General features: G+C 40.7%; 5 protein-coding genes across 5 annotated transcripts; 4 read left to right on the top strand and 1 right to left on the bottom strand.

Moving 5' to 3' along the window:
* The first annotated feature begins 2,080 nt into the window (after positions 1-2,080).
* alox5ap.L (arachidonate 5-lipoxygenase activating protein L homeolog) lies at positions 2,081-15,267 on the top strand. Its single transcript, XM_018245738.2, has 5 exons — positions 2,081-2,226; positions 7,346-7,445; positions 11,042-11,112; positions 11,514-11,595; positions 14,860-15,267. Exons 1-5 carry the CDS (start codon positions 2,157-2,159, stop codon positions 15,020-15,022), a joined length of 486 nt encoding a protein of 161 aa, XP_018101227.1. The 5' UTR covers positions 2,081-2,156; the 3' UTR covers positions 15,023-15,267.
* A 39,680-nt stretch (positions 15,268-54,947) lies between these two features.
* On the top strand, positions 54,948-66,069 carry medag.L (mesenteric estrogen-dependent adipogenesis L homeolog). The gene is made up of 5 exons (XM_018245737.2): positions 54,948-55,413; positions 58,624-58,736; positions 60,376-60,488; positions 62,424-62,712; positions 65,487-66,069. The coding sequence occupies exons 1-5, from the start codon at positions 55,127-55,129 to the stop codon at positions 65,564-65,566; spliced, it is 882 nt and encodes a 293-aa protein (XP_018101226.1). The 5' UTR covers positions 54,948-55,126; the 3' UTR covers positions 65,567-66,069.
* Positions 66,070-71,988: 5,919 nt separating this feature from the next.
* On the top strand, positions 71,989-91,498 carry tex26.L (testis expressed 26 L homeolog). The gene is given in 8 exon segments (NM_001095256.1): positions 71,989-72,118; positions 72,995-73,193; positions 77,941-78,019; positions 81,101-81,263; positions 83,098-83,254; positions 88,477-88,653; positions 90,506-90,667; positions 91,201-91,498. Coding segments are annotated over 8 exon segments (1,068 nt in total). The 5' UTR covers positions 71,989-72,103; the 3' UTR covers positions 91,317-91,498.
* A 7,645-nt stretch (positions 91,499-99,143) lies between these two features.
* LOC108708695 (WD repeat-containing protein 64) lies at positions 99,144-176,990 on the top strand. Its single transcript, XM_018247693.2, has 30 exons — positions 99,144-99,409; positions 108,176-108,449; positions 109,011-109,064; positions 111,353-111,430; positions 120,220-120,285; positions 120,646-120,876; positions 124,036-124,118; positions 124,436-124,528; positions 137,268-137,313; positions 137,842-137,888; positions 138,048-138,168; positions 140,059-140,128; positions 141,686-141,929; positions 142,204-142,309; positions 146,447-146,598; positions 148,257-148,359; positions 150,420-150,526; positions 151,122-151,201; positions 153,085-153,139; positions 155,108-155,153; positions 156,681-156,740; positions 158,407-158,566; positions 161,533-161,625; positions 161,702-161,760; positions 164,432-164,573; positions 164,941-164,980; positions 170,594-170,682; positions 173,098-173,285; positions 175,321-175,406; positions 176,808-176,990. Exons 1-30 carry the CDS (start codon positions 99,342-99,344, stop codon positions 176,986-176,988), a joined length of 3,222 nt encoding a protein of 1,073 aa, XP_018103182.1. The 5' UTR covers positions 99,144-99,341; the 3' UTR covers positions 176,989-176,990.
* A 1,750-nt stretch (positions 176,991-178,740) lies between these two features.
* On the bottom strand, positions 178,741-224,077 carry hsph1.L (heat shock protein family H (Hsp110) member 1 L homeolog; the record flags this gene model as incomplete). The annotated part of the gene is given in 18 exon segments (NM_001092168.1): positions 178,741-179,637; positions 181,020-181,181; positions 181,835-181,954; positions 183,195-183,302; positions 184,322-184,447; positions 186,099-186,236; positions 187,597-187,719; positions 188,669-188,871; positions 188,988-189,121; positions 190,451-190,557; positions 197,543-197,771; positions 198,545-198,789; positions 199,012-199,145; positions 207,827-207,926; positions 208,605-208,727; positions 210,276-210,416; positions 212,861-212,918; positions 223,842-224,077. Coding segments are annotated over 18 exon segments (2,565 nt in total). The 3' UTR covers positions 178,741-179,430.
* Positions 224,078-230,653: the final 6,576 nt, after the last annotated feature.

Below are 230,653 nucleotides of genomic sequence, written 5' to 3'. Positions count from 1 at the left end.
CTGTCAGGGCTCTCGGGTGTCTGGAACCCATTCAGTGGAAAAGCGGCGAATGACTTTGCGCTTGTTTTAGTTTTGTACCATCGGTTACTTACAGACCTTATTTAGTCAGAGCCTCCACAAAAAACGTCATCTCACGGGGGCCCTGCACGGCCGCAAAGCTAAAGGAACTGTGTCAGTCTCTCTGATTTACCGCCGTTCCGTTACAGTTATTCACATGAGGGTGGACCCCGGTGCACGACGGGAGCCCAGTTTCTGCTTAACCCTATACTCGTACAACCTAGACCCCTGACTGACTAGAAAAGTGCCACTATCAATGAATGGCACATGGGAAAGGCGTTACTTTCTGGGCTGTTGTGCAACTTTGATGGATCACACTTTGGGAACTAGATATTTCTGTAGACTTTTATTCAAACTGTTTATCAGTCAGCGCCACATAAAGCTGCAGAGGTGTAATTATTCTACAACAGGCCTGTAGTACTTCTGCCACTATGGAGCCTCATATTATACCTACTGGGCCCCCAATAGTCACAGGTTCTGCTGTCTCTATAGCAGTCTAGCGACCTATTAACACAGTGCACTCAATTGAACGCGGGTGCGCCAGAATTGGACACTGACCCCCTCCCTGGTCCTTGCAAAAAACTTGCCTCTACACCATTCCCCGGGCCAAAAAAAGTTTGGAGACCGCTGCTCTATAGCATATCCCAACATTTGGGAAGAATAATCTGCAAGTTTTTCAATAGACCTGTTTTAGTAATGTACAGGTCGAGAATTTCTCGACCCTAACCCACCCGCTCCCTACCCGCACCCGACCCGGGCCCGCTGCTCCCCTTTATTTAGAGACCCGCGCCCGCCCGCCCCACAGTGATGTCACACAAGGGGCGGGGCAGGCGGAAGTCTATAAATTCCGGAAGCCGGAAGTACCGCGCATTTTATCCAGGGGTCGGCCCGAACCCGCCCGTCCCACATGCCTCGGGGTCGGCCCGCACATCACTAACCTGTTTATCTTACATTTTTACAATTGTATCTTTGTTTATCTTAAATTGTTACAAAAGTATCCAAGTACAGCTGCTCACTGTTCTGGGCTCTCAGTGCAGGAGATCAAAGATAACGTCGGGACACTTCAGTAAGAAACCCAGGACTGTGGGTTGAGCTGTCAAAATCAGGACTGTCCCACAGCAAACGGAAACGGGACAGTTGGGCAGTGTGCTATCGCCATGCCCCTATTTCCATACTTCTAGTTAATCCATGATGCAAATACATGGTGCAATAGTCCCAGAGAATTTACAGTTGCCAATTGTTTATTAGTTGATGCTGTTGTTTGCAGCTCCCCAGTTTTGCATCAGCAGGTGAAATGTTCAAACCTGTCTTATCGACATATGCAGTGTCGGACTGGCCCAGCGGGATACCAGGAAAACTGCCGGTGGGCCCAGGTGTTAGTGGCCCTCAAGATGCTAAATATTTGGTCTATTTCATGACCATTCCCTATTTCTATGAAACAAAGAGCCTAAATAGATGGAATAATAGGTTATAGTATATAAAGAAAAGAAACTAGGAGAATAAAGGATGAATGAGGAGGAGAAGAATAATAGTACTGAGAGTGGGCCCCTCGTCTAAGGTTTTTTGGTGGGCCCCTGGTGTCTCAGTCTGGACATATGGACCAATACTAAATGGATCGGGTACAGAGGGTGGTTGTTAATGGTACATAAGAGTAAAGTTCTTAGTGCGGTCCCTCTGGGCTCAGTATTGGGTCCACTTTTATTTAACTTGTTCATTAATGACTTAGGGGAGGCTTTGTAAGTAATATACCCTGAATGTGACCATACATAGCAAGTCAGCAATTTACTTACCCAAGTATGGGTCGTACTGGTGGAAAGGTTGCCACCTAGAATACCAGCTGGGATGCCACAACGCTGTGTTCATTATTTTATTACTAATTTGTGCAACTTGAGTTTGGCCAGTACGGCATCAAAGATATAATAATCTCTTGGAAATGTTTAATACACGATTTCTGCCCAAATTGCCACAGCCTATAATATTTGTGTTGAAGGAGGTGTGGCAGCTTCCTCTTTTTGCACATTAAGCAAGAGCCTCTACATCGTCACAGTGTGCACTTGTGAGTCCTCCTCGAGACAGCAGCTCCTGTTACTCCCATAGAGATGGACACTGAGATTGTGGAGAATATTGTTCTGCTGGCCGTTGTCACTTTGATAAGTGTCATCCAGAATGGTAAGCGAATATAATTCACTAAAGGGAGTGGGAAGGATAAAAAAAAAAATGCTATAGTCATTTGGTTCCCATTGAAACCAGTGCCATAACTAAAGGCATACAAGCCTCGGGCATAATTTGCATTGAACCCGCTTAATTCACATGCTACCAGCTGCGAACCCTGCAAGTACTACAGGGCTCATTGGGCTTCAGTGGATTCTGGTGGTGGCAATGCTAGTCTCCCATCAGCCCCTGCTCATTTGGTAGTTACTCTACTGTTTGCAAGAGAGAATATATGGCATACCCAGAGCTCATTTCAGGGTATGGTAGAGCATTTATAGATCCAGGGCCCTAAGCACTGGAGGGTCCCAAAAAGTAAAAATGGGAAAGGTGTAATGAATATGTTATGCAAAGAATGGCACACTGAGAATCCTACCAAGTAATAAAGACCTTCCTGGTTATGCTGGGAAAGATTCAGTTTGGAGTCCCGGCCTCCACCTCCTCCTCCATTCTAATTCTGAGCCTGAAAAGATCAGAGGAAAGAAGCAGAAATGCTTGGAAGCTTTTAGAATGAGATGCTTGTAACTTTTGTATATACTTTTTTTTTCTCTCACTGCCCGAAAGTGTGATTTTTTTTATTAGAAAATAACTGTCGATTTCTGGCAGGGTGTCTGGAAGCAGGTAATGAATATTCATCATCAAAGGTTCCATTGGAGCTGGTGCAGCCTTTGTTGAGAGATAAAAAGATGAGCACAGCAGGGCTCAGAACAAACATTCTGCAACAGAAATCAGGAGCTCTGCTTCAAAGAAACCTCTACCTGTACGGCTGTTTCTGTTTTCCTTTCATGCAGCAGAACTAAGGACCTAATGCACAAGACTTACCTCTTCTTTAAAAAAGAAGTTGATTGTTATTGTATTTAGTCTGCCATCAGCTGTGTGGTCTGTAGACAACTTAATGCTGATGTTATCCAGGTATATTAGTAGCTGCTACTTGTAGTTGCCCAAGTTCACTCATGTGCCATGCCATTAGAGTTCCATTTCTGTTTTGGCTGTCATCTTTTTTTTTTTGAGGGACATCTAGCAGACTTGTAAGTTCCTATTGGTTAAAGGGGTTGTTCACCTTTCAGTATGATGTAGAACGTGATATTCTGAGACAATTTGCAATTGGTTTTCATTTTTTATTATTTAAGATTTTTGAGTTATTTAGCTTTTTATTCAACAGCTCTTCAATTTGCATCTTAAGAAATCTGGTAGCTAGGGCCCACACTACCCTAGCAACCATGCATTGATTTGAATATGAGACTGGGATATGAATAAGAGTGGGCCTGAATAGAAAGATTATAAATAAAAAGTAGCAATAGCAGCCTTACAGAGCATTTGTTTTTTTAGAAGGGCTAAGTGACTCATTTGAAAGCTGCAAAGAGTCAGAAGAAAAAGACAAATAACTATAAAGCTATAAAAAATAAACAATTAAAACCAAATGAAAAGTTGCTTATAATTGGCCATTCTATAAAATACTAAAAGTTACCTTAAAGGTGAATGACCCCTTTAAGCAATAATGTATGGCCCACATGTGACTAACCAATAAAATCCAAATGGAGCTCATGCCATGGAACAATAGAAGCAGAAGTTATATATGGTGGTGCCACCATGGAGGGTCAGGGTCTGGTGTAATGCAGTACCTTGCTTTTGTGGGACACCGTCTTTGCCTGCTGCTCAAGCAAATAATATTGACCCAGGTTCATGCTTTTAGATGACCAAGAAAGGTTGGATCCAATTCCAATCCCTAATTTGAATTTGCCATGTTTAGTTGTCTGAAGGTCTAAAGTCATATGATGTTTAGGGTTAAGATTATGTTCTGTCAGGTACTCAAGATTTGGCTGGATCACAGTGCTGCAAAAAATGCTGGGGTTCGGCTGAATTTGGGAGTCAGTGGATCCCTAATGTTGAGTGCCAGTTCGGACGTCCTTGGTTACTTCTCCCAGTGCTAACCAAAGTCTGTCCAGGTTACCGAATTAGCAGTAACTAATTTGTTTCATCCACCAATATCATGCACCATGTTTGGCTTATCTATAGATTCAGACCTAAGAATTGATCATTAAGGGGGGCCCTGATGAGTGCATTAACTGATTTGGTCCTCTGCTAATTGATATTGGAATAAAGGTGGCCATACACTGCATGTTCTTCCACTATAGCTTACCAATCCACTTACTTGGTCAGCTGAAGGATAGCGTGCAAGTATACCTGTGGGTGGCCACCTTCTAATGTTCCTCTAGCTTAGGCCAACAGCTTGAACAATTGGAACTACAGGAAGTGAAGTGTCAGTTCTTCTGCTAGTGCACCATTCATCCACTGACATTGTTTGAGATCATCAGAGTATCAATAGGATCGTTTGGACAGTCTTTGTTTCTGTAACCAATTCATATCTTTTAATGGTGGATGGATATGTTATAGGTGCTGCCTTGGCTAAACAAAACATGCATTTTTTACCAGTAACATTTACCGACTGAGAAATAAAAGTAAAATATCAAAATTACACGTCTGTTTATCATTGAATCCAAAGCATATAAGGGTGCTGTGGCTGTGAGTGTAACACCAGGACTTCCTTCTCTTTTTGTGGTTGGGACTGTGACTGTCAATAGTTGATCCTTATCTCCTTCAAAAGAAACACTTTTGCAGAGAACGTCCAAAAATGTTATTTCAGTCTAGAAAACAACTCTCCACCACAACTTCCCCATCACTGCTATTACTCCATACCCATGTTTTTAGGCACAGCAAAGTGATTCCATTTAGAGAAAGCAGAAATTGACAGAAGTATTCAGGATGTGGGGATGGCCCTTCTTGGGGGGTTCACAAAACTGTGGATACGGGGGTCCCAGCCTGAAGACAAGTTGGAGTCAGATTTGTGGGTGAATGCTTATTTTCTCTCCTAGGTATTCATGAAGTCAAATCTGTTGTTAAGGGGATATTTGGGGATATTGTTTTTCTGATTATTTTTGGAAATGTGGCAGCTTGATATAATATTTTTACATACATAGGTTATCTTGTATGGGGGTCGGAATAAATATTGGGTCACAATCTGGTGCATGATAAAGCCTAAAAGAACTAATACAGGGCAGAGCCAAAATCTATAAGTGTAGCAGTCAAATGCCAGTGCCATTACAATAGTCACGCAGAGAGGAAACTGGCCAACTGGCGATTTAGAGTGTATAGGGATTCTTCCTCTGACCAGAAAGTTAGTTTTGAGGCATTGTTCATAATCTCCTGGTGCCCCAGCATATCAGTAATGGCAGCATTGTTTGCTGTACAGAGCTTTGAGTTCCACAGTAAAAAAGTAATAAGCTGTGTATAAATGATTCCCTTTCCTAACCCTGTTAGCAATATGGCATCACCATTCCCAGGAGATCCAGAATATAATGTGTATCATACAGAACCCCAAATGCTCTAACTTACATTGGACCAAATATGATTCATCCAGCAACACTTCCACGTCCTACTAGTGCAACATTGTGGGGCACATTTACTAAGGGTCGAAGTGAATTCGAAGTGAATTTTCAAATTCAAAAACAAAGTAATTTTTGGGTACTTCGACCATCGAATAGGCCAAAATTCATTTTGAATTGAAAAAACTTCGAATATTCGACCATTCGAAAATGAAAGTACTGTCTCTTTAAAAAACTTCAAATTTGACACTTTGCCACCTTAAACCTGACGAATTGCTATGTTAGCCTATGGGGACCTCCTGGAACCTATAGACAATATTTGGCTGTTTTTAGAAGTCTAAGTTTTTTTTTGAAAATCGTTTGATCAATCGATTAAATTTCGAACGAAAACAGCTAAATTCAAACAAAAAAAACTTAGACTATCAAATTTTTTCAATTCTATGGTCGAATTTCAAAGTTTTAGCACTTCGAAATTCGACCCTTAGAAAATGTGCCCCTGTATGTCTAATTACCTATGGAGAATGAGGTAATAGGGGCGTAAAGGAAATTAAAGGGATTCTGTCATGATTTTTATGATGTCGTTTTTATTTCTACATTATACTGTTTACACTGCAAATAATTCCCTCTATCATATAAAATTTCATTCCCGTACCAGCAAATGTATTTTTTTAGTTGTAATATTGGTGTGTATGAGCTATCTCAGGTCATTTTGCCTGGTCATGTGCTTTTAGAAAGAGCCAGCACTTTAGGATGGAACTGCTTTCTGGCAGGTTTCTCCTACTCAATGTAACTGAATGTGTCACAGTTCTTAGATCTACCAGACATCTGTTATCTTGTGTTAGGGAGCTGTTATCTGGTTACCTTCCCATTGTTCTGTTGTCAGGCTGTTGGGGTGGGGGGGCGATATCACTCCAACTTGCAGTACAGCAGTAAAGAGGGACTGAAGTTTATCAGAGCACAAGTCACATGACTGGGGGCAGCTGGGAAACTGACAATATGTCAAGCCCCATGTCAGATTTCAAAATTAAATATAAAAAAATCTGTTTGCTCTTTTGAGAAATGGATTTCAGTGCAGAATTCTGCTGGAGCAGCACTATTAATTTTGGAAAAAAAGACATTTTTTCCCCATGACAGTATCCCTTTAAGGCAGGGGTGCCCAAAAGGTAGATCGGGATCTACCAGTAGACCTTTAGCCGGTGATCAGTAGATCTCAAGACACTGTCAACAAGTATAGTTTTTCTAAATCACCTTCTTGTTTCATGCTTTTCATTCAGGTATTTATTATGTTAAGGTTAAAAAATAGATGTTTGTTAAATATAGCAGTAAACATTTTCCCATGAATCAGTATTTAAGTCATATTTCATGTGACAGAATGCTAACAATGCTTTTATGGATGTAGAACATAATGGGACAACATCACTAAAAGTAGACCTCGCATTAGTAAAGTGTGGGCACTCCTGCTTTAAGGTGATCTGTATGGCAGTTGTTGAGAATTGGTGCTGATTCTGATCCACTGTAGCAGCTTTGTCCCTGCACATTTATACCTGCTCATTAGATGGGGATCAAGTCTGAAGATACTGTATATGAATTAATAATAGGTGTACACATAAGTATGGGGTGGAATTGTGAATTTTCACTGTACATCAGCTATGAAAGTGTGAATCAAAATAAAAAGCTCTTTTCTATTTATATTATAGTTTCATTTGCATTCAAAGTTGAGAACGAATCCAAGAACCAGCAATCCAAGAGTTTCCAGAGAACCGGCTCCCTGGCATTTGAGAAAGTGTATACAGCAAAGTGAGTGTAAAGAATGACTGACAAACAGCTGTTACATAAAGCACAGGGCACACATGGCCTTTGGTCCAAGTTCTAATAACATATTAATACACTTAATCCACCACAACCTTGTGTAATAATGACAGCCTTGTTTGTTTCCTACTTGTACTATTAACAACATTGGTGGAAATGGATTAAAAGAGAGTGGAAGGCTGGTCTGTGACATGTGTAGCAAGCCTCCACAATTGGATTTAGCTATGCCCACTAGTGGCAGAACTACGAGGGGAGCAGGGGGTGCAAGCAGGCCAGGGCCCGCACCCCCTCAGGGCCCCCCGGTAGACCGCGCGCCGTTGACAAATGCGGCCGTTCGGAGGGGGACAGGGCCCGGCTGTGCGCCACGCTTCTGATGCCCACCAGTTATAGCAACCAGTTGTGTAACTACAGCACACCAGGCCCCCCTACAAAAAACTCTTCAGAGAGCCCAGCACACTGCACTTCACAAGCCACCTGCCATCTGCGCTGCCCCACTCATTCCCCACCCCACTCCCGCCCGCCCAGTGCCGGGGCGTGGTGACGGAATCCAGGATTCAGTTTGTGATTCGGACAAGATTGAGCCTTTTTTAGAACTGAATCAGAATCCAAAAAATCACATGACATTTCATCACACAAACAAGGAATATAAAAATATTTTAACCACGCTCAGTTGTTTTTCCCCCTCGTTTCCCTTATTTACATATGCAAATCCATGTTTGGTTCGGTATTAGGATGAACAGGATGATCCACATAGAATCTGAAAGTATTGTATAGTGTTGTAACCTACTTACTGTATACTGTAAGATCCTGTCAGTCATATGTATGATTAATTTATTGTAAACCAACTTGAATCTTTTTAATGAAATTTAAGTTACAAAAAAAAAAAGAATTGTGGTAGAGTTCATGCACCACCAAAATTTTTGGAAGGCCTTGCCTATTTCAGCACAGATCACCCCCACTTTTCAATCCACAGGGCACACGCCAGATACAGTTTTATCCATGCTTTCTTCCCACTGAGCATTATAAGACTCAGTAACCCCCAGTATAGCACAGCACTATGACCACCAATATATGACACAGTGAACCCCCACACTTAATCATGGAATGGCTCCAAAATTAACAGTAACCCCATCATTTGATCACACAGTCTTTCATGACACTGTTTGGTCCCAGATTTTATTACACGGTGTGACCCTAGCCTTTAGTCACACAGTATGACCTTAGCATTTCAAGGCACAATTGCCCCAGCATTATATGGCCCAGTCACCCTAGTATGAGGATAGAAGTTTTCCAAAATGTTAGACATTAAATTGCAAAGTTAATTCCCCTGGCCCTGGGGAACTTTATAATGGAGCACAAGCCTACTTCTTCACAAGGTATGCCTGGAAGAGAGCTAAGATAAAGGTGCGGTGCTTTTATAGACAGTTCCCTGGGCTGGTGCAGTTTTTTCTGAAATAACATAGCATTTTAATTCACTGGAGGTTCCTATGACTTGAGCAAATATCAGTGAATGAGGCTTTCCTTGTCATTTTAGAACTGCTGCAGAATCAGTGTCAGACCCCCTGTTGTTGTAGCTCATTATAGTCTCACTGGGTTATTGGACTAGGCAAATGTTGCTCATGCAGCTTAAACACAGAGCTAACAGGGAAACTACATAGGCCAGCATACATTTATGTGCCATTTATCTGCCATCTTGTTCTGTTTATTATAGGGATGCACCGAATCCAGGATTCGGTTCGGGATTCGGCCAGGAATCCGCCTTTTCAGCAGGATTCAGATTTGGCCGAGTCCTTCTGCACAGCCAAACCAAATCCATATGCAAATTAGGGGCGGGGAGGGAAATCACATGACGTTTTGTCACAAAACAAGGATGGAAAAAAATGTTTTCCCCTTCCCACCCCTAATTTACTTATGCAAATTCGGTTCGGTATTCGGTTGAATCTTTCACCAAAGATTTGAGGTTTTAGCCGAATCCAAAATCAGTGCATCCCATTTTTTGTTCAGAAAAACCAGTGTCCGAGGAGTAAACAATTAAATTGTCTTGTCTTTAAGGGCAAGGCCAGACGTGGCGTTTTTACGTTGCATTTTTAAAAAAGCTCTGTCGGGGCGTAAATAGGCCACTTAAACCACATGCGACCATCAACATGCATTTTTTTATGAGTTTTTCTGCACATAGGCTTCTTTTCCAAACATGAACTTCTCATTCTCATCCGCTGGCTGGAAATAGAAAAGCTATTTAAAAATATAAAAGCTATTGACATACAAAATGTAGCAGGTATGATCGTCAAAACGCAACGTAATTACGTCTCCGGCCTAATACGCCGTAAACACATATATGCGCCATTTATCTCGTGAGAATTTGGACACCATATTTAAAATATGCTGCGTATTTACATAAAGTGTGGTTTTAAACGTGCAGATCTCATGGAGTCTATTGATTTTGTAGTTACTTGACGTATTGGCGTTTCTGCTGAAAAACGCCAATACTGGCATCCCGTGACGGGTTTGCAAGTGCCCTTTGAGAAACGCCATAGTGTGTTTTCCATTAGTTTCAGTGGTAGGGCAGTTTATGTGTATTTACACCCGACGGAGCTTTTATAAAAACGCAATGTTAAAACGTCAGGTCTGGCTTTGCCCTAAGTCTTTGTATTTTGTTGTTTGCAGTAACAAACAAACAAACACAAGTGCTACACAAATCAGAGATGCACCAAATCCACTATTTGTGAAAGATTTGGCTGAATACCGAACAGAATCCGAATCCTAATTTGCATTTGCAAATTAGGGTCAGGAAAGGGAAAAGTGGAAACAATTTTTTGCTTACTTGTTTTATGACAAAAAGTCATGTGATTTCCCTTCCCACCCCTTTATTTACATATGCAAATTAGGATTCGGATTAGGTTCAGACAGTCACAAGGATTCGGCCAAATTTGAATCCCAAACTGAATCGTGGATTTGGTGCATCCCTAATACAAACAGCTTTTACAAATTCTGAAATCCAAGAAACAAGGGATCTTCTTTCTGAAAATACATTTTAAACGGAAACATCTTCCTCATATTGTCTATTTTGCATCTTTTGACATGGTTATTAAACTTTGGGGGATCTTCAACTTTAAATTAACTTTTATTATGATGTAGAGAGTGATATTCTGAGACAATTTGCAGTTGGTTTTCATTTTTTATTATTTGTGTTTTTTGGTATTTCACTTTTTATTCAGCGGCTCATCAATCCGGTTGCTAGGCTCTAAATTACCCAAGCAACCTTGCAATGATTTGAATAAGAGACTGGAATATGAATAGGAGAGGCCTGAATAAAAAGATGAGTAATAGAAAGTAGCAATAACAATACATTTGTAGCCTTACAGAGAATTTGTAAAAGCTGGAATGAGTCAGAAGAAGGCATTTAATTCATAAACTATAAAGTAAAAAAAATAAGGCCAACTGAAAGGTTGCTGAGAATTAGCCATTCCATATTATATTTAAAGTTAACTTAAAGGTTAATCACCCATTTAAATATATTTTACTATTTAATCCCAAAAACGTGTGTATGAAGGTTATTTTAAATATTATTTTTCTTCTTTTTTCAGCCAGAACTGTATTGATGCTTATCCAACCTTTCTAGCGGTGCTGTGGTGCGCAGGACTGCTCTGTAGTCAAGGTAAAATATTGCTTCTTTTACTATATATCATACGGGTGCAAACTTTGGTCTCATTAAGATAAAGGACTGTAGTTACGATAATGGTTAGATATTACTGTTCGTATGTAGGTTCACTTCAATCATAGTTTTTTTTTTTTTATACTTTTTCGGATCTTTGTTCTGTTTGACAATTAACATGCTGGGCCAACTCATGACTCATACTGTGGGCCGTGTATACTCACTGGGAGAAGACCACATCTATGTGCCAAAGCAGTCCTCCTCCAATGGGATAGCTGGCAGATTTATGGCCACATATCAGTCAGGTCCCATAAGCTGCTGACACAACCTGGAGAGTCTGTCCATTACACGTCAACTAATTTAGAGTTTTACCATGTCATTCACTTTTTTCCTTTTTTTCTCAGTACCTGCAGCCTTCGCTGGCCTCATCTATTTGTTCGTCAGACAGAAGTACTTTGTTGGATATCTGGGAGAAAAGACACAGAGGTATGAAAAATAACTACAGCTCACAGTTGCCACCAAAGGGGTGTGGGGAAGCAGTGGAGGGTAATGCACTAATACAATCTGGTATATGGAGTGGTAGATGTGCAGTACACAGAAGAGGGGAGTGAAGGGAAGGTAGATCCACCACTGATCCAGAACAGTGAGAAGATAATTCAAAGTGTTTCCCCATTCCCCTCTTCTTTCTCAGAAATTATGCAGACAAGAACCACGGTGTAGCAAGGGAACATACTGTTAGGAGTATTGCTGGTAATTAAACAGACAGGAGCTGATATGCTGTGTAACTAACACTTTTAATAAAGGAAAAACCTGGTACAGACCTCTGCAGATCAGTACAAATGAAGAGAGGCAGTAAAAACAAGTACATGAAAACAGGCAGAAGGCAGGCGAAGGTTATTTCTGAAATAACTTAGCATTTTAATTCACTGGAGGTTCCTATGACTTGGGCAAATATCAGTGAATGAGGCTTTCCTTGTCATTTTAGAACTGCTGCAGAATCAGTGTCAGACCCCCTGTTGTTGTAGCTCATTATAGTCTCACTGAGTTATTGGACTAGGTAAATGTTGCTCATGCAGCTTAAACACAGAGCTAACAGGGAAACTACATAGGCCAGCATACATTTATGTGCCATTTATCTGCCATCTTGTTCTATTTATTATAGGGATGCACCAAATCCAGGATTCGGTTTGGGATTTGGCCAGGAATCCGCTTTTTTCTGCAGGATTCAGATTTGGCCGAGTCCTTCTGCACAGCCAAACCAAATCCTTATGCAAATTAGGGGCGAGGAGGGAAATCACATGACTTTTTGTCACAAAACAAGGATGGAAAAAAATGTTTTCCCCTTCCCACCCCTAATTTACTTATGCTAATTCGGTTCGGTATTCGGCTGAATCTTTCACCAAGGATTTGAGGTTTCAGTCGAATCCAAAATAGTGGATTCAGTGCATCCCATTTTTTGTTCAGAAAAACCAGTGTCCGAGGAGTAAACAATTAAATTGTCTTGTGTTTAAGGGCAAGGCCAGACGTGGCGTTTTTACGTTGCGTTTTTAAAAAAAGCTCTGTCGAGGGGTAAATCCGCCACTTAAACCACACGCGACCATCAACATGCATTTTTTTATGCGTTTTTCTGCACATAGGTTTCTTTTCCAAACATGAACTTCTCATTGTTCTCGTTCCCCATAATTCCGCTGGCTGGAAATAGAAAAGCTATTTAAAAATATAAAAGCTATTGACATACAAAATGTAGCAGGTATGATCGTCAATACGCAACGTAATTACGTCTCCGGCCTAATACGACGTAAACATATATATGCGCCATTTATCTCGTGAGAATTTGGACACCATATTTAAAATATGCTGTGTATTTACATAAAGTGTGGTTTTAAACGTGCAGATCTCATGGAGTCTATTGATTTTGTAGTTTCTTGAAGTATTGGCGTTTCTGCTGAAAAACGACAATACTGGCGTCCCGTGACGGGTTTCGGTTTGCAAGTGCCCTGTGAGAATTGCCATAGTGTGTTTTCTATTAGTTTCAGTCGTAGTGCAGTTTATGTGTATTTACACCCGACGGAGCTTTTATAAAAACGCAACATTAAAACGTTAGGTCTGGCCTTGCCCTAAGTCTTTGTATTTTGAAGACAGGCGCAGGTTTGCCACCTGTCCGGTTTTGACCAGGTTATTTGAAGGGCTGCCGGGTCAAAACTGCCTGCCTGGTTTTCCAAATTAGGAAAACCTGGCAGAATTCCCTATGATTGACATAGCAATAGGTCAATCGCCGATCACTGCATCATAGCCCCACCCCCTCCGTGGTCCGCCCACTCTGCATCACAGCCCTGCCCCATGCCCCGTCTCCACCAGGCTAAAAGGAGGGAACTATAGACAGGCGGCAGATAATCGTAATCCAAAAAACAGGCTGAAGGTCAGGACAGGAAGAGAACTTATAGAGTCAGGAAACAGGCCGAGGTCAAAGTGGTGAATCAGAGAGAACAGGAACAGGGATAGGGCAGGAACAGGAACAGGAACAGGAAACAAGATCTTCAGGAAATCTTCAGCAGTGACAGAAATACCACAGGTCCCTCCTTCAAACCCACAGAGTTTCTGACTCATAATGAAACCAAAGAGTAATACATCAAGTAGGAAATATCAGTGTGTCAGTCAAAGTTTCAACTATCTAGGACAGGAAATACGTTTTCAGTAAAGCTCTCTCCCTAAGTGACCTTCAATCTAGACTTTAAAGGGGACTTTAAGTTAACTTTTAGAATGTTGTAGAATGGCCAATTCTAAACTTTTCAATTAGTCTTTAATATTTAATTTTTTGGCTTTGTCGTCTGACTCTTTGCAGTTTTGAATTGGGGTCGCTGACCCCATCTAAAAAACAAATGCTCTGTAAGGCTACAAATGTATTGTTATTGCTACTTTTTATTAATCATCTTTCTATTCAGGCCTCTCCTACTCATATTCCAGTCTTTTATTCAAATCAATGCATGGTTGCTAGGGATAGGATAATTGGGACCATAGCAACCAGATTGCTGAAATTGTATAATGAAGAGCTACTGAATTAGAGCTTAATAACTAAAAAAACACAAATAATAAGAAATGAAAACCCATTGAAAATCATCTCAGGATATATCTCTCTTTTTAGTGATGGCCTGTGCTCTTTGATGTCAAAATACCCATGCCCACAAATACTGTACCTGCATTTGGGATTCTGCACTCTAGCTTTCCCACTACAGCTGTTATTTTATTTAGCACACTATCAAGTTTTTTGAGAATCAATTTATTCATTTCGAGGATTTCCACAGTGGCTTAAACCATAAAGGCCATGTATTTATATCCACACTATCAATGGTTTGAGAAAAACTTGGGAGCTGTTTGACTTAATTCTAGCAAAATAAAGCGCAACTGACTAAAATGTATCTGTATCCCAAAAGCATCTTTCTAGCATGCAGAATAATAATCATATTCAACTGCTTCCACAAAAGAACTGCCGATACCATAACTTATTTACCACTCTATTGTGGACAGTGAGAGTTGAATGTTTTATTCTCCAAATATAATATAAATCCATTTACTGTAGATGTAGGACAAACAGCATTATAACACCCATCAGTCCAAGCTGTACGCTTTTCTGGTTATTATTTGTGGTTTACGTTTAGTTAAGGAGGGAATGTTATTTTTTGATTTGTTAATAGTAAGGTTCCTGTATATACTTTATGATTCTAACCTTTGTTTTTTTTTGTTTATTTTCAGTACCCCAGGATATATTTTTGGAAAGCGTATCATCTTTTTCCTGTTTGCTATGTCAGTGGCTGGCATCCTGAACTATTACCTTGTTTTAGTTTTTGGAAGCAGCATAGAAATGCACCTGAAAACATTGAGCAGCGTTATCTCACCATTACTTCTCATACCATAAACCTGAGGTCTTTAGGCTATATGGGCTCAGTTCCCCTTTTTGCGGTCCGCAATTGAGTACTCCCTATTGAGCCTATAAAAACAACAGCCATTATCCTACATTTTCAGGTATATCTAGGACTGTATATAAGCTGTAAACACCTAACTATCCTTTGGGCTGGGCCCCCTTGGGTTTTTATTGTTTTTATTTGTGGAAGCCAGTGCCATAATCATTAATAGGGATGCACCGAATCCAGGATTCAGGATTCGGCCTTTTTCAGTAGGATTGAATACGAATCCTAATTTGCATATGCAAATTGGGGGTTGGGAGGGAAATCACATGAGTTTTTGTCACAAAACAAGGATGTAAAAAATGTTTTCCCCTTCCCACCCCTAATTTACTTATGCAAATTCGGTTCGGTATTCGGCTGAATCTTTCACTAAGGATTCGGGGGTTCAGCCGAATCCAAAAAAATGGATTCGGTGCATCCCTAATCATTAGCTTCGTGCCTTTAAGAAAACCTTTACAACAAAGTTGCTTGATATGCAGGACCAGCATGCGCCAGAAAAAACTTTAGCATCCAGTTCCCAACTTTATGTCCTTAAGAAAGTATCAATACTTCTGGATATAGGAACAGATACTCCAATGCAGAAACTGTGCTGCTACGTTATTTAATAAACCAATAAATGAATAAATAACGTAGCAGCACAGTTTCTGCATTGGAGTATCTGCTCCTATATCCAGAAGTATTGAAAACCTTTACAACAATAAGGTGCCAATACAGACAAGTGACTGGTGTAACTATAGTCAAAGCCACTTTTAAATGAAACTGCATCTGACTGTTCTTATTTCTACTTTACAAACTGCATCCATTGGCATCTACTCAGTTTGTGTTTGTTTGTAATTCCTCAGCATGGCAAAGCATCCAGTCTGATTTGCATTGTCTAAATAAAACATCGGCAGTGTTGGTTTAGCTGGCTCTATCAGATCATCTGGACAACAGAACCTGAAGTCAATAGTATTTAGTGGCTTTAGTTTCTACAATATAGACATGAGCAGTTGAAATCAACTTCCCATCGTAGAACAGGTCTGGCATGGGATTCAAAATAGGCCCTGGCATTTCAAGGACATAGATGCCCAAATAGCCCCCCTAACCAGCCCAATAAATAGTGAGTATCTATGGAATCTTACAGCAGTCTCTCTGGCATTTGCCAAAATCCACAGATTGCCAATCTGGGCATTGCTCCACACCAGTTATACTGCGGTTTAGTAATTCTATTGGATTAATACAGAATGATATAATTTGTGTCACACAACTTCCTAAATTTGCTGTTGGTGGATATTAGCACTCACCTTGGAGTTCCATCATCTGATTGCAGGGCTGTCTCGACAAATCATCATGCCCAAGTCATACCTAATTATGGCCAAACATGACCCCAATCTGCCCAAACCATCTTCTTTACCATTGCAAATGGGCCCATGAAAGGGTTACTTGGTAACTCATTGATGGTGACCCTGACTGCACAGAAAGCATTTGATCAGAGGCCTTCCGTCTTCATAAGGGTTTCCTTTCTGACTTCTAATATCCTTATAATACACAAAAGCCATGAATATCCTGTAAATTATATCCTTATAAACGGTGAGTAGTGATGTCATCAGTTATAAACGGTGAGTAGTGATGTCATTTCTGTCACATGACTCACTAAAATTTGTGTATTATAATAAATAAAGTACCCCCAGTTGTAAAATATGAGGATATTAGAAGTTACCTCGGAGTTCCATGACCTGTATAAAAACACTCGGCCTTCGGCCTCGTGTTTTTATATGGTCATGAAACTCCTCGGTAACTTATAATATCCTTATATTTTACAAGAGGGGGTACTTTATTCACTATATAATTTACCTTTCGGGGTGAGTTATTAGTTATGCCCCATAACATTTGATAAATCAGATATTTGGACCACAATGTGGAAAAAATATGCACAAAAAGGATGCACAATATAGGACAAAATAAACATACACTTATTTTATCCAATTTATATATTTCCCCTTTGGCAGGGGAAATCATCCATTGAAAGCAGTAAAAGTTCTTATTATAGATACTGACGCATAGGAGGCAATTAAATAGCAGCAGGTTAGATAAGAAAGGCTAAACAATGCTAATAAAACATTGCTTCTTTGTATATTAGCCTGTTTTGTATGCGTGTGGTTTTTCATTTCTGTAGACACGTCACTTCAGTTTGCAGTTAAAACTGATGTCTGGTTGCTAAGTCACTGTTCTTGGCAACAGGGGGTAGACGGAATGAGTGGAAGGAAGGGTGAAGCATGCCGGGTATCCCACCTACCTACACTGCCAAGTGCTTCTTCTTGCTGAACACCTTCCATGCAATAATTATTATTTTCATAGTGGCAGTTGTCATGGTGACATTTGATAATAAAACCGCTAGCATGACTAGAGTACTAAAAAATTGCTGTTATGGTAACCACTAACATAGTGACAGTTGTCAGATACCAGCACTATGATGACAGTTGCCATCAGGGCCGCCATTAGAAATCACGGGGCCCCGTACAACAAAATTTTTGGGGCCCCTGGGCCCCGCCCACACTGACGACCAAGCTCCGCCCTATATCCAGCCCACTCCACATTGCAGTTAAAAGACCACACAGACATCAGCGCTAAAAAAGTAACCCCCCCCCACACACAAGTTGTAAAAAGCTATTGATGGTCAGGGCCCCCTTATAAAAAATTGGGGCCCCAAAAAAAAAAAAATTTTTTTTTAAAAACATTGGTGGCAGGGGCCCCCTTATAAGTTAAAAAAAACTTGGGGCCCCAACAAAAAAAAATGTAAAAAAAACTAAAAAATAAACAAACATTGGTGGCAGGGGCCCCCTTATAAGTTAAAAACAAATTGGGGCCCCAAAAAAAAATTTGAAAAAAAAATAAATTTTTTTTTTGAAAAAAAAAACCCATTGGCGGCAGGGGCCCCCTTATAAGTTAAAAACAAATTGGGGCCCCAAAAAAAAAATTTGGAAAAAAAAAAATTTTTTTGAAAAAAAAAAAAAAACTGGTGGCAGGGCCCCCCTTACAAGTTAAAAACAAATTGGGGCCCCAAAAAAAAATTTGAAAAAAAAAATTTTTTTTTTGAAAAAAAAAAAACCATTGGCGGCAGGGGCCCCCTTATAAGTCAAAAACAAATTGGGGCCCCAAAAAAAAATTTGAAAAAAAAAAAAAAAGTGGTGGCAGGGGCCCCCCTTACAAGTTAAAAAAATTTGGGGCCACCAAAAAGAAAATTAATTTTTTTTTTAAAAAAAAAAAACCAAAAAAAAACAATGGTGCCAAGGGGCCCCTTACGAGTTAAAAAAAAATTGGGGCCCCAAAAAAAAAGTTTTAAAAAAAAGATTGGTGGCAGGGGCCTATAGAATATTAAAATAATACATTGGTGGCCAGGGGTAGAGATGTCGCGAACTGTTCGCCGGCGAACTTGTTCGCGCGAACATCGGGTGTTCGCGCTCGCCGGAAGTTCGCGAACGTCGCGCGACGTTCGCCATTTTGGGTTCGCCATTGTTGGCGCTTTTTTTTGCCCTCTCACCCCAGACCAGCAGGTACATGGCAGCCAATCAGGAAGCTCTCCCCTGGACCACTCCCCTTCCCTATAAAAACCGAAGCCCTGCAGCGTTTTTTCACTCTGCCTGTGTGTGCTGAAGAGATAGTGTAGGGAGAGAGCTGCTGCCTGTTAGTGATTTCAGGGACAGTTGAAAGTTTGCTGGCTAGTAATCGTTTTGATACTGCTCTGTTATTGGAGGGACAGAAGTCTGCAGGGGTTTGAGGGACATTTAAGCTTAGGTAGCTTTGCTGGCTAGTAATCTACCTTCTACTGCAGTGCTCTGTATGTAGCTGCAGTGGGCAGCTGTCCTGCTTCTGATCTCATCTGCTGACTGCTGCAATAACAGTAGTCCTTGTAAGGACTCCTTTTATTTATTTTTTTGTTGTTTTACTACTACTACTACTACTACTATAAGAGCCCAGTGCTATTAGTCTAGCAGTGTTGGGGAGTGGGACTGGTGTGCTAATCTGCTGCTCCTAGTAGTTCAGCAGCACCAAATTTAATTTTTTTTTTTTAATATTCATTTTTTTTTTATTTTACTTTTTTTTATTTTACTACCGCTGTAGTAGTGTATAAGTTGACCTTTTAGGCATTATTTGCCCTGTAGGCATTATTTGCACACTGTTTTCTTCAACCCGCCATCTAGCTGTGTGACCTTGTTCACATTCTGTCTAAATATCCATAATATTACCGTCTCCAGAAAAAACACCGGAGTGACTTTTTTCAAGCAGCCATAATATATTTTACGTAATCCGTATCCACCGCTGTAGTAGTGTATACGTTGACCTTGTAGGCATTATTTGCACAGTGTTTTCTTCAACCCGCCATCTAGCTGTGTGAGCTTGTTCACATTTTGTCTAAATATTGATAATATTATCGTCTCTAGAAAAACCACTTGAGTTACTTTTTTTCAAGCAGCATTCATATATTTTACGTAATCCGTATCCACCGCTGTAGTAGTGTATACGTTGACCTTGTAGGCATTATTTGCACACTGTTTTCTTCAACCCGCCATCTAGCTGTGTGACCTTGTTCACATTCTGTCTAAATATCCATAATATTACCGTCTCCAGAAAAAACACCGGAGTGACTTTTTTCAAGCAGCCATAATATATTTTACGTAATCCGTATCCACCGCTGTAGTAGTGTATACGTTGACCTTGTAGGCATTATTTGCACACTGTTTTCTTCAACCCGCCATCTAGCTGTGTGACCTTGTTCACATTTTGTCTAAATATTGATAATATTATCGTCTCTAGAAAAACCACTTGAGTTACTTTTTTTCAAGCAGCATTCATATATTTTACGTAATCCGTATCCACCGCTGTAGTAGTGTATACGTTGACCTTGTAGGCATCATTTGCACACTGTTTTCTTCAACCCGCCATCTAGCTGTGTGTATTATCGTTTCCAGAAAAACCAACTGAGTTTTTGTTGTTGTTGTTGTTTTTTTAAAAATAATGCCAGGCAAAGGCAGGCCGCCACGCAGAGGCCGTGCTAGGGGCCGTGCTGCTATGCAATCCTGTGGCCCTAGCAAATTGCCCAGTTTTAAAAAGCCAATGACCCTGAACTCCCAAAATGCTGAAGAGGTAGTTGACTGGCTTACACAGCACACCCCATCCTCTACCGTTTCTAACTTTACCACAACATCCTCCTCATCCTCCACTGCTATGGCCACCCCACGTAACACTTCCTCCACCACCGGTGCCCCTTCTTCACTGGAGTCAGAGGAGTTATTTTCCCATGAGTTTCTTGAACTGAGTAATGCGCAACCATTATTGCCAGAAGAAGATGAAGGAGATGAGGACCTTACACCAGATTTAATTCTGGCAGAGAACACGATAGAGATGGACATAATGAGTGATGAGGAGGAGGTCCCCGCTGCTGCTTCCTTCTGTGATGTGTCAGAAGAAATTGATGCATCTGAGGAGAATGATGATGAGGAGATTGATGTTTTGTGGGTGCCTAGTAGAAGAGAGCAAGAGGAGGGTAGTTCAGATGGAGAGACGGAGAGTCAGAGAGGCAGTAGGAGAATAAGACTTAGAAGAAGCAGGGAGGACAGCCCGCAGGGATCAGTAGGGCAACAACATGTATCGGCACCTGTGTTCAGCCGGCCAACGCACCCGCCATTGCCGCCAATGCCGCCAACTTCTACTGTTACCGCCAGATCGCACACTTCCAAAAAGTCAGCAGTGTGGGATTTTTTTAATGTGTGTGCCTCTGACAAAAGCATTGTAATTTGCAATGAGTGCAGTCAGAAACTGAGCCTTGGTAAGCCCAACAGCCACATAGGTACAACTTCTATGCGAAGGCACATGAGCGGCAAGCACAAAGCACTTTGGGAGCAACACCTCAAAGGCAACAGGCAAACTAAAAGCCACACTCCTTCTGGTCCAGCATCTTACTGCTCTACCTCTGCTCTCCTTGACCCGTCTGAACCACCCTCCACTCCGCCTTCCACCTTGACCACCTGTTCCCATTCCCAGTCATCTGCCACCAGCCAAGTTTCTGTGAAGGCCATGTTTGAGCGTAAGAAGCCAATGTCTGACTGTCACCCCCTTGCCCGGCGTCTGACAGCTGGCTTGTCTGCACTCTTAGCCCGCCAGCTTTTACCATACCAGCTGGTGGACTCTGAGGCCTTCCGCAAATTTGTAGCAATTGGGACACCGCAGTGGAAGGTACCCAGCCGCAATTTTTTTTCTAAAAAGGGAATACCACACCTGTACCAACATGTGCAGAGCCAAGTTACCGCATCTCTGTCACTTAGTGTTGGGCCAAAGGTCCATATGACTACTGACGCATGGTCCTCCAAGCATGGTCAGGGCAGGTATGTCACCTACACTGCCCACTGGGTGAACTTGGTAATGGCTGGGAAGCAGGGAATGGGTAGCTCAACAACAACAGTGGAGTTGGTGTCACCGCCACGGATTGCACGCGGTTCTGCCACCACCTCTACTCCTCCATCGCTCTCTACCTCGTCTTCTTCTTCTTCTTACTCTGCTGCTGGGTCCTCCTTCTCCTCCTCCACACCTGTGCACCCCCAGCTCCCCCTAGGCTATTCGACGTGCCAGGTACGCCGTTGTCACGCTGTCTTGGGGATGACGTGCCTGGAAAGCAAAAACCATACCGGATCTGTACTCCTGTCATCTCTGCAGTCACAGGCCGATCGGTGGCTGACCCCACACCAACTGCAGATCGGAAAAGTGGTGTGTGACAATGGAAGCAATCTGTTGGCAGCGTTGAGACTAGGCAATTTAACACATGTGCCCTGCATGGCACATGTGTTAAATTTAATAGTCCAACGTTTTGTCTCCAAGTACCCAGGATTCCAGGACGTTCTCACCCAGTCCAGAAAGGTGTCGGCCCATTTCAGACGTTCCTACACAGCCATGGCACGCCTTGCTGACATTCAGCAGCGCTACAACATGCCAGTCAGGCGTTTGATTTCTGACAGCCAGACTCGCTGGAATTCAACGCTCCTTATGTTGGAACGTCTGCTGCAACAACAAAGGGCCGTCAACGAGTACCTTTTTGAACTGGGTGGTAGAACTGGATCTGCACAGCTGGGGATTTTTTTCCCCCGTTACTGGGTGCTTATGCGCGATGCCTGCAGGCTCATGCGACCTTTTGAAGAGGTGACAAATATGGTCAGTCGCACCGAAGGCACCATCAGCGACCTAATACCCTTCGCTTTCTTCCTGGAGCGTGCCGTGCGACGAGTGACAGATGAGGCTGTAGACCAGCGTGACGAGGAGCTGGAAGCGCACGATTTCTGGTCGGAATCACCAGAACGAACCCAGGCACCTGCTGCAACGCAGGGAGAGGTGCCAGAAGTGGAGTCAGAGGAGGAAGGTGGCTTTGTGGAGGAGGAGGAGGAGGACCAACAGGAGCAGGCTTCCCAGGGGGCTAGTGGTGACCTTTTGGGGACCCCTGGTCTTGTACGTGGCTGGGGGGAGGAGACCGTGGATGATGCAGTCCTTGATAATGAGGAAGCGGAGATGGATAGCTCTGCATCCAACCTTGTGAGAATGGGGTCTTTCATGCTGTCATGCCTGTTGAAGGACCCCCGTATCAAGAGGCTTAAGGAGAAGGACCTGTACTGGGTCGCAACGCTACTAGACCCTCGGTACAAGCATAAAGTGTCAGAAATGTTACCAACATACCACAAGTCCGAAAAGATGCGGCATTTACAAACCAGCCTGCAAAACATGTTGTACAATGCTTTTAAGGGTGATGTCACTTCAGGAACTCATCAACATTCCAGGGGCAGAGGTGCCAGTAATCCTGCCACGAGCACACCTGCAAGGACAAAGCCCTTTGGCCAGTCTGTAACGTCAGACATGCAAATGTTTTTCTGTCCAAGGCAGCGCCACAACCCTTCTGGATCCACCCTCAAAGAATGCCTCGACCGGCAGGTAGCGGACTACCTGGCATTAACTGCAGATATCGACACTCTGAGGAGCGATGAACCCCTGGACTACTGGGTGCGCAGGCTTGATCTGTGGCCAGAGCTGTCACAATTTGCCATGAACCTCTTGTCTTGCCCAGCCTCAAGTGTGCTCTCAGAAAGGACCTTCAGTGCAGCAGGAGGGATTGTAACTGAGAAGAGAACTCGCCTAGGTCACAAAAGTGTCGATTACCTGACCTTTATTAAAATGAATGAGGGGTGGATCTCGGAGGGTTACTGCACGCCGGAAGACTTGTTCTGACTTCTATGCAGCTGTCCTTCTCTTCAAGCCTCATGACTCCACACACAGCTGTCCTTTAGCGTCCTCCTCCTCCCTCCGCCACCGTTACAAACTAGGGTGCAAACCCTACTGGTTTAATTTTTTCTGGCCTCTGTGCTTCAGTGGCTGCAACCAAAAAAACTGGGCAAACAATGTCTACAAGGTCAACGTATGGCAAAAAATTACTATTTTCAGCATTTATATGGCATATTTTTTCTGGCAACTGTGCTTCAGTGGCTGCGTCCAAAAAAATGCATATTTTCTGCATTTATATGGCATAATTTTTCTGGCCTCTGTGCTTCAGTGGCTGCAACCAAAAAAATGCATATTTTCAGCATTTATATGGCATAATTTTTCTGGCCTCTGTGCTTCAGTGGCTGCAACCAAAAAAATTTATATTTTCAGCATTTATATGGCATAATTTTTCTGGCAACTGTGCTTCAGTGGCTGCGACCAAAAAAATGCATATTTTCAGCATTTATATGGCATAATTTTTCTGGCCTCTGTGCTTCAGTGGCTGCAACCAAAAAAATTTATATTTTCAGCATTTATATGGCATAATTTTTCTGGCAACTGTGCTTCAGTGGCTGCGACCAAAAAAATGCATATTTTCTGCATTTATATGGCATAATTTTTCTGGCCTCTGTGCTTCAGTGGCTGCAACCAAAAAAATTTATATTTTCAGCATTTATATGGCATAATTTTTCTGGCCTCTGTGCTTCAGTGGCTGCAACCAAAAAAATGCATATTTTCAGCATTTATATGGCATAATTTTTCTGGCAACTGTGCTTCAGTGGCTGCGACCAAAAAAATGACTATTTTCAGCATTTATATGGCATATTTTTCTGGCCTCTGTGCTTCAGTGGCTGCGGCCAAAAAAACTGGGCAAACAATGCCTACAAGGTCAACGACGTTGACCTTGTAGGCATTGTTTGCCCAGTTTTTTTGGCCGCAGCCACTGAAGCACAGAGGCCAGAAAAAATATGCCATATAAATGCTGAAAATAGTCATTTTTTGCCATACGTTGACTCAACGTATATGGCAAAAAATGACTATTTTCAGCATTTATATGGCATATTTTTTCTGGCAACTGTGCTTCAGTGGCTGCGACCAAAAAAACTGGGCAAACAATGCCTACAAGGTCAACGTATGGCAAAAAATGACTATTTTCAGCATTTATATGGCATATTTTTTCTGGCAACTGTGCTTCAGTGGCTGCAACCAAAAAAACTGGGCAAACAATGTCTACAAGGTCAACGTATGGCGAAAAATGACTATTTTCAGCATTTATATGGCATATTTTTTATGGCAACTGTGCTTCAGTGGCTGCGTCCAAAAAAACTGGGCAAACAATGCCTACAAGGTCAACGTATGGCAGTTGTTTAAAGAGAACAGTAGATTACTAGCCAGCAAAGCTACCTAAGCTAAAATGTCCCTCAAATCCCTGCAGACTTCTGTCCCTCCAATACAGAGCAGTATCAAGCAGATTACTAGCCAGCAAACTTACTATCATCTGTCCCTGAAATCACTAACAGCTCTCCCCCTACACTATCTCTTCCAAGCACACACAGGCAGATTTTTCAGATACATTTTTGCCCTTGATCCCCCTCTGGCATGCCACTGTCCAGGTCGTTGCACCCTTTAAACAACTTTAAAATCATTTTTCTGGCCAGAAATGTCTTTTCTAGATGTTAAAGTTCGCCTTCCCATTGAAGTCTATGGGGTTCGCGAACCGTTCGCGAACCGCTCGCGTTTTTGCGCAAGTTCGCGAATATGTTCGCAAACTTTTTTTCCGACGTTCGCTACATCCCTAGCCAGGGGATTAAAAAAAAGAAAAACACAAACTGGTGTTCAGTAGAATTGAACTCATGGCTTCAGTACTTCAACTTCGCCTCCTTTCGTGACTTCGGGTCTTTTCACCGCTTCAGGACTTCAATTTCGGCTGTTTTCGTGACTTCGGGTCTTTGCACTGCTTCAGGACTTCGGCTTCGGCTGTTTTCGTGACTTCGGGTCTTTTCGGCGCTTCGTGACTTCGGGACTTCGGCTTTTTCCGTGACTTCGGGTCTTTTCGGCGCATCGGCTTCGGCTTTTCGGCACTTCCGCATTCGGCACTCAAGAGGCAAGACGTACGGCTCGGGCGCTCGTAAGGGGGGCCCGGATCTTCCAAAAATGCAGCGCTGCCGGGCCCCCCTTCATGCCCGGGCCCGGTACGTTTGTCCCCCCTGTCCCCCCCTGATGGCGGCCCTGGTTGCCATAACAAACAAGGGAAAGTTGTGCTCACCACTAATTTTTAAAACCATTAGGCGGGGGTGCAATGAGGGTGTGACCACAAAATACAAGACAAATACAAGAGTCCTCTGCACTCAACCCATTATCAATATAGCTAATGTCTTAAATATATTGGTAATGGGTTGAGTGCAGGGGACCTCTTGTATTTGTCTTTATGATGACAGTTGCTATAGTGACAGCATCTGCTGTAACCAATGGCATGGAGTTGGCTGTCATGGAAACTGTTACTATGAAAACCTTGGGTAAATATTTTATGGAAATCATTTCCATGTAACTGCTGATGCTTTGACTCTCCCTATGGGGGTCACAACATGTTGCCATGAAATTAGTTAAAAAACAGTAAAATGTTCGATATGGACGCCATTACCATTGAGATCGTTGTGATGAAAATGGAAAACTACTGCCAAGGGACACCTGTCATTGATATGATTGCTATGGAGACTGTTACCATGGTAAACAGTCTCAAGTTAACGTTTAGTATGTTATAGAATGGTCAATTCTAAACAACTTTTCTATTGGGTTTGTATTATTTATTTTTTTATAGTTTTTGAATTAATTGCCTACTTCTTCTGACTCTCTCCAGCTTTCAAATTGGAGTCCCTGACCCCATTTAAACAACAAATGCTCTGAAAGGCTAAAAATATATTATTACTGCTACGTTTTATTATTCTTATTCTATTCAGGCCCTCTCCTATTTATATTCCAGTCTCTCATTTAAATCAATGCACGGTTGCTAGGATTTTTTGCATCGTAGCAACCAGATAGCCGAAATTGCAAACCGAAGAGCTGCTGAATAAAAAGCTAAATAACTCAAAACCCACAAATATTTAAAAATGAAAACCAGCTGCAAATTGTTTCAGAATATCACTCACTACATCATACTAAAAGTTAATTTAAAGATGAACAACCCCTTTAATATCACTGCATGTATAGGAGGCAAATTAATACCTTTGCCCTTTAAAAGCTGTGGCCCTCCATGCGTTTTGACCATCCTCTCCACTAATGTCACACAGTGCATTAACATAGAGCACTTGCCACTGACAGCAATAAGAAACTCCACTAGTTGTGGTTTTGTGAGGATGGACCTCAGCTACAGCCAGAATCCCAATTGCTTCTATTGATCTGTTGGGAGTTACTTTACCCAATTATCTTAAAGGAAAACTATACCCCTCAAACAGTGTAGGTCTCTATAAAAATGTAATGCATAAAATAGCTCCTATGAGAAAAACCCTGCTTCATGCAAATAAGCCATTTTCATAACAATATACTTTTTTATTAGTATGTGCCATCGGGTAATCCTAAATAGAAAAAAAATAGAAAATAAGGGCCGCCCCCTGGGATCATATGATTCACGGTGCACACAAACAAACCATACATGTAAGGTCACATGAGCCAATTAATGGACAGAATTCTGTCTTTTGCTTCCTCACTTCTTCCTGTTACAGTTAGAGTTGTGTTATTTCTGGTCAGGTGATCACTGAGGCAGCACGAAGACCATCACAAAATGGTGGCTTAAAGTGGACCTGTCACCCACACAAAGATCTGTATAATAAAAGTCCTTTTCAAATTAAACCTGAAATCCGATTTTTATTTTTTTATTAAAGCATTCATAGCTGTTGCAAGCTCATTTAAAAATCTGAGCTGTCAATCAAATATTGCCTGCCCCTCCTCTATGCCTTAGGCGGGCAAAACAATTACTTTCACTTTCCATTCAGCACTTCCTAGATGTCACTGCTCTCCCCACATTCCCCCCATTCTCTTCACCATTTAATTGTGTAGCCAGGGCACGGGGATGGATATCAGGTCCCCCATTCTGGTGCACAAACAAGATTCTGAGATGATACAAGACTTGTCTTAATAACAGTGTCCACAAAATGGCTCCTGCCTGCTTGTTATAATTATGAATTCCCAGACTGAGAGAAACAAGATTCAAACTATTTATATAGTGTAATTAAAGTTCATTTTGCTTGACTAATGTGATAAAATAGGATTTTGAATATTTTTTTTGGGGTGACGGGTAGTGATGGGCGAATTTATTCGCCAGGCGCGAATTTGCGCGATTCGCCGCCAGCGAATAAATTCACGAAACGCCCGCAAAAAATTCGCTTCAATAAGGGATCAGGAGGTGAGACTTTTGGCACTTCAAGCCCTGCCCCGGCCCAAACACAGGCAATTGCTTAGGTAGTGCCATGTAATCCATACTATATAATAATACTAAAAATATATTTAGCTTAATTGTACACATTGTTGACTTTACAAGAACAACATCCCACTAGTAATCAGGGGGCTTTAATAGCCAAGTGTTAATTTTGGTTAACAGGAAATTTGGATCTTCTGGTATAAAGAGTGCAATTGTGCTCTCTGCACTAGTGATTCGGACCCCCCCTCACTGCTGAAGAGTTCAGTGCAGAGGGGGGGGGGGGGCGGCAGCAGAAAATCACCCCTGTGCTTGCACTAAAAAAGAGATAAACAGTCTTGTCTCTGATCAGTGATCCCATTGTCCCTGTGCAGCAATACCAACATACAGCACAGCCAACACAGGCTGAATCCTTCCTGAGAAGGAGAGACATGGAATTTGCCTTGTAGCTGCCACTTCCTTCCTAGGTGGTTAAAATAAACCATGGCTTGTTAAAGGGACACTGTAATGGGAAAACGTGTTTTTTTTCCAAAATGCTTCAGCTAATAGTGCTGCTCCAGCAGACTTCTGCACTGAAATCTGTTTTTTCAAAAGGGCAAACTGATTTTTTTATATTTAATTTTGAAATCTGACATGGGGCTAAACATAGTGTCAGTTTCCCATGTGCCCCCAGTCACGTGTCTTGTGCTCTGATAAACTTCAGTCAGTCTTTACTGCTATACTGCAAGTTGGAGTAATATCACCCCCCTCCCTTCTCCCCCCCCCAGTAGACTAACAACAGAACAATCAGACGTTAACCAGATAGCCGCTCCCTAACCCAAGATAACAGCTGCCTGGTAGATATAAGAACAGCACTCAATAGTAAAATCCAGGTCCCACTGCGTCACACACCAGTTTGTGAGTTTTTGTATATACATATTTGTGCACTTCTAAAAGTTGTCCGAGTGTACAAATACATGTAGTTAAGTGTAAATAAGTGTACAAAAGGGAGCAAGTGTGCTAAAGACAAAAAAAATCTTTACTATGGATCTACTGCGCATGCGCCGAATGTCACGTGACATTCGGCGCATGCGCAGTAGATCCATACCTGTAAATGTTCCCACTGCGCATGCGCCAGAAGACTCCGGTCAAAGCAGGAAGAAGACGCGCGTGCGAGAAGATGGCGCCTGTGAACTCCGTGGACAGGACCTGCGCAGAGGGGTGAGTAACAAGTTAGGGGCATTTGCCCAGGGGGACAGGTAGGCCAGGGGGGAGGAGGGAAGGGGGCAACACAGGGGAGGGGTTTTGCGCCCAGGGGGTTTCCTTCTCCTTTAAAAATATCACAATAAAAGGGGTAGTAAACCCTGCTGCACTGCACTGCTCAACCAAACTTTAGTTTCAGTTGTTGCTGGACTACAAATCAAGAATAATGAAACATATGATAAAGGTTGAGGCATGCTGGGAGTAACAGTCCAGCAACATCAGGGTTGTATTCATAAAACAATATTGCACAATAAAACCTTTCCAAAACTTTCCCCCAAATCTCCACAGACAGCGACTGCTTTAAAATGCTTTAAAAAAGCCTTCAATGAGAATCCCAGCTGATCTGAATCAATCTGGCTCCATGTTCTTTGTTCCTGCAGTTGGAGTTGGAAGCTTAAGGGCTCTTACTGACGAGTGGTTGAAGCTGCGCTCCCCTGCGTTCCATTTTTCTGTGGTCAGCCGCAGTGGAGCGCATTTCTATGGGGCTGTACTCACACAGGCGCGTGTAGGCGCCGAACGCAGGTTGAGACGCAACATGCTGCATTTTTTCTGCGGCTGAATGCAGAAAAACGGAACGCAGGAGAGCAGCTTCAACCGCTCGTCAGTAAAAACCCTTAAGCACAGTTTCACAGCGCTGAACAAGTCTGTCCTTTATCCCCATGTTTTATTCCAGTGTCATATAATGGACAAATTATCTTTATATGTAAGATAACAGCAAGATGCCTGACATGGTGCTGGGATTCAACATTTTTATTTTTCAGTTCTTTTGCATTTATAAGAGCTGAGTCAGTCATACTGGCAGATACATTAGATAGCTTTAAGAAGGGGTTGGATGTCTTTTTAGCAAGCGAGGGAATGCAAGGCGTTGTTACTAAGTTTTTGATCAGAAGAATTCTCATTAGTGAATTTTCTTGCATCTATAATTACAGTTTTCGGCAACACAATACAATCACTTGGGGATGCCTTACATTTGGCACCCCAAGTGCTGCAAGCCTTTCCTTCTCCTTTAAGCAACAACATGAGAGAAACAGAGGCACTAACCACCAGCAGAAATGTATCATAGGGCAACGGAACAGGAAACGTGTATAGTAAGGACAAGCGCAATAAAGTTGCTAAAGGCAGGAAATCATGATGCAATTCATTGGCAACTGACAAAAAGACAATTGCAACATTATTTCCTGCAACTGTGGTGGTACAGCAACCATGGGCTTGTAGTTCACGCAGGATCTTCATGGCATGTGTACAAAGAAATGCTGCACCAGAAAATAAACAGAGGAGAGAATTCTAGAAAAATGTAGCAGTTGCTGACACTGGGTGTATTCTACGTTTTCATGGTTCAGTCTGGTGCAGTGGCTGTTGCCACAATACAAAATGAATGGGCTCTGTTAATGGTTTAGAAAAATTGGCAGCTTATTGGACCATGTATAAGGCCCCCTCATGGGCCTATCCTGTTGATATGTGGCCAAAAAGTAGTCAGACATTGGTCATGGAACATATCAGTGCATTGATGTGGCCATTGTCCGATGGGCTTCCCTGGGCCCTGCTCCTGGTGCATGATCTGATCGTTAGCCCCCGGGGCCAATGATCAGATCAGCCCAGTATGGCCCCTGGCATGTGGGTGGTTAAATTGGGTTTAGATTTGTTCATTTGGCACTTCACCAAGTAAGTGGATCTGGCAACATAGGGCGACTTTTCGTCAAGCGTGAGCGACTGCCATAAATGCAGAATTTAAAGAAACCAGGTACCCACACTCTGGGACCCATACTTAATAAGTTGTTTTGAAGAAAGAATATTTTATTTGGTTATTGAATCAATAAAGGGTTAATAGCAATTAATAAGCCAGCTGCTCTTGCTGACAGGTATGGGGCAGGTACGGCAGATCTCTATCCCACAAGGGCTACTTTGCACCTTCCCAGTAGGTTAAAGTCAATTCTAAATAAACACAATAACCAGGGAGTTTGAGGCTTCTTCTCTTGCTTTAATTTGGGGGGGGGTTGGTTTTATTTATTTTTTAACATTTTTAAAAAAGTTTTTTTTTAATGCTATTTTTCCAAATCAACTGATACCTTTGAGGTGGGGCTCATGGCCATTGAGGACTTTCTAAGATCCAGTGGCGTAACTACCAGGGGTGCAGTGGGTGCGATGGCACCCTATTGGGGCCCACCGGAGCCACGATAATGGATATCGTGGGTGTTTGGGCAGGGGGAGATTTTACAGCGCACGCGATTCATAAGGGGGAGGGCCCGACAGGGGGGCCCAGGTGCTCATCCTATACCAGGGCCTGCCGATGAGTAGTTATGCCACTGCTAAGATCCCCTCCAGTCCTCCACCTGTGATCCAATCTCAGAATCTTTCCACCAGAAGCACCGTGACCTGCCTGTCCGACAGCATCAGCCTCATGATAGACAACTTTATTGCTATATCTGGTAGAAGGGTTATATCTACAAACTCCCTTGACCGGTAAGTGTCCCCGACACCTGCACTCTTGCACCTTTTGTGCACATTTTTGGAATGTGGATCTTGTGGCTGTTCCTTACTGAGCTCACTAGGGGGCGGTGATGTTACGTATTAAAGGAACTTCTGGTAATGACTTGAGTTTATTACAGTTGTGATGCTCTAAAAGGAAGCCCCGCACTTATGCCTGTATCTGCTTCACTTTCAAGCAGTTAGCTGATATACAGCTTATAAACAAGTTGAAGCTTTAAAAATCAAGGTATTTATTTACCAACACCAGGCAAATTTGCATAGGGAGTGATTTATAGCAACCAATCCGTAATAAAAGGGGAAAATGCAATGTAAAAATGCAACATAGGCTCCATTATATATTTGATTATTTCAGAAACATCTTACTCTTTCCTATGCCCCTCTCATCAGTCTGTCTCTCTACCTGCACCTTAGTGTTGGAGCCAGATTCTGATTGACAGTTAGGTCCGATATATTGGGCAACGTCATAGAGCTAACTGTCTTTGCCTAACGGGGGATAGTGATAAAGTGTTGCGGAATATGTGTTATATGTTGATGATATTAATACTTATGAGAAGTAATTTGACTATTTCAGAAATAATAGCGTTTGTAACTAATAAACACATGACAAGGCAAATAACTGTACAAGAGAAGATTTCCCTAGTGTTAGTAAATAAGCCCCACTCTTTAGTTATGTTGTAACTAGTTAATCAGATGGGTAGTTAATGTGTGCCTTTTATTGGTACTCTGTATCTCCAGTTAAAACTGGTTTGGCATGAAAAAAAAAAACCACGAGTACAAAGGGAGTGTAGTAGCCAAGGCTATGTAAAGTGGAATAGAAGTACGAGCAACCTGGTCAAATCTGCTTCAAACATACAAAATAGAGGGATCTGAGCAGTGCACATTCCCAGGCCCCATGACTTATTTATTCTTTGTCCCCTGCCCCCACCCATGCCAAAAGTGAACTCTTCCAGTGTATATTCAGCATTGTTTGCCTTGCCATGCATCTATAGAATATTGGCTTATTTTGAAGTTGTTGATTTCTTGCATGGTGGGACATTATGGGGTTTATTTACTAAAATTCGAATTTATCTCACTTTTAAAATAAAAAAAGCTCAACCAAACTCCCATGTCCGATTTTGCCTTATTTATTAATAATATAACTCATATAAATCAGATCGGGAAAAAACCTGATAAAATCGAGCGAAAACCCCAATCGTATGAATTTTTCAGGCTATTGGTTGATTTTTTTTTCCCAAAAAGGCTTGGATTTTCGGGTTAAATCCACCGAAGACCACAATAACGTAAATTTGAGATTGGTGTCTCTCCCATTGATTAATGACAGGTCTGAGATGGCGGATTTTCAGATTCAGGCTTTTTGCAGCATAGGGGTATAATAAATATCCAAAAATGTATCTTATTCTTTTTCCACCAAAATTTTTAGTTTTTGCCTCAAAAAGCCCGACCAGATAAATTCGAGGTTTATTAAATAACCCCCTATATATATATTCTATGCAGCCAAATGATTTGAGCTGCCCCATATCCCATGCACTTTTCCTGGCATAGAGACAGTAAGTTCTTGTACTATGGGTAAGTACCAATGCCCTTTACACTCTGAACATGTTGTTCATGAGCAGCTGCTTAGCTCAGACAGGTGCAGTGTTTGTCCAGGTTTAGTAACTAATAGCTGATCATTAATTCCTTCTGCTGACTTGTTGCAATAGGTTACTAGACCCTGCACATTGTATTATTCCCCTTGTATCTCTAATAGCAGCTGCCAAAGCTACTGATGTATCCTAATGCTACTGCTGCTTCATATATGCAAGGCTGGATTTATATTAAGGCTGCCCTAGGCATCAGACCTGCACTCTGGAATTTGCTAGTGATGTTTATGAATTTGGCGATATATTTTCTTGACCCCAATGTCTTAACTGAGCAGCAGCATCAAAAATAGGTGATCCCCTCTTGCTGTTTCCCATTGACATATAAAATAAACGTACAGTTATTCCCCTTAACAGCTTCAAAGCTGCGATTTCACTGATGCCGATGTAAATGCTGAGATAGGGTAGGGGCACACAGGGCGATTCGGGGAGATTTAGTCGCCTGGCGACTAATCGCCTTGTCTTTGCGGCGTTCAATCTCCCCGAACTCTTGCGCCGGCTAAAATGATAAGTCGCCTGCGGCGTATCAATGCACCCGCAAGTTAAGTATCTTTAAATGTATCAAACATATGTAACAATTGAGGAATTACAGAGTGGGATACACTGTAGCTTTTGTATCCACCCTGTTATCCTCCAGTTAACTAGTTCAGGTGCTGAAGTAATAATAAAACTTCACTTTTTCTCTGGAGAGACATAAAGAGTGGAATTAACTCACACCCCATTGTTACCACCTTAAATGACTGCGGCTGAGAAATTATCAGTTCACTGTCTCTCCGCTGCTCCATCCTATGTGTTTTTAACTTTTATGTTGTTTTATGGACATGGTCCAGCATCACTGGGGTTAATCTTCAAGTGGTGGGTCTTGTATATTTGACAGCGTGTCCTTTTTAACAGAATTTAATAAAAGTTGAGTTTTATTATTCTGATTACTTCAGCACCTGAACTAGTTAACCGGAGGATAACAGGGTGGATACAAAAGCTACAATTTATCCCACTCTGTAATTCCTCAATTGTTACATATGTTTGATGAATTATAAGATGTTTTACGTTTTTTTTCTTAAGATTATTCATCTAAAAACCAAAACTTCTGAAGAAGAAGAGAAAGTGGAAGACTTCTTTAGAGCTTTTGTTCCCCAGACCAGCATTAATTCAGTTATGGAGCAATCTTCTTCATATACATTTTAGCCAAGTGTCAAGAGCTGCCGCAGTTTATTTTACTATGTCTGTAAATTTCAAGTCTTTGTTATGCATAAACATCACCAAGGATTCTTAACAGTTTGGGTTTTTTTTGTCCTACTAATACAGCGGATGAAGGTTTTGAGTCTAGGGTTTGAATGTGGTGAGAAAGTCGCAATTTAACACTGCTCATGCTGTTTTGGCCCGCCAGAATGGCAAAAAAAGTTACTGAAACAGGAAGCGTCTTGCGTCTCTTCCCTGCTCTGTTCTTTCTGACACTCGTATAGGCCAAACAGCAGCTGCACTCTGGTTACATGTTCATGCAGTGTAAGAAAGGCTGATATCAAATCTAAAGAAGAAGAAATTAATGTGAAAATCAAAAGGGCTTTCTGATCAGTTTTTACATTAAGGTATACGTGCCCTTTAATTGCAAAACCAATTCATCTCTGGTTCAGCTTTGCATGTAAAGGCCCCCATAAACGGGCCGATAAAAGCTGCCGACAGTCCGAGTCGGTAGCTTATTGGGCCGTGTGTGGGGCCATCTGATGGGCCTCCCTGATTGATATCTGGCCAAAAGTCGGCCAGATCTCAATCGGCAGGTTAAAAAATTGGTCGGATCACGGGCGCATCTGTGCATCTATGCTGTCCCACGATATGACCATCCATATCGGAGCCATTCTGATCCAATTGTTGGGCCCTAAGGCCCACGATTGGATCAGCCTGATATCGCCTACTTCAATGTGGGCATACATCGCCAAACGAGCGGATCTCTACGTCTTATTATGTTATTTCTGTACATTTGGGGCTGCATTGTCTTTGTCCTTGAGATGTCCCACAATGTCAATTATGAGACTACAGTGAATATCCATAATTCTTAAAACGTAATCTACTAACTAGGTGCATTTTCATCTTGACAGGAAGAGAATATCCACTTGACACTTTCATTTCCCCTTAACACTGTTGGTTTCATTTCCCCTTAACAACTTCAAAGCTGTGATTTCTCTGATGCTGATGTAACTGCTGAGTTAGAGTATCAAGGGTGGATATTTTTATGATTATTACAACAATAATGCCAGTGCCATTGTACTGACTCAACAGACAGCGACATCTGTATGTAGATCGATCAGGATTTACATTAGTTGTGATCTGCTTCAGCTATACAAATACCACTGTAATCCTATTCACGACCCCCAAACTACAGGAACCCAAGAGACTCTTAATTATAGCAGAGAATATGGAAGCAGAGCTGACCGGTCCGGCACTCGAACGGATCCACAGGACCAGAGATGTTCAGTTAAAAAATAATTTTATTAGTAGAAAAGTTAAAAATATAGCTGCATCTCCTTCACTCTTAATTATAGCTTTATATTAAAGTAGCTAACAGCGCTCCATTTAATTTTTCTAAGAAGGATGAGACAAACAATTAATATAAATTACAGGTTATTTTCCAGAATGCTCTGGATCAGGGGTTTTCTGAATAACACATCTTTCTGTAATTTAGATCACTATACTGTAAGTCTACTTAAAATTAATTTAAACATTAAATAAACCCAGTAGGCTTTTGCTTCTAATAAGTATTAATTATATTTTAGTTGGGACCAAGCACAAGCAACTGTTTTATTATTACAGAGAAAAAATAAATAATATCAATGTGAATTATTTAATTAAAATGGGGTCTATGGGAGACAACCTTCCGTAATTCAGATCTTTCTGTTATTATTATATTAATTATTCAAATGTGCATATCAAATAATGAAAACATACAGGTACAAAACATCGGATATTCAGGACTTCTATCCCAAATGTAGAGTACAGGTATGGGACCAGAATGCTCGTGACCTGGGATTTTCTGGATAAGAGATATTTCCATAATTTGGATCTCAATGCATTAGGTCTACTTCAAATTAATTTAAACAAACCCAGTTTTGTCTCCAATAAGGATTAATTATATCTCAGTTTGGATCAAGTACAAGCTACTGTTTTATTATTACAGAGAAAAAGGAAATAAATCTGAATTATTTGATTAAAATAGAATCTATAGGAGGTGGAATGTATGGGTAACTTTGCAGTTGTTAAATTATTGGGTCATATCACATGTCTGTTCTATTCACATAAAACTCCATGTACATGAACATCCGTACAGCAACGTTATCAGTCACGTTCTGGTGCAGTAAATGTTTTACAACCGTTGTAAACAATTTGCTCAATAAAACAGATAATGATCGGGTTGTATCCTACCACTATATGTAGTAACAGATAAAATTTCACATGTATACAATTACTATAGAAAAGATCATAAATACCCAGAGTAAAGTTCGTTGGAATAGGTGGGACACATTGACCTGTTGAAATAAAGGGGAGGCCATTCAGAGGATTATTATTGCAAGGCTGTTCCCTGGGGCTTTCATATAAAGCTTTGTGCTTATTGTAATTAGGTAAGGGGTCACTTTATGGATATGGGCGATGCAATTGGGGATGGAGTGCCAGACACAAGTAGCTAACAGCTCTCCATTTAATTTTTCTAAGAAGGATGAGACAAACAATTAAAAAAAAAATAATATAAATTACAGGTATTGGACTTATTTTCCAGAATGCTCTGGATCTGGGGTTTTCTGAATAACATATCTTTCTGCAATTTAGATCACTATACTATAAGTCTACTTAAGATTCATTTAAACATTTGGGGGCCGATTCACTAACTTCGAGTGAAGGATTCGAAGTAAAAAAAGTTTTTTTTGGGCTACTTCGACCACCGAACGGGCTACTTCGACCTTCGACTACGACTTCGAATCGAAGTACTGTCTCTTTAAAAAAAACGTTGACCCCCTAGTTCGCCATCTAAAAGCTACCGAAGTCAATGTTAGCCTATGAGGAAGGTCCCCATAGGCTTGGCTAACTTTTTTTGATCGAAGGATATTCCTTCGATAGTTGGATTTAAATCCTTCGAATCGTTCGATTCGAAGGATTTATTTGTTCGATCGAAGGAATAATCCTTCGATCGTACGATCGCACTATTTGCGCTAAATCCTTCAACTTCGATATTCGAAGTCGAAGGATTTCAATTCCCAGTCGAATATCGAGGGTAAATTAACCCTCGATATTCGACCCTTAGTGAATCAGCCCCTAAGTAAACCCAGTAGGCTTTTGCTTCTAATAAGTATTAATTATATTTTAGTTGGGACCAAGTACAGGCTACTGTTTTATTATTACAGGGAAAAAAGAAATAATATAAATGTGAATTATTTTACTAAAATGGGGTCTATGGGAGTCCAATGTGTTTTATAAAGTTTAGTATGCAAGGACCTTCTGTTTGCGTTTGCAGGGAAATGCGTTTCACTATTTAAGGGCAATATAATGATCATTTTTAAGAATTCCTTTTTACAGCTTAAGTAAATAATACACATTGTTCTCAGGGACAAATACAAATGGATCACTTACTTGAAAGATAAAATATCATAAGATATTATATAATGAAAGCCCCTTGCAGATATCTCCCTCCTGAACTACACCATACAGGACTCCCAATACTGCCCAGTTTGCAGGTTTGTGTTCATAAAGTAGTGCAGCAGGGTTGGTAGTCACCATCTCTGTCAACTTGCTTTTCCCATCTCCTAGGAGCATGTGTTTTGAAGCTGATTTGGTCCTGACTTGGTCCTAACTGAGTGGTGATTATAGATTGGAAAGCAGATGTCTAGCCGCCAGAAATGGAGGCTGCCAACCCTGTTTTGCTACTCTGCATTGTATTAAAACAAGGGTCCCCATCTTTTTTTACCCATGAGCCACATTCAAATGTAAAAAAGATTTAGGGAGCAACACAAGTTGAAAAAAGTCTCCGGAGTGGCAGATAAGGGCTGTGATTGGTTATTTGGTTGCCCCTATGTGGACTGGGCAGCCTACAGGAGGTTCTCTTTGGCCATTCACATAGTTTTTATGCAACCAAAACTTTCCTCTAAGCCTGGAATTCAAAAATAAGCACCTGCTTTGAGGTCACCTCAAAGGGGTTGCTCACGAGGCACTGGTTGGGGATGACTGTATTAAAAGAATCGGCAAAGTGGAGTTTGGTTTTTGGTTAAAAAACCATTTTTAAATGGTTTTAGGGACACTTTTCCCGGACTTCATCACTTCCACTATGGAGTCTTTTGTTATTCGGTTTGTTGGTGGTGTGTGTATGGGTTTTATTTATTTGGATTAAAAGTTACGTTTTAGTTTTCAATTATCTCTAACTACGTCTGAACTGGTTAGCTTTCAGTCAACAGGGCCTGTAAGGCTTCGTGCCTGGCCCAGCTAACTCTGCTTGTTTTTGGTCTAATATTATACGTTCTTCAATGAACACTAACCTGCAGACAAATTCTCCTTAGAACAAATTTATACTCGCAGCAGGGCATGATAGTCATCCAATTTCCCTCATTTTGTTAATTGCAGGAATTAATTTGGTATTGTGTCCTTGCACCATGTTTTTGCACCTTGGAGGCAGTTCATTAGAGCAGGGTGAACTGACTGATTGACACTAGGCATACGTTGCAAGAAGATTGTATAGACCTGTGCTTGTGTGTGTAAAGGAGTCCTGAAGTGTATACAGTTCTTCTCTCAAATAGCTTCTCAATGTTGGCACATGTCAGAAGTGAGGCTCAGTCTGTCCCAATGGCTTCTCAAATTGGCCACATATCTATTGGAAAGATCAGAACATTCTGTAAACAAACAGGCCCCTTTTCTACCCAGTTTTAGATTCCCCTGTGTGTAGGACTTGATGGGGTTTTCCTCCTCATCTACAAATATATAGTTCCATTTCCCTTTAGGTTTATTTCATGGATCCTCTGGTGCAGTGATCCCCAACCAGTAGCTCGTGAGCAACATGTTGCTCTTCAACCCCTTGGATGTTGCTCCCAGTGGTCTCAAAGCAGGGTCTTATTTTTGAATTCCAGGCTTGAAAGCAAGTTTTAATTGCATAAAAACTAAGTATAGTGCCAGTATAAAAACGAAATAAAGTGCCAGTCCACATTGGGGCTACCAAATAGCCAATCACAGCACTTATTTGGCACCCAATGGACTTTTTTCATGCTTGTGTTGCTCCCCAACTCCTTTTACATTTGAATGTGGCTCACGGGTAAAAAAAAGGTTGGGGACCCCTGCTCTAGTGAAACTCACAATAGACACGGGTCTCACTGTCCTCGATGGTTCTCAGCCAGTAACTCCTTTCTAGAAAAACACCACCTTCTCTCTGGATTATAAGGCGACGGTGGCTGTGAGTTTTCACTCTGTCTTGGGTTCAGCAAAAGGAAGTTTCCAATTCAGGAGCAGGTTAGTTATTCCATTTCTGTCAATTCCTGTCGAGAGATTATAGCGTTTTAGAAGCGAACCTCCACCCAAAAACTCTTCCAAAATGTATTTCTCAGCAACATTCTAATTCATGAGTTTAAAGATGTTTTAATTATTCTTCTCAAGGTTATTCATCTAAAAACCAAAACTTCTGAAGAAAAGAGAAAGTGGAAGATTTCTTTAGAGCTTCTGTTCCCCTAGACCAGCATTAAGTCAGAGACCGTTCTGGAGCAATTTTCTTCATATACATTTTAGCCAAGTGTCAAGAGCTGCCGCCATTTATTTTAGGATTTCCGTAAATTTCAAGTCTTTGTTTTGCATAAATACCAAGGATTCTAAACAGTTTGGGGTTTTTTTTGTATTACTAATACAGTGGATGGAGGTTTTGTGTCTAAGGCTTGAATGTGGGGAGAAGGTTGCTATTTAACACTGCTTATGCTGTTTGGCCCTGACAGAATTGCAAAGATCTTAAGTTACTGAAACAGGAAGCGTCTCCTGTCTCTTCCCTGCTCTGTTCTTTCTGACACTCGTATAGGCCAAACAGTAGCTGTACTCTGGTTACATGTTCATGCTAGGGATGCACCGAATCCAGGATTCGGTTTGGGATTTGGCCAGGATTCGGCCTTTTTCAGCAGGATTTGGATTTGGCCAAATCCTTGTGTGTGGCCGAACCGATCTGGCCAAATTTGCATATGTAAATTAGGGGCAGGTAGGGAAATCACAAAGATTTGTTTCCACTTTTTCCTTTACGGCCCCTAATTTGCATATGCAAATTAGGATTTGGTTCGGTATTCGACGAATGTTTCACGAAGGATTCGGGGATTTGGCCGAATCCCAAATAGTGGATTTGGTGCATCCTTAGTTCATGCAGAGTAAGATAGGCGGATATGAAATCTAAAGAAGAAGAAATGAATGTGAAATTCAAAAGTGCTTTCTGATCAGTTTTTACATTAAAGGGGTTGTTCACCTTTAAATTAACTTTAAGTATGATGTAGAGAGTGATATTCTAAGACAATTTGCAATTGGTTTTAATTGTTTTATTATTTCTGTTTTTATAGTTATTTAGCAGCTCTCCAGTTTGTAATTGGAGCAGTCCAAATTCCCCTAGCAACCATGCATTGATTTGAATAAGAGACTGGAATATGAATAGGAGAGGCCTGAATAGAAAGATGAGTAATAAAAATAAGAAAGTAATTTTATGCAGGAATAACATGGGATGGTGGGATTGGGAAAAAAGCTGGTGAATAGTAAGGTACACTTACCAATACTGACAGGGGGTCAAGGTGCTCAAGCCCCAGACCTTCAGTTTGGGGAGATAGTATCAGACTAGCCTATGACTAAGTGCCCTTAGGGCCACCCTCTGAGATGTTTCTTTTTGTGTAATAAAACTTTTAATTTGCATCTATTTTGGAGTGAAGTCCAGTCTTTGTGCCAGTTTACCACTGAATTCTACATAATAAAAATAACAATGACAATAAGGGGCACATTTACTAATGGTCCAATATCGAGGGTTAATTAACCCTCGATATTCGACCCTCAAAGTTAAATCCTTTGACTTTGAATATCGAAGTCGAAGGATTTAGCGCTATTTGTTCAATCGAAGGAATAATAGTATGATTCAAAGGATTTTAATCCATCAATCGAACGATTTTCCTTCGATCAGAAGGAGTTCCCCATAGGCTAACATTGATGCTCGGTAGGTTTTAGGTGGCGAAGTAGGTGGTCGAAGTTTTTTTTAAAGAGACAGTACTTCGACTATCGAATGGTCGAATAATCGAACGATTTTTAGTTCGAATAGTTCGATTCGAAGTCGTAGTCGAATGGTCGAAGTAGCCAATCCGATGGTTGAAGTAGCCAAAACAATACTTCAAAATTCGAAGTATTTTTTATTCTATTCCTTCACTCGAGCTAAGTAAATGTGCCCCTAAATGTGTAACCTTACAGAGCTTTTGTTTTTAGATTTGAAAGCTGGAAAGAGTCAGAAGAAAAGGGCAAATAATTCAACAACTTTAAAAAATAAACAATGAAGACCAATTGAAAATTAGCTTAGAACTGGCCATTCCATAACATACAATAAGTTAACTTAAAGGTATATGTGCCTTTATTTGCAAAGCCAATTCATCTCTGGTTCAGCTTTGCATATAAGGGTAGAGATGTCGCGAACTGTTCGCCGGCGAACTTGTTCGCGCGAACATCGGGTGTTCGCGCTCGCCGGAAGTTCGCGAACGTCGCGCGACGTTCGCCATTTTGGGTTCGCCATTGTTGGCGCTTTTTTTTGCCCTCTCACCCCAGACCAGCAGGTACATGGCAGCCAATCAGGAAGCTCTCCCCTGGACCACTCCCCTTCCCTATAAAAACCGAAGCCCTGCAGCGTTTTTTCACTCTGCCTGTGTGTGCTGAAGAGATAGTGTAGGGAGAGAGCTGCTGCCTGTTAGTGATTTCAGGGACAGTTGAAAGTTTGCTGGCTAGTAATCGTTTTGATACTGCTCTGTTATTGGAGGGACAGAAGTCTGCAGGGGTTTGAGGGACATTTAAGCTTAGGTAGCTTTGCTGGCTAGTAATCTACCTTCTACTGCAGTGCTCTGTATGTAGCTGCAGTGGGCAGCTGTCCTGCTTCTGATCTCATCTGCTGACTGCTGCAATAACAGTAGTCCTTGTAAGGACTGCTTTTATTTATTTTTTTGTTGTTTTACTACTACTACTACTACTACTATAAGAGCCCAGTGCTATTAGTCTAGCAGTGTTGGGGAGTGGGACTGGTGTGCTAATCTGCTGCTCCTAGTAGTTCAGCAGCACCAACTTTAATTTTTTTTTAATATTCATTTTTTTTTATTTTACTTTTTTTTATTTTACTACCGCTGTAGTAGTGTATAAGTTGACCTTTTAGGCATTATTTGCCCTGTAGGCATTATTTGCACACTGTTTTCTTCAACCCGCCATCTAGCTGTGTGACCTTGTTCACATTCTGTCTAAATATCCATAATATTACCGTCTCCAGAAAAAACACCGGAGTGACTTTTTTCAAGCAGCCATAATATATTTTACGTAATCCGTATCCACCGCTGTAGTAGTGTATACGTTGACCTTGTAGGCATTATTTGCACACTGTTTTCTTCAACCCGCCATCTAGCTGTGTGACCTTGTTCACATTCTGTCTAAATATCCATAATATTACCGTCTCCAGAAAAACACCGGAGTGACTTTTTTCAAGCAGCCATAATATATTTTACGTAATCCGTATCCACCGCTGTAGTAGTGTATACGTTGACCTTGTAGGCATTATTTGCACACTGTTTTCTTCAACCCGCCATCTAGCTGTGTGACATTGTTCACATTCTGTCTAAATATCCATAATATTACCGTCTCTAGAAAAACCACTTGAGTTACTTTTTTTCAAGCAGCATTCATATATTTTACGTAATCCGTATCCACCGCTGTAGTAGTGTATACGTTGACCTTGTAGGCATTGTTTGCCCAGTTTTTTTGGCCGCAGCCACTGAAGCACAGAGGCCAGAAAAAATATGCCATATAAATGCTGAAAATAGTAATTTTTTGCCATACGTTGACTCAACGTATATGGCAAAAAATGACTATTTTCAGCATTTATATGGCATATTTTTTCTGGCAACTGTGCTTCAGTGGCTGCGACCAAAAAAATGCATATTTTCTGCATTTATATGGCATAATTTTTCTGGCCTCTGTGCTTCAGTGGCTGCAACCAAAAAAATTTATATTTTCAGCATTTATATGGCATAATTTTTCTGTCAACTGTGCTTCAGTGGCTGCGACCAAAAAAATGCATATTTTCTGCATTTATATGGCATAATTTTTCTGGCCTCTGTGCTTCAGTGGCTGCAACCAAAAAAATTTATATTTTCAGCATTTATATGGCATAATTTTTCTGGCAACTGTGCTTCAGTGGCTGCGTCCAAAAAAACTGGGCAAACAATGTCTACAAGGTCAACGTATGGCGAAAAATTACTATTTTCAGCATTTATATGGCATATTTTTTCTGGCAACTGTGCTTCAGTGGCTGCGTCCAAAAAAACTGGGCAAACAATGCCTACAAGGTCAACGTATGGCAGTTGTTTAAAGAGAACAGTAGATTACTAGCCAGCAAAGCTACCTAAGCTAAAATGTCCCTCAAATCCCTGCAGACTTCTGTCCCTCCAATACAGAGCAGTATCAAGCAGATTACTAGCCAGCAAGCTTACTATCATCTGTCCCTGAAATCACTAACAGCTCTCCCCCTACACTATCTCTTCCAAGCACACACAGGCAGATTTTTCAGATACATTTTTGCCCTTGATCCCCCTCTGGCATGCCACTGTCCAGGTCGTTGCACCCTTTAAACAACTTTAAAATCATTTTTCTGGCCAGAAATGTCTTTTCTAGATGTTAAAGTTCGCCTTCCCATTGAAGTCTATGGGGTTCGCGAACCGTTCGCGAACCGCTCGCATTTTTGCGCAAGTTCGCGAATATGTTCGCGAACTTTTTTTCCGACGTTCGCTACATCCCTATATAAGGGGCTTGGATCCTTTTGGCCAAGCTTATTGTGTTATTTCTGTACATTTGGGGCTGCATTGTCTTCTTCCTTGAGATGTCCTACAATGTGAATTATGAGACTACAGTGAATATCCATAATTTCTAAAACGTAATCTACTAACTAGGTGCATTTTCATCTTGACAGAAAGAGAATATCCACTTGACACTTTCATTTCCCCTTAACACTGTTGGTTTCATTTCCCCTTAACAACTTCAAAGCTGTGATTTCTCTGATGCTGATGTAACTGCTGAGTTAGAGTATCAAGGGTGGATATTTTTATGATTATTACAACAATAATGCCAGTGCCATTGTACTCAACAGACAGCGACATCTGTATGTAGATCGATCAGGATTTACATTAGTTGTGATCTGCTTCAGCTATACAAATACCACTGTAATCCTATTCATGACCCCTACAGGAACCCAGGGGGCTCTTAATTATAGCTTTATATTACAGTAGCTAACAGCTCTCTAGTTAATTTATCTAAGGAGGCTGAGACACACAATTAAAAAAAATATATAAATATGATGTAAAATACAATTATGGGACCTATTATCCAGAATGCCCAGGATCTGGGGGTTTCTGGATAATGGGTCTTTCTCTAATTTGGATCACTATACCTATAGGGGCCGATTCACTAAGCTCGAGTGAAGGATTCGAATGAAAAATACTTCGAATTTCGAAGTATTTTTTGGGTACTTCGACCATCGAATGGGCTACTTCGACCTTCGACTACGACCTTCGACTTCGATTCGAACGAAAAATCGTTTGACTATTCGACCATTCGATAGTCGAAGTACTTTCCCTTTAAAAAAAACTTCGACCCCCTACTTCGGCAGATAAAACCTACCGAAGTCAATGTTAGCCTATGGGGAAGGTCCCCATAGGCTTGCTAAACATTTTTTGATCGAAGGATTTTCCTTCAATCGTTGGATTAAAATCCTTCGAATCGTTCGATTCGAAGGATTTAATCGTTCGATCGAACAAAAAATCCTTAGATCGATCGAACGAACGTTTAGCGCTAAATCCTTCGACTTCGATATTCGAAGTCGAAGGATTTCAATTCGAGGGTCGAATTTCGAAGTATTTTTAACTTCGAAATTCGACCCTTAGTGAATCTGCCCCATAGTCTTCTTAAAATAAATGTAAACATTAAATAAACCCAATAGGTTGGTTTTGCCTCCAAAAAAGGATTAATTATATTTAAGTTTGGATCAAGTACAAGCTACTGTTTTATTATTACAGAGAAAAAAGAAATAATAAAAATGTGAATTATTACAGTAAAATTGAGTCTGTGGGAGACAGCCGTCCTGTAATTCCGATTTTTCTTTCATTATTATGTTATATTATTTAAATGTGTATTTAAAATCATGATACCACACGGGTACAAAACATAGGATATTCAGGACTTCTATCCCAAATGCAGAGTACAGGTATGGGACCTGTTATCCAGAATGCTCTGGACCTTGGATTTTCCGGAGAAAAGTTCTTTCCGTAATTTGGATCTCAATGCTTTAAGTCTACTTCAAATTAATTTAAACAATAAATGAACCCAATAGGATTGTTTTTCCTGCAATGAGGATTAATTATATCTCAGTTTGGATCAAGTACAAGTTACTGTTTTATTATTACAGAGAGAAAGAAAATCAATCTGAATTATTTAGTAAAAATAGAATCTATAGGAGGTGGACTTATTGTAATTTGCAACTTTCCGGAATATCGGTTTCCCAGATAACGGATTCCATACCTGAATATGACACGCACATCGAACTGAGTGATTTAAGTGAGTTAGTGAGTCAAGTTCTAAACTCAATTTTAAAACCACATTGGTTAAGATATACCCGACCAGGATACGCTTGTATCCTAAATCTAGTTTAATATTTTATTCATGAGTCGCTTCCCCTGTAGGTGCCAAATTTCAGGTAGAGATTATGGACAAACTTTGTTAGCCATAACAACAATACTGTTCTCTACATGTTTTTCACATGCACAGTTTCGCTTTGTAGTATTTTGATTCTCTTTTGTACCAATCATAGACATGAGTGCCACTTCCTCCACTAGACTCATCTCTGTAAGACTTGTTTTTATCAACTCAGCCCAACTGATATCTGGCCCAGACCAGGTGTTTATTGAGAAAGCCATTAAAGCCATTGTTCAGCCCAATAATAAACTACCAACTCAGGGACATGTTCATAAAGTAGTGCAGCAGGGTTGGTGGCCACCAGCTCCGTCCACTTGACTTTCTTTTCCCATCTCCTAGGAGCATGTGTTTTGAAGCTGATTTGGTCCTGACTTGGTCCAAACTGACTGGTGATCATAGGATTTCAAGCTGCCAGAAATGGAGGCTGCCGACCCCCGTTTTGCTACTCTGCATTGTATTAAAACAAGGGTCCCCATCTTTTTTTACCCATGAACCACATTCAATGTAAAAAGATTTGGGGAGCAACACATGCTTGAAAAAAATCCTTGGGGTGCCAGGTAAGGGCAATGATTGGCTATTTGGGAGCCCCTGTGTGGACTGGCAGAATACAGGAGACTCTGTTTGGCAGTACACCTGGGTTTTATAGAACCAACTGAGACTGAGCTGGTAGTTTATTGGCCCGTGTATGGGGACCTCCCAATGGCCTGTCAAATTGGCCACATATCTATCGGAAAGATCAGAACATTCTGTTGGCAAGCTCAGCAGTATGTTGACATGGTCCTCTCTATTCAAGTCTGCATTGGCTCATATTAAGACCCAATAGTTGGCCAAATGGGCCAAATAATCAGATCAGTCCAGTTTGGGTGGCCAAATCGGTCAATGATTTGCTTGATCACTGTATGGACACCTTTAAGGGGGTGGTTCACCTTTAAGTATGTTATAGAATGGCGAATTCTAAGCAACTTTTCAATTGGTCTTAATTATTTTTTATAGTTTTTTAATTATTTGCCCTTTTCTTCTGACTCTTTCCAGGTTTTAAATGGGGTTCACTGGCACCATGTAAAAAACAACTGTTCTGTAGATCTACAAATGTATTGTTATTGCTACGTTTTATTACTCATCTTTCTATTCAGGCCTCTCCTATTCATATTCCAGTCTCTTATTAAAATCAATGCCTGGTTACTGGGGTAATTTGGACCCTAGCAACCAGAGTGCTGAAAATGCAAAGTGTAGAGCTGCTGAATAAAAAGCTAAATAACTCATAAACCACAAATAATAAAAAATTAAAACCAATTGCAAATTGTCTCAGAATATCACTTTCTACATCTCTCCAGGAAAGCCTAGCTGCCAACTGTACTAGAAATTTCCCGGGCTTTTAAAACTGAAATAAATTATCTTAAGACCAGATCTATGGTTATTGAGCTGACTGGATTTTACAAGCAGAGAATATTCTGCAATAATTAATAATTAATTAGAAAGAGAACAAAGATCGTGCCGGCATCGCGTGCAAGACCTTGTGAGGACTGTAAATGGTTAGAGGAGGACAAGGTGCTCCAGAATTAATGGTAAAGTAACTCACCAAACAGTGAAAGTAGTCCGGGTGCACCAGCCCCAGACCCCCAGCTTTAGGGAGCGTTACAGCAGAAGATAAGGAAGCAGGGCTGATAGGCACTCAAACGGACCCACAAGACCAAAGATATTCAGTTAAAAAATGTATTTATTAGTAGAAAAGTTAAAAATTTAGCTTCATCTCCATCCACCCTACGCGTTTCACACCCCTCAGGGTGCTTAGTCATACTAAGCGCCCTGAGGGGTGTGGAACGCGTAGGGTGGATGGAGATGAAGCTACATTTTTAATTTTTCTACTAATAAATTAATTTTTTAACTGAATATCTTTGGTCTTGTGGACAATTTTGAGTGCCGGTCAGCCCTGCTTCCTTATCTTCTTGTGAGGACTGTAAACACGTTATCAGTGGGCTCTTCGAAGTATTTTTGAAAATTAGTTTTCTGTCTTTTAACTGTTTAAAATATATTATCCAGCCATATATAGACTTAGAGGAGAACAAAAGTTGGTGGAGAGATGGTATGTTGCCCTTGGGTTTTGTGTGTGTTTGACATTTATCTGAGTGAGAACATTGCATCTGAGGAGCAGTCTAACTGCTAGACTGAAGTAGCATTCCATCATTAAAGGGCTAGTACACTTTTAAGATGACTATAGTATGTTAATGTCCTGTTCAATTTTTTGGTTGGTTTTAAGAAGCTGGTAGCACTGACTCACTGAGTTCTGCATGTTGTAATAAAACAACATGGCTCTGAGTTCATGGTTCTGTTTGGTTCACAACTATTGGTTAGATTTTCAGCATAGCGAAGCCCAGACAAAAATCTGTCCAATACCCACCTCCGATGTCATTGCCCTGCCATCACATGCACAAACAATCATGCCCCCCACCACCACCCCATACCTCACTTCTCTGCCCCCCCACCAAATACCATAGTTCCTTCCTCTTGCCAATACAGCACCAATTCAGTTCAGCATATGGGCGCTCTGCCGGATTAACTTCAGAGACGCTCAACTCTTCATCAAATGTTTGGCTTTATTGTGGCAAACAGTGTGAAAAGGTGGCAATGACAGTGCAACACAGCCTACGCGTTTCGTGCCCACACCAATGGCACTTCTTCAGAGCCGCTGCGGTACCAGACAATCCTGTTGGGCTTAATTAATGTTTAATTTGTTTTTTACTGGACTTGCAATATGGATTCAAATTACGGAAAGACCCCTTATCCAAAAAAACCCAGTTCCCTATTACTTTGGTTAACAGCTCCCATACCTGTAGTATTCAGCTCTCGTGGTCAGTGACTGTGATTTAAACTCAATAGAGGCAGAAGAGGAAGGCAAATAGCTATTAAAAGATTATACAAATTCTACACCATGCTTGCTAAGTTAATTTAAAGGTTAATTTAAAGTTTAAAAACCACTCCAAAAAAACTGTCTGATGCCAGGAAAATAATCAGGAAGTCTCAGTAAACAATTAGTTCAACGGGCACTTTGTATACTGAACTGTGTGCTGATGGCTGTCTGGAAAATCTGTATATCGGTATATTGAGTATTTTTTAATTTATTTCTATTACTATATAGAGACAAAATCCATTTCTTAAGAAAGTGTTTGTAGCAGCGAGTTAGCCGTGCCTATGGGATGAGAGCAGCACATCTCATCAGATGCTCCCCACCCTGTGCTTGGCTGCTTCCTGAGCTAAACTAATGACATCAGTTCTGCCCTGACTCACTGTCTCCCAAACACCTCACTCTCCGAAATATACTGCCCCCAGGACTCCAGCCATTTCACATTATTCTACTTCATGTCTTCATCATGTTTTAGATGCACCTTCTTTAAACAAATTACAAAGTAGTGGTTGAAAAAATAACAGATAGAATCCGAAGAAAAAAGCAAGTAATTAAAAAATACTATAGAAAAATATAATAAAGACCAGTTAGAAGTTGCTTACAATTGGCCATTCTATAACATACTAAATGTTAAAGGTAAACCACCCCATTAAGATAAGTATCTCTTTCTTGTCGTAAGCCAAGCACTAGGGTACCAATGTTCAGTATGAATATCAATGAGACAAATTAAGTGGCCGTTTGATGCTCTCGGACTATAGTTCTTTTTTGGGCAGAAGTGATTGCTGCTGATTGGTTGGTATAGGATATATGGCAGGACAAAGCTTGTCTGTATATGTTATTAAACATTTAAGCAAGTGATGCTGAAGCATCTAAATAGAAATGCGTCCAATAAAGCATAACAGAAAAGAGTATTTTACTTGAATTTTGTCCATGTTAGGGCTGGTAATGCAGATTTTTACAGAGAACATGCTCGTATGTGTCAGTGATGCTGTTAAAGGAGGGGTAACTTGTGAGCCTTCAAAATTTATACAGGTATGGGACCTGTTAATCAGAGTGTTTGGGACCTGAAGTTTTCTGCATAACAGACCTTTATACCATAAAGCTCCCCATAGACGCGACGATTTTTCTTGGCGCATGACCGATTTTAGAGAATTCCGACCAATCCTTCGAAATTATTGTGCGGTTAGTGGGATTCGAACGATCGTACATCTTACGATTTTTTGGCCTCTCAGGAAATTGATCGGCCAGGTCAAAAAATCTTTGTCGGTCCCAGTGCAATCTATCGATGTTTGCAGGGCCAAACAGGCAGCTCCCCTTTGTTTTCCTGGCAAATTGGACTTTTAGTTGATGGTCAATTCGTACGAAAATCGTGGTCTCACGATGAGGATCGGATCTTTTAAAAATCTCAACATCTATGGCCAGCTTTAGTCTATCTTCATACCTTTAGTCTACTAGAAAATCATGTAAACATTAAATAAACCCAATCTAAAATTCTATTAAACGTTTTAGGGTTGGGGCAGATGGGCAGATTCAGGGAGATTTAGTCGCCTGCCGACTAATCGCCTCTTCTGCGGGGCGACAATCTCCCTGAACTGCCTTCCACCTGCTTGAATCAAGAATCGCCTGCGCCTCACATGGAAACTTAGGGCGACTACGGAAATCGAAGCGCCGCAAGTGCATTAGCGCAGGCGATTCTTCATTCAAGCAGACGGAAGGCAATTTGGGGAGATTGTCACCCCGCCGAAGAGGCGATTAGGCGCCAGGCGACTAAATCTCCCCAAATCTGCCCGTCTGCCCCAACCTTTAATAGACAATATATGGTGATACAAATGACAGAAAAAAACTCTTATTTGGAAAACCCCAGGTGCCAAGCTTTCCGGATCCCGTACCTGTAACTCAAATCTCTTTGTTGTAGAATATTCTTTGGTATTCGCTTTTGCGAGTCACGCAAACCCCTAAATTCCCACCCCTGTCCACAGTAACCTGAAAGTAAGAGCCAAAATATCTACAAAAAGTGCAAGCAAAACATATAAGTGCATTCTACAAGAATAGACAGGACCGTGCTATCGCTGCTTTGTGATAGCATTTGAAATACATGGAAAACTAACACTTTGAACTGTTATCAGATACCAATAAACACAGCCGTTGTAGGGCTTGGCAGGTAGATAACACCTAACGTGTATTTACTATATTAGCCTGTCAGATAATAGATAAATATGTGATTAGTAACTATATCTAGGCGCCAGTTTATATATCTGTGCCTATGTATCAGGGTACAGTAGCCACCGGCAAGTCACAAAAGTAGTTCCTGGGCAGCAACATAGTAAAAACAACATTGGTTTTAATCTACATATACTGAATCACTCAGGTCACCAGCAACTAGCGATGCAGCAAATCCACTATTTGGGATTCGGCTGAATCCCTGAATCCTTTATGAAAGATTTGGCCGAATGCTGAACCGAATCCAAATCCTAATTTGCATATGCATATTAGAGACAGGAAAGGAAAAAGAATGTTTTACTTCCTGGTTTTGAGACGAAAAGTCACGTAATTTCCCTTCCGACACCTAATTTACATATGCAAATAAGGATTCAGATTTGGTTCGGCCACACGCAAGGATTAGGTTGAATCTGAATCCTACTGGAAAAGGCAGAATCCCAAACCGAATACTGGATTCGGTGCATCTCTACCAGCAACAACATCCTACCATAAGACATTACTGAACTATAAGGCTTTACTCCACCCAAATACAGTAATATCAACATGGCATTCATTAAAGCCAGTATTGCGTATACTGTAAAAAGACCAGGGCTAGTCACTGAGGGATGCCAAAATGTTAGACTCTAGCAGTAAATAGAATAATTAAGAATTTTCTTACCTAGAATGGTGCTCCTGTTAGGAAGTTTAATTTGAAGAGGTAGACTTACAGATATTATCGTATGAAACTAATTTTCATACTATACTCGGCGCATGTATGGCGGAAGACAAGCCGACCAATATCGGCAAAAGATTTGGATATTGTTTCTACTTGTATATCTGACAATTCAGCTCTAAATTTCTGTAGTGAATAAGACCCTGAAGCTGTGAGCAAAGTGCAATTTTGAGCCCAATCACCATATTTATTCTCACAATTCCCCATATTCCCCCAGAATTTCAGTGTCCAATTTGTCAAACTGGAAGCAACTGGTGGTAGCACCAAAGTGTGCTGTTATATCAGCATTCTGTACCCTCTGTGTTCTCTGTGTCTGTATTCTACATAGGTCTTGATGCTTCTTTGTTTGGCGGTCTGACTACTACCACTACTACTACTACTAGGGGTGACCCATATATTGGAAGAATAAAATCAAAGCAATATATGTCAGAGAGGAAAACCAAGTTTAAGACAATGCACATATAAACTTTTGTTGGCCTTTTTCAAATGATGGTGTTTTCACTGAGAATGGTCCCAGCTAGTGGCTGAAATCATGACACATTTTTGTAAATAAAACTTTTAAGATATACATAGTGCCTCGACTAGACGTTATAGCTAATTCAATTGAGGGCCCCATAACATTGACAAACTGACCTATTCTACTAAATATAATAAAATTGAATTGCTTATTATAAAGGTCTTTACTGGGCCTTCGACACTACTGGACCCCCAGGGGGGATATATATATATATATATAAATGTTCACAAAGTACCTGCACTCCTTCCTTCTTGATGTAAGTGGGTGCCTGGTCAGTCAGGGTATACAGATTCAAGATGGACCAGCACTCCAAGTTTTCAATCAAACAAGTGTTTATTTCAACATCACTCAAGTGTCCAACGTTTCGGCCCACATTAGGGCCTTTATCAAGGATAAAGGCCCTAATGTGGGCCGAAACGTTGGACACTTGAGTGATGTTGAAATAAACACTTGTTTGATTGAAAACTTGGAGTGCTGGTCCATCTTGAATCTATATATATATATATATATATAGAGATAGATATATAGATATATATATAGATCTGGCCAATCCTACACTCAAATTGCATCTGATTCATTAAGAACTTGGCTGCCCTTTTATTAGCCACCAGTGGGATCACCTGACTATAGCTGGGAAGGGTGGGAGCTACAACAAGGAGCTGGCCAGTGTATATATGTGTGTATATATATATATATATATATATATATATATATATATATATATATATATATATATATATATATATATATATATATATATATATAATCCTTCTGGAGGTACCCGCACTCTTACTTGTCAATCCACTCGTGGGTGCTTGGTCAATTATTGCATATAACCTTCAGAATGGACCCACACTCCAAACATTTTCAATTCTTTATTTTAACATCACTCGTGTATCCAATGTTTCAGCCCTCGTTGGGGCCTTTATCAAGTATAAAGTGCTAGTGAAAGTGCAGGGTTTTATACCCTCATTTACATCACAAAAAAAACGTCAACAGTGACATCATTTCATTAACATAATCCATTTAGGAATGATTTTAAGAGTGAAACATCTGGGGATTTGCCCTCTAAGAATCTCTGTGCAAATTCCAAAAAGGTGCTGTGAATTGTTCATATTAAAATGCTCTAAAACATTCCCAATCTATGTGAAACAATGTTGGTAAAATATGTAAAAAGTCCATCTTCGTGTGATCAAAAATATAAAACAATAAAGATACATCGCTTACTTAAATTTCCAGAAACGGCGGATACAATGTAACATTACCTAATAATAAAAGAAAAATAATTTCACATTGCTTGTAATTTTGGATTCAAATTCTAGCCAATAATACAATGTTTTAATTTGTAATTTACTGCTCATTTCTTTAAAAGGAGATACACTTTTCAGGTCAAGAAACAACTTAAAGCTAGCTGGCCATTAAATCCTTTTGATGGCACAAAATCTAGCTCATGGATCCAATAGGCTTCCCTTCTCAAGAGAATATTCTCGTAATCACCACCTGCTCAATTGGCATGCATCTAAATCTCGCCGGGCTGTGTTTGTCCTCAGCCCAATGTTTGGCCACTAATTGTTGGGAGATATCCTGCTTTTTATTTTTATCAGCCTTTTCCGGATCTAGAGCTGTCCTGATGCTAGACCTATGCATCGCAATTCTCTCTTTGAGTTGCCTTATGGTTTTACCGCAATACAAGAACCCGCAAGGGCACTTGATTATATATACGACCATAGAAGTAGTGCATGTCATTCTTTGTTTCACCTGATACTTCTTTCCTGTATGTGAATGTTGGAATCCCAATATTAAAGTGCCACACATGACCCCCCCCCCCCGTGCATCTATATACCCCCGGCCGCTGTGATATCTACCTGATATTTCATCACTGGATCAGTGGGACTTAATATCTCCGTCAAATTTCTTCCTCTTTTATAACTAAATTTCGGTCCATTCGGCAACATTTTTTAAATAAGTTCATCCGTAACGAGAATTGGCCAATGTTTTAACACACTTTGCTTAACCAATGCGGAATTAACACCGTATTGACTGACATAATAAATGTCCTTGGTGGTCACATCACCCCTATCCTTCACCTTTTCTTGCAACATTTCATCACGACTGAGGGAAAGGGCCCAATCCTTTGTATATATATATATATATATATATATACAAGATATATATATATCCTGGAAGTTTTATCCTTGGAAAGCAAGTTGCAGGCAAAACGTAGCCTCTACAGAAATACCAAAAGTAATATTAGAGTTCTGATGGGATCAGAGGAAAGTGTAGGATTGGCTAGATCAGCAAAGACTGATGCAATTGGCCAGCTTTAATATATTGCAATATATGGACAAACAATCCCTGTTTTGTTTAAGGGGAGGGCTTTGTTGGTAGCTGTACATATATATATGCTGGGCACCCACCCCTTCAGCAATTTCCATCTCTTCCCTAGTTACTTTCTCAGGCAGTAACTATCAGACATTAGGGCACGTTTGTTTTACACAGTGATAAATCCCAACATCCAGAGGGTGAGTCAGTCCGGCCATCTGCTGACACTCAGGGAACTCTGAGCCCAGACGGGAAGAGCCTGCAGTCCCACCCCACACTCCCAGGATTACTGTGCCTCTGTATCAGGCTTGCAGTAGTTTTCAATCCCTGGCTGACTGTACCACGTTGATCCAGGGGGAGATTTAGCCATGGCCACTAGCAAGCCTACAGATGGCAGCCTGGGGCGCTTGGACAGTGTGAAGAGCATCTCCTCTATAAGAACAACGCTGCTCAATGACCTTGTTTCTAAGACCACACCAAACTGTGAGGTGGGAGTGCTGTCCCTCAAGCTCCTGATGCAATTGCTGCCCGAGTATTTGCAACTGCAAGGCAACACTCTAATTTGCAATAACCAACATGGGGGCTTCAACCTCTTCAGCAACGGCACTTGCAGCATAGATGGAGAGCCATATAACATCAACAACTACATTCAGAGGTAAAAACTATATTGTAAGCTTTACAGGGCAGGCATATGCTTTCCACTTGCCACTTTAACATTATTAGCACTTATTCTTTATTGTAACTGTAGTTTGTTTTTATTATTGTATTGACCCCGTTTGTTTTATTGATTTGTTGTTCTACCGTACATCCCTGTGTGCATAAGCAGCGCTGTATAAATAGAAATATCCATACATACACACAAAATGACTTACTTATGGGAATTCTGTGTCAGATTAGGGTGTGAGGGAAAATTTACCAAATCAATGGCTATTACAGGAATGTGCAAGGCCTTTCCAGCTCCTGGCACATGCAGGATACCATATATTCCTCCTGGCAGTTTATTTCTATCAATCAGTGCATTATTATCCTCCATAAGATCTATGGGGCAGATTTACTAAAGGGTGAATTGTCGCCAGCGACCGCTTCGCACATATCGCACCTCTTCAACAGGCGCAAATTCGCTACCACTACGTTAATTTACTAATATGTGAAGTTGTGCCCTGGGCGCCGAACGTTGGTGACTTTTTGCTAGCGTTACTTCGGCAATGCAAGCATTTCGTAGCGAAGATGCGATTTCGTTCGTTTGTGCCTAGCGAAGATTCGCAAGTGATCTTGCGCTTAGGTCAATTTGCATACGGTGGGTAATTTAAAGATGTATGGATGTCTTTATTATAAATGTTGGCTCAAATGCTTGAAGTTGCCACTTTTCCTTATACAAGTCCAGGGAAAATTAATAAAGACACGAGAGTTAATATAATGAGCCCACTGTAAAATGAATGTTCCATATGTTATGAAATGTCTGGAGAAAACCAGTTACCCAAAAAAAGTTTGTCATCCAAAAAAGGTTTAAGTCAGGACTTTTGCAGGCAATTCCACTTCAAAAAAGGAAAAGTCGCCAGCATTTTTTTGATGCATTTTCGGATCACAGGATATGATGTAAGTGACAGAAGCTTGAGGAAGATCTAGCTACTTTATAGCACTTTGCCTGGTCTGAGGTGGCGAAGGCAACTCTGGCGAAAGAGGTAACGTTCAGTAAAATCTGCAGTTTACTGAATTTGCAGAGTAACATCCATTAGCCAGAGCGAAAAGTCGCCTGGCGATAGAGTGCGAATGACTGCTAGCGCTGATCTGTTGTGCTAGGGAATTGGCGCCTGCACCTTTTAGTAAATTGGCTACGCTGTCGAATTGTCACTAGCGTTAGCCACTTTGCACCATAGTAAATCTGCCCCTATGTATCTAATATTACAGGTGGTGGGGTGCTTAGTAGGAGGTGAGACACGTGGTGTAAGTTACAAAGAACTTTAGCCGGATAGGTCTCTTTAATGTGTTTTAATACACACTGGGTACCAGGCGCATAACTAGAAGTTCTGAAATCTCACAGTAAAACCATTTTAGGGCCCCCTTTAAATTGTTTCATAAACATACACTGAAACTGCTTATAAGTGCCACACTGAGTATCTGACCCATTCTACTGTATGTCAGATACACAATATTGAGGTGCCCCTATTGTTTGTTCCCCTCGTGTTGCCAATGTACTGGGAGCACAATACTTACGAAAGAGCAAATTTAGAGCCCACGACAGTCACCCAGAGGGAAATTCCTCCACTCTTAATTCAGTTCTATGGGATTTTTTTGAGAGAGTATTTATGAAAAGGTGAACTCTTAGGGGCCAATTCATTAACTTCGAGTGAAGGATTAGAAGTTAAAAAACTTCGAATTTCGAAGTGTTTTTTTGGCTTCTTCGACCATCGAATGGGCTACTTCGACTTCGAATCGAAGGATTCGAACTAAAAATCGTTCGACTATTCGACCCTTCGATAGTCGAAGTACTGTCTCTTTAAGAAAAAACTTCGACGCCCTAGTTCGCCACCTAAAAGCTACCGAACCCAATGTTAGCCTATGGGGAAGGTCCCCATAGGCTTGCCTAACTTTTTTTGGTCGAAGGATAATCCTTCGATCGTTGGATTAAAATCCTTAGAATCTACGATTATTCCTTCGATCGTTCGATCAAACTAATTCCCAGTCGAATATCGAGGGTTAATTAACCCTCGATATTCGACCCTTGATAAATTTGCCCCTTACTGTCACACACTGATAAACAGGATTCGAAAAATCCAATAGAAATGAATAGAGAGCTGAGGCATTTTACTCTGGCAGACTTTTTAATTATTGCCTTTTTCTCTGTATTGTATTAATAAAATAGTATTTGATCCCAACTAAGATATAATTAATGCAAAACCAGCTTATTGGGTTTATTTAATGTTTATGTGATTTTCTAGTAGACTTTAGGGGGCACATTTACTAAGTTTGAGTGAAGGATTAGTATAAAAATTTTATGGCTACTTCGACCATTAAATTGGCTACTTCGACCTTTGACTACGACATCGAATGGAACGATTCAAACTAAAAATCGTTCGACTATTCAACCATTCGATAGTCGAAAGTACTGTCTCTTTAAAAAAAAACTTTGAATACCTACTTCGCCACCTAAAACCTACCGAGCACCAATGTTAGCCTATGGGGAAGGTCCCCATAAGCTTTCCTTGCTTTTTTTGATCGAAGGAAAATCGTTCGATCGATGGATTAAAATCCTTCGAATCGTTCGTTAAACGATTTTTCCTTCGATCGAACGAAGTGCAGTAAATTCTTCGACTTCGATATTCGAAGTCGAAGGATTTTACCTCGAGGTTCGAATATCGAGGGTTAATTAACCCTCAATATTTGACCAATAGTAAATGTGCCCCTAGGTGGGAAGATGCAAATTATGGAAAGATCCCTTATCCGGAAAACCCCAGGTCCCGAGCATACTGGATAACAGCTCCCATACCTGTACATTATCTGTGCCAGTAGCCTGGGAGATAACATTTCTTGCACTATATGTTAGTTTGGGCTTAAAGAGTAAAGATAAACTGGCCAATCGTCAAGGTATCCAAGCAACTGATCTGTGGATGGAGCAGACGAATACTGGGCAATGTAGTCATACAGGAGATTAAACATGCACCCACTAAATCACCCCCTAAAGAGTAGAATGTGCAGATGGAATTTTCAGTCTGGACTGACCAACTGTGATCTGATAGGACAGTTGAATTATCTAATTATCTATAAACAACACCTCTACTCACTATCTATATTTAATTGTTGATTTTGTTCCATTTACTATAAAGCTTGTGTTGATAACTAATCACTTGTTTTGTCTCTGCACTAGGAAAGTGGAACTGAAAAGTCATTTTGATTACAAGGATTACAGAGAAAGTATCCTCAGCAAGCCAATGTTGTTCCTGATAAATGCTAAAAAGATGAACAACAATCCTGCCTCAGGTATGACCTGTAGTAACTTGTTCTTTCTGAATAAATATATATAATTTTATAGGACAGAGTGACACAAGTAACCTGCCATCCTTCAGATTGTTGGAATTTAACTGCAAAGCTTTGCAGGCTGCCCGTCCCTAAACTAATCATTCCTGACACAGTCTTCATATCAGGGGAAGCAATTTCAGTCATGATGATACAAAGTTGTTTCTTAATAACACTCTACACTATTCAAAGGGCAGATTCACTTTATAACAGTTCTTCCTTTACGGAGTGCCATACTTACAGATAAATATCATATAGTTCATTGCACGCTAATTTAATAAATTAGGTCATGATATTAGTGAATACTATACTATACTACTTGTGTCTCTTGCACCCTTTGGGGCAAATTCACTAAGCGCCGAAGCGCCGAACGCTAGCGTTAATTCGCTAGTGTTTGGCATTTTCGTTACTGCGCAAATTCACTAACGAACGCTGGCGTAGTTTCGCTAGTGTTACTTCGCACCCTTACACCAGGTGAATTTTCGCTAGCTACGTAACTACGCAAATTCACTAACTTGCGCAGTGTACTGAACGCTACCTTTTACGCTAGACTTCCTTCGCCACCTCAGACCTGGCGAAGCGCAATAGAGTAGATGGGGATTGTTTCAAAAAAAGTCAAAATTTTTTCTAAGTCCCAAAAAACGCTGGCGTGTTTTCTATATTATGGGTGATAGGCTGAAAAAGATCGAAAAATTTTTTGGGGCTCCCCTCCTTCCCCCCTACATTTCCTGACTCATGGCAACTTACCTAGACAGTGGGCACATGTGTAGGGCAAAATACAATTTTTATTTGATGATTTGAAGGTTTTTTAGGCATTTGTAGTGCTGATACGTATTCCTCCATTGAAATTTGAATTTGGCGCCGTATGCAAATTAGCCTTCACTAGCGTAACTTCGCTTTACTTAGCGAATCAACGCTAGCGCAACTTCGCAACCTTACGATACCCCTGAGCGCAACTTCGGATTTTAGTGAATTTGCGGAGCGCTGGCGAAACTACACCTGGCGAAGTGCGGCGAAGCGCGGCGAAGTTGCGCCTGACGCAACTTAGAATCTTAGTGAATTTGCCCCTTTAAGTTTTAAATCAGGGATCCCCTACCTTTTGAACCCGTGAGCAACATTTAGAAGTAAAAGGAGTTGGGGAGCATAACAAGTATGACAAATGTTCTTGGGGTGCCATATAAGTGCTGTGATTGGCCATTTGGTAGCCCCTATGTGGATTGTCAACATACAGTACATTGAGGCTTTGTTTGGCAGTGCACCTGGTTTTTATACAAAAATAAATTGTCTCCAACCCTGGAATTGAAAAATAAGCACTGGGAGCAACATAAAAGGGGTTGGAGAGCAACATGTTGCTCACAAGCTATTGGTTGGGGGTCACTGTTTTAGACTGTAAGCTCTAATGAGTAGGGCCCTTTTTATCTCCTGAACTGATCATGTATTTGCATGGCTACAGCCTTCTATTAGACAGTGCTGTGGAAAATGTTTGGTGTGATGAGAATATTTCCATATCACTGCAAGACCAAATAATGTATATTTTGTGATACACAGGACCTATAAGAAAAACGTATCAAAATTGTGTGATTATGCATCTTATTTCTTCTAGAAAAAACCTTTGCCCTTATTGTGAACACCCGGCACCCGGAAATAAAGGCACAATTTGAAGGTGGAATGAATAACGTGATATCATCAGTATTTGGAGAAAACTACCAACTGCAGGTGAGCCCAAGTGTTACTACAGTTCAGACTGATGAAAAGTGAATATGGGCCCACCAGCAGTATTAATTATATTATGGTTAGCCCCCTTAGCATGGCAGCTGTCTTTTCTATGTCACCAACTTCTCTTTTACAGAGCAGATCTAGAGAAGTGATGGGAAAAAAATAAATATTTGACAACTCTGAACATTTGCAAGCAGTAGCATCTTATATGATGTACAATGTATGTGTTTGTGTATAAGGTGTGTACCGTTCGAACGAAATGCGGCAAATCCTTCGACTTCGATATTCGAATTCAAAGGATTTTACTTCGACCAATAGTAAATGTGCCCCTAAATGTGATTAAAAAAATAATTCTTCATTACTAGCTTAAAAAAGTCAAAAGTTTAGAGATGTTGATTTTAATTAGGTTTTTAATGTACAGTATATAATGAATGTGTATAACTTTAAGAATGTCTCTAGAATGGATTGTGTTACTAGCTATTAAGTTGTACTTTTTGTATAATGTAACCATGCTCTGAGGAAGTGACTGTTAGAAGTCACGAAACGCGGCAGTCGATTTTAATATACAGTATTGCACGAGAGCGTGCTGACAGCTATTTTAAAACAGATGAAATAAAGAAATAAATGTTTTACAACTATATTTGAAAAGTGAGATTGATCCTGAGCTGTGGAGAATCTAAACTTGATCTCTGTAAAGTGCTGCCTAACCTGTTGGCATTCTTGTTGAATCAACATAATACAAAGATAATTAAAGGGGTGATTCACCTTTACGTTAACTTTTAGTATGTTATAGAATGGCTAATTCTAAGCAACTTTTCAAATGGTCTTCATTATTTATTTGTTATAGTTTTTTTTTATAATTATTTGTCATCTTCTTCTGACTCTTTCCACCTTTCAAATGGGGATCACTGTCCCCATCAAAAAAACAAATTCTCTTTAAAGATACAAAGGTATTCCTATTGCTACTTTTTATTACTCACTGTCTATTCAGGCCTCTCCTAGTCACGTTCCATGTCTCTTCTAGTCACATTCCAGTCTTTTATTCATTTCAATCCATGGTTGTTAGGGTAATTTGGACCCTAGCAACCAGATTGCTGAAATTGAAAATGGGAGAACTGCTGAATAAAAATTGAAATAACTCTGTACATCATACTAAGTAGCAGATTTACTAAAGGCCGAAGTGGCTAACACTAGCGACTTTTCGCCAGTGTTGCCACCCGCCGTGACATCGCCAGTTCACTAACAGGTGCAGGTGCCAATTCGCTAGTGCCGAAAATGCATTAAAGTTCCAAAAACGTTTTAAGCTGGATTCCTGCAAAGGTCCTAACTTACTTTTTTGGGTAACCGTTTTTTTCCACACATTTTATAACATATGGAACATTCATTTTACAGTGGGCTCATTATATTAACTCTTTTGTCTTTATTAAGGTTCCCTGGACATGAATTATAAATTTCCCTCCCTATGCAAATTGACCTAAGCACAAGATCACTAGTGAGGTTTTGCTAGGCACAAATGAATGCTAGCGCATCTTCGCTATGAAATTCTCGCACAGCCGAAGTAACGCTAGCGAAAAGTCACCAGCGTTCGACGCCCGGGAAGAAACTTTGCATCTTAGTGAATTACCGTATTTGCCTGGCGAAGTGGTGCGATGCTGACACTGGCAAAAATTCGCCCCATTAGTGAATTTGCCCTTAAAAGTTAAAAGGTGAACAACCCCTTTAATATCTGTAACCATGATTTTCCGTATGCTTGTTGCTCTTCTACAGCCATATCTCTACCTCAGCAATGTCCCTTTTGAGAGACCAAAACTTCATCATATATATTTAGATGGGACTTCCTGGAATCTAGAGCAACAATTAAGGGGTAAAGGGTTAAAAAAAGGTTCAAATGTAATTATAACATTTAACATGTCTACATGTTCTGTCTTTTTCTAGTTTGACTTAAAAAACATGGTCGCTCAATATCTGGAAAGCCAAAATTTCGTATTAACAGAAAAGGATGGCCTGAGCTTTTGCTTTACGTTCAAAATGGATGTGTTTCTGGATATTTTTTACTTGTTTGGACTGAGCAAAAAGACTTGCCAGGTGAATGGCAACATAACCAGCCTGCACTGCACGAAACCTGAAAAGCAAGAAACTGTGAAAATGCTCCTGGCAAAAATAACCACTCCCTTAATAAAACTGGGGGGCTCTACCGATCGCAAACCAAGTTTATATTCTCTAAGTAAGTTTGCTGGGTGAAGGGGCATCATTTAGTAGCAATATATATATATATATATATATATATATATATATATAATTTGCTTTATTTCATATAACCCTTTTTGATTCAACTTTCCTTAATCCTTTTATTTGTAAGGGCTCTTACAGACAAGCGTTTTTACCTGTGCTCCCCTGCGTTGCGCTTTCTTCCATTCAGCCGCAGGGGAACGCAGGAGTAGATGCACTGAATTATTGTCAATGGGGCTGTACACACACAGACGCATGTAAGTGTCAAACGCTGGTAAAATGCAACATGCTGCGTCCCAACCAGCGTTTGGCACTTACATGCGTCTGTGCATCTACTCCTGCGTTCCCCTGCGGCTGAACGGAAGAAAGCGCAATGCAGGGGAGCACAAGTAAAAACGCTCGTCTGTAAGAGCCCTAATACAAGGAAAACCTTTAAGAGGTGGTTCACATTTAAGTTAACTTTTAGTATGTTATAGAATGGTCAATTCTAAGAAACTTTTCAATTGCCCTTCACTTTTTTCTTTTTTTATAGTTTTGGAATGGTTTGCCTTCTTCCTCTGACTCTTTCCAGCTTTCAAATGGGGGTCACTGACCCCATCTAAAAACAAATGGTCATTAAGGCTACAAATTTATTGTTCTGGCTACTTTTTTTTTCAAATCAGTGCATGGTTACTAGAGTAATGTGGACCCTAGCAACCAGATTGCCGAAATTGCAAACTGGAGAGCTGCTGAATAAAAAGCCAAATAACCGAAAATCCAAAAATACTAAAAAAAAAAAAAGAAAGCCAATTGCAAATAGTCTCAGAATATCACTTTCTACATCATAAAAGTTAATTTAATGGTGAACAAGGGTTGCCTTGTGCATTACAGCACTGCAATCTGGTACAAGGGGTGAAGCTCAGCTATGAATTGAGCGTAAGGGTTGTAAATGAGCAATAAGGGGTGTTATTTTGCACCCACCCCTACTGTCTTTTAATTTGCTTTATTTCATGTAACTTTTTTTATTCAATTCTCCTTAATCCTTTTATTTGTAATGCAAACACAGACAATGGCAACTCTTAACTCTTACTGGAGTAATACTTGTTTAATTACAAAAGGAGATGGTGCATCCAACTTTTATAAGCACTACTGAAATAAATACCAGTTCAAAAATAGAGTGAAAATTGGGAGGACATACTCACAGTTCACCCCAGTCCAAGGGTGCATAACAACAAAACCAAAAGTGTCAATTCTTTCAAAAATAGATCAAGCGCAAGTAAAAAATACAAAAAGTTTATTAAGACATATTAGGACATGGCCTAATGCGTTTCGTGCCTGTTGGGGCACTTTCTCATAGGCTAAATGGCACACCCCTGTACAAGGCTAATATAGGGGTTGTAAACAATCAACAGCATCAGATGTATCAACCAAACACAATCAGTAAAGACAAATTGCCTACTGAAGGGCTAATTTACATACAGGCTACTTACTGACCAATTGCAGTACATTCACACAGGAGCTACAAAAACACAACACTCAAAAGAAGATAAAAAAAAACCTAAACCAAAGTTAACAAAATACAAATTAATCAATGAAGAATGAAAAATCAAGCAAGAAAAATAAGTGATAAAGTATTATAATTACAAAATACAATAGTATATATTATTATGATACTTTATCACTTATTTTTCTTGCACTGAATTATTGTCAGTGGGGCTGTACTCACACAGACGCATGTAAGCGCCAAACGCAGGTTGAGACGCAGCATGTTGCATTTTACCTGTGTTCGGCACTTACATGCGTCTGTGTGAGTACAGCCCCATTGACAATAATTCAGTGCATTTAATCCTGTGCTCCCTTGCGGCTGAACGGAAGAAAGCCCAACGCAGGGGAGCGCAGGTAGAACCGCTCGTGTGTAAGATCCCTAAGGGCTCTTACTGGTGAGCAGTTGAAGCTGCGCTACCCTGCGTTCCGTTTTTTTTTTTCTGTAATAGATGCATTACTTTTTTTCCAATGGGGCTGTACTCACACAGGCACGTGTAGGTGCCGAACGCAGGAAAAATGCAGCATGATGTGTCTCAACCTGCGTTCGGCGCCTACACGCGCCTGTGTGAGTACAGCCCCAATTGGAAAAAACGTAATGCGTCTATTCCTGCGCTCCCCTGCGGCTGAACGCAGAAAAACGGAACATAGGGGAGCGCAGTTTCAACCGCTCGTCAGTAAGAGCCCTAACTGTGGTATTTCTTGAGAACCCATAATTATTAGAAATGCTCTAAGGGCTCTTACAGACGAGCGTTTTTACCTGCACTCCCCTGCGTTCCGTTTTTCTGCGTTCAGCCGCAGGGGAGCGCAGGGATAGACGCATTACATTTTTTCCAATGGGGCTGTACTCACACAGGCGCGTGTAGGCGCCGAACGCAGGAAAAATGCAGCATGTTGCGTCTCAACCTGCGTTCGCGCCTACACGCGCCTGTGTGAGTACAGCCCCATTGGAAAAAATGTAATGCGTCTATCCCTGCACTCCCCTGCGGCTGAACGCAGAAAAACGGAACACAGGGGAGCGCAGGTAAAAACGCTCGTCTGTAAGAGCTCTAAATCTGCAATCCTCAGGCCAGTTCTCCTGCATATCTGGCCAATCACGGGAGCTGGGAAGAAGATGCATCACCTGTACCTGATATACACACTGGCTACATTTGTACAATTTAGGCAGTAGAGAACGATTGCTAGGTTTGCTTATATAGCTTTCTTTTTTTTTTGAGTTTTAAATGCTCAGTTTTTTTTTTATTTCAGATGTAAGTGATGAATATTCATTTGAAGCTTGTACAGACTACTTCCCTGAAACCTCTTCAGTATCACCTCTAACATCATAAAGTCAAGCAGAAATGGCAACATAATCCAAGCACTCTGGAGGAGAAGAGACTCTCTTCAGCTGTACAGTTTTAGTAGATATTTATACTATGTTAGAACTTAATCAGCCAGCTATATAAACACACAGCACTTCCAGGTGATCCACATGAAAGTCTATGGTGGAGGTTGTCCCGTGTTCCATTTTTTTGTGACCTGTAAATTTCATTCCAAGTTCCAAAAATCAGAATGCTCGGAATTACCCCCCGATCATTTGAAAGGTGATCACGTGGATTTGTGGGTTCACTTCTTGAGGCCATTGGTTTATTTTGCTTGTTGAACTGTTTGTATTGTTTGTATTTTCCATTAATCAGTTGTACAGCATTTTTTAAAATAATGCTGGCACTTTATAAACTATATGGCATACATGGCACATATATTTTCTACCCCCAATGCAGCATTCCCCCCCAGAATTAGGGCTCTTACTGACGAGCGGTTGTAGCTGCGTTCCGTTTTTCAGCGTTCAGCCGCAGGGGAGCGCAGGAATAGACAGATTTTGCTTTTTTCAATGGGGCTGTACTCACACAGGCGCGTGTAGGCGCCGAACGCAGGGAAAAATGCAGCATGTTGCGTCTCAACCTGCGTTCGGCGCCTACACGCGCCTGTGTGAGTACAGCCTCATTGAAAAAAGCTAAATGCGTCTATTCCTGCGCTCCCCTGCGGCTGAACACTGAAAAACGGAACGCAGGGGAGCGCATACAGAGTAATTGAGGATGCACTTAACAACTTTCATCACAACTTGTGAACAATGTGTTGAGACTAGGGTGCCACCTGGCCAGTAAAAATGATGATTGATCCCAATGTTATTAATAGGAAAAAAAGATAAATATATAGGAAGGTCGGTATTTTTTTTCAGAAAAGGTGGCAACCCTAGTTGAGACAGCTGCAAATCAGTGGTGCTTTCATGGGCACATAGAGGTTGGGCAGTTTCTGAGCGGGGATTAAGGATGCCAGATTTACATTTGTAAAATACCAGCCATTGCTTGATAGGGGCAGTCTCCAGGGCAGATTCAGTGGGATTGGAATTCCTAAAGGTAGGATTTTGTCAAGCATTAGGGGCAGAACAAAAGGGCATTACAAATTTACCAGCAAGTACATTGCTGGTAAATTTGAAAACTGGGCTGCTATTTTACAATTTAGGACAGTTAAAGGGGTTTTTCACCATTAAACTAACTTTTAGTATGATGTAAAGAGTGATATTCTGACAAATTGCCATTGGTTTTCATTTTTTATTATTTGTGGTTTTTGAGTTATTTGGCTTTTTATTCAGCAGCTCTCTAGTTTGCAATTTTATCAAAGTTATACATACATACATACATACATAAGTCTTGTTGCTGGGCTCAAATTACCTTAGCAACCATGCATTGATTTGAATAGGAGAATTGAATATGAATAGGAGAGGGTCTGAATAGAAAGATGACGAGTAATAAAAAGAAGCACAAACAAAACATTTGTAGCCTTAGGGCTCTTACTCACTGGCGCTCCCCTGCGTTCCGTTTTTTGGCGTTCAGCCGCAGGGGAGCGCAGGAATAGACGCATGTCATTATTTCAAATGGGGCTGTACTCACTCAGGCGCGTGTAGGCGCCGAACGCAGGTTGAGACGCAACATGCTGCATTTTTCCTGCGTTCGGCGCCTACACGCGCCTGAGTGAGTACAGCCCCATTTGAAATAACGACATGCGTCTATTCCTGCGCTCCCCTGCGGCTGAACGCCAAAAAACGGAATGCAGGGGAGCGCAGGTCAGAACGCCAGTGAGTAAGAGCCCTAACAGAGCATTTGTTGGGGTCAGTGACCCCCATTTGAAATCTGTAACGAGTCAAGAAAAAGGCAAACATTTTAACAACTATAATATATAAATAATTAAGACCAATTTGCAAGTTGATAGGGATTGGACTTTCTATAAATACTAAAAGTTACCTCAAACGTTAACTATACATTAAATACAATTTGGGTGGCAACCCTAGTGAGGATGGAGTTAGTAATAGCATTAGCATTGGATTTGTGAGTATGTATAGGTACAGAACATTTTTTTTTCTTTAATTTTCATTTTCATTTAAAACATGGTAGTACTTACCCAAAAGCAGAAATGTAACCAGTGTCTTATGGATCCCCAGGGCAAATTTGCTTCTGGGCCCCTGTGCACCACCACCATCCTTCCACCACTGCCCAAAGGGACTTCACGAATATATAAGTGCCAAATTGCCATTGCAGACAAATGTTATCCTTTTTAGAACAGGATTTCTTATTAGTAAGTGTGGGGCCAACGGATTATGTCTTCCTGTGTGAGACAGCAAACGTGAGTATGTATGCCTGTGTGTGTGGCACAAGCTTTATTATGACAAAAGTATGTGTGTGCATGTGTGTGTGTACATTTTCCAGATAACATTAATGTTCTCCACGGGAGCAAAATTATTCTGTTATGTTTAATATAGTATGGGATCATCTGACTGTGTACAGTTTTGTTACAAACATAATGTATATGGGTACAATTTTGGGAAGTTGTACAATAAATGTTTTTTTAATATCACAATGCAATAAATTGGAATGGGAATATTACAAAAATATTAAATCATTTAAAAAAAAAACACTTTTGTGCTATTTGAATTATTTTCTGATCTACTTTCTTTATGTAATAAAACTCTGGATCTACTGGGAGTTATAATTCCGTCACTTGGGGCAACTGGGAAACTGACAATGTGTCTTGCCCCATGTCAGATTTTAAAATTAAATATAAAAAAAATATCTGTTTGCTCTTACTTTTTTGTAGATATTTATCTAAAAAAAAAAAATAATTTTACACCCACCCACTGCTGTTCAATGCATATACCAGTCATTAATATTTAATCACTGGATAACACATGAGTCCCTTGGCTCATTTGGTGACAATGTAATGAAAGCTGCCTGCATAAAATATCCTATTTAGTTCACAGGGGGCTGTTATCTTGTGTTAGGGAGCTGCTATCTCGTTACTCTCCCATTATTCTGTTGTTAGACTGCTGAGGGGGGGGGGGAAGGAAGGAGTAATATCACTCCAACTTGCAGTGCAGCAGAAAAGAGAGACTGAAGCTTATCAGAGCACCACTTGGGGCAACTGGGAAACTGACAATATGTCTAGCCCCATGTCAGATTTCAAAATGAAATATAAAAAATCTGTTTGCTCTTATGAGAAATGGATTTCAGTGCAGAATTCTGCTGGAGCAGCACTATTAACTGATGCATTTTGAAAAACAAAATTTTTTCCCATGACAGTATCTCTTTTTTTTTGGTAACTTATATTTTATTTCTCATCAAAGAAAAAATAAAGCGTTAACATGTTTGATACAATCATTACATATGGATCATAAGGAACAATATGAGGTCTCAGTTACACATTAATGCCCAGTGCTTATGCTCATAATCCATGTTATACATGTTAGTCTGTATATATAACAATTGGCATTAAAACATTTATATAAAATCATACAATAAGAGAAAGAGAGAAAAAAGGACAGAGAGAAACCAACAACAACTAAACCGTTTGTGATCTAAGTACATTGCGAGTTGAGTTCGAGAGTAGTTCCCACGGAGACCAGATCTTGAGATATAAGGGGGCTTTATTTTGCAATCTTGCCAAATTATATTCATATTGTTTGATAACATTAAACAAAAATAATTGTTTCACTTCTTGCAGGTAGGGGATAGAGGAGGTCTTCCATTTGGCCGCAATTGAAATGCGGGCATCTGGTTAGCCAGTTTTTGCATGTGTTTTGGAAGTTGCTTGCATGGTTTCCCCAAGAGTATTTTTAGAATGCATTTATCTAAAGTTTGGTGGGTCACCTGATTTAGCAGGTTTATGATGTCGTCCCAGAATGTCAGTATGACAGTATCTCTTTAAGCACAGTTTCCGGGCACTGAACAAGTCTGTCCTTATCCCCATGTTTGATTCCAGTGAAATATAATGAAAAAGAAAATGCCATAATTACCGTATCTCTATATGTAAGATAACATCAAGATGCCTGACATGGTGCTTTATGAGATGATTTCAAAGCCTTTCACTGTACCACAGTTTTTGTTTTGTGCTTGACATGGTGCTGGGATTCAACATTCTTATTTGTCAGTTCTTTTGCATTTGTAATGACTTTTTGATCAGTAGAATTCTCATTGGTGAATTTTCTTGCATCTATAACTACAGTTTTCAGCAACTTCTAAAAAAAAAAAAAACTACGGGGTGCTGTGGGTAGGGTTGCCACCTCTTCTGAAAAAAATACCAGCCTTCCTATAGTTTTATGGTTTTTCCCGATAAATAACATTTGCATCAAGCAAAATTTTTGCTGGCCAGGTGGCAACCCTAGCTGTAGGATGGTGTTATGGCTGGGTTTACATCTCCTTTAATACATTTCTAAAACTTCTATTTATTAAAACAAAAAGCTTATTTATTAAAGGAGATGTAAACCCAGCCATAACACCATCCCACAGAGTTGCCACGGGGCTGATAAAAATGTTTCTTGATGCCAATGTTATTTATAGGGTAAAACCATAAAAATATAGGAAGACCTGTATATTTTTTTCAGAAAAAAAATCATTAAAACAAAAAGCTAAAGTGATACTGACACCTTCCTATAAAAATAGGAATGTGTCGTTATCAGTGAAAAGAAGCTGCTGAGGGCGGCACAATCCCTCCATAGGCTGGTGTCCTGATTTTATTTGTAATTAATCTATGGAGGGATCACCCCACCCCCAGCCCAGCGTGACTGAAAGCAAGATGATTTAAAAAATAAAAGTGTTTTATAGTAACGAAAATATAATGCAGTGTTGCCCTGCACTGGTAAAACTGATGTGTTTGCTTCAGAAACACTACTATTGTTTATATAAATAAGCTGCTGTGTAGCAATGGGGGCAGCCATTCAAAGGAGAAAAGGCTCGGGTTACACAGCAGATAGCAAATAAGCTGTCTGTCTAATGGTGTTATCTGTTATCCATTAGTTAACCTGTGCCATATAGCTGTTTTTTAATTTCCGCAGCAGCTTGTTTATATGAACTATAGTAGTGTTTCTGAAGCAAACAGATCAGTTTTACCAGTGCAGGGCAACAGTAAATGATATTTTCATTATTTTAAAACACTTAAATTTTTTGGTGTTACTGTTCCTTTAATGGTGTCGGAGGGTCGCCTTTGCTAAGGTTCACTGGGCTGGGGCGGCTTTGGGGAGCTTTTAGCTGCTTATTAGTGATGGGCGAATTTGTCCTGCGAATTTGTCCAGCAAACTTTGATACTCGCGTCAATTTTGACACCGGCGTTAAAGTCAATGGGTGTCCGAATAATGTTGACACGCGACGGTTTTGACAACTTTTCCAACGTGCATCCAAAATTCTTTGTTGCTGGTGAAATCGCACCTGGCGAATTTATTCGCCAATCACTACTGCTTATTTTTCACGTGCAGCTTCTCTTTACGGATACCGACACGTTTCTATTTTTACAGGAACGTGTCAGTATCACTTTAAATAAGTGTATGGCAACTTTAAGGGTCAGGCCACACGAGCAGATTCGGGGAGATTAGTCGACCCAGCGACAAATCTCCTCTTCTTCGGGGCGACAATCTCCCCGAACTGCCTTCCCCCTGCTCTCTGCAGACTAAAATGAAAATCGCCTGGGGGAAGGCGCACACAGCGCTTCATTTTCCAAAGATTCCCGAAGTTGCCTCACGAGGAAACTTGGGGGCATCTTCGGAAAACGAAGCGCTGCGTGTGCCTTCCCCCAGGCGATTTTCATTTTAGTCGGCAGAGGGCAGGGGGAAGGCAGTTCAGGGAGATTGTCACCCCCGAAGAAGTGGCCAGACCCTTACAGCTATGACTGACAGACTAAAATTGATAATACATAGACTAGGGATCCACTGTTTTGAGATTTGGCTGAATCTCGACTTGAACCCTAATTTGCATATGCAAATGATGATTTTAATTATTTGGTTTGGCCAGGCACTTGGATTCTGCTGAATCCCACTGAGAAAGGCCCAATGATCCAATGTTTGTTCAGTCTTGGTCACTTTTCACCAATTCATCAGTTTATTGGGTCAAGTATTCGAGTCAAACAAGGGCCTCCCTAGGGTATTAGTTGGTCTGGTTGGACAACCAGGAAAATGGAAGTAGTCTAGGAATAGGAAAAGTGTATAAGAATGAGGCCATATGCTAGCCACTGCCATTTGTCCGGATTTAAGACGTTAAAATCGATCCCCTTCCACCAAATCAGGGGCTCCTTTGATTAACACATTGTACCACACGGAACTTTACTCAAACTGTGACTGACTTTATCACATTCGCTCCTTTTGGCCTAGCAATGTACATTCTCCGCCCTCCTTATCACGTGCTATCCGCGTTGCCTAGCAACTACAGCGTCTTCTTAGCCGCGCAGCCTAAGCCTACAGTAATGGGAGCAGCCTAGGGAGCCGCGATGTAACTTCGTGACCTGCCCGAACTACAACTCAGTGTCTGCGGCTCCTCCTGGGCCAGGAGTCCTACTCCGCTGTCACCATGATCTCCACCCAGGTGGGCGCTATATGTGTCACTTTAACTTGTGCTTGTCAGGGAATTACAAGTAATATCCACTATGGGGAGCAGCGGTTAATCCGGGGTGAGGAAAGGGTCGGGTGAAGAGCTGGTTTAGCAAATAGTTCCATAGAAACTGACTACCTGTTCCAATTGTCTGTTTCCCTTATTAAAGGGCATATGGGCGTTATATGCGGCATATTGTCTCTGTAAACCCTGCCCTGTGCATTCTATCTAGTGTGTAGCTTTACCTAACTCATGCTGTCAATTCTATTCTGCATATTCTATTTAGTTTCTCTCTTTTTTGTTCTGTATATTCCCTCTTGAACATTCTATTCACTAGTATCTCTGCTTTACTCATTGTACATTGCATTGCACATTCCTTTCTGCACATTCTATCCAGTATCTCTGACTTACTCATTCAGTACATTTTATCCTGCACATTCTATCCAGTATCTCTCACTTCCTCATTCAGTACATTTTATCCTGCACATTCTATCCAGTATCTCTCACTACTGCCGTCTCCTGATAAATCCAGCAGGGCTGAAAGGTCTGAGTTTTCAGTAAACACTTTTATTCTGATAGCAGTATACATATATCATTAGAAAGGTCTATTGTTGGAACCTCATTTGGCCCTCCCTGGATCAACATTACAGTGCTGGAGGGTTGCACTTGATAAACCAAGTAACCATGGAATGTTTATGTGCCAGTTCTTCCTTAAGGCAGGGAATCTTCAAGAGAGAGCCCAGAGCAAAAGGATATCTGTTTTACAAAAGCAATATTTTGAATTATTTGATTCATTGGTACATTAGATACATCAAACTCTATTACTTGGGGGAATAATAGCTCATTTGTTTCTGTTGTATTGCTCTACAGCTCAGTGGCGATATCCTGAAGCCGCAGTTCATGGAGCAGCTGCACTACCTAAGAGAAAGAAGCAAATGTCATGAAGAGAAAGATAGATGTGACCACCTCGCTGCCTGTCTTCTGCTCTCCTCTAAGCTCATCCATAATACACTTTCCCAACCTGCAGATAAACCCAAAGGAAGGCCCAAGACTGCTATGGCTGCATTAGGTAAGGAAATTTGGGCACATCCTCCATGCTGACACATTAATTAAGCCTTACTGCAATGTCCATTAATATAAAAACTCAATGGGAAACTTATTAATGCATTGCCAGGGTTTAGCTACTGTCTTTTCTCACTCACCTTCATTCTTCATAGTTACACAGTAAGTGCGCACTGTAATGGCTTCTAGCTATAATATGAGACAATAGAAAGGGAATAGGAACTAGGGATAGACATGTATGGTGTAAAGATGAAATACAAAGTATAACAACTTTGTGACAGATTAAGCTTTACTGAGATTTTTATTTTTTTGTATCAGACCAAGATCAAGTGCAGCTTCTCGCCATCCCAAATCCACATATTACTGTGTGCTGAGAAGTAGCTACAAAGGAACCCCTCAGTCTGCACCCACCTTTCTAGATGCCACATATAGGCAGGGTAAAAAAGGAGGAAGAAGAATTATAGTGATCGTTTCCTGCTTCTTTCTTCAAATTTCCCATGGCAGACGCATGCACAGTAGAAAGAAATAGCCGACTTCTTAGTTGAATTTCAGCTTTTCACTCTACTGTGCATGCACACCCACGAGAAGAAAGACGAAGCAGGAAGATGATCGCTCCATGGTGCTCGCGGGAAGAACCCCAGGTCGCAGTAGTTTTCTCCTGATAGGTGCACCAGCCCGGGGTTTCAGGTAGGAAAATACGATCACTTTGGGGTCTGACTTTTGGCACCCCCAAGTATAACAGGACTTTTCTTCTCCTTTAAAGGACATGTAAAGCCTACATTTTCCTATCATGTATATAAGTTGGGCATATCTTCCCCACACAAGCCACATAAATGTAATGGTTAAGATGAGCTCAGGAGAGGTGTTTAGGAGAAAAAAAATAGAATCAGACAGCTAGAGTTTCTGTGGGAACAGCAATGCTATCTCTTCATTGGCTGTTAGACTGGAGGGTGTGTTTAGTAATCTGAGCTGAGATGAACTGAGCATGCTCATAAATCCACAGCCGGGGGGGAACTACTGTACCTAAAGGGGTGCCCGGCTGAGCCGCACTTTTCGAAACAGCCGGGCCCCCTTGACAGCGCCAAAGCCGTGCCACATCTTCCAAATTCCCAAACCACTGAAGAACCAAAGTCCCAAATAGCCGTACAGCCGAAGTCCCGAAGAGCAGAAGTTGAAGTCCCGAAGCCGCGAAAAGACCTGAATTCACGAAAGGAGCAAAACTTGAAGTCCCGAAGCCACAGAAAGACCCATCAAAGGAGCAGAAATTGAAGTCATGAAGCCGCTAAAAGACCCGGATTTACGAAAGGAGCAGAAGTTGAAGGCCTGAAGCCGCAAAAAGACCCAAAGCCACGAAAGGAGCCAAAGCCTAAGTCCTGAAGCCACGAGTTCAGTTCCACTGAACACCAATGTGTGTTTTTTTATTTTATTAAACCCCTGACCACCAATGTATTATTTTAATACTCTATAGTCCCCTGCCACCAATGTTTTTTAAAAAATATTCTCTGGGGCTTAAATGTTACTTTTTAACTTGTAGGGGGGAGCCCTGGAGCCAAAGTTTTTTTTTAAAAAACTTTTATGGGGGCCCTGGCACCAATGTTTTATCAAAAAAAAACTTATGGGGGGCCCTTGTGCCAATGTTTTTTTTAACTTATAGGGGGCCCTGGTCACCAACTATTTTTTTTAACTTGTAGGGGGGCCCTGACTACCATTTTGTATTAATTTATAAGGGGGTCCTGACCATCAATAGCTTTTTATAATGTGTGTGTGTGTGTGGGGGGGGGGGGTTTACTGTTTTTAGTGCTGATGTCTGTGTGGTCTTTTAACTGTCAGTGAGATCTCGGTTGGGGTGGGTACGGGACCCATGATCCGAGATCTCACTGACAGTTAAAAGACCACACAGACATCAGCACTAAAAACAGTAACCCCCCCCCCCCACACACACACATTATAAAAAGCTATTGATGGTCAGGACCCCCCTTATTAATTTATAAGGGGGTCCTGACCATCAATAGCTTTTTATAATGTGTGTGTGTGTGTGTGTGGGGGGGGGTTTACTGTTTTTAGTGCTGATGTCTGTGTGGTCTTTTAACTGTCAGTGAGATCTCGGTTGGGGTGGGTACGGGACCCATGATTTCTAATGGCAGCCCTGCATAAGTCAACAGCCAAAATAAATTCATGAGGGAGGGGGCATAATGAGTTAGAGGAGTAGAAGGATTTCTAAGTGATTAAGGGGATGCTGCAGCCTTGCTATTAACCTTTTAACAACCAGAGTGACAGTTATCTAAAGATTTCAAAGAAGCCGTTCACTAATTACATTTTAGTGGGGAGGGTTTGCATGCCCTTTAATGCCACTGGGAGCAACAGGCTATGGGTTGGTGAACAATGTATTGGTTGGGGATCAGTGTGACAGAAGAATAACAATCTGACAGAAGATTAAAGTCATGCTGACACGCACACTTCCAAACACAGCAACCAAACAGACATATCTTTCTTTGTTGTTGCAGCAGACTGATGAAAGAAAATTCTTGATTGGTTGCTACGAGTTGCTACACTAAGGCAATTTTGCCCATTGAGCAACAGTGTATTTATAGGATGGTAGAACAATGTACACAGATTATACAATTAATTTCTTGTCTGACGTAGATTGTCAACTCTACCATGGAGCTTGTTAAGGACTTGACTACTGACACTTTCGAATTAACATTTCCTGGTTAAATCGAACCACAGATGTGATCTGCTGGCTAACATAGTAACAAGTTAGGTTGAAAAAATACACAAGTCCATCAAGTTCAGCTTTTTAACTTTTTTTTTTAACCTGCATAACTGCCAGTTGAACCAGAGGAAGGCAAAAAAAAAAACCCATTTGAAGCCTCTCCAATTTGCCTCAGAGGGGGAAAAATTCCTTCCTGACTCCAAAATAGTCCCCGGATCAACTTGTACTATGAACTATTTCCCATAACCCTGTATTCCCTCACTTGCTAAACACCATCCAACCCCTTCTTAAAGCTATCTAATGTATCAGCCTGTACCACTGATTCAGGGAGACAATTCCACATCTTCTCAGCTCTCACTGTAACAAACCCCTTCCCAATATTTAGGCGGAACCTCTTTTCTTCTAATTGGAATGGGTGACCTTGTGTCAGCTGGAAAGACCTACTGGTAAATAAAGCATTAGAGAGATTATGACATGATCCCCTTATATATTTATACATAGTCATCATATCACCCCTTAAGCGCCTCTTCTCCAGCGTGAACATCCCCAACTTGGCCAGTCTTTCCTCATAGCTAAGATTTTCAATACCTTTTACCATCTTAGTTGCCCTTCTCTGTACCCTCTCTAATACAATAATGTCCTGTTTGAGTGATGGAGACCAAAACTGTACGGCATATTCTAGATGGGGCCTTACCAGTTCTCTATACAGTGGAAGAATAATTCTCTCCTCCCACAAATCTATCAGGTGCATGACCTTACACTTATCAACATTGAATCTCATTTGCCACTTAGCTACCCAGATTGGCAGTTTGTCAAGATCGTGTTGCAAGGTTGGCACATCCTGAATGGTTAGTTTTGTGTCATCTACAAACACTGATACATTACTTACAATACATCCACTAAGTCATTAATGAACAAGTTAAATAAAAGTGGACCCAATACCGAGCCCTGAGGGACCCCACTAAGAACCTTACTCCAAGTAGAGAATGTCCCATTAAAAACCACCCTCTGTACCCGATCCTGTAGCAGTATTACACGACCCTGTTACAGTCCTGTTTTTTTTTTAATTCAAAGCTGCCCAGAGAGGTGAATATAAAAGCAAAGTGTTGTCATTCCTTATCCACATACTCCCTCTGCTGGTTCCTAAGTGCTAGACCTCTTCTATTTCATTTTGCTTTCACTGCAATGTCCTGCCTTGTAGTATGTAAAAACCTCATTGGGACATACTTTGTGCAAACTGTTCATAGAAGAAACACTAGCAAAATCTCTTTACGTCAGGAGCTCAACAAGTTTTAACCCTATGGGCAAACAGCCATATACAAGCCTAATATCACAATGCACACGTATGGTGTAAAAATCTCCACTTCTTAAAGGAACAGTAACACCAAAAAATTAAAGTTTAATAAAATAATTAAAATATAATGTACTGTTGCCCTTTCTGGTATAATGTCTGTGTTTGCTTCAGAAAAACTACTATAGCAGATACCAGATGCACACTGTAGAATCCCATTGTATTCTATTACAGAGATTATCGGTTATCTGCTAAGTAACCTGGGCCTTTTCTCCTTTTTCATCTTAAATGGCTGCTCCCATGGCTCCACAGCAGCCTAATGATATAAACTATAGTAGTAGTAGTAGTAGTCTTTATAAAGCAAACAAATATCTGTTCCAATGCAGGGCAATTATATTATATTTTAATTACTTTTATTTTTTTGGTGTTACTATCTTAAGGTATTGGGGTCACCACCACACCCCAGAAACCTCCTGAAAAGTAGAGTATGCAGCTCCATGTATTGATGTACTATAGTGGAGACATGGCTAGGTATCCAAGGAATGGCATCCCAACAATTCTTGCAAATATATGTGTTGAGTAGGTACATAATATTCCAGTGTGTAATTCTCAAATGTCAGATGAATAATCTATTCTTGGTGGTTTCATCAGTGTCCTTGCTTCCAATGCATCCAGAATGTCTTTCTTTCCATTTTTATACACATCCTTCAGTGTGGTCTCCCCTATCCAAGTGTTCTTTCATATTAATAGGGGGAAACACATGGGATCCATACGAAACAACTATGAATCGTGAATACACACATAAAATCTCATCAACACAGGCATTGCGGTAAGTCTAGATTTATGTTTGTAAAAAAAACAACATAAAACCACTGTATTTACATTTTATTCTCCCATCTTCTCCTTCACACAAGTTATGAAACATGTGCCCAACAAAGATCTACAAATAATTATTTGTAATAAACCAGTGCAGTTCCCTATGTCAAAAATACAGAAAAAGGGTGGTTGTGGGAGCACAATAGAAGTACAACTGGTCTGACTAAATAAGTTACAAGCATACACCAGCAAGGGGGGATTGAATAATTCATAGTCCCTAGTCCCAGTTTCACTAGTAGTTTAGTATCTGTGCAAAAGCATATGCTTTCAGTTATTGACAATTATTTATGATCAGTCCATTGAAAGTTAGAAAATGAGAGCATAACAACGATTGATTGCTATGGGTAACTGTACAACATACAACTTAGCCCCTGTTTTAGTAAATCAGCACCATGCTTTGTTCACAAGCTATTTCAGCCTAAGATGCAGCAGATGAATCTTTTGATGTTCTTTGAATTTCATGAAGCTATGCTACTGTTAAAGGTGTTGTTCACCTTTAAACAGGGCCGGCCTTAGGCCTATTGGACCAATTGGGCCCAATAGGGCCCCGCACCTCTGGGGGCCCCGCACCACAGGGCAGCACAGATAATATTTCCATCAGCACATGATGCTGCCTGGCCTGCCCCCAACTTTGAGAGTTCAGCCCATCCCCAAATCCATAGGTCCAGCCCACCCCAAACTGTGATAAGCCAGCCTATCCCTCAACTCCATAGGTCTAACCTGCCCCCAACTCTCATAGGCCCAGCTTTCCTCCAACCTTGATAGGCCCTGCCTGCCCCCAATCCAACCAAGCCTGCTCCCAAGCTGAATCGGCCCAGCCTGCCCCAAACTAATTGGCCCAGTCCACTCTCCTATTTCCTCCCTCTCTCTCTTACCCTGTGTGCCCCTATTATGTGCCCCTATTTCATCCCTCTCACTCTCTTACCTTGTCTGCCCCTTTCCTTTCTATTTTGTGCCTGTATGCCCTTATTTTCCTAAATACTTGGTGTGTCAGTAGCCAGCAACACTTTGTCTAGGGGCCCCGCCAAAATGGTCCCAATTGGGCCCCACATTTGATAGGATCAGCCCTGCCTTTACATTAACTTTTAGTATGATTTAGAGAGTGATATTCTAGACAATTTGCATTTGGTTTTCATTTTTTATTATTTGTGTTTTAAGTTATTTAGCTTTTTATTCAGCAGCTCTCCAGTTGCAATTTTAGTAATCTGGTTGCTAGGGTCCAAATTACCCTAGCAACCATGCACTGATTTGAATAAGACACTGGAATATGAATATGAGAGGCCTCAATAGACAGATCAGTAATAAAAAGTAGCAATAACAATACATTTGTAGCCTTACAGAGCTTTTGTATTTAGATGGGGTCTGTGACCCCCATCTGTAAGCTGGAAAGAGTCAGAAGAATAAGGGAAATAATTAAAAAAAGATCGAAAAGAAATCAATCGTTTAGCATTTTTCCTCACTTTGGACAAATTAAAACTCAGAAATGTTGTGTATTACAATGTACATTAGCAGGGTCCTTGGCTGCTGTTGGATCTCAGGCCAAATGACAAATGGCAAGCCATTACTAAGCTGCAGTGGAAGAGAGAGAAAATGCATGGGTGTTAATCCTCAGTGCTGTTGTATGTACTCATTATACAAAGAAAGGATTTCTCCATGTGCAGGGTGGGAAAATATACATGTGAATCATCAGCCCATGTTGATGAGACCTACCAATTAATCATACGTAAAAAGAGCATCTTAAAGGGATGGTTCACCTTTAAGTTAACTTTTCTTATGTTATAGAAAGGCTAATTCTAAGCAACTTTTCAATTGTTTTTGCTACTTTTTATTACTCGTCGTTCTATTCAGGCTCTTATTTAAATCAATGCGTGGTTGCTAGGGTAATTTGGACCCTTGCAACCAGATTGCTGAAACCGCAAACTGTACAGCTCTGAATAAAAAGCTAAATAACTCAAAAGCCACAAATAATAAAAAATGAAAACCAATTGCAAATTGTCTCAGAATACCACTCTCTACATCAAGGATCCATAACTTTTGAACCCACGAGCAACAGACTTGCGCGAATTTGACCCGTTTCGGGAAAAATTCGCCACCAGCAAAATGTTGCCGACACCCATTAAAGGGCGTCCAATTTTTTTTGATGCGCGTAATTTTTTTTGACGTGCGACGCCATATAAGTCTATAGGCGTCATTTTTGCAGCGAAACAAGGCAAAAAATTCGCCCATCCCTAACATTCAGAAGTAAAAGGAGTTGGGGAGCAACACTAGCATGAAAAATGTTCTTGGGGTGCCAAATAAGTGCTTTGATTGGCCATTTAGTAGCCCCTATGTGGATTGTCAACCTACATTGATACTCTGTTTGGCAGTGCATCTGTTTTTTATGCCTCCAAAACTTGCCTCCAAGCCTGGAATTCAGGGGTTGGAGAGCAACATGTTGCTCACGAGCAACTAGTTGGGGATCACTGGTCTACTTCATACTAAAAGTTAATTTAAAGGTGAATAAGCACTAAAGATCTCATTTACCACTGAGAGGGCAATCTACAAATCTGCTTTATTTTTGCACTTTGCTTTCCTGGATAAATGAATTACAAAAGGGCTTTGTTCTCCATGTTGGAGCAAAGAGACTTGCAGCTGCCCCATTACTAGAGCACTGGCTGCATTCAGCATCACTGTATTCATGAGGGGTGATCAGGGGGCACATAGGCATCTCCTAACAAGCGGGAGCAGTGGGCACCTTGGGGCCTGTACTTACTGCCTGTCCTATGACACTCTTGTGCCCCTTAGTGCTCTTATACTTCTGCCCTGGGTCTGGGCAAATGACTCCTTTGCATGACTCTTGTTTGGTATTAAAGTTACCATTTAAAGGCCATGTCTAGCAGCCTGTAATTATCTCTCAGGGCTCCTGTTACAGCAGGCCAATTATGCTGCCATGCATCAATCTACATATTTATTCACAGGTTTTTGTAACGTACACCCAATCCATGTCGTTCCCAAGGGATCCTGTTTTTTCACCTACCTCTGTTTTCCATTCTAGTCCTCAGACATCTAAAGGCTACAGGAACCCTTACAACTTGAGCGACCCGGCGGGGATGAGTATGTACAGCGATGAGTTTGGCTGGAAGCCATATTCCAAACCAGAACTGATAAGGGCAGCAACATCCTCAGGAATGAGAAGTAATAATCCCCAGGCGAATGAGGTAAACTTGTGTCTCACTTATGAGTTATATCGATAGTTCTCACTTCCCAGGTAAGGCTATTTCTTCTTAAAGCATTCCAGCTGTTGATATTGATAACGATGTCTGTGTGCCATCAAGTGATAAACCATTAAAGAAAATGATCAAACAGCATAAGGCAGTAATTTCAAACTGCAATGTGGGTTTTTTAGAAGCAGTGGTTACACACTACATGTTTCAGGCTGAGCCCGAAATTGTAGTGTGTAACCACTGCTTCAAATAAACCCACATTGCAGTTTGTGTCTCACAAATGCCATGTGTTTCTGGGCACTGACACTGGTCAGCAGCTGCAGCATTAAAGGAAAATTCAACCCTTAGAGGGGGGTAGACCCCCTCCCTCCTCCCCCCCCCAGGGCAAATGCCCCTAATTTTTTTACTCACCATCTTTACGACAGCCATCTTCTTCTTCTCCGGCAAGCTTCGTGTATTGGCGGCATTTTCGGAGCATGCGTAGTTGGAGTAAATTTCCGGTCCCGAACAACTGCGCATGTGACGAAAGTCACGAAAATTTCCAAAAGATTTTCAGAAATTCTCATGACTTTTGGCGAATGCGCAATGTTTTGGGACCGGAAATTTACTCCAACTGCGCATGCGCCGAAACTTCAGAAAAAGACTGAAGAAAGAAGATGGCTGCCATGAACTCCAAGGCCAGAATCTGCACGGAGGGGTGAGTAAAAAATTAGGGGCGTTTGCCCAGAGGGCAGGTAGGCTGGGGGGGGAGGAAGGACGGGGGTCTTCACAGGGTAGGGGGTGAGGGTTTTTTTTTATTACGTATGGGTTGAATTCTCCGATGCTGCAAAAGGCCGAATTCGAAAATCCACCCTCTCAGACCTGCTGAGGTTTTGTACAAATCAATGACAGAGGTCCCTATCCTATTTGAAAGCTTCTTTGGAATCGCAAACCGAAAATTCGGTTTTTCTGTAAAAAGCCAGAAAAATTGTAGTGATTGAGGGAAAAACCTTGAATAATTCACATGATTTGGGTTTCAGCTCGGTTTTATTGAGTTTTTACCTGATCCGATTAAATCATGCTTTTTTAATAATAAACAAGGTAAATCGGGTATTAGAGTTTGGTTGTGGTTTTTTATTTAAATAATGAGATAAATTCGGATTTTAGTAAATAACCCCCCCTTAGATTGTAAGCTCAAAGGGACAGGGACCTCCTTCCTACTCTCTCTTACCATATGTCACTTAAGCTGTACAGTATGCTCTTATAATACACAAAAGCCATGAATATCCTGTAAATTATATCCTTATAAACGGTGAGTTCTGATGTCATCAGTTATAAACGGTGAGTTCTGATGTCATTTCTATCACATGGCTCACCGAAACTTGTGTATTATAATAAATAAAGTACCCCCAGTTGTAAAATATGAGGATATTAGAAGTTACCTCGGAGTTTCCTGACCTGTATAAAAACACTCGGCCTTCGGCCTCGTGTTTTTATATGGTCATGAAACTCCTCGGTAACTTATAATATCCTTATATTTTACAAAAGGGGGTACTTTATTCACTATATATAAGCTTTGTGTATATTTATTGTATTTATTTTAGGGTATTTATACTTCTCCTTCCCGTGTGTACTGTGTGCCACATTTGGATTTCCTGTGGTAAAAAAGGGGGAGAGGCCTAGACAGAATAAATGGTTAGAGAAGGGGAATGGGGCATGACTTATATATTTCAGTATTATAGATACACTTACCTTTCTTTTAAACTTGGTTTATTACATGTTTAGTGTTTTCTGTTAACAGACCTGCATAGATTGTCAGTATTGGTTTTTGTTGAATATTTGCCATTAGGCTTTCAAAGTTTGGAAGCTGTCTCGCGAGGAACAAAAGGCTGCTTTTGACACTTGCACACCTTTGATAAGAGCACCAACAGTTGAAGATTTCCAGAGAGCAATGAAGGCCCAGTTCTCTTCCACTTACAGAGGAGACTTTTTAGGAATACCACAAGGTACATGGTGCTGTAAATACAAACTGGTAACATATGGTGTGTTTTTTTTTGTACTGCAATATGGCAGAATACTACATCCTTCATAAAAACTTTGTCCCAATACCATAATGAATTTGAACCCCAATTTGCAGATGTGAGCATCTTCTAAATACAAGATTGCTTTATGCTGTCATCCAGTGAATTAAAGTGGCAGTAAACCTCTTGTTTAACATGAGAGCATTGAATAGGTTTTGTGCTGAACATACCGTATATACTCGAGTATAAGCCGAGTTTTTCAGCCCTTTTCAGCGCTTATACTCGGGTCAAGCGCAAAAGCGGTCGCCGGCGCCTAAGAATATTCGCCAGCGCCTAAGATAAAGTCGCCGGCGTCCAAGAATAGTCTCCAAGAATATTCGCCAGCGTCCAAGAATGGTCGCCGGCATCCAAAAACGAGACGCCGGCACCTCCATGGGAGCAGAAACCCTCAATTTTTTGATTGAAACTTACCAGAAGCTGCTGCATTTCTCACCCTCGGCTTATACTTCAATAAGCTTTCCCAGTTTTTGGAGGTAAAATTAGGTACCTCGGCTTATACTCGGGACGGCTTATACTCGAGTATATACGGTACTTTTTGTCTATTGACAGACAGATTACCAGTGCACAGATAATCTCCCTGCATAGCGGACCCTGCTAAAACAGTCAAAACAAAGGGTGAAGATTTTATACTGGTAATCTTACTATCTAGCCCACAAGGACCAAAAATAGAGTAGTTTCAGTTTCAATGTTTGTCCTGTTAAAAATCCGAATCTCCATCTAAAATGGAAATAGCAGACAGCGGGTTTTTCAGAAGACAACTTCAAAATCGTATAGTTCAGGAGACAAGTACGAAAAAAGTCATACAATTCAAATTGACGATTTTTCCGAGAGTTTTCCCACACTGACTTTTTTGATAAATTAGTTAAATTTGTGGATGGCAGTAAGGTCGACTTTATTTTAATAAAAAATGGAACAAACTAATACATTTAGCAAATAAGAGTTTTATAAAATAAGAGGCAGATTTATCACAATGTCAAATTTAAAGGGGCTCGTTGACCTTTTACTACTTTTTCAGTTCAGTTGGTTTCAGATAGTTCACCAGAAAAAAAGACTTTTCCCAATAAGTTTCTATTTTCTATTTGTGACCTTTATCTAATATTGAAGTGTAAAGTTTCATTTTTAACCTACTCATGTCTTTCTGAAGCAGCTCTGGGAGGGTGGGGGTGATCAACGACTGTTCTAAATTGATACATTTAGTTAATACATTTCTTATAGTTGGCCCTGCTGAACTGAATCCCTGAGTTTGTTCACCTTCAGACACTTTTTTTTTCAGTTCAGTTGGTTTCATATTGTTAAACAGAAATAAAGACTTTTTCCAATAACTTTCTATTTGTGACCAGTTTCTATTATTGAAGTTTTGTCTTTCTAAATTGGCTCTGGGAGGGGGTCACCAACTCTATAAACTGATCTAAATTGATACATTTAGTTGATTAATTTCTTATCTTTGTCCAGTGTCGGACTGGAACACCAAGGGCCCACCGAAAAACCTTAGACCAGGGCCTCACCCTCAGCACTAATTTCTTCCTCTCAAACTCTATTCTCCTAGTGACTAGTCTCTTTTCTTTTCAAACTATAATCTATTATTCCATCTATTTAGCCTCTTTGTCCTCATAGAAATAGAAAAAGCCATGAAATAGGCCAAATGTTTAGCAGCATGAGGGCCCACTGACACCTGGGCCCACCGGGAGTTTTCCTGATATCCCGGTGGGCCAGCCTGACAATGTCTTTGTCCCTGCAGAGCTGAATCTCTAAGTTTCTTTAAAGGGGAACTAGACACAAACATAACTTAAGCTTTTTGAAAAGTAAACACAATTTCAAGCAACTTTGCAATATACATCAATTAAAAAAATATGCAGATTTCATGATTTGTAATGGTTTGGAACAGTTCCCTAAGCCTAGCCCCCTGCTTTCCTGCTGATCTGTCTGACTACTTTGCTGAGCTGGCTGACTACTGTTACTTTGTCTCAACAGCCATCTGTCCTTAAACTTCATCCTCCAAACCCCACAATTCCCTGCACATGTGATTTCAATAAGGAATGGAGCTTCACAGTGCAATGCATTGTGGGTTATGTAGTTCCTTAATGCTGTCTGTAAACTGTGGAGAAGTTGCTGCGATTTGTAACATCAGTGTTTAGTCCCTCCTTCCCTGCCAGGATTTCAAATGATGCAGAAAGAGAAAAACTGTTAAACAGCTGGATTTCAGCATAGAAAATGTCATTTATTTATACTTTTTGAAGAAACAGGTAACTGTGATGGATATATTAGGGGTTTCTGTGTTATGTGGGCCTCTTTATCAAATATTGGTTTGGAAGCTGGAGTTTCCCTTTAAAGGCAGCTGTTATAATTGATGCAAATAGTTGCTAATACTCCAGAGATGCTAACATTTTGGGGTGAGTCACATCCTCAAGTACAGAAAAAGAATACGAGTTGACTTATCCTTCAATGTCCTTATACTCAGTTCTCCCCCCCCAGACTCAAAGTCAAAGTAAGAGTGAGCAGTCTACTGAAATCAATAATAGCCTTCTCCTTCTGTAAGCTGAGGTTAGATAAGGTAACCACAGAATTACCCATTTTTAATGACAATGCTTGAAAATAGTTTTCATAGAAAAATAGATTTAATGGCAGATATTCCCTAGGAAACAGTCATTTCATAACATTTGCAATTAGGAGGAAAAAAACACGGTGCAAGTGAATTAGTTGTTGAAATTATTCAAATAATGATTTAATGTATTTAGATGTAATTTAGCTAAATTAAATGTATTTTGGGGCTAAATTCATAACAAAGTACCTTTTTATGTTTCTTGCTTTTAAGATTGTAGATTTTTCCAATTACATAGTATTCTGGCTGTTTGATGGATATTTTTTATGCAGAGTTAAGGTGTGAGAATTCATGACTTGGAGTCATTGTAATATCTGCTAGTTTATAATGCCGTGGCTCCCAGAAGGAAGGAAGACTGTTACTATACTATAGTACTATACGTATAGTTGTTTGTTAGCAGCCCACAAAAGGAGAAAGTTGCCCAACAGCATTTCCACTACCCATTAATGAGAGTTATAAAACATGCCTTGAGCAATGGTGTCTGTTCATAGGCACTGCTGTGGTAGATTCTGCACAGCTACGGGACCTGTTAGCCAGGATGCTCGGGACCTGGGGTTTTCTAGATAACGGATTTTTCCATAATCTAGATCTTTATACCTTAAAGGGGACCTGTTGGGCGCAAATAATTTCCCCAACCAAAGGTGTGGGCTAACAAAGCTGATACTCCGCTTGGGGGTAACAGTAGTTTTTTTTTTTTTTTAAATTTGCCCTCCCACCAGTGCTAGGACACCCACAGCAGGAGGGAGCTCACGGTTTGAGCGGCGATGTTGGGGCACATGCATGCGCATAATGAGTGAATGCCGCAGCTTTTTCATTATTCACATACACATGACATCAGAAGCTCATGCATGTGCCCCAAAATGGCATCTCGAACTGTGAGCTCCACAGGAGCAGGAAAGCATTGTGGAAGCAGCACCAGTGACTGCAGACTGAAGTATAACATAAGTATAGCATATTTATTTTCTGCTTTCTATTGAATAGACATTTGTGTCTGTGACCTTTAGTGGGTGTGGTGAAGAGGGAGTGGCTAAAAGTAGGCATGGGATAAAAAATCACACATACTGGACTTTTATAGGCTTCCCCAAATATCACACTGGAATTCTAGTATAATTACTATAGGGCTTTAAAGGCATTGGTGGGTTCAGTGTTGGACTGGGGGGGTCTGGGCCCACTGGGCCTGCCACACCAGGGTCCCCACGGTCCCCTGGCCCAGCTGAAAATCCCCACGGACCCCTGCCCCAACCACAACTCTCCCTCTGTCCCCTTTACCCCCAGTCAGGAATCGCAGGAGGTGCTGGCTGTGGGAATCTGGTCCACCTGACCCTGGGTGGGTGTACGTGTCCTTTGTATTTTATTAAAGGGATGGTTCACCTTAAAGTTCATTTTTTAGCATGTTAGAGAAAAGCTAACTTTTCAATTGGTCTTCATTTTTTCAATAGTTTTCAAATTATTTGCCTTCTTCTGACTGTTTCCAGCTTTCGATTGGGGGTCACTGACCCCCATCTAAAAAACAAATGCTCTGTAAGGCTACGCATATTATTGCAAACTTTTATTTCTCATTGTTCTATGCAGACCCCCTCTTATTCATATCCCATTCTCTTTTTGAAATCAGTGCATGGTAGCTAGGGTAATTTGGACCCTAGCAACCCGGATAACTGCTGAAATGGCAAACTGGAGAGCTACTGAATAAAAAGCTAAATAACAACAAATAAGAAATGAATTGCAAAGTGTCTCAGGATGTCACACTCTATATCATACTAAGCGTTAATAAACAACCTCTTTAAAGGAGAACTAAAGCTTAACTAAAGAAGTAGACTAGAAAGGTTGTACATTAGGTTTTGGGCTTCTGTACCAACCCAAGTCAACTACAAGCCTTTAGTAGGGAAGATTTGAGCCTCCAAAGATGCCCCAGTAGCTCCCCATCTTCTTTTCTGCTGATTCACTGCACATGCTCTGTGCTGCTGTCACTTACTGAGCTTAGGGACCCACACACAATATACAGTACACATAGAATAGAAATGTCACAATATAAGGCTGATTAGTAATTAATACAAGATAATTACTACATGGCAGCACAGAAACCAGTGCAATTAGCATCAGAATTTAATAATCAGCCCTGTAGCATCAGCTTATATTACAGACCAACCTCATTTTCTGCTGGATAATTAGTGACGAGCCCTAAGCTTAGCTTCTCAACAGCTGCTCAGAGCCCACTGAGCATGTGAGTGTCACAGACACTTTCCAAGATGGTGACCCCCTGTTACAAGTTTGAAGTCCTGGATCATTGCTGCTATTGACAAGCTGAGACTTTAGCCTCGTGCAATAAGTTCAGTATATAAAATATGGCATTTTTAGCCCTATTTATTGTTATGGTTTAGTTCTCCTTTAAGGTTTTTTTAAGTCTCTGCTTTAGAAGTGTTGTATGACCCAGAGATGCTCATCCATGCGTATGAGAGGACATATATGTATAATATTAATGAATGCTTATGATATCATTGCTTCAGATTGTTTCCTTTCTGCCTTTCCTTTTTTTCCATGATACCTACAGGCTTTCAAGTTAAATACGCTTTGACCCCTACCTTGAACTGGAAAAAGCAAATTCCTCGCCCTCCTGATACGGAGTCACGATTTCATTATCAGATTCAGCCACAGGCTCCTGAACTACAGAACTTCACGTACAAATATGGATGTTATGCAAACAGGCATCTTCCTGCCAAAGGAGTAGGTAAGTGCAGACACAACGATGATGTTTCCTCTACTGAAAGAATATTAAAGGAACAGTAACACCAACAAATGAAAGTGTTTTCATTTTAATGGTAAAACTGATGTGTTTGCTTCAGTACTATAGTTTATATAAACAAGCTGCTGTGTAGCAATGGGGACAACGATTCAAGCTTAGGTTACATAGCAGATAAAATATACACTCTGTAGAATACCATTGTATTCTTTTACAGAGATTATCTGTTATCAGCTGTGTATCCTGTGCCTTTTCTCCTTTTTCAGCTTTGAATGGCTGCCCCCATGGTTACACAGCAGCTTGTTTATATAAACTATAGTAGAGTTTCAAAGTCCCAATTTATCTTAATATTTTCTGCTACAAACTCCGATCAAATCCGCTCTGGTTTTTTACTCTTATTTATTATAACATTTTCCCGAAAATTTGCTTCGTTGGTAAAAAATTTTTTGGATTTTTCATCCGCTTTTCACAATTCACAAAACTCTGATTTCTTATTTTTTTTGCCAGAAAACTCTGAAAACTTTGGGGGTATTGCATGTTACCCAGCGCACATTTAAAAATCATTGGGACTTCTCCCATTGACTTATGTGCAACCCCGACAGGTCTGAGATGCCGGATTTTCTGATTCAGACTTTTCCATCCTCTGGGTTTAATAAATTCCGAAAAATTCACGATTTTTTAAAAGTGTCAGTATCACTTTAATGGCTGGGAATTCTTTTCAATACATAAAGCAATGAGTCAGCTTGTTTCTTTTCTGAATCGGACTTCTGTGTTGGTGCAAAGAGACGTAGCTCTGGGACTCTCCAGCATCTTGCCTGTTTTAAAGAAATGCTCAGAAACTCCCTGAACCAGCAGAATCTGTTTAGACTACAGGAAACATAATGCCTATGGTAGAGTCCTGCAGCGGGTCGGGAACCCGCGGGTTTCCCACAAAAACCTATGGTACCCTGAGGGTTGCAGGTAGAAGTTTCGGGAGCAGGTATAGACATGGGTTGGCGGTTCTCCGGGTTTGTGGGTCGTGGTTCGGGTCGCTGGGACTTCTCAATAGCAAGTTTTACTCCTTTTTTTCTGATCACGCCTACTTCCAATGACGTCACTTCCGGTTTACAATGACATCACTTTCTGTTTCTTGATGATCAGCGGGTCACGGGTCGGGATGCGGATAAGGTACTTGCGAGTCAGGTAGCGGGTTCAAACGGGTAAGTATGCGGGTTGCGGGTCCGGGTGCGGGTCGGGTTTGGGTTTAACAAATTGGTTCCAGGCAGGACTCTAGCCTAGACAGCTCTAGACAGCAGACGTTAAGGGAAAAAATTGTGAAACACAAAAACTCTGCATTCCTAAATCAGTTGTCTTACCAGGTGTTTGGGAATCAAACTGGAGATCAGATTGGTTGCTATGGGCAGCCACACCGGTGCAATTTAGCATCACTGGGGCTCATTTATACACTTCAATCAACACAGAATGGTTTGCACAGTGAACATATTTGCCCTGTGCATGATTATATAAAGCTGGAGGAGAGTCATGTAAACAGAATTTCTTGTTTTTATTCACACTAGGAACTTCCATAAGAGGTTTTTAAATATGTCTTAATCGCAAACTGAGCATATTTTATGCGCACGCTCTGCATTAGAGTTACGCCATCAAGAAAAAGCATGAGCAATACAACATTTGTGAATAAATATGCTGCGCAAACTTTGTAAATTTAACATTTTTCCCGGTCAGTTTATATTCCCAATTTTTGCTTTCAGTTAGTGCCGTTGCACTGATAATCCTGCAAAGAAAAGCTCTGTATTGTTTATAATGATTTTCCCCTAAATGATGTCACTTTATTTCATTTTAGTCCCTACAGTGCTAAAGTCTCATATCCAGAACCAAGAACACAGAAAGCAGCTGACTACGTATCAGAGGCATTTTGGAAAAGAATATATTGACTTTTCATCACTTGTAGGATCAATGAGCCCAGAGGAGCTAAATACATTTCTGTATAGTGTGTCCCCTGAAGGTAATTCCCTCCTAGCTAATTCTATTCTTACTGGATATAATGCCTACAATGAATGCAGCAGCCACAAGTGATGGGCAAAGATATTAAACATTTTAATATTAGGGGGGGAGGAATAAAAAACACGAAATTATACTATGAGCAAAAAGAGTCACACAAATAAGTGGATTCACAGCCAAATTAGAGACCCACAAAGATTTTCACCAATGGCGAACAAATGCCACAAATCCATACCTAGAATAAAGTTGTGTTATCACTAATTATTTTGCTTGATTTTATATAGCCTTGACATAGTCTGCAGCACTTATTATACATCATTCCCATAAGTCACTGCTTCAGTGGAGCTTACAATCCCTTAGGCTACGAACACGAGGCGTTTGCAGCGATTTTCTTTTTAAAAAACCGCCTGCTGTGTACTGTAAATACGCTAGTGGTTTCAATCTTGGGCAATGGCAAATTATGTTAGAGTAGAGTATATTTTTATTTTTCAGCTTATCAGTTCATTCTGTACTAACGTTTTCTTCTTCAATTGACAGAAAAGGCAGCGGTCGAACGGATTCTGATTTCAATTACAGGCCGCGGCTACCAGAATTTAGAGCGAAAGCCGCCACAAATGAAGGTTCATGGACACCGGGCGAAGCCTAAAAAGTGAATTTGATCTTCAGTTCCTGGCAATTGCGTGATTGTGTGTGTGAAACAATGGTAGTTTTTACCATTTTCAGTTCTTCTACCTCACGTGATACTGCCCCTAATTAAATTAGGTTCCTGCAACTGGGTCTGTATTAAATCAACAAATCTAATTTCAGTTTTCTCTAATAAAATGTAATAATATAATGTTTAAATTGGTGTGATTTTTTGAGCGGCAGAGTCTACTTTAGTAGATATTTCAGTATTATACAAACAATACAGTCCCCCTCCCCCCAGTAGAGCCCACTGGAGTCACTGCACACACTACAAGAAAATCTGGTAAGGTAAGAGTGTGTACACAACCACCATCCCATTGGGGGGCAGACTGGGGGTGACCCGGTCCTTAGAATTTCTCGACCCGCACCCGACCCTAACCTGCCCCCTCGCAAACTGCACCCGGCCCGGGCCCGCTCTTGCCCTCTTTTTATAGACCCGACCCACAATGACGTCACAAAAGGGACGGGGCAGGCGGAGGTCTATAAATTCCGGCACCGGAAGCCAGCAGTACTAGATTTCGACCCGCACCCGCCAGTGACCTCAAGATTTTGTGCAGGAGTTGGCCCAAATCCACCCAACCCGCGGGCAAACCTGAGGATCCCGCGAGTTTCGGGCTGGCCTGCACATCACTACCGGTCCTGTGGTCCCCTAGTTACTCAACTGTATACAATTTACTATTATGCAATTCATTCTAATCTCACTGTGATCAGTAAACTTGGAGGTATAAGTACAGAGGGTCCAGGGGTGGTACTGACCAAAGCACTATTTCAGTGTACAGTGCATGTGCAGTACTGGTCATCTTCCCAAAGTTTTGGGGACTAAAAGAAGTCATACTATAAGTAATTAAATAGTTATTCAGTATTCACTGCATGCTAGAAATAAACCCATTTTTTTAATAGGATCTACACATATTTTTCCCTAGTAAGGCACATTTTTATAAACTGCATTTATAAAAAATAAATGGGGCTACAGTACGTCTTCCAATATACTGCATAACACTAGTTAGAGTCCTGCTCCGAACCAATTTCTAAAACCACGACCCGAACCCGCAACCTGCAGCCCGCGACCCAAACCGAAACCACATATTTACCCACTTTTATCCGCTACTCGACCTGGACCTGCAACTGCCTAATCCGCAACCCGGCGACCACCATCAAACAGGAAGTGATGTTGCTGCAAACCGAAAATTACATCATCAAAAGTGGGCGAGGACAGAACCAAATTTTGTAAAACTTTAAAAGGAGTAAAATATGGTCAATAGTACAATATAAGATAAGAAATTTAGATGAGACCTGTGACCCACAGACCTGCATCTAAACCTGCACCAGAAAATCCTCCCCTCATTCGTCAGGGTGCCCGTGGGTACCCGACCCGCTGCAGGATTCTAACACTAGTAATCTAAATTATGCACAGTTTAGGGGGTGGCAAAGGGGAGCCTATGTGAATCTCTCCTTCCGCCCCTCATGAATAAAGTCCTATTTAATGCAGACAGCTCTGTAGTCTTTTTCATTTGTGTATTTGCGCACTAACTTCCTGTTTGTAAATGGCCCCTAATGTGGCCCCTGCAGGATGTCTATAATTAAGATGAAATATTAGTTATACTGTAGCATTATAGGTGAACTCTGGGCAGACTGGCCACAATCACCTATTGCAGGTTGGGGGGTAGATACTTTTGCAAGTCCATTATCCATATCTGCCAGGCCAAAGGCACGTGTAGACAAAAGAAGTTCTCATTTAGTGCCCTACATTGTGAGGTTATTGTTTTGCCGTCCCGTAGCGTAGGTGTGTTTAAAGTATATATATTGTTGGTAATCCCAAACCACTGTGTACATGGAGATAAGCTTTCATAGTGAAACACGAGCAGTCAGTTTACTCATCACTTACAACAAAGCCTGCTCTAGTATTGGATGCTTCACAGAAGTCTTTCTTAAATGCTTTCCATTTATCTTACTTATATAAATGTTCCAAAGGGTCGGAGCACTTGGATCCATTTCTCCACCTAATCAATCAGGAACATGGTCGCTAAGGGCAGAGACATGCTGTCAGATTCGGGGAGATCAGTCGGATTAGTTGGAAACTTCGGGCGACTTTGGAAAACAAAGCGATCCGATTGCCATCCCGCAGGCGATTTTCATTCTAGCCAGCGGGAAGGCAGGAGAAGGCAGTTGGAGGTGATTAGTCCTCCCGAAAGAAGAGGAGTTTTGTCTCCGGGCGACTAATCTCCCCGAATCTGACCGTGTGTCTCTGCCCTAAGGGGGAGTATTATTAAAAATTTGGTATTAAAATGCCACAAAACATTTTTTGTTCTAAGGTATTTATCATTTGCTTCTTACATTTTTTTTCTTGAAAAACCCTTGAAAAAAAGGAATAACAAGTTCTCAAGATAGTATCAGTTTTAACACTGCTGATATAATACAACAGTGCCACCTGCTGTTACGTCAGTAAAATGAAGTGAACAGAGCAGTTAGTGCTCCAAAAATAAAGTTAGCAAAGAGTCATCTGGTGCTTCTCTGTCCTCTTCTCACTAACAACAGTGACCAGTCAGCCCAGCTGAACAGCAGGTGGCACTGCTTCAGCTTATTATATTAAAAAACAAAAAATATAGTGAAAACTAGTAAAAGAAAAAAAAACATAAATTGTAAAACTACTCAGTAGTGCAATTTTACATTAATTTGTTTGTGATGGTTTACATTTTCTTTGTAAAGCAACAAGAATTCTCAAGTGGACCAACAGATTTCCATTTGGTTTTGGTTGAGCGGTGCAGCAGGGGTTCGGTGCAGCAGTAACCCCTGCTGCACCGCTCAACCAAACTTTACTCAGTTGCTGGACTACAAATCCCAGAATAATGTAACATAAAATAACGGTTGAGGAATTCTGGGAGCTGTAGTCCAACAACATTAGGGTTGTATTATTAAAGCAATATTGCACGATAAAACATTTCCAATACGTTCCCAAAATCTCCACAGCCAGCGACTGCTTTAAAATACAAAAAATCCTCCAATGAGAATCCCAGCTGATCTGTATGAATCTGTCTCCATGTTCTTTGTTCCTGCAGTTGGAGTTGGAAACTTTAGGGATTTTACACACGGGCATTTTTTGCTGTGCTCCTCTGCTTTCTTCCTTTCAACCGCAGGGGAGCGCAGGAGTAAACACACTCTATTATTGTCAAGGGGGCTGTACTCATACAGACGCATGTAAGCGCCAACGCAGGTGGAATGCAACATGCTGCATCAGGTCCGGACTGAGAATTAAAATAGGACCTGGCATTTCAGGTACACAGAAGCCCAATCAGTCCACATAGAGGCCCAAACAGCTCACGCCAGCCCACTAAATACTGACTTTCTATGGGACCTTATAGCAGCCCCTCTGGCATTTGCCAGAACCCACAGATTGCCAGTTCGGTCCTGTGCTGCATCCCACCTGCATTTGGCGCTTACATGCGTCTGTGTGGGGGAGCACAGCAAAAACACCTGTGTGTCTTTGCCCTTAAAGGGGAAGGAAACCTAGTTGGCGCAAACCCCCCACCCCCCCTCCCGTTTGTTGCCCACCCTCCCTCCTCCCCCCTGGCCTACCCGTCCCGCTGGGCAAATGCCCCTAACTTGTTACTTACCCTTTGCGCAGGTCCAGTCCAGGGAGTTCACAGACGACATCTTCTTCCACGCGATCTTCTTCCTGCTTTGAACGGCGTTTTGGCGCATGCGCAGTAGGATCATTTCGCCGGTACGGATCTACTGCGCATGCGCCAAAAGTCATGCGCATGCGCAGTAGATCGTACCGGCGAAATGATCCTACTGCGCATGCGCCGTTCAAGCAGGAAGAAGATCGTGTGGAAGAAGATGTCGTCGGTGAACTCCCTGGACTGGACCTGCGCAGAAGGGTAAGTAACAAGTTAGGGGCATTTGCCCAGCGGGACGGGTAGGCCAGGGGGGAGGAGGGAGGGTGGGCAACAAACGGGAGGGGGGGGGGGGTTTGCGCCGACTAGGTTTCCTTCCCCTTTAAGCACAGTCTCCCAGCACTGAACAAGTCTGTCCTTTATCCCCATGTTTGATTCCAGTGTCATATAATGAAGAAGAAAATGCCATAATTATCTCTATATGTAAGATAACAGCAAGATGCCTGACATGGTGCTGGGATTCAACTTTCTTATTTGTCAGTTCTTTTGCATTTAGTTTCAATAGAATTTTCATTGGTGAATCTTCTTGCATCTATATTTACATTCGACGGTGTTACAGTTGGGCTTACTTCCCCTTTAATGGATTCAGATCGATTTGGGCTTCCAGACTTTTTTGAGCAAGGGAAAATGAATAATACAAAAATAAAACAAATGATTTACAAGAGAAAATGTTTATATGTTTTGCTGAGAAGGAAATAAATGCTCACCTTTGCTAAAAGAGCCCTTTTGTTAATCCTGGGCTGCCTCTAGCAAACATTAAATACTCTCTGCAGTTTGGTGTTAGCAGAGCACAGCATATACTTAACACAAATGCAATGGAAACATAATCTATGTGAAAAGGAGGGGGGTTTCAAAAGCAGGAGGGGGGGCGCCTACTTGCATGGCAGATTGAGGCTACTTTTTTATGCTCTATGCATGCTGCGCTCAGATTCGCAAATGATCCCTAAAGTTTTTTGTGTTCTTTAGTATAGGTATGGGACCTGTCATCCACAATACTCGGAACCTGGGGTTTTCCGGATACTAGATCTTTCCATAATTTGGATCTTCATACCTTAAGTCTACTACAAAATCATATAAACATTAAGGGGCCCATTTACTTAGCTTGAGTGAAAGAATAGAAGAAAAAAAACTTCGATTTCGAATTATTTTTTGGCTACTTCGACAATCGAATTGGCTACTTCAAACTTCGACTACGACTTCTAATCGAACAATTTGAACTAAAAATCGTTCGAATATTCGACCATTCGATAACTGAAGTACTGTCTCTTTAAAAAAAACTTCGACCCCCTACTTCGCCACCTAAAACCTACTGAGGTGCAATGTAAGCCTACGGGGAAGGTCACCATAGGCTTCCTAGCAATTTTCTGATTGTAGAAAAGTCGTTCGATCGATGGAGTAAAATCCTTCGAATCGTTCGATTTTTCGTTCGATCAAACTAATTGCTGTAAATCCTTCGACTTCGATATTCGAAGTCGAAGGATTAACATTCGGCAGTTGAATGTCGAGGGTTAATTAACCCTCGATATTCGACCATAGGTAAATCTGCCCCTAAATAAACCAAATAGTCTAGTTTTGCTTCCAATAAGGATTAACTATATCTTAGTTTGGAATAAAAAAAAATAATTATTTGGATAAAATGTAGTCTATGGGACATGGCCTTCTCATAATTTGGAACTTTCTGGATAACAGGTTTTCGGATAAAGAATCACATACCTGTAATGTGAAACTTACAGGTATGTAACTTCAGTTAACTTCAATAACTTGAGACAAACGTTACCTGAAAGTTCTTTGCCCATTTTCAGTATTAATATTTTTCCTTCATAACAACGAGTGCAGCAAACTAGATATATATGTCATTTTGCAAGTCTCCTGTTTGTGGCCAAGTATCAGCTCAGCTATTTATTATTAATGTGCCCTATTTATCACCTGTGTGAAAGGGCACTGTCAGTCAGTGTGTTGTGCAAACAATGCTTCAGTCGTGTACTTGGAAACAGTTACTAGATCAGAGCGAGCACGCCTAATGCCTAAATACTAATTAAGCACCACTTGTACCAGGAAACAAACTCTGCACATAATTACACTTTGATCTTAATGTGCTCAGTCTGTCTCCATATGGGATCTCTGTAGGGACGTACATTCCCGTTGGCTCTTTCCCTGAAAATTAAATTTCTATGAAACTATTCTATCAGCTAAATTATAGAGGGTATTTCATAAACCACTTTCTTTTTTGTATACAGGTATGGGACCTGTTACCCAGAATGCTGGACCTGAGGTTTTCTGGATAATGGATTTCCATCATTTGGATCTTCAAGATAAGATTATCATGTAAACATTAAATAAACCCAATAGGCTGGTTTTGCTTCCAATAAGGATTAATTATATCTTAGTTGGGATCAAGTACAAGCTACTGTTTTATTATTACAGAGAAAAAGGAAATTATTTTTAAAAAATGTTGATTATTTGGATAGATTGCATCTATGGCAGATGGCCTTTCCATAATTTGGAGCTTTCTGGATAACGATTTTACGGATAACTGATCATTTACTTATATATAGTCCATAGCACTCCGTTTACAGGAAAAAAAGGACCCAGGTGCTACCTTCTGTAGCTGTATTATCCACCAATTCCAAAAATAAGGTGCACACTGGGGTTTAAGGATATATTAAAAATCCATACTTTATTAGTTACATTAAAAAGATGACAATTCGGTCTCTGTCTAAGTCCTTTCTCAAGGGGTGTGTGTGTGTGTGTGTGTGTGTGTGTGTGGGTGTGTGTACACACACACATACAGCCTAATTTACTAAGGTGGGGCAAGGGGCAAATTGGGAAAAAATTACCATTTGCTCAACAAGCATTTAAGTTTAGGGGTTGATCCTTCTATTCCACACACTATAAGTGACAGAACCATGTTCACATACAAAAAACATATTAAATTAGCTATAAAGTATTATTCATTATGTATATAGGCTTTAGATGCAAATTACTGCACCCAGAGACGGATCTTTTACTATAAGAGACTGTGGGAAAGGAGCTTAAATCAGGGAGACTCCTGACAAATATGATATGAGGGGTTGATATGTCTGAATATAATTCACAGCCCCACTAGACTTTAAAATGTTAGGTTTCTATCATGTTCATACAGAATATCAACCCATTGCATGCAGGTCTGACTGTGGTGTGCAAGGCCCTCTAGGAGTGCTACCCCAGGGGCCCACACATCCTTTCAAGAGCCCCTGCCCGCTCACCCACTGCCAGCCCCTCTCCCCTACACATACTTACTTTTGCCGTGATCGGGGGAAAGAGAGCACAGGGGGAGTTAAGGCAGAGGGCAGTCAGGGATCAGGTCTGGTTCGAATATATTTCCTGGTGTACCGTCGGCCTAGTCTGATCCTGATTGCATGTTTTTTGAACGTTTGAAGAAACCTACGGAAGCACTGGGCGAACATACAAACTCCTTTTAGATATTGCCCTGGCTGGAATCAAACCCAGAACCTCAGTGCTGAAAGGAAGTTGTTAGAGAGTTTCCACACCATTAAGATTTTCTTTTTCAATCAAATGGAATATACAAGGTAACTGAAGGAGGAATCTCTTTCACTTTAGAAGTGGCCAAGAGAGTCAACGGATGTATCATGAATATGATTCTATAAATTCCTCCCAGCAAGCTATAAATTTACCTAAAAACCTATACTTCTGGCATGTCTATCACCCTGATGCATGGTATCAACGAAGCTTACTATATTGTGCACATAAAAGCACAGAAAAGAGTTGCGTTGACCCCCCTTGCTTAGCATATCCCCTATAATTGGGTTACAACTCTTGTTGTTGTGCCAGTATTGTTAATTTAATAAAAAAAGAATCTGAGCTTATTCATTTACTATGGCGATAAAGCATGACAGCAAGACAGACTAAACAAATCAATATGCTGATTATTTTATTATTTTTATTTTATTTACAATTGTTTCTAAGAGGGATTTACAACCAAGGGTAATTACATTGCTTGGCTTCTCTCTCCACCATTCATAAATCAGCAGTCTAATCCTGGGAGTCACTGTGGATGTAGCAGTCACCTGTGTTACCTGCTGTGTGTGTGTTACAGGCAGGAAGAAGCCAAGAGTAACCTGATCTCAGCACAAACACTGGGGCAGACAGAGCAGGTAGACACGCAGAGAGGAACGTTTGCCAGAAGTAGTGGCCCTTTCACGTAGCATATGAGCTTTCACGCAGAGCACCATCAGTTAGCTCCCCGTGTGCTTATCTGGACCTTAGAGTAGATCTCTACTAACTTCCTGTCCATGACAGACGACTTCCTCCTGGGGAACTATGTCTATACAGAAGAAAGTGAGACCCAGCTCTGCCTTGGGCAAACTAGAGACCTACAATGTGCCCAGGTAAGTGAACATCATCATATGCTTTCTTTACTGTTTACTGTTGCCATGGAATCTGCTAATCAAGTGGGATAATCAGCTGGTCATTTAATTTGTTATACAATAAACAGGTATTGATAGACAAGAACTGCCACCTGCAATTCTCACTGAAGGGAAATTATGCACTTCACAATTCATTCAATATTGGTATTCATTTGCATTTTTACATACAATTGCTGCCATGGTGCTGGTGAAGAGCTGAATATGGACAGAGAACTGGCAGAAATCATATATAGAGAGGATTGTGTCCAATAGTACAGTCTCTGATTGGACTAGAGTGTGGCCCAGGGTTCTGTATCTAGTTAATAATGACTGTATCTCACTGCAGAACCCGATATGCTGGCACTCTGGACATCCAAATTGCAGCTAAGATTCAGTGTAGATTAATATAAGGTATATTTAGGGTTCAAAAAATTTGCAGGTCTTGCATACCCTTAATGGGACCAAGATGGATAATAGTGGATAACTGTAATCAACATCAGTCAGCTCAGCAATGACTAGTGATGGACGAATTTGTCCCATTTCGCTTAGCCATGAAATTCACGAATTTCCCGCGAAATTTGCAAAACGGATGAAAGATTCTGGAAAGGCGAATTTTGACGCCAGCGACATTTGACACACATTGAAGTCAATGGGCGTCCGGTTAATTGTCGCTGGTGTCTGAACTGTCGCTGGAAATTTCCTGCGAATTCACACCTGGCGAATAAATTCGCCATCGCAAGCAATGACCGGTATGATATAGTCCTATATTAAAGGAGAAGGAAAGCTAGCAAAGCAGTTTATTGCCAATAGATTTGCCACAATAGAGCAAGCTATAACACTATTTATTCTGTAGAATGCTTTACCATACCAGAGTAAACAGCTCTAGAAGCTCTCTCGGTTTGTTTAGGATAGCAGCTGCCATATTTTCTTGTGTGACATCACTTCCTGCCTGAGTTTACCTGCTCACTCATAGCTCTGGGCTCAGATCACTGCAGGGAGGGGAGGAGGGAGGGGGAGAGGAGCAAACTGAGCATGCTCAAGCCCTGCCCATGCTGTAAACAGGAAGTCTGATACAGGAGCCCATGTATACACGATAGAAGGAAAGAAATGCTGTGGTTTCTTTTGACAGAGGAGTCAGAGTAGCATTGTTTTTACTGGTGTATTTATATAGACCTTTCTGATAAAACTTACTTAATTTTAGCTTTTCCTTCTCCTTTAAATGGGATATAGGTTCACAGGAGTTCTTCCCATTTTAAGGGGCAATATGACCCTTTTTCTCCAACATGAGATTAATGAATAGGGCTTGTGCTAAACAGATGTCTTCCCTGTTTTTTTCTTTATAAGAAATACTTACTTTTTTGTTATTTTTTGCACTAAACCAAAAATGAATCCACTTTAATGCTGTAACTTCCTGTTAGAAAATAAATTGATTCCTGGTCCAGGGCTGCGTTGCTGTCCAGGCCTAGGCCAGCAGGAATTTTGGGGTAGCATACTACCCAGCTGCATCCACATTGGTTCTGAAGCACTGGGGAAATGTAAGAGACTTGATAGTTTTTTATATTGCCCACACATCAATCTTCAGTGTTCAAGGGAAGGGTGGCGGGGGAGACAAGCAGCGGCGGCCCTAGGAGTGCCCGATGAGTAAATCCGGCCCTGCTTCAGACTGAGTTGGCAGCTTATTGCTCTTTGTTTCGGGGCCTTCTGACAACCTGTCTGATTAATATCTGGCAAATATCTAATGGACATGTCTTCAAATCGTAGCAACTCTTAATTGATGTGGTCCTTGTTATGGGCCTATGGGCAATCGAACGCAGAGACCTGTGTTTGCCCCATGCTTTTGGAAACACTGTATTCATGAGGGGCAGGCAAGGCATGTAGGCATCCCCCCTCCTATCCCCAACTTGTGCATCATTCAGACATTTAATTTATTATTGGGGGGGAGCAGGCCTGGACTGGGAGTCAAAATAGGCCCTGCCATTCCAAGTACGCAGAGGCCCAAACAGCCCCCAACCAGCCCACTATATGGTAACTTTCTATGGAACCATACAGCAGCCCCTCTGGCATTTGCCAGAACCCACAGGGGCTGCCTTCTACCTCAGCCCCCCCTTTCTGATCCTGTGGGCTGCTGCCTCAGGCCCTCCTGTCCGGCAAACCCTACGCCGCGTGCACTGCTTTTTTTGCCACAAATAAAAACAGGTTGTGGATCTGGGCCAGCAGGGCCCACTTAGGGTTGCCACCTTTTAAGGAAAAAAATACCGGCCTTCCTATATATATATCTTTTTTCCCTACTAATAACATTGGGATCAACCATCATTTTTACCGGCCAGGCCGTTAAAATACCGTCCAGGTGGCAACCCTAGGCCCACGAGAGACGGGGCTACCGCTGGCCCAGTCCGACCCTGTTCAGAGTAGACCTCCGTGTGTATTTTTATAACTGAGCACTAAGGGTGATGTGCTGCAGAATTATATCCCCACTGTCTGACTGTGTTTGTTTTAGTTCAGAGGAGCACAGGGACACATACTGTAATGTTTTAGCTACAAGTAACCTGTGGCCACGTCTCATGACACTCATTAGGTGCCACAATAATATCACTGCTCCCAAAGGGCATAGTGTTGCAATAACAATTTTTTGAGTATCTAACATTTCTGGGGGAACAAAAATGTGTATATATATATATATATATATATATATATATATATATATATATATATATACACTTATATATAAAAAACACTCATAGGGAAATACCATATTATTGCAAAACTGTGTTAATCACCTAAAACCTGCCTCAGGTTTAGTTATTGAGGGAAAAAGTAATTGATGTGGGAAACAAATGTGACTAAGACAAAAAATGTTGATATCAGGGACCCAGCCTGTGCAAATGCCCCTACGCCTACCTTCCCTCCCCCTTTGCAACTCCCCCCACCAGGGGCGTAACTACAGGGGACGCAGACACTGCGGCTGCAGGGGGAGGGGCAGGAGGTATAGGGGCCCTAATTCATATAAAATGTCAATAAATATTGGTAAAACAGGTCAACCGCTAGGCATTTTGGGGGCCTGAAAAATAATTTGCTGTGGGGTCCAGTAACATCTAGTTATGCCACTGCCCCCCCCCCTTAGTCACTCGATTCCTCACATCATTTCCCTCCAGGTTGGGAGTCCCCACCCTTTTTTAACCCGTGAGCCCCATTCAGATATAAAAAGAGTTGGGGAGCAACACAATCATGAAAAAGTTCCTGTTGGTGCCAAATAAGGGCTGTGATTCAATGAATTTAGTTCATGTGTGTTTCAAAAGCGGAACAAGCTCTTTGCAGCCCCGGGTGCAAGCTGTACCCACTGCCAGGGCAAACTTTACTTGCATCCAATGAAAACAGCAGCACTCCGGTATTATTGAAAAAAAGTGTTAAAATATTAAAATACCATAGGCAAAGTTTCGGGCTGTACAGGCCCTTTATCAAGCCATTAGTTAACAGTGTCCACATGTGTTTAAATACTCACAAACAAGGAGAAGTCACAACCTCTCACCTCCATATTACCCATAATTCACAGTGAAACGTTTCAGTGCAAAAATTGGTTGTATATCTGAAATTATTATAAACGCTATATAAAATACTATATGACTGTTTCTACAATGTTTCAAAAAAGTGAAAAAACTATATAACAATGCATATAAAATGCTGTGTAAATAAGTGTTATATAAATAGTAACAAGTGATCAGTATTTGTATATAAAAACAATTAAACAATATCTTTAAAATTTGTAACCAACACTGAAACAGTATACTTAGTAACAATGTATATAGGACAGGAAGCCTGATTTTACTTTGTCTCTATATTAGAACTCTTGAGTTGATTTATCTCTGGCTCCAATGCTGAATTCAGGGGACAGATACCCCAGAATTACTCTGAATCAGGAGCTCCCATATCTTTAAATAACACTGTCCTAGAACATAATAAAAATTGAGATAGAACAATTATTTTAAAAACAATTATTTTAAATCTATAAACACAGACACATGTTAAAAACAAGCACAATAGTAAAGTTATTTATAAACAGTGCTGCTGTTTTTATTGGATACAAATAAGGGTTGTGATTGGCTCTTTGGCAGCCCCTATGTGAACTTGCAGCTTGGCTCACAAGCAACTGTTTGGGCATCACTGCTCCAAGTCTAAATCATTTGCATCTGCACCTATTGACAGAGGGAACCCTGAAGGTGTCAGTAATTCCATAGTTCCCTCTGCGAGTTGAATTAATAGTTGCAACATTATGCCAGAATAATCACATGCTAATGCAATTTTAACAAGTGGTACAACCCCCACTCTAAAAATGTCACTCACTACTTGTGAAAATTTTGGCAAAAGTTACTGCAGCCTCAACATCCCATGCAGTTGCAATGACACTTACATTTTGGATACAAAACATGGTGTTTGGATCTGAAAATTGCACTTTGCACACTGCACTGTCTTTGTAAATGCACCTTTAAAGGAACAGTAACAAAAAAGCACTTAAAGGAATAACAATTTAATGTACTGTTGCACTGCACTGATAAAACTAGTGTATTTCTTTCAGAAACACTACTATAGTTTATATAAACAAGCTGCTGTGTAGCCATGGGGGCAGCCATACAAGCACAGGATACACAGTAGATAACAGATACTTCTGAAGGATCCCATTGTATACTACAGAGCTTATCTGTTATCTACCTATCTACACAGCAGCTTTTTTATATAAACAATGGTAGTGTTTCCGAAACAAATACTCCAGTCGTACCCAGGGCCGGGCCAAGCGACTGCACAAGCACAAACACAAATGCAACTGGGCAGGAGAGCAGAGGGAAGGGCATAGGAGCAAGGGGAGAGAGCAGCAGATAGGAAGGGAGGGGAGCTGAGACTGCTAGAGAGGAGTAGGGGAAGGAGGGGAGAGGGCCACAGGGCAGCAAACTAGAGGAAGGCAGAAGACACTTTTCAAGGTACCTGCCAAGCAGAGCCGGGCCAACCCGGCCAGGCGCCCTAGGCAGCGCTCCAGTGCGCATGCGCGAAATGTGTGTGCACATGCCCAGAAGCGCATTTACGCTGAAGATGCCAGTTCCAGTCGAGGAGAGACGGGACTGGACACTGGGCAGGCGACAGAGCAGGTACGTGCCTGGTGCCCCCTCAGCTTTGCACCCTAGGCACGTGCCTACTCTGCCTACCCCTAGTTCCCGCCCTGCTGCCAAGCATCCCCCACTGTTGCTGTGCCCTAGGCAGGTGCCTCTTCTGCCTACCCCTGGTTCTGGCCCTGGTTGTACCAGTGCAGAACGACAGTACATTATATTTTGACTATATTAAAGGGGTTGTTCACCTTTAAAATAACTTTTAGGAAGTTATTTACTAAACTTCGAATGCAAATATCATGAAAATGTCATGAATTTTTTTTTCCCAAGAAGCTAATTTTCAGGAAAATGTAATAATAAATATGTGTAAAAAAGCCGAGCGGAGTTTGTAGCAGAACATAATGAGATAAATTTGGACTTTGATAAATAACCCCCCATGTATGATGCAGAGAGTGATATTCTGAGACTATTTGCAATCGGTTTTGATTTATTTGAAGCCTTTAGCTTTTTATTCAGCAGCTCTCCAGTTTGCAATTTCAGCAATATAGTTGCTAGTTTCCAAATTACCCTAGCAAACCTGCAATGATTTGAATAAGATAGTGGAATATAAATGGGAGAGGGGCTGAATCAAAAGATGAGTAATAAAAAGCACTAAAGCAGCAATAACAATACATTTGTAGCCCTACAGAACATTTGGTTTTTAGATGGGGTCAGTGGAAGCTGGAAAGAGTCAGAAGAAAAGGTCAAATAATTAAAAAAAACTATAAACAATAAATAATGAAGACCAATTGAAAAGTTGCTTAGAATTGGCCATTCTATAACATCCTACTAGGGCATAGGAGCAAGGGGAGAGAGCAGCAGATAGGAAGGGAGGGGAGCTGAGACTGCTAGAGAGGAGTAGGGGAAGGAGGGGAGAGGGCCACAGGGCAGCAAACTAGAGGAAGGCAGAAGACACTTTTCAAGGTACCTGCCAAGCAGAGCCGGGCCAACCCGGCCAGGCGCCCTAGGCAGCGCTCCAGTGCGCATGCGCGAAATGTGTGTGCACATGCCCAGAAGCGCATTTACGCTGAAGATGCCAGTTCCAGTCGAGGAGAGACGGGACTGGACACGGGGCAGGCGACAGAGCAGGTACGTGCCTGGTGCCCCCTCAGCTTTGCACCCTAGGCACGTGCCTACTCTGCCTACCCCTAGTTCCCGCCCTGCTGCCAAGCATCCCCCACTGTTGCTGTGCCCTAGGCAGGTGCCTCTTCTGCCTACCCCTGGTTCTGGCCCTGGTTGTACCAGTGCAGAACGACAGTACATTATATTTTGACTATATTAAAGGGGTTGTTCACCTTTAAAATAACTTTTAGGAAGTTATTTACTAAACTTCGAATGCAAATATCACGAAAATGTCATGAATTTTTTTTTCCCAAGAAGCTAATTTTCAGGAAAATGTAATAATAAATATGTGTAAAAAAGCCGAGCGGAGTTTGTAGCAGAACATAATGAGATAAATTTGGACTTTGATAAATAACCCCCCATGTATGATGCAGAGAGTGATATTCTGAGACTATTTGCAATCGGTTTTGATTTATTTGAAGCCTTTAGCTTTTTATTCAGCAGCTCTCCAGTTTGCAATTTCAGCAATATAGTTGCTAGTTTCCAAATTACCCTAGCAAACCTGCAATGATTTGAATAAGATAGTGGAATATAAATGGGAGAGGGGCTGAATCAAAAGATGAGTAATAAAAAGCACTAAAGCAGCAATAACAATACATTTGTAGCCCTACAGAACATTTGGTTTTTAGATGGGGTCAGTGGAAGCTGGAAAGAGTCAGAAGAAAAGGTCAAATAATTAAAAAAAACTATAAACAATAAATAATGAAGACCAATTGAAAAGTTGCTTAGAATTGGCCATTCTATAACATCCTACTAGTTAACTTAAAGGTGAACCACCCCTTTAAAACACTTTCATCTTTGGTTGTTACTGTTCCTTTAAGTGTTGATAACCAAATGTGGCACATCCAGTCTAACAGGGAACGTACATTGACAGTTCTTTTTCTTTCTGCATTGTTTAGAAGAACAATAGCAGAACTACTGTGTACATTCATCAGAATTCTTTTCTTCAGATAATCCGCTTAAAGATGGCTGCCAGGAAATCTCCAATAACTGAAAGCACCAAAGCCTGTATAACCACAAAGGCACCTAAGCAACCCAATATCATCAAGAGCTTGTAGGGCCTGACATTGTAATAACTACGTGCAGAGCCCACATTGAGCCTTCAATGACAGTGTCCCTTCTGTACATTAGGGCAAGTGCAAGAGTACTAATGGGTGCAAGAGAGCACTGTGGCCTGCAAAAAGCGAATTTCCCGCAAAATTTTCGAAACACGAACTTTGATGCCGGCAAAGTTTCACTGCAATTTCACGAATTTATTCGCCTTTACTGCAATTTTACTAATTTATTTGCCAGTGGCGAAACCCGGAAATTCACCGCAAATTTGCCCCTGGCGAATTAATTTTAGTTACGTAATGGTAACTAAGCTGCAAAACGAATATGGTTATTTAATGGTTGCACTTTTATACATTGCTACGTTATTTTATTTTTTATATATTGCACTTTACTGAGATTATTCCCTACCCCTGTTGAGTTTACAATCTAAAGACCCTATCTCATACAATGGTAAATTTTATCATTAGCCAATTAACATGCCTATATGTTTCGATGTGTAAGAGTAAACCAGATTATCGAGAGGAACCCCCCTACCAGGGGCGTAACTATAGAGGTAGCAGACCCTGCGGCTGCAGGGGCCCCAGGAAGTATAGGGGCCCCATGAGGCCCTAACTTATATACCATTTCAATAAATATTGGCAAAACAAGTCAACCTCTAAACATTTTGGGGGCCTGAAAAGTATCCCCCATAGTAGGAGCCACCCCACCTAGTGATGGGCGAATAAATTATCCTGGCGCTAATTCACAGTGAATTTCTGCATTTTGCCAAATAAATAAATTTGCAAAACTCACTTGAAAATGTGCCGCTGAAAATTTTCTGAAAAGTCGCTTGCGTTAAAATCGACGCACGGCAACACTATTCGGACGCTCATTGACTTTAACGCCGGCGCCAAAATTAACGTGAACGACTTTTTGGATGCGCGTCCAAAATTGACGCGGGCAGCACTTTTCGAGTTTCACACTTTTTTACTATTTTTTTTGCCATTTTGGGGATTTTACAAAAAATTGGCAAATTTTTCGGCAAAACGGGAGAAATTCGCCCTTCGCTAACCCTACCCTTTTTTCTCTTCTGATATAGTTATAACTTGTCTCTTGCTTCGTTTTCTGATCCCTGACACAGCAGATGTCCCAACATTTTCAGAACACCATTTTAATTCAGGGTAAAGGGGTAGGGCCCTGCCCCATTGTCATGCGCAATTACTAAAAGGTTGTCAGAGGGATGCTGAGAGTTTAGTTTAAAAAATCTGGACCTTCCATCATTTAGTTACCCAACCGTCTGGCATTTACCTGGGCCCTACTCTTCTCTAAAACGAGAGAATAACAGGGTGAACACACAAAGTTTTTCATTTTTACATAATACATTTTTAATACTGTACATGTATATAGTAAATGATTGCTCAATGGAATAATGCCCAGTAACACCCTTTGTTTGTAATGCCAGCCTTTTTGGTGAAATAAGACAGACAAGTTGCAAAATAAATGGCGTTCAGCAACGTGCCAAAACAGCACTGGGAGCATCCAAATCACACACAGCGCCCCCAAATAGATTTATCGAAGAATGCAACGATCTTCATGTGGACCTTCCAGACTGGCTGGAGAAGGAGCTGATAAGGAGAAAACAGAGAAGGCATTCCCTTGGGCTTGTAGAGAATGTCACAGAAAAGGAAAGTCTTCAAAATCAATCCGATCCCATGAGGAACCTTAGGAAAGAGAAGGTAATTATTATTATTATTAATATTAACATATATTTTTAGAGTGCCAACATATTGCGCAGCGCTGTAAAATAAATGTGTTTATACAAAGAAATCACATTAATTGCATACAGTACATAGAAAATACTGCTAGTCATGTATGAGTTACATACATGACTATCAGTACAAAAGGTAAGGAAGGACTGTTTAAAAAAGCTTACAATCTAAAGGGGAAGGGAATGAGATGTGGGAGTGGGCAAGATCAGTTACGCATTTCTAACGCATTTCTATTAGTAGGGGTAATTAGTATACTGGTTGAGATGGGTTATTTCACATGAGCAATCTTGCACCTTTTATTACATCATAATTAGGGAACTGTGGACCTTATAAATACAAAGATTATACAGTACATTGTATATAGTGTCCCTTTTACTATGGTTATTTAAAATATCTTGCTATGTGTGGCTCTTATGGCCAGTTACTATTTCTTTTATCTCCTAGTAGGATCCAAACTGCTTTGCCACATGCTTCATTAAAAAGGATTTTTGAAAATCTTTTAGTAAAACTAATTTTTGCTTTTAACAGATGGAAAGGCAAGTGACCCTGAAACAGTTGAAGAAATTGAAGGATGCTTTTGAAGTAGGTGTTTATGTATGTTCCTGGGGCAAAATATATAAAAAAAAACAATTGTCTGTTATATAATTGCTATAATTGTACAGCAGCTGGAGTGCTGACCTTACCTATAATTAAATATTAGTTATATGTTGTCCTATAGAGCTCACAGTAAATTAAAAGGAGTATATATAGAGAACCATGCAGACTTTTTAAAAATATCTGCACAGAGCTCAATGTGCACTAATTCCTGCCTTTGGCTGATGGGGCGTAGAGGGCACTTGTATAAAATATAGAGAAGGTTTAGGGCACTCTGGAAAGCAACATATAGATCAGACCAAAACATGTTGGTTTAAAGAAGAAGGAAAGTCTTCTTCCACTTGGGGGTGCCAAATGCTAGGCACCCCAAGTGTTTGTATTTACTTACCTGAAACCCCGGGCCGGTGCTCCCATCAACAGAAAACTGCACCAGCCCGGGGTTCTTCCAGTGAGCACCACAGAACGATCCTCTTCCGGCTGCCCATGCGCAGTAGAGCGAAAATCCGAACTTTACCTAAAACAGCAGCTATTTCGTTTCATCTGCCCTGGGAAATTTGAAGAAGGAAGAAGCCAGAAGAGGATCACTCCGTGATGCTCGCTGGAAGAACCCCGGGTCGGTGCAGTTTTCTCCTGATAGGTCAATACAATCACTTATAGGTGCCTAACATTTGGCACCTCCAAGTGGAAAAAGACTTTCCTTCTGCTTTAAAGTAGAAAGACTCTTTATTCAAACAATCATCTCCAGCCTTACGCGTTTCGTGTCCACAAGACACTTAGCCAAAGGCTTAAACACTTACTTACTTTAATAGGTATTTAAAGACCCAAACACCAATGGGAAGGGAAAGGGGAGGGAGAACTGACAAGGCCAATTACAAGTTTAAAGGCATCTCATACCCAAAACAGGTGAAATAGCATAAAGACAAGATACAAGGTGTCTTTTGTTTAAAACCATTAACAGATTGCAAAGATTGTTGGAAAAGGTACAAAAAGAACAAAAAGTACATAACTTACTGTATGTGTATATATGAATTAGGTAAAATGAAGTAAAAGCCAAGACGTATCAAAAGCTATGTAGAATAATACATATGAGTAGATATAAACATCCATAATGATAGTACATAAATAACGTTTTTTTTATACTTTTTAAACCAACGTATTTTGGTCTGATCTATATGTGGCTTTCCAGAGTGCCCTAAACCTTCTCTATATTTTTTACGGATTGTCCGCTCCCCTGAGCTGAGGGCCTGGGGCAGGAGCACATGGACCACCTTCCGACTTTGGTGAGTCAATTTACCACAAGTGGATGGTTCTATGCTTAAAGTTATATTTAAATAAGCGTAGAGGGACTTGCCCAGGGCAATCCTTAAAAATGTATTGAAGTCTTTAAGTAATGGTATATACACATTTTAGGATCCCCATATAAATTAGTAAACAGGACTTCAGAATAGTTTACCAAAGAGGTTCTATTGACCTTGCACCATATTCTGTATATGTTTATAAGACCAGGGTCAGAATACCAGGGTCCCTCCTGGTTGGGCCACAGACCACAGACTAGAACAATTCCCTTCAACCGTTTTTTATTATTTGTACCACAGGTCCATAAATATAGTACTTTCCCAAACTGTCTAGTCTTCTCTTGGGGTTTTCAGACTACTCATAGCATATTCATGTTGTGATAAAATCTATTCATATTGTTGCTGGTTCTTCCTAATACACTTTTCTCATTATGAATGTTTACAATTAATTCAGTCTTCCTGTAATGAGCCAGTTCCATGAGAAGTTCATTTGGTTTATCTCATGAAATCTCAATAGAAGTCTATGTGCAAATTTGGAACTGAATTAGGAGATGTGTTTTTTCATTTAATTAAATCTGGCCCAACATGTCCAAATAAGGAACTACTATTTACTATTTACATCTAATTGTGACAGTGAGCCCTAAATGTCTGTTCTGCCACTAGAGTGAAATTCCGCAGCTCTCAATTCATTGCTATGGGATTTTGAAAGGCGTATTTATCAATGGGTGAAAGTGAAAGTTCACCCTTTGATAAATACGCCTTTAAAAATCCCATAGAAATGAATGGAAAGTGGCGGAATTTCACTCTAGTGGCGGAACTTCACTATTAACTTCACTCTTTGATAAATATACCCCAAAGAGCGTTGGGATGATAGTAAATATTACAACCATTGAGATATCCTTATTTAAAATTTCCTTACTGTTGATACCATCCTGTTAGCTTACTCCACTGGGATCACATTTGGGTGCAACTTTTCTTTAGGAGCTTGAAAGCAATGGTCAACAATCACTGGATATGGACAAATTCAAATGGGTATTGAAGAAATGTACAGGATTAACTGTAAGTACCATGGATACAATATTTTAGAAAAAGGGGAATTCCATTCTGGTTACTCTCTTTGTGTGGTAGAGTGTGTTCAAATGATATTATCATTATTTATTTCCTTACTTTGTAACACAGTCTAACAGTTACCCAAGCTTGAAACTATTTTCTAGGATAATCATTTCTTAGATTATAATCTCCTAGAGGAACTACTGTTTATTAAAAACTGTAAATGTAATCCTTAACATACCTTTTTCTAATATATATATATATATATATATATATATATATATATATATATATATATATATATATATATATATATATTAGAAAAAGTTATGTTAAGGATTACATTTAGGGGCAAATTAATCAGGGGTCGAATTTCGAGGGGTTAAATCCCTCGAAATTCGACTGGGGAATAGAATCGAATAGAATCGAATAGGCAATTCGGGCGAATTTACGCGCTGGCGAATAGTCGAATTGGCAAATATTCGCCAGGCGAATAGGCGCTCGAAGGATTTTCATTCGATCGAATGCCTTTTTATTTGATCGAATCCTTTACTCGAAGTTAGTAAATCAGCCCCCTACTGTTTTTAAAAACCAGTAAAAAACAGTACTTCCTACTTACTATATATATATATATATAACTATAGAGAAAGCAGACCCTGTGGTTCGGACCCTCTGTTCCCCCGGGGCCCCCTGCGACCACGGGGTCTGCTTCCTCTATAGTAATCCCACTGGGTTTGCCAATGCCTGTCTGTAAACAGCTGGATCTGTATTACCTGCATTCTCCTGCCATACAAACTTCAGCACATGCTTTTTATGTTTGTACTGGCCCAGGCCTAATATTGCCCAATTTTCTATACCTGTAAAAAATTACAATTATATATGTATAACATTATTCATAAAGCACTTTAAAGGACATATATATATATATATATATATATAGTTTCCAGAACTCCCTTTTGTGAAGAAACATTATCTTTTATTATTGCATAGTATCAATGCCCTAGGGCAGTGATCCCCAACCAGTAGCTCGTGAGCAACATGTTGCTCTCCAACCCCTTGGATGTTGCTCCCAGTGGGCCTCAAAGCAGGAGCTTATTTTTGAATTCCAGGCTTGGAGGCAAGTTTTGTTTGTATAAAAACCAGCTGTACTGCCAAACAGAGCCTCAATGTAGGTTGACAATCCACATAGGGGCTACTAAATGGCCAATCACGGCCTTTATTTGGCACCCCAAGAACATTTTTCATGCTAGTGTTGCTCTCCAACTCCTTTTACTTCTGAATGTTGCTCACAGGTTCAAAAGGTTGGGGATCCCTGCCCTAGGGCATTGATACCATGCAACAATAAAAAGATAATGTTTTTTCACAAAAGGGAGTGTTGGTCTAGAAACTATTGATGTATACATAATTACCGTGCACCCCTGCTTCTACTAAAATTTGCTTTGGAGTGAGGATACTCGTTTGAAAGTTATATGTGTGTATATATATATATATATGTGTGTGTATATATATATATATATATATATATATATATATATATATATATATATACATATAAGTAATCTGCGTTTATATAAGTAATCTGAATTCATATAAACACTTATGTAAGAACACGGAGCTTCACTGGCATGTGGTAAGAGAGACAGTAGGAAGGAGGTCCCTGCCCCGTAGAGCTTACAGTCTAAGTGGGTGGATAACAAAGAGGCACAAATTGGGGGAAAAGGTGCTCAAGGTTAAGGCATTGTACCTTAAATGCCAGGACTATACTAATCTTCTAGTGCTCCAAAGGGTTGAATCTGAGTTTTTCCTGGAAGTTATTGAGAGAGAGCTCCTTATAGAAGAATTCAGGGATGGAATTTCAGGGGTAAAGGAGCAGCAAGATAGAAAGGTTTAAAGGAGAACTAAACCCCCAATAAGAAAAGCCCCATCTACTACCCTAGATAGTCTCCTCTCCCTGCTTCCTACTCGCATAGTGCAGTATTCCAGAAAATGCCCCTGGACCGCATACTTACTTATTTATGCAGAGTAGCGCACCATAGCTCATGGGTGCCATCTTCCATGGTCAAAGATGACAACCCAGGCAGCCTGCTGAATTAACAGGGGTAACGGTCATGCCATCAATAGAAACGGTGAAAGGAAGAGAAGGGTTTGTTTTGGGTGGGAAGGCCATGAGCTCAGGTGGTGTAATGGATTCTAACTCACCTTCCAAAGATGGCGACCCCCTGCCTCACCGCATGGTTCCTGATGGGCGCAGCTCCATGGTGTCATCGTCTTCCTGCTCCCGGATTGGCCGCCGGCGACGGAATGGACGCCGGCGTCAGAATGGGCGCCGGCGTCAGGACGTCAGCGTGGGGACGCTGGCGTCTGCGTCTGACGCAAGCGCGTCAGCGTCTGACGCCAGTGCGTCAACGTCTGACGCCAGTGCGTCAACTTTGGCGCCAAACTCAGAGACTACTTAAACCTCTCTTCCCTTCCAGTCCTTGCCCAACTATAGGTTCCTGTTCGTCTGTTCCTGGGTGTGATATACTGCTTTTGATTCTTGTGTACCGACTCTTGCCTGTTATTACGATTCCTGTTGTCTGCTGCCTGGTCTGATCTATTTGCCTGTACCTTGACGATTCTTTTGATAAACCCTCTTGTACCTCGAACTTGGTTTGGTCTCCTCTTTGGTCTACACTATTACTGCGCCTTCGGGCCCGTTACAGTATAGTTGGGCCATGGACCCTTTGGAGGAGACTCATGCTTCGCCTGATGTTGGTGAAACCATTCGAGCTTTGGCCTCCCGAATTGACTCTTATGAAGTACTCCAGTCTCACTTTGGTCAGGCCATTGGCGCAGTCCTGGAGAAAGTGTCTACCTTGACTCCCGTGGCACCAGTCGCTGTACCTGCAACCCCGCTCCAAGTCTCCGAGCCTCGCATCCCCGCACCTCCTCTCTACAGTGGTGATCCTGACGCTTGCAGAGGGTTCATTATCCAATGTGAGATCCAGTTTGCCCTGCTGCCAGGTCAGTTTGTCTCGGAGCGAGCCAAAGTGGGTTATGTTATCTCTCGTCTGCAGGGAAAGGCCCTAGAATGGGCATCACCCTTTTGGGAAAAGAAGGATCCTCTGATCGATAATGCCTGTACCTTTCTCCATGAGTTCCGGACAGTGTTTGATGCTCCTGGACGAGCCATAGCTTCTTCGGCTCGGTTGTTCCAGCTCCAGCAAGGCTCCCGCTCGGTTCCGGAGTATGCCATTGAGTTTCGCACCCTGGTAGCGGAGACGTCGTGGAACAATGATGGTTATCATGCTGCCTTCTACAACGGCCTGGCTATAAGAATAAAGAACGACCTCGTATCCCGGGAAATTCCTCCCCGTTGGGAAGAGTTGGTCGCCTTGGCCGTGAAGGTCGATACTCGCCAGAGGGAGTTCCAGGTCGAGCTAGACCGTGAGCATTCTAAGAGGAACCCTCGTTTCCAGCCTATCCTGGCCCCCCGCTTCCAGAGACCCCTGCTCAACAATCCTGCTTACTTCTCGCCCTCTCCACCTCCTGCGGCTTCTGCTTCTTCCTCTCCTACATCTGCTGAGGAATCGATGCAGATTGGACGGGCCCGTCTTTCCGAACAGGAGAAGTACCGGAGAAAGGCGGCGGGATTATGTCTCTACTGCGGGGGCAAAGCTCACTCCATCCTCGAGTGTCCTGTAAAGCCTGGAAAACGCCAATACCTCGGTAAGTTTGGGGAGACTTACCTGGGTGGAGTTTGTCCTTCTCCCCGACCGTCTGGTCATCGTTTCCTACTTCCGGCACAGATCCAGTTTGGCTCCCGGAGGATCCCGGTTCAAGCCTTCGTAGATTCTGGTGCTGCCGGGAATTTCATGGACAAGACTTTTGCCAGCCGACATGCTGTTCCTCTTCTTCCTCTGGCTATTCCTCTGCGAGCTCTGGCAATTGATGATCGTCCTCTGTCTTCTGCCATCATTTCACAGACCACCTCGGAACTTTCTCTCAAAGTGGGCACCCTACATTTGGAGAGACTGTCCTTTCTTCTTATTGATTGCCCTTCTACTCCTATTGTTCTGGGTCTTCCATGGTTATGCACCCATAACCCAGTCATTGATTGGTCTTCTTCACAAGTTGCCCGTTGGAGTCCACATTGCCAACAGAACTGTTTACCTGCTGTGCCCATTGTCAAAGTTTCCTCTGTGTCTTCTATGCCCTCTCTTCCAGTTGTATATCAATCCTTTTCGGATGTCTTCAATAAGGGCTCCGCTGAGACTCTTCCTCCCCATCGCCCCTACGACTGCCCAGTTGAACTCCTGCCTGGATCCATGCCTCCTCGTGGCCGCACCTATCCTCTGTCTCCTTCTGAAACAGCAGCCATGAAAACCTACATTCAGGAGAATCTTCAGAGAGGGTTCATTCGTCCCTCTTCGTCTCCTGCTGGAGCAGGTTTTTTCTTTGTCGAAAAAAAGGATGGCAGTCTGCGGCCCTGCATCGACTATAGAGGGCTGAATAAAATCACTATCAAAAACCGTTACCCTCTCCCCTTAATCTCTGAACTTTTCGATCAGTTGAGAGGCGCTAATCTCTTCACCAAACTTGATCTTCGGGGCGCCTACAACCTCATTCGGATCCGAGAGGGCGATGAATGGAAGACCGCTTTCAATACTCGTGACGGGCATTATGAGTACCTTGTAATGCCATTTGGTCTATGTAATGCCCCTGCGGTCTTCCAGGAGTTTGTAAATGACGTTTTCAGAGATTTGTTGGGGCAATGTGTAGTCGTTTACCTGGATGATATCCTCATTTTCTCCAAAGATCTTCAGGAACACCGTTGTCAGGTGAAGGAAGTTCTTCTTCGTCTTAGAAAGAATAATCTCTTCGCCAAGTTGGAGAAGTGTTCTTTCGAGGTGCCTTCCATCCCTTTCCTTGGGTATATAATCTCACAACAGGGGTTCAAGATGGATCCAGCCAAGGTTACTGCAATTCTTGATTGGCCTCTACCCACCAGCGTCAAGGCTATTCAAAGGTTTATTGGCTTTGCCAATTATTATAGGCAGTTCATTAAAGGCTTTTCCTCCAAGATTTCTCCTATTCTTGCTCTTATCCGCAAAGGGGGCAAACCTCAGCATTGGCCCCCTCTAGCCGTGGAAGCCTTTGAAACATTGAAAGAGGCCTTTTCTTCTGCACCAATTCTGAGACACCCCGAACCTCTTCTGCCCTTTTTCCTTGAAGTGGACGCCTCTGATGTGGGAGCTGGAGCCGTTTTATCTCAAAGGTCTTCTTCGGATGGGAAGTTACATCCGTGTGCATTCTTCTCCAAAAAATTCTCTTCTCCCGAGCAGAATTATGACGTTGGGAATCGTGAACTGCTCGCGGTCAAATTGGCCCTGGAGGAGTGGAGGCATCTACTTGAGGGATCTTCTATTCCTGTGACCATCTTTACAGACCACAAGAACCTTGAATTTATCCAGTCCCTGAAACGTTTAAATCCTCGTCAAGCCAGATGGTCTTTATTTTTCTCCCGTTTTAATTTTATCATCACCTTTCGTCCTGGCTCAAGAAATAGAAAGGCTGATGCGCTGTCCAGGAGTTTTGTTCCCGAGATTTCTTATTCTGAAGATCCCGAACCTATAGTGCCTCCTTCCAAGATTGTTGCTGCCTTGTTTCCCTCCTTGGCTTCTGAACTTCTTTCTGCCCAGGCCTCTGCTCCTGATAACATTCCCTTGGGGGTTGCTTTTGTTCCACCTGAGTGTCGCCAGGCCATCCTATCTCAAACTCACAATTCCAAACAAGCTGGTCACCCGGGGATTGAGAAGACCACTGAACTCCTGTCACGCTTGGTGTGGTGGCCATCGATGAGAAAGGACGTGAAAGATTTTATTTCTTCCTGTTCTACCTGTGCTGTCTCTAAAGCTAGTCATTCTTCTCCCAAGGGTCTTCTCCTGCCGTTGCCCATCCCTTCTCGCCCTTGGACTCATGTGGCAATGGATTTCATTGTCGATCTGCCCTTATCCTCCGGCCACACTGTGATCTGGGTGGTGATCGACAGATTTAGTAAGATGGCCCATTTTACTCCACTTCGGAAATTGCCTTCTGCCTCTGAACTTTCTGAACTTTTTATTAAACATATTTTTCGCCTCCATGGTTTTCCTGCTGAGATTGTCTCTGATCGGGGTTCTCAATTTATATCCAAGTTCTGGAGGTCGCTATGCAAGGCCCTTAATATTTCTCTCCAATTTTCCTCTGCTTACCACCCACAATCCAATGGTGCTGCTGAACGGGTCAATCAGGCTTTGGAGCAGTTTCTGCGCTGTCATGTGTCTCTGTGCCAGGACGATTGGTCGGATCTTCTTCCTTGGGCTGAGTTCGCTCACAATAATGCGCTGCATTCCTCTTCCCTAAAGTCTCCCTTCTTCTGTGTTTATGGTCGGAATCCGTTGGCCTTTCCTCAAGATCTTCTTCTTACCAACGTTCCTGCGGCCAACGACCAAGCTGCTCACATGTTGGCTATCTGGGAGGCCACTGCCACTAACTTGGAGAAGAGTTCCCTGGCTCAGAAGAGGTTTGCCGATAAGAGAAGAGTTCCTGCCCCTCCATATTCTCCTGGTGACAAAGTTTTTCTTTCTACTCGTAATATTCGTCTGAAAATTCCCACTCCCAAACTTGGTCCTAAGTTCATCGGCCCTTATCCTGTCGTCGAAGTCATCAACCCTGTGGCGGTCCGCCTTCAACTTCCTCCGGAGATGCGGATTCCAAATGTCTTTCATGTCTCGTTACTTAAGCCTGCTGTGTCTTGTCCTTCTTCTTCTTCCCCAGCTCCTGTCCTGGTTGATGGTCACCAGGAATTCGAAGTCAAGAGGATTTTGGACTCCCGTTTTTCCAGGGGTACTCTTCAGTATCTCATTGAGTGGAAAGGGTTCGGTCCGGAGGAGTGCTCCTGGGTGAGGAACTCGGACGTCCATGCGCCTGCCTTGGTCCGTAAGTTCCATAGACTTTTCCCTTCTTCTCCTAGTCTCGGTGGTCCTGAGGCCCCCCCTAAGGAGGGGGGTACTGTAATGGATTCTAACTCACCTTCCAAAGATGGCGACCCCCTGCCTCACCGCATGGTTCCTGATGGGCGCAGCTCCATGGTGTCATCGTCTTCCTGCTCCCGGATTGGCCGCCGGCGACGGAATGGACGCCGGCGTCAGAATGGGCGCCGGCGTCAGGACGTCAGCGTGGGGACGCTGGCGTCTGCGTCTGACGCAAGCGCGTCAGCGTCTGACGCCAGTGCGTCAACGTCTGACGCCAGTGCGTCAACTTTGGCGCCAAACTCAGAGACTACTTAAACCTCTCTTCCCTTCCAGTCCTTGCCCAACTATAGGTTCCTGTTCGTCTGTTCCTGGGTGTGATATACTGCTTTTGATTCTTGTGTACCGACTCTTGCCTGTTATTACGATTCCTGTTGTCTGCTGCCTGGTCTGATCTATTTGCCTGTACCTTGACGATTCTTTTGATAAACCCTCTTGTACCTCGAACTTGGTTTGGTCTCCTCTTTGGTCTACACTATTACTGCGCCTTCGGGCCCGTTACAGGTGGCTTTGGCTCATCCACGAGAATATAGCTAGTAGGCAGTTTGCGATCTTGTTCTGAACATTAGTGGTTTGTGCAGGGGTGTCTAAATATATCTAGATGTCACTGGCATACAGGTGATATTTAAGGCCAAATGAAGATATACTGTTAGCTCTCCTAAAAAGAAAGTGTACAAGAACTGCAAGGCCAAGTACAGAACCCTGAGGAGCCCTCACATTAAACTGAACTGGGGAGGTGGATTTGTTATCAAAAGAAACAGAGAGAAGGAGCGATTAGGAGGGTAGAAGAACCAGGACGCAGCTCGCTCCCAGATTCCAAGTGACTGGTGAATTTGCATTAGAACACAATGGTCAACAGTATCTGCCCATTTTAATACCAGTGAAGTTTTATCCATCCATTCAAAAAACTAGCCATACTCATTCTTCTCAATGACCTATTATCAAATGGTTAATGGATTTTTCTCTTGTGTAAAATCTCTGCCCCGTGACCAGCAGCATAACTGGGAACTTCTGGGCTTAAAAGGGACATTTGTGCATTTTATTTCCACGTGAAACCCTGATAGTATTCTCTCACATTCAGGGCTGGGGGGTTACCCATGGGTGCCAAGAAAGCAGAAGCTGAACATCTGCACATTTGTAAGGGCCTACAGTAGTGCTACCGACATTTACTCCTGCAGTGCAGAACCCAAATCTACTGTAGATCTTTCTGAAACAAAATCCCTTATTTTATATCTTATTTTAGCTGTACTGAGCAGTTTGATAGCTCTGTCTCGCATCTCTATAATGACTCAGCTATCATCTCCATTATTAGGACAGTTTTAGAATGAACAAAAAAACCAGTTCCAGTTTTTGTTCTGGCTGGCAGGGCTGTAATTGAGAAAAATAACATTCCCATCTTGTACGTCACTGCTTTGATTTGGAGAAGACAAATGGAAGTAGCCAGAAGAGCCATGGTGTTCAAGGTCAATTGGCCGGATAGACTACAAAATGAGAATTTGCCAAGGAGTCATCAAGATAAGGTCCCACAGGGCTAATGTTATGACATTAGAGGGGACATTTATGACCCACAAAATGCAGTTTCTGACCCAATTGCATAGTTGTTTATCCAAAATGCAGTGTTTTCTACAAGAGTCATAGTGGTCATGAAGGGGAGATGTACCCAACGCACTTGCAGCTTGGGCATCAAGATTTGCACAACTAAGCTTGTATATTTATAATGTACATATATACTGTTGCTTTTTACAGAACGATGAACAGATAGCAAAGCTTTTTATGAAAATAGACTTTACAGCAAGTGGAAAAATCCGGTGGGTAAGTACTTTGCAAACTAAATGTTTGGGCATAAAGATTGCTGTAGGGGGGGCAGTAATGCAGGAAGTTTGGGGGTTCATTTTGGGCATTATAGAAATAAGGGATGTTCTGCAACCTCCCAGCATGCACTACCAGACTATGGAACTATCCATCACCTTGTTGCCAGTTCAGTGGTAGCTGGGCCCAGAAGTTTTAAGAGCCACTGGGCCTGACAGTAAGGATGATTATAGGTTTTATATTGTCTGAGGTCTTCTCCACCCCTGATATAAGGGTTTAGATACATATACTGTAGAAACATTAACAATAGTCATCTACTGTATTTCTGGCTTTGCTATACTCTCCATGCCCCTGCATTTTCAGGATGAATTCTGCACCTACATGCAACTGGACTACTCAGAACTGGAGGAATCCAACAGCAGGAGCAGGAGGATCAGTTTCATACTGCCGGCTACAGTGCAGGAAATGACACATGGGGATCCCATCCTGAGGGTTTTTCCCATGCCAGACAACACTCTGATCATGCTCCGGGAAGATGGACATATATATTTTTGGTCTGCGCAGCTAAAACTCAAACGTGATAAGGCGATCTTTGTGAGTACAGAAATTACTTGTTTTCATTTTTTACTTATTGATTGTGCTGTGAATTTATTTAAAGGGGTACTATCACCATTGATTCTCCTTTTTTTCCATTCTATTCACAAATACTCTGTGCCAGTATTCCTGGGAATGACAGACAATTCCGTTGGCTCTCAGAGGTAATGGGAGTCCTAGTTAGGGGCTATTGATGAATTTTCCAGACATAAATATATAAATATTTCCATTTTCTACATACCGTACTTACAAAATTCACCAGGTACAAGTTTGTAAGGTGGGTAAAAGATGTGTAATCTGAAAAAGTGCAGTGTATGAGAATTTAAATGTCTACATAAATGCATATGTGCAGTGTCGGACTGGCCCGGCGGGACACCAGGGACACGGTGGGCCCGACCCTTAATGGCCCCCCGCCGGGCCAGACCCCTCTCCAGATCTCCGGAAAAAGTTTTTTTATGTGCCGCACAGTGCCATCTGTGCATCGCCTTCTGCGCATACGCTCGGCACATCACTGTAGGGGGGCGGGAGAGTTGGCCCCCCAGTCCAACCCTGCATATGTGTATGGGGTATAATGAGCGTTGGAAAGTGAGGATGTGGGCCCAGGGCCAGGCCGACCGGGCACCCTAGACAACCCGGTCAGCTAGCGCCATAAAATCAGGAAGGGCAACCAAAAGGGGATATGTAAGGGGAGGGACAGAGGAGAGGGGAGGGAATGGACAGATGGGCGAGTGACAGGGGTAGGCAAGAGCTGCAGAATCTGAACTAGAGGTAGGCAGAAGAATCTTGAACAGGCACCTGTCAGCACCCCACATCGTTGCTCCCTAGGCAGGGGCCTCTTCTGCCTACCCCTAGTTCCGGCCCTGCAATAAAAATTTATGTCTGGAATAACAAGGGGGTACTTACGAGGAGGGTCGCATTGTTGAGGGCAGGTGAGGTTAGAGAGATCCCATTGAGGGTGATGGAATGGAGAGTGGCCCAAGGTGTCAAGACAGGGAACCTTACATGGTATGAAGGTAATGCTGTATAATTATCCTGTGAATGCAGGAAAGTCTGCTTGTTGCTTGTTGGGACGGTAACAGTTATTGCTGAATATCTGAAACAATTGGAAGTGTGTGATTGGATCGGATGCCCCTCTTATGCCAGCTGAAGGATAAAGTGTTACTATTTACAAATGGTTGCCTGTCATGTGTTTCCCAAGGAAAATATCTTTTCTGTCCTGCCCTAAACTGGCTAAAACCCTAAAAACATAGGAAAGGAACCCACCATTATTTGACTTAATATGCTAGAATGGTGAACATAATACACAGCAGCCTTCTACCAGCGACGTTTCATGCCCGTAACATTTATCCTTCAAATTATAAATGCCAAGATGACTTTACCAGCCCCAGTGAGTTCTAATTAGCCCAGCAGGAGGATCACACTGAGCATGTGTGGTGCCACTAACACTATTGAAAAGTAAGAGGACTGAGATTTAAAACCTATGTGTTGTGTTTTCAGATATTTTTATTGTTATTAGTAGTAGCTACGGTTGCCACCTGGCCGGTATTTTACTGGTCTGGCCGGTAAAAACGATGGTGGACCCCAATGTTAATAATAGGGAAAAACCATAAATATATAGGAATGCCGGTATTTTTTTCCAGAAAAGGTGGCAACCCTAGTAGTAGCAGTAGTAATAAAATAATGATAATAAAGCAGCGATTGTTCACCTTTAAGTTAACTTTTAATATGTTACAGAATTGCCAATTCTAAGCATCTTTTCAACTGGTCTTCATTTTTTATTTGTTATAGTTTTTTTAATTATTTGTCCTCGTCTTATGACTCTTTCCAGCTTTAAAATGTGGGTCATCCAAAAACCAAGCAATCTGTAAGGCTACAAATGTATTGTTATTGCTGCTTTTTATTACTCCTCTTTCTATTCAGGCCTCTTCTATTCATATTCCAGTGTCTTATTCAAATAAGTGCACGGTTGCTGTGGTTATTTGAACCCTAGCAACCAGATTGCTGAAATTGAAATTGCAAACTAGCTAAATAACTCAAAAACATAAATAATAAAAAAATAAAGACCAATTTCAAATTGCATTTACAATATCATTTTCTACATCGTAGTAAAAGTTAACGCAAAGGTGAGCAAGCCCTCAAACATTTCTAAAGCACTACCATATTACACAGCTCTGTACAACAAAAGGGTAAATACATAGGGAAGACATACTTGATACATACAGATTAAAAGAAATACTGACAGATGCAAAAGAGGGTTGTGTTCTTTGGAGCTTACAATCTAAATTTGCACACAATTAGGGGCACATTTACTATTGGTCGAATATTGAAGTCGAAGGATTTACCGCAATTCGTTTGTTCGAACGATCGTAGGAAAAATCTTTCGATTAAATCCTTCTAATCGAACGTTTCGAAGGAATTTAATCCATCGATCGAACAATTTTCCTTCAATCCCAAATTGCTTAGAAAGCCTATGGGGACCTTCCCCATAGGCTAACATTGGTGCTCGGTAGGTTTTAGGTGGCGAAGTAGGGGGTCGAAGTTTTTTTAAAGAGACAGTACTTCGACTATCGAATGGTCGAATAGTCAAACGATTTTTAGTTCGAATCGTTCGATTCGAAGTCGTAGTCGAAGGTCGAAGTAGCCAATTTGATGGTCGAAGTAGCCAATAAAATACTTCGAAATCCGAAGTATTTTTTATTCTAATCCTTCACTCGAGCTAAGTAAATGTGACCCTGAATGTTATGCAATAAAAGGCATTAAGTTTGCCCAGAGACAGTAACCTATAGTAAAAGGTAGGATTAAATAGTCACCTGTTTAAATGCAAGTATCTTATTGGTTGCCATGGATTAATACTCCTGAGCAAAAGCCATGAATATCTTGTAAATGATATCCTTATAAACGGTGAGTTCTGATGTCATTTCTGTCACATGACTCACTGAAACTTGTGTATTTTAATAAATAAAGTACCCGGAGTTGCAAAATATGCAGATATTAGAAGTTACCGAGGAGTTTCATAACCATATAAAAACACGAGGCCGAAATATCCTTATCATTTACAAGAGGGGGTACTTTATTCACTATATATATTTAATGCGGGACAATTACATTTTTGACATCACCTGTTTTCTAATGATAAGATAACGATCATTTCTGTTTCAGGAAAAGAATGCAAAAAGAATGCCAAAGTGGGTGACGGATTTCACCATTATGCTGCAGTATAACAAGCTGGTCTTGGGAACTGGGTATGTACACAACTTATTTTTATACCTACCAGGGTCAGACATATTTCAACCAACTTTTATAAGGCAAGAGCTGTTGCTATGGGTTACAGGGAAAAGGCAAAGCTGTACCTGAGATTGTTCATAACCCCCTCTGAAATTGCTGGTGCCTTTTAATAGGCATGAATATTATTCATATCTTGTAAGAAATTTCTGAGGTCATTTTTAGTTCAACCTGACAGTTTATAATTACGGTGACACAGTTGCTGGTACTGAATAATGTAACTTCACTTCTTTTGCATTCACTTATGTTCTCAAAGTAAAATTAAATCTGTCTTTAGGGACCGTGAAATTCAGTTTTATGAACTGTCCAACTTGGAGCCTTACTGCCAAATCACTGGACTGGAAACTATGCCTTTAAAGCTGGATTACTGGTAAAGTATAATAAAGTAATGTATTAACCAGAGTGTCTGTATGGCCTGAGTGTCTGTATGGACTGAGTGTCTGTATGGACTGAGTGTCTGTATGGTCTGTGTGTCTGTGTGGCATGAGTGTTATTTGGTTTAACATATTAAAGGGGAACTAAAGTCTAAAATAGAATAATGCTAGAAATGCTGTATTTTGTATACTAAACATAAACTTACTGCACCAGAAGCCTAATTAAACAAATAATTTATGTTTTCAAAGTTGGCTGCAGGGGGCTGTAATCTTGTAACTTTGTTAAACATTTTTGCAAGACCAAGACTATGCACATGCTCAGTGTGGTCTGGGCTTCAGTTGGGAGGTTAAACTTAGGGATCGTCATAAATTATCAAAACAGCACAAGTCAAATAATATCTGCCATAGAAGCTGATACAGCAATACTGATTAATAATCAGAATATTCAGACTTTAATGGGTCTGCAGATACAAATGTCTACACAGTCGCCAGGCTGCTCCTGCTGCAGGAAAACAAACAAAGTTGCTTGAGTTCTGGGAAATAAGGTGGGCTGCTCCCCCTGCCGTTTGAAAGTATGATCAGTTTCCCTGCAGAACAGTTTGGGACCGTCTGAAGTTTCCTATTGCAGCTGTCAGAGCAAGTAAAACGAAGGGGGAATTTCACTGCCTATAGTCAGGTTTCTTATAAAAACAGTAGACATTTTTTTAATTAAGGTATATTGGAGATAGATTTCTTTTTTCATTAGTGCTGCACCAGTCCGTAGATACAGCAGCCTTCTACCAGGGAACTTTCATGCCTGTAACATTTACCTGACTTGTTTAAAAAAAATGTAACACTCGTGCAATCACTAGGTGCCACTGTGCAGACACACTAGCACTGCAACACTTTATTGGACAAACACAATAAAGAACTGCAGTTAAAAATTACTGCTTTTTAACTTTATGGCCTTCAGGGTAGGGACACACTGGGCGATTTGGGGAGATTTAGTCGCCTGGCGACTAATCGCAGCGACTTTTCTCCCCGAATGCCTCCCCTCACTCTGCGCCTGGATAAAATGAAAAGTCGCCGGCGCTAATCACACACGGCGATTCGTTTTCCAAAATCGCCCGAAGTTGCCTCACGAGGAAACTTCGGGCGACTTCGGAAAACAAATCGCCGCGTGTGATTAGCGCAGGCGATTTTTCATTTTACCCAGGCGCAGAGTGAGGGGAGGCATTCGGGGAAGATTGGTCGTGGAAAGTCGCGGCGATTAGTCGCCAGGCGACTAAATCTCCCCAAATCGCCCAGTGTGTCCCTACCCTCAAGTTACATATCCCAAGAAATCTTTTGGTCTGCAGTGGCCGAATGGGCAGTTTAAATCTGCCTGTGTATGGGCAGCTATAGGGAAGGATAAAATCTGCTCCTCTACATAATTAATTACAGGTATGGGATCTGTTATCCAGAAGCCTATTATCCAGAAAGCTCCAAATTACAGGAAGGCTGTCTCCCTTAGACCCATTTTATCCAAATAATCCATTTTTTTTTTTCAAATCTTGTATTGATCCCAACTAAGATATAATTAAGCCTTGTTGGAAGCAAAACCAGTATATTGGGTTTAGTTAATGTTTACTTGATTTTATAGTAGACTTTTTTTTATATCTTTCATAACATTGTCTTTGAATGCTGTTTATAATTTTGCCAAAAAAGTATTCCCCTGATGCTTTTACATTACCTTTCTTAGCCCCATGTTCCTCTCTAAAGGGGCTGCCATATTTGTGCAGCAGGAGTCCGTTAGTATTAGAAACTGACAGGCTGAGAAGGGACAGTAAGATTGGCAAAATAGTCAGGTTAAGGAACTTCAACAATTATTTACATAAGCATAAACTATCAGCGAAAAATGATCAACACGACCTATAGGCAACTTATAAGGGCCCATTTACTTAGCTCGAGTGAAGGAATAGAATTTCAAAGTGTTTTTTTGGCTACTTCGACCATCGAATTGGCTACTTCGACCTACGATTCGAACTAAAAATCGTTCGACTATTTGACCATTCGATAGTCGAAGTACTGTCTCTTTTAAAAAACTTCTACCCCCTACTACGCCACCTAAAACCTACCGAGCATCAATGTTAGCCTATGGGGAAGGTCCCCATAGACTTTGCAAGGTTTTTTGATCGAAGGAATTTCGTTCGATCGATGGATTAAAATCCTTCGAATCGTTCGATTCGAAGGATTTAATCGTTCGATCGAACGATTATTCCTTCGATCGTTCGATTGAACGAATAACGGTAAATCCTTCGACTACGATATTCGAAGTCGAAGGATTTAACTTCAATAGTCGAATATCGAGGGTTAATTAACCCTCGATATTCGACCCTTAGTAAATGTGCCCCAGTATGTTTAAAACAACATTCTTAGTGTCAGTATCACTTTAAGGTATGCAGATGCAAATTACGGAATGATCCGTTATCCAGAAAGCCCTAGGTCCTGAGTATTCTGGATAACAGGTCCCATACCTGTAATTTGACCATTCAAAGAACAATTGCTCCACTTTATGGCACTGTTTTACACTATTTGATCATATTATTGGATCTTTGCGATTGAATGGTGCCAGGTTGGTCTACAAAGCCCGGTTAATCTTACCAGGCGTTAAATTACCAGTACCTTTAAAAATAGAAACGGTACACCATGGAGGGAGAAAAATGTGTAGACTTGAAAGTCGCTTTAAAAATCCATATTTATTATTCCAGTTTCATTCATTAAAAAAGACAAAACATAAGAAGGAACCATAGATTAAAGCGTTTCGTGGCTATCCAGCCACTTTCTCAAAAGCACACTGGTTCACACAGGAGTCAAACATAAATACCCATGAGTGCAGGTATAACCCACTACATAAAACCATTAACCCCTAGTTCACCACAACAACCATATTAACCCTTGGTTCACCACAAGTAATATGTTAAAATAACACAAGTAATGAATACCTAAAAACATTATACATCAGATACACACTGTGCAAAATGACAAAATACTAACTGAGAAAACAAGACAATTCCCAATCCCGGTTCATACCACCATGTTCCTCTATAGTCTTAAAATCGTAGATCCAGTATGCCTCCCTACCCAGAAGCCTCTTCTTCACATCACCTTTCCTAATCTCCGTACGTGGTTTATCAATTATTTGTAACTAAATATCCACAGGGGCTGAATGTTGCAATTTCATATGTCTGGATATGGCTGATTTCTCATCCCCCCTATCTATCGCTGAAAGATGTTCTAGAATCCTAACTCCTGCCGCCCGAGTGGTTTGTCCCACATATTGAGCCCCACATTGGCAGGTAGCTAGATATAATACACAAAAGCCATGAATATCCTGTAAATTATATCCTTATAAACGGTGAGTTCTGATGTCATCAGTTATAAACGGTGAGTTCTGATGTAATTTCTGTCACATGACTCACTGAAATTTGTGTATTATAATAAATAAAGTACCCCCAGTTGCAAAATATGAGGATATTGGAAGTTACCTCAGAGTTCCATGACCTGTATAAAAACACTCGGCCTTCGGCCTCGTGTTTTTATATGGTCATGAAACTCCTCGGTAACTTATAATATCCTTATATTTTACAAGAGGGGGTACTTTATTTACTATATATCACCCCCTTCGTCAGGCAATTAAAATACTGGGGTATTGTATATTGCTTTTGAGTAGAAGTACTGACAATATTTTGTGAAACACGGATCACACTACATGCCTTACATCTGCTACGTCCACACTCATAAGATCCTTTGTATTTTAAACAATTTTGATTTTTGCACATTTTTATCAGAATGATATAAACTTTTAGAAATCCAAGAGGCTATATTTTTCCCTTTTCAAAAAACAAATGAGGGTGCCTCGTCTAAAACATTTGCCAAATGGGGGTCTTGTAATAGTATGCCCCAATGTTTACGGATAATCCGCTTAATATTATATGACTGGTTTGAGTATCTAGTACTGAAGTGCAACTTCGTCCTGCTTTGTGTATATGGGCCCCTATCTCTCTTAGGGATACATACTCTAGACATACCTTTGGGTTCAGGTTCAGAGATCGTATGATTCATAGGGGATCTATGTACTGTATGATGTTTTTGTTTCAAAAGACTAGTTCTATCGCATCTCACCGCTTTCTCAAATCCTTCCTTAATGACTGTAGTTTTCAATAAAGCTATCCCATAATTAAATTACCAGTATCCCACAATATTGTTTTTATTGCTGTTTTCTTCCCCTTATATTACAAGAGAAATGTATTTCTGATGCCTGCTGTTTTCTTCCCTGGCTACCTTCTATTTTTAAGATTTTCAACACAATCTTAATATAAAAAAAAAGATATTGCTAAATCCCATTCTTTGTCCTTAGTTTCATCAATGCAGAACAAAAAGCAATTTAAGCTTCCCGGCTCTTGTCAGATTTTTCTCTTTCCCTGTTCACAGATATATATCTAACCCTTTTGTTATTTGATAGAATTTAATATTGTTTGTGAAAAGGTTCAGCAAAAGGTGTATATCCGGCTATATTGCTATTTCTACACTGCAGATATGAGAGAGAATATATTAAATAATTATTCCATTGTATGATCGCATTGACTTGTTTTACACAGACTCCAATAGTAAAAGGCTCATTTTCAAACGCGGGTTTAATTTGCTCTGTTTGAGTCAAGTTTTCTGATCTCTTCCAATCACAGCAGAATAAAACAATTAAACTCTTATTTAGGTAACAATGTATTAAAGGAGACCGTCCCCCATATGTAAAAAAAAAAATAAAGGCACCCAACTTGCCCAGGAGCAATAACTCATAGCAACCAATAGGATGTTTGCTTTTTAAACAGGTGACCAATAAATGCTGCCTTTTGGTTGCTATGGGTTACTGCTCCTGGGCAAAATGTTTATTAAATATCCCCCCTATATTATGTAAAAACAATAATGTGCCAGTACATTATACTTTTTTAAATATAGATAGAATGTGTTTTGGTTTGATTTAAAAAAAAATTCCCCCCAAACCCTACTAGCCCCGCCCATCTATTCCACTTTCTTCTTTTGAATCCTCTGGCGGTGGCACTCAGCATTACACTACACCAGTGATCCCCAACCAGTAGCTCGTGAGCAACATGTTGCTCCCCAACCGCTTGGATGTTGCTCTCAGTGGCCTCAAAGCAAGTGCTTATTTTTTGAATTCCAGGCTTGGAGACAACCAGGTGTCCTGCCAAACAGAGGCTCTTGTAGCCTGCCAATCCACATAGGGGCTACCAATAGTCAATCACAACCCTTATTTGGCACCAATCAGGACCATTTTTCATGCTTGTGTTGCTCCCCAACTCTTTTTACATCTGAATGTTGCTCATGGGTGGAAAAAGGTTGGGGACCCCTGCACTACACTGTAGGATAGGAACCAATCAGCAGCCTGGATGACATGATACTGATGCCTGTCTTTGCTTGTCTGATTGCAGGGCTGTATCGGTTATTCTCTACTGTGTTCTCTCTAGGGATGCACCGAAAGAATCGGCCGAACTGAACCAAATCCTAATTTGCATATGCAAATTAGGGATGGGAAGGGGAAAACATTTTTTACTTCCTTGTTTTGTGACAAAAAGTCACGTGATTTCCCTCCCCGCCCCTAATTTGCATATGCAAATTAAGATTTGGATTTGGTTTGGCCGAATCTGAATCCTGCTGAAAAAGGCCGAATCCTGAACCGAATCCTGGATTCGTTGCATCCCTAGTTCTCTCAGGGACTGTTAGGACACACCCACCCCTCATTTGAAACACGGACATGGATTGTAGCAGATCTACAGGGAGCTCCAATAAAGGGGCTATTTCTAAAGATAATACCCATTTTTAGCCCAAAGTTAAACCATATTAGCACCATATTTTATTCTTTATTACCTGCAATATTAGGTGGGCTTTTCACCAATCCTATATGTCTCCTTTAAATGGAAGTAATTTATATTATGTCTTATGAGACACATGTTCAGATTCTTGGTACCTACCTCACCCACTGGATATAACTGGGAGGCATTTGAGCTTTTTCCCCAAAAGCAGAAAAATGTCTATAGGGTTCATTTAGAATTTGACAGGCACACCTGGGGCCCTCCCACCGGCCCACAACCCCCCCCCAGGGCCCTCAAGTTTGCCTGTCCTTTAGTTGTCGGGCCGAGGGTGGAGACCAGGGGGTCAGAGGGTAGCACGTTCCCATGTGGGTAGTAGACAGATACGGGTCTGGGTCTGCAGGGCTCACAAGGGCTGGGATCCACTGGGTTTTCACCCTGTGTCCCATAAATTCAGTCCGACCCTAGTGCACTCTATACATTGCATGAGCTGCACCTTTGTTGGCACATCTAGGCAAGGCACAAAGGAGCTCTTTACTTAAACATATGTTAAGGAAAAGATTCTCAACTAGCTTTGCACCGGCAAAATAATTGTGTGCTAGTAAGTGTGGATCTGTTGCGAAAAATATAACAAAATTATAAAAAGAAACTGTGTATTATTGGTAATATTTGTTATTATATGTTCAAATATAAATATTTGCACCTAGGAAGCCTAACTCAGCCTCTCAGGATTAGGGTTTCTTCCTCTTTCACAATTTCATTGTTGTGATAGTAAAGGGCCCTAATGGTACATTTGCTGGATCCTGCCCTGAATGATATCAGATGATATTAACTACAGTAGGTTCATGGAGTAGGTTAGCTAAACAAGCAGAGCACAACATATTTTCAGCTTCTACTTCATCACCTTTTAATAGCCAACTGGTAGTTGTAAGTGTCACACACGTCAGTTTTGCTCTGGTGTAGGCAGGACAGCATCAAATGAAAACACTTAATTACATAGTAGATGAACATGTCTCTGGAGTTCAACCTTTGTCCAAGTGAAAACCTACCTAACTTCTGGTTGCTCCATCTCCAACTCCTTCAGGTGAGAAAAACACCTTCTTCATGCTAAATGAACAAATCAAACCAGTACCAGGATAGGGTTAGGGTCTCAGTAACCTTATCTGCCAAATGGACCCAATGTTGAACCCTTGGACAAACTAATTAAAACCTGAGTCACATGGACAGCTACGTCTGTATATAATCTCTTAGCTAGCTCTCCATCCATGTAGAAACAGCATCACTGAGGCCAACAAACCTTAGTTTAGAGAGTGGTGGAGAAGTGGTGGAGCTACAAGCAGGGCAGTGGATGTAACTACACCAAGGCCTGCCGGGAGGCCCTTGTAGATGCAGCAGGAAGCCAGTGTGGTTTGGTAGGGATGCCTGAATTGGTGGTGCAAAGGTGGGCCCAGTGAGCAAACATTTATTTGTTTTGATGTTACTGTTCCTTTAATCCCAGTCACCACCTGTTTCAACTCTGACTGGCCCAGCCCACCCCTAATCCCGATTGGCCTGGGCTGCCCCCCCCACCACCGATTGGCTAAGCCCAACTCCAATTGGCCCAGCCAGCTCAACACTGATTGGCCCAGCCTTTCCCAACCCTGGTAGGCCCAGCCTACTCCCAACCACATTAGCCCCACCCACTGCCAACCACGATTGGTTCAGTCCAACCTTGACTTGCTGAATAACACAGAGAAATCTGTGTTCATAAAAAACTTAATTTGAGTTTCAGTAACTGTCCCCCCAATATATAAGCTTTGGGGTATGATAAATCACAAAAAATTTGACAGAAAATAGCACCAGATTCTTTAAAAATATTCAATTTCCTTTGATCTCACAGGATCAACTTTCCATCCTGAATAGTCCAGTATCAATAGAAGAGATCTCAAACGTTATAAAAAACCTGATAAAGAAGAAATCGGGTGGGCCTGATGGACTTCCTCCAGTTTTTTACAAACTATTGAACACTAAAATCTCTCCATTCCTAACAAATCTATTTAACGAAATTCTTTTATCAGGTAATAAACTTCCTACCAGTTCTCGATCAAATCTGATAATCCTCCCAAAGGAAGGTAAAGACCCCTCTTTGCCTTCTTCTTATAGACCTATCTCATTAATAAACCAAGATATTAAACTGCTTTCTAAAGTTTTAGCTGACAGGCTTTCCTTAATCCTACCTACAATTATCTCAGAAGCTCAAAATGGCTTCCTAAAAAATCGTTCAGGCATAAAGAATATAAGAGCAGTTTTTTCAGCAATATCATTTGCCAGAAAATCCAAAATCCCATGTACCATTGTAAGTCTGGATGCTGAAAAAGCATTTGACAATGTTGTCTGGGATCATCTTTTTAAATGCCTTGAGCACTTTGGAATAACAGGTCCTTTCTCCAGCTTTGTCAAATACCTATACACTTCTCCTGAATCCCAAGTATCAATTGCAGGAGCGAAATCATCCCCTTTCAAAATCTTTAAAGGAACTAGACAAGGGTGTCCCTTATCTCCTTTACTCTTTAATATCTGCCTTGAACCCTTGATTAAAGCCCTGGATAATTTGGTCTCATTCCATGGTATAAAAATTAACAAAATTAATTTGAAAACCCTTGCATTTGCAGATGATCTGTTACTGCTAACTCAAAATGCTAATGAGTCACTGGTAGAGATTTTCAAATTACTTAACGATTTTGGCTCTTTTTCGGGTTATAAGATAAATGGAAATAAATCCGAGTTAATGAATATTAATGTATGTATACCTGACTCTCGTTTAAGAAACTTGAACCTTAAACATCCTAAATCATACATAACATATTTAGGTCTTAAAATCCCAACGGACTTGAGAAAACTTTATGCATTGAATTTTACCCCAGCATTCAATAAAGTGTTTCTGCTTTGTCAGAAATGGAAAAATGCTCCACTAAATCTAAAAGGGAAAATAGCATTTTTTAAAATGCTAATTTTTCCCAAGATAATCTACCTTATATTACATTTACCACTGTTAATAAAGCACTCAGATATCAAAAAGCTTGATTCCTCTCTGACTAACTTTATCTGGGGGAATAAGAAACCTAAAATTTCCCTTTCCAAATTACGTTGCCCCTATGATTTGGGGGGGGTTAGGAGTTCCGAACTTCAGGGTATTTAATCTAGCTTCTATAACCAGGTATCTAGTAGAATGGGTGTCCGGTGGAGATAGATATATAAACCCTAAATTAGAAATAACTCAAGAAAATCATTCCAATATAGTGAATATTCTTCATTACAAATGGAATGAGATTCCTTCAGATTTCAAAAAAGACCCTCTATTTAGAGACTCGCTATTCACGTGGAAATTTCTCTTCTCAAGTCATGGCTTTAATCATATGCAAACCCCATTTATGCCTTTAGAACTTCTTTGGAAAAAATCCAGATCGGGATATCCTTGGTTCCTCCCATTCAGAAGGAAATATCCACCTTTTATGATCAAAGATGTAGTGGACCCCACAAATGGCAATCTAATTAGTTGGAGTGATTTTAAGAGTCAAAATAACCTGAAGTCATGTGATCACTTCATATATATGTTTATCAAGAGTGGTTTGCTGGGATTTCCAAATAGAGAGTCACTTGCCTTCCAGAAACACTGGCTAGCTGACTCAATAAATAAATTCATAGAGAAATTCTATCCTTTGAACATACATTTTATTTCTCAAAAACTATGGCCATCATCAGGTAAACAAAATCACCCTCTTGCTAAAGTGGTAGATAAATGGTCGGGTTATTTACAAACAGAAATATCACCAAACCAACTTTCTCAATCCATTCAAAAGTATAACTTGAACTTTGCATCTGAAAATTGGAGAGTTCAACATTTTAAAATGGTCCATTTGGGCTATGGGAAATTGTTCAAAAAGTTTTCAGGTTCAAGCTCCCAATCCTTTTGTCCTAAATGTACTCAAATAAATGTTGACTTGTTTCACTACTTGTGGAGCTGCCCTGAAATCCATAAAGTCTGGCTTGCCCTGGAAAAATTTCTGAGTCACAAACTTAACCTCCATATCAAACTAACTCCAGTTTGGGCATTACTACACCTGAATTACCCTGTTTCCTCTTTGAAGCCACACCCAAAATCTTTATTCAATAATCTTAATAACGTTATTACATTGTTGACAGCAGCTACAAAGAAATTGTTATTCTTAAATTGGTTGTCTGTATCTACACCTTCAATAAAGGATATCTTGTCCCTCTTAAATCACTTATGCTGGCAAGAAGCGATAAGGATTAAGACGGCTGATCCTCACCTTAAGCAGAATTTTATTAACAATTGGTCATTATATTGGGACTTTTTTGACTCTTCAATCAAACTCCGTTCACTTGGACTGCTGCATTTATAATTGTAGTTTGTATCTCATTTCAAAATATTTATTTTCATTTGTGATGTGTTTGTAGTCACTTACATGTTCCGGCATTTCCTTAATATCTTTCTTATTCTACTTTCAAAATTAGCTGAGCATTATTACGTTAATATGTTTTGTTTTACTTTTGTTGTTTTTTTTTTTTTCTTTTTTTTTTTTTACTTAGCTCTAATATCAGCTTAGGTGTATTCTCCATCATCAAATTCTTCTAGGACACCTAACTCCCTAAGCTGTATAAGATTGTGTTATAGTCCTTCAATGGACCAATGTTATATCTTGCTTGCTTTTGTAAAACCCAATAAAACTTTTTAAAACAAAAAAAAAAAAATTTGAGATTTTATTTTCCCCCAAAAAACCTTGACCATAAAATATTGTAGTTTAAAAAAAATGGGCCCCCAAGTGTCACCTGGCCCACCAGTAACATTGTTGGTCTACGTTAAAAACAGAAAAGATACCTGTGTATCTAATTCACCCATCTAGTGTATCTTTCATTATCACTGACCAATATTACTGAGCACCTATCTCTTTTTAAATTTATGTGTATGTATATATATATATATATATATATATATATATATATATATATATATATATATATATATATATATATATATATATACACACTGTATATCAATGATCCTCAACCAGTAGCTCATGAACAACGTGTTGCTCTCCAACCCCCTGGATGTTACTCCCAGTGGTTTGAAAGCAGGAGCTTATTTTTGAATTCCAGGCTTGGAGACAAGTTTTGGTTGTATAAAAACCAGATGTACTGCCAAACAGAGTCTCAATGTAGGTTGACAATCCACATAGGGGCTACCAAATTGCCAATCAAAGCACTTATTTGGCACCCCAAGAACATTTTTCATGCTTGTGTTGCTCTCCAACTCCCTTTTCTTCTGAATCTTGCTCATGGTTTCAAACGTTGGGGATCCCTTCTGTATATAAATACATACTGTATATTCACACACACACATGTACTTATACAGGTCTGTCTCCTGAACCCGGTGCATTCTGGACAGCAGGACAGCAGCACACAGGGTTGTTTCATTCTATCTATCTAGACAGATACAACTCTGCACGCAGCTTTCCTGCCATCCAGAACTTGGAACAGCACTGATGGTTTTTAAGAAGTGCAGTCAACGCCATATAGAGATTTGTGTGGTCAGTGATCAGACCTAGTGGAGTGAAGGGAGAATTCAATGCATGGGGTTACAATTTTTATAATGAATGTATGTTGGAAATAGGTCTCTGTCCAATGCCTGTTTTGGTTTTTAACCACTAGGCTCCTGGGGGGCTGATAATGTTGTTGTACAGGGCCCCGTGATTTCAGATAGTGGCCCTGTTCACCCAGCCCCCCATCTAGACTATGGTTGGGTCCAGATGCATGCAGATCCAGACACATGTGTACCCGAGCTCTCTACACCGAGTTGGGTTCGGCACACATCAGTGATGTCACTGGATCAGGGTACTTGCATGTGCCTTGCCTGTCTTCTTCTCCCGGCAGGTGTGCCCAACCGGAGCTAGAAGTGCAAATAGAAAATAACTAGAAATAGAAATAATAATTTATAAAAAGCTAGATCACAGTGGGCCCCTAGTCTATAGCCTAGAATAGCTTGTACATTAATCCATCCCTGATTTAGCCCACTGTTGGATACTAGTTACTTGGCCTCTGTGGTCGGGGCCAGAACTAGGGGTAGCAGAAGAGGCACCTGCCTAGGGCGCAACTAAAGAGGGGCGCTGGACAGGCACCTGACTTTTGCCTACCCCTAGTCCATGTTCGCTGCTCTCCCTGCCTCCCACCCCTCCAGCACTCCTCCCCGCCTCTTTACTCTCTCCTCAATCGTTTTCCCCTGCCTCCCTGCCTCCATCCCCTCCGGCACTCTTCTAACACCCTCCCCTCCGGCATTCTGCAAATTTGTGGGGAGCGCGGTGGCCAGCCGGGTCGCCTAGGGCGCCCGGTCGGCTTGGCCCAGCACTGTCTGTGGCCTTTAAATTAGATTAGATTTTGTAAACTTTACATAAAACTCTGTGGCACACTCCTTTCATCAAAATGATATGCATTTAAAGTCTGGCGGAATGTTAATAAATGGTACACAGACAATTTCTTACTTTTTGTTTCTCATGTGCCCAGGCCTCTAAATTTACAGGGGTCACTTAGGTAAAATGTGCTCAGACTTAAACATGAACTCTGGGCAAATTTTCCAGCTTGATGGAGTACAAAACGATTGAATGCATTGACATTTATAATATTCGCTTTGACCCTACTGATGTTCAGAAAATGCTCATTGTTCAGAAATGCTCACTTATGATTTTCTGCTGGGGCTTTAAAGACTTTGTAGAAAGGGGATTGGTACTGGGTTCAGTCTTTAATACCAAAGACCCAAAGGAAAGGGTATCTGTTTACATGCATGTATGTATGACAATGTTAATTATTGCAATTATAACCTTTATTATTTCCTTTTTAGTGCAACCGATACTGATGAGTGTATGATTCTGTATGGCGATGACCAGGTGCAGTAAATCTAAAGGAATTATTGGTACAGGTATGGGACTTGTTATCCAGAATGCTCCGGACCTGGAGTTTTCCTGAAAATGGATCTTTCCATAATTTGGATCTCCATACCTTAAGTCTGCTTAAAATAATTTAGACATTAAATAAACCCAATGGGATTGGGATTATCCCACTAATAAGGATTAATAATATCTTAGATGGGATCAAGTGCAAGGTACTGTTTTTATTACAGAGAAATTTTTAAAAAAAAATGGATTATTTGGATAAAATGGAGTCTATGGGAAATGTCCTTTCTGTAATTCAGATCTTTCTGAATAATGGGTTTCCAGATAATTAATCCCATACCTGTATAATGTTTTAAAAGTGATGAATTACTATTGTTTAATAGTGTTGTTTTTTTAATTCATCAACCCACCTGCTGCTTGAGGGGAAATCCAACGTTGTTTTCTTCTCAATTCTAAAAGTAAATAACTTTGTGAACTGATCGTGAGTTAATTTAGGTTTCATCCGTGTTTTATTATCTACAGGGATGTGTGAATATTCTTCTTTTAACATCTGTGGGACAGACCTTGAGGTAGGAATAAACTCTAAAGAACTTGCTATAGATCATGTCCCAGTTGGGGACATCTAATAGCTCAAACAGAAGTCTGTTGTGAAATATATGTATAGAAATAAATATAATCTCAGTGCGTAAGTGGAAATTCAAGTCTGATGTACATCTTTATCTTTTCAGGATGTGGAAGAAGATGCCCAGACCTGATAATCTTGTGCCTACAATTGGTATTGACAATGCTGTTCTTTCTCCCCATGTATCTTTCATCTCTTGGAAAGTCCATGGTGATTGGGTTACACAGGTAGGTAGAGTTTCATTTGTCTTATCAAACTGAAACCATACACGTGACTTTACAAAAGCTGCTTTTGAGTAAATGATATATTGAGGTTTGTTAACGTGGCCTGTCTAAAGTGTTTATTACACAAAGGTATTTCTGGATCTCTTGTTGCCTGCGCTGAAGATGATTTAGCTTGGGAGACTAGGGGGCCCATTTACTTAGCTCGAGTGAAGGAATAGAGGAAAAAATACTTCGAATTTCGAATGGTCGAATATGGCTACTTCGACCATCGAATAGGCTACTTCGACCTTCGACTACGACTTCGACTTCTAATCGAACGATTCGAAGTAAAAATCGTTCAACTATTCGACCATTCAATAGTCGAAGTACTGTCTTTTTAAAAAATACTTCGACCCCCTAGTTCGCCACCTAAAACCTAATGAGGCCAATGTTAGCCTATGGGGAGGTCCCCAAAGGCTTCCTAACAATTTCCTGATTGAAGGAAAATTGTTCGATCAATGGATTAAAATCCTTCGAATCGTTCGTTCTGAAGGATTTAATCGTTCGATCAAACGATTATTCCTTCGATCGTTCGATCGTAGGAATAGCGCTAAATTCTTCGACTTCGATATTCGAAGTCGAAGGATTTACATTCAGCAGTCGAATATCGAGGGTTAATTAACCGTCGATATTTGACCCTAAGTAAAACTGCCCCAAAATGTAGTTTTTTATTTATTGGATTTCTTGATACAAAATTATACATACTTATTCACTTGCCAATGATATAACTGTCACTTAAAGAAGTGAACGGGGGAGGTTCCTGGTTCTGGATGAAGGCATTTAATCTCATAATGCCTTGCACCCTGTACACTTGAGAAAGGGCTGGGCCTGAAACATGTAGGGGCATATTTATCAAGGGTCGAATTTCGAATTTGAAAAACTTTGAAATTCGAATTCCAAAAAGACCAATCGAAATTAAGTCGAAGTTTTTTTTGGCCGAATAGGTCAGTTTTTGATCAAATAGGTCCTTATTCGGCCAAATTCGAATCGAAGTCTATCAATTGACCCCAAATAGGTTCTAGGAGGTCCCCCATAGGCTAAAACAGCAATTCGGCAGGTTTTAGATGGTGAATGGTCTGTCAAATTTTTAAAGAGACAGTACATGATAAATTTTGATATTCAAATTTTTTCGACTATTCCCTAGTCGAAGTGCAAAGAAAATAGCTCAAAATTTTTTTTAATTCGAAAATTCACCTTTATCTTTGATAACTCTGCCCTGTAGTGCACCCACACTGCTAATAAAATAACACTTGCAGTTTTGTAATACTGCTTTGGAGCTGTTTTATTCTTCTATTGAAATTTATCATTTACTCACAGACACCTGGAATTTACAGCCATATGAACTGTGAATAAGCACGATTGAACCACAATCACTTTGGTCTTGCCTAATATAAAAAGGTCTTGTTTCTTCTATTACTCAACTACATTCAATGATCTACTATATACATTTTATATACCCAAAGAAAGGCAGCGTTCAGTGAGGAAGCTTGTGGGCATCTCCGTTTGTTAGAACTGTTTCTTATGTTCAAAAAGAAAGAAACAAATATTCACCCCCAACTATTGCACAAATGGAGCAGGATAGGGGTAGGACAGACAGCGGAAGATATTGTACGCAGTGATGGGTCGAATTTCTCCGGTTTCGCTTCGCCATAAAATTTGCGAATTTCCTGTGAAATTCACGAAACGGGCGAAAAATTTGCAAAACTAGAATCTTGACGCGGGCAACAATGGACGCCCATTAAAATCAATGGGCGTCCGTTAATCGTTTAAGTTTTTTCGATGCAGTGAATTTTCGCGGCAAATTTGCAAATTTATTCACCGGTGGCTAAATGCGGAATTTCTTTTTCTTCTCAGATGAAATACTATGACTCAATAAAAGCTATCATATCTGCCTCCAATGACGAAGCTACTGCTTTGGTAATCGGTAGGTTTTTCAAGATGTCGAGATTGTCATTGACGTTGCCTGTATTGTCATTGCTTTGAAACACCAAGGCCTATTGGGTCTCACTTACTAACATGCAAACTGCAAAAACGTAAAAATATGGGATCTGTTTTCCAGAATGCTCGGGACCTGGGGTTTTCCGGATCACAGGTCTTTCCGTAATTTGGATCTTCATACCTTAAGTCTACTAGAAAATCATGTAAACATTAAATAAACCCAATAGGCTGGTTTTGCTTCCAATAATGATTAATTATATCTTAGTTGGGATCAAGTACAAGGTACTGTTTTATTATTACACAGAAAAAGGAAATCATTTTTAAAAATGTGAATTATTTGGATATGGGAGACAATCTTCCCGTTATTCTGAGCTTTCTGGTTAATGAGTTTCCATATAACAGATTCCATACCTGTACAGAAAATCCACACCATATCCAAGTTCCACCTTGCCTATAAGACAGTGACTTTTTTTTTTGTTCAAAATACATTTGTGTATGTCGACATGTTGAGTAAAAAACAGTGTAAGAGCATAGTTGGCTGAATATTACAGACCGCTAAATAGTTTTTTGATTAAAATATTGTGCATTGCCTAAATACGTGGAATATCATTATGAGTCCTTAATACAATTAGTAAATCTTCCTTAAAAGGTTGTTCACTTTTGAGATAATTTTAGGTATGAAAGAGATATTCCAAGACAATTTATATTTGCTCATTGTTTTGTTTTTATTATTTGGGGTTTTTAAATTATTTGGATTTTTATTCAGCAGCTCTCCAGTTTGCAATTTCAGCAATCGGATTGCTATAGTGCAAAGTCCCCTAGCAACCATGCATTGATTTGAATAAGAGACTGGAATATGAATAGGAGAGGCCTGAATAGAAAGATGAGTAATAACAAGTAACAATAACAATACATTTGTAGCCTTACAGAACATTCGATTTTTAGATGGGGTCAGTGACCTGCATTTGAAAGCTGGAAAGAGTCAGAAGCAAATAATTAATAAAATTAAATAAAATTAATAATATAAGAGTCAGGGCAAATAATTTAAAAAATCTATGAAAAATAAATAATGAAGACCAATTGAAAAGTTAGAATTGGCCATTCTATAATATACTAAAGGTTAACGTAAAGGTGAACCACCAATTTAATCACTAGGTTAGCTATACGCTCATCTAAAATCAGCTACACGCTACGTCATTTATTTTATCTGTGATGTGGGTGGTTGGTTTAAACCAACCTATAAGTAACAAGGACATGACAAGGTTCCCAGTTTAGAAGTCATCAGCACCAACTGCTAAAGTACAACAGCAAAATAAACATGATGTACAAAATATACTTATTTATGGAAGTGTTTATATATATATATATATATATATATATATATATATATATATATATATATATATATATATATATATATATATATATATATATATATATATATATATATATATATATAATGAGCGTAACTCTCAGATATGCAGGATACCCTAGCAAAGGCACCCTAATAAACACCCTAATAATTGCTCTTCAATTCATATAGGTTGCACTACTGGGACAACAAATGTGGAGCAGCAAATGAAAGACATCAAGGATCACATGAAGGACACAAAGTGGAAAAAAGGACCGGCCACTCTGGGGCCCCCACATAAAAGGGCTGCTGGAGATCAGACTGCGTTCCATGTCTACAAAGGAGTGAAAACATTTGCCTTTTGCAAGAAGAATAGTCTTGTTGTGACCGGAGGAATGGACCGGATCATTCGGATGTGGAATGTTTACGTACCTGCGTAATATTATTACCTTATTTTATTAATCTGGTCAGTTCGGTACAGTCAAAAAACGGCTTTTGGGAGGAGTTACTCTGGGGAAGAAACCCAGAGGCTTTTGAGAATAAACATTCTTCCACTATAATTTATTTTTTAATCTCTGTTAATCATTTTACTTTCTTCTGCTTCTTTTCTCTTTTCCGGACTAACCAGCCATTGATTTGCTCTGCAATATCCTCCTTACAAATTTGTGTCAATTTTCAAACTACAATGAGGTGTTGTGTTTATATTGCAGGCGAGTGACAGGTATGCTCAGAGGCCACACTGCCCCCATCTTTTCATTGGATATTTCTTCAGATGAGAACAAAATATTTTCTATTGCCACAGATAATACCATAAAGGTAAGAAAATGGCACTTATTGCTATATGGCTTGTTTCCTTACTACAATAATCAACCTTTCTTTCTTTTCTTTCTATTATTTTTTGTCCTTATCTTTTAAAACCATTTCCCTGCAATTATCTTGCATTTAAACTATGTACTTACATAGGAAATAATTCTGGGGAAGCTAATGGCTCAGACAGCAACCTTATAGAGCTGCCAAATATAATTTGCCTCTCTGTGCCAAAGATCTGAGCGCTCAGCATGCTCCCACTCTCTCCTGCTTTCTATGTAATATCAGTAGGCATTAGGCCAAGCTCCCAGCCTGAGATCATTTCTAATGTAGCAGGAAGAGCCTATTATAGTCATCTAATTTGATGGTTCCTTTAGTAAAGCAGACATTTATACAGAAAGAGGTGTAGCCTTTCGAGAGCACCCTGTATTTTACTATTGCATTGTAACATTATTATGGGATTTCTGCTTAGCAGACCACCAGCACACCCTGATCTCTCGAACACGAGTAGGTCCGGTGCGCAGTCTCACAGATTGGCACCCTCAATTATTAGTAATAAAAAGATGAACCGGCACTACGGACTCCATGCAAGCGGGACAAGCTTGTTTATTCAAAGTACCGTTTCGGGGGCGTGCCCCTTTGTCAGATGAAGGGGCACCCCCCCGAAACGTTACTTTGAATAAACACAAAGGGCTTGTCCTGCTTGCATGGAGTCCGTAGTGCCGGTTCATCTTCTTTTTATTTCTGCTTAGCTTCCATTCAACAAAAAACAAAAATATTCTCTTGTACAACATGAAACCTCAACATTTTCTCTAAAAAAAAAAAAATTTCAAAAGGGGTGCACAACAATATTATGTACAGAATTCCATCATAAATGTAATCTGGGGCAGCATTTTGTGGTGGATTCCAGAGATGCAACTCTTTGTGCCAGATAGTGAACTGCATACAAAAAGGAGAATCCAGAGTACCTTTGAGTCAGTAGTTACAAAAATGATTTTTAATAGGGATCTGCATATGCTTTTGCCCAACATGTACCTGCTACAGTCATGTGAAAAAAAATCTGCATAATAATTTACTCCATAATAATTTACTCCACAAAAAAGATAACAGTGGTGTGTCTTTCATTTCCCAGGAACATCTGAGTACTGGGGTGTTTTCTGTACATAGATTTTTAGTCAAGCAGTATTCAGTTGTATGGAATTAAATCAAATGTGAAAAACTGGCTGTGCAAAAATTTGGGTACCCTTGTAATTTTGCTAATTTATATGCATGTAACTGCTCAATACTGATTACTGGCAACACCAAATTGGTTGGATTAGCTCATTAAGCCTCAAACTTGAACTGCCAGTTTCATCTGTAAGGAATGTAATAAGGAAATGGAAGGCCACAGGCACAGTTGCTATAAAACCCAGGTCTGGCAGGCCAAGAGAAATACAGGAGCGGCATATGCGGAGGATTGTGAGAATGGTTACAGACAACCCAAAGATCACCTCCAAAGACCTGCAAGATCTTGCTGCAGATGGTGTATCTGTACATCGTTCTACAATTCAGCGCAATTTGCACAAAGATCATCTCACGCCACAAACAGAGTTGCTTGTTGTATGCAAAAGCTCATGAAGACAAGACGAATTCAACCCAATATCAACAAATTCTTCAGGATAATGTTCAAGCATCAGTCACAAAGTTGAAGTTACGCAGTGATTGAATATTCCAACAAGACAATGACCCTAAACACACTTGGAAATCTACAAAGACATTTATGCAGAGGGAGAAGTACAATATTCTGGAATGGCCGTCACAGTCCCCCGACTTGAATATGATGGAAAATCTATGGGATGATTTGAAGCAGACTGTCCATGCTCGGCAGCCATCAAATTTAACTGAACTGGAGAGATTTTGTATGGTTGAATGGTTAAATGCCGCCATCCAGAATCCAGACACTCATCAAAGGCTATAGGAGGAGTCTAGAGGCTGTTACATTTGCAAAAGGAGGCTCAACTAAGTATTGATGTAATATCTCTGTTGGGGTGCCCAAATTTATGCACCTGTCTAATTTTGTTACAATGCATATTTTCTGTTACTCCAATAAACTTTATGTCACTACTGAAATACTACTGTTTCCATAAGGCATGTTATATATTAAAAGGAAGTTGCTACTCTGAGAGCTCAGCCAATGATAAACAAAACTCCAAAGAATTAAGAGGGGTTCCCAAACTTTTCATATGACTGTTTGTAAGAGGTGGATGCAATAGAAGATGGGCTCTCATGTTGTAATTGCATGCAATCCCAGTTGTCGAAAACTGGGCACCAAAAGTCATGGGGAGTGTTAAAGGAACAGTAACGCCAAAAAAATTAAAATGTTTTAAAGGAACGACAATATAATGTACTGTTGCACTGCACTGGTAAAATTGGTGTGTTTGCAAAAGTAGACGCAAATGGAAAAATGGTTTAGGGCCCTCTTATAAATGAGCGTAATTAGATACAAGTACTGTGTTCAATTCAATGCCCTCTTGCTTCTAACAATTTGGCCTATTTCATGGTCATTCTCTATTTATTTATGGGAACAAAGAGGCTTAATAATGGAAGAATTGAGTATAATATGTAGAGCGTAGGAGAAAAAAGAAGTTGAGCGAGGAGAGGAGAGACGGTATAATAGTTTGAAAAGTGGGTCCTCAGCCTAAGGTTTTCTGGTGGGCCCCTGGCATCCCAGTCTGACCCTGTAATGTCCTATAAGTTACATCACAAGGACAATGGTGTTTTTGTTTCTTTCAAAGAGATCAGCACTGCAGCATTTTGACACCTTTAGATGATTAATTCGTCTATTTCCTGAGGGTGGGAGGCGAGGAGGCACAGAATTACTGTTGCATTTCCTCAACAAAGTCCCTACAAATAATACATTGAAACGCATTAGTGATATCCCATCAATAATCTATCATAAATTAGCTTTTTATATCAGGAGTTGCCATCATGTTTCCCCACAGTACACAGCATGCATTAGCTTAAAGGCAAACTGAGCATGACTTCCACCAACTTGGCACAATCCATTCAAGTCAATGGGAAAATCTAGAAAACAATAATTTTAAGAAGCTGTTGTACAAAACACCTGCATTTTTCACTGGGGTTCACCTATGCCGGAAATCAGTACATAGCCCTATAAATATGCCAGATTTTCATTTCAGCAAACACTAGGGTCTGTCTATTGCAGGCGCTCACAAAATAGCATGGCCTGAAATTTGTACAAAATTTACCAACACAGTCAGACTGCTGACTTTAATTATGGGCAAGTTAGCATGTGATTCATGATCAGTTGTGTGTAGGCACAAAACAATGCAAAATGCTTAGGGAACCCTGGAAGCCAATAAAAGCATTTTTGTTTCGTTGCTGAGACCTGTGAGCACGGCATTATTTGTTAAATTATATATATATATATATATATATATATATATATATATATATATATATATATATATATATATACTTGCAAAGAAGATCAGCACTTCACAGGTCTTAAAAAATAAACTTCATTTAGTTTAGCTTAGTTGAGAAAGGCTGAGGAGTCAGCCGAAACGTCAATCTGTTGCTAAATAAATGAAGTTTATTTTTTAAGACCTGTGAAGTGCTGATCTTTAGTGATGGTTTCGATTCACTGGAAAATTCGTGAATTTCCAGTGAAATTCGCAAAACGGCGCCGGTGTCTCGTTCTTGACGCACGTCCATTTTTGACACCGGCGTCCGTTTTTTCCGACGCGGGCGACAATTTTTTCGAATTTTCACCAGCAAATTTTGCCGGGCGTTTCGCAAATGTATTCGCTGGCGGCGAATCACGCAAATTCGGCCTGCCGAATAAATTCGCCCATCACTACTGATCTTCTTTGCAAGTGTTTTGAGAGGTTTTTGATCGTGCACCCAGGCAAATTTATAAGCTTTATCGTGAGCCGGCTCCCAGTGGATTTGTGTGTGTGTATATATATATATATATATACATATAGCAAAAAATAGTTACGCCTGCTTAGTGGAGCAATATAGAATGTCATATTAAGCAAGGCACTCACAGGGCTTTAAAGTATGGTGAAAGGAGTAAAGATTATTTATTATGCCAATGTTTCAGTATTCCTTGTGTCCTTACGCATATTCAATTCTGTTTAGATTTGGGATATACAGAGTCAAACCTGCATATTTTCTACCTGTTCCAAATCCAGTGGAATCCGTGGAGAGCTGACTGCGTGTCTGTATATCCCCAGCATCAGAGCTCTTTGTGTCACCACTGATGCCATAGCACTTCTTCAGATCAAGCTAAAGTAAGAGTCATTTCTATTTCTCAATTTTGGTTGAGGAGAGACCCTCTTTATTTATACACACAAAGCAGAGGGAAGTTATTGCATATAAACGGTAATTTAAGAGGCGGTCCTTCGCTTCCTTCCCATAATTCCTTTGTTTGTCTCAAATCAAAGCTTTAGGACTGCTTGTTTTGAAATAAAACTATAGGGTGGATTTAATTTTAAAGCTGAATGATTGTCTCCTTGGGTGATGGGGCCGTGTCTTTTCCACTTTTTCCTGGTACAGGTATGGGATCCGTTATCTGGAAAATCATTATCCAAAAAGCTCAGAATTACGGGGTGGCTATCTCCCATTCCCATAGACTCCATTTTATCCAAATAATCCAAACTGATTTCCTTATTCTCTGTAATAATAAAACAGTACCTTGTACTTGAACTGAGATATAATTAATCCTTATTGGAAGCAAACCAAGACTATTGGGTTTATTTAATGTTTACATTTTTCTAGTAGACTTAAGGTATGAAGATCCAAATTACATTTTATAATCTGTTATCCGGAATACCCCAAGTCCCAAGTATTCTGGATAATAGGTCACATACCTGTACCTGTTTGTATTGGGGCTCAAATGAAAAATTTGTTTGGCTGACTTAGGTTAGGGCTAGAAGATATTACATTGAATGAGTTAAGCAAACCCCTTACTCCATAATACACGTATGCAACCTGTTATCCAGAATGTTTGGGACTTGGGGTTCTCCGGATAACGGATCTTTCCGTAATTTGGGTCTTCATGCCTCAAGTCTACTAGAAATTCATTTAAACATTAAATAAACCCAATAGGCTGGTTTTGCTTCCAATAAGGATTAATTATATCTTAGTTGGGATCAAGTACAAGCTACTGTTTTATTATTACAGAGAAAAAGGAAATAATTTTTAGAAGTTTGGATTATTTGGATAAAATGGAGTCTATTCGGAGCTTTCTGGATATCAGGTTTCAGGATAAGGGATCCTATACCTGTACAGGATACAGGGCGCTGGGACTGCCTAGTAAACACTACTCACTACCTCATATCCCACTTTGTTAGGTCTGAGATAAGAAGGGTCCATTAGATAAAATGATGACGAATCAAAGCATAACTTGACTCCTTTAAAAAGTGTATCAAGCCATTTGCAGTGACAGTTCCCTACCATTGCTCCATATATGGGGCTATTCCAGACTGGAGAGTTGGAGGTTTATATAGAGACAATTCAATTTAAAGGAACATTTATTTGGTTTTGACTATTATTGGTTGTTACACGTGACCATTTATTTTTATGAATTCGTATTGATCGATTGGGGTCCTGGCCAGGTTTTTACTTTAATTGAGAATTTTTTAAGGGTCAATAAAATGATTACATTACAACTTGGTTTTTATTTACACCTTTTAAATTATTCATTCTTCAGCAATACAGCCCACACTAAGCGGCTTTTGTTATGAGCGGGATTGCAAAATACACATTATTTATGAGGTGCTTTTGTTGTAAAGACACAATGAAAAAGCCCAGAAAGTAAATGGGAGTAGGCTCTTACACAAAGTACTGTTTTGTATAGACTCTAGACTCTCTATAATATAATGCAAAACAACTACATATTTGAGGGAGAATCTATTACAACTTTTTGTTTTATTTAATTATTTTAAAGATCGGCTATTCCTCCCCACCTGGATGTCTCACACAAGGAATCCGTATTATGCTGCAAATACAACAGAACATTTAGACAAGTGGTAACATGCTCAGAAGCCTCCGTAAGTGTCTCTGATGTCCAGATACGGTGGGACTGTGCCTCCGTTGAACTTATAACGCATGGTCTAAGAGGCAAAAGTATGTTGTTATTGTGATGCTTAAGGTGTTTTCTGGGGTTCTGTGTTACTGGCTTCTCCCAGGGAAAAATCTCCAAACAAAATGCCAAGGAATGTGCCTAAGGGCTGAACTACACGGTGCATGTTCTTCAGATCCAACGCGATGAGAGGAAGCACAGGTGGTACGTCGGATGTGGCGAATATAATGTAATTAATACAAATGTATCTACAAACTGCGTGCATCCAACACGAATGTCGGATGAAGACGCAACATGCAGCGTTCGCATCCGTCGTGTCCTGACAGATGCATGCAGTTTGTAGATGCGACATTTGTATTACTTACATTATATTCTGCGCATCCCACATGCCGCCTGTGCTTACTCTCATCTTGTTGGATCTGATGACGCGCACTGTGTAGTTCAGTCCTTAGAATTACAGCGCTATGACACAAGCAGTAGGTTTGGACTGGGATCCAAAATAGGCCCTGGCATCAGAGGCCCAAATAGTCCTCCATCAGCCCAATAAATAGTGACTGTTTGTGGCAACTTACAGCAGCCCCTCTGGTATTTGCTAGAATCTATATATTGCCAGTCTAGGCCTGATGAGCAGGCAGGTAATACAGACACTTCTGTAAAAAGTCTGGTGTACCTTAAAGGACAAGGAAAGTCTAAAATAGAATAAGGCTAGAAATGCTGTATTTTGTATACTAAACATAAGCATGAATTTACAGCACCACAAAGCCTAATCAAACAAATGATTTATGCTTTTAAAGTTGGCCACAGGGGGCTGTCATCTTGTAACTTTGTTAAATATCTTGGCCTGACCCTGACCCCTACACATGCTCAGTGTGGTCTGGGCTGCTTAGGGATCGTCATAAACAAAGCTGCTTGAGTTCTGCATGGCTGGGAAGTAAGGCAGGAGCTCCCCCTGCTGTTCATAAGTATGATTGTTTCCCTGCTCAGCAGTTAGGGACCATCTGACAATTCCTATCCACAGCAGTAAATGAAGAGAGAATTTCACTGCATACAGTCAGGTTTCTTATAAAAACGGTACACATTTTTTAGTATATTTTTTCAAGTATATTGGAGAAAGGTTTCTTTTTCATTAAAGAAAGTAAAAATGGGATTTTATTTTTTTGCCTTTCCTTGTCCTTTAAGCCTATGGTATCTTTCATGATGATGATGATGATGATAATGATATATGGAGCCAGTGTTGCTGCTACATAAATATTCACATCTAAACAGGCATGTCATCAGGAATAAAAAAAAAATATTTTATTTCCTCAATCTCTTGTAGAGATCAAATATTGCAACTTACACTTTGCAACATGACTAATGTAGATTTGTAGATCTGAGCTTCAAGACTGGTGCAGAAAAAAGAAATGCCTGGATCACAGATGTACTTCTGGAAGGGGCAGGCAAAGATCCACTCATTATCTTTTAGTTCTAGAGTGGGATTCAAAACAGGCCCTGGCATTTCAAGTAGTGATGGGCGAATTTGTCCCGTTTCAGTTCGCCAAAAAATTTGTCAATTGTAACGCCTACGTCAATTTTGATGCCCTCCCCAATTTTGACCCAGCGACAATTAGACGCACGCCTATTTTGTCCAAATGCATTAAAGTCAATGGATAAATAAAATAAATTAAAAACTTGTGCGTCAAAATTATTCGGACGCCCATTGACTTTAATGCATTTGGACAAAATAGGCGCAGTAAATTTTCACCACAGTTTCGAGAATTTATTCGGCAAAACGTGGCGAAATGTGGAAATTCTCCTTAAATTTGCAGCTGCGAATTTATTTGCCCATCACTAATTTCAAGTACACAGAGGCCCAAACAGCCCCCCTCACTAGCCCAATAAATGGTGACTGTCTATGGCATCTTACAGCAGCCCCTCTCTGGCATTTGCCAGAATCCACGGGATTCCCTTTGTTAAACTATTTTTTGTCAAATTATAAGGAGATTTGATTCTGATTTAACCCATTGACATAGAATTTTTTCTTTATAGGTGGTGAAAGTTTGGGATTTTGAGACAGGTAAACAAGTATTTGAGTTTACTGATGCACATGGAGATGCTGCAATCACGTGCGCAACCTTTGACCATAGTGGAAGAAGGTCAGTCCTATTGGATATGTTTGTTCCTTTTGTTGGAATGTCTAGTTGGACACTTGAGTATTCAAACTGGTACCAGGCACATACTGGCTATGTATTTTAGGAAACAACTTGTAGTCCTTCCACATTCATCATTGTCCTGGCTTCCGAGTTCCACTGAGCTGAACTAGGGTCAAAATGGTTTATCCATATACAGGTTTAGAAATGTGGCCATAGGTGATAAATGGTAAAGTATGTTGGTGTAAATTATTCCCAAAATCTGTTTTAGTTTTTAGGCCTTTTCTTGGCCAGTCAGCAGAAAAAAGTCACATTTATTTCTCTGTTTAGTCTGATGACAAGTCTAGGTAGGGAGCTGTCTAGGGAGAAAATCAAATCTGCTGGTGCCAGGGTCAGTACTCTGAATGACCTAACAATTAAACAAAATATTGTAGAAATACTTGGCCAATAAATCTCACAAATATAGAGAAATGAGTGAAAAGAGGAAAAATGAGACAGTACGAAACATATAGAGATGAGGGAACAAAGTTTATTTGTGGGGGAGGATGGATAGATATAAACCGGTGTTAAAACAAAAAGTCTAAAATGTGATTATTTCTAGGCTCATAACTGGAGGAAGAGATGGATGTTTAAAAATCTGGAATCACAATACTGGACAGTGCTTGCATACACTAAAAAGAGGTTAGCCTTTTCTTAATGATCTTCAGTCTCACTTTATAATAATTAGTACAGACATTTGTTTCAAGGTATTTTTATGTAAAGAGTACAAACTATTTTTAAATAAGTAATAATAAGTCCCTCTGTCCTACCCAAAAATATGTTCTTTCGATCATCTTATGTCCCTGGTTTTAAAGTATTCTGTTAGCATTAGAAACTCTTACATGTTGAGAAGGGAAAGTCAAGTTGGAAAAACAATCAGTTTTAGGAACTTTAAGTTACAATTATTTACAAAAGCCTCCCTATCAGCCAAAAATGCGCAATATGACCTATAGGTAACTTTTAGGGGCATTAGCCATAAGTGTGGCTAATGGGCAGTGTGTATGTATATGGGTATTCATAATAATTGAATAGCACAGAAGCAAGTAGCAGTGTTCTCAACAGATTTTCAGCAGGGCACAATAGACAATTGTGTGCAAATACATAACTACAGGCTATTGGGTCCTGGTGCAAAGTCATCACTGGTTTCTCCAACATTCCCACCTACTCACTGGACACCATTTTTATGCTGTACCCCCTCTGGGACTCATTCATTAAAGGGGTACAACATGCAGTAATGGTGCCCTGCTCTTCATCTATTTGCTCTCTATGTCACAGATATTGAGTGCCGGACTGGGGTGCCAGGAGTCCCCTAAAAAACCTCAGAGCCATCAGAAAACCTTAGAGCCACATTCAGATGTACAAAAGCATGAAATATGTTCTGAGTGGCACAAAATAAGGGCTGTGATTGGCAATTAGTAGCCCCTATGTGGACTGGTAGTCTAAAGAATGCTCTGGTTGGCAGTACACCTGGTTTTTATGCAACCAAAACATTCCTCCAAGCCTGGAATTCAACAATAAGCTCCTGCTTTGAGGTCACTGGGAGCAACATCCAAGGGGTTGGAGAGAAACATGTTGTTTATGAGCCACTGGTTGGGGATCACAGTCTTAGACCACAGGCCCGGTCTCCCACTATTTGTCTTCCTCACCTCATAAAATCTATTTATTCTGCAAGTATAATTTCTTTATTATAATGTATATTTCCATCTATTTATCTTATTTATTCCCATACAGAAATAGGTAATTACCATGATATAGGCCAAATGGTTTGAAGCGGGGGGGGGGCACACTGATACTCTGGCCACCAGGAGTTTTCATGGTATTCCAGTAGGTCAGGTGGACACTGGAGATATGACACCTAGGATCATATAGATAAAAGAAGAGAAGAGGCAGAAGAGAAAATAAATGGTAGGGTGAGGAAGATTGGAAGAGCAGGTAGGGTAAATGAGAAGGAGCGAGTTTATGAAAGAAGGACAGAAAGAATGTATAAGAAGATAGAAGGAAGTGGAAGAAAACAGCAGAATTAAAGAGGAAGAAGATCATGAAAAAGAGAATGGAGGTGTGAAAGAGTTAGAGCAAATGTGATATTATTAAGTCATCCATGGGACGCTCAGAGTTGAGCCAATGAATCAATACTGAATTATTACAGGTATGGGATCCGTTATGCAGAAACCCATTCCCCAGAAAGCTCCAAATTACAGGAAGTCCGTCTCTCATAGAATCCATTTTAAGCAAATAATAATGATTTTTAAAAAAAAATGTTCTCTTTAATAATAAACCAGTACCTTGTACTTGATCCCAGCTATGGTATAATTAATCCTAACTGGAGGCTAAACAATCCTATTGGGTTTATTTAATGTTTAAATGATTTTTCCATAGACTTAAGGTATGAAGATCTAAGTTCTGTAAAGATCCTTTATGCGGAAACCCCCCAGATCCTGAGCCTCCTGGATAACAGGTCCCATAGCTGTACTGTTCTAGAGTATTTAGGTATAACAATACAACTGTTACAATTTGTCTCTTATTAGGAACGAAATCTGAAGAAGTCTGTGACTGTACTTATGTTGAAATAAACAGAAACAAGTAAGTGAATGGTTATAGTTACTCTCAAATCAATTGTTTAGGCTTTGCCTGGGGAGGTCAGTTCTTTTCTCTCTATGACACATTTCATTACCTTTGGTTTTGGAATAGGATGTTGGGGAGGCAAATGTCTACAACCTTTTCTCAAGGGGACCCAGACAAAATGTTAGACCCAAAAGACCAAGTGATACAGTTTATGCTTTTATATGTTAGATACAACCCCTAGGGGGAAACATGAAGAGGTAAATCATTCTTATTTCACTCCAATGTGAATCGTACGAATCAAAGGAATAGATTGTTAGTGATACAGGTGTCAGTGAGACAGGTGTCAAATATTCTGTGCCTTAAATTAGTTGTCTATTCATTATTAAATACACTGGCAAATTTTCTCCGAATATCACGCTCTACATCATACGAAAAGTTGATTTGTCGTTTTTGAGTTATTTAGCTTTTTATTCAGCACCTCTCTAGTTTGCAATTTCAGCAATCTGGTTGATAGGGTCCAAAATACCCTAGCAACCTGGCATTGATTTGCATAAGAGACTGGGATATGAATAGTAGGGGCCTGAATAGGATGAGTAATAAAAAGTAGTAAAAACAATACATTTGTAGCCATGCAGAGCATTTGTTTTTAGATGGGGTCAAAAGAAGACATGTTTAAAAAAACTATAAAAAAAAAACTATAAAAAAAAAAGAAAAAACGAAGGCCAGTTGAAAAGGTATTTAGAATTAGCTATTCTATAACATACTAAGGGGCAGATTTATCACAGGTCGAAGTGAATTTTCGAATGAAAAAATTTAAAATTTCGAACTATTTTTTGTGTACTTCGACTAGGGAATAGTCCAAATTCGATTCGAATTTGAAAAAAATTTGAATATCGAAATTTATCATGTACTGTCTCTTTAAGAATTCGACTTCAATCATTCGCCATCTAAAACCTGCCGAATTGCTGTTTTAGCCTATGGGGGACCTCCTATGACCTATTTGGAGTCAATTGGTGGACTTTGAATCGGGAAAAACTTTGGGGAAAAATTTGAATCGAATTCAATCGAATGCGAATTCAGCCGAATACGGATCTACTCGATCAAAAATTTACCTATTTGACCAATTAAAAACTTCAACTTGATTTCGGTTGGTCTTTTTGAATTCGAATTTCAATGTTTTTTCCATTCGAAATTCGACCCTTGATAAATATGCCACTAAAAGTTAACTTCAAGGTAAACCACCCCTTTAAGTACCACATGATTGAGAACAATCGCTGAATTGTTGGCCAAACCTAAGGAACTTAAAGGACCTTTTCGACTATGGGGCACTTTGAAAGTCAAATTCAAACTAAAGATTTGAAAAAATCCAAGGGGAAGTAAGCCTTACCTATTATTATAGCTGTTTTGGGGGGAATTAAGCATTAAAGAAAATTGGCGTTACTGTTCCTTTAAGTAATGATAACGTAATGATAAAATATTCACAGCACATGTTATTATAATGGATCAGTTATGTATATTTATTATTCAAGAATATAAAGTAAAAGGGGTTGTAGCAAGTGAACAATAGACAACAAAAGAAGAGAAGGAAGAGGTGGGTCTGATCTCATTCCGAGTATAACCTGACTCTATAACTCCAAACAGACATTTTTGGCTGAACCAAAGTGAATTCTGAGTGTCTCTCAACTCACAAATCATTCCACCGACCTTGTGGCGTCCAAAAAGCATTAAAACATAAGAGATTCTTTTTATTAAGTCACCAGTAAGTGACACTAGACAAACAAGCCTTTTTTCTTCTCCAGCTAGCCACAGCTTCATCATATGGCCTCGTCTGTAAAATACATTCTTTTGGTGAAAAATATTCCCCAACAATATGGCTGGAGGCTGAGTCTTTGAAGCCTGGCCCTATATTATTATTATTATTATTAGAGAAATGCAAACATGGTTCAATTTCTCATTGCCCTCAATGCTTTTTTTTTCTATTTATAGTTACATTATGGCAGTTGGATGGGATAGAAGAATTAACATGTACTTTGTAAGTATCGTTTTACATCTGGATTGCTAAAGATGATTCCACAATTGCTCGGTGTGTTTAGGGGAGATCACCTATTGCAAACACTGCATGCACATTCCATAGGGTTTGTGCCATATGTACATGAAATGCCGGCACCACCTATTCCTATCATATGATTCTGCTTGAAAACCACACCGTATAACTCAAAGATGGCATAGAACATTTTAAATACACATATGAGACCTGTTATCCAGAATGCTCGGGACCTGGGGTTGTCCGGATAAGGATCTTTCCATAATTAGGGTCTTCATACCTTAAGGGGCCGATTTACTAACAATTGAATTTTGTGTTTTTTTCCAAAAATTCCCCAAAAATTGGTGGTTTTTCCTATTTTTTTTAAAAAAAAAAAAGCTATAAAAATTCGAGATTTATTAAGGGACACATTTACTAAGCTCGACTGAAGGATTCGAATGAAAAAAACTTTGAATTTCGAAGTATTTTTTTGGGTACTTCGACCATCGAATAGGCTACTACGACCTTCACTTGACTTCGATTCGACCATTCGATAGTTGAAGTACCGTCTCTTTAAAAAATACTTTGACTACCTACTTCGCCAGTTTAAACCTACCGAGGTACAATGTTAGCCTATGGGGACCTTCCCCAGCACTTTTCTAACCTTTTTTTGATCGAAGAAAAATCGTTCGAATCGATAACTAATCCTCCACATACGATCGTACTTCGTACGATCGTACTTCAAATCGTTTGATTCGAACGATTTTATTGTACGATTTTCCTTTGAATACAAAAAATATGCTCTGGAAGGTCCCCATAGGCTGACATAGCACTTCAGCAGGTTAAAGTTGGCGAAGTATTGAAGTCAAAGTTTTTTTAAAGAGACAGTTCTTCAATTATCGAATGGTCGAATAGTCGAACGATTTTTACTTCGAAACGAAGTTGAAGTAAATTTGAAGTCGTAGTATCCTATTCAATGGTCCTATTCAATGATCCAAAAGATTACTTCGAATTTTGAATTTTTTTCCTTCAAAAATTCCCTCGAATTCACTTCAAACCTTGATAAATCTGCCCCTGAATAAACCTAATACGATTTTTTTTGCCCCCAATAAGTATTAATTACATCTTAGTTGGGATCAAGTACAAGCTACTGTTTTATTATTACAGAGAAAAAAGGAAATCATTTTTAAATAATTTGCTTAAAATAAAGTCTATTGCAGATGGCCTTCCTGTAATTCGGAGCTTTCTGGATAACGGGTTTCCAGATAATGGATTCCCATTGGACCCCCTCCCCATGCAATCTGCAGAGTGAATACTATGAACTTTTAATTGTGTAAACATTGTTACATAGAAAACGGTACATTTTCATTAGTAGCTTATTATCTTGCTGGTTATCTTTCACTTTTACATTTCATGGGATGGTCTATAAAGAAGAAGCCGGAGGTAGCGTTGCATTTACATAAGCTTGAATCCATGATGCTGATCCTTAGCCTGCAGGCAGCATCACTCATTAACTGCGAGTTTGTGTTTTTACAGGACTCTGAAAATGACTTACATCACATTCAGGAACCTCAGCCGTGCTGGCAGGATGATTTAGTAAGTCGCTGCCTATTTTCTGCTGAAATAATTGCTTATATTTACTATAAAATGCAGATTCCGCAGCTTTTCCTATTAGTAAGATAACCACATAGCCGTCGTGAAGCAAGTGCGAGAAATATGCAGAATCCGTACTTCTAGCTGTCAGAATTATAGTAAATATTCCAAAAATATACAGAAGGGAAAATACAGAAATACTCACTGGCGAGCTGATTATGCCAGGATTTTGACTTGTAAATCTGTAGGTTGGGAGACAGTCTTGGACATTAAATAATGATGTACTGCAGAAGGAATGCAAACGAGAAGCCTATTAAAAAAAAGAGCACATTTTGTTATAATCCCAAACTTTTTAAAAATTCTGTGACTTCTGGGGGTGACCTGTGCAACCCGTCGATTCTTGTGTCTTCTTCAGAGATTATAAATCTGAAAGTCACATTTATTTTAAAGGATGAGTAAATCTTTAAAATAAGTGAATGTAAAATTGATGAGTGTGTTATTCTTAGCACTTTTGTAATGTATATTCATTATTTATGTTGTTTTTAATCCAAGATATTAAGGGATACATATACTGTTAATATGAATGGATTTTGTTACAACAGCAACAACTGCTGGTCAGTTTCCCACCAGTCTGACCACCAAGTAGTCAAAGAAGTTGATCAGCCCGGGGTTGTTCTAGCGGCACCACCGAGAAATCCTCTTCCTGCTTCAATGGTTTTCAAATTTGCCGGGGCAGATGCATGCGCAGTAGAGCGTAATAGCCGGCTTTTTTGTTAAAGTCTGCGCAACCACAAGAAGACCCGAAACAGCAGGAAGAGGATCTCTCTGTGGTGCTCACTGGTATAACCCCAGGCTGGTGCAGTCTTCTGCTGATAGGAGCACTGCCACGGGGTGCTTTTGATGGGTCAATGAGGGTCTGGACAAACGTTTGTGCTCATTCTCCTTTGAGGGAAGTTATTAAAGAGATAATAAATCTACAGATTACTGTTCTAAAATAAGTTGGGTCAACTGACTCAATCATTATACCTTTATGATACCATGAAGCCACCATGAAGGTATAGATCCAGTGGCATAACTATGTTACTGGGCCCCATAGCAAATTAGTTTTAGGGCCCCTAAATATACAATGGTTGACCGGTTTTACCGATTTATCTTGAAAGTGCTTATTAATTAGGGCCTCCTGGGTCCCCTATACCTCCTGGGTCCCCCTGCAGCTGCAGGGTCTGCTTCCTCTATAGTTACTCCTCTGTATAGATCACTCATACTTGCAAATTGTCCATTAAAGTTAATGCCAACCTGAAACTTGTCATCATTACAATCTAATCTCACATTAACACAACACACATTATGATCAATTTTATCAAAAAATGATCAATATTCATGAATTTTTGTGGCGTGAGGGTGGCAACTGGAAATCCTAAAGGGAAAACATACAAATGCCATTTGGGTCAAAATCAGACACATGGCCCCAGAGATAGTCTCAGTTGAAGGTTAATATTATTGTTGAGTGTTTTGTTATTATAACATTTTCCTTATGATTTAGTATTGGCGCCAACGTTCAGTCATTTTGTTCTATTATAAATCCTTTTCCAAACCCCAGTACGTGTCCCTCACCCTCTGCAAGGGATTAGAGAAGATTGCTCTCGCCTCTTTGTGCTTTCTCCTCTAGGTACGAGGGCACTGTGAAGACATTCTGTGTATAGCTGAGAATCCTCCTAATCTCCTGGCCAGCTCTAGTTATGATGGGGAGATTATTGTGTGGAACATGATCTCGGGTCATATACACTGCAGACTTAATTCCCCCGTTTGTGCGGCTGCAGGAAAACAATGTAAGTGCTTGCAACGTTGTCACAGTAACCACAGTCCTTTCTAAATGTTTCATATGATATGTCAATATTTGAAAACATATTTAATGAAAAATGATTACAATAAAATGACGGCACACTAGTGTAGCACAAATCGAATTATCTAATTATCCCCCACCCCTCGCTATCAAGGATATAGAGTGATTCAACTGTTGGTCTTACCTAAGATGCCACTGTCTTAGGTTGTTTGGTCAAAAACATTTTATACACAAAAAGGGGGTTGTGGGAGCACTCAAAAGGCAAAGTTAGAATATGTATTTACCCACACCAAGATGGGACTTAGCCTCCAAATGCGAATGAACAATACTATATAACCAAGGCCATACAAATAGTATTAAAAAGCAATATTTATTATCACCATGCCAAAATTGCTAAAACCATTTATAATAAGCAGCGCTGCTTGGGGGGTGGGAATCCCATTATCCCTATTGTTTCTCACTGTTAGATACAATGCTGTAAGGGAGGCTACGTGCACACTGTTAATGGAAGCCACCAATTATTTCAGTTGTAACAAACTTTTGATCAAGTGCACGGAACATCAATCTGGATAGATCCGTAATTAAATGTTCATGAGAAGAGGAGAGCGATAAATCATCGCAGCTGTAATATAAGTCGCCAATAGGGTGCTCAATTCCGTAACGGAAGAAGTAGTTAATCCAATAAAGTTATTGAGTAGTGTGATATATAACGGTATGTGAGGGCGGAGCCGGTGTGGGGTTAAATATTTAGTGCCCAGAATAGTTCAGGCTGTATGATATGAACATAAGGCGCTGAAAGGGAGTATCACTTATAAAAATCCAATGGACATCCGGATCCCAATGCCTTGGTGGTGTAGCAATCGCTGTGCAATCGTGTTCGTCCAACCACACTGCAGCAAGCCGCTGTTCAAAACAGAAAAGATACTGACCGTGATGGATCACCTCCCACACCGAATACTCAACGCTCCGTGCTCACATTCGAATCTCACAACCACTTGTTCCACTATTGCGCATCATCCTCAGGAGAAAAAGGGGGGAGAGCAGGATTCCAGAATTCCCCTGGCAGCGTTGTGCCTCGACAGCTGTTTCGCCACTACCTGCGGCTTTGACAAAGCCGCAGGTAGCGGCAAAACAGCTGTCGAGGCACAGCGCTGCTCTGTACAGTGCATAAAAGTACAATATATATATATAAAAGTATACACGGGGTAGACAAATCACATAATAAATATATAAAGAGCTTAAGTGCTATGTGGTAAGAGACATCGTGGGAAGGAGGTCCCTGCCCCGTAGAGCTTACAGTCTAAGTGACATGAACATCATAGGCTCAAATTTGGGTCCCCATCCATAGCTTAGGTTATGATTCATAGATTTATAGCAATCAAAAGCCATTGGGATAAAGCAAACCAGACAAATATTAGAATTCGTTGTTTAAGTATGACCCTATGGGAAAGAGCATTATCATTTCACATTCACTGCTGGATGGCCACACCTGCCTCTTCTTTAAAGGATATGTAAACCCCCTCCACAAAAATGTAATCAGTGAACAGCCTCTTTGAAATCTTTAGATAACTGCCACTCTGCAGTCTGCAGTGTCCCCTTAATAACTTAGAACTCATTCTTCTCCTCTAACCCACTCTACGTCCTCCCTCAGGAATTTGCTTTGGCTGTTGACTTATGAGGATGCTCAGTTCTTCTCAGCTCAGATTACTAAACACACCCTCCAGTCTAACAGCCAATGAAGTGATAGCATTACTGGTTCCCATAGAAATTCTAGCTGTCTGACCCTATTTTTTCCTCTCCTGATCTCAGCTTGACCATTACAGTGCTCAACCCCAGCAGAACTTTGTATCAATGTATGTTGTGCCTATGTAAACCTGCATTCTGCATTGTATGAACTTTAGAGCAAACATGTCTCACTGTTACTGATGATGAGTCAGAGGGAAAATGGCCGCTGGGTGAAAGTTGCTATTTGTGAAAGTTGCTTCATTCTTTGTAAACACTTCAGCAGCACATTCATTTATTCACAAGGTTGGAACCTTTTCCTGCAGAGCAAGAATTCTCAAACACTCTTTACCATGGAAACATAAAATTGGATAACATTGTAATATAGGTCAGATTGCTTTTGCATGGAATCCATGCTTATTCCTTGAGTTAGGCTCCTGCTATAATGAGACACAGACACTTTGTCATAAAAGAGCTGATTAGTACTAACTCTGCTCATTTCACGTTGGGGTTGGTTTAATCTGCTGTTTTATTCATATGTTGGATGGCTTTAATCCACTCAAAGGTGTTTCTAGGATTAACTGTTTTATCTGATTTAGCTTCCTCTATTCACAGTTACTATATGGGGGTTATGGCAAAAACTTGAAAAAAATCAGATTTTTTTTAGTGGAAAAAAAAACTAAAAATCTTTTGGGATTTATTATACTATAACAAAGGGAAAGTTGTGCTCACCACTATTTTTTAAAACCATTAGGCGGGGGTGCAATGAGGCTGTGACCACAAAAAAAATACAAAAGTCCTCTGTACTCAACCCATTATCAATATATTTAAGACAGAGACATTTTGTGCATACTGCTACTGAAAAATGCCTTACCCTTTAAACAAAACAGGGATTGTTTGTCCATATATTGCAATATATTTAAGCTGTCTTAAATATATTGATAAAGGGATTTATTATACCCCAAGGATGGAAAAAGTCAGAATTTGAAAATCCACCATCTCAGACCTGCCGAGTTTGTATTTACAGTATGTCAATGAGAGAAGACCTGATGATATCCAGGTATAATTGTCCACAATTTTTTCCAATTTTTCCCGCACAGGAAATTTTCGGGAAAATGTATTGATCAATAAGGGGAAATAATTCATGCGGATTTGGTCAGAGTATATTTCATAAAATAATGACCTATTTTGGATTATATATAAATAACCCTCTAAATGTTCTTGAGTCAGTTACAGACAGGAGCATGAGCAAGATCCTATTCCTGAGAACGCGAACGAAGACGCTGCAGCCAACGGCTTCTCTGCTGTCTAATGGGCCTCGAGGTATGAAGAAGACAATTACATTTGCTGTTTCAGTAGCACTGAGTGCAATGAGTAACAAGGGACATTTTTTATTTAGGTTCGGTCAGCTTTTGGAGTTTGCTGCAAGGAGGAAAGATGATAGCAAGCTTTAAACCGGTAAGTGCCAGCCTGCCCAGAGAAATGGCTCAAGGATTGAATAGTTGTTAGTGGTACATCCCCTGGTTTCATGATGGTTCCAAGTGATGTATCTAGTATATCCAATTTTATGGGAAAGTACTCAAAACTCACACTCATATCAGTAACCATGGCAGCAGGTGTTATTGAAGGATCTCATCCATTATGTAGGTACATTAATATGCTCCACGGGGACCATCCAGTGCCATGACTACACGCAGTATGGGATCATTGTGGATAATTATATATATATATATATATAGCAAGGGTCCTTTATTTTTTTTTCTTTGGAGACACAAATTCAATTTGTAACTGGAAATAATTGGTTTAATATTAATTATGCACCTTATTGAATTATTACACAGGTATGGGATCCATTATCAGGTAACCTGTTATTCAGAATGCTCTGAATTACAGAATGGACATCTCCCACATTCACATTATTCACTATTATTTCCTTTTTCTTTGTAATAATAAAACAGAACCTGGAACTTGATCCAAACTTAAATATAAACACTCCTTATTGGTGGCAAAACAAACATATTGGGGTTAGTAGATTTAAAGCATGATGATCCAAATTGCGGAAAGATCCTTTATCCAGAAACCATAGTCCCAAGCATTCTGGATAACAGGTCCCATACTTGTATACTATTTTAGCAGAACATTTTGCTTTATTAAAGTAGCCGTGAACATGAACATCAGTTAAAAGCCTCTTTGAAATCTTTAGATAACTGCCACTCTGGTAGTTTAAAGGGCATGTAGAGGCAAACAAATAAAATACCATTTTTACTTTCTTTACTGAAAAATAAACCTATGTCCAATATACTTTAATTAAAAAATGTGTACCGTTTTTATAATAAACCTGACTGTATGCAGTGAAATTCTCCCTTCATTTACTGTTGTGGATAGGAATTGTCAGATGGTCCCTAACTGCTGAGCAGGGAAACAATCATACTTATGAACAGCAGGGGGAGCTCCCGCCTTACTTCCCAGCCATGCAGAACTCAAGCAGCTTTGTTTATGATGATCCCTAAGCAGCCCAGACCACACTGAGCATGTGCACAGTCTTAGTCTTGCAAAGATGTTTCACAAAGTTACAAGATGGTGACCCCCTGTAGCCAACTTTGAAAGCATAAATTATTTGTTTGATTAGGCTTGTGGTGCAGTAAGTTCAAGTTTATATTTAGTATACAAAATACAGCATTTCTAGCCTTATTCTATTTTAGACTTTACATGCCCTTTAAAGGTTAACAGTAAGGCTGCAGAATCCCCTTAGAACTCATTCTTCTCCTCTAACCCACTCTACTTCCTCCCTCAGGAATTTGCTTTGGCTGTTGACTTATGAGCATGCTCAGTTCTTCTCAGCTCAGATTACTAAACACACCCTCCAGTCTAACAGCCAATGAAGCAATAGCATTGCTGGTTCCCATAGAAATTCTAGCTGTCTGACCCTATGTTTTTCTCTCCTGATCTCAGCTTGACCATTACAGTGCTCAACCCCAGCAGAATTTTGTATCAAAGTATGTTGTGTCTGTGCAAACCTTTTTCTGCATTGCATGTACTTTACAGCAAACATGTCTCAATGTAACTGATGATGTGTCAAAAGGAAAATGGCCACCAGGTGAAAGTTGCTATTTGTTTTAGAAAAATGTGATGGCCCTGGCAAATGGAGGGGGTATATGCAGGACAAATGTATACATTGTAGGAAAATGTAGGCTTTATATGTCCTTTAAAGGAGATCTAAACCCTTAAAATGTATATGGCTAAAAATGCCATATTGTATATACTGAACTTATTGCACCAGCCAAAAGGTTCAGCATTTCTATAGTAATAATGATCCAGGCCTTCAAATTTGTCACAAGAGTTCCCATCTTGGATTTTGTTAGGAGCGTCTGCACCACGCACAACTCAGTGTACTTTGAGTAGCTGTTGGGAAGTTAAGCTTAGGTTTCGTGCAAATCATCAAGCAGAGGCCTGTTATATAAGCTGGAGCTGGTTTCTGAGCTGCCATGTACCAATAATCATATTTACTAATGAGCATATATATGACACCAAACAACCTCATTTTTTCAGTGGACAGCACTCCTTATACATAAAAAGCCTTTATTGTTTCATCATGGTTTGTATCATGAACAAAAAAGGTCTCTGGTCTTTATTTCACTATATAATGCTCCACTCAATACTATGGGCACAAGAGCTCCGTGCATGGGTCCTATTTCTCACCCCTTAGCACTGTAGCACGTATGCTCCTAAAGAGCCGAATTTCCGGTCTTTCATGAAAATTTTAAGATTTTCACGATTTTCTTGTGAAAATGTTCCAATTTTCACGTTGTTTTTTGTGAAAATGTCAGAATTTTGCATTTTTTTTGTGGTGAAGTGGGAGAAATTCGCCCATCTCTACTGAGTAAGTGACAGCAGCACAGAGCATGTGCAGTGAATCAGCAGAAAAGAAGATGGGGAGCTACTGGGGCATCTTTGGAGACACAGATCTTTACTGCTAAAGAGCTGTGGTTGCCTTGGGCTGGTACAGAAGCCCAAAACATTTCTAGCCTACTTCTTTAGTTAAGCTTTAGTTCTCCTTTGAGGGAAGACTAGGGTTGCACCCAATGCAAGTGGCTTCAATAAATAATATATTAACCTATTTGATCTTAAGTCAAGAGTGGGATCCCAAGTGAGCAGCCTTGCTGTTAATGAAGACGACACGCTAATGTTTGCAGCAGACCACACCGGCTATATTTATGTTTACGATATCGCAGACTACGCCATGCGAGAGACAGAGAAGGAACCAGCAAAATGTAAGTGCATTATTTAATAGAGTCCATTGCTTTACCTCTATATACACGTGAATATATTGCTATCTCCACAAATGGGACAAGGTTGACTCTAAAGTCTGTTTCCTTTGTATATAGAAATAGCAGCCAGTGGTTTTAGTCTACTTTCATATTTCTGGCATTATTTTTTATAATTATATATATTTATATAATATCATATATATATATATATATATAATATAATATAATAGTTTCAAGTGACACCACATTGTTCTTTACTTTCCTTCTGCAACTTGTGATCTGTAAAGGCCCCAACAAGAGCTCGTCTCTGTTTGCTTCCCCCAAAACAACAATTTCTTTAATTAAAATGATCAATATTCCTTTCTTACAGTGGTGGCGCATTGGAGAGCTCATGTGGACATGATTACCCAGTGAGTAAATGTTGATCATTATGTTCCTATAAACTGCCAGTGATTTGTCTTGTCGTGTTTTATAAAGGGAAACTAAGTCACTCTTCTATCACTCTCACTACAGCCAGTAGCACTAATAATCCTTTCTTTCATGTTGGAGAATGTCATATAAGATTTGCTGTTATCTGAATGTGCAGGCAGCCACGTTCCCAAGGATTCATTTATTCAGGTGAATTTGTTCCAGCAATCTTTACACAGACAGATAGCAGCAGATAAAACCGCAGAGCATTTCTTCCCCCAAATTCACCCCCACCCCCTGAGTGTTGCTAGGCATGGCAGTCTGACTACAACTTCCCCTGTCACAGAACGAACAAACATAATATTTCAAGGTGGAAAAGCATACTTGTGATAATAATCACAATTTCTTTTTTTCTTAATTTATTCTTTTATTTTTCTAATACATTTAGGGGGTTATTTACTGAACTCCGAATGCAAAAAACCCAAAAATGTGTGTTTTTTTTTTTTTTATAAAATCGGACTTTTAAAAAATCACAAACTTTTCCGAATTTATCAAACCTCGGGATGGAAAAGTCTGAATCTGAAAATCCAGCATCTCAGACCTGTCGAGGTTGCATATAAGTCAATCGGAGAAGTCCCCGAAGAATTCAGAGTTTTCGAGTGAAAAATCTGAAAAAACTTGAAAATCTGATTTTTTTTTTCCTGCAAAGCATTTTTTTGGGAAAATGTAATAATAAATAAGAGTAAAAAAACCTGAGCTGATTTGGTCAGAGTTTTTTTTGGAAAATATATACTTTGATAAATAACCCCCATAGTTATATGTTAGGCCTGCTGCTAATTTTTCAAAAACACTGGTCCATGTTTGTTAGGGTTGCTGCCACTGGCAACCTGTTGACCTGCTACTTGGGATGAGTGGGTCAAACCGCAAAACCTTTGCAGGAACCAGTTAACAATCAGAATGTATTAAACTGCAAAAAAAACAACAACAATCAGAAATCTGCTTGTCATGGGTCATTTTTAGTTTCCTTTTATTTGCATTGCTTAGAGGTGTTGGTATACTGTATTCATTTATATCCTGCTTTACTCTGCTTGAAATCAATCTTTGTGAAGATCATCACATCCTGCCTCTCAAGCGTGCTGATATATATAACATATCAATTTATCTCTTTTGCTAAAACTTAACGCGTTTCATGCATCCCCATGTCATCATATGAAACAACTAGGAAACAAGAGGAAACGGTTACAATGAAATGTGACCAAAAGATGCCCCATTTGTAACCCATAAATACCTAGGTCTTTATTTTGCATATTCTTCTATTATTATCCCCTGTATTTTTCACTAAATCAAATATTTCCACACTGCCTTTATAAGCGGTTAGTGCATTCAAAACACTAGATACACTACTTTGTATGTATAATGCAGCTTGGAGAACTAGCCTTCTGTACGCTTCATTTTCCACTGTTTTTTTTGTAGCTTTCCTATTGTGTCAATATTAGGGTGGTGTTACCTGTTATGGTATTATAGCATAGTATCAGAGGATGTCCGAAAAGAGATCCGCACACACACACAGGATAATGCAGTTGGGGAACTGACCAATATTTTTTAATTATGCCACCAGTAACATCAAAGTTTCGGGGCCCTCCCTTCAGGCTGAAACGTTGATGTTACTGGTGGAATAATTAAAAAAAAGGGGGTCAATTCCCCAACTGCATTATCCCGTGTGTGCGGATCTCTTTTCGAACATTTGCTGTTGTTGGGGTCCTGGCCAGATCTACGGAGGACCAGCACCACTATTGCAATTCATGTGAATTACAGGTGTGCGGTGGAACTATCACATAGTATCAGAGGAGTTTGCTCTAGCCTGTGCTGCTTGATGCCACAATTCAGCATATATAAAGGATAACTAAAGCTTAATAGATAAAGGTAGGCTTGAAATGCTGCATATCATTTTTTGGGGTTCTGCTCCATACCAAGAAAACCACCACCCTTTAGCAGTAAAGCTCTGTGCCTCCAAAAATGTCTCCAGTAGCTCCTCATCTTCTGTTCTCCTCGTTCACTGCACATGCTCTGGGCTGCTGGCAGTGATCTTCTACATGCACATTCTATGTGTATATATAGAATATAACATCACAGTACATGGCTGATTAGTAATTCATTTAGATTCTCATTACATGACAGCTCAGAAGTCAATATAATTAGTATCATAATTTAATATTTGGCCCTATAGCACATGTTTTTATTATATGCAAAACTCATTTTCTGTTTATTGACTTGCAACAACCCCTAAGCTTAACTTCTTAACAGCTGCCCAGAGCTCACTGAGCATGTGCATGTCACTGACACTTCTAACAAAGTCCAAGATGGTGGCCCCCTGCTCACAACTTTGACAGCCTGAAATGTTACTGTAGAGCAGGGGTCCCCAGCCTTTTTAATTGTGAGCCGCATTCAAATGTAACACTAGCAATAGAAATGTCCCTGGGGTACCAATTAAGTGCTGTGATTGGCTATTTGGTAGCCCCTATGTGGACTGGCAGCCTACAGGAGGCTCTGTTTAGCAGTACACCTGGATTTTATGCAATTAAAACTTGCCTCCAAACCAGGAATTCAAAAATAATAACTTGCTTTTAGGCCACTGAGAGCAACATCCAAGGGGTTGGTGAGCAATATGTTGCTTGTGAGCCACTGGTTGGGGATCACTGCTGAAACTTTAGGCTGATACAGTTAAAGGGCATGTAAAGTCTAAAATAGAATAAGGCTAGAAATGCTGTATTTTGTATACTAAACATAAACATGAACTTACTGCACCACAAGCCTAATCAAACAAATAATTTATGCTTTCAAAGTTGGCTACAGGGGGTCGCCATCTTGTAACTTTGTTAAACATCTTTGCAAGACTAAGACTGTGCACATGCTCAGTGTGGTCTGGGCTACTTAGAGATATTCATAAACAAAGCTGCTTGAGTTTTGCATGGCTGGGAAGTAAGGCGGGGGCTCCCCCTGCTGTTCATAAGTATGATTGTTTCCCTGCTCAGCAGTTAGGGACCATCTGACAATTCCTATCCACAACAGTAAATGAAGGGAGAATTTCACTGCATACAGGTTTCTTATAAAAACGCTACACATTTTTTAATTAAAGTATATTGGAGATTGATTTCTTTTTCATTAAAGAAAGTAATAATGGGATTTTATTTTTTTGCCTTTACATGTCCTTTAAGTCCAGTATATAAAATATGGCATTTCTACCTATTTTTGTTTTTAGACTGCAGTTCTTTAAAATATTTTTTTTTTATTAATTTGTGAAAATAAATGTTTTTCTGACCTCCTTTATTTATTGATGGCCAACCAAATGCTCCATACAAATACTTAGCAATGTGTCTGTTATACAGAACGTTTCACACCAAAGTCTGAGATCCCCATGTGCACAAGGGCACCTCCTGTTCGAATCCTACTGTATACTCTGAACTCCTACACTGAATGCCGAGTTCTTCATCACAGAAATAATCACCCAATGTCTCTTTCTGCAAATCTTATTTATTGGTGCCAAATAAGAAAGCGGGAACAGGAGGCAATATGTAAATGTCCCAAGAAATCATATACATTCTGTGGTGTTTATACCAGTTCCCTGGAACACATCCCAGTTCCTTCCCGCATGTAACTTTAGCAGCAGATACTTTCTTATGATGAAAATGTGTCGTTTTATCTGGCAGAGAATCTATCACAAACACGTCCTACTTAGAAACACCATGACATCACGCTGTTGGCAAATAAAGACTTGTAGGTGTTTTATCAAGTTGATATCAAAGATTAAAAGTTAACATGAACTATAGAATATAGAATATATCTCTAATATACAACGCATAGCTATGGTGATCATACACAGGATGATGGTTGGGATAGTTGACAAAAAATTTAGGTAAAAACAAAATTACATATCATTTGAGCAAGCGTGAATAGTACTAAGAGCTGGGGTTAAATATGCCTGTTTGCCAATATGGGAACGATTGCAAAAATGAAAGTTTCTCATAGAAATAAGAAACTTAATAATTATAATCAATTAAAAAGTCTGGTTTCTGAAATAATCACTCTCCCTGTCTCAGCAATCTGTCTCACTACATGCAGCTTTGTGTCGGAGTCAGTAGTTTATAAAGATAATATCTCGACAAAGGGAGCATTCTCCAAAGCATTATACCTCACTGTCAATCAAAATCTGACGTAACATGCACCTGAGGAAGGACCCGTGTGGTCTGAAACATGTAGTGCTTCAATAAAAAGATATAGACTGCATTGAAAGGCTCTCCGGTTCCTTTTTGTCCAAAATCTGACTCCGACTCCTGCACGAAGAGACGCAAGTTGCTGTGAGGAGAATATCAAAGAGAAACTTGATTATTTCAGAATTAGGGTTGATCACCAGCTAGCCTATGATTAAGTGTTTATCACGAAACGCATAAGGCTGTGGACACAATAAACTTTTCACTTTGAATTTATCTGCCTGGAGGAGGATTGCCTTTATTGAGTGCCTGCTTCCTAAAAGTTTTTCCGGTTTGTACACTCCCCGTGCTGAGGGCTCAGGGAGGTGCACCGGGGCCTCTTCCACAGTTATTATTGATCACCAGCTAGGGCTGATGCATGTATTACCAATTAATTATAATTGCCAGTAAATTAATTCCTGTTCTTTCTTATAGATTTCTCCCTGTTCTACTCACTTTTTAGCACTCAAATTGGCTCTTACTAAGCAGCGACTCTCCTCCTGCCCCCTATTTGCCCACACTCTGCCCTAACTCACCCATACTCTGCCCCTGTGACATCACCACTGACCTCCCTGTACCACAGGCTGGTTAAACTGGGGGGGGGGGAAAGGAGGCAACCCTAGTTCAGCCTTATCTAAACCACATTAAAATTTAAAAGTATCTGCTCATAAAAACGTCTAAATCAGTGATCCCCAACCAGTAGCTCGTGAGCAACATGTTGCTCCTAGTGGCCTCCAAGCAGGTGCTTCTTTTTGAATTCCTGGCTTAAATACAAGGTTTAGTTGCATAAAAAACAAGTATACTGTCAAACTGAGCCTCCTGTTGGCTGTGAGTACACATAGAAGCTACCAATACCCAATCACAGCCTTATTTGGAAGCCCCAGGAACTTTTTGCATGCTTGTGTTGCTATCCAATATTATTTTATACTTGAGTATGGCCAGGGGTGCTTCGCCAATGGGGCGAGTTGAGGCTGTCGCCTCAGGCCCCACTAGGTACCAGGGGCAGCAAAAATGCTGCTCCTGGTACTTTAAGAGTGAATTTCCGGGGGATGGGGGGCAGCAGCAACTGCTACTGCCTCAGGCGGTGGAGGGGCCAGGATCACCCCTGAGTGTGGCTCATGGGTAAAAAAGGGTTGGGGACCCCTGGTCTAAATGGTCACTCCTATCCTATGGTGAAGCATTTCTATACTGATTGGCTCAAAATGTCTGGGCCTAAAAAAGTCCCATTCTCATGGTATTGATTACATGTCAGATGAACTTGAAAATATTGGCAACAATATTCCAAAGCCATTGCAGGCAACAGATCTCAACTCACTTTAAATTTTCAGCAGGATCAACTAAATAGTAAATGTCTTTCTCTATTCCTAGAATAGAAGTGATCGATGAAGATAAAGTTATCCTGTCCTGTTCAATGGATGGTGCTGTTCGTCTTTGGGGACTGAGTGGAGAATTTATTGGTAAGTTATTTTTTAGAAAACCATAATTATCTTCATATACTTGATTGGCCTTTTTGACATGAGCTCATTCAGCTGGGATCCTAAGCTGCATAAACACTACCCAAACTTCCAGATTTAAATATAAATGTACATTTTACATAGATATACCAGATTCCAAAGTTTGAAAAGAAACGTTTGTGCTGCAGGAACCAGTTCCCCATGTCCCATGTCTCACAGAGTGATCAAATCCTTGCCGTACTTTGTTTCATTGTGAATTCCACACAAGCTTGATAAAGGGCCCAGGGTGGCCCGAAACGTTGCCAAGCTTTGATGTCTACTTTGAGCCAATATAAGCACTTTCTTTGCACTACAGATTCGACTAGTGTGCTACAGTTTCCTTGGACTTCCTTGTTTCATTGAAAGTGATGGATTCTTGAACTTGAAGTCCCTCTGCTTTTTGGACAATCTGTGCACCAACCCACTGTCTCAGATTCCCTCACTCCACAATGGAACAGGTTGATGGAGGGGTTGCAGGATTGGACTGGGGTGTGCAAATCCCACTGGGGCCCTCACACCCCCTCTGGGGCCCCCACTCTGCCAACTCCAGCCCGCCGTCCCCTCCATGCACTATATACTTATTTTTGCAGCGATACAGGGAGGGAAGGCAGCGAGGGAGTGATGGAGGAGGGCAAGTGGTTATCAGGTCCGGGGCCCTCCAGGCCCAGTCCAACTAGAGGGGTTGCATTACACTGTCAGACTAATGTATATTGGGAAATGATGGTTTTTTTCAATCCCAGGAATCTCAGCTGTCAGTCATATATTGCATTCCCCACCTTTATGCCCGAGGCATAATGCGAGGCACCAGGATCATCCCCGCAAAAAATCTTTGTAGGGTCCTGACGAAAAGCAATATCCAACCACCTTTCGTCAACCCACCCCCCACTCTCCCGCCTGCATGCATCCTCCTTCCTGCTCACAGGTATGGTGCAGCTAAAAATGGGGAATTCTTTAGAGCCATAGAGGAAGTAGACCCCATGGTCTGGGCCCCCCTGTTCCCTGGGCTCCCCCGTGGGGTCCGCTTCCTCTATAGTTACACCACTGGCAATAACTTTCACTTCTGTACTTCCTAATTATCACTGCCTTTGATGTATGCCCCCGACCTCCTTGTCTATAATTGTGTAGCCTGTACATTTGGGCTTGGCCATCAGGGACCCCTTGCTGTGCTTACATGAGGTTTTTGGATGAATCAAAGCTTGTCTGATTAATAGTGCGCTGTATGCTCTAATTGTAGATTCTAAAATAATGAGGCAAACAAGATTTTAATTATTTATATAGTGTAAGTAATTTAATTTATTTTGCTCAACTAACCCGATCAAATAGGATTTTGGAATTATTTCTTAAAGTGACAGGTGCCCTGTTTTTAGAGTACAATGATACACTGTTTTTTTTTATGTTTGCAAAACATTGTAAATGTACCAAAGAAAAAAGACTGATTTGTCTTCCACAAGTAGATTTTAAGGGCCTGGCTTCTTTAGTGTCAGGCCAGTAATACAATACGATAAAATTAGGCACCAGAATGTTACAACTAGATAACTCACCATGAAAATAAGTGATCCAGGTGCATCCACATCAGAGTGGATATTCCTACATCGAAAATAGCAGGTGGGCACTCATGAAATCCATAATAAAGCCAAATAAATGAAGAAGAAAAAAATACTTACTATAAAAACACCTCAGAAAGAGCCTTAAAGGGCATGTAAAGTCTAAAATAGAATAAGGCTAGAAATGCTGTATTTTGTATACTAAACATAAACATGAACTTACTGCACCACAAGCCTAATCAAACAAATAATTTATGCTTTCAAATTTGGCTACAGGGGGTCACCATCTTGTAACTTTGTTAAACATCTTTGCAAGACTAAGACTGTGCACATGCTCAGTGTGGTCTGGGCTGCTTAGGGATCATCATAAACAAAGCTGCTTGAGTTCTGCATGGCTGGGAAGTAAGGCGGGGGCTTCCCCTGCTGTTCATAAGTATGATTGTTTCCCTGCTCAGCAGTTAGGGACCATCTGACAATTCCTATCCACAGCAGTAAATGAAGGGAGAATTTCACTGCAATCAGTCAGGTTTCTTATAAAAACGGTACACATTTTTTAATTAAAGTATATTGGAGATAGGTTTCTTTTTCATTAAAGAAAGTAAAAATGGGATTTTATTTTTTTGCCTTTACATGCCCTTTAAGTGTGTCATGCTGCAAACTTCAAACCATAGTCTTTGTTGAATTAGTGGCCACTCACAAGATTTGTTCAAGTTTACTTCCAGAATATACAGTATGTGTTTGTACATGTGTCTCAATGTGAAACTTGTGCTCTTAATATTAAATTCTGTATTATCATAACTGAAGACTATGACGGTTTTTATAAATGTTATCTCAGGAACATTTGGTCAGAGTGACCCGTGGGAGATTTTCACACCAGCTTCTTGGAAACATCCTATGGTTCCCTTTGAGATTCTGATTGATCCTGAAAGCTTGCCCACTCATCCAGTGCTAGAGGAACCATTGGACATGTCGGATATCATTTCCCGGGAAAAAAAGGAAGCTGAAGAGGCACCTGATGTTCAGGTTTGTAAATGATCCAAAAAGCAAAAAGAATGAATACAGATCGTCTCTATTTCATTATACAACTCTAAAAAAAATTTCTTTGGCAGGTTGAAATGGGGTTGTGGCCTTCTTGAAAGTGTCAAGTGACTAAACTAGACTGCGGTAGACTTGGGGGTGGATATTGCTGCTTAAAATGTTGTAAGCATGAATTCTTCCTGAGATGTAGTTGTCACGTTCTTTTCAAGCCTGTAATAGCTGAATGATATTCTACTGGGGTCTCTCCATGGCTGAGCTGCTCTTCTCCACTGCTCTTGTGCCTCCTTCCTTCTATAAATCAATCAAAAAGCTTCCAAGCTCTGTTCATACAACAGAAGTTATTTGTCCTAAAAGCTTCCTATACAGGTTGTGTGCGTTGGTTATAAACTTCCTTATTGTTTTCTTCTAAAGCAAACCTTGAGAGAAGGTTCCTCTCATCGTTATAGTTGCGTGTATATGCAAATTTTTATCCCCCTTAAGACAAAATTGTGGGCCACCATGATTAACCAGGATTTTGAGTGTGTGGTGGGTCACTTGCGCGCCCCTAACAGAGGCCCTGCCCTTCCCCCTTCCCCTCTATAGTTATGCCACTGGTTTTGAGAACTGCCCCTATGATAGTACATTTATGGGACCTGTTATCCAGAATGACCAGGATCTGGGGGTTTTCTAGATGAGGGATATTTACATAATTTGCATCTCCATACCTTAAAGGGGAAGGAAACCTAGTTGGCGCAAAAACCCTCCCCCCTCCCTTGTGTTGCCCACCCTCCCTCCTCCCCCCTGGCCTACCCATCCCGCTGGGCAAATGCCCCTAACTTGTTACTTACCCTTCTGCACAGGTCCAGTCCAGGGAGTTCACAGACGACATCTTCTTCCAAGCGATCTTCTTCCTGCTTTGACCGGCACATGCGCAGTAGGAGCATTTTGCCGGTACGATCTACTGCGCATGCGCCAAATGTACTTCGTGACTTTTGCCGCATGCGCAGTAGATCCCTACCGGCGAAATGCTCCTACTGCGCATGCGCCAAAACGCCGTTCAAAGCAGGAAGAAGATCGCGTGGAAGAAGATGTCGTCTGTGAACTCCCTGGACTGCGCCTGCGCAGAAGGGTAAGTAACAAGTTAGGGGCATTTGCCCAGCGGGATGGGTAGGCCAGGGGGGAGGGTGGGCAACACAAGGGAGGGTTTTTGCGCCAACTAGGTTTCCTTCCCCTTTAAGTCTGCTAAAAATCATTTAGACATTAAATAAACCCAATGGAATTGGGTTTGTCCCACTTATAAGGATTAATTAAATCTTATTTGGGATCAAGTACAAGGTACTGTTTTGTTTTTAGAGAGAAAAAGGGAATGTGTTTTAAAATATTGAATTTTTTGATTAAAATGGAGTCCGTGGGAGACATTCTTTTGGAGATTTCTGGATAATAGGTTTCAGATTAAGGGATCCTGTACTTGTACTGTCATGGTTTAAACTAATTAAGACAGTCTACTCATTTTCTCTATGGAGGGATGTTAAAAAATGGCAGTAAGTAAAATAAAATATAATAAAAAACAAAAACTTCTCCAAAAAAAACAGACATATTCTCTGATTTATTTTTGTACCTCTACTGACAGCTTTGCAAAAATGTTGTTAAAAGGGGGAATGGCTAGCTTCGTGTCATAGTAACTTACGTTATGGTGAATTTATCGTAGCCATGACAGTTTGGAATGACAATTTACTAAATCTGAGACGTTGTGGCACTTGTGCAATGTGTATATATGACTTTTAAAAATGTAGCCACATTACAACAAATCCATAAAACTGCCAGATACCTGCCCTGAATTTGTTTGCGCTTATGACACTTGTGCAATTTAGGGCTGACACTTTAAGAACTGTAGGAATTCCTCCTTGTGTGTTAACCAGTAATGGCCATCCTGGGACATTTGGCCACTTAATTTTGTGGTCCAGATGTGTCCCATTCAAATGTGTTAAATCTAAGTTCAGTATTGTTACTATGACTTAACTGTGACATTTACATTTCGCAGAGAGAAATAAACAACCCAGCCATCACCGAAGAAGACATCAAAGAAGAAATTAACAACCAACATATTTTATACATACAGGGAAAGCGGTAATCAAGTCTTACAGTGTTTCCTTACCTTCTGCATCATTTCTAAACCTGAAATGAATTCATAATCAGTAAAGGGAAATTATTATAAAGGAACTCAAATGTTTCATAGCACTAGGCTGTTGAAAAGCCAGTAGGATATTATGCCACATAAAGGACTTTGCCTTGTCGAGTGGTGCAACTGCAAGAGTCTGGTAAGGACCCATGAAGTTTACCATAATGTTTGGTGAATACACCATGATTTTTTTGTGGGGCCCTAAGTTGGGGCTTCAAGTTGGTATACTGAAATCATGGCAGGATTTGTGGCAATGCCAGAAAGGCCTGGGCCTAGGAAGGCAGAATTTCAGGGATGGCATGCCGCTCATCCGCATCCAAGTGCGAGCACCGGAGACTGGCATGCGGGAGATTCAAAAATGTCTCCAGTGCAGTTCTACACGTGCATGGGCAAACTCGCAGGAAGTGTATGGGTAGGGGACGTAGAGAGGAATGGGAGGAGAAAGAGACAGGGAAGGGGACGGGGAGGAGAAAGAGACAGGGAAAGGGATGGATAGGAGGAGATGAGACGGGGAGGAGAAAGAGATGGGAAAGGGGACAGGTAGGAGAAGGAGACAGGAAGGAGAAAGAGACAGGGAAGGGAACGGGGAGGAGAAAGAGACAGGGGAGGGGACAGGGAGGAGAAGGAGATGAAACGGGGAAAGGGACAGGTAGGAGGAGACTGGAAGGAGAAAGAGACAAGGAAGGGGACGGGGAGGAGAATGAGATGAGGAGGAGAAAGAGAAGGGGACAGCTAGGAGAAGGAGATGGGGAGGAGAAAGAGACAGGGAAGGGGACGGGGAGGAGAAAGAGACAGGGAAGGGGAGGAGAAAGAGATGGGGAAGGGGACAGGTAGGAAAAGGCGACGAGAAGAAGAAAGAGACAAGGAAGGGGATGGGGAGGAGAGAGAGACAGGGAAGGGGACGTGGAGGAGAAGGATATGAGACAGGAAGGAGAAAGAGACGGGGAAGGGGACAGGTAGGAGAAGGGAAGGAGAAAGAAACAGGGAAGGGGAGGAGAAAGATATGGGGAAGGGACAGGGAGGAGAAGGAGATGGGGACAAGGAGGGGAAGGGGAGTAGAAGGAGACAGGGAAGGGGAGGAGAAGCAGACAGGGGTGGGGCGAGCGGAGCCACCCTAGGGGCATCTGGATAGTAAATCCGGTCCTGACTGAAGTGAGCAAAAGCCTATGTTACTGTCTCACCAATTCTACCAATTTTATATTGCCCAGACCTCTATTTTTCAAGTTGATACTTCCCCTGTCTGCCCAGCAATCAAAATGCCTTATAGGCTTCTCCCCACCCAGCAAAATACATATCATGTGGCACTACCCAATATTCAACACAATTAATATTTGATCTACTATTTGCAGGTTACGGCAAGAGAGGCACAAGATTGCACATAAACCTTTGGATCATGGTGGGCCAAACGTCTTTCATACCCTCCGATACTTTGATCTGTCAAGCAACCCTGTAACCGTTGAAAAGCCCAATGTATCGGCAGCTGCCAATGATCCTTTCCAAAGCTTTATATTATCAGACGCAGACACATAGAAATGGCCTGTTTGTGTATGTATTTTTTAGTGTTACGTTTTAAGGAAAATGCAATCGCCAGCTAAGATGCTTTTTTTTAAATTTATCTTCATAAAAGTGAATTTGGGTGTTTTTAATCTATTTGTTAAATAATAAAAATATTCTCAAAAAATATTTTGCCTGTTTCCGATTTGTTTGCCATTTGTCTGGACTGCATAAAAAGCGAGGCAGGAAAATTGTCTGAAATCGAAGTTTGTTTTTGCACTAAGCATATTGTTTTGATTGTCCAGAAATTAATTAAAAAGAATAGAGAAGCCTCGACCTCTTGTCTAAAGGCCGCTACTCCTGATCACTTGCCATTCAGCAGAACCTTTATAAGAACTCTGGAGTGTGGGCTGCAGGGAAAACTTCAACTCTTTCAAATAAGTAGAACTTTCCTACAAGACTGGTTCTATATTAATCAATAGAATCAGTTGGATTCAGGCACTGGATTATTCCATGATGAAATAACACAATGTAATTATTACTACTACTACTTGGTGGCCTTCCCCCGATCAGAAACAACTTTGTTGTTGCTCTAATTGTTCCCATAATTTTTGAAAATGAATCTCTCCCTCCCTGTGTGTAATGCAAACATTATGCAAAAGCTTATAGTTCAGAGATACTTAAAGGGGATCTATAGCAAAAGAATGAATATTTAATATAAGCTTCATCTCACTGAAATAAGACATTTTCAAAATATAATCAATTTAGAAAAAAAAAATCTGAACGGTTTAGGAAATAATTAACTTACTCTTGACTCTCCCCCCTCTGAGCAACATGTCTCTCTTCACGCAGGAGGTGGAGTCGGTTATTTATGAGTTAGGTTGAATACATCCTTTGTGCTCCCTTTGCCTAGAAGATGTATTCGAATCCACTCTTTCCAGATAACCAGATCTGGTGGGAATCCTATTTCTTTGCATATAGTCTATTATTTTGTTAGCTTTCATTTCTGCTGGAGTTGGTTATTTCAGTTAAGGCGGCCAAACACTATTAGATCCGCTCGTTTGGCAAGGTCGCTAACAAATGGATCTTAATCTATGCCCACTAACAGCAGGGCGATATCAGGTGGATCCAAACGGATTGCAATGCTGTGAATGGGCGCCGACGGGTCACAGGACAGAATCAACTAGCCAATGCGGTTCTGGATCGCAGAAAAATCAAACTTGCCCGATTGATATCTGCCCGATTTTTAGCCTATCGATCGGGAGGACCCGTCGGGAGCCCCCACACACAGGCGGATAAACTGCCGATATTGGTCCTTTAATCTGCCCGTGTATGGCCACCTTTAGTTCTAAAAACATCTTCTAAGAAATGGAGACCATCCTAAAAAAAGACTTATTAGACTTACCTGTCAATCAATAAATTCGCCCATCACTACTCCTGGGCTAACTTAGTGGCATTTATTACACATGGGGCCTCTTTTATTCATCTCCCAACTTTTTATTAAAAACTCCGCCTAGTTAGTAGGGTAACTTGTCAGGGGCGATTCTAATCCCTCTGCTGCCTGAGACATTGCTGCTGCTGCTGCTCCCCATTTTGGCTCCGGGACCACAATGCCAGCAGAGGGGGTCCTGGATGCTAGAACAGCATTTTTGCCATCCCAGGTAACTAAAGTGAGTTTCTCAACTCGCCTCATTGGTGCAGTGCCCCCTGTAACTTGGTCCCTGATAACCAGATAACTGCCAAAATATTTTAAAATCATTATGTTAGAAAAATAAAAGCCAGACCAACTTTGAGTCAAGAACTTTATTTATTAAAGTTCAGAGAAGGCTCCATGACAGGCACAACACTATCAGCACATCTTTCACTGTGGCTTTCTCTAAACAAACTCAAGGGGAAATAAAATATATGTAATATCTGGTTGTGTCAACAACAAAAGTTGTTTTTCCCCACCCCTAAAACTCCAGTAATAAAACAATTGGACAAAGAGACAAATATGTGTATGAAGGAATAAAGTCAAGAATAAACTCATAGTTTGGAAGATGTTTCTGAGAGTCTTGTGGCTTGTTGCGGCATGTAAGTACATTTTAAAGGAAAATGAACGGAAATGCTGTTTTTCTGGTGCTTTATTAAACACCAGCGAGAAGCCTGTTGTGTTCTGAAAGATTTCATCTACAAAGAAGCCTCAATATGAAGTTGACAATTCCACAGGAATTTGTTTTTCAAGTAACCGAGGCAATTTTGGAGTCAATACGCATTCCATGTATCATATGGTGAAGGAAAATACATAACACATAAAAAAAAGTAACCATTTTTTTTCTTTAAAACATGTCTTAATAAATAGTCCCTTAAACAGTGTTTGGTCGCCTCTTACTGAAATATTAGAACAAAACAAAAACAAGTAATTCTTAATTTACAACCAGTTTGCATGGAATGACTTCCGGCAGGCTACTTTCGCTGCAAAAGGTTAAATCCAGCCCATTAATCAAAGTCCATGTCAATGGTGCTCTTTTCATTAGGATGACATGCTCCGTTCTGCTGCGGTTGGGTCGGGTTATTCTTGTGCTTTTCACTGTTGGTGCCGTCTTCATGGTTTTCATTGACGCCATTTACAGATTTTTCTTCTTTTGGAGATTCAACCTTGGGTTTTGGTTGTGATACTATTCCATGACAGCTGCTGTCCAAAGACTAAAGAAAACAAACATTGGACACATTAAGGGATAGAGGCCAACACAACAGAAAAAAAGGTGGCCCATGGGAGCTTCCTAAGGCACACAGCTCTAAAAGCTCAATCTTACCCATGAGGCTCAGGTTATTTGATCATTGCTCTCTCAGACCCCCTGACAGTTGGCTTTTTAAAGGAGAAGTAAACCCTTGCTACTAAAATTCCCTACCCTACATAGACCCCACTCCCTGCTCTCCCCCCCCCCCAGCCTAGGTGCTATCTTTGCTAAATGCCTCAAACTCTTTACTTAGCCCTCGGTGCAGATTCAGGGCATCAGAGTTCACAGCCGCCATCTTCTTCTCTTCGGTAATCTTCATGAAGTAAGTGCCGTAGCGGCGCATGTGCAGTTGGAGCGATCTTGTGTTTCGAGACAACTGCGCATGCGCAGAAAGTCACGCAAATTGCCAAAGCGCCGGAAGACCTAGAAGATTACCGAAGCGGCTAAAGATGGCGCCTGTGAACTGGACAGAATCTGCACTGAGGGGTTAGCAAAGAGTTAGGGGCATTTAGCAAAGGTACCACCTAGGCTGGGGGGGGGGAGCAGGGAGGGGGTCTATGTAGGGTATTTTAATAGCAAGGGTTTAAACTGCAGACAGACCCAGCAACAAAAAAAAAAGCCTGATTAAAAACTGTATTGACTGGCCTCACTCCTCATCTGGATTAGCCATGTCCCATTACCCCCAAACCCTTCCCACAATTGGCCCAACCCCCCCTCCTTAACAGACCATGCCCCCTTTGTCCTGTCCGACCTTTATGTCCCCTTGACTGGACTACAGACAGGCCAGACTTAGATCAGTTATGGAGGAAATATAGAAATGCACCACAGGATAAGATGCTCACAAATACCCCAATGAGAAAGAGCTGCAAATTTGTCATGGGTGCGGGGGGGGGTCAGGAAAAACTCAACCCACACGCAACTATAACCTGCTAAACCTTAACCTGCAAAATGTTGCCATTGTAGGACCTGTGCCCATCCTGTACCTGCATCTTCTCGCTCTGAATGCTACTTCTGTGCAGGGAATCTTCAGGAGCAGAGAAGTGTACTTTCCCCACTCTGACCCACATTCAACCCAAACTAGCAAGGATTGCCCAAATTTCATCCTGAACCTGCCCAACTGGCAGTAAACCCACTGGTTCTAGGTGATCCTTCAAAGTGCAAACAATATAGGGACTATTTTATTTTTTATGGAGGAAAAGGCTGTGTACCATAGTCCTTAATGTTGCTGTGTAATCCCATAGTGACCACAAACGAATGGTTGCAACAAAACCCATTTCTTCCAAAATTGTCAGTGTCCTACAAGGTGCTCATTCTGTATTGATATACATTGCCAGAGTACACACTTACTGTGCATTTTGCTTTGATTTCATGCACTTTCACCACCGGGTCCTGATCCAGTCTCTGCTTTGCCTGTGCATTCATCACATTATTCATCCACTCCATGGTCTCTCTTACACATTTTTCCACCTTTTCCATGTCAGTGCTGCTGATGTGTTGATAGGCTTCACTCTGTAAATCAAACAGACAGGATAGCAAGATGAGTAGCAGGCTCCATATAACATGAACGCAACCCACCGATCATTCAGTATCCTTTGGTAGCAAATCCCAAGCTTGCAGCAAAGCAATAATACATAAACAAAGGATGCTGCAGCCTATATATCATTCATATAAAATACACACTATAGAATTCAATCAATTCAAAAGTATCTATCACACTCCATTCAAAGACTGGATGAAGGACAGAAAATCATGGATACAGTAAAAATTCAAAATAATGTTTTTATTCCAGAATTCAATCATCCAGGTTAAAGAACAAGAGCAACTGACCCAGGGCATTTTGATTAGAGAATAAAGGCATTTTCGGATTCCAATACAATATATTGTGTAATTTGTGTAGTGAGCAACTTCCTCCATTCCATCCCAACCAACCAGGTTCCACATTACAGAAACCCATGAAGACAGACTTGTGACCAAATAGGGACTATATCTATATATCTATATATATCTATATATATATCTATATATATATCTATATATATATCTATATATATATCTATATATATATATATATCTATATATATATCTATATATATATCTATATATATATCTATATATATATCTATATATATATCTATATATATATATATATATACATACAGTACCTTATTCCTGTATTCTTCTACAATTTTGGCATAGTGTTGAAGTCTCTGTCCGAGCTCTTCAAACTTTCTTGGACGCTCTTCTGCCTCTCTAGACCGGTTCTGTATTGGAGTGCCACGTTTCTGCAAGGTAAACATAAAAAAAACATTGAATAGAAGTACATGAAATCTTTAAAGCCTTGATAAGGTTTCACATATCCAGCGCTGTACCATTGCCAGTAGAGTTGCTTTTTTTTCAGGTAGGCAAAGGAATGATGGAGAGGCTTATGGCACACGAAGTGGCTGAAACTGTTGCCTACAATTCACTTGAATGTGAAAAGCTAGCTTTCCATTTTTCACGTGAGCTTTGTGGTCTAAAAGTTAAAGGGATACTGTCATGGAAAAACATGTTTTTTCCAAACTGCATCAGTTTATAGTGCTGCTCCAGCAGAATTCTGCACTGAAATCCATTTCTCAAAAGAGCAAACAGATTTTTTTTTATATTCAATTTTGAAATCTGACATGGGGCTAGACATATTGTCAATTTCCCAGCTGCCCCCAGTCATGTGACTTGTGCTCTGATAAACTTCAGTCACTCTTTACTGCTATACTGCAAGTTGGAGTGATATCACCTCCCTCCCTTTTCCCCCCAGCAGCCTAACAACAGAACAATGGGAAGGTAACCAGATAACAGCTCCCTAACACAAGATAACAGCTGCCTGGTAGATCTAAGAACAACACTCAATAGTAAAAACCCATGTCCCACTGAGACACATTCAGTTACATTGAGAAGGAAAAACAGCAGCCTGCCAGAAAGCATTTCTCTCATAAAGTGCAGGCACAAGTCACATGACCAGGGGCAGCTGGGAAATTGACAAAATGTCTACCCCCCATGTCAGATTTCAAAATTGAATATAAAAAAATCTGTTTGCTCTTTTGAGAAATGGATTTCAGTGCAGAATTCTGCTGGAGCAGCACTATTAACTGATGTGTTTTGGAAATAACATGTTTTCCGATGACAGGATCCCTTTAAACGATAGAGTGAGAGAAACAGTCCAACTGTTTACGTTGCATTTTGGGATATTAGATAAACTAGGCGTTGATCAATTGCAACAGCCCATACTGCTTTTCAATTTGCAGCTTCAGTGACAGATTTAACTTCACTTTCTTCCGGTTTTGATAATTTTCTGACACCTAAGCTTTACATCTCAGCAGCCTAGAGTACATTGAGCATGTGCAGTGCCACCGACGTTGAAGATGTCCTAAGAAGGCAGGGGAGCTGGGCATCTTTAAAGGCCTGGATCATTGCAGTTATTGGGCTGTTACAGCATGTCCAGTATATAAGCTTTAATTTATCTCTGAGCTCACAAGGCTGGTTGCTTACCTTCAGCTCTTCCAGCTTCTCAATATACACCTGCTTGCGTTGGTCTTCCCCATCCTCATACAGCCAGTTCTCCGTTTCTGTTAGAAGCTCTAGAAATCTGCTTTGGTCCTGCAAGACGAATGTGTGATCTATGAAATACTTTATCTCTCTGCTCAGAGAAGATGGGCCATTTGGCTAATAATTAAACAGGTGCAACAGATACTTATAGGCAACACACCTTTGCAGATATTTGAAAACATTTTATTCACAGTTGCAGTATGCATTTAAAGGGGAACGCCACAAAAACACAACTTAAGCTTTTATTTTTTTTTTAATTTCAAGCAACTTTGCAATATACATCATTTAAAAAATATGCAGACTTTTCATGATTTTTAATGGTTTCCGACAGCTCCCCAAGCCTAGCCCCCTGCTCTCCTGCTGATCTGTCTGACTACTTTGCTGAGCTGTCTGACTACTGTTACTTTGTATGAACAGCCATCTGTCCTTAGACTGTATCCTCCAAACCCCACAATTCCCTGCACATGTGTTTTCAATAAGGAATGGAACATCACAGTGCAATGCATTGTGGGTTATGTAGTTCCTGCATGCTGTCTGTAAGCTGTGGAGAAGTTGTTACAATTTGTAACATCAGTGTTTAGTCCCTCCTTCCCTGCCAGGATTTCAAATGATGCAGAAAGAGAAGAACTGTTAAACAGCTGGATTTCAGCATAGAAAATGGCATTTATTTATACTTTTTGAAGTAACGGGTAACTGTGATGGGTATATTAGGGATTTCTGTGTTATGTGGGCATCTCACTCAGCAGTACATCCAACTGTTCATATTCCTTTCCCTAACGCAGCAAGAGTATTTAAAATAAGCTAGCAAGGTCAGGCAGCCACATGCTCGTTATAAATATATCCAGAAACAAATGTACAAAACAGCTCCCACTCCTGCTGTACATGGGAGTACAAATTCATGTGGGTGTAGAAAGCTGATACATAACAGACAAGCCTTTTTTGTATTGTGTAAGACTGATACTGCAATTACAGAATTTGAGATGTAACACAAACATCGAGCCCTGTAGAAAACACAGATGCGTTGTAAAATGCCACCCACACAAAGCAGGCCGCAGTACAATGAGCCGTACCTTATCACTGACAAATTTTTCGTAAGGCCCAGCGAGTTTGTCTCTGAACTCGTAGACGTACTCCTCCACAGCATTCTTGGCGTCGTTCCTCTCTTTCTCGAGTTTATCTTGAAGGATCATTTTGCCCTAAGAACAATGAATGTTGACATAGTGACTTCTTCACGGACAAATGAATAGGTTGACTTAAAAGATGGCATTTAGAGCATGGGTTGTCCTACAAATGTCAACATTTCGAGATGGATACTAGAAGAAATTACATTAACTTAAGAGATGCAAATCAGTGCTAAGTCAAAGGTTATTATCATTATTGGTCTGTTTGAGAGACACAGGTACATACTGCTTGCACTTCATAGGTGTGACCCAAGCTAATGGCACCAGGCTTCCTAAATACTAGGATACTACATTACACTTCACGCCTAGCATTCTTAAAGGGCATGTAAAGGCAAAAAAATAAAATCTCATTTTTACTTTCTTTAATGAAAAAGAAACCTATCTCATATATAATTTAATTAAAAAATGTGTACTGTTTTTATAAGAAACCCGACTGTATGCAGTGAAATTCTCCCTTCATTTACTGCTGTGGATAGGAATTGTCAGATGGTCCCTAACTGCTGAGCAGGGAAACAATCATACTTATGAACAGCAGGGGGAGCCCCCGCCTTACTTCCCAGCCATGCAGAACTCTCAAGCAGCTTTGTTTGTTTCCCTGTAGAGCAGTCGGCAACTGTGTAGAGATTTGTATTGGATTTTATTTTTGCCTTTACATTCCCTTTACTGTTTTCAACTCCATCTGCAGGGACAAAGATCATGGAGCCAGATTTAAACAAATAAACTGGGATTCTATTTGGAGGATTATTTTGCGACAGCCACTGGTTCTGCAGAGTTGGAGAAAGTTTGTATTAAACAATACAAAAACTATAAAATCCACATTAGATTACATGACAACACAGGACCCAGTGCAGTCTGCATATTCTGATTATTAATCAGTCTTGCTGTATCGGCTTCTTTGACTTGTGTTGTTTTGATAATTTATGACGATCCCTAAGCAGCCCAGACCACACTGAGCATGTGCACAGTCTTGGTCTTGCAAAGATGTTTAACAAAGTTACAAGATGGTGACCACCTGTAAGGCTCCATAGGGGGCCATTTCCCTGCAATGTGTGTAACTTCCAATGCCGATACAACAATGTGTCAAAGGCTTCAGTTTGCTCCCAGAATGTAATTTGGAGAGGAAGGGCAGACAACAGAGCGATGCATTGCACAAATACGCTTTCTGACTTTTAATAATATAAAGAGCTGTTTGACCCTCTAAGGGCAGAGACATACGGTCAGATTTGGGGAGCCTTCTTTGGGGCGAATAATCTTCCCAAACGGCCTTCCCGCCGGCTACAATTTAAATCGTCGGCTGGATGGCGAGGAAACAAAGCGCTCAGAGTCCCATCCAGCCGCGGATTTACATTGTAGCCGGCGGAAAGGTAGTTCGGGAAGATTAGTCGCCCTGAAGAAGAGGAGATTTGTCGACTAATCTCCCCGAATCTGACCGGGTGTCTCTGCACGAAGAAATATGACGCAATTATATCAATGATGGTATGAGGTATGCACCATATGCAAGAAGAGTCTCAAACGTTTCCCCAGGAGCAGTAACAACCAATGAGCTTGCTTTTAAACAGTTGACCAAAATGCTACAGCAGGAAAACATCTTTCCATAGCGGATTTGGCAAATTACTTTCTTTGCAGTCTCTCTTCCAGATTTACAACATTATAGTTTTCAGCTCACCTCGTTCTCAATGTACATATTGAGAAGGTCCTTGCTCAGCTGCCATATAAGATTTGTTTCAATGGGCAGCTCTATGTTCTTCACCTTTATCTTGGGCTTCTTCGCTTCTGGAGGCTGATCCGTTTTCTTTTCATTGCCCTGTATTCAAAAGTAGAAAGAAACAGAGTCATTCCCTGGAAACGATGTTTCGAAATCGGTACAAAGAACTAGAATTCACTAGGTGTGGAACGTTAGAGTGTCACTGCTAATGGATGTTTTATAATGCCATCCTAATTGGGCTTTCAGATTGTTCTATTAAGAGCCACCAGCTAAAGACCTTGCTCAATAGAAACATTTATCTGAATGGGGTGAAAACAAAGACTCCCAGGCAAGTCATAATACATGAAATTTCAACAATACACATCATTTAAATGATTTGTGACAAGAACCATTCACAGCCCTCCATGTAGATTAGCAGCTCTATAATGTGCTAGACAAGAATGAAGCCTATTATCCTCATTTGCTCTGTCTGATATTAAAGGGGAACTCTCACAAAAAGGAAAATATGTAATATCAGCTTCATCATTGAAACTTTCTAAATACATTAAATTAAAAATTCTGCATTGTTTCTGAAATAATCAAGTTTGTATTCAAATTTATAGCAGGTAGTTGCCATCTGCACTTTTAGCAATGCAAACACGACCTAGGGTTGCTCTGTTAAAAAATCTGATTTTAGTGCAGAATTCTGCTGGAGCAGCACTATTGACTGATGCCTATTGAAAAAAACAAGTTTTCCCCGCACAAGTATCCCTTTAATGTTCATAGTTGTTTTAAGTATGACATTATTACATATCTTGCACCCTTGTCTGCTTTATTAGGATGTCCCTTTCCATTTCCCCTGAGGCAGGAGCATCCAATAAGGGACAGTAGAAGAATGGTCCTAAATAGTTAAAGGGCCAGTACACCCTCATTTTTATTGTTTTCCTATGAGCCTTCTAGACAAAAAAAAAAAAAAGGATGTATACTTCCCCATTTACATTAAATATCTAAATACACTTCAAAACTGCAGGCTGGTTAGTCTTCCAAAGACCTGTACCTGCCCCTATGTATACAGAGCAAATATGTACTTATGATAGGTGGTATTTTGGACACCCCCAAGTGTGCACCAATGGGACTATAATGAAGTTGAGTCTTACAATTACAACCTGCCTATGACAGACATTATGTACAAGAAGGTGTTGTTGTGGCTGCAGCATTCTGCACCTTTGCTGAATTCAGTACAGGATGCAAAGTGTAGGCTCCACAAATCCCAAATGGATGGATCCTACTGAACCCTTAGGGCTCTGGCATTGTGGGCTCTGGGATTTGAGGCAAAAGTTTATGCTGCCATAGGTATTTACCTGTACAATTCTGCTTATAAATGAGGGTATAGTGGCCATTTAACAGCAGCAACAACAACTACAAAGGAATTCAAGCAGACAAATGAAATGAAGGCTTAATAAAATATATTATCACTCACTTTGTCAGTTTCAGTCATTTTATGATCCCCACTGGATGTCTCGGGTGAAGGGGGACAGTGCTGCCCATCAGTTTGTACCTGGGGCTGTGTTCCAGCATCACTGCTGTCTTGCTGGACACCTTTCTGTAAGGAAAACCCAGGCACAAAAAGATGCAGGAAGAATGTACACCGGGCAGATAAGTGGATATTAAGACAAGAAAAAAAGATGGTAAACACAAACGTCTATAGAAATGTTATCCTCATGATTTTCTCGAACAAATCCATTGTGTTCTTTTAAAGGAATTCAATATAAAAATAAAAACAGGGTAAATAGTAGGGATGCACCGAATAAATGATTCGGTTCGTGATTCGGCTGAATCCTTGTGCCAGGCCGAACCGAAACCAAATCCTTATTTGCATATGCAAATTAGGGGTGGGGAGGGAAATAATGTGACTTTTTGTCACAAAACAAGGAAGTAAAATATATTTCCCCTTCCCACCCTAATTTGCATATTCAAATTAGGATTCAGTTCCGTATTCGGCCGAATCTTTCTCAAAGGATTCGGGGGTTCGGCCGAATCCAAAATAGTGGATTCGGTATATCCCTGGTAAATAGGTAAGTAGATAGGCTGTGCAAAATAAAAAATGTTTCTAATATAGTTGGTTAGCCAAAAAATGTAATGTATAAAGGCTGGAGTGACTGGATGTCTAACATAATAGCCAGAACACTACTTCCTGCTTTGCAGCTCTCTTGGTTTCCACAGATTGGTTACCAGGCAGTAACCAGTCAGTGACTTGAGGGGGGGCACATGGGCTTTTGAATGTGACCTGCATACTAAGGATCAATTGCAAACTCACTGAACAATTATGTCCCATGTGGCCCAACTTGGACTAGAGAGCTAGTTAGAGAGCTGAAAAGCAGGAAGTTGTGTTCTGTCTATTATGTTAGACATCCAGTTTTTTTTTTTATTTTGCACAGCCTATCTATTTACCCAGTTTTTATTTTTACACTGAACTGTTCTTTAAAGACAAAGAAAATGCCTCCAAAACAAGACAGCTCTAACACCAAGTGCTACTATTGTGAAATACTTACATCGGTTTCCAGGGTCTCAGTAGCGCTCTGGTTATCTCCAACCATTTCCCCAGTCTGCTCCTCAGACTCATCCACTTCCATTCGCTCTACCATGGAAGCAGTGGAGACACTGAAAATGCCATGCGTGTTCACGCGTACCTTCACTTTCACCTTCGACTTCTCGCCATCTTTAGCTGCACAAATATTCTGCACAACAAATTGACCTAAAAGATAATAAATCAAGTCACTTAAACACTGCAAGGGATTTACAGTAGATGGCCGAGTATTAAGACTTGATAATTTAGCAACTTTTAAATAAACTTGTGGAACTAGTCATTACCTATTTTTGATTCTGGATAGGGGACAGCAGAAGGATCAGAGTAAAAAGCTTCAATCTGGAAAGCATTCTTTCGGTAGAAGGTGAGAACTTTAGAAAAAGGAGCAGCGTGGTTTTTGCTGAAAACTTCATGGACTCTGAACAGTGAAACAAAATCATTGTTATAAAAAGATCAATTGATGCCTTTTCTGTAGTTTCAAACTTTGTAACATACACTAATGTTGTTCACTGAGAGTGGGTTGATTTAATTATTAACTCTAATCTGCCTGTTATCTAGGTGCACGTAAAAATCACCCAATTTTTGGGTCCTAAACCACCATTGTTAAAGGGGATCTATCGCGAAAATGAAAATGTAATATAAGCTTCATCTTGCCGAAATAAGAAATTTTCTAAATATAATTATTTAAAATTTAGGAAATACTAAAGTTACTCTTCACTGTGCCCCTCTGAGCAACCTGTCTCTCTCTATTTTGTTTTCATGCAGTAGGTGGAGCCAGTTTTTGATTGACAGCAGTGATGTAACTGGAGGGGGTGGGCCCTGGCGTGGGACGTGCTGCCGGGCCCCCTGCTCTCCCAGTAGTTACGCCACTGATTGACAGTTAGGTCTAATACATCCTTTGTGTGGGGGGGGGGGGGGGGGTTACACGCTTAACCTAGGAGATCACTCTTTGAAAATGACCAGCTCTAATGGAAATTCGGTTTCTCTAGGTGAAGGGTGTTTGCCAGAGTCTGTTATTTTGTTTCCTTTTGTTTGTGCTGGAGTCCGTTATTTGAGTTATTCTGCTAAGAGATAGAGCCCCCTTTAATGACGCATTCCACCTACCTGTCAATCAAAATCGGACCCAGACCTCAGCATGAAGAGTGACAGGTTGTGGAGAGTGAGATACTGAAGAGTAACTTGATTATTTCTTAAACGGTACAGCATTTTTAAGTGTATTTAAGAAGTGTCTTATTTCAGTGAGATGACGTTTATATTAAATTTTCATTTTCAAGGAAAGATCCCCTTTAACAGAAAGCAAGGTTGTTGAGATGCAAAAAGATTGATGTCTATAAGGATCACTGGCAGTGTCTGTTCCATGGTGGTCCAAACATTTTTCTATTGGTCAGGATTAACTTGGACAAAACACTGGAATTGGTCAACCTGCATCTTTCAGAAAACTATGGATCCAATCTAAGCCACATAATTAACACATGAATGACCCAAACCATTTCTGCCGGTTTTGGGGTGGCCGATTCAGCCCTAGAGTTCAAACACCACAAGTGGTTATGTCGTTCATAAAACCTATTTTAATACACCAATCCTAATTAAGAATCCCAGGATCGGTTTACTGTTCACATAAGTAATGAATTTATAACAGTGTACGGGAGTAATATTCTGAGGCCCTGTGAGATTGTAACAAGCCATTACGAGGTAGAGGATAAAGGAGAAACTGCTCCATAACTTATTGCTCCCAACTTACACTTACCCCTCAGTCTCATCTGCTTCAGTGCTCCATTTCAGAGAGATGGGGTAAGGAACAACATCTGTGACGGAGAACTCCCTCACTTTGAACGCTGGAGAAAGGATCGCACACTGCAAAAAGAAACAGATATAAGAAACTCCAACATACTTACTGTTACAGAAATGCCTCTGCACCATCATTAAATTGCATATGGTGTAAAAAGATTGATGGCTAAATATTCTTTGGTCTGTCCTTTGCAGACTGCTCCAGAGCAAGACAAATTAAAATGGGTTTAGTGTGCACAGTGGTATTGCGGTGGGAGAAAGTGGAATGGCAGAAAAACGTCTAATATGACATGGCCCTGTATCTACCTAACTATCTACTTAACGTGAGCTATAGAAATTGCACAGTGGGTGACTCTCAGCTGTGACAGCAGGTTACAATATCCCTTTGCTTTCCTTACATTTTGTTGTACAAACAAAGTTGCAATTTAGTAGTCGGGGAACTAAACCCTACCCATCCTATCCTCCACCACCCCCCATCCAAGCTCCCTCCCCGCAAGAGCTATTTTTGTTCATAAGTCTCACTGCATGATGACCTGCTATAAATCTGCAGACTTGCACCATCTGCTGTCTGTCTTCTGACCTTTTCAATTAGTTGCCGACACAGACGGATAAATAGATTTTTGTACTTACCGTTAAATCCTTTTCTCTTGTCCTACATTGGGGGACACAGGCACCATGGGGATGAAGATCCTGTTGCTTGGAGAAAGGACACTAAAAGGTTAAAGTGGCTCCTCCTCCTCCTGCTCTGGGCTTCATCCCCGCCTACCTCCTCAATCCTCAGTTTTCTGACCGAAGAAGAGATGACGAGCCCTACCAATTGCCCATGTGAAGAGAAGGAGCTCCTCCCCAATGCAAGCTAAGCACGGTATGAACCACCTGCTGTTTGAAATTGTTGGTATTTGAACAACAAAAATTATATAAGATATTACCTGATCAATATTAACATGAACTAATACAGGGAGGGAAGGCCTGTGTCCCCCAATGTAGGACAAGAGAAAAGGATTTAACGGTAAGTACAAAAATCTATTTTTCTCTTGCCTAGATTGGGGGACACAGGCACCATGGGGACGTCCCAAAGCTACCCATGAGGGCGGGACTTTTTACCCCTAGTGTTCAGGGAATAACCACCAGCTCGCTTCGGCTGAGGCGAATGTATGCACCTTGTAGAATTTGGAAAAGGTGTGTGTGGATGACCACACTGCAGCCCTACAGACCAGTTCTGCTGAAGCCTGGAGATGAACCACCCAAGAAGTGCTGAGTGAAGAAGTAGAATGAGCTGAACCCGGAAGGGTGTGGCCCTACCTCGTACCTCATAGGCCTTCAAGATTGTTGACCTAATCCATCTTGCATTGGTGGCCTTAGATGCCTTAAGGCTTTTCCGTGGTCCTTCTGGTAAGACAAAGAGGTTGTCTAGCTTCCTTCTACTCTTGGTAGCCCTGGTGTATGTTCTGAGAGAACGAACCACATCTACGTATGTAACTGTTCCAAATTTGTCTTTTGTTCAGGACAAAATGAAGGAACCACCAGGTCCTGGTTAAGATGGAACTCCTTAGGAAGAAATCCAAGGTAGGTCTCAGCACCGCCTTGTCCTTGTAAAAAATCAAAAATGGTGGACGACAAGAGAGAGCTGCTAGTTCTGAAACTAGTCTAGCCAAAGTGATGGCTAATAGAAAACTACCTGAAGAGTCAGCAGAGGTAATGGAATTGAGCCAATGGCTCGAACGGTTGCTCCTGCAATACAGAAGGTACCATATTGAGATCCCAGGGAGGGATTGTATGACGGTATGGAGGTATCATCCTCAATGCTCCCTGTAGGAAGGTCTTGAGGTTGGGCAGCATTGCAAGCTGCTGCTGCTGAAAAAGGATAGATAAGGCTGATACCTGAACATTCAGTGAACTGAGTGCCAGCCCTTATTTCTAAACCCTCCTGAAGGAATAACAATAGGCTACTTTCGTCCCAGGACTGTGGGTCTTTGGCTTTAGATTTACACCAGGATATGAATGTCCTCCATACCCTGTGGTAGATGCGTGCGAAGACGGGCTTTCTGGCCCTTAGTAAGGTCGGTATGGCCTGTTTTGGAACTCCTGATCTGGCTAGGATTATGGCTTCAAGTGTCATGCCGTTAAATCCAGCCATGGTGAACTCAGGTGGAGGATCAGTCCCTGAGATAACAGATCCATTCTGTCTGGAAGGTGGAATGGTGCGTCCACTGATGAACTTATGAGCTCTTCGAACCAAGTGTGGTGTGGCCAGTAGGGTGCCACTACAACTGTTTCTACCCTTCTTGATTACCCTTGGCAGAAGTGCCAGTGGTGGGAAGACATATGCTAGGTGAAACTGCCACGGAACCACCAGTGTGTCCATGCTAGGGCCAGAGGGTCATTGCTTCTTGTGAAGAACCTCGTAAGCTTGTTGTTGTACCTGGATGCCATTAAGTCTACTTCCGGAGTGCCCCACCTTGCCAAAATCAGTTGAAAAAACCTCTGGGTGTAGGCTCCACTCTCCCTGATCTAAGGTCTCTCGGCTGAGAAAATCTGCTATCCAGTTGTCCACTCCAGGGATATGAACTGCGGAGATAGCTGGTACCGTGTTTTACACCCACAGAAGAATTTGCTGTGCCTCTGCGAGGGCAGCTTGACTCCTTGTGCCTCCTTGGTGGTTGATGTAAGCCAACGCTGTCACATTGCCTGACTGTATTCTTACAGGTAGATCTTGAAGTCTGCCTGACCATTGGAGCAATGACAGGTAGATTGCTCTTAATTCCAGGATGTTGATGGGGAGTAGTTCTTTCTGTGACCAACGTCCCTGTACGGTTAGGTCTCCCAATACTTCTCCCCAACCTTGTAGACTGGCAACTGTTGTGATGACTTTCCACTGGTGATTGGGGAAGGGTTTTCCTGACGGAAGTGTTGTTGGTCAAAGCCACCAAGTGATAGAGGTTCAAACTAGATCTGATAGGGGTATCCTGCAGTTTAGGTTTGCTCAGTTCCTCCTCTGGTGTTGGAGTAAGGCTCTGCATGGCTCTGGTGTGGAGCTGCGCATATGGAATCGCAGGATGACACTATAGTCCCTAGCACTCTCATGGCAACCTTAAAGGTACCTGATCCATTTTCTGCAGAGATGACAGGAGCCCCTGCATGGAGGTGATCTTGGATGGGGGAAGGAAGGCTCTTCCCAATGAAGAAGTTAGATCAAGCCCTAAATATTCTGTACTCTGGGAAGGTATGAATCGAGATTTTTGGAAGTTTATCTGCCAACCTAACAGCATTAGTGTCTGGAGATGAGTTGCGGCCAGTGCCATGGAACGGGCCTTTACCAGTTGGTCGTCCAGGTATGGTATGACACTCACTCCCTGCAGTCGCAGGTCCTCTAGAGCCGCAGCCATGACCTTTGTGAATAGCCCTTGCGCGGAGGATAGTCTGAAGGGGAGTGCCAGGGATTGCCAATGTTCTCCTACCACTGAAAAGTGAAGGACCCAGTGGTGGTTGGGATGTATGGGGACATGCAGGTATGCATCTTTGATGTCGATCACCGCCCTGAAATCCTCTATGTCCAGGGACATTAGGATTGACTGGATGGATTCCATCTTGAAGTGGTGCTTCTTTACATGGTCGTTTAGTGCCTTTAGGTCTAGCACCAGGTGAAAAGATCCATCCTTTTTGGGTACTATAAACAGGTTTAAGTAGAAACCGAAGCCCCTTTTACCTTTGAGGGACCGCCATTACTACCGCGGAGGCAGTCAGGGCGTGTGGAACCCCATGGAAAGCGGAGTGCCTGGGTTCTGTGGTAGGGAGCCTTGAGATGGAAAATCACCTCGGAGGTAGCTGAGCGAATTCTATGAGATAGAAATGATCTGTAGGACCCAGGGTTCCAGTACTCTATGCCGTCACACCTCCCGAAAGTGACTTAAGCGTCCGCCAAAGGGTTTAGCTTTCAGGGGTGGGCACCTCCTCATGCGGAGGCTGTTTTGTCCCGTGCGGGCTTAGGTGCTGCTCTGCTTCCTGATCAAGAAGTGCTCTGCCTTGACTGGAATCTGGGGCGGGTCGGAGCATGTTGCTTTTCATGTTGGGACCTCTGGCTCTGTAGCTTGAGAATTTTCCTTCTCTGTTCAGCACCAAAAAGTTGTTGTTTTTTTTTTTTTGTTTTTTGTTTTCCGAGAATGGGAGACCAAGCAGAGACCACTTCAAGGTAAGATCTGTTGACCAGTTGTTTAGCCAAAGGAAACGTCTGGCTGCAATGGATTATGCCGAAGCCCTTGTGACGAGCTTAGCCGCGTCCAGGACTGCTACGCAAATTTATATATTTGTGTCCACTATCGGAGCTAGAAAGAGGTCTGTGGAGGGGTCTTCTGAGCCATGAGTTGGGCCACCTGTTCCACCCAAACTTCCATTGACCTGGATACCCATGGGGTGGCAATAATAGGTCGGAGAGTTCTGCCTGCCGCTGTAAAAATCGACTTGCAGAAACCCTCAAGACGTTTGTCGATAGGATCGTTAAAGGAAGCCGCATCGACTACTGGAATGGTGGTGGTCTTTGACAATTTAGAGACCGGTGGGTCCACTGCTGGGGGTGAAGACCAAGGTCTGTAAAGTAAAAGGATAAGTTTGAGTAAAGCGATGGAAAATTGGACTCTAAGGTCTGGCGTTTTCCATTGTGCTTTAACAATGTCACCCAGCTGTTCATAGGCTGGAAAGACACAAGAAGACTTCTTTTGCCTCTTGAAAATGTTATTGGTTTGCTCTGCTAAAGGTGGGGTGTGCCTGAATCAGGCTCTCGACCTCTCATTGTGATCTAGGGGTATCCTGATCCTATTCATCTGCGGATAGGATCTGTCCCTCTTCCCAATGCCTCTTCCTGTTCATCAGGCAAAACAGGTGGGGAAAGGAGAGGTCGCTTTGTGGCCGACTGCTGAGTGACCAGTCTGTGAGGCTCTGTAGATAGATGCTGTAGGACCTTATTTAGAGTCTCTGGAACTCTGGCTAGGTTTTGTAGACCCGCTAGAGATAGAGCGCACACCAATTCAGAATCCAAGCTCGTTTGATTAGCCGTAGCTGTCGCAGAGCTGGCTGGTAGGGCTGTGTGGGATTGTAATTGTGCAGTGACTGCTGCATTCTTACAGGCTTCACATATTGGCTCAGCCAAAACACTAGCAAATTTAGGTCTGCAAGTAGCCCATGCCAAATACTAAATTGCATTGGTGGTACATGCAGTTGCCTGCTTGGGAAGGGACTGGTCATCTGCCCTGCCCGTCATGGCTATACTATGTAGTGCAACCCAGTAAGTAAGATATTGGGGAATATTAGGAGAGTCCAGAGGAGTGAACCACTTCTCCCTTAGAGTGCGATCTGTGGAGACAGAGGGAAGTAGTGAAAAACCCCACAGTAGGTCCCATAGAGAGAGGGAAGTGTTAATCCCCTAGAGAAAGAGTAAGGGAAGTGTAACTAACTATTCACCAAGGTAGGAAGGAATGGTGCCTTGTTCTTCTCTGTGAGAGACAGTGAGGCTGGAAACGCTCAGTACTGGAGAGAGATGCGGATCCAAAATGGCCGCCAGAGAGGTCTCCCGGGCTTTGGTATAGTACCTTAGTAAGATGGCGCCCGTGAGGCGCGTGTGCAGTGACTCGTGCACAATGAAATATAGACGCAGCGCCAGATGGTGGCGCGAAAGGTCGCTGGGAATGGCACTGGGTTACCATGCGGGGACTACTTTTAGTGCTGTTGTCCCATTATGATCTACATCTATAAAAGCATTGTTAGCATTCTGTTCCATAGAAAATATTACTTATATTGATTCATGAGAAAATGTATATTGTAACCTTAACATAAATATCATATAAAAAGCATGAAACAGGAGGGTGATTTAGACAAACAGTGTGTTGACAGTGTCTTTAGATCTACTGATGACCAGCTAAAGGTCTACTGTTAGATCCCAATCTACCTTTTGGACATCCCTGGCCTAGGGAAATCTTTGTCAGAGAATAGCAGTGAAAGTGAAACTAAATGCCTAGGAAAATCTGTGTGAGAGAATAGCAGTGAAAGTGAAACTAAATGCCTTTCTGCAGAGCTGACAGGCAGCATGTAATGGGGGGAGGGAGGAGGGAATTAACTTACCTCCTTGTGCCAGCCAGGAATGCTCAATAAAAGACATACCCTCCGTCGTGGCTACTGGTGCAGCCTCCGGAGAGCGGGAACCAGTGCCCAGGGTAGTGTGGGGGGGAGCTCCCCAGCCTGCAGCCTCCGTAGAGTGGGAAGGCTATAGAGCATCTTCAGATCAGAAGTCCTTGGCTGGAGGGGTTCTGGAAGAGAAACACTGACCCCTAGTAGTGGCATGATACTGAATAAATCTGTACCATTGCTCCCAGCCACGAAGTGTCCATCCTCCTTCTGAGGACACTAAAGAAAACTGAGGATTGAGGAGGTAGGCGGGGATGAAGCCCAGAGCAGGAGGAGGAGGAGCCACTTTAACCTTTTAGTGTCCTTTCTCCAAGCAACAGGATCTTCATCCCCATGGTGCCTGTGTCCCCCAATCTAGGCAAGAGAAATTGCGGGAACATGTGCAGTAGAAGCGGATTCAGAACATAGATTGAACTGCGCATTCACCTCCAAGATCCGGTCTAACAGAAGAGGATCAGAAGACAGGGGAAGATGGCCCCTTTGAACTCTGCGGCTAAACTCTGCAGATTTATTGCAGGTCAGGAGACAGGGAGACTTCTGAAAAGAATAGATGCTGCAGGGAGTGAGCTTGGAGAGGAGCAGTGGAGTGGGTCTAGGGTTTAGTTCTCCTTAAAAAAAAAAGTATTAAACACTGACTAAACACATATTCCTCTCTCAAAACCAGATATCCTCCACATTAACAGTAGTATGAGTGTCTTTTAGTTGTATTTGTGTCTTCTTAATAAACCTTTCCTACAATCTAGTCGAAGTTCTTTTCAAAAGGGAATGGATATTACAAAATTTAAAATACACACTTAGGTTTCAGTCGAAACTGAATCAAAATAAATCTATACTATTTTCTAATGCTGAAAGGGTTCCTTTATTCTAAAATAACCACCTGCAGAGCACAGCCTCTTGCAACAGCTTCATCTGCGTTTAATGTCGTGCTGACATCCTTCCCAAAGAACTTAGCAATCCTCTCCTTCACAGCTGGAATTCGAGTGGCGCCCCCAATGACCTCCACTGCAGAGACATCTTCGGCACGCAACTGCGTCTGTTCCATTAATGAGCGAAGAGGATCTTCTATTCTTTCCAAGAGGTCAGAACATAAATCTTCAAATCCAGCCCTGCAAAATGATCGGAGAACGACTGCCAAGTGAATTAAGAGATACACAGAAGAAAAATACAACCGAGAGGCTTTCAGAGATAATATCACTCTGATGTTTGCTGACCTATAGAAACAATGTGCATCCTTAGCGGTGTAAACCTAGTCTTAAAACCTAGCCTTAAATTCAGGCTACGTTTTACTGATTATTAGGGGCCAGAACAATAGTTGGTAGCTGATAATTATGACTGATTGCTAGAAATAGTACAAATGTTGCATGTTTTATTACATTACCCAGCAGTAATGCTGCCACAAATCACTGCTCTCAGGCAAATGCTCCTATATTATAAGGGTGTCTGTTTTCTAACTGTAGGTCATGATCTTCAGGTTTCCAGCTCATTAAAGTTAGAGCACCAGTCTAACAAAAAAACATTTCAACATGAATGTAAGCTCTACTAGGCCATGGACATTTACAACATGGAAATCAGGGTATAAAGGGCAGAAAATGGCTACACTTTTTTTTCTGTAATTTGTTCCCTGCCTTTCATACTGTATGAATGGCTGCATGTCTCTTTATACGGAGCGAGGTACAGATGCAGCCAGATCCCAGGCAGATGTGCTCCCTGCATGAGAACTAAGAGTTGTGATCTTGTACCCCTGCCCAGGATAATAGTAAACGACCCCTATTGCCTCTGTAAAGCATTGTGGAATATGTAAGCACAATATAAATAAAGAATAATAATCTGAATTCCAATTTTATTATGGAAGACAGACATAATTTATGACTGCACTCACCTGTTCATACGCCCTGATACATCAAGGTCATTCATAAAGCATTCAATATTTAGCGGCAGATCGGTGCTATTGCTGCTCATTAGTTTCTTCAGCTTTTCGCATTCTTGATAGAGGCGCAGAACGGCTCTGATTTTGGATTTCACATCCAGCCTGTATTTTGTTTTGAATTCTACACAAAAGTGTTCAACAAGCTTTTCATCAAAATTTCTTCCTCCCAAGTATGGGTCGAAGGCTGTGCCAAGAACCTTAGGATAATAAATGATATTGGGGTATAAAGTAAATGTATTGCTCAAATCAAACATTATCACTTTATCATTGCTCATGGGAGCAAAATAAGAATGCTACGCAGTTGGCCAGTAAGGATAAACTGGAATTGGTCACCTTAGAGTTATAATCTTACAGCCCCGACTCCATCAGTTAGAAAGCAATTTTACAGTGGAAATAAATGTTTTGACCACTACACATACCTTTAGCTTTCCTTTATTGAAGGCACAGGCAGATAATTGGAAAGAGGAGTGTCCCATGTCAGCAAAAACTACAATTTTAGGTTTCTCCTCTGGAGCTGGAAGGTCTTGCTTATATATTCCATAGTTCAAAGCAACTGAAAAGAATGTGACAAAATATTAAAGAAATGTAAAACTGTAAAACAAAACCATTGCTCTTGGATAGATAATGTAAAAGCACAGGGAAAATATTTAAATGGCAAAATTATAAACAGAATGCAAAGACAATGTTATTATAGATGTAAAAAAAAGACGCTGAATTGCTGGTGTTGGTATCTTTTTAAATCTACTTCCCCCCTCCTAGACATCAAATCTGTAGTTTCTAGCCTGCAAGGCCGTTCTGCAGATCTGGTCCAAAGATACACCATCTCCTTCTCTACCCAGGAGGCGGACACTGCCCTGATTTAGCGGGTCTTCAATCCATTTAGAACATCTTTCGCAGCTGCTTGGTATGCAGAAGATATAGCTTGTTTAATCTATCTAGCAACTGTCATCTTTCAAGCAAAAGAAATAGGACTGCGGGCAATTGTAAAGGATTTAACTCTATACAGACAGAGAACAGAAAGACACTTCAAAATTGCAATGAAAATGAGTTGAGAATGTAGGAGAAACGCCAAAGTTTCTATTATGGTTTAATGCACGAAAGAACACAAACTAGGAAAAAATATTGGTTTTGATTGTAAGTCTGAATAATGATGTTTCTCCCAAAGGTTCAAAAGTTTTCTGATGTGTCTTGGGCACCTAATCCATATACCATCTGGGCACTAATGTTCTCATTTGGTCTATAATTTGACGTACGGGAAGACTATGTATCTGGAAAGCCTTCATTGTGCTAACACTAGGCCCTGGACTCTAGTCCAGAATCTTTGATAACGTTCATAGGTTTACTTTTCACGACTGCCCCAAGCAAAGTCAGTTTAGACACTTTCTAAATACAATCAATAAAAAATGTTGTATTTATTAAGAAATAATCAAGTATCAAGACAGTATCTCACTCCACAACCTGACACTCTTCATGCTGAGGTCTGGGTCAGATTCTGATTGACAGGTAGGTCTAATATGTCTTTTAGGTGGGCTCCCTTTCTCAGCAGTATAACTCAAATAACCAACTCCAGCACAAACAGATCTGGATGGAAGGCTGGACTCCATTCAGGTCCTGACATTTTGCTCCAATCATGATAATCACCGACTAATGTTGTCATATGTTCGTAATAAATGTTGTGACTAAAGGCAATCAAAGCAATGTCTGTACTACAGCATTAACTGATATGCCCCCGTCGTTGGTCTATAGCAAGAAGAACCTTTGCTGCTTCTTAAGACACTTTGAGACCCTCTAGTGTTTACAAAGTTCTTGAGAGGCTTCCAGTGGCTAAAGTATGAAACTAAAAAAAATCTTGTAGAATCTTTGACTAATGTGTCTCTCTTCTTTCTGTTCAGCCTAAAAGGACAAACATATTTCGGCTGCAGGCCACCTGTCCCCTCTGGACAGTTTTAGGGGAATGTAATAAAAGTCCCAAAGAGAAAAACAATTCGCACTAAGAAGAATAAAAATCCACATCTCACAATGTAATATTGCTCCTTAAACTGGCATTACATTATGAATTTTAATTGCACACTTGAGGGGTTGTAATCTTTTGGAGCAAACATAACTTTTTGAGTAAGAAGTTTTATTACATTTACTGCACATTGGCGCAAACGGTTTTCCACTGTCGGAAGTGGTCACTAAACAGTTTCTGGGTTCGCAAAAGCTGTATCAAATTTTTGCAAAGCAAAATTTGTTCACACAAAGGCATAACTTTTCACATTGCAAATAGTTTTTCCATTACCGACTTTTATTACATTCCTTTAAGTGAATGTTCTTACGCTCTGCCTGTGATTTCCAGTGTAAAGTGCATCAATCCTCATTCAGGGCACCGCTTCCCCTCAGGCAAATCTTTAAACAATTGGTTCAAGGAGAGCACTTCAAAGCAATATGTTGTGAAAAAGTATTTATTCACTGACTATTATACACAACAATATGGTAGAGTGCTTCCACCCCTGATCATGTACCCTTTGTGGTACCAGGTGCTACACCGGAGAACCCACTCCTGCCGTGTGGGTCATGTAGATACGTAGAAGAAATTCCAGTGGCACACTGAATGCTGAAAAAAGTGTTAAATTTATTCACCCAAATACATACAGACAAGGGCAACGTTTCGGACCACTCGGGCCCTTTGTCAAGCCTGGTGTAACAATCATGTAATCAACCTTTTAAAGCCTGAGGGGGGGGGGGGGTTGTGGATAGTGTCTCCTCCCCTTCCCTTCCTATTAAGTGACATCACTACATAGGTGATCATATTAAGACATTTAAAGTGCAATCCAAGTCCATGAAGTTTCAAAGTCCAAAGTTCATAGTGTTCATAAATACAGTGAATGGTAACCTTAGTGAATCACAAAACCTGTTAATACACATTAAAATCATTTTAAAAACATTGATGTAGAGCATATTAGAAAAAATCTTTTTTTGAAAACTATTTTGAAAAATACTGAAAAAATCTTGGAAAATTCTGAGAAATACTTGAAAAAATCTTGTAATATAAAGGTTATAAATAGCATTTACCTGAGACGCCAGAGAGACCCATTCCACATACCGTACTCAGCACCTTCCTGAGACACATGTTAGTATGTAGGTAATGATGTCAGCACTCAGTGTGTGTAATACTAGTAACCTTAAAAGAAAAAGCGAGACAAAAAATTAGTATACATATATGTCTTTACATGATTCTTAATTCCACACCATATCAGACTGTATGTAAAGGACCTAGTCACCTACCGAAACATAAACATAGCAGGTGTGTATTCCCTATTGAGACCCCTGGGCCATATAGTATCCTACTTGTGGATCCATTGCATTTCAAGCTTTTTGAGCATCATAAGTCTATCTCCACCCCTTCTTGGTTCGTCCACAGAGTCAATGATCTGAAATTTGAGTTGGCTTACAGAGTGCCTAGCTGCATGAAAGTGTGCCGGGACTGGCAATGCCGTGATTTCTCTACGGATAGTGGATTTATGCTTACAAATACGGTCACGGATTTTTTGTGTGGTTTCGCCTATATAAAGCAGACCACATGGGCACTTTAACAAGTAAATCACATATGTTGACTCACAGGTGTAATAGTTCCTTATTGGGTATTTTTTACCTGAGTGAGGATGGAAGAATGAGTTGCTCTTTATAACAGAATTACATTGCACACAGTGTAAACACGGGAATGTGCCATATTTTGGATTTTGTAAGAAACGTTGTTTATGGCCCTTTGCGCTTCCAATGTCTGCCCTAACCAATTGGTCTTTTAAACTCTTACCACGTTTGTACGATAGTAGTGGCTTGTCTTGGAAAGCTGCAATGTCTGGGTGGCATGACTGTAGCAAGTGCCAATGTTTACGAATGATATTGCCAACTTGCCTGCTGGCGGTAGTGTAATTACTGACAAAGGCCAATCTTTCATTCTGCCTATTATCCCTTTTGACAGGAGTCAGTAATTCCTCCCTGCTTTTATTTTGTAATTTGTTCAGGTTAGACTTCAACACCTCTTCTGGATAGTCCCTTTGTTTGAAACGGTCTGTCATCTCGATCTCACCTCTTTTGTAATCATCCTCCTTGCTCACAATCCGTTTCAATCTCATATATTGAGTTAAAGGTAAAGAGGCTTTAAGTGAGTCAGGATGGAAGCTGCTGTAATGTAAGAGGTTATTTCTATCCGTTTCCTTCCTGAACAGATTTGTATCTAACACAGGACCATTTCTGATGATTTGGACATCGAGAAAATTGAGAGACATCTTATCAAAGACACTTGTGAATTCCAGTGTTACCTCCATGCCGTTTAGAAATGTATGAAATTCACGTAAACTCTCCAATGTGCCATCCCAGATGACCAAAAGGTCATCTATATAGCGTAGGTATAACATACAATGCTGTAGGTACAATGGGTGTTTATATACCTTAGTCTCCTCTAAGTGAGCCATATACAAATTTGCATAGGTAGGAGCGACATTACTGCCCATGGCAGTGCCGCGCTGTTGTATATAAAAGGAATCCTCAAAGAGAAAATAATTCTGGTGAAGCACAATCTCTAGAGATTGTGCTTCACCAGAATTATTTTCTCTTTGAGGATTCCTTTTATATACAACAGCGCGGCACTGCCATGGGCAGTAATGTCGCTCCTACCTATGCAAATTTGTATATGGCTCACTTAGAGGAGACTAAGGTATATAAACACCCATTGTACCTACAGCATTGTATGTTATACCTACGCTATATAGATGACCTTTTGGTCATCTGGGATGGCACATTGGAGAGTTTACGTGAATTTCATACATTTCTAAACGGCATGGAGGTAACACTGGAATTCACAAGTGTCTTTGATAAGATGTCTCTCAATTTTCTCGATGTCCAAATCATCAGAAATGGTCCTGTGTTAGATACAAATCTGTTCAGGAAGGAAACGGATAGAAATAACCTCTTACATTACAGCAGCTTCCATCCTGACTCACTTAAAGCCTCTTTACCTTTAACTCAATATATGAGATTGAAACGGATTGTGAGCAAGGAGGATGATTACAAAAGAGGTGAGATCGAGATGACAGACCGTTTCAAACAAAGGGACTATCCAGAAGAGGTGTTGAAGTCTAACCTGAACAAATTACAAAATAAAAGCAGGGAGGAATTACTGACTCCTGTCAAAAGGGATAATAGGCAGAATGAAAGATTGGCCTTTGTCAGTAATTACACTACCGCCAGCAGGCAAGTTGGCAATATCATTCGTAAACATTGGCACTTGCTACAGTCATGCCACCCAGACATTGCAGCTTTCCAAGACAAGCCACTACTATCGTACAAACGTGGTAAGAGTTTAAAAGACCAATTGGTTAGGGCAGACATTGGAAGCGCAAAGGGCCATAAACAACGTTTCTTACAAAATCCAAAATATGGCACATTCCCGTGTTTACACTGTGTGCAATGTAATTCTGTTATAAAGGGCAACTCATTCTTCCATCCTCACTCAGGTAAAAAATACCCAATAAGGAACTATTACACCTGTGAGTCAACATATGTGATTTACTTGTTAAAGTGCCCATGTGGTCTGCTTTATATAGGCGAAACCACACAAAAAATCCGTGACCGTATTTGTAAGCATAAATCCACTATCCGTAGAGAAATCACGGCATTGCCAGTCCCGGCACACTTTCATGCAGCTAGGCACTCTGTAAGCCAACTCAAATTTCAGATCATTGACTCTGTGGACGAACCAAGAAGGGGTGGAGATAGACTTATGATGCTCAAAAAGCTTGAAATGCAATGGATCCACAAGTAGGATACTATATGGCCCAGGGGTCTCAATAGGGAATACACACCTGCTATGTTTATGTTTCGGTAGGTGACTAGGTCCTTTACATACAGTCTGATATGGTGTGGAATTAAGAATCATGTAAAGACATATATGTATACTAATTTTTTGTCTCGCTTTTTCTTTTAAGGTTACTAGTATTACACACACTGAGTGCTGACATCATTACCTACATACTAACATGTGTCTCAGGAAGGTGCTGAGTACGGTATGTGGAATGGGTCTCTCTGGCGTCTCAGGTAAATGCTATTTATAACCTTTATATTACAAGATTTTTTCAAGTATTTCTCAGAATTTTCCAAGATTTTTTCAGTATTTTTCAAAATAGTTTTCAAAAAAAGATTTTTTCTAATATGCTCTACATCAATGTTTTTAAAATGATTTTAATGTGTATTAACAGGTTTTGTGATTCACTAAGGTTACCATTCACTGTATTTATGAACACTATGAACTTTGGACTTTGAAACTTCATGGACTTGGATTGCACTTTAAATGTCTTAATATGATCACCTATGTAGTGATGTCACTTAATAGGAAGGGAAGGGGAGGAGACACTATCCACAACCCCCCCCCCCCCCCTCAGGCTTTAAAAGGTTGATTACATGATTGTTACACCAGGCTTGACAAAGGGCCCGAGTGGTCCGAAACGTTGCCCTTGTCTGTATGTATTTGGGTGAATAAATTTAACACTTTTTTCAGCATTCAGTGTGCCACTGGAATTTCTTCTGACTATTATACACGACATGTTTCGGGCATGAATGGCCCGAAACATGTCGTGTATGGTAGTCAGTGAATAAATACTTTTCACAACATATTGCTTTGAAGTGCTCTCCTTGAACCAATTGTTTAAAGATTTCATTCCCCCATTTATGTCTTAATCGGACTTGTCCCCTCTGTCAATATTATATTATAATATTACCAGTAAACCCCCGATTCTCTAAAGAATCGTTAATGAAAGAATGGTAACAACAGTGAGGCAGCAAAATGCGATGGGTGCTGATTTACTCGGCATCCCCAGGCAGCAACTGGCGACGCTAATTTGTGGGGATGTAGAGTGAATCTGTGCCTATTGCTTGTTATTACCTATCTGCTATTAGAATTCTTAAATTTTGAGTTTATTGGTAGTAAAGTGTTACTGAAAAATTTCTTTATAAACAACATTTTTTGTGAAAATGTTCTCCTGTCCTTGAATGAGTTCTCCCTGGTGAGCTGTACTTAAAATCTTGACTTTAACATCAGATGAACGCTGCACTCTTGAAAATGCAACATAAAGTTGACCATGACCAAACACAGGCTCAGATAGGTAAATGCCGACTTTATCCAATGTTTGTCCTTGTGATTTGTTGATTGTCATGGCAAATGCAGCCTTAATGGGGAATTGTCGTCGTTTAAGTTTAAAAGGTAATTCCTGGTCAGAACTGGTAAGGTCAATTCTGGGAATCAAAACAGTATCACCGCTATGGGATCCTGTAAGCACTTCTGCCTTGATAACATTTTGTCTCATGCTCTTCACAACCAACCGTGTACCGTTACATAAACCTTGCTTAGTGTTAGGGTAGGGGCACACGGCGCGATTTCGCCGCGATTCTGCGCTGGGCGAGTTGTCGCTGCGTTTTTTAAGCCGAAATAGCTTTGCTAACTTTGGCGCTGGCGTCAATGCAAATCGCGGCGAAATCGCTGCGCTAATTCACACGCGGCGATTCTTTTTCTACTGTCGCCCGGAAACGCTCAGCGAGGCAACTTCGGACGACAATAGAAAACGAATCGCCGCGTGTGAATTAGCGCAGCGATTTTGCCGCGATTTGCATTGATGCCAGCGCCAAAGTTAGCAAAGCTATTTCGGCTTAAAAAACGCAGCGACAACTCGCTTAGCGCAGAATCGCGGCGAAATCGCGCCGTGTGCCCCTACCCTTAAGGTTTCTTAACAGCATGACTATTGTTCCTACTTTGAGTATAAGATTGTGTTGTGGTAATCCAGCATTGTTGATAGTGTTTAAATATTCTAATGGGAAGTTAAGTTTCTCACTTTCGTCTTCAGAATCAATACAGTCAGTACTCAGAAAGACACAGCTTTGTCCAGGAAGTAATGCAATCACTTGGTTGTTTATCATGTCAACATCAATATTTTTTGGAGATAATATAGCCCGTTTTGCTAAAAATGGCCACCCACGCAGGTACGCAACCGGTTCCCCTCCTAGAGTGACGCTAGCGCCGCCATTAGACAAACTTGCAAAGGAGTAGCAAGATGGCCGACGCTTATACAGACTTTAGTGGGCGGATGACAAACTCGCAGAGGAGTAGCAAGATGGCCGACGCTTATACAGACTTTAGTGGGCGGATTTGGCAGTGGGCGGATGACAAAGTCGCAGAGGAGTAGCAAGATGGCCGACGCTTATACAGACTTTCGTGCAGGTACGCAACCGGTTCCCCTCCTAGAGTGACGCTAGCGCCGCCATTAGACAAACTTGCAAAGGAGTAGCAAGATGGCCGATGCTTATACAGACTTTAGTGGGCGGATGACAAACGCGCAGAGGAGTAGCAAGATGGCCGACGCTTATACAGACTTTAGTGGGCGGATTTGGCAGTGGGCGGATGACAAAGTCGCAGAGGAGTAGCAAGATGGCCGACGCTTATACAGACTTTCGTGCAGGTACGCAACCGGTTCCCCTAGTGTGACGGTGAGCGCATCTGCCTCCCTAGATCCTAACCTTCCAGCGGTCGCCGCCTGAGTGAGCAGGAAAGAAGAGGCGGCGGGAGGCAGAAGGAGACGGTGAGCGCATCTGCCTCCCTAGATCCTAACCTTCCAGCGCATCTGCCTCCCCGATCCTAACCTGTTCTGATCCTAACCTTCCAGCACATCTGCTAATCGAAGGCCGCATCTATGTCTTTCGGCTGAAGTTGCGCGCGCATCTCATAGATCCTAACCGAAGTTGCGTGCGCATCTGCCTCCCCTCCACTCGGGACATAGATAGGCCTTCGGTTAGTATATAGGATAACCACTATCAGTTGTACCGCACAAGATACAGATGCCTTCCTCCAGTAGGGATTTAGTAAAGGAGTGGTTCACCTTTAAGTTAACTTTTAGTATTTGATAGACTGGCCAATTCTAGGCAACTTTTCAACTGGTCTTCATTATTTTTTATTTTTTTTTATAGTTTTTGAATTATTTGCCTTTTTCTTCAGACTCTTTCCAGCTTTCACATGAGAGTCATTGACCCCCATCTAAAAACAAATGCTCTGTAATGCTACAAACGTATTGTTAGATACTTTTACTACTTCAAATTTTTATTACTCATCTTTCTATTCAGGCCTCTCCTATTCAAATTGAGGACACAGTCAATACAACAAGAAAAGATGCAGTTTAAATCAGGATGCGTATTACAAGCTCTCAGTACCTGCTGTCATGTCATTCATTAACTTCAGGCAGTTAAGGCCAACAATCTGGGCAGCATCCAAAACTGATCTCCTCTCTGCATCTGTGAAGAAGGATGGCACCTACAAAAAAAACACATCCACTTTAGATCCAAACTGACCAACTTATTAAAACAGAAAGCCTTGTATCTAGATGGTGTGACCTGTATCTACATTTTTTACCCATAACTGTATAGCAACTTACTGGGGCTTATCCTTATTCACAGCTAGTATGTTTACATCTATGGATTTAATATGTGAAGGTTTGAAGGCCCCCATAGACGCAAAGATTTTTCTTTGGCTGGATTGCACTAAAAATTATTTTGAGGTTACTGGGAATCGAACAATCGTGCATCCAACGATTTTTCGTCCGACATTGGTCAGAAAATTGATCGGCCAGGTTAGAAAATTTTCATCAGTCAAAGTGAAATCTATTTATTGTCCAATTGTTTGCAGGGCCAAGCAGGCAGTTACCCTCAATTTTCCTGGCTTGAACTAGACAACATCGTTTGAAATCGTCTTTTTAGTTGATGGACAAATCGTACATTTAAACGATCGTTTCAAGATGAGATTGGTCTAATGATAATGACGAGATCTTTTAAAAATCTTTACATCTATGGCCAGCTTTACATACAATCCATGCAACATGCATACACAGAAAATGTATGGTATCACTGTGTTACAGCATTATGTCCAATAATGTAAGTCGACAGAGAGTAACTGGAGAAACTCGTCAATAAACATAGCGAACTAGCAACTTACAGATATGACACAGTCAGTCACGGGCTTCTTGAGGTTGTTCTCTGCAGTCTCCTTTAACTTAGTTAACAACATGGCAGTTATTTGTGCGATGCTAAATACATGATCTTCTTCCAGATAATTGACCTGCATATAATGAACAGTATACAGATGTTTATTATAAATAACTAGTCTCAGAAGTACATACTAATACATAAGCCTAAAACCATATTGTAGCCCATAATATTCTTTTGTGTAAATATTTTCATATTTATATACTGTGTGATACTGAATGTGCTCCTCCATATCTACTACATACGACCATGATAAAGTTACATCATTCCTACTAGAAAGTGAAATGTATTTAGTTTAAGGAATGCACCGAATTCACTATTTTGGATTTGGCCGAACCCCCGAATCCTTTGCAAAAGATTTGGCCGTATACCGAACCGAATCCTAATTTGAATATGCAAATTAGGGGTGGGAAGGGGAAACAGTTGTTACTTCCTTGTTTTGTGACAAAAAAACACGCGAGTTTCCTCCCCACCCCTAATTTGCATATGCCGAATCCTGCTGAAAAAGGTCAAATCCCGAACCGAATCCTGGATTCGGTGCATCCCTATTTAGTTCTGTCTCCTTTCTTTTTGCATGGTTATCTAGGTGGTGAAACAACGGACCTCTCAAAATAATATTTGGAGAAAAAGACATATTTATAGAATGTTCCTGCCTGTTTACGATTGGTGAACCTGGCTTAAAGTAGAAGGAAAGTTTAAGCTTTATGAGAAAGGTCTATATCAATACACCAGTAAACCATCAAAGTAATGCTGCTCCGAGTGCTTTGCCAAAAGTAACACAGCATTTCTTTCCTTCTATTGTGTATTCATGGGCTTCTGTATCAGACTTCCTGTTTTTAGCATAAACCTCTAGGGCTGGGGCTTGAGCATGCTCAGTTTGCTCCTCTCTCCCTCCCCCCCTGCTGTAATCTGAGCCCAGAGCTATGAGTGAGCAGGGAGATACTGGGCAGAAAGTGATGTCACACCAAGGTAATATGGCAGCTGCTATCCTAAAGAAACAGAGAGAGCTTTGAGATCCGTTTACTCAAGTATGTTAAAGCATTCTCCAGAATAAATATAGCATTCTAGTTTTCACTAGCATGGCTAATATATTGCCAATAAACTGCCACTGTAGCTTTCCTTATCCTTTAAAGCTTTAAATGCATGTTCACATACTGGAGTTCTGGTGCAGGTAATCGCTTTCACCTATCATTTCCCCTAGACAGGAATGCCACATAGCCATGGGACTGAGCAACTTGCTATCCAAATAAGGTCAATAGAAAGACTGGGGATCTCCAGTTTGGAGGTACATGTGAATAAGTGTCTCTGTATCTGGCAGACCCAAAGAGCTCCTGAGTTCTCGGACTTCCAGTTTCATTACAGAAAATCAACAATCTGATCCATGTATTTGCTCCCCATAGACAGCAGCTCGCCTATAACTGGACAGCTGCAGATAGCAACCAAGTAGTCAGATGTAGCATGAAAACCAAGTTAGTTATCATAGATTTACAGAAAACCATTGTTTGCCATCCTAGTTATACTTGAAAATATTTCTGAATGACTGATACAGCAACCTGTTCATATATAGATGGACCAGACCAATGACAAGCCATGAGTTATGCAGTGGGCAAGTTTAACATACCTTAACACCAACACCTCCGTTCTTCATTTGTACCAGCTTGAAGGGCAAGTTATTCTTCTCTTTCTGTACAAATGCATCATTAAATGCACGGCCATGGAATTTTTTAAAGCTGGATACAGTGTTGTTAGCATTTGTGATTAGCTGGAAAAGGAAATAAAATATTAAATAACAGAAGGTAATGGATTAAACACTAAAATTAAACAGGACAGTCTTTTTTTTTGTCACAGGAAAACAAAATCCTTTAAAGTCAGTTTCCAAGGGACCCCGACCACATCTTTAATTAGTTTAGTTTAGCTACCTGCCTAGTGATGCTTTATATGCGCATATAATTTAATAAAAACACTGCAGCACAAAAATATGGGAATGGATGGCAAAATAAAAGCATATTAAAAAAGAAAAAAAACGAATTTAAATTCTTTCCAATAAATCCCTTTCCTCCTAATTATCATGAGATACTGTAAAAAGCAAGCTTTTCAGGAGACAGAGAACAAAAACATAAATCTACTATACTCCCAGATGTTCTCTTTGGTCCTGCCTCTTCTATCTGATACCATGGGATCAGCAGTAAGAAGCACTATAATGAGAACACACTGAATTTACCAAGTTGTAGAGTATGTAAGAAAACCAATGGTGACAAATGTCTACCAACTGCCCTAAAACAGGATTTCCAACAGGCCCACCTGCTGTCATGTATATCACTCTCTAACTCTTGAGGGAAACTTCAGCACAGGGGTCCCCAACTTTTTTTATACCCATGAGCCACATTAAAACATAAAGAGTTGGGGAGCAACACAAGCATGCAAAAAGTTTCTGGGGTGCCAAATAAAGGCTGTGATTGTCTATTTGGGGGCCCCCGTGTGGCCTAGCAGCCTACAAGAGGTTCTGTTTGGCCATACGCCTGGTTTTATACAACCAAAACTTGTCTCCAAGCCAGGAATTCAAAAATAAGCACCTGCTTTGAGGCCACTGGGAGCAACATCCAAGGGGTTGAAGAGCAACATGTTGTTCGTGAGACACTGGTTGGGGATCACTGCTCTGTCACCCTCATATTACAATTTGCAAAAGCAAAATGTACAGTGTCACATAATAGCTATGTTATTTGTCTGTTAAAATGTTATATTACTATGTGTATTACCAGCTCCCTTCAGAACATCCTAAAGGGAGTAGGGTAAGGGAAGAGAAAGAAATGAGAGAGAGAAAAAGAGAAAAAAAAGCAAGATGGACGGGAAAGAGCAAAAGGTACAAGAAAAGAGCTTTTTAAGTAGTGAAAGCACAAGGGAAAGGGTAATACAGGAAAGCAAAGGGCAAAGACAAGAATAGCAGAAAAAGAGAATTTAAACCCTAAAAATGAATATAAGGAAGAGGAGCTACTGGGGGCATATTTGGAGTCACAAATCTTCACTGTTAAAGGGTGTGCTGGTCTTTGGATGGTACAGAACCTGAAACCATAATGTTTAACCTACTTCTCTTCAACTATAGTTCTCCTTCAGTAAAGCAGATAGGGAAAAACTAAAGTAAACAGCAAGAGAAAAGTTGAATTAAAAAAAAAAAAGGTATGGAGAAAATGGATGGAAAATTAGAGAAAACTGAAGCATAACAGGAGCTGAAGTGGAAAGTTGTTTAGAATTAGCCATTCTGTAACATACTAAAAGTTTTAAAGGTGAACCCCCTATGAAATGGAAAGGAAGACAGGAAGAAAGGAGGATCAAAAGTAGAAGGTTGGAAGTGAAAAGTACAAGAAGAAGGTGATAAAGGGGCAACAAAAGGGCAATGGAAGTTCAATAGAAGAAAAACTAAAACAAAAAAGGATTAAAACAGCACGAGAAATGAAAAAGGGCCAATGCTGATCATACAAACTGAAAAACAAAAACAGTTTTCCACACACGTGGAAGATGGAGCTGCAGCGCACCTTCGCTTCCTGCTGTTTAATAGTTTAGGACTGAATAAACGGAACGTTACAAAGGTGGCCATACAGTGTTTAGCCCCCCCGTACAGCATATGCCGGTGCTAAACAGGTTCAATCTGATTAAAGTAAACTTATTAAGAGTGCTCTTTTGGGCAATTTACTTTATTTTGAGACATTTCATACTGATAAAATCTGGCCACCAGTTCAGCAGATGTCAAGAAATGATCTCATTGAACAAGGAGCTGTCAGCACAGGTGATTTATAAGTGATTACATTGGAAATGATGTCCCCTGGCAATGTTTCACACCCAACAACCATACTGTATGTGCTTAAAGAAGTGTAAAGAGCCCACCACTATTACCGATGTCACTTCTCTTGCCACAATTATTTACACACACAATTCATAGGATATGCTTTTCAATACTAATGTGATCATGTCAGTAAATCACTATACAGCATTAGCGTCATAGCTGTTGTGTCAACAACTGCAATTACTGTGCCAGTGGTTAACGTAATGTATAGGTGGAGTCTCTAACGAGGTGCCGCTCTGCATAGTCCTCTTGGTTCCCTCCTTGAATTCTGCCACTGTCCCGACAGCTCAAAATTCACACAAGCAAAGTATGGAGTTCTAACAGCAACCCGACAAATTCACTTAACTCAGGAATAGCAATATTCTTACCTGATTTTTGGCAGCAATGCCAATTGTCCTGTTTTTTAATCCGAGAGATACCACAGCACTGAAAGGAGGGGAGAAGAAAGAGAGTAAGTACTTGTGGCAGATACCATACTACAACAATGTATGAGATTTTAAACCCCCACCCCATCTTTTACCAAAATCCAAGGGTTATGGTGGCCATAGACATTACAACCTGGCAAACATTTTTCCAGTAAAGAATCGATTGTTTAAAACACACAATCAATAAAAAATGTCAGTCTCAAGTTATTTCTTGCCGATCACCTCACAGTCTCTCCGCTGTAGATAAAAAAATTCAACCAAATGTGTATACTTCCAGAAAAAATATGCACAAGGGATCAGCGCCTGTGGCAACAGAAATAAGGAACTCGCATAGCGTAATACGTTCGATGTAAATGGTGTATATCACCGTGTGCTTTTAATTAGCTTACTTTATGTGTGTTCCCCCTTTTTTTTGGGTTAGGTTATTCTATAAGTGCTCCCATTTCCCTTATACACAGCTGGTTAAAGGGAACAGGTGCGGGGGGGGGGTGCAGATTAGAAACAACTTTAAAAGCCAATTTAAAAAGCAGATTTAAAAAGCAGAGTTCTTCGGTGCAGCAATGGGTGAATACAGTTTTCAACACAACACCTCCACCGTTTGGTACAATTGCCTACTTACAAACCACTCTCGTGGTCAAGCGTATTCATTAACTCCTCCCGAGTGGTCTTAGCTTGACTTTGTATCCTCCATAGACTCCAGGGGAAGGATAGAAAAACCGGAAATAGTGTAATAACGTTTTATTTAAAAAATCTTAAAAACAGTAAATGCACTCACATTTTGTTCTCAATAAAATCGCATTCAGTCCAGTTTGTTGTAGTTTTTCGAAATCACCAGGGATGGTCCTTGCCAGCCGGATCCAGACCTCCTTGTGGTGTGCGTGCTGAACTGGTAAGTGATCTCCTTCTCCTAACGCGTTTCGCTGTTTTCACAGCTTCATCAGAGGCTTAGTTTCTACAAAATCCGTTACCCTATTTAAACTATTTCCGGTCGTTCATGTTCCGGTCGATTATATTCCCACGTTCCCTTGTAAACTACTTGTACTTCCGCGTTCCATTTCGTGCGTTTCAATGCGCACTTCCTGTTCCATACGCATTACCCTTACGTCTGCCTTTATCGTGCGTGTTTCGTTGGGGAACTCCCTTCACCTTTATGGCCAATCACATTTCCCTCATAATTAGCATATTAGAGCTCCTCATTAAAAAATGGTTATACATCGTTATAAAGTATACATTAAGCAGTACATTATACATCATATATATGTGGGGACACAATGTTTACAGGAAACTTTGGATCATTACAAATGCAGTTCATACCCAGAAAAAAACATTTCATGCAGTGAGAGTTATAGTTCATCCTGAACACCACCCGTTTTAATTCAAACTTGCTACTTATTTTATTAAGTGCTGTTGTAAATGGTTATCGTTTTACAATATTCCCAATCTGTATGATTTTAACCCATACCTTAAAACTTATTCTAATTTCATAGTGATTGTGTTTTCCATATTTGTTCTATTTGTGTTGTTCATATATTTTATTTTTTATTGTTATTTTTTATTTTATCGTTTTGTGCCTTTTTCCGTGTGATTTTGTAACTTGGTGAGTTGTGCATTCTTGTGAGTTTACTTTCTACCCCACCAATAATATACTTCTCATTCTACTTTATTCGTGCTCCCACCTTTACCTATAATTATTATGTGTTGATCCTATAACAGTTAATCCAAAGTTTATAGGAATGCCCTTAAATTAATATCTATATTTAACCCCTGTGGGACAAAAGTTTGCATTTTATGGATCCATTTACTTTCCTCCTGAAGGGTTCTCCTAACAATATCTCCACCCCTCCAGTCCCGCTGTACTACACTGATACCCCAAAATTTTAAACCTGTGGCTTTTTGTTTGTGATGTTCTTTAAAGTGTCTGGACACACTGTGGTTGACCATTCCCTTCTCTATGTTTCTTATGTGTTCATTTATTCTTTCTCTTAATTTTCTGTTTGTTTTCCCAATGTATTGGAGGCCACAAGGACATTCTAGGCAGTAAATGACATTTTGTGTTGTACACTTAATACAATATTCAATATTATATTTTCTGTTTGTAACATTCGATGCAAATTGTAGCTTTTTTTTTCCCAAACAGAAAATATAATATTGAATATTGTATTAAGTGTACAACACAAAATGTCACTTACTGCCTAGAATGTCCTTGTGGCCTCCAATACATTGGGAAAACAAACAGAAAATTAAGAGAAAGAATAAATGAACACATAAGAAACATACTGCATGAAATGTTTTTTTCTGGGTATGAACTGCATTTGTAATGATCCAAAGTTTCCTGTAAACATTATGTGTCCCCACATATATATGATGTATAATGTACTGCTTAATGTATACTGTATACTTTATAACGATGTATAACCATTTTTTAATGAGGAGCTCTAATATGCTAATTATGAGGGAAATGTGATTGGCCATAAAGGTGAAGGGAGTTCCCCAACGAAACACGCACGATAAAGGCAGACGTAAGGGTAATGCGTATGGAACAGGAAGTGCGCATTGAAACGCACGAAATGGAACGCGGAAGTACAAGTAGTTTACAAGGGAACGTGGGAATATGAACGACCGGAACATGAACGACCGGAAATAGTTTAAATAGGGTAACGGATTTTGTAGAAACTAAGCCTCTGATGAAGCTGTGAAAACAGCGAAACGCGTTAGGAGAAGGAGATCACTTACCAGTTCAGCACGCACACCACAAGGAGGTCTGGATCCGGCTGGCAAGGACCATCCCTGGTGATTTCGAAAAACTACAACAAACTGGACTGAATGCGATTTTATTGAGAACAAAATGTGAGTGCATTTACTGTTTTTAAGATTTTTTAAATAAAACGTTATTACACTATTTCCGGTTTTTCTATCCTTCCCCTGGAGTCTATGGAGAATACAAAGTCAAGCTAAGACCACTCGGGAGGAGTTAATGAATACGCTTGACCACGAGAGTGGTTTGTAAGTAGGCAATTTTACCAAACGGTGGAGGTGTTGTGTTGAAAACTGTATTCACCCATTGCTGCACCGAAGAACTCTGCTTTTTAAATCTGCTTTTTAAATTGGCTTTTAAAGTTGTTTCTAATCTGCACCCCCCCCCGCACCTGTTCCCTTTAACCAGCTGTGTATAAGGGAAATGGGAGCACTTATAGAATAACCTAACCCAAAAAAAAGGGGGAACACACATAAAGTAAGCTAATTAAAAGCACACGGTGATATACACCATTTGCATCGAACGTATTACGCTATGCGAGTTCCTTATTTCTGTTGCCACAGGCGCTGATCCCTTGTGCATATTTTTTCTGGAAGTATACACATCTGGTTAAACATTTTTCCAGGAAAGATCTTTCGTTTCAATACACACATATATAGCTGAATTATCAGATATATTATTATTAACATGTATTTATATAGCGCCAACATATTGCGTAGAATTCTACCTGTATCTGATGATTCAGTTCTAACAATGGCCGATGTTCGGGTGCCTTCTGCCAAGTCGTCTACCGATATCGGTCGGGTCGTCTCCCACCATACACGCACCGAATACCGTACGAAAATTCATACCACCTTTAAAGGTGGCCATACACAGGGAGATCCGCTCGTTTGGCGATATCGGGCTGATCCGATAGTGGGCCCTAGGGCCCAACGATTGGATCAGAATGGAGGCCATATGGGAGGTCGGATCGCTAGACTGCATCTACGAACAGATGCGGCAGCGATCCAACAGAATTTTTTACCCTGCCCGGTCAACAGCTGGCCGATTTTCGGCCACATATCGATCGGGATGCCCCCCAAACACGGGCCAATAACATGCCTTTAGTCTGAAAAACCACTTACACAAAACAAGTAAAGGGGCATAGTCTGACATCACTGTGGTTGAAAGTGGCAAGCCCTAGGCATCAGTATAATGAATACACTTGGCACTGCCCATGAAACCCATCCAGTGGGCTGGCACTTCACTGTGTTATGCTCTAAGATTCCAACACACAGCAAATACAGTGAGCAGTAACAGGTGTGTATTGCCTGTACTGGGCCCCATAGTTCCTGGAGAGCATTAGTCATTATTTTATGAAAGCCAGAGAGAGGTAGGGGACAAGAAGGTCACTTTTGGCAGGGTGAAAAGGGCTATGGGTTTTATATAACAACCCTGACAGAAAGCACAATTAAGAGTTTATTCTAATCTATAAAAGTAACCCAGTGAGAAGAAAGTCAACTTTGTGGCTGCTACAATACTGTTATTTAAAAATGATCAAGAGCAGAGACAGCCAGAGAAGTCTCTGCACCATTAGCCTATTATCCCCTTGTCCAGGTTAATGCTAACCGCAATCCACATGAGTGGCCAAATCTAACAAAACAGGTATGGAACTATCCTAGTTTGGATCAATTCAAGCTACTGTTTTATTAACAGAGTAAAAGGAAATCATTTTTTTCAAAAAATTTAATTATTTGTTTAAAATGGAGTTTATGTGAGATGGTCTTCCGTTAATTCTGAACCCCACCCAGAGAGAATGTAGTCTATAGTTCCTGTTGGGGAAGCCTATTCTGGGCTCACAGTAGCTTTTTATGTACTTAGCTCAAGGATCCCCAATCTTTTTTTACTTTTGAGCCACCTTAAAATGTAAATATAAATAAATGGGGTTAAACACAAGTATGCAAAAAGTTCCTGGGGGTGCCAATTATGGGCTGTGATTGGCTATTGGTAGCCCCCTATGTGAACCAACAGCCTACAGGTTTTTTATGAAACCAAAACTTGCCTTCAAGCCTGGAACTCAAAAATAAGCCCCTGCTTCGAGGCCACTGGGAGCTACATCCAAGAGGTTTGTGAGCAACATGTTGCTCAAGAGCCACTGGTTGGGGACCATTCGTTTAAAGGAAAACTATACCCCCTTAACAATGTAGGTCTCTATAAAAAGATATTGAGTAAAACAGCTCATATGTAAAACCCTGCTTCATGTACATAAACCGTTTTCATAATGACATACTTTTTAGTAGTATGTGCCATTGGGTAATCCTAAATAGAAAATTGCCATTTTAAAAAAAATAAGGCCCGCCCCCATAGGATTCAGAACCACATGTTAGCTCACATGAGCCAATCAGCTTCCACACTTCTTCCTGTTACAGTTAGAGTTGCGGTATTTCTGGTCAGGTGATCTCTGAGGCAGCACACAGACCATCACAAAATGGTGGTTCAAGGCAAGAGATGTAAAAGGGCAATATTTACTTAAATATATATACCAGTTTGGTAAGATTCTTTAATATGTCACTTAATTTGATATACTCTATATGTTGCTTAAGTATTCATTTTCAGGGGTATAGTTTTAAAGAGGTAGTTGTTCACCTTCAAATTATCTTTAGTATGTTATAAAATGAGCAATTCTTAGCACCTTTTCGGTTGGTATTCATTCTTTACTTTTTACAGGTTTTTAAATATTTACCTTCTTCTGACTTTTTCCAGCTTCCAAATGTGGGTCAGTGACCCCGGAAGCCAATAAAAAAATTTTCTCTGTGAGGCTACACATTTATTAATATTGTTATATTTTATTACCATTCAGGCCTCTCCTATGCATATTCCAATGTCTCACTTTTCCCAGTACTTGGTCAATATGGTAATTTGGACCGTAGCAACCAGATAGTTGCTGAAATTCCAATCTGGAGATTTGCTGAACAAAAAGGTAAATAATTGAAAAAAAACACATATTAAAGGCTAATTTAAAGGTAAACAACCCCTCTAATGAACGTGGTAAAACTTTACATATACAGGTTAACAGATATATATGAAATTTGAAGCATAGGATTAAGGATGCATTATCCCACGCTAATCTCAGATACTCAGACTTGTCTAAAAAGGTTCACTTGCTGATGCATCATGTCGGCGGGTACAAGGTGCACAGGCAGATAAAGAAATGAAGAGAGAAAAGAAGCCACACTGTTTCAATTCCTGCCGTACTAACTGTTCAGGCGGTCAGTCCAAATAAAATTAACGTGGTCATACATGTCTACAGGCACTCATACAGTATCTACTGGTTTAACTCAGTCAAATACTGAGGATAATCAGCCAGTGTATTACATCCCTGTCTGGAAAGTAAATCACTATATCAACAGCATGACTGTCATTTTCCCAAAAAGCAGATACAAAATCTGCTCTATAGTCATTTAAATATTGTTAAAATCCTATACCCTTGCAGCATTGTAGTGCCTGCATCCCCACACAGTCCTACGTCTCTCAGCTGACGGCAAGATTTATAGAAACAATACTCAAGTCACCCATTTGGATACTCCTAATTTATACACAGAGAATTGTACGGCCAATAAATACAAATAATACACATTACACGTGAATATGAAGTCAAGCAGTGTTTAACTATAGCTATACAGCTAACCTAGCTATCAGCAAATCCTCCACACCAGCCCTGGAGAACCTTTTAGACACTTCTGCTACCTGCAAGGCCAAGCAGGAGGAAGAGAGGCGTGACGTCACCCAGGGTTCCCTCTAAAGCTGGCCATAGATGTTGAGATTTTTTAAAAGATCAGATCCTGATCGTGAGACCACGATCTTCTCAGAACGATTGTACGAATTTACCATCAACTAAAAAGACCAAGTTGCCAGGAAAACAAAGGGGAGCTGCCTGCTTGGCCTTGCAAACATACAGTGGTGTGAAAAACTATTTGCCCCCTTCCTGATTTCTTATTCTTTTGCATGTTTGTCACACAAAATGTTTCTGATCATCAAACACATTTAACTATTAGTCAAAGATAACACAAGTAAACACAAAATGCAGTTTTTAAATGAGGGTTTTTATTATTTAGGGAGAAAAGAAATCCAAACCTGTGTGAAAAAGTAATTGCCCCCTGAACCCAATAACTGGTTTGGCCACCCTTAGCAGCAATAACTGCAATCAAGCGTTTGCGATAACTTGCAACGAGTCATTTACAGCGCTCTGGAGGAATTTTGGCCCACTCATCTTTGCAGAATTGTTGTAATTCAGCTTTATTTGAGGGTTTTCTAGCATGAACCGCCTTTTTAAGGTCATGCCACAACATCTCAATAGGATTCAAGTCAGGACTTTGACTAGGCCACTCCAAAGTCTTCATTTTGTTTTTCTTCAGCCATTCAGAGGTGGATTTGCTGGTGTGTTTTGGGTCATTGTCCTGCTGCAGCACCCAAGATCGCTTCAGCTTGAGTTGACGAACAGATGGCCGGACATTCTCCTTCAGGATTTTTTGGTAGACAGTAGAATTCATGGTTCCATCTATCACAGCAAGTCTTCCAGGTCCTGAAGCAGCAAAACAACCCAAGACCATCACACTACCACCACCATATTTTACTGTTGGTATGATGTTCTTTTTCTGAAATGCTGTGTTACTTTTACGCCAGATGTAACGGGACGCGCACCTTCCAAAAAGAGCCTTAATGTTTTTTTTGCTTAAAAGTGGTTTGCGCCTTGGAAATCTGCCATGCAGGCCGTTTTTGCCCAGTCTCTTTCTTATGGTGGAGTCGTGAACACTGACCTTAATTGAGGCAAGTGAGGCCTGCAGTTCTTTAGATGTTGTCCTGGGGTCTTTTGTGGCCTCTCGGATGAGTTGTCTCTGCGCTCTTGGGGTAATTTTGGTCGGCCGGCCACTCCTGGGAAGGTTCACCACTGTTCCATGTTTTTGCCATTTGTGGATAATGGCTCTCACTGTGGTTCGCTGGAGTCCCAAAGCTTTAGAAATGGCTTTATAACCTTTGAAATTGAACTCAGGTGTGATAAACCACAGTTAAGTTATTTTTTAACAAGGGGGCAATCACTTTTTCACACAGGCCCATGTAGATTTGGAGTTTTTTTTCTCCCTTAATAACGTAAACCTTCATTTAAAAACTGCATTTTGTGTTCAATTATGTTATCTTTGACTAATAGTTAACGGTTTTTGATGAGCAGAAACATTTAAGTGTGACAAACATGCAAAAGAATAAGAAATCAGGAAGGGGGCAAATAGTTTTTCACACCACTGTAGATACATTGCACTGGGACCGACAAAGATTTTTTGACCTGGCCGATCAACTTCCCGACAGATGTCGGCCGAAAAATCGTAAGATGTACGATCGTTCGAATCCCACTAACAGCACGATCATTTTGAAGGATTGGTCGGACTGGGCTAAAATCAGTCGTTCGGCAAGAATAATCTTCGCGTCTATGGGGAGCTTAAAGGAGGGACGGGCAACATGTGGAAGCTTTTAGTGTCCACCCCACCTAGGTAAATGCTGGGAAATGTATCTTAGCAGAAGCATAGGTTGGCCTCTAGTGCAATAGGATCTGTGCTACAGCCAAGGAAATCATTCATTGTAGGTGTAGACTGACCGAAACCCAATACATTGTCATTGTGAATAGGAAAACAAGGCAGGTAAATTATTATGGCCTTGATCTGCCTGTGCCTGTAGCCAATAATAAAACCAGCCACAAAGTGAGGAACCCACAGACCCAGGTTACCTATTCACTGGCATGGGAGAGGTATGCTGTACATGCAATAAAGAGACATGACACCATAGCTTGAGTGGAGAAAAGGCCGCAGCATTTATTATAACTCAATAAACTTTTAACAGCAGATTCATTAATGCCAAATAAATGAATATGAGCACATAACAGAATCTGAATGTATGCATGGCAATGACACCTAGCCAGCCTCAGTCCATTTAACAGGCCGCCTATTGATTGACCATTTGTGAAAAGGCTCAGCCTTATCCAACTCCTAGCCATGAGCCCTTTGTTTAAACCTCAAATTTTCCTCCATGCTGCGACAATATATATATATTTTATTTTTTAATTTTTTTTTTTATGATAAAATCATATTTTAACATATTTAGGGAGGGTGGGGGATTCAAGTGAACAAGCTATCCAGCCGCCAGAACAAGAAGAAGAGGTATCTGTTTTGGCATAGGTCTGCCGCATGAGATGGGCCACTGATGCATGAATCACACATATGGGATCTATTCTCCTGAATGCTTGGGTCTAAGGGTTTTCTGGAAAGGGATCTTTATGAAATATGCATCTCCAAACCTCAAGTCTGCTAAAAACCATTTAAAAATTAAATAAACCAACGGGATTGTTCTGCTGCCAATATGGATTCAAACAAATTAGTTGCCATCAAGTACAGGCCACTGTTTAATTATTACAGAGAAAAGGGAAATCATGTTGAAAATGTGAATTATTTGCTTAAAATGGACTTTATGGCGGACTGTCTTTCCATAATACCTGCCGTTATCAACACATCATATTTAAACAATGGGTCTCAAGCAGGGGTCCTAGGCTACCTGCAATATCTTGGGACTAAAAATGGCAACAAACAAGGCAATTAAATCTGCAAACGCTTCCAATGGATCTCCATTGACTGACCCAAACTGGCAATCTGTGGGTTCTGGCAAATGCCAGACTGGCTGCTGCAAGATGCCATAGACAGACACTATCTAGTGGGCTGGTTGGGACTGTTTTGGCCTCTGTGTACCAAAAATACCAGGCATTTTGAATGCCAGTCCAGGCCTGTCTATTGCACAGGGGTGACCAAAATGGGCAAACACCGTTACTCCAATGACAAGCTCACTGAATAAGATGAACGTAGGGTGGCCATACAAAGGCAGCTTAAAGCTGAAGATATCAGTCCTTTAGACGGGTCTCCTGACCGATATCTAGCCAAAAATTGGCCAGATATCAATCGAGTAGGGTTGCATTTTCCTGCTATTGAGGACCGTTTTGGCTAGTCCTACAACCCATCGTTGCCCATTGCCATTTTATAATTTAATCGTCTGGCCCTAGGGAAAGAGACGCTCGTTTGGCGACCTCGCACAAGCAGATCTAATAGTGTATGGTCACCTTTAAAGGAGAACTAAAGCCTAAAGTTAAAAAAACGCCTACCCTACATAGACCCCCCTCCCTCCTCACCGTAGCCTAAGTGTTGACCCGGGCAAATGCCCATAACGTTTTACTTACCCCCTCAGTGCAGATTCAGGCATCAGAGTTCACGGGCGCCATCTTCAGCCGCATGCACAGTTGTCACGGAACAGAAAATTGCTCCAACTGCGCATGCGAGGCGCAACACTGGTATCATTCTGAAGAGAAGAAGATGGAGCCCCTGAACTCCGATGCCTGAATCTGCACCGAGGGCAGGCCCGGACTGGCAATCTGTGGGTTCTGGCAAATGCCAGAGGGGCTGCTATAAGGTCCCAAAGAAAGTCAGTATTTAGTGGGCTGGTGGGGACTGTTTGTGCCTCTATGTGGGCTGATTGGGCCTCTATGCACCTGAAATGGCAGAGCCTATTTTAATTCTCAGTCCAGACCTGACCGAGGGGTAAGTAAAACGTTAGGGGCATTTGCCTGTGGTAACACTTAGGCTGGGGGGAGGAGCGAAGGGGTCTATGTAGGGTTGGGTTTTTTTATACCATTAAGGTTGCATTCTCCTTAAATCCTAAAGGTGGCCAAACGAGCGGATCTCTCTCCGATATGCCCACCTTGGGCCCAACGATCGGATCCTAACGAATGGGAACGGGCGGTCGGAACCTTAAGGCCAGGGAGTCATTTACCAGCCATTAGGTGGTGCCCAGTTGTTTGTGGACTCAAACACCCAGCATGCACCAGCTCTTTATTAATATACTGAAGGATGATGGGAACTGTAGTCCAGCAGGAGTTTGAGGCAGGCAGATTTATTGAGGCAGAACAGACTCTTCACAGAGGGAAATGTGCTTTATATTACATTTTCAAACAGACGGTTTTAGATGGAGTTTCCCTTTAAAGAGCAAGAGATGCTGCTGCTGTGAGGTGCGGGTGATCACGTGCTATTGCTGGTGAAAAAGCAGTAAGTAGCCGCAGGCTCATTCATTGTAAGGAGCAGTAGCAAGGTACAGAATACTCACGGGGTGCATCGGTCGCTAAACTCGTTGGCCACGGTCTCAATCCCGCCGGATCGGGCTATAGCAACGTGACAGTTCTGAAACCCCAAGTCAAACCCGACAACCGACATGATAACACCAGCAAGGCTGCAGCGGCGGAGCTCTGGGTAATACGTGCAAAGTCTGGGTAAGTATTAAGCAGTCAGTGGTTCCGACTATCCGCGGCGGCGATCCAGAGACAAGCGCTACGCTCCCTGTGTGATTCAGTGTGCGGGGGGAGGAGGCGGCTCCGATACATATACCTCCTGCGAGAGAAGCTTCCAGAATCAGCAGCTTCTTCTCATTCGCCGGCTCCACGTGCCGCTTCCGCTTCCGCGTTCTGGACAGTTCTCGAGTTGCGTCTTCCTCTCGGCCAATGGGAACGCTCCAGTCCTAGTGACGTGATGGTCTCCTAGACTACGGCGACGCTGCAGCTTCCGGATGACTGGTGATTGGTTATTGCTCGGTTTGTCTCCCTCAAAAATATTCCTACACCATTGACACTGGCAAGGAATAAAGATTGCATTGATATCGATAAGACATTTGTCTATAAATAGTGATACTCGGAGTTGATTTTGGAGTAGGTAGGGAAGAGAGGGCCTTTGTCCTGCCACAATTTCTGAGGCCCTTTGGTGAGAGTAGTGACATGGACAAAGGACACATATTGTGCTGCAATGGTTATCTACATTTGGTCTCTCTATATATTAGTAGGGATGCACCGAATCCTCTATTTTGCTTTCTGCCAAACCACAAATCCTTTGTGAAAGATTCAGCCGAATACCGAACAGAATCCTGATTTGCATATGCAAATTAGGGGTGGGAAGGGGAAAACATTTTTTACTTCCTTGTTTTGTAACAAAAAGTCAGGAGATTTCCTTCCCTGTCCCTAATTTGCATTTGCTAATTTGGTTCGGCCGCCGACGGCCGGGCAGAAGGATTCAGTCGAATTCGAATCCTGCTGAAAAAGGCCAAAGCCAGAACCGAATCCTGGATTCGGTACATCCCTAGTATATATATCTGTTGTCCTCCTGCTGTTTTGGAGGGGTGCAGATTGGACATCCCTGAAATATGTTACTAATATATACAAAAATGTGTAAGTGCTCCAACCCAAACACTAATTCCCATCCAATACAATTCACACTCAAGCGAGAAATTATTATGAGCCTTTATAACTTTTATGCACTCATCCAGTTATTCGACACGTTCAGATGCTCAAGCCTCGAACCTCTCACTTGAAACAATTGAATTTCTCAAGGTATTGTTGCAGGTCATTCACCGCTCCAAATTGGTGGTCCTGATACAGTGCCCCAAACCCACGACAAGGGGAGATCAACTGAACTTCAGAAGAATGACGCACACTCCACAGACTCTCGGACATCTGTGAAGATTAAAAACAGATTTTACTGTAAATTTATTCGTGAAATAAAGCTGTTTTTAATCTTCACCACTGTCCGAGAGCCTGAAGGGAGAGGGGGGTAATGTAGGTAGGGGGTAGCGATTTTTATTAGTAGGGTTTTTATTCCCCGTTAAAGAGCTGCACTTCCCTAGGTCTTCCCACAAATCTGGGCCTGGACTCAAGTGCTTGTGAGATACTCGTCAGATGAGCACTAAGGGGTCTGCTCTTTGTTACCCCTTATATGTTCCTGTCTCCTGTTCCTGTCGTATTCCAGTCTCTCATTTCAATCCATGCATGGTTAATAGGATTATTTGGACCCTAGAAACCAAATTGCTGAAATTGCAAACTGGAGAGCTACCGAATAAAAAGCTAAATAACTCAAAAGCCGCAAATAAAAAATTAAAACTAAATGGAAATTGTCTCAGAATATCACTCTCTACATCATACTAAACATGAATATAAAGGTGAACAACCCCTTTAATGCATTCAGTGCTGTGTTCATAGGGGAAGTGTCGCACAGAGACCTGTGGCAGTTATCAGAATGTAAAGTGCTGCTTTTTTTTGCACTTTGCACACAACGGGGGGAATGTAATATGCTTCATAATCGCAAAATCGCCAGTTAACGACCATGTTTGCCCATTTTTGACTGATTAAAGACCTCAACAACATCCTTGCAAAGTTTGCGACCAAATTGCTTTTGCAAGCGTTCCCAATGTACGTACTAAAATCTCGCAATCGCAAACCTTTTTTTGCAACAACATATTTAACGAAAGGTGTTAAAGGTTCACAATGCGCAATTAAGATTCGCAATGCAATAAAAGCCTAATGAAGAATATTACAATTCGAAAATCTTTATTCGCAAAGTTTTGCTCTTTGCGAATTTTATTACATTTCCCACATTCTCTAATGTAAAAATTTGCTAATAAGCTGCAAATTTATTTATTGATCTATTATCCCTTATTTATATAGTGCAGATTCATTTATGCAGCTGTTTACAGAAAAGTGGTTACTCCCAAGCATCCTATAGTAATAGACACTATTTGACAAATTACAGTTTGCAGTGGGCATAACTCAGCATAAGGTAATATACCATATGATTTAGGGGTCGGTTTACTAAAGCGCGGTAAAAATATGCGCACAAAATATAGACAAATTTGTCGCCAAATATGTTTTTGCCAGTTTACTAACCTGCGGTAAATATAAATTTGCGAATTTTCTTGCGCAAGAATATGTTTTCACCAGTTTGCTGAAAATAATGCTATGTATACATTAATGCCTGGTTTACTAAACAGTGTAATGTACGAAAGACAAATTTAACGCCAGAATATTCGCTAAATATTACAGCTATCTATATAGTGGCGGTAATTTATTTTTTCGCCAGAAAATTCTCAAGGAGACAGGAAATATTCCATAACACTTTGTTTTACCCATTATTCTCTTCCTGTTGCCATTCCTGACAGGAAAAGTGACAGGATAATTAAAGATGTTTTGGATTAATCTTTTGTCTGCTGCTACAGCAGCTTTTTCAGCTGAAAGACGATTTATTATGGCTAAGAGGGACCAAAGGCTTCGTCAGCCTAGATTAAACTACATTTATATGATGCACACAGATTTATTGGTAAAACGTGTTTATGAATTTTATTTATATGATTCTATTGGCAGGGGGTAAGTCTTGTGACTGGATGTATTGAAATGTGGATTTATATGATGCAGACATGTTTGATTGGGTGAAATCTGTTTACTGTGTTGTTGATAATATCTATAAAGTTTAGCAGTTTTGAAAATACGAATCATGCCATAATAAAACAAGACTGTTTTATAGCATAAATATTCACAAACGTAACTTAGTCGCCAGAAAATTTGCAACTCGCTAAAATAACCGCTAATGTAAGCTGGTTCATTAACGTAGTTACCACAAGTGATCGCAATAACTTCTGAGCTCATCACTGTTTAGTAAACTTAGTCGCTACGAATATTCTGGTGGAAAAATATTCGCAGCGATAACATGCGGAAACTTAAAGTCAAATTTAGCGCACTTTAGTAAACGGACCCCTAAGTGCACCATTGCAGGAAATGCATAAGCCTTCTCAAATGTCGTTGGTCAAAATAAACATATATTTTTTTTTTTACATTGGTGGCCTTGTGGATTCTTCTAGTGTCAATTTACCCATTTTTTCCGATTCGCTGTGCTGAGGGTCTGATGCACCTAGACCACATATGGAATTTGGTTTTACATAAATCCTGATGCCCTACCATCATTTGTATTAACCAAGTGCATGTGCTGTGAGCAGCAGCCCTCAGGACCATATACTGGAAAAACAAATCGGCATTTGTTTTCAATCCCCCAACCTGCAGCCAGAAGCTCATGGTTAAATATAGCTACTGGACTGAGGTGGAAGGGTGTTACCCAGCCGGTGCATGCACATGGGGTGGAAGGCTGCAGCAACACTATTTCATTGTAAATCTACTTAAAGGGATACTGTCATCGGAAAACAAGTTTTTTTCAAAACGCATCAGATAATAGTGCTACTCCAGCAGACTTCTGCACTGAAATCCATTTCTCAAAAGAGCAAACAGATTTTTTTATATTCAATTTTGAAATCTGACATGGGGCTAGACATTTTTTCAATTTCCCAGCTGCCCCTGGTCATGTGACTTGTGCCTGCACTTTAGGAGAGAAATGCTTTCTGGCAGGCTGCTGTTTTTCCTTCTCAATGTAACTGAATGTGTCTCAGTGAGACATGGGTTTTTACTATTGAGTGTTGTTCTTAGATCTACCAAGCAGCTGTTATCTTGTGTTAGGGAGCTGTTATCTGGTTACCTTCCCATTGTTCTTTTGTTTGGCTGCTGGGGGGGAAAAGGGAGGGGGGTGATATCACTCCAACTTGCAGCACAGCAGTAAAGAGTGATTGAAGTTTATCAGAGCACAAGTCACATGACTTGGGGCAGCTGGGAAATTGACGATATGTCTAGCCCCATGTCAGATTTCAAAATTGAATATAAAAAAATATGTTTGCACTTTTGAGAAATGGATTTCAGTGCAGAATTCTGCTGGAGCAGCACTATTAACTGATTTATGTTGAAAATTTTTTTTTTTTCCCATGACAGTATCCCTTTAAACCAGCCAGGACAAGGACACTCAACATATTAACACCTGGCCTACTGATAAGACTGAATGGCAAGTTATATATATATATATATATATATATATATATATATATATATAGTGAATAAAGTACCCCCTCTTGTAAAATATAAGGATATTATAAGTTACCGAGGAGTTTCATGACCATATAAAAACACAAGGCCGAAGGCCGAGTGTTTTTATACAGGTCATGGAACTCCGAGGTAACTTCTAATATCCTTATATTTTACAACTGGGGGTACTTTATTTATTATAATACACAAATTTAAGTGAGTCATGTGACAGAAATGACATCAGTACTCACCATTTATAAGGATATAATTTACAAGATATTCATGGCTTTTGTGTATTATATATATATATATATATATATATATATATATATTCTAGTTTACATTTAAAGTTTGCATATTTTCCTCTAGCACCTACAAATAAACTATTTATTGGCAAGAAATCTCCTGTTTTATATGAGAGATTTCTGTTCTCTAAGTCTACAGAGAGCCTTTTTATCATTCTCTGTAAAGCTAATGGCACATTTCTCCGTAGGTGTATTTCCGCCAGAGGGGGAACGCCTGTCACTTCCAGTTCTGTCTGCCAGTGACTTGAATGACAAGTGTAATAGAGAAAATCCAGTAGCACACCAGTAATGTTGAAAAATCTTCAGTGTTTTATTTAGCCCATATAAAAACACAAAGGGCAACGTTTCGGGCCCAACTGGACCCTTTATCAAGCCTAATGTGATTACTTCTTTGAAAGACATTTATAGTGTGTAATAAGGGTGTGGTTACATCAAATCCCTCCTTTTTACAATTCCATTGGTTAGTATAATTTACCCATCAATTAACTCTTAACATTCAAACTCTCATAGAAAAAACTGAGTCCATATTCAGTGTTATAAATATTTAAGAAATATATAAGAAGATAAGAATAGTGAATAGTGAAAACTGATCTCATTTTACCTGAGACGCTGTCACGATTTATATTGCACTGGGTACTCAGCCCGATCATAAGACTCATACCTTTGTGCACGTTACGCAAACAGCACTCAGTATTCATTGTAGATCAGTTAATAACCTTAGAAAGAAAGAGAAAAGATACAAAAGATTAATAACAAGGTAAAACATTATAGTATAGTAATCAATCATTAAAAAACAATGTGTATTATCATCCCACTTACTTAAAAATAAACATTGCTGGAGTGTAATCCCTGTTCAATCCCCGTGGCCATATTGTGTCCAAAGTATGTATCCAATACATTTCACGATGCCTTAATTGTAACAATCTATCTCCACCCCTTCTTGGGATTCCCACTGTATCAATAACTTGAAATTTCAATTGGCTTACAGTATGTCTTGCCTGATGAAAATGTTGGGGAACCGGCAATGTTGTTATTTCCCTACGAATCGTAGATTTATGCTTCGAAATACGGTCTTTAATTTTTTGGGTGGTTTCTCCCACATAGATTAAACCACATGGGCATTTTAATAAATATATTACATAAGTTGATTCACACGTAAAGAAATTTTTAATTGGATATTTCTTACCAGTATGTGGATGGCAAAAATGTTTCCCTTTTATCACTGAGTTACATTGTGTACAACCTAGACACGGAAAAGTGCCATATTTGGGACTCTGTAAAAACCGTTGTTTGCATTCTTTTTGAGGTCCTATATCTGCTTTCACTAATTTATCACGTATATTACTTCCCCTTTTATATGCGATAAGTGGTGGTTCACTAAATTGTGGTATATGTGTCAGACAATTCTGTAATAAATGCCAATGTTTTTGGACAATATTAGACACATGCCTACTTGCTGTTGTATATTTACTGACAAAAACCATACGTTGTCCCTCTTTTTTCTTAATTATATCCCGTTTTGACGGGAGTGGACCTTTGTATTTTTCTTTAACTTTATTCAAGCCTTCCTCTAGCATTACATTCGGATAACCCCTTTGTGAGAAACGCTCTGTCATTTGTACAAGTCGCGTCTCACAAACCTCTGTATCACTAACAATGCGTTTAACCCTCGTATATTGTGTAGAGGGTAAGGATTTCTTTAAAGCCACTGGATGGAAGCTTTGATAGTGAAGTAAATTGTTTTTATCAGTTTCTTTTCTATATAAATCTGATTCAAGTGTCACACACGTGTTTCTCACTTATACAGAGTATTTAAAAAAATAAATCTGGAAAAAAGAATTGCTTTTCTTTTTCAGTAGTACACAAGTTAAATGTTACTGGCATCAACTATAGAACCA

Source organism: Xenopus laevis, chromosome 2L (assembly GCF_017654675.1).
Source record: "Xenopus laevis strain J_2021 chromosome 2L, Xenopus_laevis_v10.1, whole genome shotgun sequence".
Classification (NCBI taxonomy): domain Eukaryota; kingdom Metazoa; phylum Chordata; class Amphibia; order Anura; family Pipidae; genus Xenopus; species Xenopus laevis.
This window is presented reverse-complemented; position numbering and strand designations above follow the sequence as displayed.

Excerpts from the sequence above, each read along its gene's own strand:
- alox5ap.L (XM_018245738.2), top strand. The coding sequence starts at position 2,157 with ATGGACACTGAGATTGTGGAGAATATTGTTCTGCTGGCCGTTGTCACT. Across the intron at positions 2,227-7,345 it reads GATAAGTGTCATCCAGAATG|TTTCATTTGCATTCAAAGTT; the intron begins GTAAGCGAATAT and ends TTTATATTATAG. Across the intron at positions 7,446-11,041 it reads GAGAAAGTGTATACAGCAAA|CCAGAACTGTATTGATGCTT; the intron begins GTGAGTGTAAAG and ends TTCTTTTTTCAG.
- medag.L (XM_018245737.2), top strand. The coding sequence starts at position 55,127 with ATGGCCACTAGCAAGCCTACAGATGGCAGCCTGGGGCGCTTGGACAGT. Across the intron at positions 55,414-58,623 it reads ATCAACAACTACATTCAGAG|GAAAGTGGAACTGAAAAGTC; the intron begins GTAAAAACTATA and ends TCTCTGCACTAG. Across the intron at positions 62,713-65,486 it reads ACCAAGTTTATATTCTCTAA|ATGTAAGTGATGAATATTCA; the intron begins GTAAGTTTGCTG and ends TTTTTATTTCAG.
- LOC108708695 (XM_018247693.2), top strand. The coding sequence starts at position 99,342 with ATGTCTATACAGAAGAAAGTGAGACCCAGCTCTGCCTTGGGCAAACTA. Across the intron at positions 140,129-141,685 it reads AGCTACTGCTTTGGTAATCG|GTTGCACTACTGGGACAACA; the intron begins GTAGGTTTTTCA and ends CAATTCATATAG. Across the intron at positions 175,407-176,807 it reads TTATACATACAGGGAAAGCG|GTTACGGCAAGAGAGGCACA; the intron begins GTAATCAAGTCT and ends TACTATTTGCAG.